Source organism: Dendrobates tinctorius, unplaced genomic scaffold (assembly GCF_039654945.1).
Source record: "Dendrobates tinctorius isolate UK_male_01 unplaced genomic scaffold, ASM3965494v1 ptg000022l, whole genome shotgun sequence".
Taxonomy (NCBI): Eukaryota; Metazoa; Chordata; class Amphibia; order Anura; family Dendrobatidae; genus Dendrobates; species Dendrobates tinctorius.
The window spans coordinates 15,878,708-16,167,065 of NW_027361690.1; the positions used below are offsets into that span (position 1 = coordinate 15,878,708).

At 44.7% G+C, this 288,358-nt stretch overlaps 1 long non-coding RNA gene across 1 annotated transcript; it reads right to left on the reverse strand.

Annotated features, from left to right (window-relative positions):
* Window positions 1-101,450: 101,450 nt before the first annotated feature.
* On the reverse strand, window positions 101,451-231,721 carry LOC141083947 (uncharacterized). The gene is made up of 3 exons (XR_012230861.1): window positions 231,592-231,721; window positions 173,967-174,144; window positions 101,451-101,864 (listed from the first exon to the last, which is right to left on the reverse strand). It is a non-coding gene; the product is annotated as an uncharacterized lncRNA (long non-coding RNA).
* Window positions 231,722-288,358: the final 56,637 nt, after the last annotated feature.

Consider the following 288,358-nt stretch of genomic DNA (forward strand, 5'->3'; position numbering starts at 1 on the left):
TAACGTCACCCGGTGTGTACAGAGGCGGACTCTGTTGCTTCACAGAACCGCACTACCGTGGAATATAAATGCCGCAGCCTGTAAAAGCTCACAGAGCTCGGCAAAGTGAGCGCTAGTGTACAGTCACATGAGTCTGCCCCAAAGACACAGGGTTAGAGTCCCTCTAGACTCACTAAGTGCACGGCGTTGCACCTGGAAACATCACTAATCGACGCTGGTTACTGTGGATATGCAGACCAAGTGCACAGTGGCATACAGACAAGCCACTACTTGGCGCTGATGCTAGGCCCTGACTCAGCCTCCTACCTGCACTATCAACCTAAGCTCTCACTGGCATGGCTGAACAACATGTGCATACCAAGGGTAGGGGTTTCATAATGAGTCATTCACCAGAGACATTCATACGTGTATACAACACTCACTCCACATGGTCTATACTAGTGCACGGCTGTGTGGCAATGCTATCCTTTTATAACTGCAGCCTTTCAGGACCTTGCTGATGGCCCAATCTGAGCTGCTTGAGGACCTGAGCATGTGATCTCTGACCACCAATGAGCATTCATCTCATGGGCATGCTCAGATGGAGAAAAGCAGGACTTAGTCCCAGGAGCGTCTGCTCACCGCTGCCCAAAGCTGGATGCTTTAGCTGAACCTAGGGCAGCAGCAGCAACCAAACACATAGCATTAGCCTGAGAAAGATGCTGGGACCGACGTCTCTGCTGAGCAGGAACTTCTGCGGCTGAAGAAGAATGGGAGACCACAGAGTACATGGCTTGAGATTCCCCCTGTGCAGTGGCAGGAACTCGTCACCTAACACAGAGACCTTTATCTTCTTCTTTAAGAGGATCCTCTGTCCTCCACTCATTAATTGTAGTATTGGTACCTGTTTGAACTTGTTATCAGTATAAAAGACACCTGTCCACAATCTCAGTCACAATCCAAATTCCACTATGGTGAAGACCAAAGAGCTGTTGAAGGACACCAGAAACAAAATTGTAGACCTGCACCAGGCTGGAAAGACTGAGTCTGCAATAGGCAAGCAGTTTGGTATGATGAAATCAACTGTGGGTGCAATAATAAGACAATGGAAGACATACAAGACCACTGATAATCTCCCTCGATCTAGGGCTCAACACAAGATCTCACTCATGGAGTCAAAATGATCTAGTGAATGACCTGCATAGAGCTGGGACCACCTTAACAAAGGCTTCCATCAGTAACACACTACACTGCCAGGGACTCAGATCCTGCAATGCCAGACGTGTCCCCCTGCTTAAGCCAGTACTTGTCCGGGCCCATCTGAAGTTTGCTAGAGAGCATTTGAATTATCCAGAAGAGTATTGGGAGAATGTAATATGGTCTGATGAAACCAAAGTAGAATTGTTTTGTACAAACAAAACTCGTTATGATTGGAGGAGGCAGAATGCTGAGTTGCATCCAAAGAACACTGCACCTACTGTGAAGCATGGGGGTGGCAACATCATGCTTTGGGGCTGTTTCTCTGCAAAGGGACCAAGACGACTGATTCATGTGCATGAAAGAATGACTGGGGTCATGTATCGTGAGATTTTGAGTGCAAACCTCCTTCTATCAGTAAAGGCATTGAAGATTAAACATGGATGAGCCTTTCAGCAAGATAATGATCCCAAGCACACTGCCAGGCAATGAAGATGTGGCTTTGTATGAAGCATATGAAGGTCCTGGAGTGGCCTAGCCAGTCACCAGGTCTCTACCCCATAGAAAAATTTTGGAGGGATTTTAAAGTCCATTTTGCCCAGCTACAGGCCCAAAACATCACTGCTCTTGTGAAGACTTAAAGAAAACGTTTGACCTCTCTCATTGCCAACAAAGGATATATAACAAAATAATGAGATGAACTTTTGTTAATGACCAAATACTTTTTTTCCACCATAATTTGCAAAATAGGTCTTGCCAAATCAGACAAGGTGATTTGTTTTCTCATTTTGACTCTCATAGTTGTGGTATACCTATGATGTCAATTACAGGCCTCTATCATCTTTTTAAGTGGGAGAACTGGCACAATTGGTGGCTGACTAAATACTTTTTTCCCCACTGTAAATTTTGCTTTTGAAATAATGAGTAATGTCTTAATGGTATTATATCATGTCTTTCGCCCCTTAACAAATCCAACCTGATCAGTATTAATAACAGAAGTATGCAAAGGGGCTAGTCTATCCACCAGAATCTACAAAAATAACTTAATGTCTACATTCAATAGGGAAATTGGCCAGAAATTAGGTATGACCAAAGGATCTTTACCTGGTTCAGGGAAAACACTAAGGCTGGAGTCACACACAGTGATGAAAAAATCAGTCCGAATTTTACAGTCCGAAATCGCACAAAGGTTTCTTGACCATGGATCCGTCTGTGATCTGATTTTCCAGCATTGATTCGATTTTATTCGCATCTAAGCATCCGTTTGACATCCGTCTGGCAATTTTTTATCGGAGCCTTACAAAATAGACAAATAACGTTTTTTAGGCCTGAAAATAATTTAAATCATCATCCCGCCCTATATTTATGGGCTCTCCAACAGGTGTGAGCCTGCTACCTTTGCCATAGAGTCAGTGCTTGGATTTTGTTACCTCTGCTTTGTGCTAAACATGACAGACAGGCTGACTTTTAACACCACTGAGCGTGTTCTTTTCTATTGGGTTATATCTCAATGTTTTGGGGAGCAATACCCTGTGATTGTGGATCCGAGGAGGCGTAGACGAATGTTGGTCCATCCGCTTTTGGTGCGCAGGATATCTAAAGGCCATTTCCACCATCTCTATACATCTCTGCGTAGCCATCCGGAGAATTTCTTTCAATATTGTCGGATGAGCCTTGCTACATTTGATCTTTTGCTGGAGATTGTGCGCCCTGGTATCATGTTTCAGGACACGAGGACGTGCAAAGCTATTTCTGCAGAGGAGCGTCTTCTCCTCACCTTATGGTATGTCTTAAAGCAATATGTTGATGATGTGTGAAGCAGCATATTTCATTTCCAGACCTTGAACCTTATTTATTATTGCCATTTTAGATTCGATTTTTTCAAGCACATTTCCCATGAAACATTATATGCTTGTGTATTACTGAACCAAGCCATGGCATGTAATTTAATGTTGATCATGCATACTTTTGAATTGATAGACATTAAATGTGATTTAAGCTTTATCTGTTGTTTGTTGGGCTGTGTACTCATGTTTTTTTTTTTTTTTTAAAGCTTCGTTTCAACTGGCCTTTCATATGCTGGTCTGCATTTAAAATTTTTAATTGGGAAATCAAAAATCTCTGGCAATGTCCAGTCTACGTGCTCCGAAATCTGGTACAGACTCCATCATGTGGTAATGCCAGAGCCCAAAATGGCAGACTGGTTGCATATCTCCTGTGGATTTGAGGCCACGTGCCAGTTTCCACAATGTATTGGAGCCCTGGATGGGAAGCACATCCGCGTGTGTAAGCCGCCAAACTCAGGGTCCCAATTCTATAATTATAAACAATATTTTTCTGTAGTATTGTTGGCTCTGGTCGACACTCACTACAGGTTTACAATTGTAGATATTGGGGCCTTTGGAAGAACTGGAGACTTCAGAGTTTTCAATTCTTCCATTATGGGTTGGCGGCTGTGTAATAGTGATCTGGACCTACCACCACCACGTCAGTTTCCAGACTCAAATCTGGAACCGGTGCCTTATGTTCTTGTAGCAGATGAGGAGTTTCAATTGACCAGACATGTCATGAGGCCATATCCATGACGAACCCTTGACCACCGGCGTCGAATATTTAACTTGCGCCTATCACGTGCTCGGCGACTGGTGGAGTGCGCCTTTGGTATTCTTTCGGCAAAATGGAGGGTCCTACAGTCCGCCATTCAGCTGAGTGAAGCTAATGTCAATGAAGTTATTAAAGCCTGTGTGGTCCTACATAACTTCACAAGAATTCGTGATTGCCCCTTACATGATGATGCTGAAGTTGAGTCAGCAAATGTGTCTAGGCCTAGGACACATGTAATCCTACCCCGTCGTCCAATTTCAAGACTCAAAGTACGTGATGTGTTCGCTACTTATTTTCTTACACCTCAGGGTGCTACTCCCTGGCAAGATGATGCCTTATCTATGTAGTGGTTTGGTTGTGTTGTGTTCTTATAAAGATTTTTTGCTTGCCCTTTTGTGTGTTTTTGTGACTACTTTTTAGTGTTTTAGATGTATCTAACACATTACAGAACATGCATGAACAGAAACAGGCACACATTGTGAATGTTAACAAGTTTATTACTTGATTTTCTTTTTTTGGAATGCCGAAAGCAAATAACCATATTAGTACCATATGGCATAAAGTTAGCAGCACATTAGTAGGTAACATTCCGACACAAAAAATAAACATAATGTATAAAACACAAACCCCCAAAAAAGGCCAAAAGGAAAACCTACAAGTCATGGTAGGTTGGGGGTGGTGAAGGTGGGGGTCCTGTTTGGACATTTGGCCTTGGTTGCTGGGCCACATCTCTGTCCCCCTGTGCCCTGTTAGTTGGCTGTGCCATCTGTTGCATCCTGGCAGGATCTATTTGGGGGTTTGGGTAGGAGCAATTTGGAAATTGCTGGGGGTAGTCCTGGTAGGGCTGCCATAATTGCCCATATCCCCCAATATGGCCATGTCTAACATACCCATGTTGGGGCCACCCTCCAACATTGGGTAAGTTAAAGTGGTCATATTGGGCATGTGTGCCCAGGCCCATATATTGGACCTGTGGAGCCACATTGTGTATGTGTGCAGGCTGAGGCGGAGGTGTTGGCACCCGTGGCGGAGGAGGAGGAGGAGGAGGAAGAGGTTCCAAGGATGGTTGACTTGTCACATCAAGTCCAACCAGCCTATCTATTTGATTTTCATCTGACAGCTGCCACCTTTCCAAAAACTGAAACACAGTGCGGGGATTATTGGGTGGTGTGCTGGAATCTAAAACGATTTGGAGAGTCCCTCTGGTACGCAGCCTGTACCCACGGGGAATTGCCCTCAAGTACTGTGCCAGACTGCGCCCATAAGCCTCCTCCCCATCATCATGAGCAGCTGTGGACAAGTAGTCCAAGACACCTCGGTCAACCTGCATCCTTGTTCCCAAAGCTGCTCCTTCTCTCCTGCACCTGCCTCGTCGTGGTAGGGCAGAAGGCTGTGGAGAGGTATCCAGTTGCCCTGGTCGTAATGTTGTGCTGCCTGGCTACTAGATTCTGGTGGTGGTGGGGGTGTGGCTCTGGGAAGTCCTGCAGATGGGCCTGACCCTGCAGCAACATCAGACTCTGGATCTATCACCACCTCAGAGTCGGAACCCGTCTCCCTCTCTGTGAGGTTTGACTCGCTGCTACAATGAAAAAAGAAAAAAAACATTAATATTTTGAATTGAGAAAATGCAAAGTACAAAATGAAACCCTGCACTTATGGTCTCAGATCCATCACAGGAGCAAGGAAATGTAGGCGGTCGAAGTAGAGGTATTTCCTCTTGGAGGTTCCGGCCGCTCCACTGCGGGCCCTCAGCTGTCTCTCCCTCCTATATGTGTCCCTACAGCTGCGCCAACGCCTCATCACTTCAGTCACTACAATGTAAAGCAAAACACAGGATTTCATAAGACCACACATATGGCTACGTTATCAATGGTTTACATATGCTTAGGCACACATTTTTAAACTTGTATGATTTCGATTTCTGATGGCTCTACACCAATACTCAAAAAATGAGTAACAGGTTGAGGCCTACTACAAAGGACCTTCTAACCAACCTACTTTAAAACAAAATGTAGAAAAACCTGTGGTAATGATGTATGGATGCGAACATCTATTATATTTTGATTTGAAAAAAAAAAAAAGATAAATACTGGCTAAGATACGGACAAAACAACAAGGAGAGCACTGCACTTGGTGGCAGAACAATTAGCTAAGAATTGCAATTTTTGGACAGAAAATCGTAATAGGGCCACCAGTCAGGGAGGTGTAATTAAGATGTTGAAAATATGCACACATTAAATGGCGTAGGAATTTGGTAAAGATATGTGAGCAATGACGCCACATATTGTAGCTTACATTGAGCATATTACATTTGGTTTTTTTATGTGTCCACATTTTGACAGTCCAATCGATTTTTTGGGGGATTATTTAACTTAATAATTTGCTCCTGCTCCTCCCAAGGTCTTGCCGCATAACCACTTAACATCTGGGAACAGATTCTTCTCCACGCTGCCTCCTTGCGTGTCCGGTCAGCATAGTGGGGATCTCTCTGATCCCATAGTTCTGGCCTCTCCTGGACCAGAACTATCAGCATCTCCACATTCACTGGCGTGGACATGAAGGAGGACTCCGTGGAGGCGTTCTTCCTGGGTTTTTTTTATGCTGCAAGTGAAATTTGCATCCCAAAGCTTCCTGCCAATGCCTGATGCTATTTCCTGTTGACCAGGTGAAGTGTTGCGATTTTATCGCAAGTCACATGTGTGGTCTGTTTTTAATCCGATTTTTAATCGCACCCATAGACTTGCATTGGCGAATCCGATCCGAAAACCGGTGACAATCGCAGCATGCTGCGATTGTCTCGGTCCGAGGAAAAGATCCAATAAAAAATCAGATGATGGGAGCTGCACCATAGAATAACATTGGGACAAATGCAATGCGATATTTTATCGCATTGCATTCGTCCGATTTATTCGCTAGTGTGACTCCGGCCTAATATGTGCTTCCAAAGATTGAGGAACAAAGCATGTACATTCATCTAATGAACTGCACATTTTAGTCATTACTGCTACAAGTTGCTCCCTGAAGAATTAATACAATACACGGCTAAAGCCATGCAGTCAGGCTATTTACCTGATAATGTAAATTGGATGGCAGAATTAATTTCCTGCACTGACAAATCATCCTCCAATTTATCAGAGACAGAATTATTTAGGGTACGTATGGAAATTTCCTAAATATATTTTTTATCTGGGTAGATAGGTCTAGTGGAGATAAATCAGAGAAATGACCTGTGTGATATTATATAATTTCTCATAATATGAACGCAAGAGATTTACTGTTTTGGATTATGAGTGTCCCCTTATGATGTGGAGGAACATGGGTGAAGCAATCTAGAGAGGGGTCTCCCACATTTCTCAAATGCTTCATAAAAGAAGAATTTTGATTTTTCCTTATGCCTAAGATATTTTTATCCAGAATTACTCTCAAATCACTTCTTTATTTAAATGAGCCTGTGGAGATGTGGAGAGTGTTTGTTTATGTAATGCTACTAAAGTAGGAATTTGGTGCATTAATTCATCCATCTCTTAAGCCTTCTCACTCTTATGTCTAGAACCAAGCGTGAATCAGCCTTGATCATCAATAAGAGAATCAATGAGGAAAAATGCTAGTGATTTATGTATTGCAATTTGAAAGCCTTTAGGTTTTGACTCTGGATTGGTGCTGTGAAACCAGTGGGTGTAATATCAATCCTTCAGAATGAGGACATGGTCGGACTTAAAATGAGTTTCTGGTAACAAAAGTATTTGGATTCTTTTTGTATGCATAAAATAGAGAATCTGTGAACATTTCTGTGGAATATTAAAACCTCAAGCATTAAATGAGCTGAGTTTGATGGAAGCCAATTTGGGGAATAGGATAAAAGATAAAATAGATGAAAAAGGGGGGTGAGAGAGAAGGGTAAGAAATTAAATAATTCCCTAACTTATCAGAAGCAGCTCCCCCCAAAAAGCAAATGGACAAGGAGCGCTCACAACAAACAGGGTAATTCTTATAGATAAAAAGCAGGAGAAAAGAGAGGAGAGAGAAAAATTCCACACGTGTCCATCAGAGTGTAGATATCCTGAGTGGAAACTAGCTTGATACAGAGGATAACTCCCTCCCAGGGACTAACCATATACTCTAGCCAACATATTAGAAAATGACAAAATGCAAAACATTCCCAACTTGAAGATAATAGCAAAGACTATATGAAGCCCACCCTTATTGAAAACCACCAGCATCTTGTGATGAACATTTTTTTATCCCATCTAAAGGACAGGTGAACAGAGAAATTCAATCAGGGAAAGAACAATCAGTCCGAAGGGGGTCCAAGTCTCCAGTGCCCTGATTTCTGACACCACCATGTTTACGTCTCACTTCCCTCTGAAGATGTGGAGTACCATCTATTTTAGGGCCTCTAATTAGGCCCAGTCACTCTTATGGTGAAATCGAGACAGAAGGAATTCCCAATCCCGAGGAAAAAACTGGTAAGACTCACTGGCATCAAAAGATATGCAGAGTACCAGAATTAGGTACTTAGATACGAAAAGGGAGTCCCCATGAATACAGTATATTTTCTTGTCTCACGGCATCCAGCAAGGGTCTCAGAGCACTTCTTCTTTGTAGAGTATGACATGACAGGTTGAGCATAAGCTGAATGTGTTATTAGTAAGTAATAGAGTCTATCCTTCAGTAAGAATGCTCTTTTTCACCTTGTATCTATGGACTAGACATTTCACGATGCTTGGTTTACTTATATCAGTAGGCTTGGGTCCAGGGACCTATGAGCTCTGTCTATTTCTAATGCCGAATCCTGAGGAACACTCAAAATAGAGATAGAATTCCTCTAAGTTAACTTGTTGCACTGTTTTGGGATGGCCTTTTATTCTAATGTTGCACCTTCCTCTCATCTCTATGTCATTTATAAGATCTGTAAGACACTCCGGTTGATATGAGTGAAATGCTAAGGTCTGTTCATGAACATGTACTTTCTGTGCAATAGATTCTGTGAGCTCCTCATCATGAAACACCATTTCTCTTAACTGCTGCAATGCTCTTGAGATAGCTGTAGCCTCAGACCTGTATGAAGATTCAAGCCTGGGAATATAACTTTTATATCTTCTTTTGTGGGCACAGCAGATATACGGCTTTAAGATCCTCCCATACTGTGTCTACCTGTCATGAATCCCCTCTGAATATCCATAAATGAAGGAGACGGGCAAAGTGAAGCAGGGAATGAACCCTGTGTCGAGAAGCCGATGTCTGCAGCAGGGTGATGTGTTATGCTTATATGTTTCTGAATAGAGATATTGGATGCCTGTGTCAGGGGAGCAGGAGCCCAGGATCTATATATTTCAATAGGCATGCATCTTGATGATGGAAGTGTTGGTATCTTTTCTGCCATTTTAAGCAGAGGAAGCCTGACTCCTGGGTTCCAGGAAATCTCTTCTGTCACCAAAGCTCTGCGCTCTGTCATGTCTTCCCCTTTAGCCTGTGATGGATGCGGTCTCTCTGTGGATGGCAGGAAAGAGGTAAGTGTTCTTTTAAGATGTTCATCCTCGCACGCCGGAGAGGACTTGCGCTGTACACTGTGAACCATCACCATTTTGAAGACTGCAAGCTCTGGAATGGAATTTGACAAACTTCTTAAAAAGGGGAAATTTCCAGACACAAGGACCACAGAAGGGCATCCACTTGTAGGGAAGGTCCTTTTATGCCTCTTTGCTGGCATTTGAGTTCAAATAACCAGGAATGATCTCTCAGGTCCAGTCCGTAGTCATCCCTGAAGCAGGAGCTGAAGGATGAGTGTCCTCACTCCTCCATAGCCAGGCCACACTCCTACCATGAGACTTTAGCCCAAAGTGGCCTACTTTTTGCTGTGTGCATCAGTCTTTTGTTACAGATCAGACTCCCCTGTGAACTATATACTGCTTATGAATTGCCCATAGTAGTGGTATCTGACTATCTGTTAGGAACGGCGGAACGCACTAAATAAAAATAATAATAAAGTGCGTTCGCTGCTCGGGATCCACCGTGCAGTAGGTGATATAACCGCTGCTAAGTGATGGCCGGAGCAATATGGCGGTAATGCGCACAGGGTTAAATGTCACCCAGGTGCGCAGAGCAATCTCTGTTAAGTCACAGAGATGCCAAAAAAACACAACCACAAGGACTGAGCCTGTTGAGGTCACAGTACTCAGTATAAATACACACACGGTATCAGGTCACAGGAGTAGCCCAAGGCGGTGGCACTACGTCTGTCTAGACCTACCGTGTGTGCGGCGTCGCAGCTGCGGACACTAAGGAGAGCTTCTAATGCAGCGCGGCGTGGACACTGCCACTAAATGACAAAGCTATGACGCAAGCGCAATGTCGGACGCTAGCTGCTGTGGATGTTGCAGCAGAGGAGCGCTGGCGCTGATTCTAACTCATTCCCTAACCACATACGTAATATCAGAGGGAAGGGTTTTATAATGAGTCATTCACCAGAATCATACATCCGTCCTCATACACACAGCAGCAAGTAAGGCTATACTAGTTCCGCCATGCGCGCCTTTTATAGCAGCCGGGACCTTCCGCAAGCTTCCAGATCTCTCGGATGGACCAATGAGATCTGGAGTGGGACCTGAGCACATGACTCCCGTTCTCAAATGGGAGATCATCCCATGAGCACGCTCAGTAGGAGGACAGAAGGACTTAGCCTCAGGAGAGATTTGCTGCAAGGCAATCTCGAATGCAATCTCCTCTGCAGTAGAAAAACAGCAGGATACTGCAGAATGTGAGGGTCTGGATCCCTGCGGAGTAAACGCAGAAATCCGACTCCTAACACTATCTAGCCCATATTATCCAACAGGATGAATTTTCTGTTTTATTTTTAGAAAAATATTCAGAATTGAGAGTCCTCAGTGGCTGATACCTTTTAATGGCTAACTGAAAAGATGGTAACACATTGCAAGCTTTCGAGACTACTCAGGTCTCTTCATCAGGCTAGACTAATACAAAATCTGAAGAGTCGCATATTTATGCACAATGAATGGAATGGGTTACCATCTTTTCAGTTAGCTATTAAAAGGTATCAACCACTGAGGACTCTCAATTCTGAATATTTTTCTATCTACTGGCTAACACGGTACAAAGATATACATCTTTCTGTTTTATTCTTGAAAGCTTCCTAATTGGGAAGGCTTTAGGATACTATAAACCTGAAGACAGATTGCAAAAAAATAACCTTAACATATAGTGGGAATTCGGCATATTTCCATTTCCTAAAATTATACAGCTAGAAGATGAGCTAAAAATCACAAGTTAAAATTTTTTTAGCTATCACAATACAGGATATCTGTGCTAAGAAAGAAATGACTGTGAACATGGTGGGCACATATCAAAATTCCTGGCCAGGAAAGGAAGGTAAAGTGACTATACAGATGACATAGTGGTGGCATGTAGCTTATGCTTCTGTGAGGCAACACATTGTTCTACTTTTTTTAGCACATGAGCTAGTGTTTCTGCTGCATCTCTAGTCCTTTGAGCATATCAGAAATCAGTGATGTAGAGGCTCCAGCTGCCTCTAAGCTTATACAGTTATATGTTAAAGTTTGGGCACCCCTATTAATGATAACCTTTTTTCTTTATAACAATTTTGGATTTTGCAACAGCTATTTCAGTTTCATATATCTAATAACTGATGGACTCAGTTATGTTTCTGGATTCAAATGAGGTTTATTGTACTAAGCTCAATGAGGTTACAAAACCAATTTAGTGCTTCAGGAAGTCAGTAAAAAGTAGTTAGGAGTGTTCAAATCCGGTCAAATTTTGTTTAAATGCAGATTGCACATTTTCTGTTAGTACAATAAACCTCATTTGAATCCAGAAATATAACTGAGTCCATCAGGTATTAGATATATGAAACTGAAATAGCTGTTGCAAAAACCTAAATTGTTATAAAGAAAAAAGGTTAACATTAATAGGGGTGCCCAAACTTTAACATATGACTGTATGTCACTGACTTCATTTATGATAAACTCAGAGTGCTGGAGATGCGGCAGAAACCCTTGCTCATGTGATAAAACAGGCAGGGAATATTTTACGTCACAAAAAGAATCAGCTGTGATCCCATATTGTCCTGTCTGTATACTCTTTTGCTTCCTCCCCTGCCCAGGAGCTGTGGTATGATCAGTCCATGTTTCTGTACAGTCAGACATGGCCATTACACAGTACACAGCAGGTGCACATTTATAAGATTATCTCAGCACAGGAACATGTTTTAATACAACCAATTGTGGAACTTATTTTTATGCCAAGATTTATTGCATACATTGTACTTTATCCTATTTTGATTATACAGAGCAAACAATAGCTATCAAAATATATGTATTATGTAGCACTGACTGAGCTTTCCATTGACTGCAAATATTTTCAAGAAATAATTAAGATAAATTACAGTCAGTATTAACAGTTAATAGCAATAAAGACAATGCATCACATTTACATAGGGAATAGAAACTAAGACAAATGTAGGACATTGATATTCAAGTTAAGATAAACTTTACAGAAAAAGCAACCAATATAGTCATAAACAATTTGGTCTTCACTGTAATATAAATCAGGAAGCATTATTATTGCCATATGATAATTCAGAAATATTATGCAATAGGTTTTCCTGTAGTAACAAACACTTTAATGCATCAATAATGTAATTACAGAAAAAACTGAGGCATTCATATTAAAGGAGATTTACACTGCCATTGCAAAGAAACATAAGCTAAGGCTGAATTTTTTTTAATATTGATATATGGTATGCTTATTAGTAGTGAGCGAGCACTAAAATGCTTGTGTGGGAGGAAGGACCGGAACAATAGACGCAACGGTCTCTCTGGGCCAGAACCATTGGGAGTGCCACTAGTGTTGCAGGGGGACAGAGACCCTGACCGGGTCAGACCTGTGACCCCTGCTGCCAAGGGGGGGTCGGGTATAAAAAGGGCTGGGCGCAGGAACCCGGGGCTTTCAGCGGGAAGACAGGAGGTGCGGCAGGTGAAGGTTTTCTCCCTCCCTGCGGGTAATCCAACAGACGGCAGGCTCCGCTTGAGTGTGTACTCCCCAGCATTCAGCAACAGCGCCAGTGACTGCTTACTGCTGCTGGACACCGACCCTATGCAACCACAGGCAGGAAACACTGACTGTACTGTGTAGCGCTTGACCACTGACAGCCCCCGTCAGAGACTTCAACTCTACAGCCGCGGTTGCGGCCTTGAGACCTGATCCCTCCTCCTCATTCACTGAAACAACAGGCACTGGTACCAGGACATACAGCGGCCCACCAAAAGTTCCCAGACTCTTCACTGCCACCAAGAGACAGTGCCTTCAGTACATCCAGGATCGCTTCCTCAGTGTGACGTGCCGTCTGCGGAGCCATCGTGGGATCTTCCAACCACCTCCCTCCAGACGACAAAATCTGATAAGTTGAACCTTACGTTTTATCCATTTCCCGCCGTTAGCTACTCTTTTTTTACCGTTGTTGACAGCTCAAGTCAGGCTGTCACCGCATTATACTGACATTCACATATCTGCCCGGGCAATACTTCTGTGCATTTTGTATATATCAACTCCCTGCATGGAAAAAGCGTTGTCATCTTTTTCCTCTTGTTATATATAAAACACCTGTTAACACTTGCTCTGCCTCCTGCTCATCACTGCATCCTATGCACCTGCTAATAACCTACACTCAGGTGCTCGTTGCTCGGGTCTAGCAAATTGGAATACTTGTGTACTCGGACAGAACAACAAGACCAATGTAAGTCTATGGGAGACCCGAGCATTTTTACCGTGATCCCCCAAGGGTCCTCTCAATGTCTAAAAACATCAGAAAATGATGGAAACACTGCTCAAATGACACGGGAACATCATGGCAACTGCCCCTGGAAGCATTACTCACTCACTAGGTCACAGCTCTAAACAATGTTGTCAGAGTTTCACGCCCTTTTTACAGGCGCACCAAAAACTTACAAAAACGAAACCAAAATGGATTTTGCTAGGAAATATGTTAAGGAATATCCTTTCCATGTTAATGACTTTTATCTAAGCTGAAATAATTAACCCAAAACAAAAATGTTCCTCCACCACTTGGGCTATGCTCACACACAGCGTTATTGAGGCGTTTTGCAACTTTAGCATTGCTTTCAACCAATACAAATGCATTCACTGGGAAATGTCATTGTAACATTTAACAACCCTAGCTGGCCATGTGGTGTGTGACACATAAGGAGACACATCTTGTTTCATTTATGAAGAAGGGACTCTTAAAGTCACAGAGCTCATTTTACAGGGGCATCAGGCAGCATTAATTTTCTTAAAGGGCTATTATTAAACAGTGGGTCTCCTATGCTGCTATTGCCTATGCAGTGAGTGGATGGGCTGCCAAGAATTACAATGCACCCCAATACCCCTTTCACGAGAGGTACAAGAGGGCTACTTGAAAAAATGTTGCATTGAATGCAAGGCCTGGCCTGCCTCAAAGTTATATGCACCCCAATGACCTTTTGAAGCCACATACTGGAAGGGCACAGGAAAATCCACTTCACATTACTCATTTTGTAATAACTCAATGCTGTTCACGTCGATACACGTGGGGTCGTGCTCTACCTTCCCCCCTGGCTCCTTGATCCTCTGTCCGGCAGCTGCACTCAGTGCCCAGGATGATTTTATTGCCTGCTGTGCCTCCACACGCTCCAGCTCTTACAGTGCTGGGTAGATTGCAGCGCTTATTTTGGCATTGCTTTATGGCTGTTCTGTTTCAATCTCCAGGTATGATCCTGTCCTTTCTACCATTGAGTTATTCTGGTTCTTCTCAAGTGACAGCACTATCTGCTTAACTTCAGCATTAACTCATTCATGCTCAGCCATGGGAGCTGCTTGAGTATCGCCACTATTTTAAGTGGCACTCATATTTGGAGGGACTTCATCGTGTTTACATTTTTGGCATTTTGGTTGTAGGGCAATTTTGGGGACAGTTTCTATTAGATTGTGATTGTACAATTTCATAACTTGTCATTTATGCTCAGGATTTATTATTATTTTTCCATTTTTTTGATAATTACATGTTACAATCCAGGATCTAGGGGCCATCTGTTTATTGCATTGCATTTATTGTCTGTGATTATTACGTCACGCCTGGGGGGAACTTTGCTTTGGTTTTAAGTATGTTTTAAACTGTTATTGTTAATAAAATTTTGCCTTTTTGTGGTGTGCATTCCCTACAGTGGTACTTTTTCTTCTGTTGTCCATTTTGCCTGCCACTGGCATTGCACCCGCTTATAAATAGACCAACCCTCATCAGTAGTGCACCTAGGCTTCTTTATTGTTAAAAAGACAAAAAACACACCGGCGCTGCAAATACACAGTCAATAGATATGCTGCTGGCACACCTGGCAAATTAAGTGTGCTATCTGCCACTAGAAAAAACAACTACAACAAAACTGAAGGTGGCCGCGCTTATAACGCTGTGTAATGAATGTATCACCCAAACTAAAAGTAGCAGTCAAACTTTAAAACAGGCACTACTCACTGTTGCGGAGACTAATTAGAGCTGATCATGTCGATCTTGTATTCACAATCATTGGAAAGGAAAAGTTCCTAAACTAAAGCAAAAACAGGGAGCGTCCTCCCGTTTGCAAAAAGGAACAGCTCCCCGCAAGAGAGCGCATCCCCCTGGTGGCAGACAGCCACGGCCGACGGCGCCGCCGAACAGTAGCGTGGTGAGCAGGGGGCGTGACTGGCGGGGGGCGTGAATTGTGGGTGGTGACGTCACCGTGCAAGAACCAATCCTGACGCGTTTCGGGGAAGCCGTCCCCCTTCCTCAGTTTTGTTATACTTCTTTATTGTTCCTTGACCCAAATTTGCACGCACCTCAATCCGCCCTTGGAAGAAACATGGAGGAGGGCCTCATCAAAAAAATGTCCCATTAAAAAGGAGCGGGTCTCCTAGACTTGTATTGCCCATACACTAAGGGTATAGGCTGGCAAACATTTTCCCCTGTGGGGTACACCTGAACTTTTGTCATAACAAATATTTTCTGGCCAGCATAACCACCCATCCTTGTTAAGGATTGACACTGGCTGTAGCAGCACGGAACACGTTAACCCTGGTGATCTAGTGGCGGTAGATGAGACATGGAGGAAGGACTCATTAAAAAATAGGCCCAATCGAAAGAAGCTGGTCTTTTAGACTTGTAATGCTTATACACTAAGTATATTGGCTGGCAAACATTTTCCCCTGTGGGGTACAACTCAACCTTTTTCATAACAATCATTTTACGCCCAACATAACCACCCAACCATGTTAAGAACTTGACACTGGCTGTAGCAGCACGGAACACGTTAATCCTGGTGATCTAATGGAGGTGGATGATGAGATGTGGAGGAAGGTCTCATTAAAAATAGGCCCAATTTAAAGGAGCGGGTCTCCTAGACTTGCAATGCCCATACACTAAGTGTATGGGCTGACAAACATTTCCCCTTGGCGGGGTACATTTTTTTTTACATTTGGTGACGGGCATCATAACACCCTTGCCAAAAGCTAGAGTGGCTGCAGCATAACGGAATACGTTCACCCTGGTGTTCTAGTGGTGGTGGAAGGTGAGGACGAGGAGATGGAGGAAGAGGACACCAAATAGCCAAAATCAGGAAGCGTATACCCATGTGTGGGTGTGAAGAGGTGAATGAGAATACATCTCCAAAAAGACACTAGATTGGAGGTTATGTTTCACTGTGATCATTTGGTGGTGTCGAGAAGTGAGGCCCAATCCAGCCCTTGTTCATTTTTATAAGAGTCAGCCTGTCTGCATTTTCCGTTGACAGGTGAATGTGCTTATCTGTGATAATACCACCAGCAGCACTACAAACCAGCTCTGACAAAATGCTAGCAGTAGGGCAGGCCAGGACCTCCAAGTTGTAGAGAGCCAGTTCATGCCACGTGTCCAGCTTAAATACTCAATAATTAAAAGGCACAAAGGAATCACGGAGGACATTGGTACGGTGAGGAAGGTACTCCTTCATCATCTTAGAAAACTTTCCTGTCCTTGTGACATTACCCTGCACCTCAGGGCCAGGGCGATGGGAGGGTCTGAGAAAACTGTCCCAGAACTTTGCCAGTGTTCCCCTGCCTCTGCTGGATTGGAGTTGTGTATCTCTCGCCTGTACTCCTTGGTTGTCCAACGAACTGTTATGTCTGCCACCAGCATTTTGAGATGAGAATTTTTTTAGTAATTCTGCAACAATGACCCTCTGGTACTGCACCATTTTAGCACACCTGTCTGCCTCTGGAACAAGAGATTGAAAGCTCGCCTTGTAGCGTGGGTCTAAAAGTGTCACTACCCAGTATTACTGTAATCCAATATTTTAACAATACGAGGGTCACAGGAAAGGCAGCATAATATAAAGTCAGCTATACATGCCAGACTGGTAACAAGCAAGCCTTCCGTGTCCTCACCAACATTACGACTGACCAAAATGTCCTCCTCCTCTTCTTCCCTGTCCTTAGGCCATCCATGCTGAACAGACGGTATGAGAGTTGTGCTTGTGGTACCGTCTATATCGCATGAAAGTAGCTCCTGTTCTTCCTCCTCTTCCTCATTGTCAACCAATCCAAGATGGGATGACATGAGGCTGGGCTGTGTGTGATCACCCTGTATGGTTCCTTGCTCCATATCTTAATGCTCCACCTGCAATGCATCCTCTTTCATTGTGAGCAGAGAGCTTTTCAGAATGCAGAGAAGTGGGATGGTGATGCTAATTATGGCGTCATCGCCGCTCACCATCTTGGTGGACTCTTCAAAGTTTTGGAGGATGTTAAATATGTCTAACATCCTTGTCCACTCCTGAGGTCTTATGTGTGGAGTCAAATCTGAATAATGACAGCCTTGTTGATGCTGGTACTCAACAACTGCCCTCTTCTGCACACCAATCCTTTCCAACATATGCAGTGCAGAGTTTCAACGTGTGGGGACATCACACATCAGTCGGTGAGCTGGAATCTGCAATCGCTGCTGAAGCACGGTAAGGGTGGCTGAAGCTGTAACTGACTTTCTAAAATGGGCACACAGGCGGCGTACCTTCACAAGCAGATCCGGCAGCTTCGGGTAGCTTTTTAGAAAATATTGAACAACAAGGTTAAGCTCATGGGCCAGGCATAGTATGTGTGTCAGTTTGACTCGCCTCAGAGCCACCACCGGTTTCCTGCCATTGTCACACACAACAGTGCCTGGCTGTTGGTTCAGCGGTATCAACCACACATCTGCCTGCTCTTTCAGAGCTGTCAACATATCTTCAGCATTGTGCTGTTTGTCACCTAAGCAAACTAACTTCAGTACAGCCTGTTGCTGCTTGGCTTTAGCAGTGCTGCAGTGCTTCCAGCTTGTGATTGGTGTGCTCATTTCAGAGATGGAGGCTGAAGAGGAGGAGGAGGTGCAGGAGCTGTACACTGTGGGGGTAACCCTGATTGACATAGGGCGCACAATCCTTGGCTTCGGGAGGACGTGTTCCATCCCAAGGTCTGACAGGGTCCAGGCTTTCACTATGTTAACCCAATGTGCCGTCAGTGAGATGTACCATCCCTGGCCACAAGCCCTTTTCCATGTGTCTGTGGTCAGGTGTACTGTCCCAGTAACTGCATTGTTGAGGGCATGGGTAATGTTGTGGGACACGTGCTTGTGTAATCCCGTGACAGCCCATTAGGAGATATAATGGCGGCTGGGGACCGAGTACCTTGGGATGGCCGCCACCATCAGGCTGCGGAAAGCTTCTGTCTCCACAAGCCTTAAAGGCAACATTTCGAGCACAAGCAGATGAAAAATGTGAGAATTTAGTACTGTGGCCTGTGGGGTGTTGGCTGCGTATTTCCACTTACGTTCCAATGACAGGGGCATGGATAATTGAAGGCTGTACTGGGACAAGGACATGGACGTGCTTGATGATGGTGCTATTTGACTATGGGCAACGGCAGGTGCAGGGCAGGAGGCATCTTCCAATGCACCGTGGACAGGGGATTGGCTTGCACGCACAACAGTGGATCAAGCAGTGGTGGCACTCGCAGATACTGTTCCTGGAGCCTGGGTTAAGGCCCACAAAGTCGGGTGCTTTGCTGCCATGTGCCTGATCATGCTGGTTGTGGTAAATCTGGTAGTTTTGCTTCTCCTGCTGATGCTGGCATGACAGGTGTTGCAAATGGCCTGTTTGGGGCTATCGGCAGAGTCTTTAATAAATAACAAGACTCGGGAAGACCTAACAGTTGGACTGGCAACCTCCGTAATGTTGGTGTTAAGGGGAATGGTTGCCCGCCTTCTGGCTGAAGCCACCACACTGCTTCTTCCTGCCTGAAGGGGTGCTACACCTCCCTCCCCCTGTGTGCTGCTGCCCTCACTCTGCATGTCCTCCTGTCAGGTTGGGTCAGTTACTATATCATCCACCACCTCATCTTCCACTTCTGCACCCTGGTCCTCCTTCTGACTTTCTGGCAATTGTGCCTCATCATCGTCCACCTCTTGTGACCGTGGCTGCTCAAATATTTGTGCATCGCTACATGGAATCTCATCTTGCCCCCTTCAAGTGGATCAGGCGAGAGGCACGAATCAATAAATGGAAAACTGAACAGCTCTTCGGAGTGTCTGAGTGTGGGATCAGTTGTCTCAGGGAACTCAGCATGCTGGGAGGAAGGAGGATCAGGGTAAGAAATATGCGGTCCAGATTCTCGGCTACTCAAACTTGACCGTGTGGAAGACAGGGTGTTGGTGGTTGTGGATAAGTAACTGGAAGTATAACCGCTATCCAACCAACAACCTTTTCACGCTGATCTAGCTTCAATAGTGCTGTCTTGCTGCGGTCCCCTAGGACTTCGGACACTAAGGTCCAGCGAGAAGATGTGGGTGTTTTCTGTGGCCCAATTTCAGTTTGGCCTCGGCCTCGGCATGCACCATCACGTCAACTTCCCCACCCCTTGCCACGCGCCTTGCCCATTGTAAATGGACTAGTATATTATACACGTTCACTACAAATGGCTGAATTGGGAACGAACTTGTATGTGATACATGTGCGGGAATACCACACTTTAAACTATATGGCCTGTGGTTCAAAATGTTTTTTTGGTTATCAAATTGGTGTCAATAAGTACGGTAACAGAACACAAAAACGCTAGAATATGTAGGCCTAAAATGGCCACATTTTTTGCACACATAGATGAGGCCTGTCACGGAGATACCACACTGTAAAATACGTGGCCTGTTTTTTTAAATGCAAAATAGTGCTGTATATAACTAGAGTGACAGACAGGAAAACACTGGAATACCCTCCTAAAATGGCCAAACTTGGACCACCAGATATATGAGGTCTGGCACGGAGATACCACACTGCCAAATATGTGGCCTGTTTTTTTTAAATGCAAAATAGTGCTGTATATAGCTAGAGTAACAGCAAAAAAATGGAATTTAGGCCTAAGATGCACAATTTTTTAGCACACGGATGTAAGTGTGTCACAGATATACCACACTGTACAATATGTGGCCTGTTTTTTTTTAAATGCAAAATAGTGCTGTATATAACTAGCATGACAGACAGGAAAAACACTGGAATACAGACCTAAAATGCCCAAACTTAGAGCACAAAAATATATGAGGCCTTTCACGGAGATACCACACTGCCATATATCTGGCTTGTATTTTTTTAAATGCAAAATAGAGCTGTATGTAACTAGATTGACAAGCAGCAAAAAAAAAAAGGAATTTAGGCCTAAAATGCCCAATTTTTTAGCACATTGATGTATGAGGCGTGTCACAGATATACCACACTGTACAATATGTGGCCTGTATTTATTTTTTGGGGAGTTCAGCAAAATGGTGTCAAGAAATTGTGTAAGACACTCAAAAAAATTCTACTCTACCGTACCACATAAAAGTGAAAGATTTCTCTGCGCACTCAAAAGTGATTATTGAGACCCCTTTAAAATTGCTGGATTTTCATGCTGTGCTAGGAAAAGGATCTGGCTGTATTGTGCAGTGTCAAAAAGCAAATGGAGAAAAAAAAGGGCTCTTGCCAATTATACCTGGGGCTAGGTATATATGGTCAATATATCCTATAGGTAGCAGCAGCAGACAGTAATGGAATGGACCCTCTTGATGTATGCAATGATATCTATATACACACATACAGTGTCAGCAGGCCTTGCACTGATATGTATAGCACGACGTATACTCCCCTGCCTACCTAACACTGCAACCTATATACTCCAGAATTAGTAGTTAGAAGGACTGCTGGTTTAGCTGGATTTGAGTAGTTTAGAATGGTAGACCCCACACTGACTACGAAATCCCCAAATCTGACCCTATCTCGGCAGCAGCTCTCCCTACACTATCTCAATCCGGAGCTGAATGCAGATTGGTGTCTGGTCTCTTATACCCCTGATGATGCTGTGCGGCCAGCCAATCACTGCAAGACCACAACAAAGATGGCTGTGGCGTTACAGTGCCTAGCAGACAATCCCTGCATGGTGATTGGGTCTCTAAAGACTGCCAAAAATGCAGGGTTGAGACCTGAGTCCCCGCCGAGTAATCCTGGAAATGTTCGGTGCTCGTCGAGTACACTGAGTACAATTATACTCTGGAGAGTAACAAGTAGTGGCGAACACGTTCGCTCATCAATAATGCTTATGAATGTTTAACAAATTGATTAGAAAACCTGTATAATTGAAGCATTCTTCAAAACAAAACTGAATTTTAACCTTATTTCAAATGGCAAAATGCTTAAAAATAAGTGATTTTTCTTTATTCCTTTAATCTCTTCATGACCTTGTGATTTTCCATTTTTGCCTTTTCCTTTTATCATGCCCTTGTTACAAGAACCATAACTTTTGTAATATTCCCTCCCCATAACCATGTGAGGGCTCTTTTTTTGCAGCATGAGTTGTACTTTTGACTTACTCTATTGATTTTATCATATGAAGCACTGAAAAGCAGGAAAAAAAATTTCAAACGGGTTGAAATTACAATCAAAATCATTGTCTTGTTGGAAGGTGAACCTCCGTCCCAGTCTCAAATCAGACAGGCTGAAATAGGTTTTGCTCAAAAATATCTTTGTATTTCACACCATCCATCTTTCTCTTAACTCACACCATTTTCCTTGTCCCCAATGTCAAAAATCATCAAGACAGCATAATGCTGCTATCACCAGTTTTCACTGTGAGGATGGTGTTATTGGGGTGATGAGTTATGTTGGTTTGACAGCAGACATAGTGTTTACCTTGTTGGCCAAAAAGTTCAATTTTGGTCTCATCCGACCACAGCACCTTCTCCATACATTTGGCAAGTCTCTCATATGTCTTTTGGCAAATTCAAAATGAGCCTTCCAATTTTTGTGTGTAAGCAAAAAGGCTTTTTTCTGCCCACTCTTCCATAAAGGCCATATGAACAGATACTCCAGTCTCTGATTGGGAACTCTGCAGCTTCTTCAGGGTTACCTTTGGTCTATGTGCTGTCTCTCTGTTTAATGCACTGCTTGCCCAGCCTGAGAGTTTTAGTAAGTGGCCCTACTTGGCAGGTTCGTTGTGGTATCATGTTCTTTCCATTTAATGATAATGGATTTGATGGTGCTCCTGGGGATCATCAGAGATTAGGATAATTTTTATAGAAAAAAATTGCAGAAATGTTCCTGCTCTTCTTGTAAAATATTCCTTTATTCCATGAAAAATTTAAAATACAAATAGCTCCTCGGACATAATAGACTCGCATGTGAGGACAAGCAATGTGTTTTGATCTCTGGTGCGATCTTTATCAAAGCTTTGATAATGAACGAGGCAGCAATCAAAAAACATTGAATATTTTACAAGAAGAGCTGGAACATTTCTTCAGTTTTCTGTTTGGTTGGTTCTCATCAGGACGAAGTTTCATGCACTTTCCTATGGTCGGTGAGCTGGCTTTTATTCTTCCATGTTTATGATTTTTTTTATAACCAAATCCTGACTTGCACAACAATATTGTCCCTGACGTATTTGGAGATCTCCTTGGTCTTCATGGTGTTGCTTGGTTAGGGGTGCCTCTTGCTTAATGGTGTTACAGCCTCTGTGGCCTTTCAGGAAAGGTGTGTATATACTGACAGACCATGTGACACTTAGATTTCACACAGGTGGACTTCCTTTCACTATGCATGGGACTTATAAAGGTAATTGTTTGCACATGCCAATTTTTAGTTATTTGATCTCATAAATTTAATCTATGCCTATTTTTTTCTCACTTCGTTTCACCAATTTAGACTATTTTGTGCTGCCCAATCACACACAAACCGGGTTACAAAAATATTTACCCACAGGTTGTAAAGTAACAAAATAGGTAAAAAGCCGAGGAGGTCACTGTATATACTAAATACTGGATATAAAGCACTTGATGAAATATATGACATGATATCTTGAATGTAATTTTATTTTTTGTACTCAGTGCTGACCTTTAAATATTTCAATATATTGTATTTGCCTCTGGAAATAAAAGAATAAAGTGCTTAAGTTTTAGCACAAGTGGGAATGCTTAAGCAGTTTCGAGAAAATACTTCAGCAGTAACAAGAAGTAATGAGTTTCAGTGCACTTGAGTCTGTCTGGTGCTAGCTGAACACCTAATGACATCACAAATCAAATTGGCTTCTTCTCTTCTGGCAAGAAAATTTCAACCTCACATGTACTTTTCTCACCTTCTACATGTTGAGGTGAATGGTTATAAAGGATGTATCTTGCTTTCTGCATCTTCCTCATTTTTCCTTCTCACATAATTTGTCACAGACAGATATCCCAGCACTTTAAATAGGGAGAATTTTCTTATTAACTTTTGTGTTGTACCTTCTCCAGGGCATTGTAGAAGAAATGTTTGATAAATGACCCCCTAATTCTCTTTGACAATCTTGTTTTCTTTGTCATAAAATGTGCAGTTCAAAAAACTCTCTTTGTATTTTTATATCTTATGCCACAATAAATGATGGGGCTCTCACCTGATAAGGAGAAAGCCTCTAAAAGTTTTTAAACTGGTATGAGGAACAATTCATCTGGTTGTTGTTCTACAGTAATAAAGCAAAGTTCTGTGATAAAATGTGAACAATACGGATAATGTGTTAAAGGTGATGTGTGTTCAGAAAATTACCTATTGCTTAAACCAAGTTTTTGTATTTCATGTATTATTTAAACAAATGTCCTCTTCCGAGACTTGAACTCTAATACCGCGTGTTACAGAACCACTCAGCACCCAGAATATGTTGTGCAGTTATATGTATGTATAATAGGTTCCATGTGAGATGCATGTCCCTAATGCATCAGCCCACAGGCTGCGCCCCTGGGCAGAGGGGACACGATATTCTCCTTTTGTCCGCCCTCCCCCCACCTTTGTAATTCCCACAGTAAACATCGGCAGGCTCCGGCCTCCTGCGGCTTTTGTAATGCATGTCTGGCCTGCCGCTTTTCTATTGGCCTGCATTTACAGCGGCATTTAAGCACAGCCATCCAAACTGGGCACCAATGACAGCCAAGGGCCTGCCTTAGCCCCCATTGTTGCCATGTTAGTTCATGTGAAATCCAGCCAGAATATGATTTTTATTAAACATAACATAAAAACAAAATGAGCAAATACCCTGCAGTAAATAGATAAATAGCAATAGTGCATGAAAATAACATTGGGTACTTAGTTAACATAATTTTTATAAAAAAAAACAACTTAAAAGCCATACCACCGCAACAAGGTGACCCTATTCGTGGCTGTCCCAACCTCTAGTATTAAAACCTGACACTATGTCATTTGAGGTAAATGTGAATGAGGGCCGAGCAGGACCAAGATATATACTACATAGAACAATATTAAGGTATTGCTGTATATAGTACAAATGATTGAACAATCACTAGTTCAAGGCCCCTAAGAGGACTGAAAAAAATAACATTTTTAAATATTAGATAAAAATATAAACATTTTAATCATTCCACTTAGGCTGGTTTCACACTTGCGTTTTTTTGCGCTGTTTTTTAGCGCAAAAAAAGCATGCGTTTTTTTCCCTATCTTTTACATGGATGCGCATAGGTGCGCATACACATGCGTTTGTACCCGTTTGTATGTGCATGCGTTTTTTTGTAGTGTGCGCTCGGGCGCACAAAATGCATCCTGTTGCATTTTTTGTGCGTCCGACTTTCCCCAAAAAAACGCATGCGCACCCAATGTGTTTTTTTTACAGCCAAACACCCATTATAGTCTATAGGTGCGCATACGTACACATGATAATGGTAATGGTAATGCGCACGTATGCGCAAAAAAACGCACCAAAACCCGCAAAAAAATGCACACAAACGCATGATGCGTTTTTTATGTGCGTTTGCACTGCGCACGGTGCGCAGCGCAAAAAAACGCAAGTGTGAAAGTAGCCACACCCTGTTCCCATATAGGGCAGTAAACAATAAACATATACATATTGGGTGTCAACTCATCCATAAAAGTCCTCTCAAATTATATAATTAATTAAACCATAAGGTATATGTCAAAAAGAAAAAAAAAATCAAACTGGCAAAATAACTTTTTTTGGCCACTCGCCATACCTCCCACAAAAAATGGAATAAATAGTTACCAAAACATAGTACGCTACCTAAAATGCTATCTCATAAAGCTCCACTGGCGGAACAAATAGTTATCGGTCTTGGAAAATGGCAGCACAAATAACATTTTTTGCTCAGAGTTTTTTAAACCACTAATATAATAAAAAAACTACACATTTTTGGCATCAAAGTAATTGTACTGGCCTAAAGAATTATGCTGCAGGGTCATTTTTGCACAATTAACGCTGTAAAAATCAATGCCAAAAACCAATGGAAGAGTTGAAAAAACCAAGGACAGAAACATAATGAAGTAAATAAATAAATAAATAGCATAGTGCATGAAAATAATATACCGTATTTCGATAACATGTTTTTTTTTATAAAAAAAAATGCAAACGTCATCACCCCTCGTCACGGCAACCGTAATTGGGACAGTCCTAACTCTTATATTAAAAACTTTACCATTTGTTAAGTGACATGCATGTAGATAAGGGCTCAGACAGACTGTAGCTGAAATAGAGTGGAGGGAGACCACAGGATGCAAAGAGACAGATCAAAAAACATGTTAACTAAATACTGTATATTATTTTCATGCAGGGTATTTAATCATTATGTTTCTGTCTTTGTTTTTTTCTATTCAGTGGCCAGTGTGAACATAGATGCTGCATGCACACCAATTTATATCCATACTCTGGGTTTTTAATAATGGAAGAATTACATTGTTTCCCCATTTCACTACAACTACAAATCATCTCACTCAAGAAAACCCCTAACCCATTTCCAACGTCAGGCGCAATAGTACGCCAACGTCGGACTCCCTCCTTTTGATGTGGGCTCCGGTGGTGAGCTGACATGTGCCTGGAATAGCTGTGGGTGGAACCGTGATCCACCCATGGCTATCAACCCGTTAAATGCCGTGGTCAAAAGCTGACAGCATTATTTAACTCTCGCTGACTATCGGGCCGGAAACCTACCCACCGGTGACTCCCGTCACATGATCGCGGGTCACCTGTTCATTGTCAGCTGATAACACAGGATCAGATCAATCAATCAATCACAGTAGAAGATGCCACATCTGACTCTACTTCCCTGCCTTCACAATTACCTTTTCACACTTTCATTGGATGCTTCAATACAAAAGATAGGATCAAAGATTGTTCAATATGCAAGGTCAAAGGAGAAGATTTTTTTTTATTTGTATGTAAAGAGTAGCAGAATGAGGAACATTGTTAAAAAGGTCCCGTTACATTTAGTGATGCACCAGCGATCCCGACAATGATACGACCCGGTCAGGATCGCTGGTGCATCACTAAATGGTCGCTAGTGAGCTGCCAAACAGGCAGATCTCACCAGCAATGCAGCAGCGGTCGGCGGTCGTTACCTACCTGTCAGACGGCAGCTCTGATGACGACTTCCTTCCGCGTCCATGGAGTCGCTCATCCGCGCCAGCAGGAAGCCGATGACGAGAAATGGACCAGGACGATCTCGCGCCATTGACGATAGCCAGCGGGGGGAGCCGGTTGGAGGTAAGTGACACATGCAGCGATATCGCTACCGAAATCGCTTTTGCATCACAAAATCGATGACGCTTTAGCGATATCGCAAGTGATATCACTATGTGTAAAAGGCCCTCAAGAAGGAGACAAGGATTGGGGCGTTTCTATAAAATGGAACCAGAATGGGGACCTCATTACAGGACTGGGGACCTTATTACAGGAATGGGGATATTATTACAGGATGGGGCCAGAATTACTATATGTGGCTAATTGTAAAACTATATTACTGTATGGAGCTTATTGGGGGTTAAAAAAAGGAAAAACTTTTTTAAGAAAATAGTAAAACAAAGAATAAAAAAATAATGGAATAATATTTGGCCTCTAAAAATGCTATTTTATGTAAAAAATTAAGTAAAAGAGAATATCTGTACTATAGCGTATATGATAAACACTATGATAAACAATAAAAAACATGAAAAAAAAGATGATAAAAAATAGTCATATAGAAAAATAATGATATTACTGAAAACACATTCTCCCACAAACAACACGGCCTTTCACATTCAATTTTTTTCCATGTGGAACTGATTTATCCAGCTGAGTTTGAGACCCCTGGTTTAAGCAATAGTTCATATACTGATGACATTTTCCATTTATGGGAATCATCCACTTTTGTCCCACTTCTGTAAATTGCTAGAATTTTTCTGACTGAATACATTTTCCTTTGACACCACATATAAAACATCTCCCTCCCATAGGCTTTTTTATGGAGGTGGCATGAGATAGTTTGTGAATGCTTTAGTTTTAACCCCTTCATGACCGAAGATTTTTTCGAGTTTTCGTTTTTCGCTCCCCTCCTTCCCAGAGCCATAACTTTTCTATTTTTCTATCAATATGGCCATGTGAGGGCATACTTTTTTGCGGGACGAGTAGTACTTTTGAACGACATCATTGGTTTTAGCATGTCATGTACTCGAAAACAGGAAAAAATACCAAGTGCAGTGAAATTGCAAAAAAAGTGTAATCCCATACTTGTTTTTTTGCTTGGCTTTTTTGCTAGGATCAATAAATGCATAAACTGACCTACTATTATGATTTTCCAAGTCATTATGAGTTCATAGACACCAAACATGTCTATGTTCTCTTATATCTAAGCATTGAAAAAAAATTCCAAAGTTTGCTAAAAATAAAAATGCGCAATTTTCCGAGACCCATAGTGTCTTCATTCTTTGTGATCTGGGGTCTAGTGAGGGCTTATTTTTTGCGGGCCAAGGTGACATTTTTAATGACATCACTTTTGTGCAGATACATTCTTTTGATCGCCCGTTATTGCATTTTAATGCAATGTCGCGGTGACATAAAAACATAATTCTGGCATTTTTAATTTTTTCTCGCTACCCCGTTTTAGTGATCGGGTTAATGCTTTTTTTATCGATAGAGTGGATGATTCTGAATGCAGCGATACCTAATATGTGTATGTGTGATTTTTTTAATAGTTTTATTTTGATTGGAGTGAAAGGGGGGTGATTTGAACTTTTAGGTTTTGTTAATTTTTTTTTAATTTGAAACATTTTTTTTTACTTTTGGCATGCTTCAATAGCCTCCATAGGAGGCTTGAAGCATGCACAACCCAATTGTCTCTGCTACATATGGGCGATGAGCAGATCGCCCATATGTAGCAGATTTGCAGAAGTGCTTCAGCGCTCTGCCTGCAACAACCATAGAGGTCTCTATGAGACCTCTGGTTGTCCAGGCAATGCATCGCCAACCCCCGATCATGTGACGGGGGTCGGCGATGAGCTCACTTCCGGCCCGACGGTCGGAAGCGCTAGTTAAATGCCCGCTGTCAGCGCTTAACTAGTTAATAGGTGCGGGCGGATGGCGATTTCTCCCGCGCCTATTGCGGGCACATGTCAGCTGTTCATAACAGCTGACTTGTCATGGCTTTGAGGTGGGCTCACCGCTGGAGACCACCTCAAAGCAGGGGAGTCTGACTGCTGACATACTATCCCATCAGCAGTCAGAAAGGGGTTAAAGGGAAAGTGGCAGAAAAAAAATAAAAAACATGCTCCTATAACATCATCACCACAAATGTTATATTCTGGCTCATTATGCTGTATTACTACAGGAGAAACTGATGCATTTTCAGAACAGGTAGAAAATCAAGAAGAGTGGGATACTGTGTAAATGACGTTTTGGCATATGTTACATAATGGACATTAAACAGCTTTATATAAAAGTGCCATAAATTCCATTCAGAGTGGTATCTAGCACTAGACATATTTAATCTCTAGCTTATTGTTTCATCGCACAAAAGTATGAAAGGACTGAAAAGAATTACCAGTGTCAATATTGATCCTGGAATGAAGTTTTAGATAAGGTAAATGTAACAAAGAATATACTTTACTGCTCCAATGATTTTTATTCCAAGCTGTGCATTTCAGTGCTCTATCTCCAAAATATACAACAATTCAAGATGACCAAAAGTCTGCGTGACACTAATTGCTATAAAGAGTCCAACTGCAAAAGAAGAACCAAAAAAATCAACACTGAAATTTAGTGCTGCTATACAGTCATGGCCAAAAGTGTTGGCACCCGTGAAATTGTTCCAGAAAATGAAGTATAAGCCTGGAGTCACACTAACCGACGCAAAATACGGTCCGTAGTTTACATGCGTAATACGGATGAATGACCCCTAAATAGTGCTCCGTATGTCATCCGTAAGCAAGGTGTGGTCGCGTATTTTGCGCATGTCTGCATCCGTATGTAATCCGTATGGCATCCGTATGCAATCCGTATGGCGAGATTTTCTCGCAGCCTTGCAAAATGGACATTTAACGGTTTTGAGGCCTGCTAACTATTTAAATCATTAGCCTGCACCCTATTTATTGGCTCAGGAACAGGTGGCTGCCTCCATTCTGTCCATTTGTAACCTTGCCTTCGCTAGGTGTGTTGCTGTTGTATGTGCAACATGGCAAACAGTCTGAGTTTCAACACAACTGAGCAGGTTCTCTTCAACTGGCTTTTGTCATGCCGCTTTGGCCAACCATACCCACTGTTAGTGGATCCGCGGAGGAGGAGACGCATGTGGGTCCATCCACTTTTGAGGCAACGACTCTATTCTTCTATGCAGGAGCATCCTGTAAAATTCTACCAATACTGTCGCATGAGCCTTGCAACATTTGATCGACTCTTGGAGACAGTGTGCCCTGGGATAACCTTTCAGGACACAAGGATGCGCAAAGCTATATCTGCAGAGGAGCGACTTCTACTCACAATACGGTATGTACTACACAACCACATTCTCTATGTTCATAATGTGCTGGCCAAAGTATGTATTTTTGGCTTATTGGACTAAGTTTAATGCCCTCATCTTAGTCCACATATGTTTCAACTTACACACCAGAATGTTATGTGTAATATGTACTGAATCTCACTTAGTACTTGTGCATCCAAATATGTGTGTGTTAGTCACTCTGAATTCCTAACAAATTAGGTATGAAGCGGAAGAAGCGACTGCGAAACGCGCGTTGGGGTTGGGGAGGTCACGCCATGCACTGCCACAGACGCCTGTTTATATGAGGTAATTGTCCATTTATATCCCTCATCGTATTTAGGATTTTTATCCATGATGATGTTAGTTAACAAGATGGGTGTTTAGGGTTCAGATTTATATATAACTAGCAATACAGCCATTATTGTGTTGGCACCAATTGTGTACTTGCAATTTGCATATAGTTAATATGGTGTTTGTACTGTAGTTGCTAATTTCTGTTTATTGGCCTGAGATAGTAATATTTACAGGATTACCTTAGACATATTTTCTTGCGTCTTGGACGTATAATTCCTCCTACTGGGTTATTTTGCTTTTTTAATAATTTTAATATATTCAATAAAACGTTGTTTTTTAATCATTTCTGGGTCTCTTCAGTTCGGCAAATATTAGTACAGTATATAAGTCCGATAATTGTTGTATTCTTATGGTTTATGAAGTGCCAGTATATTTGGTATTAGGACTATTTTTTGATTGATATATTGTACTTCATGTTAGTCGTAAAATTTCTTCGATAAGTCTTGTGTTTATTTATGAAAAAAACGGAAATATGGCGAAAATTTTGAAAATTTTGCAATTTTAAAACTTTAAATTTTTATGCCCTTAAATCAGAGAGATGTGTCACACAAATTTCTTAATAAATAACATTTCCCACATGTCTACTTTACATCAGCACAATTTTTGGAGCAAAATTTTTTTTTGTTAGGAAGTTATAAGGGTTAAAAGTTGCCCAGCGATTTCTCATTTTTACAACAAAATTTATAAAACCATTTTTTTAGGGACGACATCATATTTAAAGTCATTTTGAGGGGTGTACATGACAGAAAATACCCAAAAGTGGCACCATTCTAAACACTAGACCCTCTCAAGGTGCTCAAAACCACATTCAAGAAGTTTATTAACCCTTTAAGTGCTTCACAGGAACTAAAGCAATGTGGAAGGAAAAAATTAACATTTAACTTTTTTTTGCAAAAAATTTACTTCAGAACCAATTTTTTTTATTTTCACAAGTGTTAAAAGAGAAAATCAACCACAAAATTTGTTGTACAATTTCTCCTGAATATGCTGATACCCTATATGTGGGGGTAAACCACTTTTTCAGCACACGGCAGAGCTCGCAAGGGATGGAGCGCTGTTTGACTTTTTCAACGCAGAATTGGCTGAAATTGAGATTGGATGCCATGTTGCGTTCGGAGAGCCCTTAATGTGCCTAAACAGTGGAAACCTCCAACAAGTGACCCCATTTTGGAAACTAGACCCATTAAGGAACTTATCTAGATGTGTGGTGAGCACTTTGAACCCCCAAGGGCTTCACAGAAGTTTATAACGTAGAGCCGTGAAAATAAGAAATTATTTTTTTCCACAAAAATGATCTTTTCGCCCCCAAATTTTTATTTTTTACAAGGGTAACAGGAGAAATCATACCCGCTCAGTTGTTATGCGATTTGTCCTGAGTACGCTGATACCCCATATGTGGGGGGGAACCACTGTTTGGGCGCATGGGAGAGCTCGGAAGGGAAGGAGTGCCATTTTGGAATGCAGACTTTGATGGAATGGTCTGCGGGCATCATGTTGCGCTTGCAGAGCCCCTGATGGGCCTAAACAGTGGAAACCCCCAACAAGTGACCACATTTTGGAAACTGGACCCATTAAGGAACTTATCTAGATGTGTGGTGAGTACTTTGAACCTTCAAGTGCTTCACAGAAGTTTATAACGTAGAGCCGTGAAAATAAATAATCCATTTTTTTTCCACAAAAATGATCTTTTCGCCCCCAAATTTTTATTTTTACAAGGGTAACAGGAGAAATCATACCCGCACAGTTGTTATGCGATTTGTCCTGAGTACGCCGATACCCCATATGTGGGGGGAACCACTGTTTGGGCGCATGGGAGAGCTCAGAAGGGAAGGAGTGCCATTTTGGAATGCAGACTTTGATGGAATGGTCTGCGGGCATCATGTTGCGCTTGCAGAGCCCCTGATGGGCCTAAACAGTGTAAACCCCCCACAAGTGACCCCATTTAGGAAATTAGACCCCCTAAGGAACTTATCTAGATGTGTGGTGAACACTTTGAACCCCCAGGCGCTTCACAAAAGTTTATAAACGCAGAGCCGTGAAAATAAAAAGTCTTTTTTATTTCCACAAAAGTGATTTTTTAGACCCCAATTTTTAGACCCCCAAAGTTGGTAAATAGTGGAAACCCCTCAATTCTTGCTCCAACCCTAACCCCAACACACCCCTAACCCTAATCCCAACCCTAACCCTAATCCCAACCCTAATCCCTAATCCTAATTCTAACCCTAATCCTAGTTCGCCCTAACCCTAATTCTAACCCTAGCCGTGACCCGAGCCCTAACCCTAGCCCAACCCTAGCCCTAGCACAACCCTAATCCTAGCCCAACCCTAACCCTAACCCTAGCCTAACCCTAGCCCTAACCCTAGCCCAACCCTAACCCTAACCCTAGCCCAACCCTAACCCTAGCCCAATCCTAACCCTAGCCCAACCCTAACCCTAGCCCAACCCTAACCCTAACCCTAGCCCTAACCCTAACCCTAGCCCTAACCCTAGCCCTAACCCTACCCTAACCCTAGCCCAACCCTAACCCTAACCCTAATGGAAAACTGAAAAAAAAAATATTTTCTTTATTTCATTATATTGACCTATATAAGGGAGTGATAAACGGGGGGGTTATGTACTATTTTTTTTATTTTGATCACTATGATCGTTTATCATAGTGATTAAAATAATGAATGGAATCTGCCAGCCGGAGCCGGCAGATTCCCGGCGGGCGCACTGCGCATGCGCCCGCCATTTTCAAGATGGCGGCGCCCATTGGAGGATGCTGGCGGGACGTGGGACCACCGGGAGGGGACGGACGGCCACGGAGAGGTACCGGCTGGATCAGGGACCCTATTTCTCTCTCCTCTGATGTGCGATCACATCAGAGGAGAGAAATTAAATGTAAAATCGCGGCTTTTTTTTTTTTGCGGTCGCCGTTATAGGGTTAATAACGGCGATCGCAAAAGCGGGGGTCGGTAAAAACCGACCGATTCATGTTCTCTGGGGTCTCGGCTACCCCTGGCAGCCGAGACCCTGGAGAAAATCCGTCACTGGGGGGCGCTATTCACTTAAATCACAGCGCCGTGAATTAACGGTGCTGTGGTTTTAGTACCCTTAACTACCGCCGTTAAAAGGCGTATAGGCGGTCGTTAAGGGGTTAAAGTGTAAGGGAGAAGCCTCCAGGTAACTAGAGAGATGGGCGGGTTCTGGTTACCTACAAACCCACCCAGGGGTGTGTCTGAAAACGCCTGTAGTGAAAGGCTATGTGAGTGTCTGAAGGACCTGTGGTGAGGTCATAGTCACGTGACCTGGTGGGTGTGGCTATGGACCATATAATGTAGCCAGGGTAGGTCACATGTGGTGAATGCTGGGACCTGGTTCGTCCAGAGTGGAAGGTCCCGTGCACAGGAGTGTCTCCTGGCGAACAGCCTGTGTGTGGCTGTGTGTGTAATGGCTGCCAGAGCTTGAGAGTTCCCTGGAGGGATATGGACATCTGCAGCCTGAATGAAGGAACCATGTGGAGACCCTGATGTGGGTGAGATAACTTGAGGCTAGGAGCCTGCACATTAAATGCTGCATAGCCTATGTGACAGTAGGACACTGCTAACAGAGGGAAACTCTGTAATGGACGCTATGCTGATTATGCTGGTGAAATGAACTGTCTGTTGCTGTAATGGTTTATGATGGTGAATAAACCGCAAGGACTGTATTCGTTTGATGGAAAATCCGTGCCGGATCTGGTTTTTGTTCGCTGCAAGCGAGAATCCCCTAAGTAAATGACAGCGCTACCTCACAATACATAGAGAGAGTGTGATGCTCTTGAGGCTGTTCGCCTTGATTCTGGAATATATTTAGCTGCCAAAAAAGTGACTACTTGAATAAGGGCAGCACGCCTTTTCTCGGCATTAACAAGTGAGTAGTCTATTTTGATCCTTTGACTTTCCCAGTATAGCTTGGTGAAATATAGTCTTTTTTACAGACATGTAATATGTGTCAGAAACGCGTAAGGTAGCCTTGCCTGTCATGGTGGCTTATTAATATGATTAGAAAACCTTTCTAATAAATGTGTGTTTTAGCCTTTTTATCTAAATTTGATGATGGAGACCACCTCTTTTTTCCTTTGGATTGGGATTTGGAGCACCAGTTGAACCACAGTGGACATCTCCTGCCATCAGACCGCTTAGGGACACTGATGTACAGTATGCGTAAACAATTTGCATGTTTTTATGCTGTTATAAATTGTGGAAAGTTGGGGAAGGAGAAGGCGGAAGAGCAGCCTGTGGTTGCTGCTGGCTACTTTGACCAACATCGCCCTGTGTGGGGGCATACTGTTGCCCATGATGTGGGTAGTGTCCTTCCTCCTGGGATTGTTGTGGGTACTGGCCAGAGTAATAATGATGAGGGGCATCTTGTTGGCTCGGGAAGGCCCGTGTCTCATACCCACCAATATAGCCATGTCGTCCCCAAGCAGGTTGGGACCAGCCTCCAACACTGGGTGGGAAAAAGTGGCCATATTGTTGGGGTTGGCTAGAGGCAGACATATGTTGCTGCTGTTGTGAAGGTTTGGTAAGCGGAGGAAGGGGGTGAGGTGTAGGCCCACGTATTTGAGGATCTTCAGACCCTGCTTGAGCAAGCATCTGTGTGGGTGGTCTCATGTGCATTAGATTTCGGGGGGAAAGCTGCCACCTCTCCAGATATTCAAACAGCTCATATGGGGTATTGGGGGGTGTGCTTGCATCAAGCAGGATCTGAAAAGATCCTCGAATACGGAGCCTCACCTCACGGGAAAGGGCAAGGAGATAAAGGGCCAGGCTACATGAGTATGCCTCCTCCCCATCATCTGTATTCACTCTAGCCAGATAATTTAGGACCCCTGTGTCCACATTGGTCCTGGTATCTTGGGCAGGAATCTGACGCCTTCTTTGACCTCGCCGGGATGTTACAGCAGGCTGTGGGGAGCCCCGGATCTGGGCTGCTGCTCATGTTGCCCTGCTCCTCCAGTATGGGTGATGGTGCAGAAGCAGACGGTCCTGGTGGTGGGGTTTGGGGCGCAGGCAATGGGTTCTCCTGAGAGGATTCTTCACCCATGCTTCTTGTAGGGGGAGAAGATGGGCCAGCCACCTCATCCCCTACAGGGTCAATTATGGGCTCTGTATCTGAGCCCGTTCCTCAATCCGTAAGGTTGGAGTGAGTTTTGTTATGAAATAGAGCAGAGCCAAAAATACATTAATATTTTTGGCCCTGTAAAGTATCGGTGTAATGTGGTGTGAGGTATCTACTTACGGTCTCAGATCCAGAATAGGGGCGAGGAAGGAGAGGCTGTCATAATAAATGTATTTTCGTTTGACGTAGCCCGCATCTCCACTCCTGGACCGCTGCTGACGTTCCCGCCTGTACTGATCGCGGATACTGCGCCAGCATTTCATCACATCTTACACTGCAATGTGACTGGAAATAGTCTCAATTTAACATATATGATCAGTCACATTTGCTACCAGTAGTCTAGGCATGTGGCCTTCTGGGGTGTGCTTTCTACCCAGGGTGGCATATCTAATTGGGCATCCAGGCCAGATACACAGGGTCAGAATAGTTCATGTATCAAGTAACTACACTTAATAACTTGGTTGGCTAAGAGGATGAGGAGCTTGTGGCCTGGGCAAAATTATGGCAGTGTCAAACCATGTGTCACATCAAAATCTACCCGCCTCATGAGGAAAAAAGTAGAAGCACAGGAAGGGGGGGGGCTGATTCTGTATGCATTTTTTGATGTGAGGTAATTTTAATCATTTTTTGGCCTTGTACTTACTCAGTTTCTGCTGCTCCTCACCTGGCCGATCACCAAAATCATGGAACATCTGGCGACATATGCACCTCCATGACGCTTCCTTTCTTGCCTGGTTCGCATAATGGGCATCACGTTGGTCCCAGAGTTCTGGCCGCTCCTGGACCAGTACAATGAGCATCTCCACATTTAGGAAATATGCCTCCATGACGCTGCTGTACTCCGTGGAGGCGTACTTCCTGGATGTCTGGAGCGCTTTTTGAGCTCATTTGCATGTCTACGCTTCCTGATGATGGATTGGCCCATTTCCTGTCACCAGCCAAAAGACCTGTGTATTTCTCGCAAGTCACACGTGTGGTCCGTGTGTAAACCGTATTTTTTGCCATAGACTTGCATTAGCGTATTATGGGCGTAGGACGCTGACAATCGCAGCATGCTGCTATTGGCACAGACCGTAGAATACGGCCGAGAAATATACGGCTGTTGGGAGCAAGCCCATAGAGAATCATTGGTCCGTATGTAATGCGTGCTTTTAATGCCTCTCACTCGTCCGTGTTCCTCTCTAGTGTGACCCCGGCCTTACTCAGAGAAAATTACTGCAATTACACAATTCTTGTTATTCACATGATTATTTCCTTTGTGTGTATTAGAACAACACAAAAAAAACCTATGCCAAAATAAATGATGGGGCTCTCACCTGATAAGGAGAAAGGCTTTTAGGCTGGGGTCACACTTAACGTATGGAAAATCGGTCCAAGTCTCCCTGCCGAGAATTGCACGAGTGTTCTCTTTAAAGTCATTAGTGTGTAATGCGTTTGCAATGCGATGAAGCGATTTTCTCGCATCTATGTATCCATATGACATCCGTATCTCATGCATATGTTTTATCATTTCTCACTGATTTTCCACATTAAAATCCATGGCTCAATGGTCTGAGATGAATACAAACCTAATCAAGAAACCTATATTTTGGCTCCACAACAAGTTCCCTCCTCCAATCTTTCAAATAGACGCCCTGCTGTTGTATTGGTCTTCAGTGGTTTGTGTCAAACATGTTTGACAGGCTAACCTTCAACACAGCTGAGTGGATTCTTTTCCATGGGGTCTTGTCTCAATGTTTTGGGGAGCCTTGCCCAGTGATTATTGATCTGAGGAGGTGGAGAAGAATGTGGGTACATTTGCTTTTGAGGTGACGGCTGACTGAAGGTCATTTCCAGTGATTCTATGGTTCTCTACGCAGCCATCCTGACAAGTTCTATCAGTACTGTCGGATCAGCCTGGCTACATTTGACCTTCTTCTGGAGACTGTGCACCCTGGCATAACTTTCAAGGACACAAAGATGTGCAAATGTATTTTAGCACAGGAGCGGCTTTTACTTACATTATGGTATGTATTCATCCTAATTTTGAGTGATATTAAATGATGTTTGAATCCCACTGTGCCCTGGCTTTTTATCTAAATATTTTCTCTATGCTTACCTCATCTTAAGGCCTGTTTTACACATACGTCTTTTACATCAGCTGCAATCCGCGAAAATGGTGGGACATGGATCAGCAACCATTTTGAAAGCAACGTGTGCGACCGGACAGTTGCGTTGACGGATCCGGGGAAGGCAGAAATTTAAAGGAACCCGTGCCCGGGGAGGAGAGAGAGAGAGAGAGAGAGAGAGAGAGATATTTTTACCAGCCGCCAGAACAGGATTTAGGGTTAAATTTCCAGCAAAGGCAATGCTTCTGGGCATGCGCAGTGACAAATGCAGATACGGCCAGCCTAAAAAACATTTCCTTGTCGGTCCTGTCATGTCAGTGGACGCCAAAATTTTGGCGGATCCGTACAAAAACGGATCCAACGGATGACCATCCGTCAAGATGCGCCGACAATGCAAGTCAATGGGGAAAAAAAGGATCCGCCAAGAAAAATGGCGGATCCATTTTTTTTGCAAAACGGCGGATTTTGACTGATGGAGACAAACGGATGTGTGAAACAGGCCTAACTGAAATAGCTCCATCACATTTTGTCATTTTCACTCCCTGATGTTTGTCATAATAATCTGTTCCTTAGCATGTAATAGTGTTGTCTGATGTTGAGCCAGGACTTAGTTTGCTATGTAACTTACTTTTATGATAGCCTACACTGTTAAGATTATGCGTGGAGATGTCAATTCACGATACGATACGATATGATACACTTTATTAATCCAGAGGGAAATTATGGTATTACAGCAGCATTACAAACAGCATTCCAAACAATACAACATTTCAAATAGCATTACATAAAGAAATTCCTAGACACAGATCTTTCACATGACTAACCACATTACGTAACAAACAAATTTGTGCAAGAGCAGGTACTTAAATCTTAAATCTCTGATCATTGCTATTAGTGCACCAGCCATAGGTCATTGTCAATTTCTAAATTTTGGTTTGTTTCTTATTAGTTTCAGATTTCTATCCACTGGTCTCTCCCATGCGGCACTTCATCTGGAGTTTTTGATTAGAAGACCCACCATCTCACGCATTGTACGTTCTATTTGTACATAAATATGGTCCCACCTTCAGAATTCTGCAATGCCTGTGTAGCGTCGGTGGGCCGGGCTGGGGGGGTGGTCTCTCTGGATACCGCGCAGTAACGCACAGACACAAGCTGGAGGCAAGTTTCGGGAGCAACAGGTCCAAGTTTATTCTTTCCCTCGCTGTCCACCAGACGGCCTCACAGCACACCGCACTTTCCTTCACAATTCTCCGGTTACAGAACAGAGGGTGACACACTTTCTCCAGGGACGTATATTTACGTACCGTCCCCTTTTACACTCAGTGACACTCTGACAGCTCCGTCATAGTAGCTGCCTTAGGCCTATACACCAACAGTAATATTACTGGTCAAACTTCATTCCAATACGGTGTCCCACACCCGGAGCCTCGTCTATACTGCGGTACTTCGTGTCAGGACCACCCCCTGACTTCCTTTCTCCTCAGTCCCCCTGATTGGGTTTTCCTCACAGTGCAGCAACTGTCACAGTCTCCTCGTCACTTGAGCTCCCCCTGGGGACTGGAACTTTCTGGAACCCTCCTGTCAAATTTATAGCTTTCCCAGTTCCCTATAACTTCGCCCACCATGACCAACGGTTTCTTAGCCCTAAGCTGATGTCAAGTCCTATGCTCACACTCCTCCCTGCCCTCTAATGTCAGTTTAAGGTACTGCACATCACCTACACTTTCCTAGCTGTTTTCCCTTTTGAAATCTGACCAGACAGTCCGTCCATCAGGTCACCTTCTCTACACTCTCCCTTCCTTTGTATATTGTCGTCCCCGACAATCTTACATTCCTACTCTTCCCTTCTGTCACTTTTCACAATCCGGCACGCCATGATCGAGGCCTTACATCTACCAGATCATCCCGCCTTCTTCTTCCTGGGGTGTCCGTGGTGTCTGGGACCTGACCTAGGACTACTGTCTGCTTCACATCTTCCATTTCTTTGTCTTTCTCTTAATTACCAGTCATAGTCGGCATCCCGGTCTCCCAGACCCTCTCACCTCATAGACCCCCTTCAGTCTCACGCTTCCTTTGGTCACACAGACCTTCCCTTACCCGGACCTGTCGTATTTTCTTGTGCATATCATATATCAGAACAACTCTATAATATCACAAGTACCCCATTTTTTTTACATTTTTTTTCCTTTTTACTATTGCTTGTTAAAACCAACATATAAATAACATAAACATAACAGATTTGCTCCTTCTCCCCCTTCCTTTAACATGGACACTTCCTCTCTCCTTACATCCCCGCTTTTGTCAGGCTTAACACACAAAAACTTCAATTTTTATATTAAACTTTTTTTCATTAACTTGGACGCAAACTGTCCTTGTGATTTGCACAATGGTGCAATGAAATTTCGAAAGTTCAAGCCACATCCTAGTGGCCGGCAGCAAGGGGCCCCACAGCCGTGGAGCTCCCGGGATGTAAGGCGTGTCCTGTGAGTTCTTTCTACGGGGGTTCGTGACCTTCGGACTCAGCAATCACAGCTACCACGTAGTAGCCACGGGGACAGTACTCTTTGTAGTATGACACCAAGTTCCCCTCGCGTAGAGCCCGGCCGTGACGAATAGAGGCCACATTAAGATAAACCTTCTAGCCGGTAGCCAGATCGCATATGAACCAATACCCCCTGGGTATATTTGTATACATGAGCCGTCCCATAGATCGTGTCGCCGCCATGCCAGCCTCCCCCTTTGCATGAAGCAGGTTCCATACTTCCTGCTCCCTGGCTTTCTTCTTTTTCCACCACTTCTGCGACCCAAACGGAGGGTCCGGTGTGAGCCCGGGAGTCCGGTGGGCGGGACTTAGCTGGGGACAAAAACAGGGCAGAGGCAGCTAGTGATGTCTGCGGCAGACCGGTTTTCCGGATGTTGGGCTACAGGGCCTAACAAATAGGCCGCAGCCAGTTCCAATGCTGGCATAACTGCGGCCCAGGGTGGGCTGCATCCAGAGCTTCAGCCGAAGCCGGCATAACCGGAGTAACAGCTGGTTTCAGGGAGGATGTCACCCCTTGCAGGGGGGACGCAACAGCATCTTCTGGAAAAAGGCTGCACACCGGCGACACCGGGCGTGGCATCACTGGGCGGGGTGGCTCGGGGCTGGGAGTGGAGGGCCCACTCAGCTCCGTATAGACTGTGGAGTCTTCCTTGGCCAGCCTTTCGGGATCACAGGAGGCCGCGTGCTCTGGCTGAGTGGTGGGGGCCGCTTGCGGAGCCGTGGGCAGAGCCAGGGGAACTCTCACCTTCCCCGGCGTCGCGGTCTCCGTCACCTCTTCCTGCGGCTGCTCCTGCAGTCTCCGCTCTTCACTCCACCAACTGGTGAGGCTGGCCTCAGGCCCAGAGGTTCAGCGGAGGGGCTCTCTGCTGGTATCTTGGGCGGCCGCTCCCGTGGCTTCCGCCATGGCTCCGCTCCTCCACCCGAGACCGTACTGGCTGTTCATGACTCCGAGGTACAGATCTTCTGGCGGAGCTCGATCTCCCGCCGCCATCGCCACTCCAGGCGGCCGATGCCTCTACAACCGCAGCGTTGCATCCCGTCCTGTGGGCAGCAATCGAATGGCGCCAAACAGCCGCAGACAATCTTTTCCTCTGTGCCACTCCATCTGCTGGGTGGGGTGACAGCAGGCCTTTCCACCCACTTGACAGGGTCCAGTCTGTGGAAGCGGCAGCCTCCTGGTACATATCGCCATCCCCAAGGGTACGTAGGAGGGGGCCCCAGTCCATTGGAGACAACGGCAAACACCTGGATCTCCCCTCTGCGCTGAAGCAGCACCGCCATCCTGCTCCGGACCTGGTACCGTCCCGGATCCTCTGCTGGCAACGCAGGCACACCACAGCACTCCCAATTTGTAATCCACAGGTTGGTAATTTGTAATCCACAGGTATTTGTAATCCACACAGTGCAGTCCAAGTCCATTCCCACTCCTCAGAGGCATGCCTGCCGCAGAAGATATTGTATTACCGGCGTTGATCCTGCCGACTACACCAAGTGTAGCGTCGGTGGGCCGGGCTGGGGGGGTGGTCCCTCTGGATACTGTGCAGTAACGTACAGACACAAGCTGGAGGCAAGTTTCGGGTGCAACAGGTCCAAGTTTATTCTTTCCCTCGCCGTCCGCCAGACGGCCTCACAGCACACCGCACTTTCCTTCACAATTCTCCGGTTACAGAACACAGGGTGACACACTTTCTCCAGGGATGTATATATACGTACCATCCCCTTTTACACTCAGAGACACTCTGACAGCTCCGTCACCGTGGCTGCCTTAGGCCTATACACCAACAGTAATGTTACTGGTCAAGCGTTGTCTCAATACGGTGTCCCACACCTGGAGCCTCGAATATACTGCGGTACTTCGTATCAGGACCACCCCCCCTGACTTCCTTTCTCCTCAGTCCCCCTGGTTGGGTTTTCCTCACAGTGCAGCAACTGTCACAGTCTCCTCGTCACTTGAGCTCCCCTTGGGGACTGGAACTTTCTGGAACCCTCCTGTCAAATTTGTAGCTTTCCCGGTTCCCTATAATGCTGCCCCCCATGACCAACGGTTTCTTAGCCCTAAGCTGATGTCAAGTCCTATGCTCACACTCCTCCCTGCCCTCTAATGTCAGTTCAAGGTACTGCACGCCACCTACACTTTCCTAGCTGTTTTCCCTTTTGAAATCTGACCAGTCAGTCCGTCCATCAGGTCACCATCCCTACACCTGATCACAAAAAAGAAGATTGGCTGCGGATAGCCTGTGGCTTTGAGGAAATGTGCCAGTTCCCCGACTGCATAGGATCCCTGGATGGGAAGCACATTCATGTTCATAAGCCACCAAAACTCAGGGTCCCAATATTACAATTACAGACAATTTTTTTCTGTAGTGCTGTTGGCCCTGGTCAGTCTGATTTCTGTTCCTCAAAAGCTAAGTTTTCTGCTCTGCTTTTTGCATTTGTGTTTTGGTTTTGTTTTGCCTTGTTTTTCTGGATTTCTGCCATTCCCTGCTGGGGTGAGCTGAATTCCTTTTTGCTCTGTCTTCAGAAAATACCTGAGTACTGATATAGTCTTTTTGAAGCCTAGCGTCTTCAGGGCTTTTTTCCCTATCAGTCTGTTGGCTCTTGTTTTGATAGGGTTTTGGCGGATTGCAGACAGCAGCTTTTCTGTCCTGTCCTATTTAGTTAGCTTGGGCCCCATCATTTGCTCAGCCTATCTTTCTATCTGTGTGAGTGTTTTTTCATCTTGCTTCACCGTCATTATATGTTGGGGGCTGCCTATTGCTTTGGGGTCTGCTCTGGGGCAGTTTAGATTTCCCTTTCTGTCTTTAGGCTATTTAGTTCTCCGGCTGTGATCGAGGGGTCTAGGGCACCGTAGGAACCCCCCACGGCTACTGCTAGTTGTTGTTGATAGGTTCAGGGGTCTGCAATCCGATAGCTGCCAACTTCTCTGGCTTTCTGGACTTAGCTAGTATTTCTGTTTTTGCCTCCTACGGTGACTCATTCATAACAGTCATGTTTGGAAACTGTTCCTTATGTCATGGTTGCTGATGAGGCCTTTCAATTGAACTGCAATGTCATGAGGCCATATCCACAGAGAACCCTGGACCACCCGCTCAGAATATAATTATCGGTTATCCCACACGTGATGATTGGTGGAGTGCGCCTCTCGAATCCTCTGTGCAAAATGGCAGGTGCTGATGACAGCCATACAACTAAAATGAAGAAAATGTAAATGATGTAATTAAAGCCTGTGTCATCCTTCATTGCTACAACACATGTTCAGATTCCACATCGTCAGCCCTCTGGCCTTAAAGTTCGGGAGATGTTTACTAATTATTTTCTTTCACCAGAGGGATATACTCCATGGCAATGATGTGTCTATGTTATGATAGACTTTGTTGTTTTTTTATTTTAATTAAACATGTGTTAGTCAATGAACTGTGTGATGTTATTTTGTTTTAAAAATTGAAATCCTACACATCAACTATATATTGTGTAAAATATAAACCACACATTGAAATAACAGTTTAATTTTCTTCCAGCGTTTTTTGTACTAAAAAATAACATAGTCTACACATATGGCTACTTAGGTTACTATTACAGGGCGACATGAAACTTGAAAAAAAAAACTTTAGCCATTAAGAGACACTTTTTTACAAATTGTGGTATGAAAGTGGAGGTGATGGTGGGAGGCCAGCATGAGTGGTTTGGGGATTTTGATGTCCTACCTGATTGGGCCCTGAGAGGTGGATGAGGCTGGATGTCAGACAAAGAGAAGGGCCTTTTATGGTACATGGTACTGCCCACTTGGATAATGATATCCATACTCATGTGGATTTGTGTTTGCCATTTGGGTAAACCTCCCAGAATGGCCATGTCGAACATACCCATGTTGTGGCCAGTCTCCTACAGTGGGTATGTGCAAGTGGCCATAATGGGCAAGTGCAGCAGGATTTGAGAATGGTGCATGTTGTGGGCGGTGTTGGTATGGGGATTGATGTGGCTGTGGTCATGGGATCTGTGGTGGAGGTGGTTCTGGGAGTTCTATTGTCTGTTGCACATCCTCGCTTCCAGGTATGTATGGGTGGTTGCCGGTGGACATCTGCCATCTTTCAAGGAAGTTGAACACCAGACTTGGATTATTAGGTTTGGTGCATGAATCAATCAAAATCTGTATGGCACCTCTGGCACACAACGTCACCTCACGGGGAATTGTGCGCATACTACCATGCAAGACTACAACCATATGCCTCCTCACCATCATCGTTAACAGTGCATGTAAGATAGTCCAAAACACCTAGTCTACTTGGTGCCTGTTACCGTTGGTGAGTAGCTCCTTCCTGCACTTCCTTCATCCACTCAATGCTGACTTTTATTCTCCATTGACTTGCATTGGGGTTGGGTTTTGGATGAAACTCCAACTTTTTTTGCCCTAGTCGGACCAGTTTCATCTGAAACAAATTTTGTTTCATGAAACCCGATCCGACCAAAGTCGATCAACTCTATGTAGGACTACTACTATGTCCACTTTCATCTTCTTCTCGATTGGCCTCATGTCCTGCAGAAGGTTGTGGTGGTGTTTGGTTTGTTGCTTATGGTGCAGAAGAAGGTCCAGCCACATCTTCAACTTTGCCAACAGGTTACAAGGTTACAGATGCTGCTTATTGTTCACTTATGTTAGAGTCAGTTGTGGTGTTTGTCAAAGTTAAAATTAAAAATACAAATTAATTGATGTATCTTAAAGCCGTGTCTCAAATTTTCTGAGAAGCATGCACTTACGAACGTAGATCCAAAATGGAAGCAAAGAAATTCAATCGGTCATAATATATATTCCTGTTTTTTATTGGCTGCTGCACCACTCCGTGTCCATGTGGTGTCCGAGTTTTTCTCGCACCCATAGGCTTGCATTGAAGAGTCTCGGACGTTATACGCGTACAATCGCAGCCTGCTGTGATTTTACACTCGTGTAGAATATGCCTGAAAAAAAAATGGTGAAGTGAGCTGCCCCACAGATTAACTCTGGTCTGAGTGCTATGTTATGTTTTCTCGCATAGCACTCGTCCATATTCTATAGTAGTGTGACCCTGGCCTAAAAGTGTTTAAAATAATATGAGGATCAATTCATGTAGTTGTTGCTCTTCACTAAAGGTACTGTCACACTAAGCGATATCGCTAGCAATATCGCTATAACTTGTGACGTTATAGCGATATTGCTAACGACATCGCTGTGTCTGATACTTACCATCGACCGGCTCCCCCGCTGGTTATCGCTGATCGCGCGAGAACGTCCAGGACTGTTTCTCGTCGTCAGCTTCCTGCTGGGCTTCCTGTGGAGAGACGAGCGACGAGCGTGGACGCGGGCGGGAGGACGCAGGATCGCCTAGTGTGACAGGTAAGTAGCGACCCCCGTCCCCAGCGATGTCGCTGGTGAGATCTGCCTGTGTAGCAGCTCACTAGCGACCACTTAGCGATGTACCAGCGATCCTGACCGCGTCATATCGCTGGTCGGGATCGCTGGTACATCGCTAAGTGTGACAGTACCTTAAGAAAGCAAAGTTTTGTGAAAAAGTGTGAACTATGCAAAACTTTTTGGTATTTACTATGAAATTTTGTTCAAATTTTCTTATTTTTTTCCTCTGTTTTTTGTGTTGTTCCAATACACACAAAGGAAATAAACATGTGTATAACAAAACATGCGTAATTTCAATAATTTTCTGGAAGAAAGACTTCATTTTCTGGATATGAGTAGTAAATATGACACAGAGTAAATAAATTAGCAATAATTTCCATCAAGGGCTCTCTCACATGAGCGTATAAATCGGATGAGTGTATTCTGATAAAAATTCGGATTACACTCGGATCAATGTTATTCAATGAGTAGAGTTGAGCGATACCGTCCGATACTTCAAAGTATCGGATCGGAATGGATCGGCCGATCTTAAAAAAAAGTATCGGTATCGCCGATTCCGATACCGGAAGTCCCATTCAAGTCTATGGGACTTCCGGTATCGGAATAAGAAAAACCCTGTTTTTGCCTTGTACAGCCTCTCTGGGGTCTGTACGGGCCTTTCGGGGGGCTGTGCCGGCCTGCCAGGGGGTCTGTGCAGGCTCCGGTGGGCTGTGCCGGCCTGCCGGGGGGCTGTGCCGGCCTGCCGGTGGTCTGTGCAGGCTCCGGGGGGCTGTGCCGGCCTGCCGGGGGGGCTGTGCAGGCTTCGGGGGTCTGTGCAGGCATCGTCCGATGGGACTACAAGTCCCATCGGGCGATGCCTGCTAGTATGACAGTAATTGACACATTAGCCAATGATGGGACAGTAGTAGTCCCATCATCCGGCTAATGTGTTGAATGTAAAAAAAAAAAATTACATGCTACATACATACTACATACATACTACATATATACTACATGCTACATACATACAACATGCATACTACATATATACTACATGCAACATGCATACTACATACATGCTACATTCATACAAACATACTACATACATGCTACATTCATACTACATATATACTACATGCAACATACATACAACATATATACTACATGCATGTAACATGCATACTACATATATACTACATGTAACATACATACTACATATATACTACATGCATACTACATACATGCTACATACTACATGCATGCTACATGCATGCTACATACATACTACATGCATGCTACATACATACTACATGCATGCTACATACATACTACATGCTACATACATACATATATACTACATGCATGCTACATACATACTACATGCTACATACATACTACATAATACTACATGCATGCTACATACATACTACATGCTACATATATACTACATACATACTACATGCATGCTACATACATACTACATGCTACATATATACTACATACATACTACATGCATGCTACATACATACTACATGCATGCTACATACATACTACATGCATGCTACATATATACTACATGCATGCTACATACATACTGCATGCTATATACATACTACATACATACTACATGCATGCTACATACATACTACATGCTACATATATACTACATACATACTACATGCATGCTACATACATACTACATGCATGCTACATACATACTACATGCATGCTACATATATACTACATGCATGCTACATACATACTACATGCTACATACATACTACATGCATGCTACATACATACTACATGCTACATACATACTACATGCATGCTACATACATACTACATGCATGCTACATACATACTACATGCATGCTACATACATACTACATACATACTACATACATACTACATGCATGCTACATACAATACATTCATACAATACATACATAGACATACAGTACATATAACATAGAGTAACATACTTACCAATACTTGTCACATTGTTCCCCGAAGCCATTGTCTTTTACGGAATAAATATTAACATAACAAACCACAAAAATACTCACCCATGATGGCATAAAGTGAGACTAGGGACTTTTTTTTTTAAGTGGCGGAGGAATACAGTGCGGAAGGATACCTACCTTCCGTCATTGGATTCCTGCAGCCCGTAGAGAACGGCAGCATCAGCTGATGCTGCCGTTCTCTACCCAAGATCGTCGTGGGACACACTCGTGGACTGCTTCGGATCATGGGTGAGTATTTTTGTGGTTTGTTATGTTAATATTTATTCCGTAAAAGACAATGGCTTCGTGGAACAATGTGACAAGTATTGGTAAGTATGTTACTCTATGTTATATGTACTGTATGTCTATGTATGTATTGTATGTAGCATGCATGTAGTATTTATGTAGTATATATGTGGTATGTATGTAGCATGTAGTATGTATGTAGCATGCATGTAGTATGTATGTAGTATATATGTGGTATGTATGTAGCATGTAGTATGTATGTAGTATGTATGTAGCATGCAGTATGTATGTAGCATGCATGTAGTATATATGTAGTATGTATGTAGCATGTAGTATGTATGTAGTATGTATGTGGTATGTATGTAGCATGTAGTATGTATGTAGCATGCATGTAGTATACATGTGTTATGTATGTAGCATGTAGTATGTATGTAGCATGCATGTAGCATGCATGTAGTATATATGTGGTATGTATGTAGCATATAGTATGTATGTAGCATGCATGTAGTATATATGTGTTATGTATGTAGCATGTAGTATGTACGTAGCATGCATGTAGTATATATGTAGTATGTATGTAGCATGTAGTATGTATGTAGCATGCATGTAGTATATATGTAGTATGTATGTAGCATGTAGTATGTATGTAGCATGCATGTAGCATGTAGTATGTATGTAGCATGCATGTAGTATATATGTGGTATGTATGTAGCATGTAGTATGTATGTAGCATGCATGTAGTATATATGTGGTATGTATGTAGCATGTAGTCTGTATGTAGCATGCATGTAGTATATATGTGGTATGTATGTAGCATGTAGTATGTATGTAGCATGCATGTAGTATATATGTAGTATGTATGTAGCATGTAGTATGTATGTAGCATGCATGTAGTATATATGTGGTATGTATGTAGCATGTAGTATGTATGTAGCATGCATGTAGTATATATGTGGTATGTATGTAGCATGTAGTATGTATGTAGCATGCATGTAGTATGTATGTAGTATATATATATATTTTTTTTTTTAACATTTAACACATTAGCCGGATGATGGGACTACTACTGTCCCATCATTGGCTAATGTGTCAATCACTGTCATGGTAGCAGGCATCGCCAGATGGGACTTGTAGTCCCATCGGACGATGCTTGCACAGACCCCCGGACATCAGCACAGCCCCCCGGCAGGCCGGCACAGCCCCCCCGGCAGGCCGGTACAGACCCCCACAGGGTGCACAGACCACCGGCAGGCCGGCACAGCCCCCCGGCAGGCCGGTACAGACCCCGGGCAGTCCACACAGCCCCCCGGCAGGCCGGCACAGCCCCCCGGCAGGCCGGCAGAGACCCCGGAAGGCCCGAAATGACGGCGCATCATGATGCGCACACACCGCGCATCATGATGACGTCATTTCGGCTGTCAATCAACTTTGAACTTCCGATTCCGATGCCGACTTCCGATATTGAAAAAATATCGGAAGTCGGTATCGGAATTCCGATACAGCAAGTATCGGCCGATACCCGATACTTGCGGTATCGGAATGCTCAACACTATCAATGAGCAATGTGCAGATCTGTGATTTTTTTTTCTGACCATACATATTACGTATGTAATTGTATATTTGTGTCAACAGGCAGAAGTCCATATTTGCCAAGTTCTGCAAGCAGTTTTTTCCCCAAGAGCAATAACTGGGAACCAAACATGCAGGCAGCAAATTACAACATGTGTGTCCTGTGTCTGATCTTTCTATTGGTGCTGAGTCAGAGTTTGCACTAAGGGGTTGTCCAGGTTTATCTCAAAAGTCTGTAGTCACTCTATGTGACTGCACTCTTGAGAATCCTCAGTGCCGGAAAATATTCACACTGTGTGTGTGATGTGTGTGACTTGAGGTTTCTCAAGTCACACAGAGGGACTGGAGACTTTGCAATAGGTCTGGACAGACAGTTTTACATTAAAAATGCATCCTGATTTTTATAATTCTTTCTTAAAGCGAACCTGTCAGCAGTTTTGGCCGTTGTGGTATGGTCCAATGGGTACAGTCTGACTGTATGAATGGTGATGGATGCATGAACCTAAAAGCAAAATTGCTGATGTATATTTTATTATTTTGCTAATATGTTATGTATCCTCTCTGTGTGAAGTATCAGCTGTAAGGCGGCTAATGGCTATATAATCAATGGGAGGTGTGTGTCGGAGAGATAGCTGCTCCCTGCGATGCAACTCGGAGTATTTTGCTTTAGTTCATGTGAGCACTATGATGTCGTTTAGTGCACCTGTGTCTGGGTTGCGGGTAGCTATGAGAGATGGGCAGGTCTGGCTACCCATATACCCCACAAGTGGGTGTGGTAACAACTTATGTAATGGAGGCTATTGGTTATCACATGGTCTGTGTGCAGAGAGGGAGAAGTCTTCCTGTGTATGTGGCTCCAGATGGAGCCTGATTGCTGGACCTTACAAAGCCTGTGTGCCCACAGGCCTGAGGGAGTAGAATCCTGCCAGGACCTGTGTGAGGTCAGGGTCATGCCTGGCCATGTGAATTAGTAGCTGCTGGTGTCTTGGGAGAGCAGAAACTCCCACATAGCTCTCAGTGGAGCTAGAGGACTGTGCTATGGATACTGATGCTTTGTTTTGCCTGGTCTAAAGGCTGTTTTCCTTTTTGTTGGTGCTTCCAGGTTTATGAAGCAAATAAACCCATGTGTACTTTGAAAGGAATGTGCCGCATGTCTTCCTCCTGTCGCACCTGAGTGAGTATAATCCCTACACAGCATAAAGAAGGCTCTATAGAAATGTGACTCCATGGCTGTATTCACAGTGTATAAATGCCAAATCATTATGTGATGTCAGCAGCAATGACTTTTTTTAATACTAATTAAATCACTTGCAAACAGTTAACAGTTCACTTTTAGGTTTGGGACTAGAGTTGAGCGATACCGTCCGATACTTCAAAGTATCGTATCGGATGGTATCGGCCGATCTTTAAAAAAAGTATCGGTATCGCCGATTCCGATACCGGAAGTCCCATTCAAGTCTATGGGACTTCCGGTATCGGAATAAGAAAAACCCTTTCCTGCCCTTGTACAGCCTCTCTGGGGTCTGTACGGGCCTTTCGGGGGGCTGTGCCGGCCTGCCAGGGGGTCTGTGCAGGCTCCGGTGGTCTGTGCCGGCCTGCCGGTGGTCTGTGCAGGCTCCGGGGGGCTGTGCCGGCCTGCCGGGGGGCTGTGCCGGCCTGCCGGGGGGCTGTGCAGGCTCCGGGGGGCTGTGCCGGCCTGCCGGGGGGCTGTGCCGGCCTGCCGGGGGGCTGTGCCGGCCTGCCGGTGGTCTGTGCAGGCTCCGGGGGTCTGTGCAGGCATCGTCCGATGGGACTACAAGTCCCATCGGGCGATGCCTGCTACCATGACAGTGATTGACACATTAGCCAATGATGGGACAGTAGTAGTCCCATCATCCGGCTAATGTGTTAAATGTAAAAAAAAAAAAAAAAAAAAAAAAATTACATGCTACATACATACAACATGCATACTACATACATGCTACATTCATACTACATACTACATACATGCTACATTCATACTACATAAATACTACATGCAACATACATACTACATATATACTACATGCATGCTACATACATACTGCATGCTACATACATACCACATATATACTACATACATACTACATGCATGCTACATGCATGCTACATACATAACACATATATACTACATGCATGCTACATACATACTACATGCTACATACTACATATATACTACATGCATGCTACATACTACATGCTACATACATACTACATATATACTACATGCATGCTACATACATACTGCATGCTACATGCATGCTACATACATACTACATGCTACATACATACTACATATATACTACATACATACTACATACATACTACATGCATGCTACATGCATGCTACATACATACCACATACATAACACATATATACTACATGCATGCTACATACATACTACATGCTACATACATACCATATACATACTACATGCATGCTACATACATACTACATGCATGCTACATACATACTACATGCTACATACATACTACATATATACTACATGCATGCTACATACATACTACATGCTACATACATACTACATATATACTACATGCATGCTACATACTACATGCTACATACATACTACATATATACTACATGCATGCTACATACATACTACATGCTACATACATACCACATACATACTACATATATACTACATGCATGCTACATACATACTGCATGCTACATGCATACTACATACATACTACATGCTACATACATACCACATATATACTACATACATACAATACATTCATACAATACATACATAGACATACAGTACATATAACATAGAGTAACATACTTACCAATACTTGTCACATTGTTCCCCGAAGCCATTGTCTTTTCCGGAATAAATATTAACATAACAAACCACAAAAATACTCACCCACGATCCGAAGCAGTCCACGAGTGTGTCCCACGACGATCTTGGGTAGAGAACTGCAGCATCAGCTGTTGCTGCCGTTCTCTACGGGCTGCAGGAATCCAATGACGGAAGGTAGGTATCCTTCCGCACTGTATTCCTCCGCCACTTAAAAAAAAAAAAGTCCCTAGTCTCACTTTATGCCATTGCTGCGTGGGAATTTCCCACGCAGCAATGGCATAAAGTGAGACTAGGGACTTTTTTTTTTTTTAAGTGGCGGAGGAATACAGTGCGGAAGGATACCTACCTTCCGTCATTGGATTCCTGCAGCCCGTAGAGAACGGCAGCATCATCTGATGCTGCAGTTCTCTACCCAAGATCGTCGTGGGACACACTCGTGGACTGCTTCGGATCGTGGGTGAGTATTTTTGTGGTTTGTTATGTTAATATTTATTCCGGAAAAGACAATGGCTTCGGGGAACAATGTGACAAGTATTGGTAAGTATGTTACTCTATGTTATATGTACTGTATGTCTATGTATGTATTGTATGAATGTATTGTATGTATGTAGTATATATGTGGTATGTATGTAGCATGTAGTATGTATGTAGTATGTATGTAGCATGCATGTAGCATGTAGTATGTATGTAGCATGCATGTAGTATATATGTAGTATGTATGTAGCATGCATGTAGTATATATGTAGCATGTATGTAGTATGTATGTGGTATGTATGTAGCATGTAGTATGTATGTAGCATGCATGTAGTATATATGTAGTATGTATGTAGCATGTAGTATGTATGTAGTATGTATGTAGTATGTATGTGGTATGTATGTAGCATGTAGTATGTATGTAGCATGCATGTAGTATATATGTAGTATGTATGTAGTATGTATGTAGTATGTATGTAGTATGTATGTGGTATGTATGTAGCATGTAGTATGTATGTAGCATGCATGTAGTATATATGTAGTATGTAGTATGTATGTAGTATGTATGTGGTATGTATGTAGCATGTAGTATGTATGTAGCATGCATGTAGTATGTATGTAGTATGTATGTAGTATGTATGTAGCATGCAGTATGTATGTAGCATGTATGTAGTATGTATGTAGTATATATGTAGTATGTATGTAGCATGTAGTATATATGTAGCATGCATGTAGTATATATGTAGTATGTATGTAGCATGCATGTAGTATGTATGTAGTATGTATGTAGTATGTATGTAGCATGCAGTATGTATGTAGCATGTATGTAGTATGTATGTAGTATATATGTAGTATGTATGTAGCATGCATGTAGTATGTATGTAGCATGTAGTATGTATGTAGCATGCATGTAGTATGTATGTAGCATGTATGTAGTATGTATGTAGCATGTATGTAGTATGTATGTAGCATGTAGTATGTATGTAGCATGCATGTAGTATGTATGTAGTTTTTTTTTTTTTTTTTTTTTTTTTATCATTTAACACATTAGCCGGATGATGGGACTACTACTGTCCCATCATTGGCTAATGTGTCAATCACTGTCATGGTAGCAGGCATCGCCCGATGGGACTTGTAGTCCCATCGGACGATGCTTGCACAGACCCCCGGACATCAGCACAGCCCCCCGGCAGGCCGGTACAGACCCCCACAGGGTGCACAGACCACCGGCAGGCCGGCACAGCCCCCCGGCAGGCCGGTACAGACCCCGGGCAGTCCACACAGCCCCCCGGCAGGCCGGCACAGCCCCCCGGCAGGCCGGCAGAGACCCCCGGAAGGCCCGAAATGACGGCGCATCATGATGCGCACACACCGCGCATCATGATGATGTCAGGCCGTCAATCAACTGAACTTCCGATTCCGATATTGAAAAAATATCGGAAGTCGGTATCGGAATTCCGATACAGCAAGTATCGGCCGATACCCGATACTTGCGGTATCGGAATGCTCAACACTATTTGGGACACTCGAGCAGTTCGATAATCATGCAGGAGAGTTGGTCATGTGTTCTGTGTTTGGTAGTCTGTGTTTAATGCGAGTGTAGTGCGATTGTGCGATTTTTCTCCTTGCATGCCATCATATGGTATACATATGCCATCCGCCTGGCATTCGATTTCCATCATGTGCTTGCAAACAAATTACCTAAAGGGTTTTCTTGATTGGAAACCCATAAAGACACACTTTACAGGGTCCCACACTGGGAGGCCATCCATATTATTGAGTTTTCCCCTCAAAATTACTCTTGAAGGCTTGTTTTTTGTGAGTGGATCTCTGCAACATGTCATTCCACCTGTCCTTCAACACAACTGAGGGAATCCATCTCCATTGGGTTTTATCTCACTAGTTTGGTGATTGGACCAATTACAGTTGACCCGAGTAGATGACGCAGACACTGGGTCCATCTACTGCTCACTAAAAGGGCCACAAGAAAGCACTCCCAGCAGCTGTAAAGTGAGCTCCATTTGACCATCTCTTAGAGGGGCTCAGGCCAGAAATAGCATACCAACAAGCGTGGAAGAATTTCCGCCTTGTGACCCTAATGTATGTGCGGAATTACCTTTGAAGGCTTGTTTTTTGTGAGTGGATCTCTGCAACATGTCATTCCACCTGTCCTTCAACACAACTGAGGGAATCCATCTCCATTGGGTTTTATCTCACTAGTTTGGTGATTGGTACCCAATTATAGTTGACCCGAGTAGATGACACAGACACTGGGTCCATCTACTGCTCAATAAAAGGGCAACAAGAAAGCACTTCCAGCAGCTGTAAACTGAGCTCCATTTGACCATCTCTTAGAGGGGCTCAGGCCAGGGATAACATACCAGCATACCAACAAGCGTGGAAGCATTTCCGCCTTGTGACCCTAATGTATGTGCGGAATGATTTTTGATGTACTATTAGCTCCTAAACATCTTACTTCAGGGCCATCACTTGTTCACAGCACAGCAAGTGCTGTCCTATAAATAGGAGTGTAGATGTGGCAGACGTTCCTTTGCGGTATGATTAGTTGTGCAACTTACTATATATAAACTTTGCCTCTTATTGCCTTGGACCTTTGTTTTGCTATGTTGCCTTGGTTTTTAACAGTGAAAGAATGTGTATTTTGATGTGTTTGTGGTTACTGTAATTGGTTTATTTTTGACTAAGGTTGTGCAGTACGCAAAAATGAGGTCCCTTGTAATGTGTGGTTATACTACGCCTATGTGTAAGGTTCAGCCTTGGCCTCCCCTCACAGGAAAATAATGTTCACTAGTTAGCATACCTGTGTCTTCAGGTCCGTCTCCTTCAGGATCTTCCCTATGCCACAAAGGACCCTCTCCAGGCAGATTTGCATTAACTGAGACACAGTCCATTTCAACTTTACCAAGAACATCTTTACTGTTTTTGTTACACAGCACATACATAGACTTCACAACATTAGCAACAGGCTTCACACTTCATTGTTCCTTCTCTTTCCCTGCACGTCTCTCATGGTTGTACAGCACATACCCGAGTTGGACTGTCCCAGATGAGCCCTCAGCATCCTTCCTGTTCAGCTCTGCCATGGGAGGACAGTCACCTATCTGTTTCACCCCAGACATAAGATCATCAGCTGCCAAAGTCAGTTGTCACATGGCGAGTGACCTGCCCTTCTGTACTGTCCCTTGCGATGACACAGCACCCTCCTGGTTCAAACTCACTGTTTCTGGAAGCTCCCTCAGCCGTTTTGCCCTGGATCTGAGGGCATCAGCCACCATCAGTTCTGCTGCGAGTGTCTCCGCCCCTGATGGGAGAAGCAGTGCCCGGTGCCGGCGATGCACTCCCTGTCTGGTGCCAGCTCTCCTCCGCCAGCTCCCAGCTGCTCTTGGTCTCCTTATGTTTCGCCACAGTCAGTTCTGCTATGAGTATCTATGCCCCTAATTGGAGCATCAGTGCTGGAAAACTCTGCGCCATCCCCAGCTAATCCCAGTGTAATCCTCCATGGAGGGAGGGGAGGCTCTGACACCCCATGAATACAGTGGAAGGGCTGAGCCTGCAGTCGGTGTGGTTGGTGCAGCCGCCGGTGCCAGTCATGTAGCAAAGCTGATTGTGTCACTTGGATCCTCTCTGTGCTCAATGAGATAAAGCTGCAGTCCCATGTATAACAGTGCTTATAATTTGTTGTAATTGGAAACACTTGATCCGGAGAGAAATTGCACTAATAATGTGGGCCGTGTGGAAGGGGCTTTGAGTGTGGAGTGAGTGTGGCTATGCAGAGTGGGCGGGGCTATGTAATATGGACGTGGAGTTGATACATACACACATACATACACTCAGCTTTATTTATATACAGTAGATGGAGCAATACATGGGGCTCATTATATGAGAATTATATGGGGCTTATTATACATGCTACATTTTTCTCCTTGTCCAATGCGCTTATAACCACCTTTTAAGATATTTCTAGGGTCAGTAATGTCAGCATTTCTGATGCCGTAATATTTATACCATTGTTGAGGGGGGGCTCAATTAACCCTTCACGGTTGATCCAGTGATTTCCAAATTAATTCACAGGGTGTTGCTAGCAACAGGGAATGACCACACGGAGACGGATCACTAGTCCCCTTTATTTTAGTCACTTCTTTTATAATATTTTGCTTAATTATGCAAAGTTCTCAACTACCGATGACATCATGGTAATGCTTCACTTTATAAACCAATAATATTGCAAGAAAACCAGAAACTACATAAATGTCCCTAGTTACGTGACGTAGAGAATAGAGCAATAGCACATTGATCAGGGTCTCATCTCTTATATCTTGTTCACACTGGAACAGTCTGGTTTCATAACAGCTGTGAACTTTCACCTAGTTACAAAATTTAACTCGTGAACAACAAGATGGCGTCGCAAACACAAAAATGTATCCTGGAGAACAAGATGTCCCATACATCTGAATACCGTACTTCACAATCCCCCCTAGATAAAATTTGTTAACACATATGCAGCATCAGAGGTGCTATCCCAAGCTATAAGCTCGAGGGGTACTGGTCTTCACATGACTGATGACGTGTTAACAAAAATCTCCCTTATCCTCTAGTCACTTTGGTCACAGCTGTGCCATCGAGCCTGTCACATAGCGCTCAGATATTCATTGGGCCTCACACAATCCAAAAGTGTCCAGTGTCCAAAAGTGTGTGCAGAGATTCAAAATCTCCCTTATCCTCTAGTCACTTTGGTCACAGCTGTGCCATCGAGCCTGTCACATAGCGCTCAGATATCAGTGGGCCTCACACAATCCAAAAGTGTCCATCCAGTGTCCAGAAGTGTGTGCAGAGATTCAAAATCTCCCTTATCCTCTAGTCACTTTGGTCACAGCTGTGCCATCGAGCCTGTCACATAGCGCTCAGATATCAGTGGGCCTCACACAATCCAAAAGTGTCCATCCACTGTCCAAAAGTGTGTGCAGAGATTCAAAATCTCCCTTATCCTCTAGTCACTTTGGTCACAGCTGTGCCATCGAGCCTGTCACATAGCGCTCAGATATCAGTGGGCCTCACACAATCCAAAAGTGTCCATCCAGTGTCCAAAAGTGTGTGCAGAGATTCAAAATCTCCCTTATCCTCTAGTCACTTTGGTCACAGCTGTGCCATCGAGCCTGTCACATAGCGCTCAGATATCAGTGGGCCTCACACAATCCAAAAGTGTCCATCCAGTGTCCAAAAGTGTGTGCAGAGATTCAAAATATCCCTTATCCTCTAGTCACTTTGGTCACAGCTGTGCCATCGAGCCTGTCACATAGCGCTCAGATATCAGTGGGCCTCACACAATCCAAAAGTGTCCATCCAGTGTCCAACAGTGTGTGCAGAGATTCAAAATCTCCCTTATCCTCTAGTCACTTTGGTCACAGCTGTGCCATCGAGCCTGTCACATAGCGCTCAGATATCAGTTTTTCACACAATCCAAAAGTGTCCATCCACTGTCCAAAAGTGTGTGCAGAGATTCAAAATCTCCCTTATCCTCTAGTCACTTTGGTCACAGCTGTGCCATCGAGCCTGTCACATAGCGCTCAGATATCAGTGGGCCTCACACAATCCAAAAGTGTCCATCCAGTGTCCAAAAGTGTGTGCAGAGATTCAAAATCTCCCTTATCCTCTAGTCACTTTGGTCACAGCTGTGCCATCGAGCCTGTCACATAGCGCTCAGATATCAGTGGGCCTCACACAATCCAAAAGTGTCCATCCAGTGTCCAAAAGTGTGTGCAGAGATTCAAAATCTCCCTTATCCTCTAGTCACTTTGGTCACAGCTGTGCCATCGAGCCTGTCACATAGCGCTCAGATATCAGTGGGCCTCACACAATCCAAAAGTGTCCAGTGTCCACAAGTGTCTGCAGAAATTCAAAATCTCCCCTGTCCTATAGACACCTTGTACCTTGTTTTACATTACTATATAGTTTGTTGGATTTTGTCTACATTTCTACCAAAAATGAGGAAGGCTGGTGGAAGAGGCCGTGCAATTGGGCGGGGGTTGGCAGCTGGTAATGATGGTGTTGGTGGTGGATCTGATGGTAGTGGCAAGAGCAAAATAGGACCGAATGCAGGAGGTGCTGACCCTGCGTCATCGTCTGGCTACATAAGGCCTCGAACGCTTAGTTTTCTAGGAGTTGGCAAACCGCTTTTAAAGCCAGAGCATCAGGAAAAAGTTTTGTCTTACATTGCTGACTCAGCCTCCAGCTCTATCGCCTCCTCTTCTTCAGTTGTAAAAAGTAAAAGCACTGAGTCGTCATTGGAGGCTCATGTTCATGAACCACACCTTTCCTTGTGTCCTTCACCCCAACCAAGATTGAAGGATGACGCAGGCCATACTACTGATTACTCCATGGAGCTGTTTTCACATACCATGCCTGGATTATCAAGTGAAATGGTGAATTACCCAGGCCAAGATGAATCTGACATGGAGTGCACTGATGCACAGCCGCTGATGGATGATTCTGCTGGTACATTCACTCAGAGCACTACCTTGTCCTCGCAGTGTACAGAGCCAGATTCTGACCCTGATGAGACTCAGGTGCCCCTTCCCGCACACTATACCACCATACATGGTGACACAGAGGAAGGTGCACATGACATAGAAGAGGAGGTGATGGATGACCCAGTTGTTGACCCAGATTGGCATCCATTGGCGGAAGAGGGTGCTGCTTCCAATAGCTCAGATGAGGAGCATCCACAGCAGACATCGACATCGCAACAGCTGTTATCTGGCAGGCCCGGAGCACTCCAAAGACAGGTTCCAAACATCAAAAGAGTTGCTGGACAGCTTGTCCAGAGGGTCAAAAGATCACAGCGTGCTAGGCCGCAAAATGTCTGCCAAAGTAGGAAGAGTGCAGTGTGGCACTTTTTTGACCAAAATCCTCATGATCAGGCCAAGGTTATCTGTAAGAAGTGCGCAAAGACCTTTAGCCGAGGGAAAAATCTGAAAAATTTGAATACCAGTTGCATGCTTAGACATTTAACCAGCATGCACTTGCAAGCGTGGACACAACACCAAACCTCAAGTGCCACATGTGCAACTGATCACAACGAAGGTAGTCAGCAACGCTACATTGTTTCCCCCACTGTAAGCCCACCGGTTAGCACAGCAGCAAATGCTGAGGTGTCGTTGCAAGACCACAGCAGTCAGGGAATCCCACTGTTATATCAACGAAAGACTGATTCTAGGCCATCAGAAAGAACACCAACTCCATCACCATCATCAACCCTCTCTCAGTCCGCCCTGTCCACCGCTACTTCCACCATATGCAGCTCTCAAGTCCAGCTCACCCTCCCAGACACTATGAGTAGGTCAAGAAAGTACTCAGTCTCTCATCCGCGTACACTGGGTTTGAACGCCCACATTGCCAAACTAATCTCGTTTGAGATGATGCCCTTTCGGTTGGTGGAAAGCACAGCTTTCCGCGAACTCATGGCCTATGCAGTACCACGCTATGACCTACCCAGTCCCCACTTCTTCTCTCGCAAAGCCATCCCAGCCCTCCACCATCATGTGAAAGACCGCATTGTCCATGCACTCAAGCAGTCAGTGAGCGGAAAGGTGCACCTCACAACTGATGCATGGTCCAGTCGGCATGGCCAGGGCCATTACGTGTCCATCACTGCGCACTGGGTTATTGTGGTGGATGCAGGGTCCACAGGGGACAGCGGTGGTGGGACAGTGCTGCCTAGCCCACGGTATAGGAAACAGTTGGCTGTAGGCATTCGACCCTCCTCCTCCTCCTCCTCCAGAAGCGAAAGCTCGTCCACAGAGCGCAGTCGTACTAGGACTCCATCTGCAGCTGCCACTGTTGCACACGATGTGTCCCCCTATCGAGCAGCTAGTGGAAAGCGTCAGCAGGCTGTGTTGCAGATGATGTGTTTGGGCGACAGACACACCGCCGAGGTGCTGGCCGAGTACTTGAAGCGACAAACTGAGTCATGGCTGGGCAGTGTACATCTTGAGGCAGGCAATGTAGTTAGTGATAACGGCCGTAATTTTGTGGCAGCCATAGCCCTTTCAAAACTCAGCCACATACCTTGCTTGGCTCACACCTTGAACCTGGTGGTGCAGTGCTTCCTCAAAAATTATCCGGAGTTAACAGCCCTGCTCCAGAAGGTGTGAAGACTGTGCGCGCACATCCGCCGGTCGCCTGTACACTCCGTTCGTATGCAGAAGCTGCAGTGATTGCTCCACCTTCCCAACCACCGCCTCATTATCGACATTGCAACAAGGTGGAACTCCACCCTGCACATGGTGGAGCGGCTGTGCGAGCAGAGGCAGGCCATAATGCATTTGTGGGAGGATACACGGCCAGGCACTTTGAGAGCAGACATGGAGTTGACAGGTGTGCAGTGGTCGAAGCTGAAAGACCTTTGTAAAGTCCTTCAGTGTTTTGAGGAATGCACACGGCTGGTAAGCGCAGACGACACCATCCTAAGCATGAGCATCCCACTTATGCGTCTGCTCATGCAAACTTTGACGCACCTTAAGGAGCAGGCGTCTGCAGCCAATGTTGATGAGGAGGAAGAGGAGGAGGGAATCCTTGATGACATTCAGCCATTGTCTGCTCAGGGACCTCTCCTGGACGAGGTGGAGGAAGAAGAGGAGGAGGAGGATGATGATGGGGATGATTACTTAGGGGAGGAGGATGCATCTCGTGGGGCAAGTGAAAATGTTGGCGTGGCAAGGTCTGGTACAGGGTTTGTGCGTGACTGGAGGGATGTGGATTTGCTAGAAAGTGCTCCTCCACCCAGCACTCGCAGTGCATCATTGACACCGGGAACATTGGCCCACATGTCAGATTATGCCTTGCGGATCCTAAAAAGGGACCCCCGCAGTGCCAAAATGATGAACGATGACGACTACTGGTTGGCCAGCATCCTGGATCCACGCTATAAAGGCAAATTACAAAACATCATGCCACAGGAGAACCTTGACCTAATATTGGCTAATAAACAAGCAACTCTGGTAAATCGGTTGCTTGAGGCATTCCCAGCACACAGCAGCGGTGATGGTTCTCACACGAGCCGTACGGGCCGGGGGCAGCTTGGCAGAGGTGTTCGTGGTGCACACAGCACAAGTGGCGTTGGAGACAGGGGTTTCATGACAATGTTGTGGACTGATTTTTCAAATACCGTTCACACAACTGGTAATACTGCATCGATGGAAAGTGACAGGAGACAGCAGTTGTCAACTATGGTTACAAACTACTTTTCCTCCCATATCGATGTTCTCCCACACAGGTCATTCCCCTTTGACTATTGGGCCGCTAAACTGGACACCTGGCCTGAATTGGCCCAATATGCCTTACAGGAGCTCGCTTGCCCAGCTGCAAGTGTGCTATCGGAAAGAGTCTTCAGTGCAGCTGGATCAATCCTGACAGAAAAAAGGACCCATCTGTCAACCCAAAATGTGGATGATCTAACCTTCATTAAAATGAACCACGCATGGGTTTCCAAGGATTTTGTCCCACCTTCCCCTGATGACACATAGGGTGACAGAAAAATGGCTTGCTTTGGTCCACCTCTTCCTGGTACTTCACCTATTTCGCCTTTTGCATCAGCTGAATGTCCAACATCAACATATGCCACTTTCTAAAACTCCCTAACTGTGCTGCCTCCCCCCCATGGCCGGGGTCACCACCTAGCGCACGACATCGTGCGAGTGCCGTTGCCCTGGACAGGTGGGTAGGCCGACTCTTGGGCGCGGGCACTGGCACAGGGTCCCTCATAGTGCAATCAAGTGTCTCTGACGGTGGTGGTGCACACCCGCCATCAGACACACCGCTGTACTATGAGGGGCCCAGTGCCAGTACCGACGCCCACGAGTGGGCCCCCCTTGCTTGGGCAGGGCCCCAGCATTTGCAATCTTTACCTCTCCCTGCTCCTCCGCTGTGTAATCTGGGCCGTCAAATCCATACTGTGCCTGACACCGTCTGAGCCTGCCTCCTGATGTATAGACATATATTTTGAATGTGTACGCTATCCATACATGTTATCCGGGGATACGGTACCCTTTCTAACCTTTGTGCAATCACGTGCAATCCATACTGGGCCTAACACTGTCTGAGCCTGCCTCCTGAGACATATATTTTGAATGTGTACGCTATCCATACATGTTATCTGGGGATACGGTACCCTTTCTCACCTTTGTGCAATCACGTGCAATCCATACTGGGCCTAACACCGTCTGAGCCTGCCTCCTGAGACATATATTTTGAATGTGTACGCTATCCATACATGTTATCCGGGGAAACGGTACCCTTTCTAACCTTTGTGCAATCACGTGCAATCCATACTGGGCCTAACACCGTCTGAGCCTGCCTCCTGAGACATATATTTTGAATGTGTACGCTATCCATACATGTTATCTGGGGATACGGTACCCTTTCTAACCTTTGTGCAATCACGTGCAATCCATACTGGGCCTAACACCGTCTGAGCCTGCCTCCTGAGACATATATTTTGAATGTGTACGCTATCCATACATGTTATCTGGGGATACGGTACCCTTTCTAACCTTTGTGCAATCACGTGCAATCCATACTGGGCCTAACACCGTCTGAGCCTGCCTCCTGAGACATATATATTGAATGTGTACGCTATCCATACATGTTATCTGGGGATACGGTACCCTTTCTAACCTTTGTGCAATCCATACTGGGCCTAACACCGTCTGAGCCTGCCTCCTGAGACATATATTTTGAATGTGTACGCTATCCATACATGTTATCCGGGGGAACGGTACCCTTTCTAACCTTTGTGCAATCACGTGCAATCCATACTGGGCCTAACACCGTCTGAGCCTGCCTCCTCAGACATATATTTTGAATGTGTACGCTATCCATACATGTTATCTGGGGATACGGTACCCTTTCTAACCTTTGTGCAATCACGTGCAATCCATACTGGGCCTAACACCGTCTGAGCCTGCCTCCTGAGACATATATTTTGAATGTGTACGCTATCCATACATGTTATCTGGGGATACGGTACCCTTTCTAACCTTTGTGCAATCACGTGCAATCCATACTGGGCCTAACACCGTCTGAGCCTGCCTCCTGAGACATATATTTTGAATGTGTACGCTATCCATACATGTTATCTGGGGATACGGTACCCTTTCTAACCTTTGTGCAATCACGTGCAATCCATACTGGGCCTAACACCGTCTGAGAATGATAGATGGGGCCCACCATACACTGGAACATTCCAAAGGTGGATATCAGACACTGGAGCAGCATTTATAGGGCCCATTATACACTAGAGCATTAGAAATGGGGCCCATTATGTTTGGAGCATTATTTGGGCCCATAAGACAGTAGAGCTTCATCCATGGGGACCAACATATACTGTAGCATTATGTGGAGCTCATCATATACTGTTTCAAACATTATATGGGACCAATTATTCTGTATGGAGAAATAGATGGGCCTCGTCATGAGATGCAAAAAGTGAGGTATTTTTCATTGTACTATACCGCTATTTCTCTGCCGTATCGGAGCATGATGAGTTGTGGTATGTGTTAAAGGGACGCTCTTTCACCCAGGGCACATGAAAACCTGGAGCCAGCCCTCCCCCCCCACAGTCTGTAGCCAAATAACCCCCATTTTTCAGTGCGTAACTTGTATTATGAAGTTAATTAAGGTTGACAAGCTTAAGTAAGAAGAATTGATGCTTTTGGCATTCATATGGGCACTGTTGGTGTGTTTCCTGTCCTCCTCTCACTGCCGACTTTTATTCCCCATTGACTTACATTGGGTTTCGTGTTTCGGGACGACCCCGACTTTTCCCTATAATCGGACGATCTTGCTCGACCCGACTTTTGGAAAAGTCGGGTTTCACGAAACGAAACGCGACCCTAAAAAACCAAAAGTCGCTCAACTCTACCTTAAACCAATTGGCTGGCTTGAGATAGGAGAAAGTATCTGACCACCAACTGTCCTTATTACGATCGTCTTTATCACATTGATCTCTGAGTCTTTGAATATCTTCTAATTTTAACTTCAATTTCTACTAATATTAATATGGAAAATGTGTAAAACCAAAACATTATGCCCCTTTATTTGCTATTGGCTTGTTGGGTGATGAGGAGGACTTGATAGGGGCCGTCATACAAGGGTTCTAGTCCGTGCTTCTTGACATGCCTCTTCACGACTACCAAATCACCAGGCTTCAGGTTATGACAGGTGTCAGTTTCTGCTGAATCTGAAAAAGAAGAGGAAACTAGAACATAGGTGTTAGCAAGATTTTACTAAGCGGAATAACATATTGAACAGCACGGTCAGTTTCTTCTGATAACTGCTGTGGAAATTTCCAACTGGGGGCCTAGCACTAAGCAATATCTCATATGGGGACAGGCCATGTTTTGCAATAGGGGTAGTACGAATGTGGTATAGTACAATGGGTAGGAGCTCTGGCCATGGAGCCGTAGTCTCCTGCATCATTTTGGTCAATTTTCCCTTCAGTGTGCCATACAGCCTCTCAACTTTCCCACTGGATTGTGGGTGGTACGGAGTATGGAGGGCTACAGTGGATCCAAGCATTGTCAGAACTTCTTGGTACACATGAGAAGAAAAGGCCGGACCTTGATCACTTTCATCAACTTCTGGAACCCCATATCTTCATATGACTTCCATCACCAGTTTCTTCACTGTGGTTTGTGCAGTCATGTTGGTAACAGGGAATGCTTCCGGCCAACTGGAGAACATGTCAACAACAACCAAACAGTATTCATACCTTCCAGACTAAGGCAATGTGATATGGTCCACTTGGAGCCTTTTTGAAAGGATAGTCGGCCTTAGCAAGGTGCTTCGGGGGTACACATTGAAGTTGACCGGGATTACAAGTCTGACAGATATTACAGGAACGGTTGAGCGCTGCCAAAACTGTGGAAATTCCCGGGGCCCAGTAGAATTTTTGCACCAGTGCAAGGGCCTGATTCTTTCCTTGATGTGTAGGTCCATGTGGCAATAGCAGGGTACATCCGCTTAGGGAGACACACGCGTTGGTCCTTTTTCCAGAGACCATTATCCATTCGTGCCCCATCAGTCTTCCATTGCTTCACCTCTTCCTTTGGAGACATTCTCTGCATTGTCATTAAGCGGTCTCGCAGTATCCGACAGAAAACTTCAGTCTGTTGTAGATCATCAGGTTCTTGTAGGGTCAGTGCTTCTTGTAACTGTTTACGCTGAGAGCGTGTGGTCACCATAGTTGGTATGGTTGGTTCTACGGGTAAGAGAGCGGCAGCTTTTGCTTGCATATCCGCAAATGCGTTGCCAACAGTCTGTGGACTGTTCCTAGGACCGTGCGCCTTAACTTTGATAATAGCCACCTGAGTAGGTAATTTGATCGAGTCCATGAGGGTTTTAACAGCTTCAGCATTTTTCACTGGGGTTCCGGCAGTAGTAATAAACCCTCGATTGGCCCATAGAGCCCCCAAATCGTGAGCAATACCAAATGCATACCGTGAGTCCGTGTATACATTAGCCGGTCTGTTCTTGGCCAAAGTACATGCAGTAGACAGAGCCTGGAGTTCTGCTTCTTGTGCTGACTGTGAGGGCGGGAGTGCAGCTGCGTGCACTACAGTGTCCTCTGGTAACAGCATATCCCATGTGGAATCTACCAATCTCGTTAGCATATCTTGAACCATCCGTGTATAACACCAGATCGGGATTTGGAAGTGGATTCTCACTGGCATTTGATGGAGTAGCTGTTTCTTCAATCAGAAATTTGGAACAATCATATTGGAGATAATCCTCATCACTGCCATCTTTTCTTATAGTTCATTATACCATCTTTTAAGGCGTTGTAAAGGGGTTACATTATGCAGGATGCATCCGGCATCCACTGACAACAATAAGTGCATAGTCCAAGAAAACGCTGGAGTTCAGTTTCATCTTTTGGGAAAGGAAGGGAGCTGACAGCTATATTTCTTTCTTCTGTGAGGTGTCTGACACCCTGAAGGAGACAGTGACTCAAGAATATCACTTTACCAAGGCAGAACTGAAGTCTTGAGGCTGAAACCCAACAGTTCAGTGCTGCCAGATGCTTGAGGAGACTAACAGTGGAAGCAATGGCAAAAGACACCTGCTCATATTTTTTTGGCAATCTCGGTGTAATAGAATGCTAAATAAGGCATTGGTAAGGTCGATAACTGTAAACCAAGCAGCAACCTGGGGTATTTGGGACAAAAGAGTAAGTGGATTAGGCACTAGGTTTGAGAAACACTTTTACTGGTTCTACAGGCATTTTCCCTATATCATTTGGCCCTTTTGATCAAAGTTTAGATGGTATCTCTGAGAGGTATGGGGTGAGTTGTTGATCCTCAGGCAATATTGGGGGTGGATCTGAACCAATCAGGGCCATCATAACTGTGGGAAGGGCATGCAAAATACAGATTTCGTCACTGTCTTCATCTGCATAGGGATTATGTATCGTAAGAACCATCTGACCATCATCTTGGAATTGTATTCCGGAATGGAACTGTGATAATAAATCTGCCCCCAGTAAATTTACTGGACATGTGGGAGAGATTATGAACTGAGCAGTAACCTCGGGTAAGGGTCCCACAGGGATCGGTTTTGTAAGAGTATGTTTATTCGGTCTGCCATCTACTCCAATTAAAACAGCGGGAGTATGACAATTTCTCTGAAAGTGTCCAAGTCAGGCACAGCGCCAGCATTGCAAGAATTGGCAGGGAGGGGCTGGGGAGAAGGGTTCCTAGTCATAGGATTAGGAACTGAAGTCTGAGAGGGGGGCCAGAGTTTGCTGTGTGGGCTGAAGGGCACACTGATAAGGGACAAACTGTGTGCTCGCAGCCGCACTGAGCGCGATGGTGGGGGCTGGAGCAGCTGCTAGTTTGCTTTTTTTTTCTCTCTGCTGAACAGAGCGGGTTAAAGTCTTCTGAAAACTTTTTTTTTTCCTCTCTGGATCGGGTGATTAAAATAGGAGGGGGTGGATACTCATAACCACTAGCAATATTAGGCATAACGGGGACTGAGGCTGGCAGTGGATGATAATAGGTGCCATCAGCATTCAACAAAGAAAAAATGGGGGCTGTTACTCCCAGTCTCCTTGTACCACAATTATAACAGATCTCTCTCCATTGAGGATTAGTACCTCCGCATACAGCACAGATCCACCCAGCAGGATTATAGGGCGGAGGCGTACTGAGTTTTTATAGTCCAGGATATATCGGTGCCTTAGGGTTAAGGGGCACAGAGCTTACAGTCGGGAGGAGAGGCTTGATTTCCTGGGGAGGAACCTTATCATCTAGCAGGGAGACCTCTTGTTTCAAATCATCACTTTTAACTGTTTATCCGTCTGACACATTAGTCTCATTAATCTCAGTTCCTTCTTTAATCACTTTCTCACACCACAGTCACTTTTTTAAACAACAAAACTTCCAGTCCATGTCATAATAGACAATGTTTCTTCTTTAACATAGCAGTAACAGAAACAATCAGAATTCACTTTCTCTGTTCTTCCTAACACCTTCGTCACACAATTCATATGCCAAGCCACAAAATTCTTTTCCTTCAACGAATTCTCTCATTTAGAGCTAAATATCCTTACTTCAGTTGTGCACAGATCTGGAGCGGCTGTACAGTCTGTTCCACAGGGTCAACCCCCTCTGGGATGCCCAAAATTCAATGCGGCACTCAGTGAAAGGAGGAGGGCATCTCAGATTATCCCTCCAGACACCTCTGGTTATATATATATATATATATACCCGAGTTACGTATCCTACCCAATCTTCTATCACCTCACCATGCCCAATACTAACAATGATCAGGATTTCAGGATATTTTGACTATAAAGAGAGTCACAATCACTGGTCAATCCGGGGTGTCCGTCCCTTATGAGGAACGGTTCGAACACTTGGCCTCCAACGGGTCTGCACCTCTATATGATTCCATCCATGAATCACCCCACCATCAAGGACAAACCTCAGATCCTTTTTGTAGCAACAAGCACAGGAAAACCACACCAATGGTCAGTCTGAACAGTATAACTGCCAACTTACCGTGGTTGTCGTGGGGGATGATCAGTCCCAATTTTCCAGTACCTGTGTCCGCTCCGAGGGTCCTTTGTCTTGTTGTCCTCCGGGGGCAGAGGCGCCCCTATTCGGGGGCCCCACGTTGGGCACCAAGCTGTTGAGGGAGGGCTAAATTAACCCTTCACGGTTGATCCAGTGATTTCCAAATTAATTCACAGGGCGTTGCTAGCAACTGGGAATGACCACACGGAGACAGGGGTCTCTGTATGGGAGGATCAAGACAGATCACTAGTCCCCTTTATTTTTGTCACTTCTTTTACAATATTTTGCTTAATTATGCAAAGTTCTCAACTACCGATAACATCATGGTAATGCTTCACTTTATAAACCAATGATATTGCAAGAAAACCGGAAACTACATAAATGTCCCTAGTTACGTGACGTAGAGAATAGAACAATATCACATTGATCAGGGTCTCATCTCATATCTTGTTCACACTGGAACAGTCTGGTTTCATAACAGCTGCGAACTTTCACCTAGTTACAAAATTTAACTCGTGAACAACAAGATGGCGTCGCAAACACAAAAATGGATCCTGGAGAACAAGATGTCCCATACATCTGAATACTGTACTTCACATCATCCCCATTAAGTACATTAAGTACATTTACATTCTTCAGTTCAGAGATTACCATATTAAGAAAAACATCCACATAGGTGTTTTATTAATTAGTGGCATTGTCATATCTTTATTATTTTCAGAACGTATGTTACTTCAATTTCCTTTCAAATAAGTGGAGATCTTTTACCCAAGGGCTGTCATGTGTGTGTGTGTTCCATATGACAGATAAGATATTATCGGACAGGTTAAAACTGTGACTTGTTTCTCCGGCACACCAACCTTGTAAATGTCTGACTATTGCTCAGTTTAAAGGTGCCATGCCAATTATTTTCAGATTGATCAAAAATTGATACATTGAATTACAGTTTAGTCCATTTTGGATTTTTTTCTGCTCTTTCTCTTTTCAGAAGTTTTTTAATTGTCCATGTTTGTGGCATCTGAAATATGCTCAAGTTTCTGCCTAAAGTGACCTTGTATTTGTCATGTTAAGAGTGATTCCATTGTCACCTTCTGCTGAGTCGTGCACAAATTGCTTTTTTTCATCTAGGTCTTTACAAATTCTAGTCTCAGATTTGTCTCAGGCCCTGTCTCCTGCACATTAATCAGTGCATTGTATGTGTCAAGTAAACTACATACCAATATGACTGAGTTACAGTAGCCTTAGCAGAAACAACTTGCTGTTTAGAATGGATCACTCATGCAGCTTTTGCAATGCTACTCACATGTCTTTAGCATTGTCCTATTGCATTATGTGGATCAGTTTGCCATCCACTAATTAGCTTATAATGCCTCTTGTCTGCTTTTCTTGCCCATTAATGTTTATTAATCTGTGGCCTCTCTGAAGTTATCACTGCCCACAAGTTTTCTGTGGACTGCAACATTCCCATTTGGCCACTATAAGTTGAAGCTCTGCTGGCGACTTTCTTTCTCTGTTTTATATATATGTACTGCTTCTTACTTGCATATGTGTGATGAGAAGCTTTGGGTGAAACCTTGTATCTGTCTGTTTACCAGATTATCATGCTGTTCTTTTTGCTGGCTTGTGTCTAAATTCACAACCTATTGCAGATTTTAACTTTCAGCAGAATCACGAGCACTCACATATTGTGGGAGAATAAACTGGTCTACTTGAGCCACACAGTAACTGTTAGGCTAATTTCACACTAGCGTTTCACTGACCTGCATCGGTCTGCGCATGGTCACCGCTAAGCTCCGCCCCCTGCCGCACCTCCGCCTATAGTCGCATGACGCTGCATGCGACCTGCGTGCCCTATCTTTAGCATTGGGTGCGCAGGCCGTGCACAGGTATTCGTTTGCCGGCACATGCGTCCTTTTGACAGTGCGCCAACCTGCGCCAAACGCACCGTGTTGCATTTTGGTGCGCTCGGCGCACCGTCAAAAGGACGCATGCACTGGCAAACGCATACCTGCGCACGGCCAGCGTACCCAATGCTATAAATAGGGTACGCAGGTCGCATGCAGCGTCATGCACCCATAGGTGGAGCTAACAGGAGTTGGCACAGCAGGTGCGGAGCTTAGCGGCGGCCGAGCGCAGACCGACGCAGGTCAATGAAACGCTAGTGTGAAACTAGCCTTATCCTCAACAAAACATGGAGGATACAGCAGATACAGCATAGAACTGATGCAACAAAATTGAGAGTTCATTCAGTGCAGACTAAACAAACTCAGTTCACTCAGTGCCATCTGCTTTCTGCGCAGCACAGTCCCTTCAGCAAAGCTGTAGCTGTGGCTATAACTCCAACAAGCACCAGCCCTAATGATTATGTTAGGTCTAACAGCCTTAGTTAACATTCTTTGCCTGTGTAGTAAGGTATTTTACTGTACTATATTGGGCTTCTATTTATACCAACTTCTTTTTTATTGCTGTTTTATGTTCTTGTCTAACCTTATTGATGCGTTGCTGGGTAGCTAATGTCCTACTCCTTATTGTGACCTCAACCTTGTTTTCTATCGCTCTATCTTATTTTTGGGCTTGTCATGTTCTGACTGGGTCCCTGGTGATGACTCTTTACTTCATTCCTGACTGCATTTTTAAAAGAAACAAACAAATATAGTTGTTATAGTTGCACTCTGTAGTGCTAAAGCATGCAAACATGTAATGTATGAAATATGGATAGCATTACTGCTCTAGATAATAAGAAAAACTAGAGATGCTTAGCTCAGTTTGGTCAATTCATGTATGCCCAGCAGCTAATGACAAAGCGGTTTCAAATCTGCTGGGAACCTATGTATCTAGTGTGAATACCTCTCTTAGGATGAAGTCTGAATTTCAGGGTAGATAGGATCCTGCTGTAATTAAAACCACCACAGACTGGAGGGCGGACTGCTAGGTCAGAGGGCTGCTATACATATATCTTAGGCTTCAACCTAAGAGGGGTATTCACACTAGACACTTAAGTTCCCAGCAGATTTGAGACCACCTTGTCATTGGCTGCTGGACATGCATGAATTGGCCAAATTATGTGCTAAGCATGTCTATTTTTCTTATTATCTAGAGCAGTAATGCTACTCACATTTCATATATTACGTTTGCTTGCTTTAGCGCTACATAGTGGAACTTTATTTGCTTATTGTATACGGAGGTGGCTACTCCTAGTTCACACCTGTACACACCAGTGATCTGATTTGGAAGTGCCTGTCAGTTTTTTGCTATTTGCATTTTTAAAAGGGTCATGGTCTAAAGGTACTGTCACACTAAGCGATATCGCTAGCAATATCGCTATAACTTGTGACATTATAGCGATATTGCTAGCGACATCGCTGTGTCTGATACTTACCTATGACCCGCTCCCCCACTGGTTATCGCTGATCGCGCGAGAACGTCCAGGACCGTTTCTCGTCATCAGCTTCCTGTGGCACTTCCTGTGGAGAGACGAGCGACAAGCGTGGAGCCGGGCAGGAGGACGCAGGATCGCCTAGTGTGACATGTAAGTAGCGACCCCCGTCCCCAGTGATGTCGCTGGTGAGATCTGCCTGTGTGGCAGCTCACTAGCGACCACTAAGCGATGTACCAGAGATCCTGACCGCGTCATATCGCTGGCCAGGATCGCTGGTACATCGCTAAGTGTGACAGCACCTTAAGACCTTTGGGGTTTAGCACAGCATCGTGCATGAGGGTGGTGCAGTAACACAGGTGCAGAGGCATAACTACAATAAGTGCAGGGGCTGAGGTTGCACCAAGGCTCCAGATCCTAGGTGAACAAAAAGTTCCGTTGGCCCATATAAAAAGATTGTTACTATTAAAGACTTGTGACAGTTGGTGGCCGTAATAGAGGTTTTTCATTGGGCCCACAAACTTCACTGCAGGTAGACTTTGTTTGGTGCAAGGTATTGAAAACATTGTGTGCTGTGACTGGTGGTCACGTGGTTAATGGGAGATTTATGTCACAGGGATGGATGCTCCCTGCGATGCAACACGGAGTATTTTGTTTCTAGTGTACATGAGCACTAGCGATGTAATTTAGTGCACTGGGTCCGGGTTGCAGGTAGCCATGAGAGATGGGAGGGTCTGGCTACACATATTGTCTCACCTCTGGGTGAGGGTGTTGACTGTACCCCTGTTTTCCTTCAGGACCTGCAGGTGTCAGGACCTGTAGCGAGGTCATGACCATGTGACCTGCCCATGTGATCCATACCTCACCTATGGGTGTGGTTACAGGGCTATGTAATTGAGGTGTTTAGCACATGTGAGAGTGTTTTCGAGTCTGGTAGTGTGCACAGTAGAGTTGAGCGAAACGAGTCAAAAAAATTCAAAAGTCACCGACTTTTGGCAAAGTCGGGTTTCATGAAACGAAACCCGACCCTAGGATGAGGTCGGCCACGAGGTCGGCGACTTACGAGCCAAAGTCGCGTTTCAAAAGTTTGTTTTGCGCTCTTTTTCAGCCAATCAGGATCCACGGACACTGTGGGCAACATGATGACATAGGCACGGGTCACCACCATCTTTCAGAAGGGCATGCAAGTGATTGGCTTGCTTTGGTGGGCGTCACAGGGGGTATAAAAGGGCGTGCACGCCGACCGCCATCTTACTTCTGCCGATCTTAGTATAGGGAGAGGTTGCTGCTGATTCTGTAGGGAGAGCGTTAGGCAGGGAAGAAGACAAAAAAACTGCTTCTGCTGCTAGCGATTTGGCCTGCACAACACACCAGTCACTGTGTGTGCAGTGCAAGGGGAGGCTATATAGTGGTGTATCAGTGGTGTTGGTTGTTGGGCTGCCTTCTAAGGCTTCCTGACATTCCTGCATTGCTGTTTACCCACTGCTCCGCAAACTGCTTTTTTAAAAGCAATCCCAATTTTTTTTTTTTGTCCTGCTGAGAAGACAAAAAAACTGCTTCTGCTGCTAGCAATTTGGCCTGCACAACACACCAGTCACTGTGTGTGCAGTGCAAGGGGAGGCTATATAGTGGTGTATCAGTGGTGTTGGTTGTTGGGCTGCCTTCTAAGGCTTCCTGACATTCCTGCATTGCTGTTTACCCACTGCTCCGCAAACTGCTTTTTTAAAAGCAATCCAATCTCCCTTATCCTCTAGTCACTTTTGTCACAGCTGTGCCATCGAACCTGTCACATAGCGCTCAGATATTCATTGGGCCTCAAACAATCCAAAAGTGTCCAGTGTCCAAAAGTGTGTGCAGAGATTCAAAATCTCCCTTATCCTCTAGTCACTTTGGTCACAGCTGTGCCATCGAGCCTGTCACATAGCGCTCAGATATCAGTGGGCCTCACACAATCCAAAAGTGTCCATCCAGTGTCTAAAAGTGTGTGCAGAGATTCAAAATCTCCCTTATCCTCTAGTCACTTTGGTCACAGCTGTGCCATCGAGCCTGTCACATAGCGCTCAGATATCAGTGGGCCTCACACAATCCAAAAGTGTCCATCCAGTGTCCAAAAGTGTGTGCAGAGATTCAAAATCTCCCTTATCCTCCAGTCACTTTGGTCACAGCTGTGCCATCGAGCCTGTCACATAGCGCTCAGATATCAGTGGGCCTCACACAATCCAAAAGTGTCCATCCAGTGTCCAAAAGTGTGTGCAGAGATTCAAAATCTCCCTTATCCTCTAGTCACTTTGGTCACAGCTGTGCCATCGAGCCTGTCACATAGCGCTCAGATATCAGTGGGCCTCACACAATCCAAAAGTGTCCATCCAGTGTCCAAAAGTGTGTGCAGAGATTCAAAATCTCCCTTATCCTCTAGTCACTTTGGTCACAGCTATGCCATCGAGCCTGTCACATAGCGCTCAGATATCAGTGGGCCTCACACAATCCAAAAGTGTCCATCCAGTGTCCAAAAGTGTGTGCAGAGATTCAAAATCTCCCTTATCCTCTAGTCACTTTGGTCACAGCTGTGCCATCGAGCCTGTCACATAGCGCTCAGATATCAGTGGGCCTCACACAATCCAAAAGTGTCCATCCAGTGTCCAAAAGTGTGTGCAGAGATTCAAAATCTCCCTTATCCTCTAGTCACTTTGGTCACAGCTGTGCCATCGAGCCTGTCACATAGCGCTCGGATATCAGTGGGCCTCACACAATCCAAATGTGTCCATCCAGTGTCCAAAAGTGTGTGCAGAGATTCAAAATCTCCCTTATCCTCTAGTCACTTTGGTCACAGCTGTGCCATCGAGCCTGTCACATAGCGCTCAGATATCAGTGGGCCTCAAACAATCCAAAAGTGTCCATCCAGTGTCCAAAAGTGTGTGCAGAGATTCAAAATCTCCCTTATCCTCTAGTCACTTTGGTCACAGCTGTGCCATCGAGCCTGTCACATAGCGCTCAGATATCAGTGGGCCTCACACAATCCAAAAGTGTCCATCCAGTGTCCAAAAGTGTGTGCAGAGATTCAAAATCTACCTTATCCTCTAGTCACTTTGGTCACAGCGGTGCCATCGAGCCTGTCACATAGCGCTCAGATATCAGTGGGCCTCACACAATCCAAAAGTGTCCATCCAGTGTCCAAAAGTGTGTGCAGAGACTCAAAATCTCCCTTATCCTCTAGTCACTTTGGTCACAGCTGTGCCATCGAGCCTGTCACATAGCGCTCAGATATCAGTGGGCCTCACACAATCCAAAAGTGTCCATCCAGTGTCCAAAAGTGTATGCAGAGATTCAAAATCTCCCTTATCCTCTAGTCACTTTGGTCACAGCTGTGCCATCGAGCCTGTCACATAGCGCTCAGATATCAGTGGGCCTCACACAATCCAAAAGTGTCCATCCAGTGTCCAAAAGTGTGTGCAGAGATTCAAAATCTCCCTTATCCTCTAGTCACTTTGGTCACAGCTGTGCCATCGAGCCTGTCACATAGCGCTCAGATATCAGTGGGCCTCACACAATCCAAAAGTGTCCATCCAGTGTCCAAAAGTGTGTGCAGAGATTCAAAATCTCCCTTATCCTTTAGCCACTTTGGTCACAGCTGTGCCATCGAGCCTGTCACATAGCGCTCAGATATCAGTGGGCCTCACACAATCCAAAAGTGTCCATCCAGTGTCCAAAAGTGTGTGCAGAGATTCAAAATCTCCCTTATCCTCTAGTCACTTTGGTCACAGCTGTGCCATCGAGCCTGTCACATAGCGCTCAGATATCAGTGGGCCTCACACAATCCAAAAGTGTCCATCCAGTGTCCAAAAGTGTGTGCAGAGATTCAAAATCTCCCTTATCCTCTAGTCACTTTGGTCACAGCTGTGCCATCGAGCCTGTCACATAGCGCTCAGATATCAGTGGGCCTCACACAATCCAAAAGTGTCCAGTGTCCACAAGTGTGTGCAGAGATTCAAAATCTCCCTTATCCTCTAGTCACTTTGGTCACAGCTGTGCCATCGAGCCTGTCACATAGCGCTCAGATATCAGTGGGCCTCACACAATCCAAAAGTGTCCAGTGTCCACAAGTGTCTGCAGAAATTCAAAATCTCCCCTGTCCTATAGACACCTTGTACCTTGTTTTACATTACTATATAGTTTGTTGGATTTTGTCTACATTTCTACCAAAAATGAGGAAGGCTGGTGGAAGAGGCCGTGGAATTGGGCGGGGCTTGGCAGCTGGTAATGATGGTGTTGGTGGTGGATCTGATGGTAGTGGCAAGAGCAAAATAGGACCGAATGCAGGAGGTGCTGACCCTGCGTCATCATCTGGCTACATAAGGCCTCGAACGCTTAGTTTTCTAGGAGTTGGCAAACCGCTTTTAAAGCAAGAGCATCAGGAAAAAGTTTTGTCTTACATTGCTGACTCAGCCTCCAGCTCTATCGCCTCCTCTTCTTCAGTTGTAAAAAGTAAAAGCACTGAGTCATCATTGGAGGCTCATGTTCATGAACCACACCTTTCCTTGCGTTCTTCACCCCAACCAAGATTGAAGGATGACGCAGGCCTTACTACTGATTACTCCATGGAGCTGTTTTCACATACCATGCCTGGATTATCAAGTGAAATGGTGAATTACCCAGGCCAAGATGAATCTGACATGGAGTGCACTGATGCACAGCCGCTGATGGATGATTCTGCTGGTACATTCACTCAGAGCACAACATTGTCCTCGCAGTGTACAGAGCCAGATTCTGACCCTGATGAGACTCAGGTGCCCCTTCCTGCACACTATACCACCATACACGGTGACACAGAGGAAGGTGCACATGACATAGAAGAGGACGTGATGGATGACCCAGTTGTTGACCCAGATTGGCATCCATTGGGGGAAGAGGGTGCTGCTTCCAATAGCTCAGATGAGGAGCATCCACAGCAGACATCGACATCGCAACAGCTGTTATCTGGCAGGCCCGGAGCACTCCAAAGACAGGTTCCAAACATCAAAAGAGTTGCTGGACAGCTTGTCCAGAGGGTCAAAAGATCACAGCGTGCTAGGCCGCAAAATGTCTGCCAAAGTAGGAAGAGTGCAGTGTGGCACTTTTTTGACCAAAATCCTCATGATCAGGCCAAGGTTATCTGTAAGAAGTGCGCAAAGACCTTTAGCCGAGGGAAAAATCTGAAAAATTTGAATACCAGTTGCATGCTTAGACATTTAACCAGCATGCACTTGCAAGCGTGGACACAACACCAAACCTCAAGTGCCACATGTGCAACTGATCACAACGAAGGTCGTCAGCAACGCTACATTGTTTCCCCCACTGTAAGCCCACCGGTTAGCACAGCAGCAAATGTTGAGGTGTCGTTGCAAGGCCACAGCAGTCAGGGAATCCCACTGTTATATCAACGAAAGACTGATTCTAGGCCATCAGAAAGAACACCAACTCCATCACCATCATCAACCCTCTCTCAGTCCGCCCTGTCCACCGCTACTTCCACCATATGCAGCTCTCAAGTCCAGCTCACCCTCCCAGACACTATGAGTAGGTCAAGAAAGTACTCAGTCTCTCATCCGCGTACACTGGGTTTGAACGCCCACATTGCCAAACTAATCTCGTTTGAGATGATGCCCTTTCGGTTGGTGGAAAGCACAGCTTTCTGCGAACTCATGGCCTATGCAGTACCATGCTTTGACCTACCCAGTCGCCACTTCTTCTCTCGCAAAGCCATCCCAGCCCTCCACCATCATGTGAAAGACCGCATTGTCCATGCACTCAAGCAGTCAGTGAGCGGAAAGGTGCACCTCACAACTGATGCATGGTCCAGTCGGCATGGCCAGGGCCGTTACGTGTCCATCACTGCGCACTGGGTTAATGTGGTGGATGCAGGGTCCACAGGGGACAGCAGTGGTGGGACAGTGCTGCCTAGCCCACGGTATAGGAAACAGTTGGCTGTAGGCGTTCGACCCTCCTCCTCCTCCTCCTCCTCCAGAAGCGAAAGCTCGTCCACAGAGCGCAGTCGTACGAGCACTCCATCTGCAGCTGCCACTGTTGCACACGATGTGTCCCCCTATCGAGCAGCTAGTGGAAAGCGTCAGCAGGCTGTGTTGCAGATGATGTGTTTGGGCGACAGACACACCGCCGAGGTGCTGGCCGAGTACTTGAAGCGACAAACTGAGTCATGGCTGGGCAGTGTACATCTTGAGGCAGGCAAGGTAGTTAGTGATAACGGCCGTAATTTTGTGGCAGCCATAGCCCTTTCAAAACTCAGCCACATACCTTGTTTGGCTCACACCTTGAACCTTGTGGTGCAGTGCTTCCTCAAAAATTATCCGGAGTTAACAACCCTGCTCCAGAAGGTGCGAAGACTGTGCACGCACATCCGCCGGTCGCCTGTACACTCCGTTCGTATGCAGAAGCTGCAGCGATTGCTCCACCTTCCCAACCACCGCCTCATTATCGACATTGCAACAAGGTGGAACTCCACCCTGCACATAGTGGAGCGGCTGTGCGAGCAGAGGCAGGCCATAATGCATTTGTGGGAGGATACACGGCCAGGCACTTTGAGAGCAGACATGGAGTTGACAGGTGTGCAGTGGTCGAAGCTGAAAGACCTTTGTAAAGTCCTTCAGTGTTTTGAGGAATGCACACGGCTGGTAAGCGCAGACGACGCCATCCTAAGCATGAGCATCCCACTTATGCGTCTGCTCATGCAAACTTTGACGCACCTTAAGGAGCAGGCGTCTGCAGCCAATGTTGATGAGGAGGAAGAGGAGGAGGGAATCCTTGATGACATTCAGCCATTGTCTGCTCAGGGACCTCTCCTGGACGAGGTGGAGGAAGAAGAGGAGGAGGAGGATAATGATGGGGATGATTACTTAGGGAAGGAGGATGCATCTCGTGGGGCAAGTGAAAATGTTGGCGTGGCAAGGTCTGGTACAGGGTTTGTGCGTGACTGGAGGGATGTGGATTTGCCAGAAAGTGCTCCTCCACCCAGCACTCGCAGTGCATCATTGACACCGGGAACATTGGCCCACATGTCAGATTATGCCTTGCGGATCCTAAAAAGGGACCCCCGCATTGCCAAAATGATGAACGATGACGACTACTGGTTGGCCAGCATCCTGGATCCACGCTATAAAAGCAAATTACAAAACATCATGCCACAGGAGAACCTTGACCTAATATTGGCTAATAAACAAGCAACTCTGGTAAATCGGTTGCTTGAGGCATTCCCAGCACACAGCAGCGGTGATGGTTCTCACACGAGCCGTACGGGCCGGGGGCAGCTTGGCAGAGGTGTTCGTGGTGCACACAGCAGAAGTGGCATTGGAGACAGGGGTTTCATGACAATGTTGTGGACTGATTTTTCAAATACCGCTCACACAACTGGTTATACTGCATCGATGGAAAGTGACAGGAGACAGCAGTTGTCAACTATGGTTACAAACTACTTTTCCTCCCATATCGATGTTCTCCCACACAGGTCATTCCCCTTTGACTATTGGGCCGCTAAACTGGACACCTGGCCTGAATTGGCCCAATATGCCTTACAGGAGCTCGCTTGCCCAGCTGCAAGTGTGCTATCGGAAAGAGTCTTCAGTGCAGCTGGATCAATCCTGACAGAAAAAAGGACCCGTCTGTCAACCCAAAATGTGGATGATCTAACCTTCATTAAAATGAACCACGCATGGGTTTCCAAGGATTTTGTCCCACCTTCCCCTGATGACACATAGGGTGACAGAAAAATGGCTTGCTTTGGTCCACCTCTTCCTGGTACTTCACCTATTTCGCCTTTTGCATCAGCTGAATGTCCAACATCAACATATGCCACTTTCTAAAACTCCCTAACTGTGCTGCCTCCCCCCCCATGGCCAGGGTCACCACCTAGCGCACGACACCGTGCGAGTGCCGTTGCCCTGGACAGGTGGGTAGGCCGACTCTTGGGCACGGGCACTGGCACAGGGTCCCTCATAGTGCAATCAAGTGTCTCTGACGGTGGTGGTGCACACCCGCCGTCAGACACACCGCTGTACTATGAGGGGCCCAGTGCCAGTACCGACGCCCACGAGTGGGCCCCCCTTGCTTGGGCAGGGCCCCAGCATTTGCAATCTTTACCTCTCCCTGCTCCTCCGCTGTGTAATCTGGGCCGTCAAATCCATACTGTGCCTGACACCGTCTGAGCCTGCCTCCTGATGTATAGACATATATTTTGAATGTGTACGCTATCCATACATGTTATCCGGGGATACGGTACCCTTTCTAACCTTTGTGCAATCACGTGCAATCCATACTGGGCCTAACACAGTCTGAGCCTGCCTCCTGATGTATAGACATATATTTTGAATGTGTACGCTATCCTTACATGTTATCCGGGGAAACGGTACCCTTTCTAACCTTTGTGCAATCACGTGCAATCCATACTGGACCTAACACCGTCTGAGCCTTCCTCCTGATGTATAGACATATATTTTGAATGTGTACGCTATCCATACATGTTATCTGGGGATACGGTACCCTTTCTAACCTTTGTGCAATCACGTGCAATCCATACTGGGCCTAACACCGTCTGAGAATGATAGATGGGGCCCACCATACACTGGAACATTCCAAAGGTGGACATCATACACTGGAGCAGCATTTACAGGGCCCATTATACACTAGAGCATTAGAAATGGGGCCCATTATGTTTGGAGCATTATTTGGGCCCATAAGACAGTAGAGCTTCATCCATGGGGACCAACATATACTGTAGCATTATGTGGAGCTCATCATATACTGTTTCAAACATTATATGGGACCAATGATTCTGTATGGAGAAATAGATGGGCCTCGTCATGAGATGTAAAAAGTGAGGTATTTTTCATTGTACTATACCGCTATTTCTCTGCCGTATCGGAGCATGATGAGTTGTGGTATGTGTTAAAGGGGCGCTCTTTCGCCCAGGGCACATGAAAACCTGGTGCCAGCCCTCCCCCCCCACAGTCTGTAGCCAAATAACCCCCATTTTTCAGTGCGTAACTTGTATTATGAAGTTAATTAAGGTTGACAAGCTTAAGTAAGAAGAATTGATGCTTTTGGCATTCAAATGGGCACTGTTGGTGTGTTTCCTGTCCTCCTCTCACTGCCGACTTTTATTCCCCATTGACTTACATTGGGTTTCGTGTTTCGGGACGACCCCGACTTTTCCCTATAATCGGACGATCTTGCTCGACCCGACTTTTGGAAAAGTCGGGTTTCATGAAACGAAACGCGACCCTAAAAAACCAAAAGTCGCTCAACTCTAGTGCACAGACTTCCATGTGTCCAGGTGGGACACTGTGAGAGTGGTCTCTGTGTGGAAGAAGAAGCCCTCCTGTATATACGGCTCAAGAGGGAGCCTCCAGGATGGACCCTGCCCTGGCCTGTGTGTGTACAGGGCCAGAGGGAACAAAGCCCAGCTAAGGACTGTTTATGTTGATTTTGACTGCTGTGAATGCTGGAAACCTTGTTTTGTTGCTTTGAGGTTTATGGAGAAAATAAATCCTCACAGACTCTTTTAAAGAAGCACGCCTCCTGTTTTCCCTCCCACTGCAGCTGAGTGAGTACAAACCTTACAATTGCTCCAAGTGAAGCTTAACTATCACTTAGCTTGGCAATTACAGATTATCGAAGATCCTAATGCTGAGATATGCATAAAAAAAAGAAGGAATCAAGCTAAGAAATAGTGAAAATAGATACATTTTACAGTTTATAGTTTATAGTAAACATACACATTCTCATAATTATGTGCTAAAGAAAAAGTGTTTGAATGCAAAATTAAAATTATAAATCTTTACTGAACAATTTAAAACCCATGTACTAAAACGTGCCTCAAACCAAACTAAAGGGAGAGGCAGCTGCAGTCAAGAAATATATAGAGGAATCCATGCAAAGAGAAAAGGTCGCACTCATCGATATCGAAGTTTCACCGATTTATTGACATATCATGAACATGTCAAGTCGGGGGAGTGACATAAGGAGTGCAAGAAAGGCTGACAACGGCCGTTTCGCGCTGCTCGAGCGCTTCAACGGGTCAAACAGTGGGGGGAAGTGCCGGGTTCATATGAAAATCACATCACTCCGTACCTCCTCCCTCCACAGCTGCTGTCTAAGTGACATTAGTGAATTAAAAACATGCTGAGATGCATTACAACATACAAAAGCATAAATACAACTTGCTGCACAAGCAGAAAAATGGTTACATCGAGAGATAAATTACAATGCATATTCATATATCAAAGACTACTGTTATTTTCATATTTCGAAAACTACTATTTTTTTCTTCTTTCTTTTTCTTATGGAAAACATCTACAATCATATGTATCCAGAGACCAAACTGTCTCACTATTATTGAACTATTAATATACTCACAGGAAGAGAAAAAAAAAAAAAACTCCCTTTCAAAAAATCTTTTCTTTCTCTTTTTTTTTTTTTTTTCCCTTTTCTTTTTCCTCTCCTCTCTTTCCTTTTTCTATCCTAAAATGAATTGTGTGCAACTTAGTAGCTGTTTTTTTAGGATTCTCATGAACTACTATATACCTGCATAGCTGTATCTTATTATGAATAAACACAAAAATGGACTATCAATGACAAATCTCAATCATAGCGGACAAAAACCGCTGCACCGAAAACGCACAATGTATATGTGCACGTATACTATGCAAACAAAAAACAAGTCACTAAACGATTCAAATGCTACGGGAGAGAAAACCCACCAAATTCAAAAAGATGTCTTTGCCTCAAATATGTGGAAATTCATCAAAGCGCTTTTCTGGTTGGTACTTTTTCCTGGAGTCTTTTATTGCAGCTTTGATGAACTTCCACATATTTGAGGCAAAGACATCTTTTTGAATTTGGTGGGTTTTCTCTCCCGTAGCATTTGAATCGTTTAGTGACTTGTTTTTTGTTTGCATAGTATACGTGCACATATACATTGTGCGTTTTCGGTGCAGCGGTTTTTGTCCGCTATGATTGAGATTTGTCATTGATAGTTCATTTTTGTGTTTATTCATAATAAGATACAGCTATGCAAGTATATAGTAGTTCATGAGAATCCTAAAAAAACAGCTACTAAGTTGCACACAATTCATTTTAGGATAGAAAAAGGAAAGAGAGGAGAGGAAAAAGAAAAGGGAAAAAAAAAAAGAGAAAGAAAAGATTTTTTGAAAGGGAGCTTTTTTTTTTTTTTCTCTTCCTGTGAGTATATTAATAGTTCAATAATAGTGAGACAGTTTGGTCTCTGGATACATATGATTGTAGATGTTTTCCATAAGAAAAAGAAAGAAGAAAAAAATAGTAGTTTTCGACATATGAAAATAACAGTAGTCTTTGATATATGAATATGCATTGTAATTTATCTCTCGATGTAACCATTTTTCTGCTTGTGCAGCAAGTTGTATTTATGCTTTTGTATGTTGTAATGCATCTCAGCATGTTTTTAATTCACTAATGTCACTTAGACAGCAGCTGTGGAGGGAGGAGGTACGGAGTGATGTGATTTTCATATGAACCCGGCACTTCCCCCCCACTGTTTGACCCGTTGAAGCGCTCGAGCAGCGCGAAACAGCCGTTGTCAGCCTTTCTTGCACTCCTTATGTCACTCCCCCGACTTGACATGTTCATGATATGTCAATAAATCAGTGAAACTTCGATCTCGATGAGTGCGACCTTTTCTCTTTGCATGGATTCCCAGGATTGACTGTTTCCAGGTCTGGCACCCGAGATTCCCAGCTGCTGGGCTTCTGTATGCCGCACATCATTTGAAGTCACACGGTAACAGCGGTGCCGTCCACGTTTTATCTTGAGTTTTGTCAAGAAATATATAGCATGACCTCATAAATATGTAGTAAATATTTTTAGATTTTCAGAATATATGTGGCGTTCTAATGTGGTGTATGGCTGAGGGTTGTACTCCTGACAGGATAAGAGGTATCTTACAGTGGACAAGCTTTCTGTCAGGAGAAGAGTCTTTCCTCAAATTACACACAGACAGGAAACTCCACAATACAATGTTTGCACAGTAACTGCCTCTAGGCAGAAAATGATGATAGTGGTAGTAGTTGGTGCATTTGAGCCCCAGTCATGAAGCAGCTGTAAGAATTTAAAACAGAAGTCTTTTTACTGAAGGTAATGGGGAAAATTATTATTTACGAACAGCAGGAAACTGGGGAACAGGATTACACTTACGGTTGATGATTGCTGTGTACCTGCAGACAGTCAGATCTTAGTAACCTCTGGTTTTATTAAGTCTGAATATTTCTTCTTCAGCACTTTCCTGTGTTTCTGCCCTGAGGTATTTCTTCCTCCTAGAGGTACAATGGTAGTCTTCCTCAAATGAAGGCTATTTACTCCCCTTATCATGTCAGTCCCCTTTTTAAGCAAAGCAGGCAGGGAGATGGTAGGTAATTCCTTCACCTAAAAAATGGCTACATCTTCCCAAGATGTCTGACCACCAGCTGCCACTTCAAGTTAAAACTTTCTCACAAGATTTGGCTCCTCCTTCTTCTATGTGACTGTAGAGCTGCAGTCATTCGCTGATTACCCTGAGGCGCTTTTCCTGAACCTTCTGCATATTAAAACAGAGTTGTGTCACCTGATCAAGCCTGTGAGGAGGAGAATAACCCTTTTGTGCTGCCTGTCAGCAGGTCTCACAATGTATTTAACCCTGCTGTTCTGTTCGCATTTGCTATACACTTGTACTGTTCCCGGGTCAATATGACCCGACCTATTAATTCTTGATTTTTAGCTACTCTAATTGTTTTATTTGAATACTTTTTTCATTAAAATACTGTATGTGAACATGGTTGATCATAAACAAATGAAAAATTTAAATTCAAACTTAATTATTTTTTTTTTCATAAAAAGGCAATTATCTTCGATTGTTGACATTCTGCACACAAATAACAAGGAAGCTTTACATTACTATAACTTAGTCATGAAATTTAACTTTTTGAAAACAAATTTTATAAATCAACAAATGAAAAATCATAAAAACTTCAACCTTTTTAGAGAGAAAAAAGAAAAAACTGAACATGTTCATGCGTTTTTACACTGAACACAATAATAAGACACACGTCCTTTACACAGATATTTTGAACATCCAGCACATGTCAGATTAGTCTTATTGTCACAGGAAGATGGACAGAAGCTACATCTCTTCCTTTTTTTGCTGGTAGCTGTGCTGGTGGAGGTCGTGGATGTGGAGTCTCTTTCTTGAGCATGCTGGACACTTTTTACAATGGCTGTTGCTCCATCACTTCTGGGGGTCACTTTTCTGCTCTCAATATATGGCCTCACCAGGGATTTTCCCAAGTCCTCAAGAAATAATCTTCTTTTATGCAGCTTATTCCGGTTCCAATCAGGGTTGATTTCTCTCCATAACACAAATGCATTGTATGCAGAAACGTCCAGTATGTTATAAAATAAAATCATTGGCCACCGATTGGTTTTGCGTTTGCATGTATATGTTGATATTGCTTGGGGTAAAGTATCAACTGCTCCCTTTGTGGAATTATAATCCAAAATAATGTCAGGGTTTCTGTCTTCTCTATCACTTACGGCATTGTCATGGTGCATTGTGCTCATTAAAATTACCTGTTTGGTTTTTTTTGGAACATAAGAAACAACAGTTGTATTTCCAGAAAAATAAAAAGTAGAACTGTACACCTCTCTCTTGCTAAGGATACCTTGCGGTAGTTCAGGTTTGTTTTTTCTCATAGTACCCAGCATGGTAAGTTGTTTTTTCTTCAACATCTGGCCTAGTTGATAGGATGTAAAAAAGTTGTCACATGTGACATTTTGTCCTTTTAGTCCATGAGTCAAATCGAGAACAACACGCATACCCTGATTTTTTTTCAGGTCTTTCATCAGGGGTTTTTCCTGTATACACTTGAACATTTAGAGCATATGAACTTTTGCTGTCGCAAAGTGTCCAGATCTTGATGCCATATTTTGCTGGCTTACTTGGTTTATATTGTCTGAATGGGCACCTACCTCAGAATGCCACCAGTTGCTCATCAACAGTTACAGTTTCACCACTATTATACAATTTGGGTTGAATCTCTACCCATTGATTCCAAACATTTCTAATAGGGGCTAGTTTATCTTTAGCTCTTCTTTCCATTCTATCTGTTTTAGAATCAAACCGCAGTACTCTAGAAATTTCATGAAACCTTTCTCCTCTCTCACAAACAGACTAGATAATGACTTTCTTACTGATAAGAACAGTGAAACCACCACCATTTTGAGATGAAGTACACATAAAAAAACATAACTTTTGCAGTCAGAAATAATCAGAGACCTGTAGAATAGTATAAAATGCTATCGGGTCATATTGACCCGAACAGTACAAGTGTAACAATCAGCGTGTAGCAAAAAGTAAACAAAAAAAAAAAAAATGTAGAGCTCCACAAATGAGGAGAAATCAAGGAACCACTAGTTTCAAATCCTCATTAAAAAAAATCTGCAGGGTCTCAAAAATCATTTCGGGTCATATTGACCCGAACAGTACAGCAGGATTAAAATACACGGTCCACATAAAAATTCACAGCATTTATATGAAAACACACTATATATCCGTTATCCCATAGAAATGTGTTATGCATATATGTGTGTATATCCCACTTTGTGGGATACCACATATATGCACACAAAGTATGCCAAAATCATGGGGAAGTGGGAGCAACAAAAATAGCATATAATGCATATAAGAATAGATATTGATCAATGTTTGCAAAAAATAGCCCTTTGCTCACAAGGAGAACATATCAAATATATTCATAGCCAATTAGGAATGGAAAAGTTTGTATGTTTCCACCTGTGCTTTTTGTATTTAAACCCCACCATAATACACATTTATGTAAAGTTGATTACACAGATCATACGACATGTTATAAAGGTAGCCAGCATTATAAAGATTTATATAGGTACATATTACCTATACATAGAAAATGTGGCTGGCTCAGAAATGCAAAAAATGATGATATGGAGGTGGCTACTCTTAGTTCGCACCTGATCACATCTGTTTTCTGAATTGGAAGTGCCAGTCAGTTTTTTTGCTATTTGCATTTTCAAAAAGGTCATGGTCTAAACCTTTGGGGTCTAACACAGCACGCTGCATTAGGGTGGTGCAGTAACACAGATGCAGAGGCATAACTAGAATAGGTGCAGGGGCTGTGATTGCACATGGGCCCTGGATCCTAGGAAGACCAAAAGGTTCCATTGGCCCATATAAAAAGACTGTTACTATTAAAGACTTGTGATAGTTGGTGGCCCTGTTGGAGGTTTTGCATTGGGCCCACAATCTTCACTGCAGGTAGATTTTGTTTGGTGCAAGGTATTGAAAAATTTGCTTCAACTGAAGCCTAACTATCACTTACCTGGGCAATTACTGTTTACAGAACATCCTGAGATATGCATAAAATCTCAAAAAGAAGGAAGCAAGCTAAGAAATAGTGAAAATAGATACAGTTTACAGTTTATAGTACATAGCTTAGTAGACGCATCTGCCAATTAGAATAGTCAAGACTATGATGGGGTAGGGGAACGATAACTGTCGGGCATGTTTCTGGCCATTTTTGTGCTCGTGTCTATTACACTTGTAGTCTATATTTATTAATACTTCATATCATTTTATTAGAGACAATTAAAGCTCTTTAATTGTTTATTTTTCATTAAGTCATGTTAATCTTTTATTTAAAAAGTCAAACTTACTTTTTTGCAAAAATATATAGCCTAAGATTTGTGTTTCTAGCTTCAGACTTGTCACAATGTCTTTATATTACCGTATCTTTACAAAACATATTTTATTAATATATTAATAAGATTATATTTACTTGTTTAATGTTACTTAATATTGAATACTAATTAAAGACAGATTTACATAAGTACATAATTTTGAAAATGCTCTAATGATATGAAAGAGGTCAAGAGTATTATATGCAAATAACCTAAAATTGTTACTATAATTCCTCATTAGAAAAGTATGTATAGCACTTTTAATTATGTGCTATGGTTCATTGCAGTTCCTCTCCTGCAATCAAGACAGAGTTATATAATTATCAATTAAGAGAAAATTAGTTGACTCGTCTAATAGATAAAGTTCTGTTCTTTGATGGCTGATATCAAAGAAATGATTGAATGTGTAATTAAACCAATATTCTACCTGCAAATCTTAACTAATTTGAAAATTACATTTTGCATATTGGTATTAATCTGTGTGTGGCTGATACAAGTGCGAGAAAGGTGACATACAGTAGATGTGTATTTATGATAACTGATATAGTATTGTTTGTGTAAGGTCTTATGACACTTTCCATTCAGAGTGATCAATGGTAGCACAGTTTTGCAGATAAGTTTGTCACCATTGAGCATTGCTGATGCGAGTCTCAGCTAATGCATGTCCTCATTATGTTTTTACTTGTGTGCAATGTGAGACTGCTTAAGGCCGGGGTCACACTAACCGACGCAAAATCCGGTCAGTATTTTACATGCGTAATACGGATGAATGGCCCCTAAACAGTGCTCCGTATGTCATCCGTAATCAAGGTGTGGTCGCGTGTTTTGCGCATGTAAGCATCCGTATGTAATCCGTATGGCATCAGTATGGCGAGATTTTCTCGTCACCTTGCAAAATGGACATATAATGGAGCCCTATGACAGGGTTTATAACACAAACCAAAGAATAGATATAGACACATAGAATGCATATATATATATATATATATATATATATATATATATATGTATTCTATGTGTATATATCCTTTTGTTTCTTTATTAAAACTGTCAGTGTGAGTTTACTGTATAGTGCACTGAATTGCCGGCTTTGCTAAAAGACACCGGGTGCGTATTTCTCACAAGTCACATGTGTGGTCCGTGTGTAATCCGTTGCTTTTGCGCACCCATAGACTTGCATTGGCGTACTACGGTCGTAGTACGCTGACAATCGCAGCATGCTGCAATTGGCACGGACCGTAGAATACGGATGAGAAATATACGGCTGGTGCGAGGGACCCCATAGAGAATCATTGGTCCGTGTCTAATGCTTGCTTTCAGCACCTCTCACTGGGCCGTATTCCTCGCCAGTGTGACCCCGGCCTCATAGTTAAGCTACTATGAGAAAATCATGCAGCTAAGTGAATTCTTTGAAATCCTGATTCACAGACTTGTCCCCCCAAAAATTTGATTCTCAGTGAACAATAATAAATTTGCTAGTATTTGTTAGTACATTACACATCGGGGAGAGGAGTAAGAAAGCGAGAGGAGTCCACTGATCATAAGAGCTTACAATTTCAGGAGATAGATAGAAAACTGTTGACTGTAAGAGCTTTCACTCTACAAGAGAGAGCACCCCACTGACCATAAGAGCTTCCATTCTACTAGAGAGAACCCTGCAGACCATAAGAGTTAACATTCTACTAAAGAGAGAGTGAACCTCACTGACCATAAAAGCTTACATTCTACTAGAGACAGAACCTCACTGACCATTAGAGCCTATACTCTACAGAAGATAAACACTGTGCTCCATTGGGAACAGCTGATGTCTGATGGCCCACATACTGACCACCACTGAGCAAAGTATGTTAATATCTGTAAAACGTATGATAATAATACAGTACAATGTATGATAGGATGAAATAGCTGCAGCACATTATGAGTTGACCTGCATGGCAACGCAGAATCACATTTGCTTGGTCTCTGGTCCTTCAGTGTGGGAAATGGTGCCAGGCATGTGTGTTTTTGCTTATTTTGTGAACTTTGAGTTGAATCACAAAATGTTTGAGTTTGCATTACACCACAAATTTCTGGAAATTTGACTCTCACTCGACCTGCCACTAATTGATCTGCTCATCTCTAGAGAATCACCTATTGTTTAAACCAAGATTCCATGTTACATTTAATTTTTTTAATTTTTTGCCAAAGTTACATTATTTACCAAAGTTTTTTTCTCATATCTCTGATCTTTATTAAAAATCAATATTAGTTTTTGGCAAATCATTTTTCACAGTGGTCACTGGGGCATTTATAGACTCATACTTCCTGCCCATTCAGGAACAAGAAGAGTTCTCAGCAAAGCTATTATTCAGTAGAGATAGGATTAAATTTACAGGTGACACCTTTTCCACACAGCTTATATCTTATGATCCATCAATCGCAATAGGTGAGTGTCAGTGCAGGGGTAGCACTGCTGCAGCAAGGCATGCCCTCTGAAAGCTGGAGGAGTGTCTGCTCCAGTAAGAGGGGAAATAGGAGAGCAGGGCAGACCAGACAGGTGCTGGTAGTGGGGGACTCAATTATTAGGGGAACAGATAGGGCAATCTGTCACAAAAACAGGGATCGTTAAACGGTGTGCTGCCTACCTGGTGCTCGAGTCCGACACATCACTGATCGAGTTGACAAATTACTGGGAGGGGCTGGTGAGGATCCAGCGGTCAGGGTGCACATTGGCACAAATGATAAAGTTAGAGGTAGGTGGAAGGTCCTTAAAGATGTCTTATGAGGAAAGGTTGCAGGATTTGGGAATGTTTAGCTTGCAAAAGAGACGACTGAGAGGAGACTTAATAGCTGTCTACAAATATCTCAAGGGCTGTCACATTGTAGAAGGATCATCTTTATTCTCATTTGCACAAGGAAAGACTAGAAGCAATGGGATGAAACTGAATGGAAGGAGACACAGATTAGATATTAGAAAAAACATTTTGACAGTTACAGTGATCAATGAGTGGAACAGGCTGCCACGAGAGGTGGTGAGTTCTCCTTCAATAGAAGTCTTCAAACAGAGGCTGGACAGACATCTGTCTGGGATGATTTAGCGAATCCTGGTTTGAGCAGGAGGTTGGACTATATGGCCCAGGAGGTCCCTTCCAACTCTATGATTCTATGATTCCATGATTCTATGATTTCAGGGTATTAGGCTGCAAGCTTCAAGCAAGGACCTCCAAGGTGGTATTTTCGGAAATACTTCCTGTACCACATGCCACGCCAGAGAGGCAACAGGAGATTAGGGAGGATAATAAGTGGCTCAGGAATTGGTGTAGGAAGGAGGGGTTTGGGTTCCTGGAGAACTGGGCCAACTTCTCAGTTGGCTACAGGTTCTACGCTAGGGACGGGCTGCACCTCAATGGGGAGGGTGCAGCTGTGCTGGGGGAGAAAATGGCTAGAAGGTTGGAGGAGTGTTTAAACTAGGGAATGGGGGGGGAAGACAGTGCAGATAGAGACCTGGGCACAAATAATGAAACTGGGGATGGGGTTAGAAGAGTTAATAATTTAAGAAAGAATAGAGGTACAGAGAGATACATAAAGTGCATGTATACTAATGCCAGAAGCCTCGAAAACAAAATGGAGGAATTAGAATTAATGTTGTTGGAACATAATTATGACATGGTGGGGATATCTGAGACATGGCTGGACGAGAGCCATGACTGGGCGGTTAATTTACAGGGCTATAGTCTGTTCAGAAATGACCGTACAAATAAGCGAGGGGGAGGTGTGTGTTTATATGTAAAATCATCCTTAAAACCCATCCTGCGTGATAATATATATGAATCTAATGAAAATGTAGAGTCCCTGTGAGTGGAGATAAGGGGAAGGGGAAAAAAAATAAATTACTGATAGGGGTTTGTTATAAGTCTCCAAAAATAATGGAAGCTACAGAGAATATCTTCATAAAGCAAATAGATGAAGCTGTGACTCAAGGAGAAGTCATTATTATGGGGGACTTCAACTACCCTGAAATACATTGGGGAACCGAAACCTGCAGTTCCAGCAAAGGTAATGCGTTTTTGACAACTATGAGAGACAATTACCTTTCACAACTGGTTCAGGACCCAACAAGAGGGGGGGCACTGCTAGACCTAATATTAACCAACAGGCCAGACCGCATATCAAATGTAAGGGTTGAGGGTCACTTGGGTAATAGTGATCACAAAATAATAAGTTTTCATGTATCCTTTAGTAAGATGTGTAGTAGAGGGGTTACAAGGACACTAAACTTCAGGAAGGTAAATTTTCAACGGATGAGAAATGATCTTGGTGCAATTAACTGGGACGATATCCTAAGACATAAAAACATTTATTCGCATCCTGAATAGGACCTGTGCACAATATATATCGTATGGGAATAAACATGCTAGAAATAGGAGGAAACCACTATGGTTAAATAGACCAGTAAGGGGCTCAATAAGTGACAAAAAGAAAGCATTTAGAGAATTAAAGCAAGTAGGTAGTGATGAGGCATTCAAATTCTGTAAAAAGCAAATCAAGACAGCAAAGACTGAGACAGAGAGACTCATTGCCAGAGAAAGTAAAAATAATCCCAAAATATTCTTTAACTACATAAATAGTAAGAAACTAAAAAATGATAGTGTTGGCCCCATTAAAAATAGTCTGTGTGAAATGGTGGATGAGGATGAGGAAAAAGTCAATATGCTAAATGACTTTTTTTCAACAGCATTTACACAAAAAAATCCCATGACGGATAACATGATCAGTGATAAAAATTCTCCATTAAATGTCACCTGCTTAACCCAGCAGGAAATACGACAGCGTCTAAAAATCACTAAAATTGACAAATCCCTGGGCCCGGATGGAATACACCCCCCGAGTACTGCAGGAATAAAGTACTAATTCCATATTAACAGGGTCTGTACCACAGGACTGGTGTATGGCAAATGTGGTGCCAATATTCAAAAGGGGACAAAATCTGAACTTGGAAATTATAGGCCAGTAAGTTTAACCTCAACTGTGGGTAAAATCCTGGAGGGTTTTCTAAGAGATACTATACTGGAGTATTTGAAGAAGAATAACCTCATGACCCAATATCAACATGGGTTTACAAGGGACTGTTCCTGTCAGACTGATCTGATAAGCTTTTATGAATAGGTAAGTTCCGGACTGGACCAAGGGAATGCAGTGGATGTGGTGTACATGGACTTTTCAAAGCTTTTGATACGGTGCCACACAAAAGGTTGATACATAAAATGAGAACAATGGGGACAGGGGAAAATATGTGTAAGTGGGTTTAGAGCTGGCTCGGGGATAGGAAACAAAGGGTGGTTATTTAATGGAGCACTCTCAGACTGGGTCACTGTTAGCAGTGGGGTACCACAGGGGTCAGTATTGGGCCCACTTCTTTTTAACATATTTATTAATGACCTTGTAGGGGGCATAGAGAGTAGAATTTCAATATTTGCAGATGACACTAAACTCTGCAGGGTAATCAATAGAGAGGAGGACAACTTTATATTACAGGAGGATTTATGTAAACTAGAAGCTTGGGCTGATAAATGGCAAATGAGCTTTAATGGGGATAAATGTAAGGTCATGCACTTGGGTAGAACAAACAAGATGTATAATTATATGCTTAGTTGTAAAGCAATGGGCAAAACTGTCACTGAAAAAGACCTGGGTGTATGGGTGGACGACAAACTCACATTTAGTGGCCAGTGTCAGGCAGCTGCTGCAAAGGCAAATAAAATAATGGGATGCATTAAAAGAGGCATAGATGCTCATGAGGAGAACATAATTTTACCTCTATATAAGTCACTAGTGCGACCACACTTGGAATACTGTGTACAGTTCTGGTCTCCGGTGTATAAGAAAGACATAGCTGAACTAGAGCGGGTGCAGAGAAGAGCGACCAAGGTTATTAGAGAACTGGGGGTCTACAATACCAAGACAGGTTATTACACTTGGGGTTATTTAGTTTGGAAAATCGAAGGCTTAGGAATGATCTTATTACAATGTATAAATATATGAGGGGACAGTACAAAGACCTTTTTTAATTTACTCTTAGACCTGTGACGGGGACAAGGGGGCATCCTCTACGTCTGGAGGAAAGAAGATTTAAGCATACTCACAGACGCGGATTCTTTACTGCAGGAGCAGTGAGACTATGGAACTCTGTCATATGATGTTGTAATGTGATTCACTACTAAAATTTAAGAAGGGACTGGATGCCTTTCTTGAAAAGTATAATATTACAGGGTATATACACTAGTTTCCTTAATATTGCGTTGTTCCAGGGAGCTAGTCTGATTGCCGTATGTGAAGTCGGGAAGGAATTTTTTTCCCCAATGTGAAGCTTACTGTTTGCCACATGGGTTTTTTTTGCCTTCCTCTGGATCAACATGTTAGGGCAAGTTAGGATAGGATATGGGTTGAACTAGATGGACTTAAAGTCTTCGTTCAACCTTAATAACTATGCTACTATGTCACAGCTGAAATCTGCTCCCCTCCTTTCTTAATAACCTCTGCACACACTCATTAAATGCTTCAATACAAACAAAAGGGTCAGTGACTGATCATTGTGGTGTACTCGTGAATTTGCTGAAAACAAACAGGAAGCTACAGTCTAAAAAGAGCTTCAGCGGCCAGTGTGAAAAATGAAAGCTTTTTAATTTTAATTCAAATTGTGAAAAGAAATAAAAAAATTGCCAAAAAAAATTAACCCCTTTCTGACATCAGACGTACTATCCCGTCCATGGGACCCGGGCCCCTATGCCCATGGACGGGATAGTACGTCTAGCACGATCAGCGGCGCTCACGTGGTGAGCGCCGCTGATCGCGGCCGGTTGCCAGCTAATTGTCACAGCTGACGCCCTGCACAATGTGTGACCGCCCCCGACACGTTAACCCCTTGCACACCGCGATCAAACACGATCACGGTGTACCAGGGGTTAAAGGGAAGCACCGGCAGGGAGGGGGCTCCCTCCGTGCTTCCCTGAGCCCCCCACAGCAGCGCAATGTGCAGCGCAGCTGCGGGGGGCTCCATCCCTGCAGGTCCCCGAATCCAAGATGGCGACAGGGACCTTCGGGGGCCTGCAGGGAGCTGGCTTCCTCAGCGCCTGCAAAGCGCAGGCACGAGGAAGCCAAGTGCAGTGCCTGTGACAGATCGTTGATCTGTCACAGTGATCTGTGATGTGACAGATCAGCGATCTGTCACATGACAGTTATGTCCCCCATGGGACAATGTAATAAAGTTAAAAAAAGTGTAAAAATAATTTAAAAAAAAATCGCTAAATAAATTTAAAAAAAAAAATTCCCTAATAAATTCATTTTTTGGAAATAAAAAAAAACAATAAAAGTACACATATTTGGTATCGCCGCATCTGTAATGACCCGCCCTATAAAACTGTCCCATTAGTTAACCCCTTTAGCGAACCCCTTAAAAAAATAAAAAAACGAAGCAAAAAATAATGATTTATTATCATACTGCCGAACAAAAAGTGCAATAACTAGTGTTGAGCATTCCGATACCGCAAGTATCGGGTATCGGCCGATACTTGCTGTATCGGAATTCCGATACCGACTTCCGATATTTTTTCAATATCGGAATTCGGCATCGGAATCGGAAGTTCAGTTGATTGACGGCCTGACGTCATCATGATGCGCGGTGTGTGCGCATCATGATGCGCCGTCATTTCGGGCCTTCCGGGGGTCTCTGCCGGCCTGCCGGGGGGCTGTGCCGGCCTGCCGGGGGGCTGTGTGGACTGCCCGGGGTCTGTACCGGCCTGCCGGGGGGCTGTGCTGGCCTGCCGGTGGTCTGTGCACCCTGTGGGGGTCTGTACCGGCCTGCCGGGGGGCTGTGCCGGCCTGCCGGGGGGCTGTGCTGATGTCCGGGGGTCTGTGCAAGCATCGTCCGATGGGACTACAAGTCCCATCGGGCGATGCCTGCTACCATGACAGTGATTGACACATTAGCCAATGATGGGACAGTAGTAGTCCCATCATCCGGCTAATGTGTTAAATGTTAAAAAAAAAAAAAAAAAAAAAAAAAAAATACTACATACATACTACATGCATGCTACATACATGCTACATACATACTACATACATGCTACATACATGCTACATACATGCTACATACATACTACATACATGCTACATACATGCTACATACATACTACATGCATGCTACATACATACTACATGCTACATACATACTACATGCATGCTACATACATACTACATGCTACATACATACTACATGCATGCTACATACATACTACATATATACTACATACATACTACATACATGCTACATACATACTGCATGCTACATACATACTACATACATACTACATGCATGCTACATACATACTACATACATACTACATGCATGCTACATACATACTACATGCTACATACATACTACATATATACTACATACATACTACATACATGCTACATACATACTGCATGCTACATACATACTACATACATACTACATACATACTACATGCATGCTACATACATACTACATGCATGCTACATACATACTACATGCTACATACATACCACATACATACTACATACATACTACATACATACTACATGCTACATACATACTACATATATACTACATGCATGCTACATACATACTACATGCTACATACATACCACATACATACTACATACATACTACATACATACTACATGCTGCATACATACTACATATATACTACATGCATGCTACATACATACTACATGCTACATACATACCACATACATACTACATACATACTACATACATACTACATGCTACATACATACTACATATATACTACATGCATGCTACATACATACTACATGCTACATACATACCACATACATACTACATACATACTACATGCTACATACATACTACATATATACTACATGCATGCTACATACATACTACATGCTACATACATACCACATACATACTACATACATGCTACATATATACTACATGCATGCTACATACATACTACATATATACTACATGCATGCTACATACATACTACATGCTACATGCATGCTACATACATACTACATACATACTACATGCTACATACATACCACATATATACTGCATACATACAATACATTCATACAATACATACATAGACATACAGTACATATAACATAGAGTAACATACTTACCAATACTTGTCACATTGTTCCCCGAAGCCATTGTCTTTTCCGGAATAAATATTAACATAACAAACCACAAAAATACTCACCCACGATCCGAAGCAGTCCACGAGTGTGTCCCACGACGATCTTTGGTAGAGAACTGCAGCATCAGATGATGCTGCCGTTCTCTATGGGCTGCAGGAATCCAATGACGGAAGGTAGGTATCCTTCCGCACTGTATTCCTCCGCCACTTAAAAAAAAAAAAGTCCCTAGTCTCACTTTATGCCATTGCTGCGTGGGAATTTCCCACACAGCAATGGCATAAAGTGAGACTAGGGACTTTTTTTTTTTAAGTGGCGGAGGAATACAGTGCGGAAGGATACCTACCTTCCGTCATTGGATTCCTGCAGCCCGTAGAGAACGGCAGCAACAGCTGATGCTGCAGTTCTCTACCCAAGATCGTCGTGGGACACACTCGTGGACTGCTTCGGATCGTGGGTGAGTATTTTTGTGGTTTGTTATGTTAATATTTATTCCGGAAAAGACAATGGCTTCGGGGAACAATGTGACAAGTATTGGTAAGTATGTTACTCTATGTTATATGTACTGTATGTCTATGTATGTATTGTATGAATGTATTGTATGTATGTAGTATATATGTGGTATGTATGTAGCATGTAGTATGTATGTAGTATGTATGTAGCATGCATGTAGTATGTATGTAGTATTATTTTTTTTTTTTTTTTTTTTTTTTTTAACATTTAACACATTAGCCGGATGATGGGACTACTACTGTCCCATCATTGGCTAATGTGTCAATCACTGTCATGGTAGCAGGCATCGCCCGATGGGACTTGTAGTCCCATCGGACGATGCCTGCACAGACCCCCGGAGCCTGCACAGACCACCGGCAGGCCGGCACAGCCCCCCGGCAAGCCGGCACAGCCCCCCGGAGCCTGCACAGCCCCCCGGCAGGCCGGCACAGCCCCCCGGAGCCTGCACAGCCCCCCGGCAGGCCGGCACAGCCCCCCGGCAGGCCGGCACAGACCACCGGAGCCTGCACAGACCCCCTGGCAGGCCGGCACAGCCCCCCGAAAGGCCCGTACAGACCCCAGAGAGGCTGTACAAGGGCAGGAAAGGGTTTTTCTTATTCCGATACCGGAAGTCCCATAGACTTGAATGGGACTTCCGGTATCGGAATCGGCGATACCGATACTTTTTTTAAAGATCGGCCGATACCATCCGATACGATACTTTGAAGTATCGGACGGTATCGCTCAACTCTAGCAATAACGCGCGATCAAAAAGACGCATATAAATATCCATGGTACTGCTGAAAATGTCATCTCGTCCCGCAAAAAACGAGCAGCCACTCAGCATCATCAGGAAAAAAATAAAAAGTTATAGCTCGCAGAATAAAGCAATGCAAAAATAATTATTTTTTATATAAAATTGTTTTCATTGCATAAAAGCGCCAAAACATAAAAAAACCTAAATGAGATATCGCTGTAACCGTACTGACCCGAAGAATAAAACCGCTTTATCAATTTTACCGCACACGGAACGGTGTAAACGCACCCCCCAAAAGAAATTCATGAAACGCTGGTTTTTGTTCATTCTGCGTCCCAAAAATCGGAATAAAAAGTGATCAAAAGATGTCACATGCCCGAAAATGATACCAATAAAAACGTCAACTCATCCTTCAAAAAATAAGACCTCACATGACTCGATGGGTCAAAATATGGGAAAATTATAGCTCTCAATATGTGGTGATGCAAAAACTATTTTTACAATAAAAAGCGTCTTTTAGCGTGCGACAGCCGCCAAAAATAAAAACCGCCATAAATAGTAAATCAAACCCCCTGTTATCACCCCTTTAGTTAGGGAAAAATAATAAAATTAAAAGAAAATGTATTTATTTCCATTTTCCCATTAGGGCTAGGGTTAGGGCTAGGGCTAGAGTTAGGGCTGAAATTAGGGTTAGGGGTGTGTTGGGGTTAGGGTTGGAGTTATAATTGGGGGGTTTCCACTGTTTGGGTACATCAGGTGCTCTCCAAATGCAACATGGCGTCTGATCTCAATTCCAGACAATTCTGCGTTGAAAAAGTCAAATGGTGCTCCTTCCCTTCCAAGCTCTGCCATGCACACAAACAGTGTTTTACACCCACATATAGGGTATCAGCCTACTCAGGACAAATTGAAAAACAACTTTTGGGGTTCAATTTCTCCTGTTACCAGTAGGAAAATAAAAAATTGGGGGCAAAAATATCATTTTTGTGGAAAAAAATGATTTTTTTATTTTCACGCCCGGGCGTTATAAACTTCTGTGAAGCACTTGGGGGTTCAAAATGCTCACCACACATCTAGATAAGTTCCTTGGAGGGTCTCGTTTCCAAAATGGGGTCACTTGTGGGGAGTTTCAATAGTTTAGGTACATCAGGGGCTCTCCAAATGCACATGACACCCGCAGACCATACCAGCAAAGTCTGCATTCCAAAACGTCACTACTTCCCTTCCGAGCCCCGATGTGTGCCCATACAGTAGTTTTCTCCCACATATGAAGTATCAGCGTACTCAGGACAAATTGGACAACAAGTTTTGGCATCCATTTTCTCCTGATACCCTTGGGAAAATAAAAAAATTGGTGACTAAATGATCATGTTTGTGGAAAAAATATGATTTTTTTATTTTCATGCCTGGGCATTATAAACTTCTGTGAAGCCCTTGGGGGTTCAAAGTGCTCACCACACATCTAGATAAGTTCCTTAGGGGGTCTAGTTTCCAAAATGGTGTCATTTGTGGGGGGTTTCCACTGTTTTGGTACATCAGGGGTTTTCCAATCGCAACATGGTGTCCGATCTCAATTCCAGCCAAAAAAGTCAAATGGCGCTGCTTCCCTTCTGAGCTCTGCCATGCGCCCAAATAGTCGTTTACACCCACATATGGGGTATCATCGTACTTAGGACAAATTGCACAATAACTTTTAAGGTCCTGTTACCCTTGGGAAAATAAAAATTGGTAGTGAAAAAATCTTTTTTGGAAAATATGATTTTTTAATTGCACCGCTGTACGTTATAAACTTCTGTGAAGCCCTTGTGGGTTCAAAGTTCTCACCACATAACTAGATAAGTTCCTTGTGGGGTCTAGTTTCCAAAATGGGGTCACTTGTGGGGGGTTTCCACTGTTTAGGTACATCAGGGGCTCTCCAAACGTGACATGGTGTCCGATCTGAATTCCAGCCAATTTTGCATTGAAAAAGTCAAGCGGCGCTCCTTCCGTGCTGAGCTCTGCCATGCGCCGAAACAGTGGTTCCCCCCCACTTATCAGGTATCCGCATACTCAGGACAAATTGCACAATAACTTATGTAGTCCAATTTCTCCTGTTACCCTTGGTAAAATAAAAAAAATTGAACCTGAAGTATTTTTTTTGTGAAAAAAAGTTAAATGTTCATTTTTTTTAAAATATTCAAAAAATTCCTGTGACGCACCTGAAGGGTTAAAAAACTTCTTGAATGTGGTTTTGAGCACCATAAGGGGTTCAGTTTTTAGAATGGTGTCACTTTTGGGTATTTTCTATCATATAGAGCCCTCAAAGTGGCTTCAAATGTGATGTGGTCCGTAAAAATAAAATGGTGTTACAAAAATGAGAAATCGCTGGTCAACTTTTAACCCTTATAACTTCCTAACAAAAAAAATTTTGGTTCCAAAATTGTGCTGATGTAAAGTAAACATATGTGAAATGTTACTTATTATGTTTTTTGTGTGTCATATCTCTGTGATTTAAGGGCATAAAAATTCAAAGTTGGAAAATTGCGAAATTTTCAAAATTTTTGCCAAATTTACATTTTTTTCACAAATAAACGCAAGTTATTTGAATGAAATTTTACCACTACCATGAAGTACAATATGTCACGAGAAAACAATGTCAGAATCACCGGGATCCATGGAAACATTTCAGAGTTATAACCTCATAAAGGGACAGTGGTCAGAATTGTAAAAATTGGCCCGGTCATGAACGTGCAAACCACCCTTGGGGGTGAAGGGGTTAAAAATCAAATTTAATACAAAAATCTGATTCAAACAATAGTTCATTTTCTGGTAACAGCTTTACTTTGAAGCTGTGTTATGATGAAAATGTATCTTAATGCACATACTTAGCAAAGTATTCATTCAAGAATCGCCTTTACTTTGCAATAGCACAATTTACACAGCCGCATAATACAGAGCTGGCGTTTCTCCTTTTACTTTTATTTCAATTCTCTCCTGATTCCAATTCTAAGCACAGTAAACTCTCTTTTCTTTGGCCAGTCTCGTCTGTTCTTCTTGCAGCTACAACTTTACTATATCGCGGTTTTAACACTGTTACATTAGCGTTCCAACTCTGCTACATCTCTGTTCCAGCTCTGCTGCATCAGTTGCCATTGCTCAGCTCTACTACAAGAGTTGTCTCAGTTGTCATTGTCTCATCTCTTTCATACCAGTTGCTGTTGTTCCAGTTCTGCTTTCTCTGCCACTGTGGTTCCAGCTTGTCTGCTCTGCTTCCTCTGTACCACTTGTCCATACTGCATAAGAACCACTCATCCGAAATAGGGACTTTAAGGATCCACCTCACCAGGTGAGAAATAACAACTTTGCATCCGTGGTAAAGCTGTGGAGGGAAAGAGCCCACAAAATAGGATGACCCTAATAGAGGAGGATAAAAAGGAAAAAAAAATATGGTAAGGCTCACCTAGGAGATAAGCATTGTAGACCCTGATTGAAAGGTACAACTTCTGCTACCTTATTGCTGGGGTGGACCCAGAGGTAAAATTCACCAGACTAAAAAAAACACTTTAAAATAGGCTGCTTGGCTAGAAGACTGTCTCATGCTGCATAAAAATGGTACATGAAGGTTTTACTGGTATTGGGCAACTTGTTTCTATGCCATATTGGTGTGTTATTCAAATGAAGAAAAAAAAACAGTTATTTTTTTTAATTTGAAAAAGATTCCAGTACAGTGTATAAACAAGAATTCCAATAAAAGAACCTTAATCTAGCATTTTTGCAGCAAGAGACGTTCTTCAAGCAGCGCAAGCTATAAAGTGTTTTTTTCCTTCTGGTGAACCTTGCTTCTGTGACACATTCCTGCTCGCAGACACAGCTCTCCCAGCAGATGTTTCCTTATTGGCTCCCTGATACATTCCTTCAGCCAGGTGAGTATCTATGAGGACTTGCTCTGATGATTACAATCAGGGTTGCCACTGGGAATTTTAGGGCCCCATACTGTCAAAATTTTTGGGCACCCTTGAGACTGCCTAGGCTCCACCCCAGCTCCACTTCCACCACTCGAATCTTCCACAGTCCCACAGCCCACTCTTGGAAAAACTCCACTTCTGCACCACAACCTCACTAGTGTTGATCGAATAGCTTTGGATAAGCACTTTTGAATAGCTGCCTTGGGAACCCGAATACCTGGAGCGCTCCCGATAAACAACTGTTCGGCGCCACAGCTGCATGTGTCACATCTGTGTAAGTCACATGAAGAGCCAAACAGATGGGCTCCAAACAGCTGATCATCGGGAGCGCTTCAGGTATCCAGGTTCTCAAGGCAGCTGTTCGGTAAGCGCTATAGCTATTTCATCAACAATAGTCCTCACCAATCACACATGAAGGCTATGTGCACACGGTGCGGATCCTCCCGCAGATTTTTCAGCGCGGATTTTACTAAATCCACAGGTCAAATGACCTGCATTTTTCCTGCGGATTTCTTCCTTTTTTTGTGGTTTTACTGCCGTTTTTGTGCAGTTTTCCACCTGCGGATTTGTAGAATGGAGCAGGTGGAAAACTGCAGCAAAACCACACAAAAAAAGTGACATTTTTCCGCACTAAAACCGCGCGGAAAAATCCACAGCATGTGCACAGCGGTTTTTTTTTTACATAGGCTATAATGGTACTGTACATCACCTGCAGTTCTGCTGCAGATCCGCAGTGGCGGATCCGCAGTAGAAACCGCACCGTGTGCACAGACCCTAACAGTTCCCAGATCACATATATAGCTATCAGCTTTTGTTTTGGCCCTACTCTACTCTAACCTATTAAACATTTGTTAAAATACCCAATACTAGAGTTGAGCGAAACGGGTCGAAAAAATTCAAAAGTCGCTGACTTTCGCCAAAGTCGGGTTTCATGAAACGAAACCCGACCTTAGGGTGAGGTCAGCCACGAGGTCGGCGACTTTAGCGCCAAAGTTCCGTTTCAAAAGATGCTTTAGCGCCCTTTTTCAGCCAATCAGGAAGAACGGACACTGGGGGCAACGTGATGACATAGGCAGCGGTCGCCACCATCTTGGAGAAGAGCATGCAAGTGATTGGCTTGCTTTGTGTGGTTCCGACCGCCAAGTTACTCATGCTGATCTCAGAATTGGGAGAGCTGCTGCAGCTGCTGATTCTGTAGGGAGAACGTTAGGAAGGCAAAAAGAAAAAAAAACTGCTTCTGCTGCTAGCGCTTTTCACTATAGTTACTGTGCAGTGAAAGGTGAAGATTTTTGCTTTTGTGCAGCAGTGCTGGTGGTGATTAGCCTGCCTTTTAAGGCTAGCTGCATTGCTATGTGCACACTGGTGTTGAAACTGCTTTTTTAAAAGCAATCCAAATTGCATTGTTTTGTCCTGGTGAGGTAGTGAGCGTTCATTTTTTCACACGCCGTACAGCGGTGTACGCTCCTCACACAGTACTGTGTAACGGCTGTTATCACGGCCAAATTGAAGCTATCTACGTGATCTACGTGTGTGACTCTGTAAGGAAAAGTCGAGGAGTTTTTCCGTTCTTACAGACCTACACCTTATAGTTTTGTCCGTTTTTCAAACAGTTTAGTATATTTGCTGTTTGATTACATTCAAAACAAGAGAGAGACAGCATGTGTCAGTCCATATACAAAAACACGGAGCTTGACAATTTTACATACACCGTACAGTGGTGTATGTGCACGTTCCTCTCTTAGTACCGTGTAACGGCTGTTATCACGGCCAAATTGAAGCTATCTACGTGTGTGACTCTGTAAGGAGAAGTCAAGGAGTTTGTCCATTCTTACAGACCTACACCTTATAGTTTTGTCCGTTTTTCAAACAGTTTAGTATATTTGCTGTTTGATTACATTCAAAAATAGAGAGAGTCAGCGTGTGTCAGTCCGTATACAAAAACACGGACCTTGACAATTTTACATACACCGTACAGTGGTGTACGTGCACGCTCCTCTCTCAGTACCGTGTAACGGCTGTTATCACGGCCAAATTGAAGCTATCTACGTGTGTGACTCTGTAAGGAAAAGTCGAGGAGTTTGTCCATTCTTACAGACCTACACTCTAGGGAGATTCCAATTCTGCCCAATTCTATATACACCTTGTAGTTTGTCATACACTAGGCAATTTCTGCCGGTCACATTGCGGTGTTATAGACACAGGGCCTGACAGAATCCAACTGTGTCCTGAAGTGTAGAGAGATTCCAATTCTCCACAGTCCTCTATCCACATTTATTACACCATCCAGAATCTGCCTGTCACATTGCGGTGTAAAATAAACAGGGCCTGACAGAATCCAACTGTGTCCTGAAGTGTAGAGAGATTCCAAATCTCCACAGTCCTCTATCCACATTTATTACACCATCCAGAATCTGCCTGTCACATTGCGGTGTAAAATAAACAGGGCCTGACCGAATCCAATTGTGTCCTGAAGTCTACAGAGATTTCAATTCTCCCCACTACTATATACACCTTGTACCTTGTTTCACAGTACCATATAGTTGTTGGTTTTTTGGGTACATTTTCCCCAAAAATGAGGAAGTGTGGTGGAAGAGTCTGTGGAAGTGGGCGGGGGTTGGCAGCTGGTAATGATGGTGTTGGTGGTGGATCTGCTGGTATTGGCAAAAGCAAAATAGCACCTAATGCAGGAGGTGTTGAGCCTGCGTCATCGTCTGGCTCCACAAGACCTCGAAGGCTCCCTTTTCTGGGAGTAGGTAAACCGCTTTTAAAGCCGGAGCTTTAAGAACAAGTTTTGGCTTACATTGCTGACTCAGCCTCCAGCTCTATTGCCTCCTCTTCTGAAGTTTTAAAAATAAAAGCACTGAGTCATCATTGGAGGCTCATGTTCATGAACCACACCTTTCCTTGTGTCCTTCACCCCAACCAAAATTGAAGGATGTGGCAAGTCACACTACAGATTACTCCATGGAGCTGTTTTCACATACCATGCCTGGGTTATCAAGTCAAATCGTGAATTACCCAGGCAAAGATGAATCTGACATGTAGTGTACTGATGCACAGCCACTGATAGATGATTCTGCTGGTTCATTCACTCAGAGCACTACATTGTCCTCGTAGTGTACAGAGCCAGAATCTGACCCAGATGAAACTCAGGTGCCCCTTCCCGCATACTATACCACCATACACGATGACACAGAGGGAGGGGCACATGACATTGAAGAGGAGGTGATGGATGACACAGTTGTTGACCCAGATTGGCATCCATTGGGGGTAGAGGGTGCCACTGCCAATAGCTCAGAAGAGGAGGAGCATCTGCAGCGGGCATCGACATCGCAACAGCTGTTATCTGGCAGGCCCGGAGCAGTCCAAAAACGGGTTACAAAAAACAAAAAAGTTGCAGGACAGCTTGGCCAGATGGTCAAAATAGCACTGCGTGCAAGGCCTCAAAATGTCTTCCATAGTAGGAAGAGTGCAGTGTGGCACTTTGTCCAAAATCCTAATGATCAGGCAAAGGTTATCTGTAAGAAGTGCGCAAAGACCTTTAGCTGAGGGAAAAATCTGAGAAATTTGAATGCCAGTTGCATGCTAAGACATTTAACCACCATGCACTTGCAAGCGTGGACGGACTACCAAAACTCACGTACCACATGTGCTACTGCTCCCAAAGAAGGTAGTCAGCAATGCTACATTGTTTCCCCCACTGTAAGTCCACCGGTTAGCAAACCACCAGCAGCAAATGTTGAGTTGTCGTCGCATGGGCAAATCAGTCAGGGAATCACACTGTTATTGCAATGAAAGACTGAATCTAGGCCATCAGAAAGAACACCAACTCCATCACCATCATCAACCCTCTCTCAGTCCGCCATGACCACCGCTAGTTCCACCATATGCAGCTCTCAAATCCAGCTCACCCTATCAGACACTATGAGTAGGACAAGAAAGTACTCATCCTCTCGTGTGCACTGGGTTTGAACGCCGTCATTGCCAAACTAATCTCGTTAGAGATGATGCCCTATCGGTTGGTTGAAAGCGCAGCTTTCCGCAAACTCATGGCCTACGTAGTACCACGCTATGACCTACCCAGTCGCCACTTCTTTTCTCGCAAAGCCATCCCAGCCCTCCACCTTCATGTGAAAGACCGCATTGTCCATGCACTCAAGCAATCAGTGAGTGGAAAGGTGCACCTCACAACTGATGCATGGTCCAGTAGGCATGGCCAGGGCCGTTGCGTGTCCATCACTGCACACTGGGTTAATGTGGTGGAGGGTCCACAGGGGAGAGCTGTGATGGCACAGTGCTGCCTAGCCCACGGTATAGGAAACAGTTGGCTGTAGGCGTTCGACCCTCCTCCTCCAGAAGCGTAAGCTCGTCCACAGAGCGCAGTCACACGAGCACTGCATTCGCAGCTGACAGTGGTGCACACGATGTGTCCCACTATCGATCAGCTAGTGGAAAGCGTCAACAGGCTGTGTTGCAGATGATGTGTTTGGGCGATAGACACACGGCGGAGGTACTGGCCGACTAATTTCAGCGACAAACTGAGTCATGGCTGGGCAGTCTAAATCTTGAGGCAGGCAAGGTAGTTAGTGATAACAGCCGGAATTTTGTGGCAGCCATAGCCCTTTCAAAACTCAGACACATACCTTGCTTGGCTCACACCTTGAACCTGGTGGTGCAGTGCTTCCTCACTAATTATCCGGAGTTAATAGGCCTGCTCCATAAGGTTCAAAGACTGTGCTCGCACATCCGCCGGTCGCCGGTACACTCCAGTCGTATGCAGAAGCTGCAGCGATTGCTCCACTGTTATGAATGAGTCACCGAAGGAGGAAAAAACAAAAATACAGGCTAAGTCCAGAAAACCAGAGAGGTTGGTGGCTATCGGATTGCAGACCCCTGATCCTATCCACAACAACTAACAGTAGCCGTGGGGGGTTCCTACGGTGCCCTAGACCCCTCGATCACAGCCGGAGAACTAAATAGGCCTAAATAAAGAAAGGGGAAATCTAAACTGCCCCAGAGCAGACCCCAAAGCAATAGGCAGCCCCCAACATATAATGACGGTGAAGCAAGATGAAAACACTAACACAGATAGAAAGATAGGTTGAGCAAACGATAGGGCCCAAGCTAACTAAAAAGGACAGGATAGAAAAGCTGCTGTCTGCAATCCATAAAAAACCCTACCAAAAAATGTCCCAACCGTCTGATAGAAAAAACAGGGCCTGAAGTCGCTAGGACTTCAAAATGACTATATCAGCACTCAGGTAAATTCTGAAGACAGAGCAAAGAGACAAACTGATCAGAGACAAAAATGGAACTCAGCACAGCCCAGACCGGGGATGGCTGAACTCCAAAAAACAAGGTAAACAAAACAAAACTAATAAGTTCAATAGCAGTGCAAAAACTTATCTTTGGGAAGCAGGAATCAGACTGGTCTCCAAGAATCCAGCAGAGAAATCACCAGCGACTCAGAAGGGCGTCGGCTGCCTTATATCCAGTCAGAAGTTCCTGCCACCCAGTCATCATCCACCAGATCAGGTGTTTGGTAATCAGCCTCACTACCTTCCTTCAGTAGAAGAGGGAGTTCATCAGACGTCGACGGTGAAGGGGAAAATAAACTCAAAACACTCCACCTTCCCAAGCACCGCCTAATTATCGACGTTGCACCAAGGTGGATCTCCACCCTGCACATGGTTGAGCGGCTGTGCGAACAGAGGCAGGCCATAATGCATTTGTGGGAGGATACACGGGCAGGCACTTTGAGGGCAGACATGGAGTTGGCAAGTGTGCAGTGGTCGAAGCTGAAAGACCTCTGTAAAGTCCTTCAATGTTTTGAGGAATGCACACGGCTGGTAAGCGCAGACGACGCCATCATAAGCATGAGCATCCCACTTATGCGTCTGCTCATGCAAACTTTGACGCACATCGAGGAGCAGTCGTCTGCAGCCGAGGATGATGAGGAAGAGGAGGAGGGAAGCCTTGATGACAGTCAGCCATTGTCTGTTCAGGGAACTGTCGTGGACGAGGTGGAGGAAGAAGAGGAGGAGGAGGATAATGATGGGGATGATTATTTAGGAGAGGAGGATGCTTCTCGTGGGGCAAGAGAAAATGTTGGCGTGGCAAGGTCTGGTACTGGGTTTGTGTGTGACTGGAGGGATGTGGATTTGCCTGAAAGTGCTCTTCCACCCAGCACTCGCAGTGCATCATTGACACCGGGAACATTGGCCCACATGTCAGATTATGCCTTGGAGATCCTAAAAAGGGACCCCCGCATTGCCAAAATGATGAACGATGACAACTACTGGTTGGCCAGCAACCTGGATCCACGCTATAAAGGCAAATTCCAAACATCATGCCACAGGAGAACCTAGACCTAATATTGGCTAGCAAACAAGCAACTCTGGTAAACCAGTTGGTTGAGGCATTCCCAGCACACAGCAGCAGTGATGGTTGTCACACGAGCAGTAGGGGCCGGGGGCAACTTGGAAGAGGTGTTGGTGGTGCACACATCAGAAGTGGCGTTGGAGACAGGGGTTTCATGACCATGTTGTGGACTGATTTTTCAAGTCCCGCTCACACGACTGGTAATACTGCATCAATTGAAAGTGACAGGAGACAGCACTTGTCAACTATAGTGACAAACTACTTTTCCTCCCATATCGATGTTCTCCCTCACAGGTCATTCCCATTTGACTATTGGGCAGCTAAACTGGACACCTAGCCTGAATTGGCACAATATGCCTTACAGGAGCTCGCTTGCCCAGCTGCATGTGTGCTATCGGAAAGAGTCTTCAGTGCTGCTGAATCAATCCAGAAAAAACAGACAGAAAAAAGGACCCGTCTGTCGAGCCAAAATGTGGATGATCTAACCTTCATTAAAATGAACCATGCATGGGTTTCCAAGGATTTTGTCACACCTTACCCTGATGACACATAGGTTGACAGAAAAATGGCTTTCTTTGGTCCGCCTCTTCCTGGGACTTGACCAATTTCACCTTTAGCAGCAGGTGAATGTCCCACATCAACATATGCCATTTTGTAAACCTCCCTAACTGGGCTGCCTCCTCCCCCCATGGCCGGGGTCACCACCTAGCGCACGCAACCGTGCGAGTGCCGTTGCCCTGGACAGGTGGGTGGGCCGACTCTTGGGCACGGGCACTGGCACAGGGTCCCTCATAGTGCAATCAAGTGTCTCTGACGGTGGGGTGTGCACACCCGCCGTCAGACACACCGCTGTACTATGAGGGGCCCAGTGCCAGTACCGATGCCCACGAGTGGGCCCCCCTTGCTTGGGCAGGGCCCCAGCATTTGCAATGTTTACCTCTCCCTGCTTCTCCGCTGTGTAGTCTGGGCTGTCAAATCCCTCACTGGGACTGCCACTACAAATTTGGTGAACTGATAGAAGATGATGGCTAAGACGTAGCTATGCCCTGTCCCGATGGCCAGGATCTAGCTTCAGATGACCAATGGCTTCCATTTCTTATGGACGTCAGACACACCGGCGTACTATGAGGGGCCCGGTGCCAGTACCGCTGCCCACGAGTGTGCCCCCCCCCGCTTGCTCAAGGCACCAGCACTTGCAATACTTACATCTCCCTGCTCCACCACTGTGTAGTCTGGCCTGTTAAATACTTCACTGGGACTGCCAATACAAATTTGGTGAAATGATAGATGATGGTTGAGATGTAGCTATGCCCTGTCCTGCTGGGCTCTATCTTCAGATGATGAATGGCTTCCATTTGTTATGGACGTCAACTCAGAATGAGATGCAGTGGTGGTTTCTCATCAGCTTTCACAGTTTTCCTACCCACAGACATGTGACATTCCAGTGCACATTTTTAAATGTGCCCTCTCATGCCAATCCAAATGAATCGCCTACGGCCTGTGGCTTCTATCTTTTGCACTCCAAAGTTACGTGACAGAGCATGATAGGCAGTGAGCACCATGTTTACATCTCTCCCTGTGATCAAAATTATATGGATATGAGTAATGGCGATGGGATCAACGGTACTGCGATACAGCAACACTTTCTTCACAAAGAAAGGTTTTCGCTGGCTCCACACACTAATTAATTGAGGGTCTGCATCACCTCTGAGAATTGTGACGGAAGTTTATCCCGTGAATAGGAATTCCTAGATTTCTGCAATCACTAGAATTTATGTCAGTAATTGTATGCATCTCATTTCCTATTGCGGAGAGTCTGGACTGTCTTACTGAGACAGAAATATATATGAAGATTTAAAAATACCACCAAAAGTGTATACTGGTGTACGCTTCAAATACATTTCCTTTTTTCTACTTTTTAGATTGTTGTCTAATCCATACTGAGAACATGGAGATTTTAAATATTTAAACTATGCTATATATACCTGCTATCCAGTGATAATGTACCCTTTCTCAACTTTGTACGAGCTGGTCAAATCCATACTGGGCCTGAGACCGTCTGAGCCTGCTGTCATGATCTGACAGTTTTAAATTGGACAAAGTGAATTTTTTTTACTTTGTCAAGTGCAAAGTGTGACGTGATTGCCCCCGGTGGCCATTGGAATTATCACACGTGGTGTCTTTCATTCTAAGTTGCCCGGTGGTGGGGAGTGGTATCGCACCTTAGTGGTAGGTTTAATTTGTAATTACAAATCAGGTGTGAGGCTCTATAAATGAGTCTCAGGGTATTCAATCACTGTTGGTGATAGTTGTTCATTTGCAACCAACCTTGGTGGTGGAAGGAGCTGGAGAGATTGCTCAGCTCAGTCTGAGTCCTGGTGTGGAAGGAGTCACAGAAGGGAGTTCTTTGCAGCACTGACTGAACTTGGTGGCAGCTATTCAGGAGGAAGGCTGCAGTCGGTTGCTGGACTCTGTGCTGGAGCATTTGCACAGAGAGAGCTAAGTTTTCTATTTCCCCTGTTTGTGACTTTCCTTATGTGTGATCTAGTGCAGTGGTGGGATTAGTTTCCGCACCGGCCAATGCCCTAGCGAGGGACTAGGTTCAGGGCGAGTCAGGGCATAAGGTTCGCGTGCGGCGACAGGTACGGAGCCTGTATAGGGAACGTAAGGAGTGTAGGGACGCAGCCTCAGGGGAGCTCAGGAGGTCTCCACGTCCCTATACTCCTATTACAGGGCCCACCACTGTAATTGTTCCTGTGTTTCCCCTTATTATTTAAATTCGCCAGCTGGAGGCGGGGTATCCAGTTTTACGTGTACTTTTTAAATTCGCCAGCTGGAGGCGGTGTGTCCGGCTGCACGTCCCGGTATTATTTAAATTCGCCCCGCTGGAGGCGCTGTATCCAGGGTCACGTGTGTCATAAATTCGCCCTGCTGGAGGCGCTGTGTCCAGTCACATGTTGACCATTACACCTGCCTCCTGATCTATAGACATAGGTTTTTAATGTGTAAACTATGCAATACATACCTGTTATCCGGTGATACGTTACCCTTTCTCACCTTTGTCCAATCACGTCTAATCCATACTGGGCCTGAGACCGTCTGAGCCTGCCTCCTGTTATATAGACATAGGTTTTTAATGTGTAAACTATGCTATACATACCTGTTATCCAGTGATATGGTACCCTTTCTCACCTTTGTCCAATCACGTCTAATCCATACTGGGCCTGAGACCATCTGAGCCTGCCTCCTGATATATAGACATAGGTTTTTAATGTGTAAACTATGCTACATATATACGTGTTACCCGGTGAATCTGTACCCTTTATCAACTTTCTAGAATCTTGTCGAATCCATACTGGGCCTGAGAACGGCTGCCGAGCCTTTGTCTACTTTTTATATTCTTGTCTAATCCATACTGAGCCTGTGAGAGTCTCTGTGTGACTGATGGAATATATATGGAGATAGACAATTATCCTTTGACTGAATAGAGCTGTACATTTCTGATACAGTGCCATATATCTGATGTTATTTTGTGTCTATTTTGTGCAAAATTTTGAAGTTTGGTGGAAGAGACCGTGGACGTGGGTGCAAGGGGGCCAGCTGGTGATGATGGTGGTGGTGAATCTGCTGGTAACTGCAAAAGCACAATAGCAGCTAAGGCAGGAGGTGTTGAGCCTGCGTCATGGTCTGGCTCCGAAATGTCTGGAATGATATCTTTTCTGGGAGTAGGGTAACCGCTTTTAAAGGCTTACATTGCCGAAACAGACTCCATCAAATATGCCCACCTCTTCTGAAGTTTCAAAAAATGCAAGCACTGAGTGGTCAAGTGCTGGCTCCTGGTCAGGAAGAACCCCTTTCCTTGTGTCCTGCACCCCCACCAAACTGAATGAGGCAGCAGGCCACACTTCACATTAGTCCATGTAGCTCTTTCTATCATACCATGCATGGGTTATCAAGTCAAATCGTGAATTCGCCAGTCCAAGATGAATCTGACATGGAGTGTGGGTGGCCAGCCAGGGCAGTGGGGTTAATCGGTATCAGGCCAGTGTCTCACAGGGATGTGTCACGGTGGTGGTGACCCGTTCCGTGGCCCTGGGCGTCCATGCAAAGGGGTGAATTACGCTTATAGGTGAATGATACGTGATGCCACCTCTGGTTTCTGATTAGATTGAACAGCGCTGCAGTGTCGCTTCTGTGGACAGATGTTGTGGTGCAGCTAAGATGTAGAAGACCTGCACAGGTAGGGCCGTAGTCGCAGGGCAGATGAAAGAGTTAGGAGATGGTGTGCAGTGCAGGATGTAGCTGAGCCATGCGCCAGGCGCAGGAGAAAGATGACAGACACAGTCGTGCAGTTCCTTTACCTGTACTTGGTAGGTGCTGTCCAGGACCCAGAGTACAGATGGAGAAGGAGTTGGTCAGCCTGGAAGCAAATTTGGAATTCTCTCTCTGCAGATAGGTAGTGTGGCCTCCGTTCTAGCACTTATCTGAGGTACTCGCAGTGCTGAGTTCAATGAAGTTCCCCTTGTTGACTCTCTTTTGGAACTTTCTCGTATGGCTGGCAGCCGTAGCCTTTTCCTTCTGGCTCACACACATCGATGCTGGGGCCTCCGAGCCTCAGTTGGGTACAGAGCATTTACAGCTGCTACTTCCTCCAGATTCTGCTGCAGGACCGTCAGTGTCCCTACAAACTTGGAGACCGGAATCCGGACCATGCGCTCCAGCTAGAAGTGAGCCTTAACTCTGCTCATCCTCCAGCTCCCCTTCTCACGTCCACACACTTCCCCTTCCCTGCACAGAATGGCCTAACTTACCTCCTCCCGACCACAGAGAGCAGCTCCTCAGCAGTCATGTTCAGAGGTCTCCCTGCTGGCGTGGAGTGGGAAATGTGTTGTGTGTTGGTTTAACTGCTAGAGAGATCCTTCGTTGCACCCAAGCATGACATCACACTCCCTAGGAGGAAGGTAATGCCACTGTGGTGACCGTACTCCTGGGGACGCCACAAGTGAACTGATGCCAAGCCACTGCTAGATGATTCTGCTGGTACATTGACGCAGATCACTACATTCCCCTCACTCTCTACACAGCCAGAATCTGACCCAGAGGAAACTCAGGTTCCCCTTCCCGCATACTATTCCACCTTGCACGGTGACAAAGAGGAAGGTGCAGATGAAAGTGCAGGTTCCTTGAGCTGGTGGGGGGACATAGTACGCAAAATTGTCTCTGCCCTGATCTATGTAGCAGAAATGCTCATTTGCAATGAGTGCCAACCACTGGGTGATGCTCATAGTAGAGTGGAAATGACAATCACAGGGATCTGCTGCAGACCCCAGGTTGTCATGCCAATCCATCCGTGACCCACAGTCATGTGGCAGGGGCGCAGATGAGTGTGGTTTGCGACACTCTTCCTGCGCGTGCATGTTAAGTGTCACTGTAAGACATTGACAGCGGCATTCAACATGTTAACAGCTGCAGGTGGATCGTGATTCCACCCCGTCTGTTAGGGGCACACGATAGCTGATCAGATCAGCTGTCATGTGCTGGAAAAGGTGCGGGCTCATGGCCGAAGCCTGCACCAAACAAGGGGAGGCGTCCAATGACGGACACTGCACGTCATTGGGTGTTAAGGGATAATATATGTAAAAAGTGTATTATATTGCATATATATTCACCGATTATACACTACCAAAAAATCTCTTTATTGGTATTCATTAAAAACCTATAAATTCTAGAATATATTGTAAATACACCCCAAAACATGAGAACTCAAAAAGTGATAACAGAAAAAAATATCAAGTAGTCAAGCATAATGGAGATCACACTATTTGTCAACTATTCTTCTTCCTACCTGTCCACAAAGGTTGGGCACCCTTTTAAAATGCAATCGGTGCCGCCACTCCTCGTCGACTAGCCCTGGCCATCCTTGCTGCTGTCTCCTCAGCCTCACCCTGTTGGACGCAGGATGCAGACCCCTCTATAGCAGGTTCCCACTGCTGGATGCAGACTTCCCTCAGCAGTCTCACCTCACTCCCGTAAGCAGCCTCCCCCTGCCAAACACAGAATTCCCTCAGCAGCCTCACCCTGCCAGACAGCAGCCTCCCCACTCTTCTCAGTAGCATCCACACTCTTCTCAGCAGACTCCCATCTCTTCAGCAGTCTCCAAACTCTCCATCAGCTTCCCATCTCCTCAGCAGCCACCCAGATTTTCAGTATCCTCCCATCTCCTCAGCAGCCTCCCATCTCTTCAGCAGCTTCCCAGCTCCTCAGCAGCCTCCCGTCTCCTCAGCAGCCTCCCGTCTCCTTAGCAGCCTCCCGTCCCCTCAGCAGCCTCCCGTCTCCTCAGCAGCCTCCCATCTTCTCAGCAGCCTCCCATCTCCTCACTCCCCTCACCTCATTTCCCTCTGCAGCCTCTTCTGAGTCCTCATACTGCCTGCCGCCAAATTCAATGTCTCCTGTCTCCCACGAACATGACGTGCTGCTCTGCTCCGGAATGAAAAAGAATGCACAGCTTGTCGCATGACTTACGTCAGGACCATGATGCACTCGAGCCTACATCTGCGGCTTAAAGGTACAGCATCGATTTCTGCCCGCCGGATGCATTCACAACACTGTAGGTGTATCTTTAAATCACCACAGTGTTGTTATGTATCTGGCTTGCAGCAACCCTGAAATATTACGCCTGGGACCGGACAAGCAGAAGAGAGGAGGGCCCGGGCTACCAGCGCATACGGACCCCCCATTGGCTACTGCTCACCGGATCCCATACAATAGTAAGGGCATTAATGCCCTGATGACTTTTCATCCATTATAAGTTTATGCTTCGAACATACAACACTGCCCTTCAACTCTCCAAACAAACCTATTTCAACACCCTCATCACTTCACTGTCCAATAACCCGAAACATCTCTTTGACACTTTTCATTCTCTACTCAACCCAAGAGTACAGGCCCCAACCAGCTCCGAGCTAATGATCTAGCCAATTTCTTCAAAGAAAAAATTGACCAGATTCGACAGGAAATTATCTCCAAAACACCTCATACCATGCACTGTCCTCCCTCCCCCACTGCATCTAGCTCACTCTCTGATTTTGAACCAGTCACAGAAGAAGAAGTAAGCAGGCTCCTTGCATCTTCTCGCCCAACCACTTGCACCAGTGACCCATTTCCGTCACATCTCCTCCAGTCCCTTTCCCCTGCTGTCACCCCTCACCTAACTAAAATATTTAACCTCTCTCTCTCTTCTGGTATCTTTCCCTCCTCATTTAAGCATGCCATCATACATCCACTACTTAAAAAACCATCCCTCGACCAAAACTGTGCCACTAACTATAGACCTGTCTCTAATCTTCCCTTCATCTCTAAACTCCTGTAACGCCTGGTCCACTCCCGTCTGATCCGCTATCTCTTTGATAACTCTCTTCTTGACCCTCTCCAATCCAGTTTCCGCTCTTTACACTCTACTGAAACTGCCCTCACTAAAGTCTCTAATGATCTACTAACAGCTAAATCAAATGGTCATTACGCCATGCTAATTCTCTTGGATCTCTCTGCAGCATTCGACACTGTGGATCATCAGCTCCTCCTCACTATGCTCCATTCCATTGGCCTCAAGGACACCATTTTCTCCTGGTTCTCCTCCTATCTCTCTGACCGCTACTTTACTGTATCTTTTGCTGGCTCCTCCTCCTCTCACCTTCCCCTTACTGTTGGGGTTCCTCAAGGATCGGTTCTAGGCCCCCTCCTCTTCTCCTTGTACACTGCCCCTCTTGGTCAAACAATCAGTAGATTTGGTTTCCAGTACCATCTCTATGCTGATGACAGATGACACCCAATTATACGCTTCTTCTCCTGACATCACGCCAGCCTTTCTAGAAAACACCGGCGATTGTCTAAACGCTGTGTCTAACATCATGTTCTCACTATATCTGAAACTGAACCTGTTAAAGACTGAACTCCTTGTGTTTCCTCCCTCTAATAATGTACCTATACCCGACATTGCCATTTCTGTGTGTGGTTCCACTATTACTCCTCAGCAACATGCCCGCTGTCTTGGGGTCATGCTTGACTCCAAACTTTCCTTCGCCCCCCACATTCGATCACTGGCTCGCTCTTGTCATCTGCATCTCAAAAACATCTCTAGAATTCGACCTTTTCTTACTTTTGACTCTGCCAATACTCTTACTGTTTCTCTTATTCATTCTCGTCTCGACTATTGTAACTCTCTTCTAATTGGTCTCCCTCTTACCAAACTCTCCCCTCTCCAATCTGTCTTGAATGCAGCAGCCAGGATCATATTCCTCACCAATCGTTACACCGATGCCTGTACCTTGTGCCAGTCATTACACTGGCTACCCATCCACTCCAGAATTCAGTACAAACTTATTACCCTCACCCACAAAGCCCTCCATGGCTCAGCACCACCCTACATCTCCTCCCTTGTTTCAGCATACCACCCTACCCGCGCCCTCCGCTCTGCTGATGACCTGAGATTAGCATCCTCAATAATCAGAACCTCCCACTCCCGTCTCCAAGACTTCACATGTGCTGTGCCAATTCTTTGGAATGCACTTCCCAGGTCAATACGATTAGTCCCCAATCCCCACAATTTTAAGCGTGCCCTGAAAATGCATTTTTTCAGACTGGCCTATTGCCTCAACACATTAACCTAATTTATCCCTGTGTGGCACAGCCAAAAGTTTTACCATAACCAGGTTCCCCGCATCATGTTCCCACATGCTTTATGCATATATTAGCCCTCTGCGTCTGTACTGTTACACACTTAACATTATGGCTGGTCCATACAATCAGGGCAACTGTTACCACCCACCTTTCGTGTCTACCTCTTTCCTCATAGACTGTAAGCTTGCGAGCAGGGCCCTCATTCCTCTTGGTATTTGTTATAAACTATGTGATTATTGTTATGCTGTAATGTCTATTGTCTGTACAAATCCCCTCTGAAATGTAAAGTGCTGCGGAATATGTCGGAGCTATAGAAATAAAATTTATTATTGTTATATTATGATGGTGGCGTTGATTACAATCATGATTATGTCAGGCCGAGCACATTCCTCGTTCTGACAATTTTAGTGCTTTTCTTCTGTCTTATGCTCCTCTCTTATTCTTTGATTCTGACATTTATCTCATTCTCCCACTCAGAGGCGGACATACTGCCAGTTCAACAGGTGCATGCGCACCGGGGCCATGAAGGAGGAGGGGCCCAAAACAGCTACCGACCATGCTTGATCCATCATAGAGAGAGCAGGAGCAGGAACCTATGAGGAGAGACAGGGGGCTGTCATTTGCAGAAGGAGCGGGTGCTCTCTGCTTCAGCCAGGGACTCCGCGCGGCCTCAGTGACGTCAACAGGAGTCCCCGGCTGACCTGAGGTGAACTGATGAGCGTGGAAAAAAATGCAGAAACTTTCCCATACTCATTAGTTCATCTCCGAGCAGCCAGGGAGGCTGCACAGAGATGAAATTATTCATTCTGACAGTGGTTTAGAGCGGGCTGGTCGCATTAGCATCGGTCCTGGTCTAAAACACTTAACCCCTTCTGATGGATTACAGCGGGGGACCTGACTGACCATCGGAGAGGTAAGGATATTGTTGTTTTTTTGTTTTATTTTTGTTACAGGTCGATGGTTTAGTTTTGGATTAGCAGAGGAATAAATCTGGTCAAAAACTAGGTGTCTTTATTTCATTAAAATAATTTTTCATTAATGTCTGTGTGTGTTTTTTAACCATTTAATAGTTTAGGGTTAATAAGTGATAAGTGTCTTATTGACACCTCTCCATTATTAATCGGCTTAATGTCACCTTCCAATAGCAAGGTGACATTAAGCCATTAATATTAACCCATTAGCCACCACTACAGGGCAATGGGAATAGAGAGGATAAGTGCCAGAAAAGGCGCATCTTATAGATGCGCCTTTTCTGGGGTGTCTGGGGGCAGATTTTTGTAGCCGGAGGGGCAAAAACAATGGTCCCTCTCAAGGCTATTAAAATCTGCCCTCACTCACCTGCTTTACCTCTCTGGTTGCGATTTTACCGCGGAAGCCCACACATTTTTTTACAATGAATTAACCCCTTAATTTAACACCTAAACGTCCCAAATTTTACACATAAACCATAATTCAATTATTAGTCAGGGACATATAAAAAATACATTAAATAAAATCGTTTACTGTATGTAAACCATGTGTCATTTCATGTCGGGTTTTGGAATGATTTTACAGAAGCCGGCAATTGATTTTGCGGCTATTCTGCTATGTAGAACTCTATGAAATGTAAATCTCTCTCTCTCTCTCTATATATATATATATATATATAAATCAAGAAATATATATTTATATATATATATGTGTGTGTGTGTCTCAATGACGTGTGTGTGTGTGTATGTGTGTGTGTATATATATATATATATATATATATATATATACATATATACACTCACTGGCCACTTTATTAGGTACACCATGCTAGTAAGGGGTTGGACCCCCTTTTGCCTTCAGAACTGCCTCAATTCTTCGTGGCAGAGATTCAACAAGGTGCTGGAAGCATTCCTCAGAGATTTTGGACCATATTGACATGATGGCATCACACAGTTGGCGCAGATTTGTCGGCTGCACATCCCTGATGCGAATCTCCCGTTCCACCACATCCCAAAGATGCTCTATTGGATTGAGATCTGGTGACTGAGGAGGCCATTTGAGTACAGTAAACTCATTGTCATGTTCAAGAAACCAATCTGAGATGATTCGAGCTTTATGACATGGCGCATTATCCTGCTGAAAGTAGCCATCAGATGTTGGGTACATTGTGGTCATAAAGGGATGGACATGGTCAGCAACAATACTCAGGTAGGCTGTGGCGTTGCAACGATGCTCAATTGGTACCAAGGGGCCCAAAGAGTGCCCAGAAAAAATTCCCCACACCATGACACCACCACCACCAGCCTGAACCGTTGATACAAGGCAGGATGGATCCATGCTTTCATGTTGTTTACGCCAAATTCTGACCCTACCATCCGAATGTCGCAGCAGAAATCGAGACTCATCAGACCAGGCAACGTTTTTCCAATCTTCTACTGTCCAATTTCGATGAGCTTGTGCAAATTGTAGCCTCAGTTTCCTGTTCTTAGCTGAGAGGAGTGGTACCCAGTGTGGTCTTCTGCTGCTGTAGCCCATCTGCCTCAAAGTTCGACGCACTGTGCGTTCAGAGATGCTCTTCTGCCTACCTTGGTTGTAACGGGTGGCAATTTGAGTCACTGTTGCCTTTCTATCAGCTCGAACCAGTCTGCCCATTCTCCTCTGACCTCTGGCATCAACATGGCATTTCCGGCCACAGAACTGCCGCTCACTGGATTTTTTTTCTTTTTCGGACCATTCTCTGTAAACCCTAGAGATGGTTGTGCGTGAAAATCCCAGGAGATCAGCAGTTTCTGAAATTCTCAGACCAGCCCTTCTGGCACCAACAATCATGCCACGTTCAAAGGCACTCAAATCACCTTTCTTCCCCATACTGATGCTCGGTTTGAACTGCAGGAGATTGTCTTGACCATGTCTACATGCCTAAATGCACTGAGTTGCCGCCATGTGATTGGCTGATTAGAAATTAAGTCTTAACACACAGTTGGACAGGTGTACCTAATAAAGTGGCCAGTGAGTGTATATATATGTCTTCTATGTGTATATATCTGTTCTTTCGTTTTGGTTTCAACCTGTCATTGGGCTCCATTATATGTCCATTTTGCAAGCCTGCGAGAAAATCTCGGCATACGGAAGCCATACGGATTACATACGGATGCTTACATGCGCAAATACGTGGCCACACCTTGACAACGGATGATATACGTTTCACTATTCAGGGACCATTTCTGCTTATTACGACCGTACAATACGCCCGGTATGTTTATACGCTAAGTGTGACTCCAGCCTAATAGTATCAGTTGCTGCTGCACCTAAGTGGCTTGAAAGAGAACGGGAGCCACCTTTCACACACAGGACATCAGACTGTTGGGAGCTTTTGTAGGGGATTGAAGTAGAATATCCCTTTAATGCCACCTCCCCTTTAAGGCGTTCTAATATTAATATATTGTAAATATTGTGAAGATATGATTGTGCCATGGTACTGCTACACTATTGTGTATTACCGCCGTTCTCATTGGTACTGCCACATTATATATGTTACCATGTTGTACGTATTGTATTGTAATGTATTATGTTTGCATATTGATGTATAAGTTTAGGGTAAGTCAGTGCATCCTTCGGGTTCATTAGTGGAGGGCACTATTAGTATAGAGTTCATAGAAATGGGTAAGTGTAGTTCTGTTGTGGGCCACTAGATGAGGGTATACTAATGGGCCTTGTTAGGTATAGTTGATAGGAAGTTTAGATAAGGGTTAACAGTAGGAGGAGCTGCTATGGGTTAAGTAATTGTAGGCTATAGGAAAAAGTCAGTAGGGAGAGCACACCCGACAAGTCAAGAAGGACTCTAAGCCCAGGACTCCATAGCAGTTACGCAATGTTGTTTTAAGAAGAATAGCACAGGCACAGTCAGACGGGTGCTGGATAAGACCAGAACACCCAGGGAAATTGCAGTTTATGACAGCAGTAGGAGCGGAAAGGAATACGTGGTCCAAAAGTCGTGCAGGGCGAAGAATGTTCACCATGTGGCAGATCCTTAATAGGGCTGAAGCTTGCAAATCTGGGATGAAACAGATGAACGGGATCCCCTATGTCTTGAGGACCTACAGGAGTAATGCTGCGGTACCGCTAAGGGCGCCACTACCCGTAATGCGCATGAGGATATAGAAAGTAAGCAAGGAAAAGTGCAGGAGGAATGCTGTGTGGACTGTAATGTAACTGATGTGTCCGGGACCGTTGAAGAGGAAAGTAAAATTGTTGATTTGGTATCAGAACCTGTATCTGTGTCTGTTATTTCAACCTTAAGCACTGAAATCAAGTGTACAGGAGCTGGGTCGCATCGCAGTGGAATCCCTGTCCGTGGACCAACACCCCAAACTGGTGTAGTACGTGTGCCGACTGGGGGGTGATCCCTTTTCGCCATGAACAGACTGGAGACAGAAATCGACGTGCGTTTCAAACAGGTCTTATTTATTGGTCATCCTCCTGACGACCACAGCAGTACGACAGCTTCTATGCACAGGCCCTGATACCTTTTCACCTCCTGCTTTCCCTTGAAGCGACGTCCCTCGCGGTTCTTTCACTGTGGCTGCCTTAGATCCACCACCACAGAGCTTCTCCTGACCGAGTCCATCTGTCTGGTACCCCCGGGTGTCATCTGTCCTGCGGCTATCCTGTCAGGGCCACCCCCTGACTATCTCTCCAACAAATCCCTTCTGGAGCTCGTCCTTCTTCCGTCTTCTCCTGAACTGAGCTGCGCTGAACTCCTCCTGGACTGGCTTTCCTGGGGCTCTCTCCCTTTTTATTCCCCTGCCTGGGAATTCCCCTCTTTAGCCCTTGTAACTCTGCCCACCATGACTATGCAGTTTCTTAAGCGTTAGTTGCTGTTAAGTTCTTTCCCTGCTTTCTTTTGTCTCCCTCTAGTGGCAAAACCTCAGTACTGCACTGTCTCCTTCTCCTGCTATTCTTTGTCTCCCCCTAGTGGCCAAAACCCGGTCTTGCACCATCTCTTCCTAATTCTAACTGTTTCCCCATATGTATACACCAGTTCACGTCAAGTATATTTACTGCACATCTTACATTTACTGTTCCTCTTCATACAGGTCCATAGGTCAGTCCACTTCCCTACACAGGTATGCCGGAAGAAGCTGATGGTTTTTCTGTGGGAGGAGGCCAGGATACCAGAACCCTGGTGTCCTCGGCTACAACTACTGTCCTGGCCCCCCTTTTACACTTTCATGGCAGCTTGGGGCCTAGCAGCTCTGCAAACTTATCATACAATCATTTTTTAAAGTCACAACCCCTTTAACTGGAATCTTTCAGCTAATTCTACCCCCATAGCCAAATTGATGACATTTGTCAAAATGAATCCTTAATAGTATTAAATAAAATGCTGATCTTAGAAGTGGTATGCAAATGAGTTTGCAAGTGCTCTGTGTCACGGGGCAGTAGGGGGAAAGCAGGCGATGCCTGAAATATAATTCACAGGCCTCCTGAAGCACAATAAACTTGTCTCTCCCTCCAGAAAACTTGTCCGGGAGAGATATCTTAGGTTCTGGTTGAGCCTGTACCAGAGCAGAGGCCCAGGTCCCCACCAACTGCTGCAGTTGTTGCACCAACTCACCCCACAACACCTTAAGCTCATCGGTGAAAGACTGTAGCATTTGGGCGAAGGCCTGCATTTGAGCCATGGCTCACCTGGAAAAAATGTGTCGGTTGGTGATAATGTCACGGGGCAGTAGGGGCAAAATCAGGAGACGTGGAACCTGGGCCCCTGAACTGCCCCTCAAGCTAAGGAGGTGCCCTGACTTTCCTTAACTTGGGGGTACACTTGAAGGTAGTGAGGCCCAAGTCCCCAACCTGTCCCTGTTTCCTGTTAAGCCCTGTGCTAAACCCCAATCCCCTCCCCAGGAGATGAGACAGGGAAAAACTGTACAGCATCAAATAACACACGAAAGGAAATATACCGACACCTAAGGGATAAATAAACTACAAACGCAAACTTAGCTTTATCTGCTGATAATGCTCCTCAGCAGCAGAGAATGGCACCAGCAAAAGGGAATAGCTGGAGCTCCACTGCCACACAGCCTGCTCCAGAGTCCAGCTTGGTTGGTCTCCAAATGAATAATATCACCAACAGTGATTTACTGCACATGACGACCTTTTATAGGAAGGAGGGGGGAGTAGACATCACCTGAATAGATAATTAATCACCCAGCGTCAACCATGCAGTAACCCCAGCGGCCACCGGGGGCGAAAACTCATATTAACCCCAATGACCGAAAAGGAAAAAAGGTTTAAATATGAAGAGATCCAGATCTGACAGATCCAAAAAATGGATCATGACAGTACCCCTCCCTCAAAGAGGGGTCTCTGGACCCTCAACAAAGCGCTTCACCAAAAAAAAAAACCCACCTATGATGAGGACGCCTGAACACAGTTGAGTTCACCTAGGTAAACACCTGACTCACAGGTTTATGGCAAATGCGGTTATGTAGATGTTCTGGAGGCAACACACATCTCCAAAGCGCCGACCTGGGGAACGAATTGTGTATGGGCATGACAGAGGGTAACTCCAGCTGGTAGGTCACTGGGCCAAGAATGGCAGACACCCGATAAGGACCGATAACTCGAGAGTTCCAGAATCCAGCAGCACACTTCCACTGGATGTGATTGGTGGACACCCATACCAGCTCGTTCACACACAGGTCCGGACCTGAACGTTCAATACCACTCATGCGTTTGCCACAAAATGGTGAACTCTTTGAAGGACTGACAACAGAGGCGTCCCCCTGTGTCACCACACTCACACCCCCACGATTTTCAGTGGAAACCACCACCCTCCGCTGACCCTCCTCCTAAGAGGACTCTGACTACCAGGGTTAGCTACTGATGAGGTTTGAGACTGATCCCTACTCCCGGGCAGCACCTCTGCTGCCCCCACTGAGGAAGAAGGGAACGGTTGTAGCAAGACGGTGGAGACAGTTGCCCCCAGGCAGCAGCCCTCACACGACTGCCCCCAGCTGACAACTTCCCCAGACTGCCAATCTATCACCCTGTTGTGTTTTTTTAACCAAGGGAGGCCTAGATGTAGCATGACAGGGACTCCTCATGATGAGTCCCTATACGATGATGTATATTGTCCACGACTTGGGTAAGGCTCCCCTGGCTTAGTGGGACAGAGTCAATGGCCTGGACACTTAAGGGTTTGGCTAGCATCCTACACCTGAGGCCATGGGTCTGGACAAAGTGGGTATCCACCAGGTTGACTCCAGCTCCACTGTCCGTAATTACCGGAAGGCCCTCAGTTTCCCTACCCAACGTAACCTCTGCCGATAGGGTACACTGAGGGGAAGAAATGGAGGAAATATACACTCCCTGGTGGTCTCTCTCCACATGACCAGGGGGCTGCTTCTTCGGTGGTACGGAAGATTTGGCGCGCACTGGGCAGGCTCCTATAAAATGGCCAGTCTGCCCACAGTAAAAACATGCCCCCACTCCTCGGCGAACCACAAGCAACCCCTTTTTGGAAACCACTACTCCAAGCTGCATGGATTCCTCTGATTGTTCAGGTGTGTACTCCTCCCTAGCAAGGACTATAGGGGGCACATATGGTGTATGTCTCTCCCTGAGGTGTCTATCCACCCAGATGGCAAGGGACATGGCGGCCTCCAGTGACCTGGGGGCGGCGTACTGCACCAGAATATCCTGCAACTTTGGAGACAGACCCTGCACAAAATGACTCCTAAGTGTAGGGTCATTACACTGCATGTCAGTGGCCCACCTCCTGAACTCTGAGCAGTACTCCTCAACAAGCCGGCGTCCCTGCTTGATCTTACGGAGTCGGGATTCCGCCAGGGAGACGCCATCAAGATCGCCATACACCAGCACCAGAGCCGTAAAAACCTGTCTACTGACCGTAAAGATGGCGAACCGGTCGGCAGGGAGAAAGCCCTGGCCTGGGGATCACCCCTAAGTAGGGAGACAATAATCCCCACGCGCTGTTCTTCACTCCCTGAAGAACGGGGGCGAAGCCTGAAATTTAATTTACAGGCCTCCTGAAACACAATAAACTTGTCTCTCCCTCCAGAGCTGAGGCCCAGGTCCCCACCAACTGCTGCAGTTGTTGCATCATCTCACCCCGCAACACCTTAAGCTCATCGGTGAGAGACTGTAGCATTTGGGCGAAGGCCTGCATTTGAGCCATGGCTCACCAGGAAAAATGTGTCGGTTGGTGATAATGTCACGGGGCAGTAGGGGAAAACAAGAGACGTGGAACCTGGGTTCCTGAACGGCCCCTCAGGCTAAGGAGGTGCCCTGACTTTCCTTAACTTGGGGTTACACTTGAAGGTAGTGAGGCCCAAGTCCCCGACCTGTCCCTGTTTCCTGTTAAGCCCTGTGCTAAACCCCTCCCCCCTCCCCAGGGGATGAGACAGGGAAAAACTGTACAGCACCAAAAACACACAAAAGGAAATATACTGACACCTAAGGGTTAAATAAACTACAAACGCAAACTTAGCTTTATCTGCTGCTAATGCTCCTCAGCAGCAGAGAATGGCACCAGCAAAAGGGAATAGCTGGAGCTCCACTGCAAGACAGCATGCTCCAGAGTCCAGCTTGGTTGGTCTCCAAATGAATAATATCACCAACAGTGAATTACTACACATGATGACCTTTTATAGAAAGGAGGGGGGAGTAGACATCACCTGAATAGATAATTAATCACCCAGCGTCAACCATGCAATCACCCCAGCGGCCACCGGGGGCAGAAACTCATATTAACCCTGATGACCGAAAAGGAAAAAAGATTTAAATATGAGGAGATCCAGATCTGACAGATCCAGAAAATGGATCATGACACTCTGGGTGGGATACAGCACTTCCACTGCCTCAGCTCCCAGCTCCACTTTATACCTAAGGCAATGTTCACAAGTTGCAATTTTGCTGCGATTTTTTTTGTGCAGGTAAAACCTGCTTTCTTGGCAGTAAAAACTCTACTTACAAAAAACAGGTTTTTTTGCATTTTTGGTGTACTTTTATTGTCTCTCGTACACGCCGATAAAAATTATTTCCCCACTCAAAAAATATGATGCAACTTCCTTAGGTTTTTGCACAAAAAACGCAGCAAAACCTGATGCCTATGACTCGCCCGAGGGGCCGTGGGATACTCGGTGCCGAGCCTGTTAACTTCAATGGGAGATGTCACAGTGGCGGTGACCCGGTCCGTGGCCCCAGGCGGTCATGTAAAAGGGGTAGAATTGGATGGGGATAAAGTTTATGTAGTGATTTGTGACGCCAGTTGGAATGTTCGACTGTAGTATAGCCGGCACTGCAGATGATCCCTGGGGGGGTAGATGGTGATGGCAGTGCAGATGTTAAACCCTCTCCAACCAGGGCAGACCCCCAGAGATTGTGATGCAAGTAGAAGGCACGGAGTAATAAGGCAGGAGACAAGAAAAGTCACTTTATCATTTACTGTAGATCAGGTGCAGTTCAGGGGAGATATTACAACTCTCACCGGGTTATAGTCTGCTCTGCAGAATGGGAGTTATCCTTCACTCTGCTTGTGACTCAGTGTAACTTCCTGCTATTCTAATCCCTTCTGGGACCAAGGCTTCCCAGAGTTTAGAACTTCCCACTATTGCCTCTACTCACTGTGTATTTCTCCTTCAGCAACTTGCAGCGTGAATCCTGTGTGAAGCAGCTCAAGTTCCCACTTGCACCATCCTTCACTGAACCTAGGTTGTTGCAGTATTTCTGAGGGAAAATACTTTTCTGCTGGTTGTATAATCCCACACAGTCTCTCAGCTTACCACCCTGATCTGAAAGCATGGATGGTCTAGGAGCTGGTCCCTGATGCTTCTTAGCTTTCACTCCTGGATTGAGCACATGTCTAAACATGCCTCCAAGACATTCTTCCTCCTTCTTGTTCACTGAAACAACAACTTGGCCCCTCCCCCTCCCAGTTAGGGCATGTCGGCAAAGCTCTAAGCTTCAGACAAGTGAGGGAGTGAGGCAAATTGTGTGTGTATGTGTGTTGTGGTCTCTAGCAGAGAAAACATAAATCTCATTGGTCACAAAACACATACAAAACAGTACATATTTAACCCTTTTGTGGTGATGAAGATGCAGGGTGCCACACCTGCATTTTTTGCTGTATTGTTGCCACATTACTTTCTATGGGTAAAAAAATGCTGCAAAAATGCTGAAAGAACTGACACGCTGATGTGTTAAAAAACGCAGCAGTTTACCAATTCAGTCTGGAAAAAAGAACAATATGTGTGTGGGAGATTTCTGAAATCTCAGAGCTTTTGCTGGTACTGTCAAAGGCAGCTTACAATTTGCATAGAAAAAGCAGCGAAAATGCAGCGTATGAACATAACCTAACTCTGCCCATATTATATCCTGGTTACATGAGTTATGTGTGTTATATTCTGTCAAATATGGAACTTCAGTTTATTGTGTAGGTTTGATACTTGTACTACATACTGTAAATTTGTCCATGTATATGTTTCGATAACATCTTTGTGGTACGGAGGGGGGCCCATATGTATTTCTCGTTCAGGGGCCCTCTGCAGTCTGTGTTCACCCCTAATCTCACTAACTCCTCATCTTCTTATTTTGTTTGTAATCATGTTACTCTCCTGGTGACTAGTCTCGGCTCCATTCCTTACAATAGCACCACCTGGGGATCTGAACAGGAAAGTCTAGGCATCCTTGTAGGAGTTGGAGGTTACTCAGGCTTGGAAAAGTATTGCTACTTATCACATTTTGAATATTTTACAGGACTGAGAAAGGCTTAAAAGACTTCATGTAGTAGGACTTTATTACAATTGTATTTAGAAGAAAACTATTAATTTATATGTTAAGTAATTGAAAATCCCAAATATAAGTACCAGTAATCAGTCCATTCACCATGTAAACGTCTTGAGTAGAGTTGAGCGAAACGGGTCGAAAAAATTCAAAAGTCGCCGACTTTTGGCAAAGTCGGGTTTCATGAAACGAAACCCGACCTTAGGATGAGGTCGGCCACGAGGTCGGCGACTTACGCGCCAAAGTCGCGTTTCAAAAGTTTGTTTTGCGCTCTTTTTCAGCCAATCAGGATCCACGGACACTGTGGGCAACGTGATGACATAGGCACGGGTCACCACCATCTTTCAGAAGGGCATACAAGTGATTGGCTTGCTTTGGTGGGCGTCACAGGGGGTATAAAAGGGCGTGCACGCCGACCGCCATCTTACTTCTGCCGATCTTAGTATAGGGAGAGGTTGCTGCTGATTCTGTAGGGAGAGCGTTAGGCAGGGAAGAAGACAAAAAAACTGCTTCTGCTGCTAGCGATTTGGCCTGCACAACACACAAGTCAATGTGTGTGCAGTGCAAGGGGAGGCTATATTGTGGTGTATCAGTGGTGTTGGTTGTCGGGCTGCCTTTTAAGGCTTCCTGACACGCTGGCATTGCTGTTTACCCACTGCTCCGCAAACTGCTTTTTTAAAAGCAATCCAATCTCCCTTATCCTCTCGTCACTTTGGTCACAGGCAGCTGTGCCATCGAGCGTGTCACATAGCGCTCAGATATCAGTGGGCCGCACACAATCCACAAGTGTCCAGTGTCCAAAAGTGTATGCAGAGATTCAAAATTTCCATTATCCTCTCGTCACTTTGGTCACAGGCAGCTGTGCCATCGAGCGTGTCACATAGCGCTCAGATATCAGTGGGCAGCACACAATCCACAAGTGTCCAGTGTCCAAAAGTGTACGCAGAGATTCAAAATCTCCATTATCCTCTCGTCACTTTGGTCACAGGCAGCTGTGCCATCGAGCGTGTCACATAGCGCTCAGATATCAGTGGGCCGCACACAATCCACAAGTGTCCACTGTCCACAAGTGTACGCAGAGATTCAAAATCTCCATTATCCTCTCGTCACTTTGGTCACAGGCAGCTGTGCCATCGAGCGTGTCACATAGCGCTCAGATATCAGTGGGCCGCACACAATCCACAAGTGTCCAGTGTCCAAAAGTGTACGCAGAGATTCAAAATCTCCATTATCCTCTCGTCACTTTGGTCACAGGCAGCTGTGCCATCGAGCGTGTCACATAGCGCTCAGATATCAGTGGGCCGCACACAATCCACAAGTGTCCAGTGTCGAAAAGTGTACGCAGAGATTCAAAATCTCCATTATCCTCTCGTCACTTTGGTCACAGGCAGCTGTGCCATCGAGCGTGTCACATAGCGCTCAGATATCAGTGGGCCGCACACAATCCACAAGTGTCCACTGTCCACAAGTGTACGCAGAGATTCAAAATCTCCATTATCCTCTCGTCACTTTGGTCACAGGCAGCTGTGCCATCGAGCGTGTCACATAGCGCTCAGATATCAGTGGGCCGCACACAATCCACAAGTGTCCAGTGTCCAAAAGTGTACGCAGAGATTCAAAATCTCCATTATCCTCTCGTCACTTTGGTCACAGGCAGCTGTGCCATCGAGCGTGTCACATAGCGCTCAGATATCAGTGGGCCGCACACAATCCACAAGTGTCCAGTGTCCAAAAGTGTACGCAGAGATTCAAAATCTCCATTTTCCTCTCGTCACTTTGGTCACAGGCAGCTGTGCCATCGAGCGTGTCACATAGCGCTCAGATATCAGTGGCCCGCACACAATCCACAAGTGTCCACTGTCCACAAGTGTACGCAGAGATTCAAAATCTCCATTATCCTCTCGTCACTTTGGTCACAGGCAGCTGTGCCATCGAGCGTGTCACATAGCGCTCAGATATCAGTGGGCCGCACACAATCCACAAGTGTCCAGTGTCCAAAAGTGTACGCAGAGATTCAAAATCTCCATTATCCTCTCGTCACTTTGGTCACAGGCAGCTGTGCCATCGAGCGTGTCACATAGCGCTCAGATATCAGTGGGCCGCACACAATCCACAAGTGTCCAGTGTCCAAAAGTGTACGCAGAGATTCAAAATCTCCATTATCCTCTCGTCACTTTGGTCACAGGCAGCTGTGCCATCGAGCGTGTCACATAGCGCTCAGATATCAGTGGGCCGCACACAATCCACAAGTGTCCACTGTCCACAAGTGTACGCAGAGATTCAAAATCTCCATTATCCTCTCGTCACTTTGGTCACAGGCAGCTGTGCCATCGAGCGTGTCACATAGCGCTCAGATATCAGTGGGCCGCACACAATCCACAAGTGTCCAGTGTCCAAAAGTGTACGCAGAGATTCAAAATCTCCATTATCCTCTCGTCACTTTGGTCACAGGCAGCTGTGCCATCGAGCGTGTCACATAGCGCTCAGATATCAGTGGGCCGCACACAATCCACAAGTGTCCAGTGTCCAAAAGTGTACGCAGAGATTCAAAATCTCCATTATCCTCTCGTCACTTTGGTCACAGGCAGCTGTGCCATCGAGCGTGTCACATTGCGCTCAGATATCAGTGGGCCGCACACAATCCACAAGTGTCCAGTGTCCAAAAGTGTACGCAGAGATTCAAAATCTCCATTATCCTCTCGTCACTTTGGTCACAGGCAGCTGTGCCATCGAGCGTGTCACATAGCGCTCAGATATCAGTGGGCCGCACACAATCCACAAGTGTCCACTGTCCACAAGTGTACGCAGAGATTCAAAATCTCCATTATCCTCTCGTCACTTTGGTCACAGGCAGCTGTGCCATCGAGCGTGTCACATAGCGCTCAGATATCAGTGGGCCGCACACAATCCAAAAGTGTCCAGTGTCCAAAAGTGTACGCAGAGATTCAAAATCTCCATTATCCTCTCGTCACTTTGGTCACAGGCAGCTGTGCCATCGAGCGTGTCACATAGCGCTCAGATATCAGTGGGCCGCACACAATCCACAAGTGTCCACTGTCCACAAGTGTACGCAGAGATTCAAAATCTCCATTATCCTCTCGTCACTTTGGTCACAGGCAGCTGTGCCATCGAGCGTGTCACATAGCGCTCAGATATCAGTGGGCCGCACACAATCCACAAGTGTCCACTGTCCACAAGTGTACGCAGAGATTCAAAATCTCCATTATCCTCTCGTCACTTTGGTCACAGGCAGCTGTGCCATCGAGCGTGTCACATAGCGCTCAGATATCAGTGGGCCGCACACAATCCACAAGTGTCCAGTGTCCAAAAGTGTACGCAGAGATTCAAAATCTCCATTATCCTCTCGTCACTTTGGTCACAGGCAGCTGTGCCATCGAGCGTGTCACATAGCGCTCAGATATCAGTGGGCCGCACACAATCCACAAGTGTCCAGTGTCCAAAAGTGTACGCAGAGATTCAAAATCTCCATTTTCCTCTCGTCACTTTGGTCACAGGCAGCTGTGCCATCGAGCGTGTCACATAGCGCTCAGATATCAGTGGCCCGCACACAATCCACAAGTGTCCACTGTCCACAAGTGTACGCAGAGATTCAAAATCTCCATTATCCTCTCGTCACTTTGGTCACAGGCAGCTGTGCCATCGAGCGTGTCACATAGCGCTCAGATATCAGTGGGCCGCACACAATCCACAAGTGTCCAGTGTCCAAAAGTGTACGCAGAGATTCAAAATCTCCATTATCCTCTCGTCACTTTGGTCACAGGCAGCTGTGCCATCGAGCGTGTCACATAGCGCTCAGATATCAGTGGGCCGCACACAATCCACAAGTGTCCAGTGTCCAAAAGTGTACGCAGAGATTCAAAATCTCCATTATCCTCTCGTCACTTTGGTCACAGGCAGCTGTGCCATCGAGCGTGTCACATAGCGCTCAGATATCAGTGGGCCGCACACAATCCACAAGTGTCCAGTGTCCAAAAGTGTACGCAGAGATTCAAAATCTCCATTATCCTCTCGTCACTTTGGTCACAGGCAGCTGTGCCATCGAGCGTGTCACATAGCGCTCAGATATCAGTGGGCCGCACACAATCCACAAGTGTCCACTGTCCACAAGTGTACGCAGAGATTCAAAATCTCCATTATCCTCTCGTCACTTTGGTCACAGGCAGCTGTGCCATCGAGCGTGTCACATAGCGCTCAGATATCAGTGGGCCGCACACAATCCACAAGTGTCCAGTGTCCAAAAGTGTACGCAGAGATTCAAAATCTCCATTATCCTCTCGTCACTTTGGTCACAGGCAGCTGTGCCATCGAGCGTGTCACATAGCGCTCAGATATCAGTGGGCCGCACACAATCCACAAGTGTCCAGTGTCCAAAAGTGTACGCAGAGATTCAAAATCTCCATTATCCTCTCGTCACTTTGGTCACAGGCAGCTGTGCCATCGAGCGTGTCACATTGCGCTCAGATATCAGTGGGCCGCACACAATCCACAAGTGTCCAGTGTCCAAAAGTGTACGCAGAGATTCAAAATCTCCATTATCCTCTCGTCACTTTGGTCACAGGCAGCTGTGCCATCGAGCGTGTCACATAGCGCTCAGATATCAGTGGGCCGCACACAATCCACAAGTGTCCACTGTCCACAAGTGTACGCAGAGATTCAAAATCTCCATTATCCTCTCGTCACTTTGGTCACAGGCAGCTGTGCCATCGAGCGTGTCACATAGCGCTCAGATATCAGTGGGCCGCACACAATCCAAAAGTGTCCAGTGTCCAAAAGTGTACGCAGAGATTCAAAATCTCCATTATCCTCTCGTCACTTTGGTCACAGGCAGCTGTGCCATCGAGCGTGTCACATAGCGCTCAGATATCAGTGGGCCGCACACAATCCACAAGTGTCCACTGTCCACAAGTGTACGCAGAGATTCAAAATCTCCATTATCCTCTCGTCACTTTGGTCACAGGCAGCTGTGCCATCGAGCGTGTCACATAGCGCTCAGATATCAGTGGGCCGCACACAATCCACAAGTGTCCACTGTCCAAAAGTGTACGCAGAGATTCAAAATCTCCATTATCCTCTCGTCACTTTGGTCACAGGCAGCTGTGCCATCGAGCGTGTCACATAGCGCTCAGATATCAGTGGGCCGCACACAATCCACAAGTGTCCACTGTCCACAAGTGTACGCAGAGATTCAAAATCTCCATTATCCTCTCGTCACTTTGGTCACAGGCAGCTGTGCCATCGAGCGTGTCACATAGCGCTCAGATATCAGTGGGCCGCACACAATCCACAAGTGTCCACTGTCCAAAAGTGTACGCAGAGATTCAAAATCTCCATTATCCTCTCGTCACTTTGGTCACAGGCAGCTGTGCCATCGAGCGTGTCACATAGCGCTCAGATATCAGTGGGCCGCACACAATCCACAAGTGTCCACTGTCCACAAGTGTACGCAGAGATTCAAAATCTCCATTATCCTCTCGTCACTTTGGTCACAGGCAGCTGTGCCATCGAGCGTGTCACATAGCGCTCAGATATCAGTGGGCCGCACACAATCCACAAGTGTCCACTGTCCACAAGTGTACGCAGAGATTCAAAATCTCCATTATCCTCTCGTCACTTTGGTCACAGGCAGCTGTGCCATCGAGCGTGTCACATAGCGCTCAGATATCAGTGGGCCGCACACAATCCACAAGTGTCCAGTGTCCAAAAGTGTACGCAGAGATTCAAAATCTCCATTATCCTCTCGTCACTTTGGTCACAGGCAGCTGTGCCATCGAGCGTGTCACATAGCGCTCAGATATCAGTGGGCCGCACACAATCCACAAGTGTCCACTGTCCACAAGTGAACGCAGAGATTAAAAATCTCCATTATCCTCTCATCACTTTGGTCACAGGCAGCTGTGCCATCGAGCGTGTCACATAGCGCTCAGATATCAGTGGGCCGCACACAATCCACAAGTGTCCAGTGTCCAAAAGTGTACGCAGAGATTCAAAATCTCCATTATCCTCTCATCACTTTGGTCACAGGCAGCTGTGCCATCGAGCGTGTCACATAGCGCTCAGATATCAGTGGGCCGCACACAATCCACAAGTGTCCAGTGTCCAAAAGTGTACGCAGAGATTCAAAATCTCCATTATCCTCTCGTCACTTTGGTCACAGGCAGCTGTGCCATCGAGCGTGTCACATAGCGCTCAGATATCAGTGGGCCGCACACAATCCACAAGTGTCCACTGTCCAAAAGTGTACGCAGAGATTCAAAATCTCCATTATCCTCTCGTCACTTTGGTCACAGGCAGCTGTGCCATCGAGCGTGTCACATAGAGCTCAGATATCAGTGGGCCGCACACAATCCACAAGTGTCCACTGTCCACAAGTGTACGCAGAGATTCAAAATCTCCATTATCCTCTCGTCACTTTGGTCACAGGCAGCTGTGCCATCGAGCGTGTCACATAGCGCTCAGATATCAGTGGGCCGCACACAATCCACAAGTGTCCACTGTCCACAAGTGTACGCAGAGATTCAAAATCTCCATTATCCTCTCGTCACTTTGGTCACAGGCAGCTGTGCCATCGAGCGTGTCACATAGCGCTCAGATATCAGTGGGCCGCACACAATCCACAAGTGTCCAGTGTCCAAAAGTGTACGCAGAGATTCAAAATCTCCATTATCCTCTCGTCACTTTGGTCACAGGCAGCTGTGCCATCGAGCGTGTCACATAGAGCTCAGATATCAGTGGGCCGCACACAATCCACAAGTGTCCAGTTTCCAAAAGTGTACGCAGAGATTCAAAATCTCCATTATCCTCTCGTCACTTTGGTCACAGGCAGCTGTGCCATCGAGCGTGTCACATAGCGCTCAGATATCAGTGGGCCGCACACAATCCACAAGTGTCCAGTGTCCAAAAGTGTACGCAGAGATTCAAAATCTCCATTATCCTCTCGTCACTTTGGTCACAGGCAGCTGTGCCATCGAGCGTGTCACATAGCGCTCAGATATCAGTGAGCCGCACACAATCCACAAGTGTCCAGTGTCCAAAAGTGTACGCAGAGATTCAATATCTCCATTATCCTCTCGTCACTTTGGTCACAGGCAGCTGTGCCATCGAGTGTGTCACATAGCGCTCAGATATCAGTGGGCCGCACACAATCCACAAGTGTCCAGTGTCCAAAAGTGTACGCAGAGATTCAAAATCTCCATTATCCTCTCGTCACTTTGGTCACAGGCAGCTGTGCCATCGAGCGTGTCACATAGCGCTCAGATATCAGTGGGCCGCACACAATCCACAAGTGTCCAGTGTCCAAAAGTGTACGCAGAGATTCAAAATCTCCATTATCCTCTCGTCACTTTGGTCACAGGCAGCTGTGCCATCGAGCGTGTCACATAGCGCTCAGATATCAGTGGGCCGCACACAATCCACAAGTGTCCACTGTCCACAAGTGTACGCAGAGATTCAAAATCTCCATTATCCTCTCGTCACTTTGGTCACAGGCAGCTGTGCCATCGAGCGTGTCACATAGCGCTCAGATATCAGTGGGCCGCACACAATCCACAAGTGTCCACTGTCCACAAGTGTACGCAGAAATTCTAAAACTCCCCTGTCCTATAGACACCTTGTACCTTGTTTTACATTACTATATAGTTTGTTGGATTTTGTCTACATTTCTACCAAAAATGAGGAAGGCTGGTGGAAGAGGCCGTGGAATTGGGCGGGGGTTGGCAGCTGGTAATGATGGTGTTGGTGGTGGATCTGATGGTAGTGGCAAGAGCAAAATAGGACCGAATGCAGGAGGTGCTGACCCTGCGTCATCGTCTGGCTACATAAGGACTCGAACGCTTAGTTTTCTAGGAGTTGGCAAACCGCTTTTAAAGGCAGAGCATCAGGAAAAAGTTTTGTCTTACATTGCTGACTCAGCCTCCAGCTCTATCACCTCCTCTTCTTCAGTTGTAAAAAGTAAAAGCACTGAGTCGTCATTGGAGGCTCATGTTCATGAACCACACCTTTCCTTGTGTCCTTCACCCCAACCAAGATTGAAGGATGACGCAGGCCATACTACTGATTACTCCATGGAGCTGTTTTCACATACCATGCCTGGATTATCAAGTGAAATGGTGAATTACCCAGGCCAAGATGAATCTGACATGGAGTGCACTGATGCACAGCCGCTGATGGATGATTCTGCTGGTACATTCACTCAGAGCACTACATTGTCCTCGCAGTGTACAGAGCCAGATTTTGACCCTGATGAGACTCAGGTGCCTCTTCCCGCACACTATACCACCATACACGGTGACACAGAGAAAGGTGCACATGACATAGAAGAGGAGGTGATGGATGACCCAGTTGTTGACCCAGATTGGCATCCATTGGGGGAAGAGGGTGCTGCTTCCAATAGCTCAGATGAGGAGCATCCACAGCAGACATCGACATCGCAACAGCTGTTATCTGGCAGGCCCGGAGCACTCCAAAGACAGGTTCCAAACATCAAAAGAGTTGCTGGACAGCTTGTCCAGAGGGTCAAAAGATCACAGCGTGCTAGGCCGCAAAATGTCTGCCAAAGTAGGAAGAGTGCAGTGTGGCACTTTTTTGAACAAAATCCTCATGATCAGGCCAAGGTTATCTGTAAGAAGTGCGCAAAGACCTTTAGCCGAGGGAAAAATCTGAAAAATTTGAATACCAGTTGCATGCTTAGACATTTAACCAGCATGCACTTGCAAGCGTGGACACAACACCAAACCTCAAGTGCCACATGTGCAACTGATCACAACGAAGGTAGTCAGCAACGCTACATTGTTTCCCCCACTGTAAGCCCACCGGTTAGCACAGCAGCAAATGTTGAGGTGTCGTTGCAAGGCCACAGCAGTCAGGGAATCCCACTGTTATATCAACGAAAGACTGATTCTAGGCCATCAGAAAGAACACCAACTCCATCACCATCATCAACCCTCTCTCAGTCCGCCCTGTCCACCGCTACTTCCACCATATGCAGCTCTCAAGTCCAGCTCACCCTCCCAGACACTATGAGTAGGTCAAGAAAGTACTCAGTCTCTCATCCGCGTACACTGGGTTTGAACGCCCACATTGCCAAACTAATCTCGTTTGAGATGATGCCCTTTCGGTTGGTGGAAAGCACAGCTTTCCGCGAACTCATGGCCTATGCAGTACCACGCTATGACCTACCCAGTCGCCACTTCTTCTCTCGCAAAGCCATCCCAGCCCTCCACCATCATGTGAAAGACCGCATTGTCCATGCACTCAAGCAGTCAGTGAGCGGAAAGGTGCACCTCACAACTGATGCATGGTCCAGTCGGCATGGCCAGGGCCGTTACGTGTCCATCACTGCGCACTGGGTTAATGTGGTGGATGCAGGGTCCACAGGGGACAGCGGTGGTGGGACAGTGCTGCCTAGCCCACGGTCTAGGAAACAGTTGGCTGTAGGCGTTCGACCCTCATCCTCCTCCTCCTCCTCCAGAAGCGACAGCTCGTCCACAGAGCGCAGTCGTACGAGCACTCCATCTGCAGCTGCCACTGTTGCACACGATGTGTCCCCCTATCGAGCAGCTAGTGGAAAGCGTCAGCAGGCTGTGTTGCAGATGATGTGTTTGGGCGACAGACACACCGCCGAGGTGCTGGCCGAGTACTTGAAGCGACAAACTGAGTCATGGCTGGGCAGTGTACATCTTGAGGCAGGCAAGGTAGTTAGTGATAACGGCCGTAATTTTGTGGCAGCCATAGCCCTTTCAAAACTCAGCCACATACCTTGCTTGGCTCACACCTTGAACCTGGTGGTGCAGTGCTTCCTCAAAAATTATCCGGAGTTAACAGCCCTGCTCCAGAAGGTGCGAAGACTGTGCGCGCACATCCGCCGGTCGCCTGTACACTCCGTTCGTATGCAGAAGCTGCAGCGATTGCTCCACCTTCCCAACCACCGCCTCATTATCGACATTGCAACAAGGTGGAACTCCACCCTGCACATGGTGGAGCGACTGTGCGAGCAGAGGCAGGCCATAATGCATTTGTGGGAGGATACACGGCCAGGCACTTTGAGAGCAGACATGGAGTTGAAAGGCGTGCAGTGGTCGAAGCTGAAAGACCTTTGTAAAGTCCTTCAGTGTTTTGAGGAATGCACACGGCTGGTAAGCGCAGACGACGCCATCCTAAGCATGAGCATCCCACTTATGCGTCTGCTCATGCAAACTTTGACGCACCTTAAGGAGCAGGCGTCTGCAGCCAATGTTGATGAGGTGGAAGAGGAGGAGGGAATCCTTGATGACATTCAGCCATTGTCTGCTCAGGGACCTCTCCTGGACGAGGTGGAGGAAGAAGAGGAGGAGGAGGAGGAGGATGATGGGGATGATTACTTAGGGGAGGAGGATGCATCTCGTGGGGCAAGTGAAAATGTTGGCGTGGCAAGGTCTGGTACAGGGTTTGTGCGTGACTGGAGGGATGTGGATTTGCCAGAAAGTGCTCCTTCACCCAGCACTCGCAGTGCATCATTGACACCGGGAACATTGGCCCACATGTCAGATTATGCCTTGCGGATCCTAAAAAGGGACCCCCGCATTGCCAAAATGATGAACGATGACGACTACTGGTTGGCCAGCATCCTGGATCCACGCTATAAAGGCAAATTACAAAACATCATGCCACAGGAGAACCTTGACCTAATATTGGCTAATAAACAAGCAACTCTGGTAAATCGGTTGCTTGAGGCATTCCCAGCACACAGCAGCAGTGATGGTTCTCACACGAGCCGTACGGGCCATGGGCAGCTTGGCAGAGGTGTTCGTGGTGCACACAGCAGAAGTGGCGTTGGAGACAGGGGTTTCATGACAATGTTGTGGACTGATTTTTCAAATACCGCTCACACAACTGGTAATACTGCATCGATGGAAAGTGACAGGAGACAGCAGTTGTCAACTATGGTTACAAACTACTTTTCATCCCATATCGATGTTCTCCCACACAGGTCATTCCCCTTTGACTATTGGGCCGCTAAACTGGACACCTGGCCTGAATTGGCACAATATGCCTTACAGGAGCTCGCTTGCCCAGCTGCAAGTGTGCTATCGGAAAGAGTCTTCAGTGCAGCTGGATCAATCCTGACAGAAAAAAGGACCCGTCTGTCAACCCAAAATGTGGATGATCTAACCTTCATTAAAATGAACCACGCATGGGTTTCCAAGGATTTTGTCCCACCTTCGCCTGATGACACATAGGGTGACAGAAAAATGGCTTGCTTTGGTCCACCTCTTCCTGGTACTTCACCTATTTCACCTTTTGCATCAGTTGAATGTCCAACATCAACATATGCCACTTTCTAAAACTCCCTAACTGTGCTGCCTCCCCCCCATGGCCGGGGTCACCACCTAGCGCACGACACCGTGCGAGTGCAGTTGCCCTGGACAGGTGGGTAGGCCGACTCTTGGGCGCGGGCACTGGCACAGGGTCCCTCATAGTGCAATCAAGTGTCTCTGACGGTGGTGGTGCACACCCGCCGTCAGACACACCGCTGTACTATGAGGGGCCCAGTGCCAGTACCGACGCCCACGAGTGGGCCCCCCTTGCTTGGCCAGGGCCCCAGCATTTGCAATCTTTACCTCTCCCTGCTCCTCCGCTGTGTAATCTGGGCCGTCAAATCCATACTGTGCCTGACACCGTCTGAGCCTGCCTCCTGAGACATATATTTTGAATGTGTACGCTATCCATACATGTTATCCAGGGATACGGTACCCTTTCTAACCTTTGTGCAATGACGTGCAATCCATACTGGGCCTAACACCGTCTGAGCCTGCCTCATGCTGTATAGACATATATTTTGAATGTGTACGCTATCCATACATGTTATCCAGGGATACGGTACCCTTTCTAACCTTTGTGCAATCACGTGCAATCCATACTGGGCCTAACACCGTCTGAGCCTGCCTCATGCTGTATAGACATATATTTTGAATGTGTACGCTATCCATACATGTTATCCGGGGATACGGTACCCCTTCTAACCTTTGTGCAATGACGTGCAATCCATACTGGGCCTAACACCGTCTGAGCCTGCCTCATGCTGTATAGACATATATTTTGAATGTGTACGCTATCCATACATGTTATCCGGGGATACGGTACCCCTTCTAACCTTTGTGCAATGACGTGCAATCCATACTGGGCCTAACACCGTCTGAGCCTGCCTCATGCTGTATAGACATATATTTTGAATGTGTACGCTATCCATACATGTTATCCGGGAATACGGTACCCCTTCTAACCTTTGTGCAATGACGTGCAATCCATACTGGGCCTAACACCGTCTGAGCCTGCCTCATGCTGTATAGACATATATTTTGAATGTGTACGCTACCCATACATGTTATCCGGGGATACGGTACCCCTTCTAACCTTTGTGCAATGACGTGCAATCCATACTGGGCCTAACACCGTCTGAGCCTGCCTCATGCTGTATAGACACATATTTTGAATGTGTACGCTATCCATACATGTTATCCGGGGATACGGTACCCCTTCTAACCTTTGTGCAATGACGTGCAATCCATACTGGGCCTAACACCGTCTGAGCCTGCCTCATGCTGTATAGACATATATTTTGAATGTGTACGCTATCCATACATGTTATCCAGGGATACGGTACCCTTTCTAACCTTTGTGCAATGATGTGCAATCCATACTGGGCCTAACACCGTCTGAGCCTGCCTCATGCTGTATAGACATATATTTTGAATGTGTACGCTATCCATACATGTTATCCGGGGATACGGTACCCCTTCTAACCTTTGTGCAATGACGTGCAATCCATACTGGGCCGAACACCGTCTGAGCCTGCCTCATGCTGTATAGACATATATTTTGAATGTGTTCGCTATCCATACATGTTATCCGGGGATACGGTACCCCTTCTAACCTTTGTGCAATGACGTGCAATCCATACTGGGCCTAACACCGTCTGAGCCTGCCTCATGCTGTACAGACATATATTTTGAATGTGTACGCTATCCATACATGTTATCCGGGGATACGGTACCCTTTCTAACCTTTGTGCAATGACGTGCAATCCATACTGGGCCTAACACCGTCTGAGCCTGCCTCATGCTGTATAGACATATATTTTGAATGTGTACGCTATCCATACATGTTATCCGGGGATACGGTACCCCTTCTAACCTTTGTGCAATGACGTGCAATCCATACTGGGCCTAACACCGTCTGAGCCTGCCTCATGCGGTATAGACATATATTTTGAATGTGTACGCTATCCATACATGTTATCCAGGGATACGGTACCCTTTCTAACCTTTGTGCAATCACATGCAATCCATACTGGGCGTGAGAACGGCTGGCGAGCTGTTAAGCAAGCTGCAGCACCTGTCCAGACAAGTACAGGGATTCCCTAGCGAGGAGACTTATTTGATTGTTTTCTATGTTGGGACAGCAATTTTTGGGGAGCACTATACTCTGGAGAATGATAGATGGGGCCCACCATGCACTGGAACATTCCAAAGGTGGACATCAGACACTGGAGCAGCATTTACAGGGCCCATTATACACTAGAGCATTAGAAATGGGGCCCATTATGTTTGGAGCATTATTTGGGCCCATAAGACAGTGGAGCTTCATCCATGGGGACCAACATATACTGTAGCATTATGTGGAGCTCATCATATACTGTTTCAAACATTATATGGGACCAATGATTTTGTATGGAGAAATAGATGGGCCTCGTCATGAGATGTAAAAAGTGAGGTATTTTTCATTGTACTATACCGCTATTTCTCTGCCGTATCGGAGCATGATGAGTTGTGGTATGTGTTAAAGGGGCGCTCTTTCGCCCAGGGCACATGAAAACCTGCAGCCAGCCCTCCCCCCACAAATTTAGCCAAATAACCCCCATTTTTCAGTGCGTAACTTGTATTATGAAGTTAATTAAGGTTGACAAGCTTAAGTAAGAAGAATTGATGCTTTTGGCATTCAAATGGGCACTGTAGGTGTGTTTCCTGTCCTCCTCTCACTGCCGACTTTTATTCCCCATTGACTTACATTGGGTTTCGTGTTTCGGGATGACCCCGACTTTTCCCTATAATCGGACGATCTTGCTCGACCCGACTTTTGGAAAAGTCGGGTTTCACGAAACGAAACGCGACCCTAAAAAACCAAAAGTCGCTCAACTCTAGTCTTGAGGTCTAATTTATCAGTGCATGGACTATGAAGGAATTTTCCAAATGACACATCCTCATAGATCAGCACCTAATGCAGACAGCAATAGATCACATTTTGAAAGTAAAAAACGAGGCACTGTCATTAATTGATTTATGTTTGCCAGATCATTTTTTGCATTTGAAAGTTTCATGAAAGATACATTTTATTATAAATTGATATCAAGCTCATTTGCATATGTTTAACATCCCTCTAAATCTTTTAACGGAAAACAAAAATGTAGTTTAGTCTTCATAAAATGGCTTTTTCATGCTGCTTACAGTAAAGCTCACGTTTCTTTGACATTACAGCCACTTTTACTTTTTGTCTCTAATGCAAATATTTCTCTTTACCGCTGATCAATGTCCATACATTAGATTGCTTTGCTCAGGGCAGCTGCCTCTATGTATGTAAAACTAAGGATACAATAAATATGCTTTAATACAGTAAATCTGTATTATGTGGATTAAAGGGAATCTGTGAGCAGGTGTTTTGCTACCTCTTTTAAGAGCAGTTTGATGTAGGAAAAAAGGTCTTGATTCCAGCAAAGTGTCACTTAGTTTAGTGGGTTACAGTCATTCTGAAACAATCAGTGTTTTTAGATGTAGCATGATGCAAAGCTGACAAAGCTAACCCTGCCCACACTAGGCTCTGTATGTACTGTACATAATCTATTGCTAGTGAGCTGCTTATCACAGGAGGACTGGGAGTCAGCCTAGCAAGCCTGGACAATGGTAATCTCTTGAATAGCTAACAACAGCAAGCAGTGTGATAAGTGACACATCGTTTTAATCTGTGTCTTAACCCCTACCTCATGCTGTTTTCAGATTTCGTAGCAAAAACCTGTTGACAGATTCCCTTTACTAAAACTAGTAGAAAGCAACCTTTTTATACTAATTTTGTCCAAACAACATAATATTCTAGCACTTCAAAAACGTATGAAATAAAAAAACATACCGGACTAACATAATACCTATTGCCGGAACAATGAAGAAATCCAGAAAAAATATATTAAAATAATCATTTATTAATAATATGATATAAAAAACATGAAAAAAATGCCCAAAAGAAGGCGCAAATAGCCCTATACCAATCAAATGTGAACAGGCATAGTAATAAGGCACAGGAAGTCACATATAAAGGTTGATAATAAACATTCCAAAAAATAAATAAAAAAGTGCAAAAAATCTTCAAAATTAACTGCTGTATATAAGTAGTTAAATATCTGAATGTGTCAAAATATCCTAAACAGCAGAATACATATAAAGGTTAAATATACCAGCAACATGACATAAATGTCTATGTCCACATATTAATCAACCTTAGAAAAACCGCTCTAAACTGGACCTGGAGTGGTCTGCTATAAGTGCCTTAATATATCAAAATAACCTAAATGGCACAATACATGTAACGGTTAAATATGACAGCAACATGACGCTAACGTCTAAGTCCTCATATAAATCTACCTTAACTGACCACTCTAAAGTACACACAATAGAAATAATATGGCCAGATAAATATGCCTTAAAAATACCTGGTCTCAATAGACTCACTTAAACATGGGCACCGCAGCCTCCTTCACCCCAACGCGCGTTTCACAGCAAGCTTCTCCGGGGACTGCTTATATACAGCAGTTAATTTTGAAGATTTTTTGCACTTTTTTATTTATTTTTTGGAATGTTTATCAACCTTTATATGTGACTTCCTGTGCCTTATTACTATGCCTGTTCACATTTGATTGATATAGGGCTATTTGCGCCTTCTTTTGGGCATTTTTTTCATGCTTTTTATATAATATTATTAATAAATTATTATTTTAATATATTTTTTCTGGATCTCTTCATTGTTCTAGAAAGCAACCTTATAAGATAACTAACAAAACCTAACATCCCAGGTGGCCCATCTCTGCATTGGCTTTATAACTTTTCCAGACTGATAGAATTCAATTAATTTGTTTCTCATTTGCTCCAGAAGTTTTGGTGGATCTTGGCATGGTGTCTAGCTTTTGAGGATCGTTTGGTCTTCTTCACTTTGTCAGGCAGGTCCTATTTAAGTGATTTCTTGATTGAGAACAGGTATGGCAGTAATCAGGCCTAGATGTGGCTAGGAAATTTGAACTCAGCTTCCGAAAGATGAGACAAACCACAATTTATTTATGTTTTCAGGTGGGAGGGCAATCACTTTTTCACAAAGGGCCCAGTAAGTGTGGATTTTTTTTCTTGAATAATGAAGACCTTCATTTAAAAATTGCATTTTGTGTTTACTTGTGTTATCTTTGTCTAATATTTTAATTTCTTTGGTGATCTGAATCATTTAAGAATGACAACTAGAGTTGAGCGAAACGGGTCAGTCATATTCAAAAGTCGGCGACTTTCGCTGAAGTCGGGTTTCATGAAACGAAACCTGACCATAGCGTGAGGTCGGCCACGAGGTCGGCGACCAGAGCGCCAAAGTCGCGTTTCAAAAGATGCTTCCAGCTCCCTTTTTCAGCCAATGATGGAGGACGCACATTGTGGGGAATGCGATGACATAGGCATTGGTCACCACTATCTTTGAGAAGGGCATGCAAGTGATTGGCTGGCTTTGTGTGGCGTCACAGGGGCTATAAAAGGGTGTGCACACTGACTGCCATTTTACTTCTGCCGATCTTAGCATTAGGGAGAGGTTGCAGCTGCTGATTCAGAATAAGAGAGAGTGTTAAGGGCCTGTCACATTAAGCGGTATCGCTAGCAATATCCCTATAACGTCACTGGTTTTTGTGACGTTATAGCGATATTGCTAGCGATATCGCTATGTCTGATACTTACCTCCGACCGCTCCCTCGCTGGTTATTGCTTATCGCATGAGAACGTCCTGGACCATTTCTCGGCATCAGCTTCCTGCTGTGGAGACGAGTGACGCGTGGATGCGGGCGGGAGGACGCAGGATCGCCTCGTCTGACAGGTAAGTAGCGACCCCCGACCCCTGTGATGTTGCTGGTGAGATCTGCCTGTGTGGCAGCTCACTAGCGACCACTTAGCGATGTACCAGCGATCCTGACCGCGTCATATTGCTGGTCGGGATCGCTGGTACATCGCTAAGTGTGACAGTACCTTTAGGCAGGGAAGAAGAACCAAAAAACTGCTTCTGCTGTTAGCGATTTCCACTTACAACACAACACTTTGTGTGCAGTGACAGGTGAGGCTCTATTTTTGTGCATTAGCTCTGTTGGTTAATAGGCTGCCTTATAAGGCTCCCTGATAGCGGCTGTCATGTCGGACGCTGTTCACACCACAGCATCCGGCAGGCAGAGGTAGTTCCACCTCCAGCCACTATAGCCTCGGTGGCGCCGGCCTGATCTTCAGGCTCTCGGGGGTTAATCCTGCTGGAGACCAGGTTGGATGGTTAGTCACGCCCACGGTCTTTAAATAGTCATGCTGGCCTATGGGCGTCGCCGATTATAGCTTGTGTTTCATACCAAGTGGTTCCGGTCTGGAGTGGAGGTGTTCAAGAGAGAGAGATTCATATCTGGTGTCGTATGATCCGTCGTTATCCTTTCTCCTTCCCATATTTGTGTTTAGTTGTGCCCTGTTCACATTACTGTTTATTCCTGTGTGTGTGCGGCGCAGTGCAGTTTAAGTTCTCCCTGTCTGTCATTATTTGTGTGGGAGCTTTGGTGGTGACTTCTCACTGGGTGGAGGGTGGAGGGTTAAGTGCAGGGCTGAGCAGGAGATAAGGAAAGGTCGGAGGCTCAGGCATTTGCACCTTCAGCAAAAACCCTGGGTTGAGGGTCAGACAGGGTTTCCCCTAGTAAAGGGACACCACAGGGGCCCCGGGTATTTCAGCCTTAGTTGAACTAAGCCCCCGTGACATTATAATCGGCCCACATTTTTTCAGGAGTCCATGGATCCATTAGATTCCATAACCCGCCAGTTGGCGGCGCTGTCCATACAGGTCTCCGAGTTGAATGGGGCAGTTCAGCAGCAGGGCCTGGTAGTAGCAAAGGTGCAAACGGCATCTGCAGGTATCGGTGCAGAGCCGAAGCTTCCGCTGCCAGAACAATTTTCAGGCGATCGCAGCAAATTTGTCGTATTTCGGGAGGCCTGCAAATTATACTTCCGCATGCGGCCAATATCCTCAGGTAATGAGGCCCAGCGAGTAGGGCTGGTGTTGTCATTACTGAGTGGTGACCCCCAAGCATGGGCATTTTCCTTACCAGCTGACTCTGCTACATTTCATTCGGTCAATAATGTTTTTTCTGCCCTCGGGCTCATTTACGATGACCCTGACCGACTGGCTCTAGCGGAATCTAAAATCCGCGCCCTCCGCCAGGGGGAGCGCTTGGCAGAAGACTATTGTTCGGAATTTTGCCGCTGGGCTGTAGACACACAGTGGAATGACCCAGCACTGCGGAGCCAGTTTATTCATGGGGTATCAGGGAGGGTGAAACATGCCCTCCTGATGTATGAGACTCCGGCATCATTGGAGTCTGCCATGAGTTTGGTGATACGTATTGATCGCCGTTTTCGTCAGGGGGCACAGGAGACGCTACCTCTGGGGGAAAACAGAGGTGCAGGTGTGGTTGAAGTAGATGAGTCCCCTGAACCTATGCAGATTGCTGGCGTGGCACAGGTTCAGCCTCGCGCTCCGGGAGTCCGGAAGTCCGGAGCATGTTTTTACTGTGGTAAAGGTGGTCATTATGTTAACGTTTGCCCGGTACTACCTAAGAGGGTCACACCGGCGGAAAACTGTTAAGCTCAGAGGGTATGGAGGAGACCCAACTGAGCGTATGCATATCCTCCATGATGGTATCTCAATGTATGCTCCCTGCCAAGGTTATTGTCGCCGGCAGAGAGCTACCTATATCAGTGTTTGTGGATAGCGGTTCCGCTACCAATCTCATAGATGAGGAGTTTGCACACACCGCCGGGTTTAAGATTGAAAAACTTCCTCACCCCATACAGGTGGTGACCATTAATGCTGTTCCCCTCCCTCAAGGGGAGATTACTGAGTTTGTGGCAGAGGTGAAACTCCACATTGGGGTCCTACATTCTGAGTCGGTTACATGTAGGGTCCTCCGTAATCTCCCAGCTCAAATGGTCCTGGGTTTTCCATGGCTGTCCAGGCACAACACGGTAATTGATTGGAAAACTCAGGACATAGTACAATGGAGTGGTTTCTGCCAAGACAATTGCTTGGCCACATGTGTGTCCGCCGGGACGCCCAGCCTGCCGGAGGCTTTGCAGGATTTCGCGGATGTTTTCTCTGAGAAGGGTTGCTCAGAACTGCCTCCACATAGAGCCTATGACTGTGCTATTAGGTTAAAACCCGGGGCCAAATTACCTAAGGCCAGGATGTTTAATATTTCTGGTCCTGAGAGACAAGCTCTGAAAGACTACATCGCGGAGAGTCTGAGCAAAGGTCCCATCCGGCCTTCGTCCTCGCCTGTAGCCGCGGGGTTTTTCTTCATTAAGAAGAAAGATGGGGGGTTACGCCCGTGTCTGGATTTCCGAGAGTTAAACCAGATTACTATCCGTGATCCCTACCCAATGCCGTTGATCCCGGATTTGTTCAACCAGGTAGCGGGGGCAAAATGGTTTTCCAAGCTGGACCTCAGGGGGGCGTATAACCTCATAAGGGTCCGTCAGGGGGATGAGTGGAAGACGGCGTTTAACACTCCTGAGGGTCATTTTGAGAGTCTGGTTATGCCGTTTGGGTTGACCACCGCGCCTGCCGTTTTCCAACATTTTATTAATGATGTCTTTGCTCATGTCCTGGGGAGATTTGTGATTGTATACCTGGATAATATCCTCATTTATTCTAGTGATCGGGACACTCATTTGCAGCATGTTAGGCAGGTGTTACAGTTGCTCCGGGAGAACCAGCTCTATGCTAAGCTGGAAAAATGTTTATTTTTTGTCCAGGAGTTGCCCTTTTTGGGATATATTGTGTCCGCAGCTGGTTTTAAAATGGACACCGCTAAGGTGCAAGCGGTGTTGCAATGGGAGAGGCCGGAGAGTCTGAAAGCACTCCAGCGGTTCCTTGGGTTTGCGAATTATTATAGGAAATTTATAAAACACTTTTCGACTGTCGCCAAACCGCTCACGGACATGACAAAAAAGGGTGCCGATCTGGCGAACTGGCCTGAGGTGGCTATACGTGCATTTGAGCGTTTGAAGAATAGTTTTGCTTCAGCCCCATTCTGGTGCAACCAGACGTGTCTAAACCTTTTGTGGTAGAGGTTGATGCGTCGGAGGTGGGAGTGGGGGCAGTACTGTCTCAAGGCTCGTCCTTGAGCGAGATGCATCCATGCGCCTACTTCTCCAAGAAGTTGTCGCCGGCCGAACGGAATTATGATATCGGCAACAGGGAGTTGTTGGCCATCAAACTGGCTTTTGAGGAATGGCGACACTTCTTGGAGGGGGCGGCTCACCAGGTCACAGTTATCACCGACCATAAGAATCTGCTCTACCTGGAGTCGGCCAAGCGTCTGTCTCCTAGGCAGGCTCGCTGGGCATTGTTTTTTACTCGTTTCAATTTTCTTGTGACGTACCGTCCCGGGGCTAAAAACACCAAGGCGGATGCTTTGTCTAGGTGTTTTCCGGGGGGAGAACCTCGGGAAGAGCCGGTACCCATCCTCCAGAAAGGGGTAGTGGTCTCGGCTCTCATGACTGAGGTAGAGGCGGAGATTGTCGAGGCCCAAGAGGAGGTACCACCAGGACTTCCCGCCAACAAATCATTTGTACCCCTGCATCTTCGGCCTAAGGTGTTGAAGGAACACCACGATTCGGTACTGGCTGGTCACCCAGGGGTGAAGGGCACCTTAGAGCTGGTATCGCGTCGTTTCTGGTGGCCCAAAATCCGGCAGGACGTGGTCTCGTACGTGGCAGCTTGCATCACGTGCGCTAGGGCTAAGTCACCCCGAACCCGTCCTGCTGGCACGCTACAGCCTCTGGGGGTACCCAATAGGCCATGGACAGAAATCTCCATGGATTTTATCACTGACTTGCCAGCCTCGGCAGGGAACACGGTCATCCTGGTGGTGGTTGACCGTTTTTCAAAGATGGCGCATTTTGTGGCGTTGTCCTCTTTGCCCAATGCTAAGACGTTGGCTCAGGTATTTGTGAAGGAGGTGGTCAGACTCCACGGAGTACCGTCTGACATAGTATCTGATAGGGGTACGCAATTTGTGGCGAGGTTTTGGAAAGCTTTTTGCTCAAGGTTGGGGATCAAGTTGTCACATTCATCGGCGTTTCATCCACAGTCTAATGGACAAACTGAGCGCATGAACCAAAATCTAGAACATTATTTTCGATGCTTTGTGTCCGACAACCAGGAGGAGTGGTCTACTTTCCTTCCTCTGGCCGAATTCGCATTAAATAATCACCACCAAGAGTCATCAGGAGAGTCTCCATTCTTTTGTGTGTACGGTCAACATCCTCAGTTTTGTACCTTACGTCAGGGTGACTCCGGGGGTGTCCCGGAGGAGGATCAGCTAGGAGCCCAATTGTCATCAGTCTGGAGGCGGGTGAAACAGCGTTTGTTGAGCATGAGTGCCAGGTACAAACGGGTGGCTGACAGTAGACGCGTGCCAGGTCCGGACCTGTGTGTGGGTGAATGGGTGTGGTTAGCTACGAAGAACATAAAACTCAAAATCCCTTCTTTAAAACTGGGTCCAAGGTTTATTGGGCCTTTTAGGATTTCTGCCATCATTAACCCAGTGGCTTATCGGTTGGAACTTCCCGCAGTGTACAAGATACACAACGTGTTTCACAGGGCTTTATTGAAAAAGGTGGTAGGCTCTGTGGACACAACGCCGATGCCACCTCCAGTCATGGTGGATGGCGAGTTAGAGTTCGAGGTCGCCAAGGTAGTGGACTCTCGAGTAGTACGCCGTACTCTTCAGTATTTGGTGCACTGGCGGGGGTATGGTCCAGAGGAGAGGTCTTGGGTTCCAGCCTCAGACATACATGCGGATCGGCTGGTCAGTTCTTTTCACCGTCGTCATCCGGACAAGCCGGGTCCTAGGAGTCTTGAGGGCCCTGGGGTCCCTCGTAGAAGACGGGGTACTGTCATGTCGGACGCTGTTCACACCACAGCATCCGGCAGGCAGAGGTAGTTCCACCTCCAGCCACTATAGCCTCGGTGGCGCCGGCCTGATCTTCAGGCTCTCGGGGGTTAATCCTGCTGGAGACCAGGTTGGATGGTTAGTCACGCCCACGGTCTTTAAATAGTCATGCTGGCCTATGGGCGTCGCCGATTATAGCTTGTGTTTCATACCAAGTGGTTCCGGTCTGGAGTGGAGGTGTTCAAGAGAGAGAGATTCATATCTGGTGTCGTATGATCCGTCGTTATCCTTTCTCCTTCCCATATTTGTGTTTAGTTGTGCCCTGTTCACATTACTGTTTATTCCTGTGTGTGTGCGGCGCAGTGCAGTTTAAGTTCTCCCTGTCTGTCATTATTTGTGTGGGAGCTTTGGTGGTGACTTCTCACTGGGTGGAGGGTGGAGGGTTAAGTGCAGGGCTGAGCAGGAGATAAGGAAAGGTCGGAGGCTCAGGCATTTGCACCTTCAGCAAAAACCCTGGGTTGAGGGTCAGACAGGGTTTCCCCTAGTAAAGGGACACCACAGGGGCCCCGGGTATTTCAGCCTTAGTTGAACTAAGCCCCCGTGACAGCGGCATTGCTGTTTGCACACTGCTGTGCAAACTGCTTTTTTTAAAAGCAAAAATACTTTTCTTCCTCTTTTCTGCACAGTTACCAAGCGTTCATTTTTCCACCCTTTTGTGTGTGCAGCAGTCCTGCTTATTAGGCTGCCTGCATCCATACTTGGACTGAGAGCATCATTGTCAGTGTCCTCAAATCTCTAGTGAGATCCAAATTCTCACCAATGCTATAGACACCCTCCACCTTGTCATACACCATCCAATTTCAGCCTGTTACATTGAGGTGTAATCTCTACTGGGCCTGAGACAATAGTTCAGCGTCCTCAAATCTATAGTGAGATTAAAATTCTCAAATTCTCACCAATCCTATAGACACCCTCCACCTTGTCATACACCATCCAATTTCAGCCTGTTACATTGAGATGTAATCACTACTGGGCCTGAGACAATAGTTCAGCGTCGTTAAATCTATAGTGAGATTCAAATTCTCACCAATCCTATAGACACCCTCCACCTTGTCATAAACCATCCAATTTCAGCCTGTTACATTGAAGGGTAATCTCTCCTGGGCCTGAGACAATAGTTCAGCATCCTCAAATCTATAGTGAGATTCAAATTCTCATCAATCCTATAGACACCTTCCACCTTTTCATACACCATCCAATTTCACCCTCTTACATTGAGGTGTAATCTCTCCTGGGCCTGAGACAATAGTTCTGCATCCTCAAATCTATAGTGAGATTCAAATTCTCACCAATAGTAGATACACCTTCTACCTTGTTTTACAGTACCATATAGCTGGTAGTATTTTGGGTACATTTTCACAAAAATGAGGAAGTATGGTGGAAGACACCATGGAAGTGGGCGGGGGTTGCCAGCTGGTCCCGATGGTGGTGGTGGTGTTGCATCTGTTGGTAGTGGCAAAAGCACAATAGCACCTAAAGCAGGAGGTGTTGAGCCTGCGTCATTGTCTGGATCCACAAGGCCTCGAAGGCTCTCTTTTCTGGGAGTAGGAAAACCACTTTTAAAGCCGGAGCTTCAGGAGCAAGTTTTGGCTTACATTGCTGACACAGCCTCCAGCTCTCTCGCCTCCTCTTCTGAAGTTTCAAAAAATAAAAGCACTGAGTCGTCATTGGAGGCTCCTGGTCAGGAACAACACCTTTCCTTGTGTCCTTCACCCCTACCAAAAGTGAAGGATGTGGCAGGCCACACTACCGATTACTCCATGGTGCTCTTTTCACATACCATGCCTGGGTTAGCAAGTCAAATCGTGAATTCCCCAGTCCAAGATGAATCTGACATGGAGTGCACTGATGCACAGCCACTGCTAGATTTTTCTGCTGGTACATTCACTCAGAGCACTACATTGTCCTCGCAATGTACTGAGGCAGAATCAGACCCTGATGAAACTCAGGTGCCCCTTCCTGCATACTATACCACCTTACATAGTGACACAGAGGGAGGTGCACATGAAATTGAAGAGGAGGTGATGGATGACCCAGCTGTTCACCCATATTGGCATCCATTCGGGGAAGAGGGTGCCGCTGCCAATAGCTCAGAAGAGGAGGAGGATCCGCAGCAGGCAATGACATTGCAACAGCTGTTATCTGGCATGACCTTAGCAGTCCAAAAATGTGTTACAAAAACCAAAAGAGATGCAGGACTGCTTGGCCAGATGGTCAAATTAGCACAGCGTGCAAGGTCTCAAAATGTCTTCCATAGTAGGAAGAGTGCAATGTGGCACTTTTTTGAACCAAATCCTAATGATCAGGCAAAAGTTATCTGTAAGAAGTGCGCAAAGACCTTTAGCTGAGGGAAAAATCTGAGAAATTTGAATACCAGTTGCATGCTTAGACATTTAACCACCGTGCACTTGCAAGCGTGGACGGACTACCAAACCTCACGTACCACATGTGCACCTGCTCCGAATGAAGATAGTCAGCAACGCTACATCGCTTCCCCCGCTGTAAGCCCACCGGTTAGCACACCACCAGCAGCAAATGTCGAGGTGTCGTCGCAAGGACAAAGCAGTCATGGAATCACAATGTTATTGCTACGAAAGACTGAATCTAGGCCATCAGCAACACCACCAACACCATCACCAACCCTCTCTCAGTCCGCCATGTTCACCGCTAGTTCCACCATATGCAGCTCTCAAGTCCAGCTCACCCTACCAGAGACTCTGAGTAAGACAAGAAAGTACTCATCCTCTCATCCGTGCACACTGGCTTTGAACGCCCACATTGCCAAACTAATCTCGTTAGAGATGATGCCCTACCGGTTGGTTGAAAGCAAAGATTTCCGCGAGCTCATGGTCTACGCAGTACCACGCTATGACCTACCCAGTCGGCACTTCTTTTCACGAAAAGCCATCCCAGCCCTCCACGTGCATGTGAAAGACCGCATTGTCTATGCACTCAAGCAATCAGTGAGTGGAAAGGTGCACGTCACAACAGATGTATGGTCCAGTTGGCATGGCCAGGGCCGTTACATGTCCATCACTGCGCACTGGGTTAATGTGGTGGATGCAGGGTCCATAGGGGACAGTGGCGGTGGGACAGTGCTGCCTAGCACACGGTATAGGAAACAGTTAGCTGTAGGCGTTCGACCCTCCTCCAGAAGCGAAAGCTCGTCCACAGAGCGCAGTTGCACGAGCACTCCATCCGCAGCTGCCAGTGTTGCACACGAGTTGTCCCACTATCGAACAGCTAGTGGTAAGCCTCAGCAGGCTGTGTTGAAGATGATGTGTTTGGGTGACAACAGACACACCGCGGAGGTACTGGCCGACTATTTGCAGCGACAAACTGAGTCATGGCTGGGCAGTCTACATCTTGAGGCAGGCAAGGTAGTTAGTGATAACGGCCGGAATTTTGTGGCAGCCATAGCCCTTTCAAAACTCAGACACATACCTTGCCTGGCTCACACCTTGAACCTGGTGGTGCAGTGCTTCCTCAATAATTATCCGGAGTTAACACCCCTGCTCCATAAGGTGCGAAGACTGTGCTCGCACATCCGACGGTCGCCCGTACACTCCACTCGTATGCAGAAGCTGCAGCGATTGCTCCACCTTCCTAAGCACCGCCTAATTATCGACATTGCAACAAGGTGCACATGGTTCAGAGGCTGTGCGAACAGAGGCAGGCTGTACAGTAATTCATTTGTGGGAGGATACACGGGCAGGCAGTTTGCAGGCAGACATGGAGTTGTCTGGTGTGCAGTCTTCGAAGCTGAAAGACCTCTGTAAAGTCCTTTAGTATTTTGAGGAATGCACATGGCTGGTAAGCGCAGACGACGCCATCATAAGCATAAGCATCCCACTTATGCGTTTGCTCATGCAAACTTTGACGCACATTAAGGAGTAGGCGTCTGCAGCCAAGGAGGAAGAGGAGGAGGAAAGCCTTGATGACAGTCAGCCATTGTCTGCTCAGGGAAGTCTCGTGGATGAGGTGGAGGAAGAAGACGAAGAGGAGGAGGAGGAGGATGATGGGGATGATTATTTTGGGGAGGAGGATGCTTCTCAGGGGGCAAGAAAAAATGTTGGTGTGGCAAGGTCAGGTACAGGGTTTGTGGGTGACTGGAGGGATGTTGATTTGCCTGAAAGTGCTCCTCCACCCAGCACTCGCAGTGCATCATTGACATCTGGAACATTGGCCCACATGTCTGATTATGCCTTGCAGATCCTAAAAAGGGACCCCCGTATTGACAAAATGATGAACGATGATGACTACTGGTTGGCCAGCATCCTGGATCCGCGCTATAAAGGCAAATTCCAAAACATCATGCCACAGGAGAACCTAGAGCTAATATTGGCTAACAAACAAGCAACTCTGGTAAACCGTTTGTTTGAGGCATTCCCAGCACACAGCGGCGGTGATGTTTTTCCAACGAGCCGTAAGTGGCAACATGGAAGAGGTGTTCGTGGTGCACATAGCTGAAGTGGCGTTGGACACAGGGGTTTCATGACCATGTTGTGGACTGATTTTTCAAGTACCGCTCACACGACTGGTAATACAGCATCGATCGAAAGTGACAGACAGCAGTTGTCAACTATGGTAACAAACTACTTCTCCTCCCATATCGATGTTCTCCCTCACCGGTCATTCCCCTTTGACTATTGGGCCAGTAAACTTGACACCTGGCCTGAACTTCCACAATATGCCTTACAGGAGCTCGCTTGCCCTGCTGCTAGTTTGTTATCTGAACGAGTCTTCAGTGCTGCTGGATTATTCCTGACAGAAAAAAGGACCCGTCTGTTGACCCAAAATGTTGATGATCTATCCTTCATTAAAATGAACCATGCATGGGTTTCAAAGGATTTTGTCCCACCCTCCCGTGCTGACACGTAGGTTGCCAGAAAAATGGCTTGCTTTTGTCCTCCTCTTTCGCGGACTTCTCCAATTACTCCATTTGCAGCTGCTGAATGTCCCAACATCAACATATGCCATTTTTTCCACCTCCCTCACTGGTCTGCCTCCCCCCACAGGGCCGGGGTCACCACCTAGCGCACGCACCTGTGCGAGTGCCGTTGCCCTGGACAGGTGGGTGGGCACACTCTTTGGAAACGGCACTGGCACAAGGTCCCTCATAGTAGAATCAAGTGTCTCTGATGGTGGGGGTGCACACCTGCCGTCAGACACACCGGCGTACTATGAGGGGCCCGGTGCCAGTACTGCCGCCCACGAGTGTGCCCCCCCTGCTTGCTCAGGGCACCAGCACTTGCAATAATTACATCTCCCTGCTCCACCACTGTGTAGTCTGGCCTGTTAAATACTTCACTGGGACTGCCAATACAAATTTGGTGAAACGATAGATGATGGTTAAGATGTAGCTATGCCCTGTCCTGCTGGGCTCTATCTTCAGATGATCAATGGCTTCCATTTGTTATGGACGTCGACTCAGAATGAAATGCAGTGGTGATTTATCATCAGCTTTCACGGTTTTCCGACTCACAGACGTGTGACATTCCTGCCCACATTTTTAAATGTGTCCTCTCTTGCCAGTCCAATAGAATCGCCTACGGCTTGTGGCTTGTGTCTTTTGCACTCCAAAGTTACCAGATCATGATGGCAGTGAGGACAATTTCTACATCTGTCCCTGTGATCTCAATTTGATGGAGATGAGTAACGGTGATGGGTTCCACGGTACTGCGATACAGCAAACCTTTCTTCACAAGAACTGTTTTCACTGTCTCCACAGACAAAGTAATTGAGGGTCAGCATCGCCTCTGAGAATTCTCCCGGGAGTTTTTACTGTGATTAGTAATTCTAAAATTTCAGCAATCAGTCGACTTTCCGTCTGTACTTGTATCCATCTCGTTTCCTCTTGCGGAGAGTCTGGACTGTCTTACTGAGACTGAAATATATATGAAGATTGAAAAATACCCCAACAGTGTATACTGGTGTACGCTTCAAATACATAATCCTTTTTCTACTTTTTAGATTCTTGTCTAATCCATACTGAGGCTGTGAGTGTCTTTGTCGGACTCCGGAAATATAAACGCAGATTTTTAATGTTTAAACTATGCTATATATACCTGCTATCCAGTGATACTGTACCCTTTCTCAACTTTCTACAATCACGTCGAATCAATACTGGGCCTGAGACCGTCTGTCTGCCTCCTGATATATAGACATAGGTTTTTAATGTTTAAACTATGTTATATATACCTGTTATCGGGTGATACTGTACCCTTTCTCAACTTTGTACAATCATGTCAAATCCATACTGGGCCTGAGACCCTCTGAATCTGCCTCTTGATATATAGACATAGGTTTTTCATGTGTAAACTATGCTATATATACCTGTTATCGGGTGATACTGTACCCTTTCTCAACTTTCTACAATCATGTCGAATCCATACTGGGCCTGAGAACTTCTGAGTCTGCCTCCTGATTAGAGATGAGCGGTGTTCGAGCCGACCTGTTTGCCAAGTTAAAATTCCAGCTGCTTTTGGCGGTGTTCGAGCCGTTTATCGTACTTGAACACTTTGCTTAAAATTCTGCAGTTCGAGGGTCCGTTCGAGAACGGTTCGTTCACCAAAAGCATAACTTCATTTTCACATTAATAATGGTTTTCAATGTTAATAGACTGTTTCATGGCATAGTAGCGGTGTGTGGTAGCAAGCGGTGTAGTACACCTGTCAAGGAGCTACACTGTGTGTTTCTAGTTATTTTTTACAGCATCTTGTCCAGAAAATCCTATTGGGCCTTGTAGCACTGTCTGCTACTCAGCAGAGGAGCCCACCAGTGAACCAAGCTATGCAGCCTGCTAATGTAAGAACTGCGTGCTACTCAGCATAGGAGCCCAGCTGTTAAGCAATCTACACCACCTGTGGTTTGGACACTTAATTTTTTCATTTTTTCTGGAATACCGGTTAGGCCTAATTCCGGAATTCCGGTTGACCTGCATTTACTGGGAAATCCTCATTCGCGGGGAAGAATTGTAATCCCAGATCCCCATCACTAACGGGGTTCAGCGGGTTATCTGCACCTGTAAGCGACACACGCTGGACCTTTCAGTGTAGCGCGCATGCAGCCCCGGACATGTAAGGGCATGACAGACCTGTTATTGATCGATCTAGCATGCCAGAGCCCCACATGTCCCTCTAGTAAGCTTGACGTGTACCGCGGGGGGCATGCCGGAGTCATGTTCGTTAACGGAATTAAGCTGACAAATCGCTAGCACAACTAAAAACGGACATCCACCACCACCCACAGAATCAACAAAGCTTGCAATCTGTCAATCTTTTCTGTAGCTGGCATGGTTGAGGTTTCCCGGGTGGAGTCGAATTAAGCCGCAGGCTCCACTCCTGGTGGTGCCCTTCTGGACATTCCTGTTCGGAGGTTCGTGGGAATAACGCCGCCCGATCAGTAGTTGGCCTAATTTATGGTGGGAAGTTCGACAGTATATGATCGTCTTCGATTTCAGATTTTTACTGTTTTTTGGTATTTTACATTTTTATTCCAGCCTTTCTTGACTTCATAAGGGCATGACATGCCTATATCTTTGTCTCCTCCTCCTCCTTTTACTCCTCCACCTCTTTTCTATATGTAGTTGCCATTTTCCATATGTTATTTTTGTATTCTGAGCATTTTGTCTGCTTTGGGACACCTTTTAAGGTGTTTTGTAATTGTTTTCTATTTGTTTGTATGTGTTTGTGTTTGCCTGCCATTGTTTTCAGTGGTGTTCGACGTTGTTCGTCGAACGTTCGACAAACATTCAACGAACTTGCCTCGTGTTCGACGAACCAAAACGAACTGGAACACTAGCGAGGTGGCTCAACACTACTCCTGAATATATAGACGTACATTTTTAATGTTTAAACTATGCTATATATACCTGGTATCTGGTGATACTGTACCCTTTCTGCCAGGAAGTCCTCCTCCACCCACCACTCTAAGTGTATCATTGACATCTGGAACATTGTCCCACATGTGTGATTATTTCTTGCGGATCTTCTTGTTATATTGTGGACTGGTGTGATCCATCCTGAGCGTGTGACAGTCTGTGGGTTACTCCTGCAATTTAGATGTACATTTAAAAATTACCCCAACACTAGTGTATACAGCTCTACGCTTGTGATACATTACCCATTTACTGCTTTTTATATTCTGGTCTAATCCAAACTGACCAAGTGAGAGTTATTTTCTGACTGTGGAAATAAATACTGATATTGACAACAATGACCCCTACACTGTGTACAGCTGTACTCTTCAGATCCATTACCGTTTTATGGCTTTTTATATTGTGTTGTAATCCATACTGAGCCTGAGAGTGTCTGTGTCTGCCTCCTGAAATATCTACGGAGATTTAGAATGTTTAAACTATACTATATATACATGTACCTGTTATCTGTTGATACTGTACACTTTTTCTACTTTTTATATTCTTTCTAATTCATACTGAGCCTGTGAGTGTCTCTGTGTGACTGATGGTATATATAGGGAGATTGAAAATCATCCTTTGACTGTATAGAGCTGTACGCTTCTGATACAGTACCATATATCGGATGTTATTTTGGGTTCATGTTCTGCAAAATTTTGAAGTTTGGTGGAAGAGGCCGTGGATGTGGGCGTGGGGGGGCCAGCTGGTGCTGATGGTGTTGTGGTGCACCTGCTGGTAGTGGCAAAAGCACAATAGCAGCTAAGGCAGGAGGTGTTGAGCCTGTGTCATGGTCTGGCTCCGGAACGCCTGGAAGGCTACCTTTTCTGGGAGTAGGTTAACTGCTTTTAAAGCAGGAGCATCAGGAAGTGGTTTTGGCTTACATTGCCGAAACAGACAGCAGCAAATATGCCCTCCTCTTCTGAAGTTTCAAAAAATGCAAGCACTGAGTCGTCAAGTGCTGGCTCCTGGTCAGGAAGAACCCCTTTCTTTGTGTCCTTCACCCCCACCAAAAGTGAATGATGCAGCAGGCCACACTTCACATTAGTCCATGTAGCTCTTTGTATCATACCATGCCTGGGTAATCAAGTCAAATTGTGAATTCCCCAGTCCAAGATGAATCTGACATGGAGTGCGGGAGGCCAGCCAGGGCAGTGGGGTTAATCGGTACCGGGCCGGTGTCTCAGAGGAATGTGTCACGTTGGTGGTGATGACCCGTTCCATGGCCCTGGGCGTCCATGCAAAGGGGTGAATAATGTTTATAAGTGAATGATACGTGATGCCACCTGTGGTTTCTGATCAGATTGACCCGCGCTGCAGTGTCGCTTCTCTGGGACAGATGTGGTGCAGCTAAGATGTAGAAGCCCTGCACAGGTAGGACCGTAGTTGCAGGGCAGATGAAAGAGTTGGTAGATGGTGTGCAGTGCAGGATGTAGCAGAGCCGTGCGCCAGGCGCAGGAGAAAGATGACAGACACAGTCGTGCAGTTCCTTTACCTGTACTTGGTAAGTGCCGTCCAGGACCCAGAGTACAGATGGAGAAGGAGTTGGTCAGCCTGGAAGCAAATTTGGAATTCTCTCTCTGCAGATAGGTAGTGTGGCCTCTGTTCTAGCGCTTATCTGAGGTACTCGCAGTACTGAGTTCACTGAAGTTCCCCCTGTTGACTCTCTTTTGGAACTTTCTCGTATGGCAAGCAGCCATAGCCTTTTCCTTCTGGCTCACACACGTCACTGTTGGGGTCTCCGAGCCTTAGTTGGGAACAGAGCATTTACAGCTGCTACTTCCTCCGATTTCTGCTGCAGGACCGTCAGTGTCCCTACAAACTCGGAGATCAGAATCGGGACCATGTGCTCCAGCTAGGAGTGAGCCTTAACTCTGCTCATCCTCCAGCTCCCCTTCTCGCGTCCACACAGTTCCCCTTCCCTTCACAGACTGCCCTAACTTACCTCCTCCTGACCACAGAGAGCAGCTCCTCAGCAGTCAGGTTCAGAGGTCTCTCTGCTTGCCTGGAGTGGGAACTGTGTTGTGTGTTGGTTTAACTGCTAGAGAGATCCTTCATTGCTCCCAAGCATGACATCACACTCCCTAGGAGGAAGGTAATGCCACTGTGGCAACCATACTCCTGAGGGCGCCATAAGTGCACTGATGCCCAGCCACTGCTAGATGATTCTGCTGGTACATTAATCCAGACCACTACGTTCCCCTCGCACTCTACACAGCCAGAATCTGACCATGATGAAACTCAGTTTCCCCTTCCCGCATACTATACCACCTTAATTGATGACAAAGAGGAAGGTGCAGATGAAAGTGCAGGTTCCTTGAGCAGGTGGGGGGAGCATACTCATGGGCGACGACACTGGCACAGGGCCCCTCATAGTATGCAAAAGTGTTTCTGCCGGTGGGAGGCCGGTGGGAGGCCGGTGGGAGGCCGGTGGGAGGGACCACCCCCTCCCTGCCGGTGGGAGGTCCCACCCACCGTCAGACACACCGCCGTACTATGAGGGGCCCTGTGCCACTGCCGACGCCAATGAGTGGCCCCCCCTGCTTTCTCAGGATCACAGAACTTGCAAAGTTGAAATACTTTCCTCTCCCTGCTCCACCGCCGTGACATCTTCCGCATTTCCTGACAGTGACATTCTGGTCAGAGAGCGCAATGACATCACGTCTGTATGCCCTCTGCCTAAACAGTCCAAGTGCAGTGAGATGGAAGATGGGGGCGACGAGGAGTCCAGACTAGTACAGGGATTCCCTAGCGAGGAGACTTATTTAATTGTTTTCAATGTTGGGACAGCTATTTTTGGGGAGCACTATTCTCTGGAGAATGATATATGAGGTCCACCATACACTGGAGCATTCCATAGGTGGACATCAGACACTGGAGCAGCATTTACAGGGCCCATTATGCACTGGAGCATTAGAAATGGGGCCCATTATATATGGAGCATTATTTGGGCCCATAACACAGTGAAGCTTTATCCATGGGGACCAACATATACTGTAGCATTATGTGGAGCTCATCATATACTATATGGAACATTATATGGGACCAATGATTCTGTATGGAGAAATATATGGGCCTCATTACTCTGTACAGAGCACTATGCGGTGGCCATAATACTGTATGGAGTAATATACTGTCCGTTTTTGGAGCTTTTGGAGAATTTAAAATGGATATCAGTCATGAGATGTAAGAAGTGAAGTATTTTTCATTGTACTATATCGCTATTTCTCTGCCGTATCAGAGGATCATGAATTGTGGCATGTGTTAAAAGAGCCCAGTGACAGTCTTTGGCCCAGGACCCACGAAAATCTGTAGCCAGCCCTACCCCCCCACAACTTTAGCCAAATAACCCCCAGTTTTCAATGCCTAACTATTATTATAAAGTAAATTAAGGTTGACAAGCTTAAGTAATAAGAATTGATGTTTTTGGCATTGAAATGGGCACTGTAGGTGTGTTTACTGTCTTCCATTCCCTGCAGACCTTGGTTCCCCATTGACTTGCATTGGGTTTCGTGTTTCAGTCGGCCTTCGACTTTTCACGATAATTGGCCGATTTCGTTCGACCCAACTTTTGAGAAAGTCTGAAACCCGACTCGACCCGATAAAAGGCAAAGTCGCTCATCTCTAATGACAACCATGCAAAAGAATAAGAAATCAGGAAGGAGGCAAACACTTTGTCACACAACTGTATGAACCCATGAGTTTAGTAGACCTGAGGTTTTAAGAATATGAGAATCATGTGTTCGTGTGTTGGGTCAGAATTAATGGCTACTACTGTTTGTCATCATCTTTGTAGACATGTCTGGTATTTATTTTGGTTTGAAGGACTCTATATATGAATGAGTTCTAAGAAATAGGTTTTAGTGATCGGGACAGGATAATGTATTTAAAAAGTGATTTTTTTTTTTTTTTAGGAGGCGCTGTGACAGGAAAGCAAATACAGTATGGCCACACTTTCAGAATTTTGGAAATAAATTTAGGCTAGTTGTAGTACTGCAAACTAAATATTATTGACCCATCACAAATTTATTTCTTTAATAAATTCTCAACAAAGGGCAATTATATTCCAAAACATATTAAATTGCATTTTATAACACTTGCCGTTAATAATTTATAAGCCGTCTCTTACAGAATTTCAATAAATTCAGCAGTAAATATATATTATTCTCATTTTCCTCATGGCTAGCATAGCAGAATATGCTAATATTTATAATGAAGAAATTTATTTTCCTAAGCAATCATTGATTTGACTTTTATAACCATAACCCAGATTTTTTTTAATATTTCATATGTTGCCTTATAATAACGGTTTCAATTTTACAAAGCTCGAGTAAAACTGTAATTATTTTGGATCCTGCTTGAAAACTTTCCATTGTATATTATACTCAACTAGTATACTAATGAGTTCTAATAGAGGTTTTAAACAGTCTCTGACATTAACAGAGTTGTAACTTTCATTTCCTGGTCCTTGAAGGACCCAAGCGCTATATACTTTTGGCCTATATGAAAAGACCAATACTATTAAAGACGTGGGATAATCTAGGGCCCCGTTACACATTTTGCAATTTTGCACAGGGACCCAAATGTTTCAAATTGCACCTCTGCTTGAAAGTTATTTCGCACAATTGCATTCTTTTTCACAAGGACCACTATCAGCATAACTCTAGTTAAAATACAAACTAATCCCAAAATCAGGTTTCTTGTACTTTCGGGTCTTTTTCATCGCTCATCCAGCTTCACATAACAGAATTTGTAGTCTCTTTCTCATCTGCTAAAACTACGTTTCCCAGCTGCACCCTGCTTTTCTTCAGTGCTACACTATCCTCCTACTGCTCAACTGCGTTTTTCTGAGTTGCCACATTTCTATCTATTGCATATTAAATAAATTAGCTAGTTAATTTTGTCAGCAGCACAGATGGACATGACTAAAAAAAAATAATTCAACAGCAATTGCAGCAAAATATATATATATTTATTATTGAAAGTCAATCAATGTATTTGAAATTTATATCTCAGAATATTATTATTATCTCAGAAAAAAGCAAAAGCACTGGAAAACAATGCAGTAATGCAGAAAATGTGTACTCCATCCAAAATAGATGTTAAAGTGACAGATAATTAGTATGGCTAAAACATCATGCATTGCAGAGCTAGGACATCTTCGCATTACACCCTTAAAGCCCCGTCACACACAGCGATCTCGCTAGCGAGATCGCTGATTTTGTGACGCCACAGCGATCTCACCAGCGAGATCGCTGTGTGTGACGGGGATCAGCGAACGACCCCCCCACGGGTATCGCTGATCGTGCAGCATTGTCCTGGGCCATTTTTTCATTGTTGCTCTCCCGCTGGCCAGCGCGCATCGCTGCGTGTGGCAGTGGGAGCCTATGATTAGCGAGGCTCCCAGCGCTTTATGCAGGCACTGGGAGCTGGTCTCTAAGGTATATATCGAGTTACTTAGCTGCGCACGTCACTTAGTTACCCGATGTGTACCTTAGAAACCTGTGTGCTAGCAGCTTCCGGCGCGAGCACGCAGGTTTCTAAGGTACACATCGGGTAACTAAGTGACGCGCGCTGCTTAGTAACCCGATATTTACCTTAGAGACCAGCGTCCTCGCTGGTGCTGATCGCTGGTGAAGCTGCCTGTTTGACAGCTCACCAGCGATCATGTAACAATCCACCAACGATCCTGACAAGGTCGTATCGTTGTCGGGATCACTGGTGCATCTTTATGTGTGACGGGGTCTTTAGTCATAAACTAAGTGAAGCCAGAGAATACATCATCCAATTTCTGCATTGATGTTACTGCGTTCAGGCAAAGACATCTCATGTGTTCCAAACTACAATAGCATCTGATGAGGGTGAGCTAGATTACTTCCGGTTTCAAAAACAATGCAGTGCAAGCTCTGAGCACAGAGTGACCACTGCTTGGCTAAGCAGAGCCAATTGTCAACACAACATAGTTGAACTGTGTTGACAGCTTGCTAAGCGGTTATTGTGGGGAGCCGTGCCAGCATGGCTTCAAGGATGGGATGTTGTACACCAGGTCCCTTTGCTGACAGGTGGTTCATATGTGAAAATGTGTAGCTGAAGTATGCAGTTACCAATTTATTTTATTCTTTAAGAGTAAATGATCTTTTTTGCTTGTAATTATCCTTCAAGCATAAGCAATAAGTTTTTATTTATTTAAATGTGCTCCATTATATACATTTTCCTCCTTCTCTCCCAAACACTTCCCTGCATTTCAAGCTCCTTTATAAGTGTCAACTGCTTATCTGCCAAATCTATACACTTTATTCAAAAAATCAGAGTATAGGACTTTCCCTGTTTGAGTATTGTTGTAGCGGGCAAAAAGACTCTGACAGTGAAAGTCCCATCCTCTAACTAATTACATATAGTATAAATCTTGCTGAATAGCAGCTGAAAGGAGGTCCTACAGAAGTTGAACTAAGTATTGAGTAGTGCATATCTAGGGAGGGTAGGCAGAGCATTTGTGGGGAAAATGGGGGGAAATTTGAGAATACAGTATGAGGAGCAAAGGTGATGGGTGCAGTCACAGTATAGTGAGCGATGGGGAAGAAATTTGAGGACAGAATGGGGAATGAGGTGGTTAATTTAAGGACACAGAATGGGAAGGGAGGTGGTGGGATCGGTGCGTAAACAGTATTGGGAGAGAGAGGGGAATTTAAGGAGACACAGTATGAGGAGCAAGGGGGAAATTAGTGCAAAAACATTATGGGTAGCGGGGGAATGTTTCAAGAGACTATTGTGGGAAATAGTGTGAGGAGTCAGAATGGGATGACAAAAATGAGAGTAGGTACAGGATAAAGACTCGGTAATGTGAGGGTATAGAGTGGGGGCATCATGGTGGGACAGTATGAGGACACAGCAAGGAGGGGACAGTATGCTAAGGATAGCAAGTGTGATGAGGGAGGACAGCATAGAGACAGGGCAGTATAGGGGGACACTGTGAGAGGGGTCAGTATGAAGATGAGGCCCTGTATGGAAAGGAGAGGGCCCAGTGGAGGCATGTAGTGATGGTGGTTATTGTTGGTGTCTTTTTTTATGTATTTCTGTACTAATGAGGGTTGTGATGATGCCCTTCTGTGGTTCTGGTTATGGATTCTTGTGTTATTACTGGTTCTGATCCTGTGCACATCTAGCAATCTATACTTGATTATACATTACTATGTTAATAAAGTGTTCTGGCGCCCGACAAGGTAAGGGCTACTATGCTTTAATTTATGTTAGAAGCATTAAAGAGGTTTTCATAGCTTGTGATGGGTCAACATACAGGATATGTGTCTGCAGTCTTCTCTGTCTGCACACTGTCAAGTTTCTCTGGTGCGGCGGTGAAAGGTCACAAAACAGCAAGTATGTGATTTGTATGCATATGGTCAAATGCCAACTAGTCATACGTAGCATCACTCAATGAAAATGAATTGAGCGAGGCCGCACATGTCTAGCCGTAATATGACCAGAAGTTTACAAATCACATACTTGTGCTCACATGACCGTCCACCCTTGCCATCGACAAGGGAGAATCCTACAAGTGTGCAGTGCATGCACTATGATAATTCAGAAGCCTGCAGTCACCTAAAGTGACTGAAGACTTTCATCTCAACCCTGCACAAGCCATTTAATTATAAAATGAAGCCCTGTAGCATGCCAGTCTAACAGCATGTAATATACTCACTGTCAGGATTCAGTTCTGCTTGCCAGTTGTAGCAGTCACATGGCCACTTCACTGTGATTTTCATACTTACAGTCACGTGACAACTGGCTTTACTTCCTGTTTCTTTCAGTTTTTCAATGAGAGAATTAGGAAGAGCAACTAGTTGGCACATGACTGCAAGTGTGCAAATTGCATATGAATAATTGGTCACATGACGACAAATGAAATGGTTTGAGGGGGTTGAGGTTGTCTGCCAAATTGAATTCTTGCCCCGGGTACCAGAAAACCTAGGTACACCTCTGCATTGAGACACACTGCAGCATAGTGTTTGGAAGAAAAGGGAGCAAAAGTGATTCCCTAGAAATTAGTAGGGGTCAACAGGGTTTATTGTGATTATTGTCCAATCAATAACTATTATGATGAACTTCAGTAAAGGTTTCAGTAAAGTTTCATTTAAGCGAACCCATCAGCAGGCTGCCCACAGGCTGCCCTGAAGCACAAACATGTTCCCCATCATAAAGACAGACTGCTTTGAGGTGGCCTGTGGTCAGGTCTTTCCTTGGTTTCTCTGGCCTAGAGCAGGAAGATAAGACTCTGCCTACAGTCCCACTCCATAGCACGGGCATCGCATTAACTAAAAACTTCTAACACTGATTACACAAAAACCAGAAGACATATTTCTTTCTCCCAAGGCATCATTTTAACCAGTATAACAGCGACAACCTCTGTAGTTTAGTTAGCAAAATCCAACTTATTGTGGTATATCCATTGATTGTGATACACTTTGTGGCATCTGCTTCGTGCTCAGGTTATGCTTTATAGTATACAAAGTTTGCAATTCATCAAGAAGCTTATGTCTGTAATGATAACTTTAGAGACACATGAGTATGTTAGGCCGGTTTCACATTAGCGCTTTTTCAGCGTGCGCACGGCCGGGGGTAGCTCCGCCCCCGAGCCGGCTCTCTGCCCGGCGTGCCCGCCCCTTGCTTGTAGCGCCGCCTACTAGCGGACAGCGGCGCCTGCGATCGGCGCACCCTATCTTTAGCATAGGGTGCGCAGATCGTGCGCAGGCCGTGCGCTAGTTGCACTTTGACCTGCGCTGCGCACTTTTGACGGTGCGCCGTGCGCGCCAAAATCAAACTTTTCGGATTTTGGCGCGCACGGCGCACCGTCAAAAGTGCGCAGCGCAGGTCAAAGCGCAACTAGCGCACGGCCTGCGCACGATCTGCGCACCCTATGCTAAAGATAGGGTGCGCCGATCGCAGGCGCCGCTGTCCGCTAGTAGGCGGCGCTACAAGCAAGGGGCGGGCACGCCGGGCAGAGAGCCGGCTCGGGGGCGGAGCTACCCCCGGCCGTGCGCGCGCTGAAAAAGCGCTAATGTGAAACCGGCCTAAGAGAGTGAAAATTTTCATTTAGAAAATTCTTAACTAAACATGAAAAATCTTTAAAGGCATTGTTCACCTATGAGGAGATTTTTATTGGTTTTACTTTAAAACTTATATTTGGGTCTAAAAATCATTTTTGCATTGTTTGTCCATGTTCCTGACTTCAGAATGAGATAACTGAGAATCTGTCAGGCACCGCACTATAACATTCTGATAAGGAGTTTGTAACTTTTTAATCTTTTTCTGACCTCTGTAAGCTTATTTATTACTAAAGACTAGAAATAAAAAAGTATATTTTAGTGGAATTGAATTCTTCTTGAATATTACAAAAAATCCGCATATGTTAAAATGTGGAATTTTTGTAATTCGCTTCTGCGCAGAATTATCAAAATAGTGGCCTGCGGCTATATTTTTGCTGAACTATATAAAGTCATCAAAAGAATAAAAAATCTAAAAAAAATTATACTCTGATGAGACATGGGACAGGGTACTTGTGCGTAACTGTCCCTGGCCTGATCAGAGTCAGAAATCCCAGTCTAGCGGGAAGAGGCCCTGCAATGCAGCGCTCACAGTGGCAATCAGAAAAGGTGAGGAGGACAGGACAGGTGACGGAGAGGTAAGCAAGTGAAAATAAGTATATTTTGTTATTTTTTCATCTTACTTTTATTGTGTTTGCGGTCTGAAGAAACACCAGAGTGTAATAAGGCACATTCAATAACTTATCTGCGAATTGAAATTTCATGAAAATCAGTGCAAACAGAAATATCTGAATTTTGCCTCATCCACTTATCTCAACCACGGACCATATGAAAGTTGAATGTGCAAGAAAACAGAGTCTTTAAATGACAAATTGTGCTAAAAATGATTTTTTTTTATCCTCATATGCAAGCATTTATGTAAAAAAAAGTCCCAAAAGTGGACAATCCCTTTAAGTGAATTTATTTGCATTTCTTGTAAAATTACAAATACAATCCATTACTAAATTCAGCATTGCTGCAATAGCAAACATAGACCTGCCTCATCTATTATTTCTTATACAGTAGTTTATTTTTGTGGCAGCTGAGAAGGTAAGATATAGGCAAGAAGCAGAAAGATAACATCTATTCAAAGTTCAGTTCATAGACATGTGATATGATCAGATAGCTGTGCCTTCAGGCCTTAGTACATTCTGTCTGGAACAGTTGTTATAAGTTCATACACCTTCATAAATTGAAAACTGCTGCTACTAATGGTTCTTCAGTTAACACAGTTCTAACAGTTCTCGGTCAAAATGGTAACATTGGGATTGAGTGTTTTAATCCTAAATGACAATACGCTTAATCTTTGGTTACCAAAATATTTTTTTTAAGGCTATTGAGTGCATTAAGCTAAAAATATGAGTTTTTTCTTCAATAATAATTAAATTTTTACCTTAGAAAACAAGAAAAAAGTATTTTTTTAGGGTTCACAATTTTTTATGCAATTTTTCTCATGGAGAAGGACTGGTAAGATAGTAGGGGTATGCATTTCCCCATACCCATTTCATTTTTTTGCATATAATATTAGCAATGAGAGTTTTCTACACTCATCCATATAGTCCTAACACTGGCCAGCATTACTTTTGTTGCCCCATAATAGGAGCGTGTTAGGGTGTGTGCACATGCTGCGGATTCTGCTGCGGATCCGCAGCGGATTTGGCCCTGCGGATCCGCAGCAGTTTCTGCTGTGCTGTACAGTACCATAATATCCTATGGGAAATTGAAACCGCAGTGCAGACGGTGCAGAGTTTTCCGCGCGGATTTGCTGCGGTTTCTAATCCGCAGAAAGAATTGACATGTCACTTCTTTCTGCAGATTCCGCTGCGGTTTACCATCTTTGTAGAGGTGATAAACTGCAGGGCAAAACCCGCAGGCTAATCCGTAGATAAACCGCAGGTCTTTTGACCTGCGGATTTACCTGCGGATTTTGCAAAATCCGCGCGGATCTATCCGCAGCGTGTGCACACACCCTTAAAGGTAGCTTTGTGGTGCTGATTCTGAATATAACAACTTGTAAAGTGCAGACTACTAAATAATCACATAGAAATTATCACAAATGATACACATGGAAGGACATGAAATAACTAATCAAAACCAAAATAGTAAGTAAACTATTAGTTATGAGCGAGTATACTCATTATTCTAGATTTCCCGAGCATGCTCAAGTGATCTCCAAGTATTTGGATGTGCTCAGAGATTTAGTTTCTGTCACCGTAGCTGCATGATTTGCGGCTGCTAGGCAGCCTGAATACATGTAGAGATTTCCTAACAAACAGGCAATCCCCACATGTATTCAGGCCGTCCAGCAGCCGCAAATCATGCAGCTGCGGCGACAGAAGCTAAATCTCTGAGCACATCCAAATACTTGGAGATCACCTGAGCATGCTCGGGAAATCTCGAGTAACTAGTATACTCGCTCATCACTAAAAACGACTACAGATCAGCACAATGAGTATGGCTTATGTTATTTTCTCTCATAGTTTCTTAGTTTTTAAGGTAGAAGGTGGACATAAGTCCATCAAGTCTAACCTTTAGCTTAACATGTTGATCCAGAGGAAAGAAAAAGCCCCACAAGGCAAATGCTACTTTAACCATATTAGGGAAAAATTCCTGCCCCGACCCCATACATCAGTTACATAACAATCAGATTAGTTTCCTGGATCAGCACCCCATTACAGAGTCTTGTACCGCTATCCTGTAATTATATTTTACTAGAAAGGCATCCAGGCCCTGCTTGAATTTTTTTAGTGAATTAATCATTACTACATCTTGTGGCAGAGAGTGGTTCATAGTCACACTGCTCTTACAGTAAAGAAACTGTGATCATGATTAAACCTTCTTCCTCTAGACATAGAAGTTGCACCAATTTTACCATTGCAGGCTTAGGTGTACCGTCCCCTCATGCCTTTGTACCTACCCATCGCCCTAAGAATTTACTTTTGCAAACTTAATAAATCACATAATCTGCTTTGACATTGCAGTCCATCCATTCCCATAATAACCTTGGTCGCATTCCTCAGCACCTACTGCAATTTTTTAATACATGTGAATCCAATGATAAAACTTTAATGGCAAAGACTGATCCACAACTTAACACTGATGAAACTTGGATCCAAGACACTGATGAAATTTGCATTAATTTTGAAATATTTGTAAAATCACAGACATTCAAAAAATGCTTTAGATAATACAAATTAATAACAAAGCTTCTTCTAGACCATTTTGATATTTTTGTATTCTTCATTTGATGTTGAGGAACAGATTAGAAGAGATGCATCATGTAAGATCATTAATTAAGGGGTATCCATGATCTCAAAAACCATATGCGATTCAACAACACTAAGATCATTTTTTGTAATCAACGTCTCCAAAATATCCCACATTTTAACCTTAGATTTATAGTCCTATGTCAAGTACTTCTGTTAAATCTTTTAAAAATGCCAGGCAGTAGAACCGATGTCATGGACCCAGATTCTCCACTCAGCTTTCACTTGCCACCCAGTATACAGTAGACTTTATTTAAAGCTGTTTCGCTAAATATTTGGCATGAGGCTGAAACATAACATAAATGTCACATGATGCTGTCTTTTTTTTATTCCACCCATGATGGTCCAATAAGTACTTTATTTTCAGGTTTTCAGGCACTATGTAACGTTTTTATTCAGCTATATACAGTGGGGAAAAAAGTATTTAGTCAGCAACCAATTGTGAAAGTTCTCCCACTTAAAAAGATGAGAGATGCCTGTAATTGACATCATAGATAGACTACAACTATGAGAGTCAAAATGAAAAAACAAATCCAGAAAATCACCTTGTCTGACTTGGCAAGATTTATTTTTCAAATTATGGTGGAATATAAGTATTTGGTCATTAACATAAGATCATCTCAATATTTTGTTATATATCCTCTGCTGGCAATGCAAGGTCAAATATTTTCTGTAAGTTTTCACAAGGTTGGCACACACTGTTGGTGGTTTGTTGGTCCATTCCTCCATGCAGATCTCCTCAAGAGCAGTGATGTTTTGGGCCTGTCGCTGGGCAACACGGATTTTCAAATCACTCAAAAGGTTTTCCATGGGATTGAGATCTGGAGACTGGCTAGGCCACTCCAGGAACTTCATATGCTTCTTACAAAGCCACTCCTTCGTTGCCCTGGCGGTGTGCTTGGGATCATTATCATGCTGAAAGACCCATCCACATTTCATCTTCAATGCCCTTGCTGATGGAAGGAGGTTTGCACTCAAAATCTCACGATACATGGCACATTCATTCTTTCATGCACATGGATCAGTCGTCCTGGTCCCTTTGCAGAGAAACAGCCCCAAAGCATGATGTTGCCACCCCCATGCTTCACAGTGCGTATCATGTTCTTTTAATGCAACTCCAATTTCTGTCTCCTCCAAACAAATTTTGTTTATACCAAACAGTTCTACTTTGGTTTCATCAGACCATATGACATTCTCTCAATACTCTTTTGGATAATCCAAATGCTCTCTTCCAAACTTCAGACAGGCCCGGACATGTACTGGCTTAAGCAGGGGGACACGTCTGGCACTGCAGGATCTGAGTCCATGGCGGCATAGTGTGTTACTGATTGTAACCTTTGTTACAGTGTTCCCAGCTCTATGTAGGTCATTCACTAGGTCCCCCCGTGTGGTTCTGGGATTTTTGTTCACCGTTCTTGTGATCATTTTGACCCCACGGGGTGAGATCTTGCATGGAGCCCAAGATCAAGGGAGATTATCAGTGGTCTTGTATGTCTTCCATTTTCATTATAATAGTTCCCACAGGTGATTTCATCACACCAAACTGCTTGCCTATTGCAGATCCAGTCTTCCCAGCCTGGTGCAGGGCTACAATTTTGTTTCTGGTGTCCTTCGACAGCTCTTTGGTCTTCACCATAGTGGAGTTTGGAGTGTGGCTGTTTGAGGTTGTGGACAGGTGTCTTTTTTATACTGATAACATGTTCAAACCATGTCATTACTACAGGTAGTGAGTGGAGGACAAAGGAGTCTCTTAAAGAAGAAGTTACAGGTCTGAGAGAGCAAGAAACCTTGTATGTTTTTAGGTGACCAACTACTTATTTTTCACCATAATTTTAAAAATAAATCTTGCCAAATCAGACAAAGTGATTTTCTGGATTTGTTTTCTTATTTTGACTCTCATAGTTGTGGTCTACCTATGATGTCAATTACAGGCCTCTCATCTTTTTAAGTGGGCAAACTTGCCCAATTGGTGGCTGACTAAATACTTTTTTCCCCACTGTATATTTGACTAGTGTGAACCTCTGTTTTTGTAAGAGCAGGATAACTAAAACACAAATGGTTTTTCCACACATAGCAATATTCAATTTCAAAGGACCCTGTCAGCAAAGAATTACTGTTCAAACCAAGTTAAGGCGCTCGGTGCACCCTTGGCCAAATATTTAAGCGCACCTTTCAACCGACTTGTTTTTTCCCATCTTTGAAAGGTCTTGCTTTAAAGAGTCAGAGAATGGTGGAGATTTATGATTAACAGGGTATCCTGAATGAATCTCTACTTATGTTAAATGCAAGATTTACTTCTCCCACATTTGAGCTTAGCTGTGAAGAACTACAAAGCTTAACATGAACCTGTCAGCAGGATTGTGCTCTACAAACTAGAGGCAGTGTCAGGTTGGCGCCACTATACTGATTAAAATTATACCATGGATGATGAAATCCATCTTGTGGTTGCTGTTTAATCTTTATTTGCAGTTTTCAGTTAATGAGATTCTCTTGCTTCAGAGTAGCCCATGGGTGGAGCTTTATGTGACACTCTGCTTAGATATTCATTTCATCCTTATGGCTTATGATAGGTCACTGATCCCTCAGTGACCTGCCTCCTATTTTACATATTGCATAAAATATGTTTTAAAAAAAATCACATTGATCAGGCAGGCGCCGACGCCTGCACTGTAGTATGATACGATAGATAATATGCCTGTTTTCATTTTATCTAGACATATAGCTTTGTTGTACTATATATATATATATATATATATATATATATATATATTTCAATCAAAATTGCACTGGCGGTAATGCCTGTGCAGTAGCATTCCCATAGATGCTACTGCGCAGGCACTGCTGCTGGTGCTATTTTGCTGAAAAAAATAAAAATTAGGCCCCATCAGGATGGGGTCCGTGGCACCTGTACAGTAGCATCTATCGGAACCCGATAGATGCTACTGCGCAGACACAACCGCCAGCGCCATTTTGATTAAGATAATTTTTTTTCAACAAATTTACATGTCTAAATAAAATGAAAAACATGCAAAAAAAAAACCCTGTTTGGGAGAGAAGAACAGACAAATCGCGGCGCCCTAAGTGCGTAAACACAATATTGTTGTCTTTTAAAGGGTGCACAATTTTATGCACTCACCTGATAGAAGACTAATATGGCTTTAGATTGTGTATACTCAAAAATCCTTCCTTCTGGGATACATCTCAGTAGACAGGGCTTGCAGCTTGCCTCGATTAGGATTTGTACTGTGTTTTTATGATACCTGACGAAGGATATACACTGTATCCGAAACGCGGTGTATCTCTTCTTTTTTATCCTATGAAATAAAAAAATATGAAATATCATCTTTGGATGTGAGTTCTGGGAAGCGCTGCCGTTCATGGGCTGGATGTGCCTTTCTTAACTTAAAACGAAAAACGGGCATATTATCCACTGTATCATGCTACAGCACAGGTGCCGACGACGATGGCCAATCTAATGAATGTGTTTTTTTTCTTAACCATACTCTATGCAGTATATAGTAATATAGGGGGCAGGTTACTGAGGGATCAGTAACCTTTTGTGGAGACATGGAGGGTCAGCGGGCGCCCTGGTCTGCTAGCCCTAACCACATGGACCAGTGATCATCCCACCGATTTCCTGGTCTTGTTTTACCATGTGCGCAACGCTACTCAGACAACACAGGGTGAGGGTAAAACAGTGTGGCAATATTTTATTGAACCCAAAACAGGCAAATAACAGGTAGAACAGTCCCAGTACAATATACATGATGGTGCACAAGTACAAAGTCTCATCCTTCTGCTGACTCACGGGCTAAGAGCAGCTGAAACTTCAGAGCTTCCAGGACTGACTACCACCACCTATGGCAAGCACAGAGAGGAGGTAACAGCAAGCTTAGGAAGATGACAGTCCATTGAAGTATAAGACCAGTTGACAGGAGGTCACAACCTGGTTTCTCCAAACATCTCCATGGAGCCAGGCAACTGGTGGGTCCCATTCCTGGCTGGCACAAACGTATGAATGGATTCACATGTAAAGCGCCATGGAATAAATGGCGTTATAAAAATGAATAATAATAATAATAATTCACAATGGTCAAAGCAGCAGATCTGTATTCTTCCAGCCTGGGTCGAGGTTCCCTAAGCTGGCATCCTGTAGAATGACAAATCTGTGTTCCTCATGATGGAGCCATGATGTCTTGGCTGCTGCACTATAAAGAGTCTCTGGTCCTTTGATTCTCCTGGATGTCTGGAGGTATCTCTGTCTCATGTTATAGAGGCATATAATCTCTTTTTATAGTTAACCACTGTCCTTTATCCAGCATTCTCAGGTAAAGGAGAAGAATAGAGATCTCTTTGCAAGCTTTTCATCCACTATTTTAAAAGTCAACAAACTAGCTGACCTGGACAATGTGTTATCAGCATATCAGTAAAAATCATTGTTCAATGACTCTGCATGAAAGAAGAGTCAACATTTCAGACTCTTGACCAACTAAATGCTAAATAAAAAACGCATAAATTTAAAGTCAACATATAGATAACAGTCTATTCCTCCTGGCTTGCTTAAAATAGATGTCTGGTTAATTAAAATAAAATGCTGTATCGCCACACTTATCATGAGCCTTAAGGATGAATATCTAAGCATTGCACCACAAACTGCCCCGCAGCATCCGAATCTCACTATCTGAAAACTGCAAATAAAGATTAAATCACAACGACAAGACACATTTCGTCAACCAAGGTATCATTTTACTCAGTATAACAGCACCAACCTGACATTGTGTAGTTTGCTAAGCACAATCCTGCTGGAAGGTTCACTTTAAGATGGTAATATATATGACAACATACAAAAAAATCTTGAAAACTAGGTTTAGGGCCATTACATTCCAGCAATTGTATCTGTACTCAAAGTAAACCTATTAATTGACCTTGTTTATATATACAGTACCACTAAGAGCAGTCTTGTTAATCACTCACATTTCCATTATATGATTAAGTACATCATGCTAGATAATAAATGAAGAAACAATGGTAGTCCTTCAATGCCTCAGAATTAACCAACAAAGCTGCAGTGAGAAAGTATTGAAACAAACTTTTCTTAACGTTCTCTATTATTTGGTCTCCTTTTGTATACTATATTTTTTAATTTTGTCTCCTGTTTCCATTTCTGCTTCAACTCTTTTTCTCTTATTTTTTCTTTAAGCCGTAGAAGTACTTAATGCCTTAACCCCTTCTCTCCATAAGCCTATATTCACCTTTATGACCAGGCCAAATTTTATAATTCTGACCAGTGTGACTTTATGTGGTAATAACTCTGGAAATTTCAACATATCCCAGTGGTTCTGATATATGTTGTTTCATGACATATTATACTTCATGATAGTGGTAAAATATGTTTCACATGACTTACATTTTTTGTGAAAAAATTGAAATTTGGCAAAAAAAACTTTCCCACATATCTACCTTACATTAGCTTAATTTTTGAAGCATAATATTTGTTAGAAAAGGGGTTAAAACTTGATCATCGATTTCTAATTTTTCCAACTAAATTTACAAACCTATTTTTTTAGGGCCCACAAGTGACTTTGGGGGGCCTTTATGACAGTAAATACCCAAAACACCATTCTAAAAACTGCACCCCTTAAAGTCCTCAGAACCACATTCAAGAAGATTATTCACCCCCAGCTGCTTCACTGGAATTAGTGAAATGAAAAAAAGAAACATTTTTCGCAAAAGTTTTACTTTAGCCCCAAGTTTTGCATTTTCACAAGGTTAATAGGAGTAATGGACCCTACAATTTGTACGCCAATATCCCATGTTTTATATAAAAGAATTGGAGTAGCACCGCAGTAATAATATTCAATAAGTAGATGTACCAGTGTGCCATATACCAAAAATAGCAAATGTGAACAAGGAAAAGGGCATATGACTGTCAACAAAGAACGCAATAATAATAGCAATTGAAGGCATTAAGATAGGTATCTTTATTGTACATAAAGTGCCAAAAAAAGGGACATAAAAGTATTAAAAATGTTGTTAGGCGGAAACAACTGAACTACCTACACAAACTCCATATGACGATAAGAAATGGACATATAACAATCTCCCACAAAATAGTCAACATTTCAATCAAGAATAATATAAGGCCAAGTGGCACACCTAAACCAAAGGGATGAAGTGTAGACAAGTTATCCCAGGACATAAATACCTGTAATAAAGGTCAGTTCAAGGACGTAGCCTCAAGAAGAAAGCTTCGCAGAGTGATCAATAAAAATAGAAGGGGAGAGAGTGTCAAGCCCTACATGTTACACCACACAGGGGTATAAAGGGAATGCACATTAGAGGCATACATTAATACATAAGAGAGTATAAAGAGGCATGACTCTGATTGACAGATGAGCGATATCAATAAAGCCGTCATCCCCTATCCATGTGGGATAAAGCAATTATTTGTATGCGTGTTAAAAATGTAAGTACCTGCAAAAGGGGTGTTGGTGAGCGTTCTGGTCATGTGGACACGCTTTGGTATACCCATGCTGCCGGTAGTAGTGCAGGATGGCTGCAGTGTAACACAAACTGCGTTCCACAGAGTCGTAAGTGACATCTCCAGAAGTCATCATAGCCAGCCGGGGATAAGACAAAAAGAACAGCACTGAAACACACACTGCATTTAACAATAGCGGAAATGATGTACCCAGAAGTAGTTTTCCCTGGATACTATGCGCGCCATGTTAATTAAAGAAAAAATAAAAAATATATTTTTATAGACACAAAGAAAAAGAAAAATGAATGAACAATACTTACACAAGAAAATGAACTGCAAGAGTGTCAATTAGACTACACTGCTGTGTCATATTAGTATTGATAGAAATAAACAAACATCTTAAAATTTGTAAACCCCCGTGAACTGGAGATCCTCATTGATACTCTTAGGCGAGACACAGTCCAGTTGAAAAATCCAGCATTTGGATCTCACAACTGGTTATGGCAAAAAAAGGTTATTTTTCTTTGGAGACTACAAGATGCAATAACTATATTTTACATACAAAGTACGAATATTCCTTTCTCTTGGTAAATAATTCAAGAAGAGTTATTTTCTAAGAGCTGTAAGTACAAACTAATTACCAATATAGGCTACACTTTCAGGCCAATGGTGACCACTAGAGTTGAGCGACTTTTGGTTTTTTAGGGTCGCGTTTCGTTTCGTGAAACCCGACTTTTCCAAAAGTCGGGTCGAGCAAGATCGTCCGATTATAGGGAAAAGTCGGGGTCGTCCCGAAACACGAAACCCAATGTAAGTCAATGGGGAATAAAAGTCGGCAGTGAGAGGAGGACAGGAAACACACCTACAGTGCCCATTTGAATGCCAAAAGCATCAATTCTTCTTTCTTAAGCTTGTCAACCTTAATTAACTTCATAATACAAGTTACGCACTGAAAAATGGGGGTTATTTGGCTAAAGTTGTGGGGGGGGAGGGCTGGCTGCAGGTTTTCATGTGCCCTGGGCGAAAGAGCGCCCCTTTAACACATGCCAGAACTCATCATGCTCCGATACGGCAGAGAAATAGCGGTATAGTACAATGAAAAATACCTCACTTTTTACATCTCATGACGAGGCCCATCTATTTCTCCATACAGAATCATTGGTCCCATATAATGTTTGAAACAGTATATGATGAGCTCCACATAATGCTACAGTATATGTTGGTCCCCATGGATGAAGCTCCACTGTCTTATGGGCCCAAATAATGCTCCAAACATAATGGGCCCCATTTCTAATGCTCTAGTGTATAATGGGCCCTGTAAATGCTGCTCCAGTGTCTGATGTCCACCTTTGGAATGTTCCAGTGTATGGTGGGCCCCATCTATCATTCTCCAGAGTATAGTGCTCCCCAAAAATTGCTGTCCCAACATTGAAAACAATCAAATAAGTCTCCTCGCTAGGGAATCCCTGTACTTGTCTGGACAGGTGCTGTAGCTTGCTTAACAGCTCGCCAGCCGTTCTCACGCCCAGTATGGATTACACGTGATTGCACAAAGGTGAGAAAGGGTACCGTATCCCCAGATAACATGTATGGATAGCGTACACATTCAAAATATATGTCTCAGGAGGCAGGCTCAGACGGTGTTAGGCCCAGTATGGATTGCACGTGATTGCACAAAGGTTAGAAAGGGTACCGTATCCCTGGATAATATGTATGGATAGCGTACACATTCAAAATATATGTCTATACAGCATGAGGCAGGCTCAGACGGTGTTATGCCCAGTATGGATTGAACGTGATTGCACAAAGGTTAGAAAGGGTACCGTATCCCCGGATAACATGTATGGATAGCGTACACATTCAAAATATATGTCTATACAGCATGAGGCAGGCTCAGACGGTGTTAGGCCCAGTATGGATTGCACGTGATTGCACAAAGGTTAGAAAGGGTACCGTATCCCTGGATAACATGTATGGATAGCGTACACATTCAAAATATATGTCTATACAGCATGAGGCAGGCTCAGATGGTGTTAGGCCCAGTATGGATTGCACGTGATTGCACAAAGGTTAGAAAGGGTACCGTATCCCTGGATAACATGTATGGATAGCGTACACATTCAAAATATATGTCTATACAGCATGAGGCAGGCTCAGACGGTGTTAGGCCCAGTATGGATTGCATGTGATTGCACAAAGGTTAGAAAGGGTACCGTATCCCTGGATAACATGTATGGATAGCGTACACATTCAAAATATATGTCTATACAGCATGAGGCAGGCTCAGATGGTGTTAGGCCCAGTATGGATTGCACGTGATTGCACAAAGGTTAGAAAGGGTACCGTATCCCCGGATAACATGTATGGATAGCGTACACATTCAAAATATATGTCTATACAGCATGAGGCAGGCTCAGACGGTGTTAGGCCCAGTATGGATTGCACGTCATTGCACAAAGGTTAGAAAGGGTACCGTATCCCCAGATAACATGTATGGATAGCGTACACATTCAAAATATATGTCTATACAGCATGAGGCAGGCTCAGATGGTGTTAGGCCCAGTATGGATTGCACGTGATTGCACAAAGGTTAGAAAGGGTTCCGTATCCCTGGATAACATGTATGGATAGCGTACACATTCAAAATATATGTCTATACAGCATGAGGCAGGCTCAGACGGTGTTAGGCCCAGTATGCATTGCACGTGATTGCACAAAGGTTAGAAAGGGTACCGTATCCCTGGATAACATGTATGGATAGCGTACCCATTTAAAATATATGTCTATACAGCATGAGGCAGGCTCAGACGGTGTTAGGCCCAGTATGGATTACACGTGATTGCACAAAGGTTAGAAAGGGTACCGTATCCCTGGATAACATGTATGGATAGCGTACACATTCAAAATATATGTCTATACAGCATGAGGCAGGCTCAGACGGTGTTAGGCCCAGTATGGATTGCACGTGATTGCACAAAGGTTAGAAAGGGTACCGTATCCCTGGATAACATGTATGGATAGCGTACACATTCAAAATATATGTCTATACAGCATGAGGCAGGCTCAGACGGTGTTAGGCCCAGTATGGATTGCACGTGATTGCACAAAGGTTAGAAAGGGTACCGTATCCCCGGATAACATGTATGGATAGCGTACACATTCAAAATATATGTCTATACAGCATGAGGCAGACTCAGACGGTGTTAGGCCCAGTATGGATTGCATGTGATTGCACAAAGGTTAGAAAGGGTACCGTATCCCCGGATAACATGTATGGATAGCGTACACATTCAAAATATATGTCTATACAGCATGAGGCAGGCTCAGACGGTGTTAGGCCCAGTATGGTTTACACGTGATTGCACAAAGGTTAGAAAGGGTACCGTATCCCTGGATAACATGTATGGATAGTGTACACATTCAAAATATATGTCTATACAGCATGAGGCAGGCTCAGACGGTGTTAGGCCCAGTATGGATTGCACGTGATTGCACAAAGGTTAGAAAGGGTACCGTATCCCTGGATAACATGTATGGATAGCGTACACATTCAAAATATATGTCTATACAGCATGAGGCAGGCTCAGACGGTGTTAGGTCCAGTATGGATTGCACGTGATTGCACAAAGGTTAGAAAGGGTACCGTATCCCCGGATAACATGTATGGATAGCGTACACATTCAAAATATATGTCTATACAGCATGAGGCAGGCTCAGACGGTGTTAGGCCCAGTATGGATTGCACGTGATTGCACAAAGGTTAGAAAGGGTACCTTATCCATGGATAACATGTATGGATAGCGTACACATTCAAAATATATGTCTATACAGCATGAGGCAGGCTCAGACGGTGTTAGGCCCAGTATGGATTGCACGTGATTGCACAAAGGTTAGAAAGGGTACCGTATCCCTGGATAACATGTATGGATAGCGTACACATTCAAAATATATGTCTCAGGAGGCAGGCTCAGACGGTGTCAGGCACAGTATGGATTTGACGGCCCAGATTACACAGCGGCGGAGCAGGGAGAGGTAAAGATTGCAAATGCTGGGGCCCTGCCCAAGCAAGGGGGGCCCACTCGTGGGCATCGGTACTGGCACTGGGCCCCTCATAGTACAGCGGTGTGTCTGACGGCCGGTGTGCACCACCACCGTCAGAGACACTTGATTGCACTATGAGGGACCCTGTGCCAGTGCCCGCGCCCAAGAGTCGGCCTACCCACCTGTCCAGGGCAACGGCACTCGCACGGTGTCGTGCGCTAGGTGGTGACCCCGGCCATGGGGGGGGAGGCAGCACAGTTAGGGAGTTTTAGAAAGTGGCATATGTTGATGTTGGACATTCAGCTGATGCAAAAGGCGAAATAGGTGAAGTACCAGGAAGAGGTGGACCAAAGCAAGCCATTTTTCTGTCACCCTATGTGTCATCAGGGGAAGGTGGGACAAAATCCTTGGAAACCCATGCGTGGTTCATTTTAATGAAGGTTAGATCATCCACATTTTGGGTTGACAGACGGGTCCTTTTTTCTGTCAGGATTGATCCAGCTGCACTGAAGACTCTTTCCGATAGCACACTTGCAGCTGGGCAAGCGAGCTCCTGTAAGGCATATTGGGCCAATTCAGGCCAGGTGTCCAGTTTAGCGGCCCAATAGTCAAAGGGGAATGACCTGTGTGGGAGAACATCGATATGGGAGGAAAAGTAGTTTGTAACCATAGTTGACAACTGCTGTCTCCTGTCACTTTCCATCGATGCAGTATTACCAGTTGTGTGAGCGGTATTTTGAAAAATCAGTCCACAACATTGTCATGAAACCCCTGTCTCCAACGCCACTTCTGCTGTGTGCACCACGAACACCTCTGCCAAGCTGCCCCCGGCCCGTACGGCTCGTGTGAGAACCATCACCGCTGCTGTGTGCTGGGAATGCCTCAAGCAACCGATTTACCAGAGTTGCTTGTTTATTAGCCAATATTAGGTCAAGGTTCTCCTGTGGCATGATGTTTTGTAATTTGCCTTTATAGCGTGGATCCAGGATGCTGGCCAACCAGTAGTCGTCATCGTTCATCATTTTGGCAATGCGGGGGTCCCTTTTTAGGATCCGCAAGGCATAATCTGATATGTGGGCCAATGTTCCCGGTGTCAATGATGCACTGCGAGTGCTGGGTGGAGGAGCACTTTCTGGCAAATCCACATCCCTCCAGTCACGCACAAACCCTGTACCAGACCTTGCCACGCCAACATTTTCACTTGCCCCACGAGATGCATCCTCCTCCCCTAAGTAATCATCCCTATCATCCTCCTCCTCCTCCTCTTCTTCCTCCACCCCGTCCAGGAGAGGTCCCTGAGCAGACAATGGCTGAATGTCATCAAGGATTCCCTCCTCCTCTTCCTCCTCATCAACATTGGATGCAGACGCCTGCTCCTTAAGGTGCGTCAAAGTTTGCATGAGCAGACGCATAAGTGGGATGCTCATGCTTAGGATGGCGTCGTCTGCGCTTACCAGCCGTGTGCATTCCTCAAAACACTGAAGGACTTTACAAAGGTCTTTCAGCTTCGACCACTGCACACCTGTCAACTCCATGTCTGCTCTCAAAGTGCCTGGCCGTGTATCCTCCCACAAATGCATTATGGCCTGCCTCTGCTCGCACAGCCGCTCCACCATGTGCAGGGTGGAGTTCCACCTTGTTGCAATGTCGATAATGAGGCGGTGGTTGGGAAGGTGGAGCAATCGCTGCAGCTTCTGCATACGAACGGAGTGTACAGGCGACCGGCGGATGTGCGCGCACAGTCTTCGCACCTTCTGGAGCAGGGCTGTTAACTCCGGATAATTTTTGAGGAAGCACTGCACCACCAGGTTCAAGGTGTGAGCCAAGCAAGGTATGTGGCTGAGTTTTGAAAGGGCTATGGCTGCCACAAAATTACGGCCGTTATCACTAACTACCTTGCCTGCCTCAAGATGTACACTGCCCAGCCATGACTCAGTTTGTCGCTTCAAGTACTCGGCCAGCACCTCGGCGGTGTGTCTGTCGCCCAAACACATATGCAACACAGCCTGCTGACGCTTTCCACTAGCTGCTCGATAGGGGGACACATCGTGTGCAACAGTGGCAGCTGCAGATGGAGTGCTCGTACGACTGCGCTCTGTGGACGAGCTTTCGCTTCTGGAGGAGGAGGAGGAGGAGGAGGGTCGAACACCTACAGCCAACTGTTTCCTATACCGTGGGCTAGGCAGCACTGTCCCACCACCGCTGTCCCCTGTGGACCCTGCATCCACCACATTAACCCAGTGCGCAGTGATGGACACGTAACGGCCCTGGCCATGCCGACTGGACCATGCATCAGTTGTGAGGTGCACCTTTCCGCTCACTGACTGCTTGAGTGCATGGACAATGCGGTCTTTCACATGATGGTGGAGGGCTGGGATGGCTTTGCGAGAGAAGAAGTGGCGACTGGGTAGGTCATAGCGTGGTACTGCATAGGCCATGAGTTTGCGGAAAGCTGTGCTTTCCACCAACCGAAAGGGCATCATCTCAAACGAGATTAGTTTGGCAATGTGGGCGTTCAAACCCAGTGTACGCGGATGAGAGACTGAGTACTTTCTTGACCTACTCATAGTGTCTGGGAGGGTGAGCTGGACTTAAGAGCTGCATATGGTGGAAGTAGCGGTGGACAGGGCGGACTGAGAGAGGGTTGATGATGGTGATGGAGTTGGTGTTCTTTCTGATGGCCTAGAATCAGTCTTTCGTTGATATAACAGTGGGATTCCCTGACTGCTGTGGTCTTGCAACGACACCTCAACATTTGCTGCTGTGCTAACCGGTGGGCTTACAGTGGGGGAAACAATGTAGCGTTGCTGACTACCTTCGTTGTGATCAGTTGCACATGTGGCACTTGAGGTTTGGTGTTGTGTCCACGCTTGCAAGTGCATGCTGGTTAAATGTCTAAGCATGCAACTGGTATTCAAATTTTTCAGATTTTTCCCTCGGCTAAAGGTCTTTGCGCACTTCTTACAGATAACCTTGGCCTGATCATGAGGATTTTGTTCAAAAAAGTGCCACACTGCACTCTTCCTACTTTGGCAGACATTTTGCGGCCTAGCACGCTGTGATCTTTTGACCCTCTGGACAAGCTGTCCAGCAACTCTTTTGATGTTTGGAACCTGACTTTGGAGTGCTCCGGGCCTGCCAGATAACAGCTGTTGCGATGTCGATGTCTGCTGTGGATGCTCCTCATCTGAGCTATTGGAAGCAGCACCCTCTTCCCCCAATGGATGCCAATCTGGGTCAACAACTGGGTCATCCATCACCTCCTCTTCTATGTCATGTGCACCTTCCTCTGTGTCACCGTGTATGGTGGTATAGAGTGCGAGAAGGGGCACCTGAGTCTCATCAGGGTCAGAATCTGGCTCTGTACACTGCGAGGACAATGTAGTGCTCTGAGTCAATGTACCAGCAGAATCATCCATCAGTGGCTGTGCATCAGTGCACTCCATGTCAGATTCATCTTGGCCTGGGTAATTCACCATTTCACTTGATAATCCAGGCATGGTATGTGAAAACAGCTCCATGGAGTAATCAGTAGTATGGCCTGCGTCATCCTTCAATCTTGGTTGGGGTGAAGGACACAAGGAAAGGTGTGGTTCATGAACATGAGACTCCAATGACGACTCAGTGCTTTTACTTTTTACAACTGAAGAAGAGGCGATAGAGCTGGAGGCTGAGTCAGCAATGTAAGACAAAACTTTTTCCTGATGCTCTGGCTTTAAAAGCGGTTTGCCAACTCCTAGAAAACTAAGCTTTCGAGGCCTTATGTAGCCAGATGATGACGCAGGGTCAGCACCTCCTGCATTCGGTCCTATTTTGCTCTTGCCACTACCATCAGATCCACCACCAACACCATCATTACCAGCTGCCAACCCCCGCCCAATTCCACGGCCTCTTCCACCAGCCTTCCTCATTTTTGGTAGAAATGTAGACAAAATCCAACAAACTATATAGTAATGTAAAACAAGGTACAAGGTGTCTATAGGACAGGGGAGATTTTGAATTTCTGCACACACTTTTGGACACTGGACACTTTTGGATTGTGTGAGGCCCACTGATATCTGAGCGCTATGTGACAGGCTCGATGGCACAGCTGTGACAAAAGTGACTAGAGGATAAGGGAGATTTTGAATCTCTGCACACACTTTTGGACACTGGACACTTTTGGATTGTGTGAGGCCCAATGAATATCTGAGCGCTATGTGACAGGCTCGATGGCACAGCTGTGACAAAAGTGACTAGAGGATAAGGGAGATTTTGAATCTCTGCACACACTTTTGGAGACTGGACACTTTTGGATTGTGTGAGGCCCAATGAATATCTGAGCGCTATGTGACAGGCTCGATGGCACAGCTGTGACAAAAGTGACTAGAGGATAAGGGAGATTTTGAATCTCTGCACACACTTTTGGACACTGGACACTTTTGGATTGTGTGAGGCCCACTGATATCTGAGCGCTATGTGACAGGCTCGATGGCACAGCTGTGACAAAAGTGACTAGAGGATAAGGGAGATTTTGAATCTCTGCACACACTTTTGGACACTGGACACTTTTGGATTGTGTGAGGCCCACTGATATCTGAGCGCTATGTGACAGGCTCGATGGCACAGCTGTGACAAAAGTGACTAGAGGATAAGGGAGATTTTGAATCTCTGCACACACTTTTGGACACTGGACACTTTTGGATTGTGTGAGGCCCACTGATATCTGAGAGCTATGTGACAGGCTCGATGGCACAGCTGTGACAAAAGTGACTAGAGGATAAGGGAGATTTTGAATCTCTGCACACACTTTTGGACACTGGACACTTTTGGATTGTGTGAGGCCCACTGATATCTGAGCGCTATGTGACAGGCTCGATGGCACAGCTGTGACAAAAGTGACTAGAGGATAAGGGAGATTTTGAATCTCTGCACACACTTTTGGACACTGGACACTTTTGGATTGTGTGAGGCCCACTGATATCTGAGCGCTATGTGACAGGCTCGATGGCACAGCTGTGACAAAAGTGACTAGAAGATAAGGGAGATTTTGAATCTCTGCACACACTTTTGGACACTGGACACTTTTGGATTGTGTGAGGCCCACTGATATCTGAGCGCTATGTGACAGGCTCGATGGCACAGCTGTGACAAAAGTGACTAGAGGATAAGGGAGATTTTGAATCTCTGCACACACTTTTGGACACTTGACACTTTTGGATTGTGTGAGGCCCACTGGTATCTGAGCGCTATGTGACAGGCTCGATGGCACAGCTGTGACAAAAGTGACTAGAGGATAAGGGAGATTTTGAATCTCTGCACACACTTTTGGACACTGGACACTTTTGGATTGTGTGAGGCCCACTGATATCTGAGCGCTATGTGACAGGCTCGATGGCACAGCTGTGACAAAAGTGACTAGAGGATAAGGGAGATTTTGAATCTCTGCACACACTTTTGGACACTGGACACTTTTGGATTGTGTGAGGCCCACTGATATCTGAGCGCTATGTGACAGGCTCGATGGCACACCTGTGACAAAAGTGACTAGAGGATAAGGGAGATTTTGAATTTCTGCACACACTTTTGGACAGTGGACACTTTTGGATTGTGTGAGGCCCACTGATATCTGAGCGCTATGTGACAGGCTCGATGGCACAGCTGTGACAAAAGTGACTAGAGGATAAGGGAGATTTTGAATCTCTGCACACACTTTTGGACACTGGACACTTTTGGATTGTGTGAGGCCCACTGATATCTGAGTGCTATGTGACAGGCTCGATGGCACAGCTGTGACAAAAGTGACTAGAGGATAAGGGAGATTTTGAATTTCTGCACACACTTGTGGACAGTGGACACTTTTGGATTGTGTGAGGCCCACTGATATCTGAGCGCTATGTGACAGGCTCGATGGCACAGCTGTGACAAAAGTGACTAGAGGATAAGGGAGATTTTGAATCTCTGCACACACTTTTGGACACTGGACACTTTTGGATTGTGTGAGGCCCACTGATATCTGAGCGCTATGTGACAGGCTCGATGGCACAGCTGTGACAAAAGTGACTAGAGGATAAGGGAGATTTTGAATCTCTGCACACACTTTTGGACACTGGACACTTTTGGATTGTGTGAGGCCCACTGATATCTGAGCGCTATGTGACAGGCTCGATGGCACAGCTGTGACAAAAGTGACTAGAGGATAAGGGAGATTTTGAATCTCTGCACACACTTTTGGACACTGGACACTTTTGGATTGTGTGAGGCCCACTGATATCTGAGCGCTATGTGACAGGCTCGATGGCACAGCTGTGACAAAAGTGACTAGAGGATAAGGGAGATTTTGAATTTCTGCACACACTTGTGGACACTGGACACTTTTGGATTGTGTGAGGCCCACTGATATCTGAGCGCTATGTGACAGGCTCGATGGCACAGCTGTGACAAAAGTGACTAGAGGATAAGGGAGATTTTGAATTTCTGCACACACTTGTGGACAGTGGACACTTTTGGATTGTTTGAGGCCCACTGATATCTGAGCGCTATGTGACAGGCTCGATGGCACAGCTGTGACAAAAGTGACTAGAGGATAAGGGAGATTTTGAATCTCTGCACACACTTTTGGACACTGGACACTTTTGGATTGTGTGAGGCCCACTGATATCTGAGCGCTATGTGACAGGCTCGATGGCACAGCTGTGACAAAAGTGACTAGAGGATAAGGGAGATTTTGAATCTCTGCACACACTTTTGGACACTGGACACTTTTGGATTGTGTGAGGCCCACTAATATCTGAGCGCTATGTGACAGGCTCGATGGCACAGCTGTGACAAAAGTGACTAGAGGATAAGGGAGATTTTGAATTTCTGCACACACTTGTGGACAGTGCACACTTTTGGATTGTGTGAGGCCCACTGATATCTGAGCGCTATGTGACAGGCTCGATGGCACAGCTGTGACAAAAGTGACTAGAGGATAAGGGAGATTTTGAATCTCTGCACACACTTTTGGACACTGGACACTTTTGGATTGTGTGAGGCCCCACGAATATCTGAGCGCTATGTGACAGGCTCGATGGCACAGCTGTGACAAAAGTGACTAGAGGATAAGGGAGATTGGATTGCTTTTAAAAAAGCAGTTTGCGGAGCAGTGGGTAAACAGCAATGCCAGCCTGTAAGGAATCCTTAAAAGGCAGCCCAACAACCAACACCACTGATACACCACTATATAGCCTCCCCTTGCACTGCACACACAGTGACTGGTGTGTTGTGCAGGCCAAATTGCTAGCAGCAGAAGCAGTTTTTTTTTCTTCTCAGCAGGACAAAAAAAAAAAATTGGGATTGCTTTTAAAAAAGCAGTTTGCGGAGCAGTGGGTAAACAGCAATGCCAGCCTGTCAGGAAGCCTTAAAAGGCAGCCCAACAACCAACACCACTGATACACCACTATATAGCCTCCACTTGCACTGCACACACAGTGACTGTTGTGTTGTGCAGGCCAAATCGCTAGCAGCAGAAGCAGTTTTTTTGTCTTCTTCCCTGCCTAACGCTCTCCCTACAGAATCAGCAGCAACCTCTCCCTATACTAAGATCGGCAGAAGTAAGATGGCGGTCGGCATGCACGCCCTTTTATACCCCCTGTGACGCCCACCAAAGCAAGCCAATCACTTGCATGCCCTTCTGAAAGATGGTGGTGACCCGTGCCTATGTCATCACGTTGCCCACAGTGTCCGTGGATCCTGATTGGCTGAAAAAGAGCGCAAAACAAACTTTTGAAACGCGACTTTGGCGCGTAAGTCGCCGACCTCGTGGCCGACCTCATCCTAGGGTCCGGTTTCGTTTCATGAAACCCGACTTTGCCAAAAGTCGGCGACTTTTGAATTTTTTCGACCCGTTTCGCTCAACTCTAGTGACCACAAAGCAGTTAATTTTCCACTTCCATGAAATTTATATTCAGATCCTATGCGTTTTATCAAGAATAGAAACGTGTGTCGTTATTTTTTATACATACAATTAATTAGTTTAACTTTATCTTTATAAACTTTGTGAAGTTGTTTTTTCACTTACAGAGTCAAATTTCCCAAAGGAGAGCGTAAAACCTACATTCACTTTTATTTCAGCATTTTCAGACTATACCTTAAATACCTTCTGTTCCAAAGAGTAACACGGTGAAAAGCAGAGTTTGAAAAAAATGTACATTATGCAATTAGAAAACTCCAGGCAGTTAGCAATCACTTCCTTTAGAGCAACTAATTCATACACTGACTGATTGTCCAATAAGGTCAAGAATGGGGAGAAAAAGGAAATTACTCTGTCACAGTCATCAAAGGCTCCTGCAGATGTGAAAATGCTCCTTGTACATTAAGGCCATTATAAATTGTGCGCATCCGCTAGCAAGGCTCTGAGAGAAGAACTCTGATTAGGTGTTTGACGGAGACAAAAAATTACATTCTTCATTATAATAAATCTGAAAGATATTTTTGTTACTTAATATGTACATTGCAAACATTATTCATTAATATTAAAAGGTTAGAGGTCCTGCAAACAAAAGGGGGGCTAGAAGTGAAGACATAACTTACGGTTAAGCAGTACTAGTCTGTAACTTATCAATTACATAAATTCTTGATAATAAAGAGGACAGTGAGAAAGTACAATGCTACTGTAAATTATGAGTCTTATTTGAAAGGTTGTTCTCCAAATCCCTAGCCTCCAGGCTTCTTGTTTGCCAGGGACTACTGAAGATTGAAAGATTTGGGCCAATGGCATGGTTCAGCCACTGACCAAAGCCATGTGTTATTTATTCCATGTTGGATATTTTTCAAAAATATTTTCTCTTCTCTTTAAAATTTAAGTTGTATGCAAACTAAAAAATGACTTAGTCAAGACATTTCCAGTTTACCAACACCAACCTAATGAAGCCTTCCTTGGGCTTATTCTTCCAGTTCAGTTAGTTCATATCACCCAACCAGTAATCAAATAATACATCATTTGCTACATGATACTGAATATTGTAGAATATCTATTAAATTATGATAGTCGTATACAATATTCTCATAGCCATAACCAATGTCACTAAATTTCCACTTCTGCAAACATGTTACATCTAGGGTTTCTCCAAATGAAAAACTAGATATCTATATATATAAAGCTGAGTGTATGTATGTATGTGTGAGTATGTATCAAGCAATGCCCACTCCACAGAGCCCCACCCACTCAACATAGCCACAAGGAAAGAGTCCCCAGTCCAGGCATACCCGAAAACAGTTGTGACATGCAGGTTGGCCTCACATACATTGCACACACAGCTCTGTTGCAGGGACCCTCAGATCCCATGTATACAGGGTTATTGTACTTCTCCCAGTGATGTGATATAAGACCTTGCTCTGTGACACTTCTACTCCAGCACCAGCACAGCCCTGCATCTGACTCCTCCTTCCAAGCAGCTGACCAGGATTTTGCATCTACCGAGAGTTCAGGCAGGGAAGAAAGGAAAAAAGCAGCAGCCCAGAATCTCTCCAGAACCAGGAATGGATCTGTGCACCAGCTGCTGACCTGGCAGGAAGGAGGAAAGAAGAAACCCACCACACACAGGCAAAGTCCCCGCTGTCAGTCTGCTCTGCCTGCTACTGTGTGTATATAAAAGCTGTGCTGCAGAAAAATGCTGTTCATAAAGGAGGAGCATGAGGTGCAGGAGGAGGCTGTGTAAAAAGGAGCATGAGGTGCAGGAGGAATAAGGCCCCTTAACTGCCGCCGTTATTTGTTATGACTAACCACAGTTAGTTACTATGCCCGGACAACGCCGGGCTCTTCAGCTAGTGATATATATATATATAATTATTAAAAAAAACATGTCTGTCAGATGGAAGAGAAAAATATCTAGCTGGATGCATTAAATCTACAGTTGTGTTGAAAAGTTTACATACCCCAGCATAATTTTTGCTTTCTTGGGTTTTTTTCAGAGAATATGAATGATAACACCAAAACTTTTTCTCCACTCATGGTTAGTGGTTGGGTGAAGCCATTTATTGTCAAACTACTGTGTTTTTTCTTTTTAAATCATAATGACAACCCAAATCATCCAAATGACCCTGATCAAAAATTTACATACCCTTGTGATTTTGGTTTGATAACATGCACAGAACTTGACACAAAAGGGTTTGACTGGCTACTAAAGGTAATATCCTCACCTGTGACCTGTTTGCTTGTAATCAGTGTATGTGCATAAAAGCTGAGTGAGTTTCTGGGATACAGACTTGCTTCTTTCATCCAGCCACATGGGAAAAGCAAAAGAATTGTCAACGGATCTACAGGAAAAAGTATTTGAACTGTACAAAACAGGAAAGGAATTTAAAAGGGATTTAATAATGCATTATTTTTATAAATTTGAACAGTTTGTATTATTTTTGCAATTTTTTATTTATGCATGCTTGCATTCTACAACAATTTTGATAAATTTCCCCAATAGTTACTAAATATAAAAGAATGGATTAAAATTTCCTGTTAGGCGAGCTTCACTCAAATGTATTTTTAATAAATGGAGGTCAGATGACATTCCAGTGAAGTTTATTGCAGCTACTAGAATAAATAAACTAATTACATCATTGTTGAAGTGAGTATATCAGTGTGCATATTAGAAGTTATTACCGTATTTTGCGGATTATAAAATGTACTGGATTATAAGACGCACTCAAATTTTGAGGAGAAAAATAGGAGAAAAAAACTTTTCTAATAAAATTGTGGTGCCTCTTATAATCCAATGAGTCTTATTGCTTACCAGGGGTGGTGGCTGCGGTGGAGTAGGGTCCCAGGATCGCTGCTGGAGGAGGCAAGAGTGGCGCGTTGCTGCAGGCCGCAGGCTGTGATGAAGAGCTAGTCCAATGTGCGCCACTGTGGGTGAAAAAGGCTGAGGCGCTCTGTGGTTTGGGGCCCGGAGCCCCTGCATATCCATTACTGTGATATGGTGGCCACTGTGATAGTGGCTGCTGGGGCGGCGCATGCTCAGACTGAGATGTCAGCAACGAGATCTCGGGTGCCGAGATCTCGTCTCCTGAGATCTCTGGAAAAGATCTTGTTGCTGAGTTCTCAATTTGAGCAAGCACTTCCCCCGGTGGCCATTTTCCCGGAGTCCACTGCATCACAGTAATGGATCTACAGGGACTCTGGGAAAATGGCCGTCGGGGGCGGCGCTTGCTTGATTTGAGATCTGAGCATCTCAGCCATTTTCACCTGCAGCGGTGCACATCAGGACACCCTTTTATCCCAGCCTGCGGCCTGCAGAAATGCACAACTCTTTCTTTCTCCAGCAGTGACCCTGGGTCCCTGCTCCACCGCGGCCACTAAGGTATATCCGCATTATAAGACACCCCTCCATTTTTCCCTAAAATTTTGGGTAAAAAAATGTATCTTATAATACGAAAAATACAGTATTTAAAATCCATTGAGCTTTATAAATACAAACTCAAATAACTCTTTTAATCCCTTCATGACCAAGCCTATTTTGACCTTAATGACCAGGCCATTTTTTGCAATTCTGACCAGTGTCCCTTTATGAGGTAATAACTCAGGAACGCTTCAACGGATCCTAGCGATTCTGAGATTGTTTTTTCATGACATATTGGGCTTCATGTTAGTGGTAAATGTAGGTTGATAATTTTTGCGTTTATTTGTCAAAAAATCAGAAATTTGGTGAAAATTTAGAAAATTTTGCAATTTTCAAATTTTGAATTTTTATTCTGTTAAACCAGAGAGTTATGTGACACAAAATAGTTAATAAATAACATTTCCCATATGTCTACTTTACATCAGCACAATTTTGGAAATAAAATATTTTGTTGTTAGGAAGTTATAAGGGTTAAAAGTTGACCAGCGATTTATCATTTTTACAATAAAATTTACAAAACCATTTTTTTTAGGGACCACCTCACATTTGAAGTCACTTTGAGGGGTCTATATGGCAGAAAATACCCAAAAGTTACACCATTCTAAAAACTGCACCCCTCAAGCTACTCAAAACTACATTCAATAAGATTATTAACCCTTCAGGTGTTTCACAGGAACTAAAGCAATGTGGAAAGAAAAAATGGACATTTTAATTTTTCCAACAAAAATTTTCTTTTAGCATCAATTTTTTCATTTTCACATGGGAAACAGGATAAAATGGATCATAAAATTTGTTGGGCAATTTCTTCTGAGTACAACGATACCTCATATGTGGTCATAAACCACTGTTTGGGTGCACTGCAGGGCTCAGAAGGGAAGGAGCGCCATTTGACTTTTTGAATGGAAAATATGCTGGAATATTTAGCGGTTGCCATGTCGTGTTTGGAGAGCCCCTGTGTGCATAAACATTGGAGCTCCTCCACAAGTGACCCCATTTTGGAAACTAGACCCCCCAAGGAACTTATCTAGATGCATAGTGATCACTTTGAACCCCCAGGTACTTCACAAATTGATCTGTAAAAAAAAAAAATACTTTTTTTTCAAAAAAATTTTCTTTTAGCCTCAGTTTTTTCATTTTCACATGGGCAACAGGATAAAATGGATCCTAAAATTTGTTGAGCAATTTCTCCTGAGTGCACAGATACCTCATGTGTGGTCATAAACCACTGTTTGGGCGCACGGCAGGGCCCGGAAGGCAAGGAGCACCATTTGACTTTTTGAATGGAAAATTAGCTCCAATCGTTATCGGACACCATGTCGCATTTGGAGAGCCCCTGTGCACCTAAACATTGGAGCTCCCCCACAAGTGACCCCATTTTGGAAACTAGACCCCCTAAGGAACTTATCTAGATGTGTAGGGAGCACTTTGAACCCCCAAGTGCTTCACAAAAGTTTATAACACAGAGCAGTGAAAATAAAAAATAATTTTTTTTCCTCAAAAATGATTTTTAGCACACTATTTTTAATTTTCACAAGGCTAACAGGAGAAATTGGACCACAAATCTTGTTGTCCAGTTTGTCCTGAGTACGCTGGTACCCCATATGTGGGGGGGAACCACTGTTTGGGCACACAGCAGGGCTCAGAAGGGAAGGAGCGCCATTTGACTTTTTGAAATGCAAATTACTTCCAATCGTTAGCGGACACCATGTCGTGTTTGGAGAGCCCCTGTGTGCCTAAACATTGGAGCTCCCCCACAAATGACCCCATTTTGGAAACTAGACCCCCTAAGGAACTTATCTAGATGTGTAGTGAGCACCTTGAACCCTCAAGTGCTTCACAAAAGTTTATGACGCAGAGCCGTGAAAATAAAAAAAAAAATTTTTCCCTCAAAAAATTATTTTTAGTGCGCAATTTTTTATTTTCACAAGGGTACCAGGATAAATTAGACCCCAAAATTTGTTATCCAGTTTGTCCTGAGTATGCTGGTACCCCACATGTGGGGGGGAACCACTGTTTGGGCACACGTCGGGGCTCAGAAGGGAAGTAGTGACATTTTGAAATGCTGACTTTGATGGAATGGTCTGCGGGTGTCATGTTACATTTGCAGAGCCCCTGATGTACCTAAACTGTGGAACCCCCCCACAAGTGACCCTATTTTGGAGACTAGACCCCCCAAGGAACTTATCTAGATGTGTGGTGAGCACCTTGAACCCCCAAGCGCTTCACAGAAGTTTATAACGCAGAGCCGTGAAAATAAAAAATATTTTTTTTTCCATAAAAAAAAATGATTTTTAGCCAGCAATTTTTTTTTCACAGGGGTAGCAGGATAAATTGGCCCCAAAAGTTGTTGTCCAGTTTGTCCTGAGTACGCTGGTACCCCATATGTGGGGGGGACCACTGTTTGGGTACACGTCGGGGCTCGGAAGGGAAGTAGTGACATTATGAAATGCTGACTTTGATGGAATGGTCTGCGGGCATCATGTTACATTTGCAGAACCCCTGATGTACCTAAACTGTGGAACCCCCCCACAAGTGACCCCATTTTGGAAACTAGACCCCCCAAGGAACTTATCTAGATGTGTGGTGAGCACCTTGAACCCCCAAGTGCTTCACAGAAGTTTATAACGCAGAGCCGTGAAAATAAAAAATATTTTTTTTTCTCAAAAAAAATGATTTTTAGCTAGCAATTTTTTTTTTCACAAGGGTAGCAGGATAAATTGGACCCCAAAGTTGTTGTCCAGTTTGTCCTGAGTACGCTGATACCCCATATGTGGGGGATGACCACTGTTTGGGTACACGTCGGGGCTCGGAAGGGAAGTAGTGACATTATGAAATGCTGACTTTGATGGAATGGTCTGCGGGCATCATGTTACATTTGCAGAACCCCTGATGTACCTAAACTGTGGAACCCCCCCGCAAGTGACCCCATTTTGGAAACTAGACCCCCTAAGGAACTTATCTAGATGTGTGGTGAGCACCTTGAACCCCCAAGTGCTTCACAGAAGTTTATAACGCAGAGCCGTGAAAATAAAAAATATTTTTTTTTCCTCAAAAAAATTGATTTTTAGCTAGCAATTTTTTTTTTCACAAGGGTAGCAGGATAAATTGGACCCCAAAAGTTGTTGTCCAGTTTGTCCTGAGTATGCTGATACCCCATATGTGGGGGATGACCACTGTTTGGGTACACGTCGGGGCTCGGAAGGGAAGTAGTGACATTATGAAATGCTGACTTTGATGGAATGGTCTGCGGGCATCATGTTACATTTGCAGAACCCCTGATGTACCTAAACTGTGGAGCCCCCCCACAAGTGACCCCATTTTGGAAACTAGACCCCCTAAGGAACTTATCTAGATGTGTGGTGAGCACCTTGAACCCCTAAGTGCTTCACAGAAGTTTATAACGCAGAGACGTGAAAATAAAAAATATTTTTTTTTCCTCAAAAAAAATGATTTTTAGCAAGCAATTTTTTTTTCACAAGGGTAGCAGGATAAATTGGACCCCAAAAGTTGTTGTACAGTTTGTCCTGAGTACGCTGGTGCCCCATATATGGGGGGGAACTATTGTTTGGGCACACGTAAGGGCTCGGAATGGAAGTAGTGGCGTTTTGAAATGCAGACTTTGATGGAATGGTCTGCGGTCGTCATTACGTTTGCAGAGCCCCTGATGTGCCTAAACAATAGAAACCCCCCACAAGTGACCCCATTTTGGAAACTAGACCTCCCAAGTAACTTATCTAGATGCCTGGTGAGCACTTTGGACCCCCAAGTGCTTCACAGAAGTTTATAACGCAGAGACGTGAAAATTAAAAAAAAAAATTTTTCCACAAAAATATTTTTTTAGCCCCCAATTTTTTATTTTCCCAAGGGTACCAGGAGAAATTAGACCACCAAAGTTGTTGTGCAATTTTTCCTGAGTACGCTGATACCCCATATGTTGGTGTAAACCACTGTTTGGGCACACGTCGGGGCTTGGAAGGGAGGAAGCACCGTTTAACTTTTTGAACGCAAAATTGGCTGGAATCAATGGTTGCACCATGTCGCGTTTGGTGACCCCCTGATGTGCCTAAACAGTGGAAACCCCTCAATTCTAACTCCAGCCCTAACCCCAACACACCCCTAACCCTAATTCCAACCCTAACCATAACCCTAACCCCAACAGACCCCGAACCCTAATCCCAACCCTAACCATAACCCTAACCACAAGCCTAACCCTAATTCCAACCCTAACCCTAATTCCAACCCTAACCCTAATTCCAACCCTAACCCTCTTTCCAACCCTAACCCTTTCCAACCCTAACCCTCTTTCCAACCCTTACCCTCTTTCCAACCCTAACCCTCTTTCCAATCCTAACCCTCTTTCCAACCCTAACCCTCTTTCCAACCCTAACCCTAACCCTCTTTTCAACCCTAACCCTTTTTTCAACCCTAACCCTAACCCTCTTTTTAACCCTAACCCTAACCCTCTTTTCAACCCTAACCCTAACCCTAACCCTCTTTTCAACCCTAACCCTAACCCTAATGGAAAAATAAAAATAAAAATATTTTCTTTATTTTATTAGTTCTGCCTACCTATGGGGGTGATAATCGGGGGGTTTATTTACTTTTTCTTTCATTTTGATCACTGTGAGAGTGATCAAAATGAAAGAATGGAATCTGCAGCCGGCAGATTCGGGCGGGCGCACTGCGCATGCGCCCGCCATTTTCAAAGATGGCGGCGCCCATCATCTGGACCCGAGGGACACCGGGAGGGTCGGGGGGACTCAGGAGGTACCGGGGGGTGAGGGGGGGATCGGAGGCTGGCGGGGGCAGAGGGAATGGGAGGGGGCAGATGATGACAGCGGCGGCAGATCGCCGCTGTCATTCAGTTGCGGGGGGGCGATCGCCGGTGGGGGGGGTGGAATCGGTGTCTCCAGCCATGTCCGATGCTACAGCAGCGTCGGACATGGCTGGATTGTAATATTTCATCAATTTTCATTGATGAAATATTACTATCGCTCTGATTGGCTGTTTCACTTTTAACAGCCAATCAGAGCGATCGTAGCCACGTGGGGGCGAAGCCACGCCCCCTGAGGTGAATTACAAAGCCCCCTGTATCTGATTGTCGGGTGACCTTTCAGTGACCCCGGTCACCCGACCCGCAGGGGGGCTTTGAAGTCATGACGCCACATATAGGCGTCACTGGTCAGATTTGAACCAGGTTTCATGACGCCTATGTGGCGTCATTGGTCGTGAAGGGGAGAGTAATTGCATTTGTATTTTTGGTTCACAAATCAATAGTACACATGAAAATGTATAGTTTTAAAAAATAAAAAATATTGTAGAGAAATTTGCTTCTTTCTCCGCCTGGATAAATCTTTTAATCCCAACTCATGAGTAAAATCTGAGGGCTCAAAAGTGAGGAGCTGTAGGCAGACATAAACACGTGGTTAAAATTGTTGGTACCCCTTGTTTAATGACAGAAAACCCCACAATGGTCACAGAAATAACTTGAATCTGACAAAAGTAATAATAAATCAAAAATCTGTGACAATGAACAAATAAAAGTCAGACATTGTTTTTCAACCATGCTTCCACAAATTTGAAAAAAAAATAAAACTCATGAAATAGGCCATTAACTTAATATTTTGTTGCACACCTTTTTCAGGCAATCACTGCAATCAAACGATTCCTGTAACTGACAATGAGACTTCTGCACCTCTTGACAGGTATTTTGGCCCACTTCTCAAGAGCAAACTTCTCCAGTTGTCTCGTGTTTGAAGGTTGTCATTTCCAGATGGCATGTTTCAGCCCTTTCCAAAGATGCTCAATTGGATTTAGGTTCGGGCTCATAGAAGGCCACTTCAGAATAGCTCAGTGTTTTCCTTTTAGCCATTCTTGGGTGATTTTATCTGTGTGTTTTGGGTCATTATCCTGTTGCAAGACCCATGACCTGCAACTGAGACCAAGCTTTCTGTCACTGGGCAGCACATTTCTCTCTAGAATCCCTTGATAGTCTTGAAATTTAATTGTACCCTGCACAGATTCTAGACACTCTGTGCTAGATGCAGCAAAGCAGACCAAAAACATAACAGAGTCTCCTCCATGTTTCACAGTAGGGACGGGGTTCTTTTCTTGATATGCTTCATTTTTCCATCAGTGAGCATGGAGCTCATGTGTCTTGCCACAAAGCTTTGTGGCTTGTCAGCAGGTAGTTTTGCAAATTCCAGTGTGTTTTTTTCATGATTTTTGTCAACAATGGTGTCCTCCTGTGTCGCCTCCCATGAAGTCCACTTTGGCTCATAGAATGACAAATGAGGCGATCTGACATTAATGTTCCTTGAGCTTGAAGTTCACCTTTAATCTGTTTAGAAGTTTTTCTGGGCTCTTTTGTTGCCATTCGTATTATCCATCTCTTTGATTTGTGATCAATTTTCCTCCTGTGGTCACGTCCAGGGAGGTTGGCTACAGTCCCATGGAGCCTAAATTTCTGAATAATATGTGCAACTGTAGTCACAGGAACATCAATTTGCTTGGAGATGGTCTTATAACTTTTACCTTTAACATGTTTGTCTATATTTTTCTTTTTAATTGCCTGAGACAACTCTTTCCTTCACTTCCTCTGGTCCATGTTGAGTGTGATACACACTATGTCATCAAACAATCACTGATTCCAAGATTGTAGACACCTGTGGTGCTAATTAGTGGACACATCTTGATTTAACATTTCCCTTTTGTCACATTATTTTCAGGGGTGCCATCATTTCTGTCCGGGCCTATTTCATTAGTTTTATTTTTTTTTTAAATTCTGTGGAAACATGGTTGAAAAGCAATGTCTGACTTTCATTTATTCATTTTCATCGATTTTTGTTTTATTATTACTTTTGATAGATTCAAGTTATTTCTGTCACTATTGTGGGTTTTTCTATCATTAAACGAGGAGTACTAACAATTTTGACCACGTGTATAGACATTCTACTGCAAGTTCTCCTTAAACAAAAAAAGGAAGATGACCATCAAAATTGCACTAGAATAATGTGTGCTTAAGGAAAGGTCCCAGGATCCTGACTTGCAGACGGTCAAAACCTCAGCACCGAAGAAGATAAATTAAAAAGTAGGCTACACTGCAATAAATGTATTTTATTTTGATCTCGCAAGGAATCAAAGCAGATATGGTTTAATGTTTTGACCAAGAACTGTCTTCCTCATGTACATCTGAGTCTAGCAGGAGCCTTGTATATGCAAGTGATGTGCAAGCCATGGGGGTTACAGTTATTCGGAAAACTTTTTGATTGCCAATTATCATCTCCTGTCAGTAATGGGGAAATGTGTATTCACTGAAAACTGGAGATGAGTTATCAGTGAGTGATCAGTTATCTTCTGAGGATAGAATGTGAGTGAAATTTTCTCAAATTCAAACACTTTGTGATTCAGTTCACAAGGATTGGGAAAAAAAATATCCTCCACCATTTCACATACTGATGAAACAACCACTAACAAGCCTACCATTCATGGAAGGGGTAGTTGCCTAGTATTTCAAATAAAGATGGCTAAGGTTTGTAAATTGAAGGACAAACCCTGTAAATCTGTGTTCACAATACGACAAAACTTTTCTATTGTTCTGTTCCATTATACTAACAGAGCAACATAAAATAGACAGGAGACAGATTCACTTAATGCACACCAGCTAAACCCTACTGACCATGGTCAGGTACATCAGGTTTCTATCAAGATTACCATTGTATTTCAAGACGAAGTTCTCTTTATTTGGACCAGTAAGGGCTACCTAAGTCCTGGGGCTAGCTGTATCATATCATAGGGCATTACAAAAAATAGTTACAGTGTGATAGGAAAGTGGCTGATGTTTTCGGGTAGGGATAGTTATTACTGTGCTTAGAAATCTCATTAAACCTTCTGCTAGTAACTAGAGATGAGCAAATTTGTTCGTTTTTTTTTCCCTTAATCTGATTTTGATATATTCGTGTCATATTTGAACACTATTCATGCCAAATGTATGTTTAATGATCGGTACCGAACATATTTGATAATTGACTCTAATGACATTTGGCTGTGTTCGACGAATATTGCAAAAGCAATATTCGATACCGACTGTATTCGGAACCGAATCCGAACAAATTAGCTCATCTCTACTAGTAACATATTAGAATTTACACTTTATAATTACTAGGGATGAGTGAATATGCTCGGCGATACTTGGATATTATCTGGGTGCTTGGATATGATCGGAACTTCACATGCATTGGCTGGTGCTCGGACTTGAAGCCTGAATCCCCACCTTGCATGTTTGGCACCTGTTACACAGACAATAATCATGCACGGATTGCTTGCGGGTCACTGAAATGCCATAGCCATCTTGGTAGTGGCATTACTGTGATTGGCTGGCTGCATTACTTCATCAGAGGGTATAAAAGGACAGGCAGCACCAAACTCTGCTCACTGACACCATTGAACAGCTCAGGGACAGTTCTGATTGGAGGGAGAGAGCAGTTATCCAGACATGTGTGTGCACAGTTTAACTGATCAGAGTCCTCTAGTGTTGATACTGGTGCTGATGATGAACCATTATACTAACAGTCCGTCTAAGGTCTAATCCTGTGCTTTGCTGTTTGTTTCAGATATATTCTACATTTAGACTAGGGACAGTTGCATGAGCAAGGAGAGTGCCAGAATACAACCTCTAGGAAGGGCTAAGGGTTTTGCAGTCCATTGCTAAATATATAGCTTCTGCAGGTCACCACATTCTTTTTGTTGTGATAAAAAATTGACTAAAAGACTAAAAAAAAGTACAATATTTTTTTTCTGTATTCAATTAGTCATTCATAGAATTTTACATCATTAGTGTTACATTACGGTAGTTTATAAAATTAATAAAAGTAGCTTAGGAAAGGCATATCCCACAGTACTAGATCTTAAGAAAGAAAGCATATGCTAAATAAACTTATCCCACAGTATAAGAACTTAAGTAGAAAAGTATTCAGTATACTGACACAGTGGGAAAATGTAGGGGTAGCCTGCAATATCGTGTCAGGTATAAGGTATAAAAATAGAGGTGTTGATGGCTCCAGCAAAGACCAAGGATCGGTTAATGATAACAGATTGCATAGGCCACTAAACAAACGTTAGGTCCAAGGTATTGCTGAAGGTAATAATATAGTGGGTACAGAAAGTATTCAGACCCCTTTAAATTTTTCACTCTTCGTTTCCTTGCAGCCATTTGGTAAATTCAAAAAAGTTAATTCTTTTCTCATTAATGTACACTCTGCACCCCATCTTGACTGAAAAAACCCAGAAATGTAGAAATTTGTGCAAATTTATTAGAAAAGAAAAACTGAAATATCACATGGTCATAAGTATTCAGACCCTTTGCTCAGACAATCATATTTAAGTCACATGCTGTCCATTTCCTTGTGATCTTCCTTGAGATGATTCTACTCCTTCATTGGAGTCCAGCTGTGTTTAATTAAATTGAGAGGACTCGATTTGTAAAGGCACACACCTGTCTATATAAGACCTCACAGCTCACAGTGCATGTCACACCAAATGAGAATCATGAGGTCAAAGAAACTGGTTAAGGAGCTCAGAGACAGAATTGCGGCAAGGCACAGATTTGGCCAAGGTTACAAAAGAATTTCTGCAGTACTCAAGGTTTCTAAGAGCACATTGGCCTCCATAATCCTTAAAGGGAAGAAGTCTGGGACCACCAGAAGTCTTCCTAGACCTGGCCGTTCAGCCAAACTGAGCAATCGTGGGAGAAGAGCTTTAGTGAAAGAGGTAAAGAAGAACTCCAAGGTCACTGTAGCTGAGCTCCACAGATGTAGTATGGAGATGGGAGAAAGTTCCACAAAGTCAACTATCACTGCAGCCCTCCACCAGTCGGGCCTTTTTTGTCAGAATGGCCCAATGGAAGCCTCTCTTATTCTCTGACATATGAAAGCCTGCATAGAGTTTGCTAAAAAACACATGAAGGACTCCCAGATTATGAGAAATAAGATTCTCTGGTCTGATGAAGAATATAGAACTTTTTGGTGATAATTCTTAGCAGTATGTGTGGAGAAAACCAGGCACTGCTCATCACCTGCCCAATACAATCCCAGCAGTGAAACATGGTGGTGGCAGCATCATGCTATGGGGCTGTTTTTCAGGTGCAGGGACAGGAAGACTGGTTGCAATTGAAGGAAACATGAATGCGGACAAGTACAAAGATATCCTGCATGAAAACCTCTTCCAGAGTGCTCTGGACCTCAGACTTGGCCAAAGGCTCACCTTCCAACAAGACAATGACCCCAAGAATACCACTAAAATAACAAAGGAGTGGCTTCAGAACAACTCTGTGACCATTCTTGACTGGCCCAGCCACAGCCCTGACCTAAACCCAATTGAGCATCTCTTGAGAGACCTGAACATTTCTGTCCACCAACATTCACCATCCAATCTAACGGAACTGGAGAGGATCTGCAAGGATGAATAGCAGAGGATCCTCAAATCCAGGTGTGAAAAACTTGTTGCTTCATTCCCAAGAAGACTCATGGCTGTACTAGCTCAAAAGGGTGCTTCTACTCAATACTGAGCAAAGGGTCTGAATACTTATGACCATGTGACATTTCAGTTTTTCTTTTTTATTACATTTGCACAAATTTCTACATTTCTGTTTTTTTCAGTCAAGATGGGGTGCAGAGTGTACATTAATGAGAAAAAAGTGAAGGTTATGAATTTACCAAATGGCTGCAATGAAACAAAGAGTGAAAATTTTAAAGAGGTCGGAATACTTTACGTACCCACTGTATAGTGATGATAAATCTTAATACCTGAAAAGTAACACCCGCAGGGGCTCTAAATTGCTCAAAACTTGGTTTCCAGAGACCTTTCAATTAGAAAATGCATAAGACAAGCGGTAAGGGACAGGGGACTGGAAGTGCTGATGATAGTGCAAGCAGATACAAAATATGCAAAATATCAGAATGGGAGAAAGGATCTCCTGAAGCATTTGTGATCGTAATGGGGGACTTTAACAAAGGAAAACTCAACCTGGATCTCCCCAAATTTACTCAACATATAAACTGCTTTACGAGAGAGAACAATACGCTTGATCACTGCTATACTGTCTTAAAAGGGGCCTACAGGGCAGTGAGGAGAGCAGCAGTGGGCTTTTCAGATCATTGTCTAATTCATTTAATTCCAGCCTACAGGCAAAGGTTGAAAACATCCAAACCTACAGTTTATACAAAGAAGACATGGTCTGAGGAGGCAAAATTGCAACTACAAGCATGCTTTGAATGCACGGACTGGGAGGTATTCCAGGAAACATGCTCGGGTCTGGATGAATGGGTTGATGCAGTGTGCTCATATATCCGTTTTTGTGAAGACACGTTTATTCCATCCAAATCTGTCCACTTTCGGGGAAACAACAAGCCGTGGTTTACAAATAAAGTCAGGTTGATCCGTAAGAGAAAAGAGGAGGCTTATAAAGCAGGCGATATTACTGAATTCAAGAAACTTAGGAACTCGCTATCTAAAGAGATCAAGTTAGCCAAACACGAGTATGCAAAGATTCTGGAGGAAAGGTTCTCATCAAAAGATACTAGATCTGCATGGAGAGGATTAAGAGAGGTCACCAATTATAAAAGCCACCCCACTATAGTGAACCCCAGCAGAAGTCTGGCAGCAGAGTTAAATGAATTCTACTGCAGATTTGAGGCAAGCTCTACACACAGTGGCTATTCATCTCTAAGCTCCTCAGTCTGTTCATATAAAGATCATTCATTGTGCAACACCCAAGTAGTGATCTCCGAGGCAGAGGTGATACGCATCCTGAAGGGACTTAAGGTCAAAAAGGCACCTGGCCCTGATGGTGTATCTCCAATGTGTCTGAAAGTATGTGCTACCCAGCTTGCCCCTATACTGACAAATATATACAATGTGTCACTGAAAGAGTGCGTTGTACCTCAGTGTTGGAAAAATTCCACAATTATCCCTGTCCCCAAGAAAGTGGGATCCTCTGAGTTGAACGACTATAGACCAGTAGCACTCACATCTGTAGCTATGAAAGTCTTCGAAAGAATTATGATGTCCCACCTGATAAAATTCACGCAGAAGCTATGGGACCCGCTTCAGTTTGCCTATAAGGAGAATCGTTCGGCAAACGACACTGTCAATCTGGCACTGAAGTACATTTTGGATCATACAGATGAACGGCACTCATATGTCCGGATTCTTTTCATGGACTTTAGCTCAGCGTTCAATACCATTGATCCGAATTTACTTCATAAGAAAATGGTAGCTCTTGGAGTCCCTCTCAACTTATGCTTGTGGATTTATAACTTCCTGACAGCCAGGATACAGAGTGTAAAAGTTGGACCATTCACTTCGGACACCTTGGTCACAAACATCGGGGCACCTCAGGGGTGTGTTTTGTCCCCGTTACTGTTTTCTCTCTATACGAATGATTGCATCTCTTCAGCAGACTCAGTAAAAATCTTGAAATTTGCCGATGATATGACACTGATTGGTCTCATCAGGGGAAATGCTGAAGACTTGTATCGGAGTGAGGTGGAAAGAATATGTGACTGGTGTAAAGCCAATAATCTTGTACTCAACTCTAAAAAAACTGCTGAGATGGTTGTGGATTTTAGGAAAGATCAACATGAGATACTTCCAATCTACATCCATGACGAAGTGGTTCTTAGGGTCACAGAGACCAAATTCCTTGGTGTTATCATCTCTCATGATTTTAAATGGGGGAAAAACGTGGATGCTGTTATAAGAAAAGCACAACAGAGGATGTTCTTCCTGCGTCAGCTGAAAAGATATGGTTTGTCTAAGAATCTGCTGATCTTATTCTTTAATGCTGTCATCAGATCTGTGATTTGTTCCTCTCTGATAGTCTGGTATGGGGGAGCCACTGCGCATGACAAACTCCGCTTACAAAGGACTTTCAGAACAGCAGAGAGAATTATAGGCTCCCCCCTGCCTAAAATCCAGGATCTTTATGATAAGAGTATTCGATCCCACGCATTGAAAATTTCATCCGATCCCTCTCACCCGGGACACTCCTCATTCCAACTACTCCCTTCAGGACGTCGCTTCAGAGTCCCCAAATGCAGTACCAACCGCCATATGAACAGCTTCTATCCACTCTCTGTTCAACAATTAAATCGTCATGTGTAGACTATATACTGTATCTGTCTTGTTAGATGTTACTTGTTGTATCTGTTGTTATATATTATGTTGCCTCTTTGCCACAAAGAATTCCTGGTATATATGTAATATGTACTTGGCGATAATAATAAATTTGAATTTGAATTTGAAAAAAAAAAAAAAAAGAAGATACCGATGACATGGTGCATGTATGACACTGCCTGTTGCTGAAGAACAAGAAACACGCCCATCCACGACACATAGCTCCCTGTCCCACTTTGCAGGGAGGAATGAGACACCACCTCTGAAGTCACACCAGTACAAACAGGTGGTCGGTTGGATAGCAGATAATGCTTTCAGCATGCTTGCCAGCAACACACAGTCTTCCACATGGTCCATTGTCACCAACCAATAGTCTGGATCACTTAAAGGGAACCTGTCAGCAGGATTGTGCACAGTAACCTACACACAGTGTCAGATTGGCACCGTCATACTAATTAAAATGATACCTTGGTTGATGAAATCAGTCTTGTGGTTGTTTTTTAATCTTTATGTCCAGTTTTGAGTTAATGAGATTCTCATGCTTCAGGGCGGGCCAGTGGGGTTGTCTTCATGTGGTGTTCTGCTTAGGCTATCATAAGGCAGACTGCTGACAAGTCATTGATCCCTCAGTGACCTGCCCCCTAGTTTACATTATTATTATTATTATTATTATTATTATTATTATTATGCATTTATATAGCGCCATTTATTCCATGGCGCTTTACATGTGAAAAGGGGAAATATTGACAAGAATAATAAACATGTGTAAGACAAGGGACACACAAGTACATAAGGAGAGGGGACCCTGCCCGCGAGGGCTCACAGTCTACAGGGATGGGTGAGGATACAGTAGGAGAAGGTAGAGCAGGTCGTGCGGTGGTTTAGTAGACCGAGGATCATTGCAGGCTGTAAGCTTGTCGGAACAGGTGGGTCTTCAGGTTCTTCTTGAAGGTTTCCATTGATGGTGAGAGTCTGATGTGTTGCGGCAGAGAGTTCCAGAGTATGGAGGAAGCACAGGAGAAGTGTGGGAAGAAGTGTGCAGTTGTGGGAAGAAGAGATAAGGGGGGAGTAAAGAAGGAGATCTTGAGATGATCGAAGGTTGCGTGCAGGTAGGTACCTAAAGACTATATCACAGATGTATGGAGGAGACAGGTTGTGGATGGCTTTGTATGTCATGGTTAGGGTTTTGAATTGGAACCTCTGGGCAATAGGAAGCCAGTGAAAGGCTTGGCATAGGGGAGAGGCTGGGGAATAGCGGGGAGACAGGTGGATTAGTCAGGCAGCAGAGTGTAGGATGGACTTGAGCGGAGCCATAGTGCTAGAGGGGAGGCCAGAGAGTAGGAGGTTGCAGTAGTCGAGGCGGGAGATGATAAGAGCATACACTAGTGTTTTTGTGGTTTCGTGGTTGAGGAATGAGCTGATCTGGGAAATATTTTTGAGTTTGAGGCGGCAGGAGAAGGCGAGGGCTGGATATGTGGTTTGAAAGAGAGCGCAGAGTCAAGGATCACCCCAAGGCACCGAGCGTGCGGGACTGGGGAAAGAAAGCAGCCATTGACATTGATGGATAGGTCTGGTGGAGGGGTAGAGTGAGATGGGGGAAAGATGATGAATTCTGTTTTGTCCATGTTCAGTTTGAGAAAGCGTGCAGAGAAGAAGGCTGAGATAGCAGACAGACATTGTGGGATTTCAGTCAGTAAGGAGGCGAGGTTGGGTCCAGATAGGTAGATCTGTGTGTCATCGGCATAGAGGTGATACTGCAAACCGTAGGATTCTATGATCTGTCCCAAGCCAAAGGTGTAGATGGAGAATAGTAGGGGTCCTAGGACAGAGCCTTGAGGAACACCTACAGACAGGGGGCGAGGTGAGGAGGTGGTGTGTGAGAGGGAGACACTAAATGTTCGGTCTGTTAGGTATGATGAGATCCAGGATAGGGCCAAGTCTGTGATGCCAAGAGATGAGAGAGTCTGTAGCAGGAGGAAATGGTCTACGGTGTCGAAGGCAGAGGACAGGTCCAGGAGAAGGAGGACAGAGTAGTGTCGCTTGCTCTTGGTGGTTAGTAAGTCGTTAGTGACTTTAGTTAGGGCAGTTTCAGTTGAGTGATGCAGTCGGAAGCCAGATTGTAACCAGTCAAAGAGGGAAGAGGAGGAGAGGTGGGAGGACAGTTCAAGATATACATGCTGTTCCAGTAGTTTTGAGGCATAAGGGAGAAGAGATATCGGGCGATAGTTAGACACATAGGATGGATCAAGGGAGGGCTTTTTGAGGAATGGGTGTGATTGAGGCATGTTTGAAGGATGAGGGAAAGACACAATTTGTAAGTGAAAGGTTGAAGAGGTGTGTTAGAGATAGGATGAAGACTGTGGCCAAGTTAGGGATGAGGTGAGACGGGAGCGGGTCGAGGGCACAAGTGGTGAGGTGTGATCTTGACAGAAGGGTGGAGAGCTGATCTTCTGTCATGGTGGAGAAGCTGGCTTTTGCAGAACAGGGCTGAGCGGCTAAGAGGGGCATTGGGGGCTGTGGGCCAGCGTTTCAGGAGGAGAGCTGCCTTATGGTGGTGGACTCTGTTGCCAGGAGCTAGGGCAACAGAGTAAAGCTAAGTGGTGTTTCCCTGTGTGTGCCTTTCCTTTATGTGTGTTTCAGTGCAGTGGTAGGATTAGTCTCTGCACCGGCCATTTCACTAGAAAGGGGTAGGTGCAGGGCGAGCTAGGGTTTGCTGCGCCCGGTGCGGAACCGGCCTAGGGATCGGTAGGAGTGTAGAGACACTGACTCAGGGGAGTGTAGAAGGTCTCCATATCCCCGTTCCCTATCATAGGGCCCACCATTGTGATTGTGTCCCTGGTGTTTCCCCTTATTATTTAAATTCGTCCTGCTGGAGGCGGTGTATCCGGTTTTACGTGTATTTCTGAAATTCGCCTGCTGGAGGCGGTGTATCCGGCTGCATGTCTTATTATTTAAATTCACCCTGCTGGAGGCAGTGTATCCAGGGTCGCATGTGTCATAAAATTGCCCTGCTGGAGGCGGTGTGTCCAGTCACACGTTGATCGTTACAGTTGGTTGCTGGGGTGAAGGGTGTGAGAGAGATGGAATCTGCCATAGGAAAGCGCAGCTGGAGAGGCTGTGTCAGAGAGAGTGAGCCAGGTTTCAGTGATGGCAAGGAAGGAGAGTTTGTTGGTGATAAAGAGGTCATGGATAAATGATAGCTTGTTGCAGACAGAGCGTGCGTTCCATTATGCTCCAGGTAGGGGGACCGCGGGAGTGGGGGTTGGATGAATAGGCATGAGGTTTTCATGGTTGCAAAAAAGTGTAGAGGATCATGGCAGGATGTTAGAAATGAGTGTTGGGATGTGTTGAGGAGGGCCAGGATTTGGGGATACATCGCCAGCAATGAGAAGTAGTAGACAGAGCGTTAGAAGGTGGGAGCAGGATAGGACATGATGTGGCCATGTGTGTCTGGAGAAAAAGGATTGTATGTGGAGGAACAGTTGTGACAAAGAGGTGAGATGGCTGTGAAGGATGGAGTGGGAAATGACTAGTTCCTTACTGGGTGGAGGGATTGCAGGAGTTAGGGAGAAATAGAGTAGTATGGGGGTGATAGTAAAAAGAAGGTGAAACATTGTTGTGATGTTATAGTCCATTACCTTACAGTCAATTCCAGTCCAATTCTGGTCTAATTCAGAGTACTTAGAAATATGTACTTTGAAATATGGATTTTGAAGTAGATGGAGCCGACTATGTCTGGAGCTGACCCATGGTGCTGAATATATGTGCAGCTAAACACAATCAGCTGTGAGTGAAAGTGGGGTGTGACTGCCCAGGCCAAATGCACAGAGTCAAGCAAAGGTCATAAAAGGGGGAAGGGGTTATACAGACCACTTAGATGTGTGGCAGAGATAACAAGAATGGAGTACAATTATGGATACAAGAAGATGGGTAAGCAATGCATACCATATAAAAATACAATGCAGTTCACATGGGGCATTCAGGAGCATGGGAGAGAGGGGTGGAATTCAGCAATGCATACCATATAAAAATACAATGCAGTTCACATGGGGCATTCAGGAGCATGGGAGAGAGGGGTGGAATTCAGCAATGCATACCATATAAAACTACAATGCAGTTCATATGGGGCATTCAGAAGCATGGGAGAGAGCGGTGGAATTCAGCAATGCATACCATATAAAAATACAATGCAGTTCACATAGGGCATTCAGGAGCATGGGAGAGAGGGGTGGAATTCAGCAATGCATACCTGTGGGAACAGAAGAACATCTCGGTCCGATGGTGATGATGACAATACTGTAGGGGTCATGAGTGGCCAAATGCATTCTAGAATTCTAGTCTAATTCAAAGTACTTAGAAATATGTACTTTGAAATATGGATTTTGAAGTAGATGGAGCCGACTACGTCTGGAGCAGACCCATGGTGCTGAATATATGTGCAGTTAAACACAATCAGCTGTGAGTGAAAGTGGGGCATAATGAATGAGTTTACACAATGAATATATGTACATACTTAAAAATGGGGGCAGTGGAACCCTGTCAAAGACCTGGGCCAATTTCATGACACCTTCCCAGCATCTATGCCCTGATGACCAGGTGTTTTGATAAGGAGGGAAAAGTTTTTACAGATGGTCAAGCAATACATGGCTGACAAAACCAGCATACTCCCTAATTCCTCTGCTACCTTCAGCTGTTGGGTCTTGAATGAGACACTACAATTGATGCCTTCAAGGGTGTATAGATGACCTTGATTTTTTGGCTGGCTTTGCACTGTGTGCAGAGCTTTTATGTTTGTTGGTATATCACAACTATACTTTGTGCAATATATTTGAATGAGGTACTACAGTTTGTGCCTTGAAGGATGTATAGATGAACCTGCTTCTAATTTCTGGCAACCTTTGTACTTAGTGCATAGACTTTATGAGTCTAGGAGTACCACTACATGTTAATTTTAACAGAATGTGTATGAGACCCTCCTTTATGTCTAATACAGGATATAACTGAGTCTCTCTTCCATGAAATGTTTGGCAGTTTTTGCTTCTTTCATAAATTTACACTGAAATTTCCAATTTTGTAATAAATATTTCAATTTTTTTTGCTTAAATTTTTATTTCTTTTAAAATCATTTTTACATTTTGCCTAATATACAAGTCATTATACAGGAAAGAATGTCTCTTAACATTTTTTTCTGGTAAACTCCAATTTCTCTTAGATTTTGAATGTTTTATTGTCAGTCCTTAAAGTGCAGTAAAAGTGTGACACCATTATTCTCAGCAGCGATCTGAGAGTCAGAGATGCTTTGAGGGATCTTCCCCGTAGGGTCTGCCAGAAAAATGCTCTGATTTCCCATTAACTCCTATTACACTCATTATGCTCGAAACGAGCACCTAAGCATTAGTAATTGCTCGGGTAGAATAACGAGCTTCTGAGCATTTTAGTGCCCACTCATCCCTCATGGTTACATAGTGATCATGTCGTATTTGCTGCTTTTAAGATCTTGGCTTTCATAAATTGTCGTTTTCTATTCATAGGTTTTAGAATATGTTTATATTCTCCATTGTTTGTGTGCGCGAATTCAGAAAATTAAAACTTAATTTATCAGATGCTTCTGTGAATCATGGACCTTGGTGGTGCCAGTCACAGATTGTGTTTTGATTCTTTGCTTGGCTCCACATGATACCCAGCTGCATTGCAGTTGGGATTTCAATATACAAAACTGTAGCTTTTCTTCAAACAGACACTACTGGGAAATATCTACACTTTCAGAAAGCAATATGAGACAATCTCAGAACTACTGATACTTTGGATGGCTAATCTGAAAGATTATACCTCTGAATTTTAACATCAGTCATCATAAGCAAAATATTCATTGATGTGCACTTTTTCTGAGCAAACAGTAGCATTATAAATTAACCAATGTAAAAAGAAATCAGTAAAAACACATTTAAACATAACAACAAATTCTACAAAAAGTAGTCAGTCATCAAATCCATACAGGAAAGTAATTATTAATGGAAATGGGAAAACTCTCAAATGATGGGAGAAGGATTGGACAGGGGTTAGTGTAAAATGTAATGTATGTGCAAACATTCAATCTACTGTCATCAGTAGTAGTCCCAAAAAGATTTCTTTTCTTTGGTATATCTGAACTCCTATTAAAACAAGGTTTAGAGAATTGTGCTTAACTAATGGCCCATCATTGGACATAGGAGAGCTGATTGGTTTATATAATTCAAAAAAATGGACAAACAAAAAGAATCAATTTGTCTGAATTGAGAAACCCCATAAATAAGACCTACAGTTGTATGAAAAAGTCTTTGCCCCTTCCTGATTTTCCATTTATTTGCATATTTGTCACACTTGAATATTTCAGATCACCAATTTAAGTATTAGACAGAAATAACACAAGTAAACACTAAATGTAGTTTTTATTAAGCGTAGAGGGATCATCAGTAATCTCATTTGCATATGGAAACACGAGAATAAATGGAATAAAACTGAAAAGGAGAAGATACAGATTAGATATTAGAAAAAACTTTTCAACAGTGAGGGTGATCAATGAGTGGAACAGGCTGCCATGAAAGGTGGTGAGTTCTCCTTCAATGGAAGACTTCAAACAGAGGCTGGACAAACATCTGTCTGAGATGGTTTAGTGAACCCTGCATTGAGCAGGGGGTTGGACACAATGACCTATCCAACCCTTGAGGTCTCTTCCAACTCTAACATTCTATGATTAAGGGAAAAACAAATCAAAACCTACAGGGCCCTGTGTGAAAAAGTGATTGAATTTCAAACTAATAACTGATTGACCCACCCTTAGCAGCAACAACTGCAATCAAGCATTTGCGATAACTGGCAATGAGTCTTTTGCAATGCTCGGGAGGAATTTTGGCCCATCTCCTTTGCAGAATTATTGTAATTCAGCCACATTGGAGGGTTTCTATGCATGAACCACCTTTTTAAGGTCATGCCACATCATCTAATACGGATTAAGGTCAGAACTTTGTCTAGGTCAGTCCAAAGTCTTAATTTTGTTTTTCTTAAGCCATTAGGAGGTGGACTTGCTGGTGTGTTTTGGATAATTGTCCTGCTGCATAACCCAAGTGCAATTCAACCTGAGGTCTTGAACAGATGGCTAGACATTCTCCTTCAGGAATTTTTGTTAGATACAGTAGCTAGATTAATGGTTCCATTTACCACAGCATGTCTTTCAGGTACTTAAGCAGCAAAACAGCCCCAGACCTTTACACTACTACCACCATCTTTTACTGTTGGTATGATGTTCCTTTTCTGAAATGCTGTATTACATCCATGCCAGTTGCGATGGGATATACACCTCGCAAAAAGTTCAACTTTTGTCTCGTTGGTCAATAGTGTATTCTCCCAAAAGTCTTGGGGATCATCAAGTTGTTTTCTGGCAAAACTGAAACAAGCCTTTATGTTCTTATTTCTCAACAGTGGTTTTTATCTTGGAATTCTGCCATGCAGGCCATTTTTGAGAACTCTCTTTCTTATGGTGGACTCATAAACAGTGACCTTAATAGTGGCAAGTGAGGCCTGCAGTTCTTTGGATTTTGTTGTGGGGATTTTTGTGACCTCTTTTAGATGAGTTGGCGCTGCGCTCTTAGGGTAATTTTGGCTGGCCGACCACTCCTGGAAAGATTCACCACTGTTCCATGTTTTCTCCATTTGTGGATATTGGATCTCACTATGGTTCACTGGAGTCACAAAACTTTAGAAATGACTTTATAACCTTTTCCAGACTGATTTATCTCATTTGATTTGTTTCTCATTTGTTCCATAATTTCTTTGGATAGCGGCATGCTGACTAGCTTACGAGGATCTTTTAGTCAACTTCACTTTATCAGGTAGGTCCTATTTAAGTGATTTCTTGTTTTAGAACAGGTGTGGCAGTAAACAGGCATGGGTGTGGCTAAGGAATTTGAACTCAGCTTCCAAAAGATGAGATAAACGACAGTTAATTTATGTGTTAATGTGGGTGGGCAATCACTTTTTCAAACAGGGCCCTGTAGATTTGGATTTCTTTTCCCCTTAATATTAAAAACCTTCCTTTTAAAAACTGAATAACTGCATTTTGTATTTGTGTTATCTTTGTCTAATATTTACATTTATTTGGTGATCTGAGACACTTAATTTTGACAAACGTGCAAAAGAATAAGAAATCAAGAAGGAGGCTTTTTCATACAACTGTTTTTCCCTTTTGACACAATGCGCAGAAGTTCTATTAAAGGGATATTCCCATGTCCAAGATCCTATCCTAATATGTAGTAGGTTAAATAATAGTAATATTAGCAATAAATACTTCCTGTTAGAAATGTAGTATAACTATTCTGATTTGCTATGTCCCTTTTCCCATGTGGGACTGGACTCTTTTCTTTGCAGTCTCCTGCTAATTTTTTTGGTGTATGATGTTTAGTAAGTGATGACTTTAAAAGCCTCCTGCAGTGCCCTGATGACTGGAAGCAAGTGGCTATAGGGAAGATATAACTTCATTTTTTCTCCATACCAAATACTTCAGTAAGCCAGCCAGGCATGGTTTAAATGCTTTTTACCTGCAGATTAATACTATGGGCCCGATTCATCAAAGCTTTTTTGCCAGTAGGTTGGTGTAAAAAACTTTGAAAAGTTACATAATTGTGGTGCAACACAAGGTTGCAGTAAAATTATTTGCCTTTTGGTGATCTGATACAACCGAGCAGTGTTGGGCAGGACAGGCACGTGGAGACCACCACTCATCAAATTCATGATAATCAGCTGTTATGACTGGACAAGCACATCTAAACCTGAAAGATCTCTGTTCTGACTGGTAATAGGCTTACTCTGACCCTCATCTGTCCCTTCCTTACCAGGGAGGTTGACACCCTAAGATAACGCAAGGGCATCCTCACTCGATGGCGGCTCATCCTGAATGCTTCTAACAGCTCCTAGTATAGCTATGCCTGTGTAGCAACTCACTCGGGAAAAGTGCATTTACTTCTGACAGCTCTTGTGCAGACTACATATCTTAACTTCACAGTCCCTGATGGTACCTGAGATTGCAGAGATAGACCTAACCACAGACTAGTAGATGGCAATTCTGGCCCAAAATCTGCGTAAAAGGTCGACGAGCTTTACGTTCCTCCTAAAGAACCAAAGGGCAGAGCAGAATGTGTGTATTACCTACAAGAAGAGAAGTGTGCTGAAGAAAAGAAATATCCCAGAGTGAGTAAAGTAAATAACAAAATGCCAAAAGAATAAAGCAAGCACTGTTAACAAATATACTGCATACTACCTAATGATAAACAGAAGATAGGTGCAACGTATAGCAAAGAAACTACAAAGCAAAAATCCTTTGCTGGAATCACACATACTGGCTCCAAACATCAATAGAATGTCAGTACATCCAAATGAATCTATCACCAGCAGGAAAAGCTGGAAGGGGGACAGCATATAAAGCTGCACCCAAAAGGTGATAGGCACACAAATGAAAACACATGTGTTAAGCTAAGCAGAATGCAGCCAGAAAATCAGAACCCAAGCACCCAGAGAAAAGGTGTATCTCCTGTGGCTCAGCAGAAAGATAAGCCCACCACAGAGCACAAACTCAAGAGATTTAATCCAGGTAAATGACATTGGCTTACTACAGTAAGGACTAAGTAGAATTTGTGGCAAGGCACACTCAGAGGTTCATGACAATCATCTGCCGCTTTAGATTCATGAAGAAAAGTACACCTTTTCATGAATCAGGATCATCTAACTCCAGCCCATCTTTTTATCAAGTCCGGCGAGAAGAGCACCGGTCTTGATGAATTGGGTTATATGTCTGCAGGTAAGATGACAAATTCCCTTAAAAATCAGCAAAATATTAATTCATTCAATGTTTCTAAAGCTGAAAATTTTTAAAATGCATTACTTTTACAATGCGGTTTTACAACCATACCTGTACTGATGTAATTCAGATATTGGCAGCAATATAACATTTCTCCTGGAGTCCAGACTATTGTTCTTATGTCTTGAAATAAAAAGAACTAACAAGATTTTTGAAAGGCTATTATATATTCTCCAGGATATTGTTTCAGCATAACAAAACTATTCCAAACCCTCATCATCAATAAAATGTGCTTTGTTTTTTTAATTATTTTACATTTACAGAATTTTTTTTTTCATCTCTTATGAATCCATATTTGGCAGTCAGGCCATCATTATTTCAAAATATGATGAATTTAGCCACTGATTATGCTTCTAAATATAGTCATACACATATAAGGCGCTATTATTTTGTTTTTTTACAAATGTCCTGTTCATTTGAATACAGAAATCTATGTGCTTGCCACCAACTCAACCCCATTGAGATTAAGGGGACTGATTTTCAATTGCAGACACTTCTTCGACAAATCTGCCATTTGTGAATGTACCCCATAACTTTTGCCAACAGCAAAGGATACTTGAAAGTGCATTCCAACAAAAAGTAGCAATCACCATAATCACAGTGTACAAGATTATGGGAGTAACTTCATAAATAAGAACAAAAGAACATTTTGCTACAGAAAGAGCCAAGTGATTAGAGACGAAAGAGGAACCTACAAGTGTAGCTAACGGTCATTAAATACAACATTTCGTCCCAAGGAGCTAACATTACCAGGTAGTTTTTAGAGAACCATGACGTTCTACAGACAATGCAGACCATCCTTGGAATTATTGCATGTATGTGTGTAGGGAATTAGAGGTACAACGTTGTGCACTAAGCATGCAAAGCTCCATAACCTTATCAAGTGTATTAATAAAATGTTAAATCATTTGTGCTACCGGCTCCTATGCAAAAAAAATGATTTGTAGGTAGACTTTATTACCAGTTATAATATATCCAGTAGATCACACTGTAATTCTCACAAATTGTTATATGCTGAATCACAGCATGAAGTAATATTCGGCACAAGCTAATGTTCCAAACACTAACATATTTGTACAAGTATAGGCTGTCATGAATTACATAGTGAATTATGGAGGGGTTTGTTCAGCTGCTCAATTATTTAAATTGAAAAAGACATTTTAAAACGTCCTTTGTAAAAATGCTGGCAGAGACTACAGGGGAATTAGAAGTATGCAATCAATTTGATAGAAATGATTTAATTAGGAGACAGAAAGAACACAGATTTGTCTGATTTTGAGAAGAGAATGCAATGAGTTATTGCTTTGTGCAGGAACACAACAAAGAGGTCCACTAACCTCCCAATGATGCTTGTCCTGATGTTGCCCACGGTTGCTCGTTACCATTTGGCACAGATTCAGGAAGTATTTACAAAGCTGAGATCCCTGAGAAATGGCCAGGACTAGTGAACAGTAGCAGTGCTATGTCCTCGATGAGAAAGCGGAATTCAATGAATCACAGAGTTTTGTTTGTAGAAGAGCACTTCAGTCGGATAAGTTATTGGGGTGACAATTTCAGCTGGCAGTCAAGAATAACCACCATTAGTGCAGCATTATCATGGAAGCATAAAGGAGCGCTCACCATGATAGAAGGCAATGTTGCATACAAAAACCAGAGAAGCAAGCATTGATCATCTTAATTAAAAGGCAACTTTGCATGTTAGCAATCAGTCGCTTATGCCAAACTGAACGAAATGCCTCATGGACCAATAAGAATGATATCTCCTAGCATTGTGAAATGCAATGTTGTGGCCATCAATCTCCTATGACATTTTTAATGATAATGTAACAAAAGGGAAATAAAACTAGAAGCAGAAGCCTTCCTGCAACAGAAACTCATCTCTTAAAAGCACAGTGGAATTTGACATTTTTTTCTAAAAATTGTACAAAGAAAAAACAAATTATTATGAAGGTATGTGCATAGGAAGCAATATATACTTTATTTCCTCCTTTTTTCATCATTAAAGCTATTATTATTATTATTATTATTACTCACAGCAGAAATATAGGGTAAACTTATTTTATAACAGATAATGATCTTCAATTCCATGAAACCATGAAAATAATGGAAAAATACTGAAATCCATTTTGTTTAAAGATGTCGTCCATTACTTTTTCATTGATCTTCTATCCTTAGGATAGGTTTTCAATGTCTGATTGGTCAGACACCTGACACCTCTGCTGATAATGGTGTCGGCGGTTGCCAGCCTTAAGTGCTCCCTGGAGGAGCTGCCGTATTCTGATAGTGGCTGCCACAAGGCACTGCACATCTGCCTCCTATTGTTTTGAGTAGGAGGTGGATGTGTTGTACCAGCCCCTATCAAAACACAGCCAGCTTCGCAAGTGAGCACTTCAAGCCAGCGGCCACCACCACCGATAAGAGCTCATGGGTGGAGTTGCCAGGTGTCTGATCCCAACCAATCAGAAGCTGATCAATGAAAAAGAATTGGACAATCTCTTTAATACATCCAAAAATCGGCTAATTACAAAATTAGAAGTCTGCAGATCAGAAATTAGAAGGAAACCATTAATCTCTATGCCAGGATGGCCAGCAGTAGCAGCAATATAAAAACATGACTGGGATGAAGTAGTCAAAAGACTGGTGTCACGCTCGCGCCTTGGCTGAATGGCGTGAGCCGGGGGGTTGTGGCCCCACTGGGTCACAAACCAGACTACCCTGGAAGGGGCGTAACTACGGCAGCTACCTTGGTCTTCACTGGAGCCTCTGATGGTGAGGTCAGGCTTGTGCGGCAGGTAGCTGCCGGGTGCCACTCCAGGGTGGTGTCTGGCTGTGGCTGCTGATCCCACTCAGGAACAGGACACCTGGACAGGTGCGAGTGACAAGCAGGCTGAGACACAGGGCAAGCCGGCAGGGCTTGGAGACACAGGACAGGCGGGCACAGCTTGGAGACACAGGACAGGCGGGCACAGCTTGGAGACACAGGACAGGCGGGCACAGCTTGGAGACACAGGATAGGCGGGCACGGCTTGAAGACACAGGACAGGCGGGCACGGCTTGGAGACACAGGACAGGCGGGCACAGCTTGGAGACACAGGACAGGCGGGCACGACTTGGAGACACAGGACAGGCGGGCACAGCTTGGAGACACAGGACAGGCGGGCACGGCTTGGAGACACAGGACAGGCGGGCACAGCTTGGAGACACAGGACTGGCGGGCACGGCTTGGAGACACTGGACTGGCGGTCACGGCTTGGAGACACAGGACTGGCGGGCACGGCTTGGAGACACAGGACTGGTGGGCACGACTTGGAGACACAGGACTGGCGGGCACGACTTGGAGACACAGGACTGGTGGGCACGGCTTGGAGGCACAGGACAGGCGGGCACGGCTTGGAGACACAGGACAGGCGGGCACGGCTTGGAGACACAGGACAGGCGGGCACAGCTTGGAGACACAGGACAGGAGGGCACGGCTTGGAGACAAAGGACAGACTGGCATGGTATGAGAAGGGGCAGGTAGGGACCTGTTCACACAGCAGGTGTAGGCAGGAGGGAGTGGTGTATGATGGAACAGGATTTGGACCTGTTCACACAGGAGGTGCAGGCATGGATATAGGCATGAGTGTGGAGTAGGCTGGGCGACTAAGGAGCCGTGCAGGCAGAGCGGCTAAGGAGCCGTGCAGGCAGAGCGGCTAAGGAGCCGAGCAGGCAGAGCGGCTAAGGAGCCAAGCAGGCAGAGCGGCTATGGAGCCGAGCAGGCAGAGCGGCTAAGGAGCCGTGCAGGCAGAGCGGCTAAGGAGCCGTGCAGGCAGAGCGGCTAAGGAGCCGTGCAGGCAGAGCGGCTAGGGAGCCGTGCAGGCAGAGCGGCTAGGGAGCCGTGCAGACAGAGCGGCTAGGGAGCCGTGCAGACAGAGCGTCTAGGGTGCAGACGCACAGATAGGGAGGACACAAGGAGAGACACAGCAGAGAAGGAACCACAGACAGAGACAGACAGAGGTAAGACTGAGTTCAGACAGAGACACAGGAACAAAGACACAAGGACCAGGATATTCTGCCTCCTGGCAGGCGGACAGAGAACAGACAAGGCACTGGGAACAAGACTCAAGGGCCAGGATATTCTGCCTCCTGGCAGGCGGACAGAGAAATGCTAGGCAAGGTACCAAGACACAGGAATACGCAGTAAGAGCCTTCAGAGAAGGCAAGACATAGGACAGGGCCTGGCTGGCTCAGCAGCAAGGAGCTAACTGAGTCTAGACATTGCACAGGCCATGTTTCAGTGGGAGTGGCGAAACTAAATAGTCAAGGACTCTAGGTGATTGGTAAGGGACATATTACACAGGTGCACCCTGACTGCATAAGAACCAGAGAGTTCAGGCGCCACCCCCCTATACACACAGTCTGGAAACATGGAGAGCAGAGGCACAGAGCTGGCAACAGACAGAATTCACAGCATGGCTTGAAGCAGAAAGTAAGTTGGTGTGCGGGGGATGGGAGGCCATGCAGTGATGCCAGCGGGGTTGTTGCAACTGGTCACCCACAACCAACAGACCTTAATGTCTTAATATCATAAATGGCTGGCAAATTTGATATAGTTAGTGCTTGACATCTACCACTGTCAGTGGCATTAAAGCCAAAGAAAAAAAAGAAAGACAAAATGTAAAAAAATGAAAAAAAAACTGTTATAATTTTCTCAGTTGCTACATTTAATTGAAAAAGTGGTACTTAGTTTAAAGCTGCAATCCTCACTTATGTAGACCTTTAAGGTCCCTTGATATATAGTTGGCACTTTGCTCATACTTTCAGACTTTTTCCTAAGTGGTAGTGTCCCTCCCAGTAATACATGCTGGATAGAGATGATTGAATACTTTGACATTTAAATTTCTCAGGTTCAATAATTTGTCTCTTTCATCCCTATTTGTGGAATATTAAGAACTTTCTTATTTGTGTAAAATTTCAACTTACTCGGTTGCGTTGAGGTTAGCTCAGGAAGCAGTTTAAGTAAAACGTCCAGGCTGGTTTATTAAGACTCCATAAGTCATGCCAAAAAGCAAAAGAAATAAATGGTCTTTCAGTGCAGGCAATACAAAAGAAACAGTACCCACTTTAGTGATAGTCCAGTACACTTGAGCTAGAAAGAATCCAGTATATAAACTTAATCTGTAGACAACACACAGTAGGCCTTCCTTATATCCACCATATTACACCCTGGGGTGGAGATATGTGAGCAGCTAGTCCCACCAATCTCTCTGACTGCCCATAAATCAAGTCCTTTCCAGAACCTATTAACACTGTCAGCACCATACTTGTTGGAGCTTGATTTAGAGCTTACATCACTGAGGACAACCACCTCCATGATATATATCTCCCATCAGTGTGTCTGGTGGCCAACTTACACATCATCCCCCCTGCACAAACCTGGAGAGAATGGACTCTCAACAGAGCGTCACCATTGCCATGTAGTTTTCATGGTCTATGCTCTACATGGAAGCTAAAATCCTGAAGAGCTAATAACAACCTGGTAACTCAGATATTGTTGCCTTTCTTCTACTGCATCCACATAAGCAGTGCATGGTCTGACACTGACCTGAACTTCCTGCCTAATAGGTAGCATCTTAAAGTGTCCGACGCCCACTTGTTGGTCAAACAATCCTTTTCAATGATCGAGTAGTTCTTCTCGTGTGAAGACAATTTCTGACTCACATACATTATCAGGTGTTCTTCGCCGTTCAAATCCTGAGATGACACCTTATCCGACATCTGAAGTCCATCTAGACCACAAACTCCCTGGAGAAGTCCGGAGTTACTATCACCAGCTGTTTACACAGGGCTAGCTTTAGTTCCTGTAATTCTGCCTTTGCTTCTGGAGACTGCTTGGCCATAGCCAGCTTCATACCCTCATGGAGGTCCATCATTGATGCTGCTATAATGGTGAAATTAGGGAGGAACTGATGGTGGTAGCCCACGATGCCTAGAAACTCCCTGCTTCTTTGAAAACGGTTGTGGTCAATTCCGGATTGCATCAACTTTATTCATTTCGGGTTTGATCTCGCCGCTGCCTATGACATATCCCAAGTATTTCCATCCCCATCTGGGTTGATGGAAAATCCCGCTTTCCATAAAGCATCAAATGTCACCTAGACTTTGCCTAGATGGCTTTCCCAATCCTGCCTGAAGAGCTACACCCTATTAACACTCTCAGCACCATACATGCTGAAGCTTGCTTCTCTGCTTACATCACTGAGGATGACCACCTCTGTGATACACATGTCCCATCAATCAATTATGTGTCCTGCAGCCATCTTAGATTTGTTAAATGAAAAACAACTTGTTCACAACTCATCCAACAATTATTTCTATTTTGGGACCAGAAAGACAGAAACATGTTTAGATAAAGCAATGGCAAGTTCTTATCAACTCATTCACAAATTATTCCTGTTTTGTTCTCTACCACTGGAGCATGATTTGCAAAATGAAAAAAGCATAGCATATTTTGAAACCCAGAAAAAATTATCCCTTTACTTTGAGAGCAGAAACATGTGAAGAAGCAACAGTTTCTCAACTAGGAGAGGAAAAAATTATTCCTTTTGGAGATTTGTCACTGGTTTGCTATTAGCATAAAAACCAATTACAATGACCCAGGCTGGGGCATATTATAAAATAAAGGGGGCCAGGCTGATGAGATTATTAAATAAAGGGTGCCAGGATGAGGGACTTAATCACTGTTTGGGGGCCAGAATGAGGAACTTGCTATATTAGTATATGGGGACAAGTAGGGAGCATAATTCCTTTAGGGTCCAATTAGGGACATTATTACTACTGTAATATAATTTACTTTTTTCCTTGGAGAGAACAAAAGAGGGGTCCTGTTATTGTGCAGAGTGCTCATAAACAAAATACTAATCCTAAAAATATGCATATTATTGAACGTTAAACCCGTAAACACACAAAAGACACCACGTAAAGTATTTGCCGATCCAAATTAGAACTCTAATCACGCAGATGAATAGGATAAGGGGATAGGTGGCCTAATTGCCCCTGTATGGCCCTTAGCTTTCCCCTACCTAAGAGCGGAGGTTTCAATCTTATCTCGCCTCGCCTCAACGCCTTTCCCTCCCATCCGTTTGGGATGGTTTATGGTTATTGGAATTAGATGTATAGGACTGTTATTATTGTTTGTGACCACCATCTTTTGTCCTATTGGTATTTATTTTTGCCCTGAAGAGTAGCAATTAATAGGGTGGATAAGGGATAGCCATCGTGGAGCAGGGGCGCCATTTGCGATTCAAGAGGGTGCCAACCTCCGCTGTTAGGCAGGGGAAAGCTAAGGGCCATACAGGGGCAATTAGGCCACCTATCCCCTTATCCTATTCGTCTGTGTGATTAGAGTTCTAATTTGGATTGGCAAATACTTTGCTTGGTGTTTTTCGTGTGTTTATGGTTTTAACGTTCAATAATAAAGCATATTTTTAGGATTAGTATTTTGTTTATGAGCAGTTTTGTGACTAATTCAATTTTGATATAATTTTTCTGAGCTATTGTGTAGAGTGGCACTACGTCTCTTCTTTTCTAAATCTGATGTAGTTTTGAAGTCATGGAAAAAGTGGGGAAAGTGCTCTGGAAGCGATCAGCTATTGATGACTGTGTGTTAATTTTTGCAGAGATGAGTCCTGGCTAGAAGAAGTGATGGTGGTCTGTGCTGGCTGAGGAAGAAAAGTGAAGAAGAAGGACTTCAACTAGAGACATCACCGGTGAGTCAGTGTATTACATGTGCACATAAACTGTAGACTGTGTACAGAGTTCCTGTGTATAATGTCATTGGTGATCACTGTATTACCTGTACACTGATACTATATACAGAACTCCTATACAGTATATGTCACTGGTGGTCACTGTATTACCTGTGCCCTATATACAGAGCTCCTGTGTAAAAGGTGATCACTATACACTATATTGCTAAACATACTACCCATGCCCATTTTCCTTACACAAAGGATGGGCAACACCCCACATAATATATGAACATACTGATCTTATAGTTACTAAACCATATTTAAATCAAGAAGTGTTTTCAAAGTATTAGTAAAACAAATAATTTTTTAAACAACTTAATATACATGAAAATGCAAGGAAAAATTGTAAAAGTTGGTTCCTCAAACCAAACACAAAAGAGATCAGCAAGAGCAGAACACATATACCTAGGGAGAAAATAGCAGGTCACAAATGAATTATAGCAGTAATGATATACAGCACTGACTAATACATTGAAATAGCAAATATGCTCAGTATGTTATACTGTACCTGCACAAAGCACATGCACATAGATGTAAATAAATCAATCCATATTATCATCATGAAAACACAATTGTAATTAAGATCATGGATTTAATTTGTGTATACCAAAAGAGAAAAGTGACAAACCCAGCGTTTGTACTAAATATTAGGAGAAGCCGTTAATTCAATGGTGGCAGGTTCCCATCAAAATGGGAGTCATCGTACCACCAATTGCCATTATTGTGCCTTTAACTTTGTATATAGCGGAAAACAATAAGACACATTAACGGCAATTGGTGATACGGTAACATACTGAGCATATTTGTTATTTCAATGTATCAGAGTATTAGTCAGTGCTGTATATTGTTACTGCTATAATTCATTTGTGACCCGCGAATTTTTCCCTGGGTATTTATGTGTTCTGCTCTTGCTGACCTCTATTGTGTTTTGTTTGAGGCACCAACTTTTACAATTATTCCTTACATTTTCAAGGAAGTTTTTCCAAGTTGTTTAATAAAATTTATTTGTTTTACTAATACTTTGAAAACACTTCTTGATCTAAATATGGTTTAGTTACTATACACTATATACAGAAGTACTGTATATAATGTCACTGGTGCTCACTGTATTACCTGTACACTACATACTGAGCTCCTGTGTATAATGTCACTGGGGATCACTGTATTACCTGTACACTACATACTGAGCTCCTGTGTATAATGTCACTGGTGGTCACTGTATTACTTATACACTGACACTATACACAGAGCTCCTGTGCATAATGTCACTAGTGATCCCTGTATTACCTGAACACTGACACTATATACAGAGCTCCTGTGCATAATGTCACCAGTGACCACTGTATTACCTGTATACTGTCACCACATATAGAGCTCCTGTGTATAATGTCACTGATGATCACTGTGTTACCTGCACACTATACACTATATGCAAAGCTCCTATGTATAATGTCACTGGGGATCACTGTATTATCTGTACACTATATACAGAGCTCCTGTGTATAATGTCACTGGTGGTCACTGTATTACCTATACAATGACACTATATACAGAGCTCCTGTGCATAATGTCACTAGTGATCCCTGTATTACCTGTACACTGACTGTATATACAGATCTCTTGTGTATAATGTAACTGGTGGTAATAACAGTGTTGTTAGTATTGTGGTTTGTATTCATGATCAATATAGTAGTATTCAGTCACTATGTGGAGGTAATTTGTTGTCTGGTCATGGTATGGTGGTATTTATCCCCTATATGTGGTATTATTCGGTCACTATTTGGTGGAATGTGTAGTCTAGTTATGGTGTTGCGGTATTTCTCCATGTATGTGGTATTATTTGGTGCCTATATGCTGGTAATATGTAGTAGTATTCGGTCACTATATGATCTGTTCATGGTGTGGTGGTATTTCTTCCCTGTATGGGATATCATTTGTCTTGGTATAGTGGATTGTGTTGTGTATGGTGGTCATCTGTTCTCCCTGATATTAATTAAGTAAAGATTCTATATTTCCATTAGAGATCAGATACTTGGATCACAGTGTCAGAGATAGTACAGGGGTTCACCTGTGAAAAAAGTAACCACCTCTGCACAGGATTAGTGATAACGTATTGATTGGTGGTGGTGGGAGCGTCTAACTACTGGGACCCAGTCAGAATGTGGAATTTTTATCCCCATTAGATTGGAGCGGCATGTCTGACTTAACCACTGATCCATTCGTTCACTCTGTGAACGCTGCTCTTGTTTTTTTCTGGAAGCCCCATAGAGAATGAATGGAGCTGCGGTAAGACATCTGAACTGCTGCTGCATTTTGAAATCAGGATAAGTGTCCTGTCAGGGATAAAACTACCTCATTCTTCCGATCGGTGCAGTTTCTAATGGTTAGACATAAGCGATCACCTATCCTGTGGAGCCCATGGATCGGTGATAACTTGTTTTAACCATAGAACCTTTTATCTAACAGTTCTAACAGCTAAATCAAATGGTCATTACTCCATGCTAATTCTCTTGGATCTCTCTGCAGCATTCGACACTGTTTATCATCAGCTCCTCCTCACTACTTTTGTTCCATTGGCCTCAAGGACACCGATCTCTCATGGTTCTCCTCCTATCTCTCTGACCGCTCCTTTACTGTATCTTTTGCCGGTTTCTCCTCCTCTCACCTTCTCCTTACTGTTGGGGTTCCTCAAGGATCGGTTCTAGGCCCCCTCCTCTTCTCCTTGTACACTGCCCCTCTTGGTCAAACAATCAGTAGATTTGGTTTCCAGTACCATCTCTATGCTGATGACGCCCAATTATACACTTCTCCTGACATCACGCCAGCCTTTCTAGAAAACACCGGCTATTGTCTAAACGCTGTGTCTAACATCATGTCCTCACTATATCTAAAACTGAACCTGTCAAAGACTGAATTCCTGGTGTTTCCTCCCTCTACTAATGTACCTACACCCGACATTGCCATTTCTGTGTGTGGTTCCACTATTACTCCCCAGCAACAGGCCCGCTGTCTTGGGGACATACTTGATTCCGAGCTTTCCTTTGCCCCCCACATTCGATAACTGGCTCGCCCTTGTCATCTGCACCTCAAAAACATTTCTAGAATTTGACCTTTTCTTACTTTTGACTCTGCAAAAACTCTTACTGTTTCTCTTATTCATTCTCATCTCGACTATTGTAACTCTCTTCTAATCGGTCTCCCTCTTACCAAACTCTCCCCTCTCCAATCTGTCTTGAATGCTACAGCCAGGATCATATTCCTCACCAATCGTTACACCGATGCCTCTACCTTGTGCCAGTCATTACACTGGCTACCCATCCACTCCAGAATTCAGTATAAAATTATTACCCTCACCCACAAAGCCCTCCATGGCTCAGCACTACCCTACATCTCCTCCCTTGTTTCAGTATACCACCCTACCCGCGCCCTCCGTTCTGCTGATGACATGAGGTTAGCATCCTGAACAGTCAGAACCTCCCACTCCCGTCTCCAAGACTTTACACGTGCTACGCCAATTCTTTGGAATGCACTTCCCAGGTCAATACGATTAGTTCCCAATCCCCACAATTTTAAGCGTGCCATGAAAACGCTTTTATTCAGACTGGCCTATCGCCTCAACACATTAACCTAATCTATCCCTGTGTGGCACAGCCAAAAGTTTTACCATAACCAGATTCCCCGCATCATGTTCCCACATGCTTTATGCATCCATTAGCCCTCTGCATCCGTACTGTTACACACTTAACATTATGGCTGGTCCATACAATCAGGGCAACTGTTACCACCCACCTTACGTGTCTACCTCTTTCCTCATAGACTGTAAGCTTGTGAGCAGGGCCCTCTTTCCTCTTGGTATTTGTTATAATCTATGTGATTATTGTTATGCTGTAATGTCTATTGTCTGTACAAATCCCCTCTGAAATGTAAAGTGCTGCGGAATATGTCAGCGCTATAGAAATAAAATTTATTATTATTATATTATTATTTTATGTAAAATACCATAATTGTACATGCCAGTTATGGGGGTGCACAGTATATGTGCAGGAGCCCCCCTGTGTTTTACACTCGATGCTCCACTATAATAGTGATAATGACTTATATTTGCATATAGCTCTAGGGTGGGCCCCTTGAGTCCATTCCCCTGGTGGCCCCCGACATCCCAGTCCGACCCTGCTTATATAGCTTAAAATAGGTTCACTATGAAGAGATGTGAAAACAAAACTGTTCCTAAAATGTGCATCTTTGAAGACTAAATACTTAATATAGAAATGTATAATGAAAGGTAAGTAAAATCAAACTTTAGAAATCAAAGTAATAATGATGTTCGGCATCCTTCTGGTGGTTACTGTGGGTAGTGGAGCTGGCCGAAGTCTGCCACCTGACGGCGATGATTGGAATCAGGGGTTAATGACTGGAGTATTTAAGTGAGCAGGCCTCCTTCAGTGGCTGCTGGTGATTAGTTTCTTCCTGTGCATTCTGAGGTCTGCTGTCTCCTGCCTGATCCTGCATTTTTCAGTTAAGTTGTTCATTTGCTAATCCTTTGGATCTGATCTGGATTTGCTGCTTTCTGGTTTGCTGTGAGGGTTCAGCGTGCTCCCTGCTGGGGCAGTGCTGGACCCCGCTCCATATTTTACAGCTTGTGTCAGTTTGTTCAGTCCCCTGTTATATTACTTTCTTTTGCTTTGCTGCCAGTTCATACCAGAATGCTGATATAGTGGGGTGTTTTTTGTACATCAGATGTGTTGGATTTCTTAGGGTTTTTGCGTGATTGCATACAGTGTCTTTCCTTTCCTGTCCTATCTAGTCAGTTTGGGCCCCATCATTTGTTCAGTCTGTTTTCTGCCTGCATTTGTGTCTCATCTTGTCTCACCGACAATATATGTTTGGGGGCTATCTATTACTTTGGGATTCTACTCCGGGGCAGTTTAGATTTCACCTTTCTTGCTTTAGGCTTAGTTAGCTCTCCGACTGTGCCGAGGCATCTAGGGCATCGTAGGTACGCCCCACAGCTACTGCTAGTTGTGTTGTTAGGATTAGGGGTCTGCAATCCGCTAAGTTACCAACCTTTCTGGTTTCCTGTAGACCTAGGCTATTCCTGCCATCTTCCTCGGTGACCAGTTCATAACACAAAGTAGAACTGTTTGGTAGAAACAAAACCCGTCATGTTTGGAGGAGACAGAATGCTGAGTTGCATCCAAAGAACACCATACCAACTGTGTAGCATGGGGGTGGCAACATCATGATTTGGGACTGTTTCTCTGCAAAGGGACCAGGACGACTGATCCGTGTACATGAAATAATAAATGGGCCATGTATCATTAGATTTTGAGTGCAAACCTTTCATCAGCAAGGGCATTGAAGATGAAACGTGGATGGGTTTTTCAGCATGATAATGATCCCAAGCACACTGCCAGGGCAATAAAGGAGTGGCTTTGTAAGAAGCATATAAAAGTCCTGAAGTGGCCTAGCCAGTCTCCAGATCTCAACCCCAAAAGAATACCTTTGGAGGAAGGTGAAAATCCGTGTTGCCCAGCGACAGACCCAAAACATCACTACTCTAAAGGAGATCTGCATGGAGGAATGGGCCAACATACCACCAACAGTGTGTGCCAACCTTGCAAAGACTTACAGAAAAAGGTTAACCTCCGTCATTGTCAACAAAGGATATATAACAAAATATTGAATTGAATATTGAATATTGAAATTTTGCCAAATCAGACAAGGTGATTTTCTGAATTTTTTTTCTCATTTTGTCTCTCATAGTTGTGGTCAAACTATGATGTCAATTACAGGCCTCTCATCTTTTTAAGTGGGAGAACAATTTGGGGCTGACTAAATACTTTTTCCCCACTGTAGCTGCCACCATTAATTATTTAGACACCTGTTACAGGTAGCATATGGCTTCAGGGGTGCAGTTTACAGAGTAAGAGGAATAGAGCTATTCAATTTTATAGATTTAATCTGCAAAGGTAGGCAGTGTTTATACAAAGTATATAACGATGATACAAAATGGGTACAAAACAATACGGTACATACAATTACATGCTATAAAAAGGAATAACGAAAGAGAAGTACTAAACCTTATGTTGTAGGAATGGCTCGTAACTTTATGAAGGAAAGAGGTGCTCCAATTAGGAAAATGGAACACTCCGAGTGAACAATGGGTTCCAAAAAGAACAATGATAGACACACAAACTCTCATTTTTATTAGATTAAGGTTACACCTACATACCTCCCCTTGATAAGTTCATAGGGGGCTGGCTGTGTGAAGTGCTAAGTCTGTTAGAATTTTATGAGATCCCTAAATTTCAGGATATATTTGCCCCTGAAGGTCCCAGGTGGTAGTCATGTTTCCTATTGTAATTTTACCTTTCCATATAAATGAAATATGACATGGATAGCACCATCCATCAGTGGAGTTGGAGGAGTTTGCCATTATGGTGATGAGAGTGAATGCATTATGTTCATCCCTTCTCTTTGACTCAGAAAATATATCTCCAATAAATATTCGATCGATGCAAACCCCAATATTCATCGCTAACTTCTGGCTTCAAAAAGTCTCAGAACAGTGCTTTGATCAGAAGAAGCTCTTGCCTGGGAAGTATACTTTCCCACCTCTGTGTAAATGAATCTCCATTCTGATGGCTGGCTTGCAGAGTCAATCTCCTGTGGTAATTACCTGGGTCACTGCAGGAGACTCCTACTTTAATTGAGGTTGAAGTGTCAGCTCCCTTTCACTTCCCCAGTTATAATTAGTTCCTCTCTTTCCCAGATATAATTAGTCACATATGTTTAGTGTTAGGCGTCATGTTCCTGTCGCTGCACAGCAGGAATCCCGAGCCTTGCCTTCAGCGGTTTCCCATTCCTTTCCAGCCACAGAGGAGGCTGCTCAGCAGACTCGTTGATCCCAGCGCTCTGCCCAGACTAGCATTGTGGGTTTGGTTGCTGCTACCACCTCTGGTCCAGCTATAGCAACGCATGCTGGTCAGCAGCGAGCTATTCCAGGACTAAGTCCTCCTTTTGGTCCACTGAGCATGCCCGTGGAATGATCTCTCATTGGAGATTGGAGGTCACATGCTCAGGTGCTTCTCCAGCTCGGATTGGACCGTCAGGAAGGTCCCGGAAGGACACTGCTATAAAAGGTTCACATGGCCACTCGACCATGCACTAGTATAGACTCTAATTGTATTTTGTGTGAGTGATGATGGTTGCATGAAACTGGTGACTGACTCTTTAAGACTCCCCTCCCTTGGATATGCATGTTATAGGGTTATAGAGTTAGAGTCAGCACCTACTAGTGGCTTGGTCTGCGCCACGGTGCTTCCACATCTCAGCACCTCACTCAGCGCCATATAGTGCTGTCCAGCACCGGGCACCTTTAGTATCACATCTAGCAGCTGTATCCGCCAGTGCGACACCGTGCGCAAGTCTAGCGCTTTCCTCCCTTGTCCGGGTGGTTAGTGGCGTCCGCCAGAGCGGTGCAGTTCGCACATAGTGTGCTTTATATATTAATTTAGGTTCTTCCTGGCACCACAGTTGCGGTGCCGAGCACTAGTGTGATCAGAGGGACTCTAACCCAGTGTCTCAGGGGTAGAGTTCTGTGTCTATACACCAGTGCTCATATTGCCGAGCTCTGTGAGCATAAACAGGCTATGGCATTTGAGTCATAATCCCATGTGTTCCTCTATTGTACCGCCATATAATGTCCGCCATTACCAAGCAGCAGTTACCATCTCTGCATGGTAGACCCTGGGCTGGGAACGTACCTTTTACCTTCTTTATTATTTGGTACGTTCCACCAGCCCGTAACATTTAGTGTGAAGTCCTACTTCAATGGAGTGTCAGTTCTTTCTTACTTCCTCAGTTATATTTAATACCATGTGTTCAATTTCGGGGTGATATATCCCATCTCCGGAGAAAATGTGTCATGTCCGCCATGTTTGTCATGTCTGTTTTGTCTCAAGAACTCCTGGAGCGATGTGCATATCTTGTCTGCTGTCCTGCATGTTCACTAGAGCAGTGTGCACACTCACCTCATGTCTGAGCTGCAGGATGCCTGCGTTTCTGCTCTGCCTTCTGTGATCTTCTCATCATGTCTAGGAGTCCCTGATCATGTGTCCCTGCCTGGATCCTGCACTGTCTGGTTCTGCAATCATCTCGTCATGTCTGGAATGCTGATCATGTGACGTTTCCTAAAGATCCTGCACTGTCTGGTTCGGTAATCAGCTCGTCATGTCTGGAACTCTGATCATGTGACCTGTCTATGTTTCAGCACTGATTCTGCAGTCGTCTCGTCATGTCTGGATCTCCGATCATGTGACTACGCTCTGTATCCTGTGGATCTGAACCCGGAAGTGCTTCCCTGGTCCTGACCTGGAAGAGGAGGTGCTATGCCCTATATCAGGCCGCCCCTTCCTATGCTCAGGGCCTGAGTATTGTGTGGTGTCCCTGCATGGCTGCTTGGTCTGTGGGGCGCTCCCTCTATTCTGTGCCCTTGCACTCTGCTCTGTCGTGCATCTCTGCACACGCTCCGTGCTCGTATTCCGTCTCTTGTCTTGTGCCATGTCTTGTGTTGTCCTTCGTGCCATGTTCTGTCCCTGCTCTGCTTTGCCTTGTAGTCCTTGTCTGCTTCTGTTCCGTGTCTCTGTCCCTGGCGTGCCTCTCTGCACGCGCAGGACTCTGCCTTGCCTGTCTCTGGCGTGCCTCTCTGCACGCGCAGGACTCTGCCTCGCCTGTCCCTGGCGTGCCTCTCTGCACGCGCAGGACTCTGCCTCGCCTGTCCCTGGCGTGCCTCTCTGCACGCGCAGGACTCTGCCTCGCCTGTCCCTGGCGTGCCTCTCTGCACGCGCAGGACTCTGCCTAGCCTGTCCCTGGCGTGCCTCTCTGCACGCGCAGGACTCTGCCTAGCCTGTCCCTGGCGTGCCTCTCTGCACGCGCAGGACTCTGCCTCGCCTGTCTCTGGCGTGCCTCTCTGCACGCGCAGGACTCTGCTTCGCCTGTCCCTGGCGTGCCTCTCTGCACACGCAGGACTCTGCCTCGCCTGTGTACCCTGTCCCTGGCGTGTCTCTACACGTGCAGGCCTCGCTCTGTCTAGTCCCAAGGTCCTTCCTTGGCCCGGCTCTGGGCTTCGGCCTACCCTCCGCTGCTAGACTGTCCCTGGCATGCTCTTTGCATGCGCAGGTCTCTGCCTTGTTCTTTGTATTGTCCCTGATGTTTCGTGCGCCCTTGCACTTTTCGCACTAGGCTTTGCCATACTGTCTGTACGTGTCTCTGTCCTGTGTCTTTGCCTAGCCCTGCCTTGTGGCTCTGTGCACGTGCCTGGTCGTCTGTGTCTGCCTGGTGTGCCTCAGCCATGCCGCCTCTAGCCGTGCTCGCCTGTGTGCCTCAGCCGTGCCCCGTCCAGTACTACAGTGGTCTGGCTGCATGGCCCCGCGGCGGTGCCGCCTCTAGTTTTGCCCGCCTGCAACTGCCATTGTCAGTACCACCTGCCAGCGCTCCCAGCCGTGGTCTCCGTGCTCCCTTGCACTCACGCTGGTTCTTGCACTGTGCCTTTTCGTGCTACTCTTGCACAACTCTTTAACTTTGCTCTGCTCTGATCCCTGTCTTGCCTGGTCCTTGAACCCTGTTCCTGGCGTGCCTCTCTGCACGCGCAGGACTCTGCCTCGCCTGACCCTGGCGTGCCCTTGGCACGCTCAGGACTCTGTCTCGTTTTGTGAACCCTGGCGTGTCCCCTACACACGCACCTAGTCTTGAACCCTGGCGTGTCCCCTACACACGCACCTAGCCTTGAACCCTGGCGTGTCCCCTACACACGCACCTTGCCTTGCACCTAGCCTTGGACCTCGGCGTGTTCCCTAACACGCACCATGCCTGGATATCTGTCGTGCCTCCTTGCCTGGAAACTGGTTTGCCTGCCAGATGCCCGGAACCTGCCGATCGCTGCCAGAGATCATGAGCTGGATGACTGCGGCCTGACGTCCGGAGCTGATGTCCGCAGCCTGATGCCTTGATGATGTTGATCGTTGCCAGCAGTCCGGAGTCCGATGCCATTGTGCCGTTACCCGTACCTAGGCGTGCCACCTGACACGTACCATGCTATGGACCTTGGCGTGCCCACCTTGCACGTTTTGCTTGTTTACACTGTATGTGATCCTGAGTTATTCTAATGAAGTTACCTTGCACCTACGTCTTGTCTCGTCTTGCTTCCTGCTCGTCCTTGTCATCAGACACTCGTCTAGTGTCCCCTGAGCCGGCCGTCTGGTCCCAGCAGTCATGGTGGCTCACCACCTTGGTCTTGCCCCTGACACTCCCTGTATAGGGGGTGGATTCTCACAAGGTAAGCTCGCCCTCGGTGGGTGGGTGCCATGACCCAGAGGGTCCACTCAAAAAATGTGCTCAGCAGGAATACTCAGGCCATGGACTCCGCTGGTACCTCGGCTACCCGTCTGTTGTAGAGTCTGATGAAGAATCTGCCCTGTCTCCTGAACTCGCTTGAAAATAGCGGTACCCCGGCCACTCTTCTGATTTAAATCAGACCCGGCCCTTGACCTCTGAACTTGTTTGGAAATGATGGCAGCCAGAGTAAGACTTGCTTGTCTACCCGCAGTCCTCCCCACTGGATCCCCGTGTCTCGTCCGCGGCTCCTGTGTCTTGACCGGTGCAGGTGTCCGTCTCAGATGTCGGATCAACGTTGTTGGAGTGGTTTGTACTAACTCTGGATTCTGCCGAGGAATTTTTTTTTTTCTTCTTTCCAGCCCCGGTAAGAGGGGGCCTTAGGAGGGGGGTACTGTCATGTCCGCCATGTCTGTTTTGTCTCATGTCTGGAATGCTGATCATGTGACGTTTCCTAAAGATCCTGCACTGTCTGGTTCGGTAATCAGCTCGTCATGTCTGGAACTCTGATCATGTGACCTGTCTAGGTTTCAGCACTGATTCTGCAGTCGTCTCGTCATGTCTGGATCTCCGATCATGTGACTACGCTCTGTATCCTGTGGATCTGAACCCGGAAGTGCTTCCCTGGTCCTGACCTGGAAGAGGAGGTGCTATGCCCTATATCAGGCCGCCCCTTCCTATGCTCAGGGCCTGAGTATTGTGTGGTGTCCCTGCATGGCTGCTTGGTCTGTGGGGCGCTCCCTCTATTCTGTGCCCTTGCACTCTGCTCTGTCGTGCATCTCTGCACACGCTCCGTGCTCGTATTCCATCTCTTGTCTTGTGCCATGTCTTGTGTTGTCCTTCGTGCCATGTTCTGTCCCTGCTCTGCTTTGCCTTGTAGTCCTTGTCTGCTTCTGTTGCATGTCTCTGTCCCTGGCGTGCCTCTCTGCACGCGCAGGACTCTGCCTTGCCTGTCTCTGGCGTGCCTCTCTGCACGCGCAGGACTCTGCCTCGCCTGTCCCTGGCGTGCCTCTCTGCACGCGCAGGACTCTGCCTCGCCTGTCCCTGGCGTGCCTCTCTGCACGCGCAGGACTCTGCCTCACCTGTCTCTGGCGTGCCTCTCTGCACGCGCAGGACTCTGCCTCGCCTGTCTCTGGCGTGCCTCTCTGCACGCGCAGGACTCTGCCTCACCTGTCTCTGGCGTGCCTCTCTGCACGCGCAGGACTCTGCCTCGCCTGTGTACCCTGTCCCTGGCGTGTCTCTACACGTGCAGGCCTCGCTCTGTCTAGTCCCAAGGTCCTTCCTTGGCCCGGCTCTGGGCTTCGGCCTACGCTCCGCTGCTAGACTGTCCCTGGCATGCTCTTTGCATGCGCAGGTCTCTGCCTTGTTCTTTGTATTGTCCCTGATGTTTCGTGCGCCCTTGCACTTTTCGCACTAGGTTTTGCCGTACTGTCTGTACGTGTCTCTGTCCTGTGTCTTTGCCTAGCCCTGCCTTGTGGCTCAGTGCACGTGCCTGGTCGACTGTGCCTGCCTGGTGTGCCTCAGCCATGCCGCCTCTAGCCGTGCTCGCCTGTGTGCCTCAGCTGTGCCCCGTCCAGTACTACAGTGGTCTGGCTGCGTGGCCCCGCGGCGGTGCCGCCTCTAGTCGTGCCCGCCTGCAACTGCCATTGTCAGTACCACCTGCCGGCGCTCCCAGCCGTGGTCTCCGTGCTCCCTTGCACTCACGCTGGTTCTTGCACTGTGCCTTTTCGTGCTACTCTTGCACAACTCTTTGTTAACTTTGCTCTGCTCTGATCCCTGTCTTGCCTGGTCCTTGAACCCTGTTCCTGGCGTGCCTCTCTGCACGCGCAGGACTCTCCCTCGCCTGACCCTGCCGTGCCCTTGGCACGCTCAGGACTCTGTCTCGTTTTGTGAACCCTGGCGTGTCCCCTACACACCCACCTAGTCTTGAACCCTGGCGTGTCCCCTACACACGCACCTAGCCTTGAACCCTGGCGTGTCCCCTACACACGCACCTAGCCTTGAACCCTGGCGTGTCCCCTACACACGCACCTAGCCTTGGACCTCGGCGTGTTCCCTAACACGCACCATGCCTGGATATCTGTCGTGCCTCCTTGCCTGGAACCTGGTTTGCCTGCCGGATGCCCGGAACCTGCCGATCGCTGCCAGAGATCATGAGCTGGATGACTGCGGCCTGACGTCCGGAGCTGATGTCCGCAGCCTGATGCCTTGATGATGTTGATCGTTGCCAGCAGTCCGGAGTCCGATGCCATTGTGCCGTTACCCGTACCTAGGCGTGCCACCTGACACGTACCATGCTATGGACCTTGGCGTGCCCACCTTGCACGTTTTGCTTGTTTACACTGTATGTGATCCTGAGTTATTCTAATGAAGTTACCTTGCACCTACGTCTTGTCTCGTCTTGCTTCCTGCTCGTCCTTGTCGTCAGACACTCGTCTAGTGTCCCCTGAGCCGGCCGTCTGGTCCCAGCAGTCGTGGTGGCTCACCCCCCTTGGTCTTGCCCCTGACACTCCCTGTATAGGGGGTGGATTCTCACAAGGTAAGCTCGCCCTCGGTGGGTGGGTGCCATGACCCAGAGGGTCCACTCAAAAAATGGGCTCAGCAGGAGCTGAGTCCGTCACAAAATGATACATGTTTTTCTAAATATTTTAAAATTTAACTCTGAAAATTGTGATGTGTATGTGTATTCAGCGCCCTGAGTTAACACTTTCTAGGAACACCTTTCACTGCAATTACTGCTTCATGTTTTTTGGGTATATCACATTTCTAAAAGCTTTTCACATCTAGAAGCTGAAGGTTTTGCTCATTCATCTTTGAAAACTAGCTCTAGCTTAGCAAGATTGGATGGAGAATGTCTGCGAGCAGAACTATTCATGTCTTGCCACAGATTCTCACTAGGATTTAGGTCTCGCCTTTTTGACTGGGCCATTCAAACACATGAATATACTTTGATCCAAATCATTCCATTGTAGCTTTGACAGTATGTATAAAGTCCTCGTCAAATTGGAAGGTGAACCAATGCCCCAGCATCAAGCCTTTTGCAGCCTCTAACAGATTTTCCAACAGGATTACCCAACATTTAGCTTCATCCATCTTCCCATCAATTCTGACCAGCTTCACTCTGTGAAGAAATGCATCCCCACAACACCAGTTATAAAACATTAAAGGAAACTTGTCAGCAGTTTTGGCAGATATAACATGCGGCCATCAACTTTCAGGGCTTATACACATCATTCAATAATGTTGTATATAAGCCCCCAACCCAACCTGGAAGAACTGACAAGTTTTATTATACTTACCAGTGGGGCGGTCCGGTCTGATGGGTATTGCTGGGGAGCCTGTGTGGATGATGCAGGGTTGCATCATCCACAAGAAACAAGAAAGAGGGCGGCAATCATAAGAAGATGGGAGGCGCTGGACCAAGACCAGCAGCACCCATCAGACCAGAGCGCCCCACAGGTAAGCATAATAAAACTTATTTTTCAGTTCTTCCAGATCGGGTTGGGGGCTCATATATAGCATTATAGAATGATGTGTATAAGCCCTGAAAGGTGATGGTCGCATCTTATATCGGCAAAAACTCCTGAGAGTTTCCCTTTAAAAGCAATATATTCAAAAGAACTGAAATTTGTATAGAGGAAATGCTGAGTGGGCCTTTTTCAGATTTGATATAGGGTTCATCAGTTAAAAGGTATAGTATTAACCTAAGTCTCTACTTACTATTTGAAATGCTACTAATCTAAAACCTTGCAAACTTATTCTACAAATTGTCACATAAATACCGTATATACTCGAATATAAGCCGAGATTTTCAGCCCATTTTTTGGGGCCGAAAGTCCCCCTCTCGGCTTATATTCGAGTCATATACACCGGGGGGTCGGAAGGGGAAGTGGGACAGGGGTGTCAGGTCATAGAATCATAGAATCATAGAGTTGGAAGGGACCTCCTGGGCCATCTGGTCCAACCCCCTGCTCAAAGCAGGATTCGCTAAATCATCCCAGTCAGATGTCTGTCCAGCCTCTGTTTGAAGACTTCCATTGAAGGAGAACTCACCACTTCTCGTGGCAGCCTGTTCCACTCATTGATCACTCTAACTGTCAAAAAGTTTTTTCTAATATCTAATCTGTGTCTCCTCCCATTCAGTTTCATCCCATTGCTTCTAGTCTTTCCTTGTGCAAATGAGAATAAAGTTGATCCTTCTACAATGTGACAGCCCTTTAGATATTTGTAGACAGCTATTAAGTCTCTTCTCAGTCTTCTCTTTTGCAAACTAAACATTCCCAAATCCTGCAACCTTTCCTCATAAGACAGGGTTTGCAGACCGGTCACCATTCTGGTCGCTCTTTTCTGAACTTGCTCCAATTTGTTGATGTCTTTTTTAAAATGTGGTGCCCAAAACTGGACACAATATTCCAGATGAGGTCTGACCAAAGAGGAGTAGAGGGAAATAATGACTTCACGTGATCTAGACTGTATGCTTCTGTTAATACATCCTAGAATTGCATTTGCCTTTTTTGCTGCTGCATCACACTGTTGACTCATATTCAGTCTGTGATCTATTAGTATACCCAAGTCTTTTTCACATGTGCTGTCACTTAGCCCTATTCCTCCCATTCTATATATGTTTTTTCCATTTTTATTGCCCAGATGTAGTACTTTGCATTTCTCCCTGTTAAAAACCATTCTGTTAGTTGCTGCCCACTTCTCCAGTTTATTTAAATCTTTTTGAATCCTCTCTCTCTCTTCTCTAGTATTAGCTATCCCTCCTAGCTTTGTGTCATCAGCAAATTTAATCAGTTTACCCTCAATTCCTTCATCTTAATCGTTGATAAAGATGTTGAACAATACAGGGCCCAGGACAGAGCCCTGTGGTACCCCACTTGAGACATTCTACAAATATGCGCATATTCATGAGTTTTAATGAGCGGTATCACATGACCGCTAAATGCAGGAAGAGAGAGCGTGGAGAAGCTGGGGGCTCAAGAGACAGCGTCAGGACGGGTAAGTATAGCAATACTCACCTGTCCTGCGTCCATGGCTGCTTGCTGCTGTCTGTCATCGGTCAGTGACTTCAGACAGCAGAGGGCGCGGTGACGTGATTAGAGCGCGCCGCGCCCCCTGCAGTCTGAACGTCACTGACCGATAACGTGGCAGATAGCTGTGAGCAGCCATGGATGCAGGACAGGTGAGTATCTGACACCCAGCGACGGAGAGGTGAGTATGTCATTTTTTTTATTTTTACATGCAGCAGCAGCAGTGGCAGCACAGGGGGAAATAATCTAAGGAGCTTCTTATGGGGTCAGCATATGGGGGAATAATCTAAGGAGCTTCTTGTGGGGTCAGCATATGGGGGAATAATCTAAGGAGCTTCTTATGGGGTCAGCATATGGGGGAATAATCTAAGGAGCTTCTTATGGGGTCAGCATATGGGGCAAAAATCTAAGGAACTTCTTATGGGGTTAGCATATGGGGGAATAATCTATGGAGCTTCTTATGGGGGCAGCATATGGGGGAATAATCTATGGAGCTTCTTTTGGGGACACCATATGGGGGGAATAATCTATGGAGCATTTCCCACCCTAGGCTTATACTCGAGTCAATAAGTTTTCCCAGTTTTTTGTGGCAAAATTAGGGGGGTCGGCTTATACTCGGTTCGGCTTATACTCGAGTATATACCGTAAGTGAATTTCCTTTTTATCGAGCCACATTTCTTTCTGCAGAGACAACTAAAGCTAAAATAAGTATCCATGTTAAAATAGTCAAGCTTATATTGTAATATATTAAAGGATATAAATATCTTGGAGGATATTGATTTTTACTTATATTTATGGGCTTCCCTGGTGATGTGTATTCTCTAAGCCAACAGTCAGGGTGAGCAGCACAAATTAGAGGCTATAAGGCAATGGAAATGAACTTGCAAAAGAGGAAGTGGATCATCAAGGATCAGAATAGCAGACCTTATAGGAATGTAAATGGGCAAGTGAAGCTGAAAGCAGAAAATGCAGCTGGATGACAGTTGCATACAACAATAGTAAAAAATTATATGAGGTGGGGTACCTTGCAGGAGGGATATGGTTAACCACAAGAATATCAGATACGTATATGCAAGTAGATGCTTACATCAGAGATGTCATTAACTTCAGGAATAGCAGAGTTGTATATGAAATCAGGAACTTGCAGCAGGAATACGGTTAACCTCAGGGATAACAGAGATGTACATGCAATAGGTACGTTAATAGCAGAAATGAGATTGTAACTTATAGCATGATTCAGCAAAGCTTATTTGCAGGGATGACTTTGTAACTTGTAACTTGATTCAACATAGATAAGCTGAGTTGAGCTAGAAAGTAGTAGTTGGATGCTGGAAAGCAGGCAGGAGTAAAAGGGAGGATTAACCACTTAAACAGAGCTGTGTCTAGAGGAAGATAAGGTTTACTCCTGGAAATCTGTGTGGCAGCAAAATGGTATATTTTACTAAATATGCAACTGATGGCTGCCTGAGCCAATCTTAAATACCTTAGGAAATAACATAAGAGATATTTGACAAGTTACCAGAGTAACCCGGTGCAAACTAGTACAAAGGAAACTGGCCATAGGAGAAGAGAATAAAGCCCGGGACTGGCACCAGTACAGATGAGTAACAGTACCTATCCTTTTATGACCTTTTCCAAAGGAATCAGCAAAATTATCTTATAGTAAATTTGTAAATTGAAGTCCTTTATATTAATCTAACATCTCTCCTTGGGACAGTACCCCTTCCCATCTCTTATGTAAAAAAAGATTCCCATTTACTTTTTTATAGTCCAGAATTTAGTTGATTTCATATTCCAAGGCAGTATCAGTAGTGCAAATAGGAGCTTCCTTGAAAGCGTGAGAGAATTTGTTGAGGACCAGAGGACATACAATCATAAGGAGATATGAAAAGTACTACAGTACACATTTTTAACGTGAAAGGTAATTTCAGACAGAAATTAATTACCGTAGCAAAAATTTGAGATTTTCTTCCAATTTGAAGAAGAAGATGAGGCTTCCAATCAAACACTGTCACAAAGAGAGATAAGCAAATATGGCCAAATATCTTGATGGAAATTTGAGAAAATCTGTAGGGAGTGCTCCATAGACTGATTCCTTCAGTTTGTCCAACACTTTAGGGGTAATAGGCAGAGGAAAAGTCTAAAGGCCCCTTCTCACATAGCGAGATCGCTAGCGAGATCGCTAATACATCACCGATTTTGTGACGTAACAGCGATCTCGCCTGTGATCTCGCTACATTTGACATGCAGCAGCGACCGGCCCCCCTGCTAGATATCGCTGAACATTCAGGAATGTCCTGGACCATTTTTTTGTCGTCGGCATCCCGCTGGCCAGCGCGCATCGCTGTGTTTGCTCGCTGGACCGTTGCTGTGTCGCTCAAGAGATCTGCCTGTTTGGCAGCTTATTAGCGATCATTTAGTGACGCACCAGCAATCCCTACCAGGTCGTATCATTGTCCGGATTGCTGGTGCGTTGCTAAGTAAAACGGGACCATAAGGAAATTTTACATTTCTTCATAGAGCCTTCCAAAAGCTGGAAACAAACTGTCCTTCACTTTGACAGATACTATACAAGTCAGAAACCTTGGAACCAGGAAATTTCTTTAAAGAACACTTTGACCAGCTGTGGAGAAGATCGAAAGCCAGGTAATGAAACAAAATTGGCCATTTTGGAAAAATTGTCCCTCACAACGCAAAGTGTAATAAATTCTTCAGCCTCCGATTTTCATCAAAATCTATGGCAATTTCAGTACTTATGGAATAGGTAGAGGATGAACAATACCAAGAAGCCCTTAATGCAAAGATTTGAAATGTGTATACTGAGAACAAGACACAACAAGCTCCTTGACATCATGTTTCCATTTAGGCTAACAATAGAACTAAGGAAGAGTTATGGAGTTCATTTTACTCCTGGAGGAACAAAGAAGAGAAGAATGTGCCAAGTTAAAATCTTCTGGCAAAGTGCTTTTGAGATAAGAAAGTGTCCATTTAGTGTAAAATAGGTAGAAGAAGAAATGGAGGCAAGAATATGTTCAGGTCAATTAAATAATGGTGCATCTTCCAAGGCTTCACATGGGTCTGAGAACCTGAAAAGGGCATAATCTCTGTGGTTTGTCACAGCTGGATGGTAGGGGAGGATGACGTCAAACCGTGAGCAGAAGAGTGACCATCATACTTGATGGGGATTCAGCCTATGAGCTGACTGAACATACTCTTGGGATAAGGGTGGCGAAGTACTTGAGCAGCGGAAAAACAAGATTTAAGTTTACTGGAGGCTTAAACAACAGAATCTGTGTAGTTCCAAGAATTAGTGAACTTCCAAGTGAGTGCTGAAATAGGAACTACAACTTGACAGTACTTCTTAATGAAATGACAGTAATGTTTTGCATTGCTTAGTAATTTTTGAGGGACTTTAAAATTAACTGTCTGTGACCAGTTTGAAATAGCAGCATCTATAGGCAGGGTTTACAAAGACATAATATATACAAGGAATAGCAATTCTCGAAACTCATGAAGACACTTTTCTAGTTTCATGGCACAAACATGATTTTGCGGCAGTATCTTCACAATGGAGCAGACATGAAGATAATATGAGTCCTAGTCTTAAAGATAGACTAGAACAAACTGTTATAGGACATCATGAATGATTTAATTAATGAACTGCTGGCACACAGCTGGTGCATTGCACACTCTGAATGGCATGACTTGAAATTCGTAATGACCATCACAAATGTTGATGGAGTTTTCCATTCATCGCCCTCTTTAATATGGATTACGCTATATCAAATCTAGTTTGGTGAAAATGGATGCTTCCTTAATCCAACCAAACTGCACAGTGATGAGGAAAAATGGATACAGTCTTTCATAGTGATTTTGTTTATACTCCTATAGTCTATAAATGGTCCCAGGGACCCATCTTCCTTCTTTACAAAACAACTGCACCAGATGGTTATGCAGATTTTTGAATGTATCCCTTTTGTTGACTCTCATTAATGTAGGTAGACATTGTTTCTGTCTCAGGAAGTGATACAGGATAGTGGGTGGTTCACTACCTGGAAGAAGAGATATAGTGCAGTCAAAAGGCTAATGTGGAGGTAGAGTTCCAGCCTACATCTTGGAAAAAAATCTGCAAAATCCCGGCAATAAATAGAGAAGTTGGAGAAAATTGAGATGGAGTAGAATTTCAGACAAGGAGGTTGAGGTAGAGCTTTGAGGCAATTTTGAAAACAGAAAAGCATCTGTGCATCAGAAAGTGGAAAAGAAATGTCCACAACATGAAGTGCTCCACCATGAAAAGTCAAATTCACAGTCTGGAACAGGAAACAACTACCTGGAATGCAGAACCATTTGAAAAGATTAGTGTTTAGATGTGTCCACAGAGAAACAAAGGGAGCTTTCAGCCTTGTGACTACTGAGGAGTCAATAAACTGTTCTGTAGCTCTGGAATTACACAAAATTACCCCCAAAAATTGTCTTCATGCTTTTAGAAAGCAGAACTCTGTAATAGAAATTTCATAAATTGACACATTATTGATAAAGTAACATGGATTTACTATTTTATGCAATATACATTGCTAGATGATAGATAGATAGAAAAGAATACAGCAACACACTGTATGTTTTGAGATGTATACAAACATTGACTATATGAAATGTAGGCAGCATTATTTCTGTATAGAATATACTTAAAAATAAAGGTAATTAACATGCAATTTGCCCATTTCATGTGAGCTCATAAGTCATGAGTAATGACAAGACATACCTTTCTTGGATGGAACTATAAGCCTTATAGTGACCAAAAATGGCTACAAATTGAAAGCACAGAAAGGATTTAGCACAAATTAAAAACAGCCTTAGCTTGTTGGAAGGAGTGATCAGGCAAATATGAAGCCAGTCATCACCTCCTCTTATCAGCCTAGTGCTGTTTTTCATTAAAGAGAATCTGTCAGAAGTTTTTGCTACCTCATCTGAGAGCAACTTGATGTAGGCAAAAAGACCCTGAATCCAAGAATGAGTCACTTATATTACTGGGTGCAGCCGTTTTGACACATTCAGAGCTTTTAGATTTAGCAATGCAGCAGAGCTGAGAAAGCTAACCCCGCCCACACCAGCCTCTGTGTATATAGTCTATAGACAGTGAGCTGCTTATCACAGAAAGGGGCTCAGTCAAACTTAGAAGTCTGTGCCAGCTAGTCACAGCAATGATCACCAGGTGATTAAATCTTTAGTCTAAGTAAACAACACTACACAGCCGGACATGTGACACACTGTTAAATTCTGTGTTTTAATCCCTACCTCATTATGTCCTCAGATCACATAGCAAAATCCTGCTGACAGATTTCATTTAAGAAAGGTGTGCCTTGGTGTGGCTGGTGAGCTTATTTGAATTGGCAATTTGTGTGCCGTGTACCTTCATTTTTAAGTATATTGTGAATAGCATTAATGCAATCTAAATTTAATGTATTCAATATTTGCATATATTTTAGTGTATACAGAGGTGGCTATAGCCTTTCCTTTGTATATTATGCACCTGTTCACACCTGCTTTATCCCGTTAGGGTGTACTGGTCATTTTTTTTGCTTTTGTAAATAGATGATAAAGCGATGGAAATAATAGGGTGCTCATAAACAGCACTGTGCACAGCAGCGCTCATTTCTACATTTTCAAATGCGTTTCATGCATCATTGATATAATTTATTGGCGTACTATTTTCTCAGTGCTCTTGCAGTTTCATGGTGAGACTGAAGGATATGATCATTCAGATTGTTTTCCATTAAAAACTGAGCTAATAAAGTCGAAATCACATTTCTATATTCTTCCATTCCCTTTTTTCCTGGCTCTGGAATAGATATTGTATTAACCCTTGACTTCAATTCAATGTTAACGCTAACATGTATATACAATGCAGATTCTTACCTAGTTTTATTAAATACGATTGGGTAGCGTAACCATGTCTGCTTGATGAAATGTATTGCTATACTGCCTGGATTTGACCTTTTCATGTTTCATAGATTGATTTCTTGGCAAAATCTGTTCTCCTGAGTTTACAGCTTCAGCAAACTGTGAGGATGACACGGGTTCCCATGCGCCAATCGAAACAACAGTCCATTGGAAAAGGTCATCTGCCTGTGTCATTAAAATTCATGATAACGAATTTAAAGGGAACAAGAATCCGCTCAACGTGAATCAATTCTCTTGGTGATAATTGTTTTGAGAATGACAAAAAGGAATCAATAGAAATCATTCCCTTAGCGAGTTTAAGATGGCTGCTCCCTGATCTTTCAGGCGCTGCACACATGAGCTTGCCAACTTCTGACAATCCCTGTCTCGTGAAAGGAAAGTTCAAATAGCTTCATTGAAGCCTTGCGTAGTTTCGCATTATATTTTGGCTAAGCCTCGGCTCCGACATTGTTCATTTCCCTCTGTCAATCCCCCTGTTTGATATCTGCATTTGTCCTGGAAAGCTAATATTCCTTCTCCTAGCCTTGAGATAACCAGGCAGGCCTTTCACACAAAACAGTATTTTTTTTTTTTACAAGAAAGCTATAAGGTTTTCACATGTTTATTTCACAAGTGTGCTAAAATAAAAGAAATGTAACAAAGGCTTGCAGGATGTTAAATTATCCCTGCATACATCCATATTCTTAGACGTGTCAAGGCAGTTGCAAAACAGCTGAAAAGTTCAACCGCGTCGTGTTTTTTTGTATTACTACTTTTTTTATTTGGAATAAACTTTTTGCAGTTAGTTTCTACGACCTTCCAGGGAAGAAGTTTGATCTCGGTACAATGCGTTGTTTTTACTTGCAGCTCAGACTGTGAACTGGAGTGAACACTTTAACCTTTCTCATGAAAACCACAAAGGGCCACATTTGCGGAGCAGCGTTAGGCTGCTTAGCATATTTTAACCAAAGTTAATACATGTTTAAATGAGATAGCCAAGGTTATTCATCAGCCTTTGCAATTGGTTTATGTGTCGGTTCCAGCTTTATGTCTTATTCAGGCAACATGGAGAAATGGCCGGAACAGTCGTATTAACCGCTTTGCAGGATGGAATGAATTGTGCCTTGTGTGGGAAGATAATGCCAAGGTTGTGTCAGAAGTTCCACTTCTGCTTTATATACCATTATTTTAGTTTTTTGGATATATCGAGGTTTTAAATTATTTGAGTAAATGCCCTATAAAGATGTCTAGTCTAATTTACTCACAAGTTGAATCTGTTTTGTGTATAACTATGGGAGATGTTTTCTCAGAGACTCACAATATCTGGGTTTTTTTTTAGCAGATCTTAACTGTATAGTCCAAAATTAAGTTTTTACTTAAATAACCACTCCTATTATATTTTTTATTCCCTAAACCTGTGTAAATGTTATTGTAGTGTTGTGACAGTGTGTTAATATACTCACCAATCGCAGTTTTCCTTGGTATCAGTGCCGTTTTCATTTTTGTCTGAGTTACGTGATGGCGATTGTAACCAGCTGGATCACATTAAGCTCTGCATGTGAGACAGAAGTGTTTCCTGTTAAAGCCATTTCCTTCTAAAGCTGGGCAGTGTAAGCCGGCGAGTCGGAATAGTGATCACATGACTCAGAAGAGGAGCAGAATGGCGCTGGACACTGGGGTAGATGGCGATCAATATGCATATGTGGCGCCCCTGAGGCTCTGTTGCCACAGAGGTACTGCACCTCCTCCTGAGGTTAAGTATTCCACCATCCAGGTAAGGTGGAGACTCCTGACCACACTCCAACACCTACACCCCACACCACAAAGTAGTGTAGCAAAGGACCTTCGGCGGCTCCCTGCTTGGAGTATAGCAAAGCACCCATTGGTGGCTCCCTGCTTGGAACACGAAACATGCTGAGAGGTGGGTGGAGTTAGTTTACATTACAAGGAGCGGGAAGAGTTTAGGATTAGAGGTCAGTTGGTTAGAGAGTTGGAGAGGAGAAGATCCCCGGAGAGAGGGATGGATGGAAGTGCTGCAGCAGATCCCAGTTATCTGGGTCTGCTGGCACGGGAAAGGAAGAGAAAGAGCAACATAGCCTGAAAGCCTGATTCTCCATAGAAGGAAAGATTAGTACGGAACGTGAGGAGTAAGAGAGCACAGAGGACGTGGGTTAGAAGAGCACCCTTCCTAGAAGTTCTAAGCACAAGGCCGGGGCCCGGTCCCCGAGGTTGTAAGGATACTAATGGTCTTGCAGCAGACACTGGAGGAATAGAAGTAGTGACTACTTTATTCCCACGCAAGACTTTGGGGCACAACAGCAACTGGATAGTGAGCCGGGACTTAGTAGCAAGGAGTCCCCGAAGCAGGCTACAGCTGTCTGCTGTACAAGTAGAGTTCATAAGAACATCAGACAGGAGGCACTCCAGTGTAACTCAGTACTAGGAGTACTTCACTTAAAGGCACTATATTAGGAGACGTTCAGAAAGACACATGTTGGCGGAGTGTTGGAAAGGAGTATTCCATCTGGCCTGGAGGTTGACTGAGTCCCTGACCCGGAGTACACGGCACGGAGGCAGGCACCTGCTTGTACAACAGACTGTGAGTAAAGCTTTGGAACTACATACTCTGGTGTCCTCCACTCACTCCTGCGCCAACCTGCCCAGCACTGCTGCATCCTCTGCACCTGACACTACACCATCTACGTGTCACTTCACCTACACTGCTCTGGGACTACAGCCCTGCCTGTGGAGGGCTATAACATCATTGCTGCACTACACCATCTGTCTCAGTGGATCTGTCTGCAGCGTCGGCTTACATCTCCATTGCCGAACACCACAGGTGCCGTCACGAATCACTGATAAACTTACACTACCACAAGCACACTGAAACAACCCCCTTTTATAATGGGCGCCCAGGGCCACGGGCCGGGCCACAGCTGCCGTAACATCTCCCATTGAGGCTCATCGGGCCCGGTACCGAGTACCCCACAGCCCTGGGTGTGAGGGTGTCCCATATATTTGCATACTGGCACTACACTAAAATTTACACAAGTTTAGGGAATATAAAGCTGCCACTCCTTAATACAAACAGTACAGCTCAGGATGTACTAGTAAAGGGCCTGCCCATATATACAACACTGTACAATATATGGACAAAATATTCCTAATAGAGTCACAAATTTATCAGAGCGTTCTTTCATCTGCTACCTTGGTGAACGCTCACACTGCCTCACTAGCCGAACTGGTAATGGGCCAACATATAACACTATTTTTTTACAATATTACTGGAGCACAAAGCATACTCTGAAATGGTGAGATGCAGGGAGAGGTAGAGGGACAAAGGCGCTTACCACGTTGTGATTGTGTAGCTGGAAATTTGGCCCAGAAGTTCCTCCTGAGGGTGTCGTTTCCACTGGTGATCACAGGAAGGTAGACGAAAAAATGGGGAAAGATTCTGGCACAACCATCCAGAGATAAAACGTACTCTTTATTCAAACATGGTTAAAATATTAAAAGGCGAGGCCTTGTACTTGACGCGTTTCAGGTGTATACACACCCTTAGCCATAGGCTAACTAGGGTTGTCTTTCTGCCTTTGGCACTGGGTGCCTTGATTGTGTGCAAGGTATCATGAAATCTCAAGATTACCAAAGTATTTTGGGTCACAATGTAGTGCTCAGTGTCAGAAAGCTGAATTTGCGTCCTAGGTCAAGGGTCCTCCGTCAGGACAATGACCCCAACCATAAGGCAACAAGCACTCAGAAATGGTTGGAAACAAAGCGCTGGAGAGTCCTGAAGTGGTCAGCAATTAATTCTGATCTAAATCCCATAAAACACATGTGAAGAGATCTTAAAATTGCTGTTGTAAAAAGGCACCCTTCAAATATGAGAGACCTGGAGCAGTTTGCAAAAGAAAAGTGGTCCAAAATTCAAATTGAGAGGTGGAAGAAGCTTGCTGATGGTTATAGGAAGCAATTTTTTGCAGCTAATAGTTCTAAAAGGTGTACAACCTAATATTAAGTTGAGGGTGCTAACAATTTTGTCCAGCCCATTTGGATTTTTTTGCGTGAAATGATGTCCAATTTGCCTTTGTTCTTTTTTTGTGTTGTTCCAGTACACACAAAGGAATCAAATATTTGTATAACAAAACATGTGCCATTGCAATGATTTTCTTGGAGAAATAGTTTATTTTTAAGGGTACCTCTACTTTCGGCCATGACTGGATACTGCTATATACAGTATATATATATATATATATATATATATATACACAGTGGGGCAAAAAAGTATTTAGTCAGTCAGCAATAGTGCAAGTTCCACCACTTAAAAAGATGAGAGGCGTCTGTAATTTACATCATAGGTAGACCTCAACTATGGGAGACAAACTGAGAAAAAAAAAATCCAGAAAATCACATTGTCTGTTTTTTTTTCCTTTTATTTGCATATTATGGTGGAAAATAAGTATTTGGTCAGAAACAGGCAATCAAGATTTCTGGCTCTCACAAACCTGTAACTTCTTCTTTAAGAGTCTCCTCTTTCCTCCACTCATTACCTGTAGTAATGGCACCTGTTTAAACTTGTTATCAGTATAAAAAGACACCTGTGCACACCCTCAAACAGTCTGACTCCAAACTCCACTATGGTGAAGACCAAAGAGCTGTCAAAGGACACCAGAAACAAAATTGTAGCCCTGCACCAGGCTGGGAAGACTGAATCTGCAATAGCCAACCAGCTTGGAGTGAAGAAATCAACTGTGGGAGCAATAATTAGAAAATGGAAGACATACAAGACCACTGATAATCTCCCTCGATCTGGTGCTCCACGCAAAATCCCACCCCATGGGGTCAGAATGATCACAAGAACGGTGAGCAAAAATCCCAGAACCACGTGGGGGGACCTAGTGAATGAACTGCAGAGAGCTGGGACCAATGTAACAAGGCCTACCATAAGTAACACACTATGCCACCATGGACTCAGATCCTGCAGTGCCAGACGTGTCCCACTGCTTAAGCCTGTACATGTCCGGGCCCGTCTGAAGTTTGCTAGAGAGCATTTGGATGATCCAGAGGAGATTTGGGAGAATGTCCTATGGTCTGATGAAACCAAACTGGAACTGTTTGGTAGAAACACAACTTGTCGTGTTTGGAGGAAAAAGAATACTGAGTTGCATCCATCAAACACCATACCTACTGTAAAGCATGGTGGTGGAAACATCATGCTTTGGGGCTGTTTCTCTGCAAAGGGGCCAGGACGACTGATCCGGGTACATGAAAGAATGAATGGGGCCATGTATCGTGAGATTTTGAGTGCAAACCTCCTTCCATCAGCAAGGGCATTGATGATGAAACGTGGCTGGGTCTTTCAACATGACAATGATCCAAAGCACACCGCCAGGGCAACGAAGGAATGGCTTCGTAAGAAGCATTTCAAGGTCCTGGAGTGGCCTAGCCAGTCTCCAGATCTCAACCCTATAGAAAACCTTTGGAGGGAGTTGAAAGTCCGTGTTGCCAAGCGAAAAGCCAAAAACATCACTGCTCTAGAGGAGATCTGCATGGAGGAATGGGCCAACATACCAACAACAGTGTGTGGCAACCTTGTGAAGACTTACAGAAAACGTTTGACCTCTGTCATTGCCAACAAAGGATATATCACAAAGTATTGAGATGAAATTTTGTTTCTGACCAAATATTTATTTTCCACCATAATATGCAAATAAAAGGAAAAAAAAACAGACAATGTGATTTTCTGGATTTTTTTTTCTCAGTTTGTCTCCCATAGTTGAGGTCTACCTATGATGTAAATTACAGACGCCTCTCATCTTTTTAAGTGGTGGAACTTGCACTATTGCTGACTGACTAAATACTTTTTTGCCCCACTGTATATATATATACAGTATGGTGCCTGGCTGACTCTTAACCTACAGTTACAGAGGGTTTCTGTGAAAAATAAAATATACCTACAGTAGCTACAATTGTACAGCTAGGCTCTTATTCATGCTGTACAATATTGTGCCCAAATTATAATTGCGGTATATGTATAAACAGTATAAGTATTTTATAATATACATGTAATAAGAATGTTCCAGGTCCTCAACAGATTAGGAAGCTGTGGTACCGTCCCCAGCCATATCTATGCCATGTAATGCTGAAAGAAAATTGTTTCCTCATTTAGCCCATATGGGGGCTACTGATGTCTGCACTACTGCTACCTCTACTTTTCATATATTGTAGTTATATTAAGATAATCTTATCTGCTCACAATGTTATGGTAAACATATTATTTTTATATTGCTTTTTTAATCTTCTTATTTATTGTATAAACCTCTCAGAAGCAAAACAAAAGACAGCCTTTTACCGGCACAGAGTGAAAAACAGAAAGTAAACAGTCCATAAAGTAGTGCGGGTCTGCCCACTCAGGTGAGTGTCCTTTAGCAAACACGCCTCCAGTCATAGACACTGAATGAGAACTGGTCTCCATTTTATCTGCTCAACCACGCCCCAGGGGTGGGATATGTCAGTCCCACCTATCTCTTTCACTGCTAATAAAACACAACCCTGATACTCCCTATTAACTCTCTCAGCACTAAACATGCTGAAACCTGCTTTCCCAGGGTTACATCACCTAGCTACTTAACTGGATGATACATATCGTCCCTCAAGGACCTATACGGCAGCCATCTTACAATATACTTAGGGTGACAACCTCTATGGCAAGTCAGGGATTATTGAGGGGTACATAGAGATAGGTAGTTATATTGGTGTTCTACCAACTTTTCCCTAACTATATATTTCTTTATAGCTTAATTATTATTATTATTTATATAGCACGATTGATTCCATGGTGCTGTACATGGGAAGGGATAACCTAAAAATTACAGATATCGCATACATTAAACAAACTAACAATGACAGACTGATACAGAGGGGAGAGAGGACCCTGCCCTTTCGGGCTTACATTCTACAGAATGCTGGGGAAGGAGACAGTAGGTTGGGGGGTTTGGACAGCTCCGGTTTTGGTTGAGGCGGTAGCTCCGGTAGTGGTGAGGATGCAGCGGGGTCATAGCAGGCTGTAAGCTTTCCTTAATAAAGTGATTTTCAAAGTTTTATAACTTTTCCTGCTTGACAAAACTTAAAACAAATGAAAGTTTAATGTTTAATGAATTTACATGATTTATAACTTTGTTGACTCATTTGAATTGGTTTTTGGTAGTTGGTGTCATCTAGTAAAAGTTCTTTTACTCTTTTTTTTTCATGTGTTTTTTTGGTAAATTGCTTTTCCAGTAATATTGATTGTAATTATTATACTTTATGGTTTATAAATATACACTTCTTGAGGTCAATATAGTCATCATGAGGCAGCGTAAGACTTTGATTCTACTGCTTTTATATCTTTATTTTTTAAATGTTGTCCTTCCTTCTTTTGCTGACTTCTTGCATAGTTGACACACGTCCCTGTTAATGTCAATTCTTTTATGTAGGGACTCACTGCACTAAAGTTTACATTGGCAGCCTATTCACAGACTTGCTGAATAAAAGTACATGTATACTGTATGAAGAAGGTATTGGGACACACCTCTTAACATCTTTTTTTACCATCTTGGGTTTTTCCATTATTCCATTTTCGTTTTTTGCTCCCCTTCTTCCCAGAGCCATAACTTTATTTTTTTGACAATAAGGCCATGTGATAGCTTGATTTTTTGCAGGAAGAGTTGTAATTTTGAACAATACCATTGATTTTACCATATAGTGTACTGGAAAACATGAAAAAATCCTAGTGTGGGGGAAATTGCACAAAAGAGGTTTTTTTTTTACCATGTTCACCAAATGCTAAAACTAAGGCTGGTTTCACATTTGCGTTAAAACAACGCTGCGCCCTGCGTCGTTAAGCCCCGCCCCGAGCCGGCTCCCTGCCCGCCCCATCCGGGATCACCGCCTACTTTCGCATTTGCACGCATGCGATCGGCGCACCCTATCTTTAGCATAGGGTGGGCAGATCATGCACTGCCAGTGTGAAAGTAGCGTGCAGCGCACTTTTGACGGTGCGCCGTGCGTGCCGAAATGCAACATGCTGCGTTCGGCGCGCACGGCGCACCTCCAAAAATGCGCAGCGCACGCTATATTCATAGTTGCGCACGGCCTGCGCACCCTATGCTAAAGATAGGGTGCGCATAACGCATGCAGCCCTCTGCGCTCGGAGGAGGCGATAACAGGAAGGGGCGGGCAGGGAGCCGGCAGGGGGCGTGGCTTAGCGGCACCGTGCGCGCGTCGTTTAAACGCTAGTGTGAAACTAGCCTAACCTGCTGTTATGATTCTCCTTACGAGTTCGTAGATGACAAACATGTACAAGATTGTTTTTAGTTAAAGGAGTGTGCCAACATTAAGAATACATCTAACTAACCAGAAAAGGTGGAAATAAATTGTTTTGTAATTTACAGTTATTAAAAATGATGCTCCATTGAAAAAATAATATATTATTATCTTATATTATCTTCTAAAATATGCTCCCTGGCAACCCCTGGCATTATTCTGTCTGCAAGCTTTATCTGTCCTCCAAGTGGCCGATCAGCTGGCCGAGTTATTAATGGAGCACACTCGGACTGGGTCACGGTTAGCAGTGGGGTACCACAGGGGTCAGTTTTGGGCCCGCTTCTTTTTAACATATTTATTAATGACCTTGTAGGGGGCATAGAGAGTAGAATTTCAATATTTGCAGATGACACTAAACTCTGCAGGGTAATTAATACAGAGGAGGACAATTTTATATTACAGGAGGATTTATGTAAACTAGAAGCTTGGGCTGATAAATGGCAAATGAGCTTTAATGGGGATAAATGTAAGGTCATGCACTTGGGTAGAACGAACAAGTTGTATAATTATGTGCTTAATTGTAAAACACTGGGCAAAACAGTCACTGAAAAAGACCTGGGTGTATGGGTGGACGACAAACTCACATTTAGTGGCCAGAGTCAAGCAGCTGCTGCAAAGGCAAATAAAATAATGGGATGCATTAAAAGAGGCATAGATGCTCATGAGGAGAACATAATTTTACCTCTATATAAGTCACTAGTGCGACCACACTTAGAATACTGTGTACAGTTCTGGTCTCCGGTGTATAAGAAAGACATAGCTGAACTGGAGTGGGTGCAGAGAAGAGCGACCAAGGTTATTAGGGAACTAGGGGGTCTGTAATACCAAGACAGGTTATTACACTTGGGGTTATTTAGTTTGGAGAATCGAAGGCTTAGGGGTGATCTTATTACAATGTATAAATATATGTGGGGACAATACAAAGACCTTTCTAATGATCTTTTTACTCTTAGACCTGTGACGGGGACAAGGGGGCATCCTCTACGTCTGGAGGAAAGAAGGTTTAAGCATACTCACAGACGCGGATTCTTTACTGTAAGAGCAGTGAGACTATGGAACTCTCTGCCATATGATGTTGTAATGAGTGATTCACTACTAAAATTTAAGAAGGGACTGGATGCCTTTCTTGAAAAGTATAATATTACATGGTATATACACTAGTCTCCTTAATATTGCGTTGATCCAGGGAGCTAGTCTGATTGCCATATGTGGAGTCGGGAAGGAATTTTTTTCCCCAATGTGAAGCTTACTGTTGCCACATGGGGTTTTTTTGCCTTCCTCTGGATCAACATGTTAGGGCAAGTTAGGATAGGATATGGGTTGAACTAGATGGACTTAAAGTCTCCCTTCAACCTTAATTACTATGTTACTATGTTACTATGTTACTATGAGTTTGCGTAAAACCTGTCATCATAAGGGGTCCCCCCAACTCCCCACTCCCATTGTGAGGGATAGGCGACCTATCACATATGATGTACGTCATAGGTCGTAAATAGGTTAATAATTTAATTTAGGTTTTTCATTCAGTCGCTTTGCAACACATGCATTTTTTCCATTCCCAAGCTATGCAGGCTGCTTTAACAAACATTTATGAAAGAATAGGTTGTTCTAAGGAGCTCACTGATAAACAGCTTTGTCCTGTAATTGGATGAAACCATTGTAACAAGTTAGTTTATGAAATTTCTTCTGTCCTAAATATTCCAAAGTAAGGACTCGCACGTACGAGCAATTTTCTCAAACGAGTGCTAGCCGTGATATTAATAATAATAAGAATCTTTATATAACGCCAACATATTCCGCAACACTTTACAATTAACCAGGGACATGTAAAAACAATAAAAACAATACAATGTAACATATTTCAACAGTTATAGGAGGAATGAGGGGCCTGCTGCTTGCAAACTTACAATCTGTAAGGAAATAGGAGGACCTGATAGGTAGAACATGCTTGTTATGTATGGTCCAACAATCATCATAAATAAGGGTTTTCATATCAAGCTGCATGATGATGTCATCAGCCAAGATCTGTCTAAGTGCAGTTACCGTGTGATATTGGGTGCATGAGACGCGCCCCGAGGGTCGCGGGGTACTCGAAGCCAGGCACATCAACTTCAATGGGGGAAGGTGGCATGGCGGCTAGGACCCAGTCCGTGGCCCCAGGCGGTCAAAGGCAATTAATTGCATGGTATTTAAGGAGATGGGAATAAGGTTTATGGTTGGTTACCCATCTGCTGATAGAGCAGATGGCATAAGTAGGGTAATAGAAACAATAAGGAATGAGATTTAGGGCGAATAAGAGAGACAGTAAGAATTTTTACAGCTTCAAAGGGGAAAAAATGTCAGATTTAGAGATGTTTTTAAGGTGCAGGTGACATGAGCAAGTGAGTTATTGGATATAGGGAATAAACGATAGTTCTGTGTCAAATATGACCCCAAAACAATGAGCTTGCTGCTTGGGAGTTATGGTTGCACTACCCAAGGAATTTGCAAAGTCGATATAGGTAGGTTAGTAGAGGAATGAAACACAAGTTCAATTTTGGAAAGATTCTATTTCAGACAGAAGGGGACATGATGTTAGAGGGAGCAGATAGACAATCCTTGGTATTTTGTATTAAAGTTGGGGTAATATCAGGAGAAGAGGTGTATAATTGGGTGTCGTAAGCATAGAAATGATGCTGGAAATCAGACCTGCTGATGGTTTATCCAATAGGAGCACTGTATAAGGAAAGGAGGAGGGGGCCTAAGACTGAGCCTTGAGGAACCCAAAGAGTAAGGAGAAGATTAAAGGAAGAAAAGCCATGAAAAGATACCGTGATGGAGCGGTCGGCGAGAAAGAAGGAGAACCAGGAGAGAACAATGTCCTTGAGGCCGATAGTGAGGAGCATGGTGAGGAGGAGCTCATGAGCCACAGTGTCAAATGCAGCAGTGAGATCCAGGAGAAACATCAAGGAGTAGTTTGGATTTTGGATTTTGCTGTTAGTAGGTCATTAGAGACTTTAGTAAGAGCAATTTTAGTAGAGTATGAAGAGCGGAAACCAGATTGCAAATGGTCAAGAAGAGAGTTATCTGAGAGAAAGTGGATGAAACACAAGTGAACAAAGCTTTCCAGGAGTTTAAAGATTAAAAGAATATTATAGACCTGTCTGTAGTTAGCAGCACAGTTCTAGTCCAGGGTTGGTTTTTTAATTAAAGGGATTATGATGCTGTGTTTAAATGAAGAGAAAAAGATACCTGAAGAAAGAAAAAGGTTAAATATTTTAGTTAGATGGGTAGTAACAGCTAGGGAGAGGGACTGGAGCAGATGTGAGGGCATAGGGTCACTAGTGTAGGTTGTAGGGTGAGAAAAAGCAAGGAGTCTGGTCACTTCTAAGGGTACCGTTAAAACTTAGCGATGCACCAGCGATCCTGACAACGATATGGATCGCTGGTGCATTGCTAAGTGGTCGCTAGTGAGCTGCCACACAGGTAGATCTCACCAGCGACATCGCAGGGGTCAGGGGTCGCTACTTACCTGTCAGACGCGGCGATCCTGATGTCTTCCGGCCCGCGTCCACGCGTCGCTCGTCGGCGCCACAGGAAGCCCAGCAGGAAGCTGACGACGAGAAATGGTCCAGGACGTTCTCGCATGACCAGCGATGAGCAGCGGGGGAGCCGGTCAGAGGTAAGTATCGGTGACGTTACAGCAATATTGCTATGTGTAACGGGGGCTTTAGACAGATTCACAGATGGAAATTGACCTTGAGATACAGGAGGTAAGGGATGAAGGCTCTGAGGAGTTTGTGCAACAATGTCCTAACGGATACCCTCATATCTAAAGAACCGCACCCAAGTCATTTGAGAGCTTCAGGAGCAAACCAGGCATGAAAATGGTCTATTTGTAACATTAAACGTTAGAGTCTTGTACTGTAGCATCAAAAACTTCAATGGCATTGAGTTTTTCCTCAAACAAGGTCCTTTGCTACCTACTGATCAGCGGTCCTTCATATTGGACTATATTCAATTAATTCTGACCCACAATATATTTTAATCTACTTATTACATATACAGATACATGGGAATGTGATGGGGATTCAATTGTCCCAAGTTTGACTAACCCAATTATGGGGAGTTTTGAGTCCTACTTTCAATCGCTCATGTGTCTTCACCTGCTGCAGAGCTGACTGAAAAACAAGCAGATTTTATCCCAGAAAATCTAGCTGCACACTGTCTGTGCTATGTATCGTCAAGTCCAACAACCTCTGCTTCTGATGCATCAACTCCTCAGCATCTACCTGGTTTCCAGGTTTTGTCCACCATAGAACTATTATCATCGCCATCCTTGATTCTGCTTACAGTTGCCTCTGTGGAAAATGGCCTGAGCGCCTTGACCCACCACATCTTGCCCAATTCCCATTCAGCTGAAGAATAGGATCTGTTCAACTGAGGACATTGCATTGTGACCATCTACATGGAATTGTTGCAAGACCATGGATGTAAGGAATAAAAAATAGATGCATTGCTAACCTGCCTACATGATTATTACAACCCAAAACCTCAGATCTTCACAAGAGTAAAGGACATAAACAGCATAGAGATAAACCCTAGATGGTCTTTCACTGACTGGCTTAAACTATAGAAGTATGACTGGATATCCTAATGAGACTTTCACTAGCAGTTTAGTTTCTGTTATCCTTGCTTCAGTCTTTTTGGGTAACACATGTTTTACCGTATATACTCAAATATAAGCCGAGATTTTCAGCCCTTTTTTTGGGCTGAAAGTCCCCCTCTCGGCTTATATTCGAGTCATATACACCGGGGGGTCAGAGGGGGAGGGGGGGCGGGGGTGTCAGGTCATACTTACCCATCCTGACGCTGTCTCTTGAGCCCCCAGCTTCTCCCCGTGCTCTCTCTTCCTGCCTTCAGCGGTCACGTGGTGCCGCTCATTAAAACTCATGAATATGCGCATATTCATGAGTTTTAATGAGCGGTATCACATGACCGCTGAAGGCAGGAAGAGAGAGCGCGGAGAAGCTGGGGGCTCAAGACACAGCGTCAGGACGGGTAAGTATAGCGATACTCACCTGTCCTGCGTCCATGGCTGCTTGCTGCTGTCTGTCATCGGTCAGTAACTTCAGACAGCAGAGGGCGCGGTGACGTGATTAGTGCGCGCTGCGCCCCCTGCAGTCTGAACGTCACTGACTGATGACGTGGCAGATAGCGGTGAGCAGCCATGGACGCAGGACAGGTGAGTATCTGACACCCAGCGACGGAGAGGTGAGTATGTCATTTTTTTTATTTTTACATGCTGCAGCAGTGGCAGCACATGGGGAAATAATCTTAAGGAGCTTCTAATGGGGGCAGCACATGGGGGAATAATCTATGGAGCTTCTAATGGGGGCAGTATATGGGGGAACAATATGGAGCTTCTTATGGGGGCAGTATATGGGGGAATAATCTATGGAGCTGCTTATGGGGGCAGCATATGGGGGAACAATATGGAGCTTCTAATGGGGGCAGCATATGGGGGAACAATATGGAGCTTCTTATGGGGGCAGTATATGGGGGAACAATATGGAGCTTCTAATGGGGGCAGCATATGGGGGAACAATATGGAGCTTCTTATGGGGGCAGTATATGGGGGAATAATCTATGGAGCTTCTTATGGGGGCAGCATATGGGGGAATAATCTATGGAGCATTTCCCACCCTAGGCTTATACTCGAGTCAATAAGTTTTCCCAGCTTTTTGTGGCAAAATTAGGGGGGTCGGCTTATACTCGGGTCGGCTTATACTCGAGTATATACGTAATTCTCATTTTATACTGCAGACAAATGAGTAAAGGAAAACACCTGTTACTCAAAAAGCCTGGAGCAAGGATAGCAAAAACTAAACACCGGGAGAAAAAGTGTATCTGCTGTAGCTCGGTAAACAGAGAAGCCAACCACAAACCACGGGCTCAAGGGTTTGAACCCAGACGCATGACACCAACTTTAATGAGGAAAAGAGGGTTATGTGAAAACAAGCAGAAGGTCATGATGTCACAATGCGTACCAATACTTTAACCTCAGATGAGAAAACCATTTTGCACCACATTAGAGCCTAAAGTCCATAATGTGTGAGGCTTCCAGTATCCATGGCGGTGATGAGAAGATGCACTGAGGACTGTAAATGTGATGGTGAAGAGCGGATGGGCTGGGCAAAAAGCAGTAAGGTGAGTAAGTATTTTTGTTAATTTTCCATCTTTGATGTCCACTATGGTTCAGAAAAAAGGCCGACATTTTTCTGAATTCACAAGGAAGTGAATTGCAAAAAAAATCTGCATTTTGACAAAAGCAGATTTTCATATAATGTTATTAGAATTTAATCATATTTTAATATATTTGTCCATCTATAATCTGTGGAAATAGGGCTGACTAAGAAATCTGAATTGAATGAAAAGATGTGTTCTAGTACTTTTATCCGCATAGTGTACTTTGTTGGCAGCTGCTACATCTATATACACTCAGGCTATGTGCCCACGATGCGATTTTCAAGCGTTTTTTTCCTGAGCAGAAACGCATGCCCTTGCCAGAAAAAACGCATGCGGTTTTTAACGCGATTTTTGACGCGATTGTGGTGCGTTTTTACATGCGTTTTTGATGCTTTTTTTAAGCGTTTTTTTAAGCGTTTTGTTAAGCGTTTTTAGACCCCAAATAAAGTTGGCTGTGAAAAAAAAAAAGACAATATGAAGTCATTTCCTTTTCCAGCCCCTTTTCTCCATTTTGTTTTTGGACTGTTTTCAAAATGCCTCACGTGCAGGACCAGTGGAGTCTGAGTGAAGAAAACTTGCGGATTTTGCTGCTGACTTTGTTACTGAATCTGCTACACCTAAACCACAATGAGCAGGGGTAACATAATGTCATGCGATTTTTTTTTTTTTTTTTGGATGTTTGTATTTTATTTATATTTTATGTATTTTTGACTAAAGTCTATATTCTCTCATAGGAGCGCTCAAGGAAGAAGAGGAGGATGAGGAGAACAAGAATGTGGGTGCTCCCGATAGTGCAAGAGCGGACGACAAAGGGCCACTTCCATCTCCTTTACCAGGATATACGGAGGTAAGATATATAATGAAAAATAGGTCTATTGGTAGCCATGTCATGTGAACCTAATGGGTCTGTTTATTTTTTGTGGTCATGTCACTTTTTCATCAGTGTGGTTAATCGTAATTTTTTTTTTTCCACAGTCATCCTGAAAAGTTCATACAATTCTGCAGGATCCCAACAGAAGCATTCGATCGCCTACTCGGCCTTCTTTCTCCAGCTTTACATTATGAGGACACGGTTATGCGACGAGCTATTTCTGCTGAGGAAAGGCTGCTCATCACCTTGCGGTATTTTTTTTTTGGGGGGGGTTAGGTAACGCATTTGGCCCCCAAAAGACTATACACACTGCCCCCATACTGCTGCCAGCCACAGGCCTTTCCACTGCCCCCATATTGCTGCCAGCCACAGGCCTTTCCACTGCCCCCATACTGCTGCCAGCAAAGGCCGTTCCACTGCCCCCATACTGCTGCCAGCCACAGGCCTTTCCACTGCCCCCATACTGCTGCCAGCCACAGGCCTTTCCACTGCCCCCATACTGCTGCCAGCCACAGGCCTTTCCACTGCCCCCATACTGCTGCCAGCCACAGGCCTTTCCACTGCCCCCATACTGCTGCCAGCCACAGGCCTTTCCACTGCCCCCATACTGCTGTCAGCAAAGGCCTTTCCACTGCCCCCATACTGCTGCCAGCCACAGGCCTTTCCACTGCCCCCATACTGCTGCCAGCCACAGGCCTTTCCACTGCCCCCATACTGCTGCCAGCCACAGGCCTTTCCACTGCCCCCATACTGCTGCCAGTAAAGGCCTTTCCACTGCCCCCATACTGCTGTCAGCAAAGGCCTTTCCACTGCCCCCATACTGCTGCCAGCCACAGGCCTTTCCACTGCCCCCATACTGCTGCCAGCAACAGGCCTTTCCACTGCCCCCATACTGCTGCCAGCAAAGGCCTTTCCACTGCCCCCATACTGCTGCTAGCCACAGGCCTTTCCACTGCCCCCATACTGCTGCCAGCCACAGGCCTTTTCACTGCCCCCATACTGCTGCCAGCCACAGGCCTTTCCACTGCCCCCATACTGCTGCCAGCCACAGGCCTTTCCACTGCCCCCATACTGCTAGCAGCCACAGGCCTTTCCACTGCCCCCTTACTGCTGCCAGCCACAGGCCTTTCCACTGCCCCCATACTGCTGCCAGCCACAGGCCTTTCCACTGCCCCCATACTGCTGCCAGCCACAGGCCTTTCCACTGCCCCCATACTGCTGCCAGCCACAGGCCTTTCCACTGCCCCCATACTGCTGCCAGCCACAGGCCTTTCCACTGCCCCCATACTGCTAGCAGCCACAGGCCTTTCCACTGCCCCCTTACTGCTGCCAGCCACAGGCCTTTCCACTGCCCCCATACTGCTGCCAGCCACAGGCCTTTCCACTGCCCCCATACTGCTAGCAGCCACAGGCCTTTCCACTGCCCCCTTACTGCTGCCAGCCACAGGCCTTTCCACTGCCCCCATACTGCTGCCAGACACAGGCCTTTCCACTGCCCCCATACTGCTGCCAGCCACAGGCCTTTCCACTGCCCCCATACTGCTGCCAGCCACAGGCCTTTCCACTGCCCCCATACTGCTGCCAGCCACAGGCCTTTCCACTGCCCCCATACTGCTAGCAGCCACAGGCCTTTCCACTGCCCCCTTACTGCTGCCAGCCACAGGCCTTTCCACTGCCCCCATACTGCTGCCAGACACAGGCCTTTCCACTGCCCCCATACTGCTGGCAGCCACAGGCCTTTCCACTGCCCCCATACTGCTGCCAGCCACAGGCCTTTCCACTGCCCCCATACTGCTGCCAGCCACAGGCCTTTCCACTGCCCCCATACTGCTGCCAGCCACAGGCCTTTCCACTGCCCCCATACTGCTGCCAGCCACAGGCCTTTCCACTGCCCCCATACTGCTGCCAGCCACAGGCCTTTCCACTGCCCCCATACTGCTGCCAGCCACAGGCCTTTCCACTGCCCCCATACTGCTGCCAGCAAAGGCCTTTCCACTGCCCCCATACTGCTGCCAGCCACAGGCCTATCCACTGCCCCCATACTGCTGCCAGCCACAGGCCTTTCCACTGCCCCCATACTGCTGCCAGCCACAGGCCTTTCCACTGCCCCCATACTGCTGCCAGCCACAGGCCTTTCCACTGCCCCCATACTGCTGCCAGCCACAGGCCTTTCCACTGCCCCCATACTGCTGCCAGCAAAGGCCTTTCCACTGCCCCCATACTGCTGCCAGCCACAGGCCTTTCCACTGCCCCCATACTGCTGCCAGCCACAGGCCTTTCCACTGCCCCCATACTGCTGCCAGCCACAGGCCTTTCCACTGCCCCCATACTGCTGCCAGCCACAGGCCTTTCCACTGCCCCCATACTGCTGCCAGCCACAGGCCTTTCCATTGCCCCCATACTGCTGCCAGCCACAGGCCTTTCCACTGCCCCCATACTGCTGCCAGCCACAGGCCTTTCCACTGCCCCCATACTGCTGCCAGCAAAGGCCTTTCCACTGCCCCCATACTGCTGCCAGCCACAGGCCTTTCCACTGCCCCCATACTGCTGCCAGCCACAGGCCTTTCCACTGCCCCCATACTGCTGCCAGCCACAGGCCTTTCCACTGCCCCCATACTGCTGCCAGCAAAGGCCTTTCCACTGCCCCCCATACTGCTGCCAGCAAAGGCCTTTCCACTGCCCCCATACTGCTGCCATCTATATTTTCAAATGTGCTTTTTACACCTGGCCTTTTTTTTGGCATATCAATGTTTTTTGTTTTTTTTTCAGGTTTTTGGCCACAGGAGAGAGCTACACATCACTGCACCTCCAATTTAGGGTTGGAAAAACCACCATCTCTACAATTGTGAGGTGCACATGTGCCGTCATCTGGCAGAAGTTGCAGCCCATGGTGATGCCTTCCCCAACCGAGGAGACTTGACTGCAGGTTGCAGCAGGCTTTCAGTCTGTGGCCAATTTCCCAAACTGCATAGGTGCTGTCGATGGCAAACATGTGAGAGTGCTGAAGCCACCACGATCAGGATCACGTTTCTTTAATTATAAGAAGTATTTTTCGGTGGTCCTGATGGCGGTGGCTGATGCACACTGCAAATTTGTTGCCATTGACGTTGGTGCTTATGGCAGTACTGGGGATTCTCGGGTGTTGCGAGCAGGGGTGGATTAAGGGTAGCCAGGGCCCGGGGCAGTTCAGACTCTGTGGGCCCCCCTCGTCACGTGACGGGGGTCACGAATCGTAGAGTCACACTCTACATAGAGAATAATGGGGCCTCCAGCACCGACCTCCACCCGCAGAGCCACACTCTACATAGAGAATAATGGGGCCTCCAGCACGGACCTCCACCCGCAGAGCCGCACTCCACATAGAGAATAATGGAGCCTCCAGCACCGACCTCCACCTGCAGAGCCCCACTCCACATAGAGAATAATGGAGCCTCCAGCACAGACCTCCACCTGCAGAGCCCCACTCCACATAGAGAATAATGGAGCCTCCAGCACCGACCTCCACCCGCAGAGCCCCACTCCACATAGAGAATAATGGAGCCTCCAGCACCGACCTTCACCCGCAGAGCCACACTCCACATAGAGAATAATGGAGCCTCCAGCACCGACCTCCACCCGCAGAGCCGCACTCCACATAGAGAATAATGGGGCCTCCAGCACTGACCTCCACCCGCAGAGCCGCACTCCACATAGAGAATAATGGAGCCTCCGGCACCGACCTCCACCCGCAGAGCCGCACTCCACATGGAGAATAATGGAGCCTCCAGCACCGACCTCCACCCGCAGAGCCGCACTCCACATAGAGAATAATGGGGCCTCCGGGACAGACCTCCACCCGCAGAGCCGCACTCCACATAGAGAATAATGGCTCCTCCAGCACCGACCTCCACCCGCAGAGCCGCACTCCACATAGAGAATAATGGCGCCTCCAGCACCGACCTCCACCCGCAGAGCCGCACTCCACATAGAGAATAATGGAGCCTCCAGCACCGACCTCCACCCGCAGAGCCGCACTCCACATAGTGAATAATGGAGCCTCCGGCACCGACCTCCACCCACAGAGCCGCACTCCGCATAGAGAATAATGGAGCCTCCGGCACCGACCTCCACCCGCAGAGCCGCACTCCACATAGAGAATAATGGCACCTCCAGCACCTACCTCCACCCGCAGAGCCGCACTCCGCATAGAGAATAATGGAGCCTCCAGCACCGACCTCCACCCGCAGAGCCGCACTCCACATAGAGAATAATGGAGCCTCCAGCACCTACCTCCACCCGCAGAGCCGCACTCCACATAGAGAATAATGGAGCCTCCGGCACCGACCTCCACCCGCAGAGCCGCACTCCGCATAGAGAATAATGGAGCCTCCGGCACCGACCTCCACCCGCAGAGCCGCACTCCGCATAGAGAATAATGGAGCCTCCGGCACCGACCTCCACCCGCAGAGCCGCACTCCACATAGAGAATAATGGCGCCTCCAGCACCGACCTCCACCCGCAGAGCCACACTCCACATAGAGAATAATGGAGCCTCCAGCACCGACCTCCACCCGCAGAGCCGCACTCCACATAGAGAATAATGGGGCCTCCAGCACCGACCTCCACCCGCAGAGCCGCACTCCACATACATGGCTGCTCTCAGTGCTCTGTGCTGTGCGCACAGGACCTGTGATGAGGTCACAGGAGGGGAGGAGACAGGGGTCACATGATCGGGGGCCCTGACACCTTACCTCCTGTGATCTCATCACAAGCCTTTGCACGCTACCAGCAGCATCAGCGTTCAGGCTACTTGTAGATGCTGCTGGTAGCAGAGCACATAATGCCGCCCCCACGGTCACTCACTTTTAGGTGGGGAGAAGATGGAGTGCCATTGCAGCAGCCAGCAGGAATGTGGTGGGGGCCCCCTTAGAAGCTCTTGTGGTGGGGGCCCCGGGGCTGAAGCCCCGCCTGCCCTGCCTATAATCCGGCCCTGCGCGGTGGCGGATTATAATGGGGCAATTTACTGGCCTGGGCTGTGGGCCCCTTAACCCCACTGGGCCCGGGGCAACTGCCCAAATTGACCTCATTATAATCCGCCACTGGTTGCGAGCATCACCGATTGGACTGCAAGTTCTTCAAGATGGCGGAACGCTCCCAGCCCCAAGACCTTTGCCGGGTTCCACACATTCAGTACCCTTTGTGATGGTATCGGATGAGGCGTTTCCCTTAAAGACCAACCTGCTGCGCCCATACCCACGAAGGGCACTGGATGACCGGCGGAGGATTTTTAATTATCGGCTGAGTCATGCACGCAGATATGTGGAATGCACCTTCGGGATCATGTGTAGTCAGTGGCGGATCTTTCACACACCCATCCAGTTGGATACGCAGACCGCTGACACAGTCATAAAGGCATGCTGTGTACTCCACAACTACGCTCGAGAATATGCCACTGACGTAGATGAGGAGTCACAGCTGTCTGAATTGAGTGCTGTTTCAAATTTTGGTCAAGGAAGGGTATCCTACTCGGGTGTGCGTGTGCGAGAAACCTTCACTGACTACTTCATGAGTCCTGAAGGTGCCGTGCACTGGCAATACTCCTGTGCCGGTGTTGAGCAGCCAGGACAGCAGAGAAGATCTGAAGACTAACTACAAGCAAGCAAGGTCCGTTGTTCTGTAATAAATGTGAAAATACAAAAAAAAGTTAATAAAAATTAACTTTGTTTGCATAATAAAATCTGTTCTCCATTATTAATATTAAATAATAGCGGTTTTTGGTATGGGCAGTTATTGGGGGATGTTGGAAGACATTATGCATAGTGTGGTTAATTTTTGAAAAGCCAGCATCTCCGGTTTGCACTGAGGCACTTGAAGTTTATGCTGTAAGGAAGATATATTTATTATACTGATTGCCTACCCACCTTAAGGCCCAGATTACATACTTGCTTGCTTGTCCATTGCCCAAATTGAGTCATGTTTTGTCCTTTGTGTATTTTATGCAATTTTGTTCATTAAATAAAAATTTATTTTCTAACCAATTTTGTTGGGTTTATTTATTTATTTTTTTAATATATTCCAAAACTTTGCAAAAATTGCAAAAAAAAATTGAAGGCACACCATTAACTAGAAATTCACATGTTTATTTGCCCAGGTGTAACTTCTCAGTCACAAGTGTGGACCGTGAGCCTGCTGAAAACACACGCTTCAGACTTGAGTCTTCCATGTATAGTACGGTAGATACTGTGAGGGGTTTTAAGCCTTAAGCTTAAAACACACATAGCGACTTACCAGCGATCCCGACAACGATATCAACGTGTCAGGATTGCTGGTAAGTTGCTATGTGATCGCTGGTGAACTGTCAAACAGACAGCTTCACAAGCTATCAGCACAGCGACGCCGAGCGTGCGGCGTCTCTGTGCACGTAAGTAACCAGCGCGCTGATGCAGGAAGCTGGTAACTAACATACACATCGTGTATCTAAGGGATGTGCGTCCCTTGGATACCCGATGTGTACATTAGTTACCAGCAGATCGCTGGTCTCCCGCCTGTCACATGCAGTGATGTGTGACGGGGCCTTTACAATAGGCTAGTCCGTCATTTTCTTTACAGATCACTTATCTGTTGTTATACCATTGTGTCAGGTAGGATTACAATAATGCCGGGGTCACACTTGCGTGTGCAATGCGAGAAACTCACGCATCAATGCTGTTGCCACTCGGGACTGGAGTGTGCAGTCACATGTTTTTCTATGCTGCCGTACACTCCGATCCGAGTGTTGACGGCAGTGCCACGCATTGATAAGAGTGCATTGCGCAAGTTCCTCGCATTGCACACGCAAGTGTGACCCCGGCCTAAGGGTATGTTCACATGCATTTTTTGTTGTGTTTTTGGTAATAAAAAATGTTTTTAATCAAATTAAAATACAAACACATTTTCTTTTGAAAATTTTTTTTAATAAACACTAAATTATTAATGTTTTGAAAAAACTATAAAAAAAATTTTAAATAACAAACAGCACCCAGTCAACAGAACAGAGAGGGGGGGATGGGACATACAGAGTGGTTTGTGGTAATACTATTAAATTTCTCACAAATTTTGGTAGTCCGGATCATATCCATAGGTTGGATATATGTTTGGGGGTGAGATAGTGGAGGTGGGTGACGTATTATGGCCTGCGTTATGAGTTGATGGCGGTTGGCCAAAACCAGACGGTTCGCCACCGTCATGCCTATATACTGCCGCCTGTCCAAAACGCTGCCATGCAGCTGGTGCTGTTGGTGGTGGAGGCCCACTTTGGGAGTTAAAAATATTAAGAATCCCCGTCATTATAGCTGATGACGGGGGAATTGGGGATGGGACGTCAACACTCATTAAGAGTAAATTGACTGCTGACATCAACGTGTACTGCCGGTCACGTGTCATGGATCTGAGGCGGCCGGCTAAAAATGAGCCAAATTTGTCTAGTTCGTCTAGCCTCGACGAAGTGTCGAGCATACTGAGGGTTCGACTAGTGAGGTTTTGTAACACACTAGTCGAAGTCTCAGTATTGTTCACCTTTTTGGGTGCCGCCTTTCTCGATGGCATGGGCAGAAGCCGCGCCCATCCTAGTAGGCCTTGACACGCCAGCAGCAGAGCTACAGGCAGCGCCCGAGGCAGGAGCATCAAAACCGGACTCTGCCGCGACCTCAAACGATGCAGAAGTTTCCGCAGCATAATATGGTGGTGTTGCAGATAACAACATATTTGTTGGCGCTAAGGATGAAGGACAGTCCTCAGGAACATCTGGTGTGGAGAACGTATGATCCTCCACCTCCTCTCCCAGACCCTGCTCCGGGCTAGTTGGATGGGCCGGAGGAGTTTCGGCCCGGATGTTTCCGTCAGTTCTGTCGAAGAAATAAAAAACCATGTTAATTACACACGACTTTAAAATGTAGCATAAATTTTTTTAAAAAATTATATGTAAAATTTACCTCCGCAAGTTCCTGCTAGTTACAATAAACTGTAGCTGGTCTGACTATTGTACCCTACCCCTCGAGGTGAGCTTCCACTTGGAGGTTTTAGCGACTTCATAAATCTGTCTGTTACAGACCTCCATCGGTTCTTTACATCTTCCACTGTAATGAAACCATAAAAAAAAGCTTTTTGAAAATTCAATCATTAAAACAAATTGACAAATGCAATGTATGCAATACATACTAATCTTTTTTTGGCCAGCTGAAGACAGATGAGGCCACTGAGGGTAAAGTTCTTTGACAATTGCCAGCCATACATCTCTCTTGGAACCCTTATATTCCTCACATGAGCGGTCCCATACAGCCGGATGTTTTTCAATCTACAATAAAGTTAAGGTATTTTTTTTTTTAATTAGTGTGCAGTCAACAATATTAAGATTTTAACAATATCTACTTTTTCAGACGTCAATTAATATATATCCACACGGTAACTCACTTGCATGAATCCATGTACACATGTGCACACACACAATCACCCCAACACGGCTCTTTCAGTCTACTCTCCATTACGATGATTATTACCCTAACCACAATCCCAACCCTAACCCCAACCCTAATCCCAACCCTAACCCTAATCCCAACCCTAATCCCAACCCTAACCCCAACCCTAACCCTAATCCCAACCCTAACCCTAATCCCAACCCTAATCCCAACCCTAACCCAAATCCCAACCCTAACCCTAATCCCAACCACAATCCCAACCCTAACCCTAACCCTAATCCTATCCCTAATCCCAACCCTAACCCTAATCCCAACCCTAACCCTAATCCCAACCCTAACCCTAATCCCAACCACAATCCCAACTCCAACCCTAGCCCTAACCCTAATCCCAAGCCTAACCCTAATCCCAACCGTAACCCTAATCCCAACCCTAATCCCAACCCTAACCCTAATCCCAACCCTAATCCCAACCCCAATCCCAACCCTAATCCCAAGCCTAATATAATATATATATATATATACACACACACACACACATTTATATACCCCATTTTCAACCCCCACCCCAAAAATTTTTTCTTTTTTTGTTCTGCTGGGGAGGGGCTAAAAATGTGGGATATATATATATAAAATATTTTTTGAGGCGGGGGGGTTAAAAATGGGGAATATATATATATATTTTTCTAATATTTTTTTTGGGCGGGGGGGTTAAAAATATGGAATATATATATATTTTTTAACATTTTTTGGGCAGGGGGGGTTAAAAATGGGTAATATTATGTATATATATATATTAAATATTTTTATTGGGCGGGGGGTTTAAAAATGGGTAATATTATTTATATATATATATATATATATATTTTATTATTTTTTATTGGGCAGGGAGGGGTTAAAAATGGGGAATAAATATATATATTTTTTTAATTTTTTGTGGCAGGGGGTTAAAAATGGGGAATAAATATATATATTTTTCTAATATTTTTTTCGGGCAGGGGGGTTAAAAATATGGAATATATATATATTTTTAAAAAATTTTCGGGCAGGGGAGGTTAAAAATGGGTAATATTATATATATATATATATTTTTAATATTTTTATTGAGCAGGGGGGGTTAAAAATGGGTAATATTATTTATATATATATATATAATTTTTTTTATTTTTTTATTGGGCAGGGAGGGGTTAAAAATGGGGAATAAATATATATATTTTTTTAATTTTTTGTGGCAGGGGGGGTTAAAAATGGGGAATAAATATATATATTTCTAATATTTTTTTCAGGCGGGGGGGTTTAAAATATGGAATATATATATGTATTTTTAAAAAATTTTCGGGCAGGGGGGTGTTAAAAATGGGTAATATTATATATATATATTTTTAATATTTTTATTGGGCAGGGGGGGTTAAAAATGGGTAATATTATTTATATATATATATATATATATATATATATTTTTTTTTTTATTGGGCAGGGAGGGGTTAAAAATGGGGAATAAATATATATATTTTTTTAATTTTTTGTGGCAGGGGGGTTAAAAATGGGTTATATATTTTTTTTAATATTTTTATTGGGCAGGGGGGGTTAAAAATGAGTAATATTATTTATATATATATATATATATATTTTTTTTAAATATTTTTATTGGGCAGGGAGGGGTTAAAAATGGGTAATATATATATTTTTTAAAATATTTTTATTGGGCGGGGGGGTTATTTTCATGCAGGGTTGGGGTTAAAAATGGGATATATATATATATATATATATATATATATGTTTATATGTGTATATATATATATATATATATATATAAATATTTTAATATTTTTTGGGGGCAGGGGGGTTAAAAATAGGGAATGAATATATTTTATTTCAATTTTTATTTTAGGGGGGGAATTTATTGAAATAAATACGACATTTTTTGTAAATATATTTTATTTTTTCAACAACAACAACAAAAAACATGCTGGCTGCACTGCGCAGGCGCCCTGGCCTACCTGAGATGAACTAATTGGCATGGGAAAAATTCTCACGCTCATGAGTTAACCTCAGGTGAACCTGCGAGTCCGCGCATGCGCACACCGCACTGCCCGAGTTCACCCGAGCAGCGCGAGCTGCCTTCGGGTGAACTCGGTATGCAATGAACCAGGCCACTTTACGGCCCCATTCATTGTAGCAGCGTCGGTGGTTTAGAGCGGCCACATGTTATGTGGCCGCTCTAAACTTTAGATCTTCGTGGGACAATCGTTTTTATGGGATTCTGCGGAGGGTAGGTATTTTTGTGGTTTGTTTTTTTATATTTTTATTTAGGTTGAGCATGATCTTCGGGGAATTAGCAGAAGAGGGGTTTTTTATTTTATTTTTTTTTTAGGTGGCGACGTCGGGGACAGGTAATTATAATTTTTTTTCCACAGGTAACCACTGGCCACCAATGAAAAAAAATTATTGGACACATTTATAATTTAAAAAAATATATATATTAAAAAATAAGGGGACCGGGCCATGAAAAATAAGGGTAAGAACAAAACCGTTGGCACAACCCTGAGAATTGTAGGTGGTGCCCAAGTAGGATCCCAATCCGTGAACTAAATATATATAAACTTGGCACACACCAAAGGTTTCTGATGCAGAAAGGTTATTTTTAATAATACAACAGTACATACATACACAGACGTTTCGGTCTAGGACCTTCATCATTGTACGATATATTGTACTGTGAGATTCTTAGTGACTGGGCTTTGTGAGATAGACCAATCCTGTGAGGAGGCACATGAAGCCGTCCCACTGCGTGGTGGTTTGTGGAGTGTGGACGCAGTATCCGCCGCGAATCCCAAGTCCTTGCTTGTCACCTTAATTAACTTCATAATACAAGTTACGCACTGAAAAATGGGGGTTATTTGGCTAAATTTGTGGGGGGGGAGGGCTGGCTGCAGGTTTTCATGTGCCCTGGGCGAAAGAGCGCCCCTTTAACACATACCACAACTCATCATGCTCCGATACGGCAGAGAAATAGCGGTATAGTACAATGAAAAATACCTCACTTTTTACATCTCATGACGAGGCCCATCTATTTCTCCATACAAAATCATTGGTCCCATATAATGTTTGAAACAGTATACGATGAGCTCCACATAATGCTACAGTATATGTTGGTCCCCATGGATGAAGCTCCACTGTCTTATGGGCCCAAATAATGCTCCAAACATAATGGGCCCCATTTCTAATGCTCTAGTGTATAATGGGCCCTGTAAATGCTGCTCCAGTGTCTGATGTCCACCTTTGGAATGTTCCAGTGTATGGTGGGCCCCATCTATCATTCTCCAGAGTATAGTGCTCCCCAAAAATTGCTGTCCCAACATAGAAAACAATCAAATAAGTCTCCTCGCTAGGGAATCCCTGTACTTGTCTGGACAGGTGCTGTAGCTTGCTTAACAGCTCGCCAGCCGTTCTCACGCCCAGTATGGATTGCACGTGATTGCACAAAGGTTAGAAAGGGTACCGTATCCCTGGATAACATGTATGGATAGCGTACACATTCAAAATATATGTCTATACAGCATGAGGCAGGCTCAGACGGTGTTAGGCCCAGTATGGATTGCACGTCATTGCACAAAGGTTAGAAGGGGTACCGTATCCCCGGATAACATGTATGGATAGCATACACATTCAAAATATATGTCTATACAGCATGAGGCAGGCTCAGACGGTGTTAGGCCCAGTATGGATTGCACGTCATTGCACAAAGGTTAGAAAGGGTACCGTATCCCCGGATAACATGTATGGATAGCGTACACATTCAAAATATATGTCTATACAGCATGAGGCAGGCTCAGACGGTGTTAGGCCCAGTATGGATTGCACGTCATTGCACAAAGGTTAGAAGGGGAACCGTATCCCCGGATAACATGTATGGATAGCGTACACATTCAAAATATATGTCTATACAGCATGAGGCAGGCTCAGACGGTGTTAGGCCCAGTATGGATTGCACGTCATTGCACAAAGGTTAGAAAGGGTACCGTATCCCCGGATAACATGTATGGATAGCGTACACATTCAAAATATATGTCTATACAGCATGAGGCAGGCTCAGACGGTGTTAGGCCCAGTATGGATTGCACGTCATTGCACAAAGGTTAGAAGGGGTACCGTATCCCCGGATAACATGTATGGATAGCGTACACATTCAAAATATATGTCTATACAGCATGAGGCAGGCTCAGTCGGTGTTAGGCCCAGTATGGATTGCACGTCATTGCACAAAGGTTAGAAGGGGTACCGTATCCCCGGATAACATGTATGGATAGCATACACATTCAAAATATATGTCTATACAGCATGAGGCAGGCTCAGACGGTGTTAGGCCCAGTATGGATTGCACGTCATTGCACAAAGGTTAGAAGGGGTACCGTATCCCCGGATAACATGTATGGATAGCGTACACATTCAAAATATATGTCTATACAGCATGAGGCAGGCTCAGACGGTGTTAGGCCCAGTATGGATTGCACGTCATTGCACAAAGGTTAGAAGGGGTACCGTATCCCCGGATAACATGTATGGATAGCGTACACATTCAAAATATATGTCTATACAGCATGAGGCAGGCTCAGACGGTGTTAGGCCCAGTATGGATTGCACGTCATTGCACAAAGGTTAGAAAGGGTACCGTATCCCCGGATAACATGTATGGATAGCGTACACATTCAAAATATATGTCTATACAGCATGAGGCAGGCTCAGACGGTGTTAGGCCCAGTATGGATTGCACGTCATTGCACAAAGGTTAGAAGGGGTACCGTATCCCCGGATAACATGTATGGATAGCGTACACATTCAAAATATATGTCTATACAGCATGAGGCAGGCTCAGACGGTGTTAGGCCCAGTATGGATTGCACGTCATTGCACAAAGGTTAGAAGGGGTACCGTATCCCTGGATAACATGTATGGATAGCGTACACATTCAAAATATATGTCTATACAGCATGAGGCAGGCTCAGACGGTGTTAGGCCCAGTATGGATTGCATGTCATTGCACAAAGGTTAGAAGGGGTACCGCCTCCCCGGATAACATGTATGGATAGCGTACACATTCAAAATATATGTCTATACAGCATGAGGCAGGCTCAGACGGTGTTAGGCCCAGTATGGATTGCACGTCATTGCACAAAGGTTAGAAGGGGTACCGTATCCCCGGATAACATGTATGGATAGCGTACACATTCAAAATATATGTCTATACAGCATGAGGCAGGCTCAGACGGTGTTAGGCCCAGTATGGATTGCACGTCATTGCACAAAGGTTAGAAAGGGTACTGTATCCCCGGATAACATGTATGGATAGCGTACACATTCAAAATATATGTCTATACAGCATGAGGCAGGCTCAGATGGTGTTAGGCCCAGTATGGATTGCACGTCATTGCACAAAGGTTAGAAGGGGTACCGTATCCCCGGATAACATGTATGGATAGCGTACACATTCAAAATATATGTCTATACAGCATGAGGCAGGCTCAGACGGTGTTAGGCCCAGTATGGATTGCACGTCATTGCACAAAGGTTAGAAGGGGAACCGTATCCCCGGATAACATGTATGGATAGCGTACACATTCAAAATATATGTCTATACAGCATGAGGCAGGCTCAGACGGTGTTAGGCCCAGTATGGATTGCACGTCATTGCACAAAGGTTAGAAAGGGTACCGTATCCCCGGATAACATGTATGGATAGCGTACACATTCAAAATATATGTCTATACAGCATGAGGCAGGCTCAGACGGTGTTAGGCCCAGTATGGATTGCACGTCATTGCACAAAGGTTAGAAGGGGTACCGTATCCCCCGATAACATGTATGGATAGCGTACACATTCAAAATATATGTCTATACAGCATGAGGCAGGCTCAGTCGGTGTTAGGCCCAGTATGGATTGCACGTCATTGCACAAAGGTTAGAAGGGGTACCGTATCCCCGGATAACATGTATGGATAGCATACACATTCAAAATATATGTCTATACAGCATGAGGCAGGCTCAGACGGTGTTAGGCCCAGTATGGATTGCACGTCATTGCACAAAGGTTAGAAGGGGTACCGTATCCCCGGATAACATGTATGGATAGCGTACACATTCAAAATATATGTCTATACAGCATGAGGCAGGCTCAGACGGTGTTAGGCCCAGTATGGATTGCACGTCATTGCACAAAGGTTAGAAGGGGTACCGTATCCCCGGATAACATGTATGGATAGCGTACACATTCAAAATATATGTCTATACAGCATGAGGCAGGCTCAGACGGTGTTAGGCCCAGTATGGATTGCACGTCATTGCACAAAGGTTAGAAAGGGTACCGTATCCCCGGATAACATGTATGGATAGCGTACACATTCAAAATATATGTCTATACAGCATGAGGCAGGCTCAGACGGTGTTAGGCCCAGTATGGATTGCACGTCATTGCACAAAGGTTAGAAGGGGTACCGTATCCCCGGATAACATGTATGGATAGCCTACACATTCAAAATATATGTCTATACAGCATGAGGCAGGCTCAGACGGTGTTAGGCCCAGTATGGATTGCACGTCATTGCACAAAGGTTAGAAGGGGTACCGTATCCCCGGATAACATGTATGGATAGCGTACACATTCAAAATATATGTCTATACAGCATGAGGCAGGCTCAGACGGTGTTAGGCCCAGTATGGATTGCATGTCATTGCACAAAGGTTAGAAGGGGTACCGCCTCCCCGGATAACATGTATGGATAGCGTACACATTCAAAATATATGTCTATACAGCATGAGGCAGGCTCAGACGGTGTTAGGCCCAGTATGGATTGCACGTCATTGCACAAAGGTTAGAAGGGGTACCGTATCCCCGGATAACATGTATGGATAGCGTACACATTCAAAATATATGTCTATACAGCATGAGGCAGGCTCAGACGGTGTTAGGCCCAGTATGGATTGCACGTCATTGCACAAAGGTTAGAAAGGGTACTGTATCCCCGGATAACATGTATGGATAGCGTACACATTCAAAATATATGTCTATACAGCATGAGGCAGGCTCAGATGGTGTTAGGCCCAGTATGGATTGCACGTCATTGCACAAAGGTTAGAAGGGGTACCGTATCCCCGGATAACATGTATGGATAGCGTACACATTCAAAATATATGTCTATACAGCATGAGGCAGGCTCAGACGGTGTTAGGCCCAGTATGGATTGCACGTCATTGCACAAAGGTTAGAAGGGGTACCGTATCCCCGGATAACATGTATGGATAGCGTACACATTCAAAATATATGTCTATACAGCATGAGGCAGGCTCAGACGGTGTTAGGCCCAGTATGGATTGCACGTCATTGCACAAAGGTTAGAAGGGGTACCGTATCCCCGGATAACATGTATGGATAGCGTACACATTCAAAATATATGTCTATACAGCATGAGGCAGGCTCAGACGGTGTTAGGCCCAGTATGGATTGCACGTCATTGCACAAAGGTTAGAAGGGGTACCGTATCCCCGGATAACATGTATGGATAGCGTACACATTCAAAATATATGTCTATACAGCATGAGGCAGGCTCAGACGGTGTTAGGCCCAGTATGGATTGCACGTGATTGCATAAAGGTTGGAAAGGGTACCGTATCCCTGGATAACATGTATGGATAGCGTACACATTCAAAATATATGTCTATACAGCATGAGGCAGGCTCAGACGGTGTTAGGCCCAGTATGGATTGCACGTCATTGCACAAAGGTTAGAAGGGGTACTGTATCCCCGGATAACATGTATGGATAGCGTACACATTCAAAATATATGTCTATACAGCATGAGGCAGGCTCAGACGGTGTTAGGCCCAGTATGGATTGCACGTCATTGCACAAAGGTTAGAAGGGGTACCGTATCCCTGGATAACATGTATGGATAGCGTACACATTCAAAATATATGTCTCAGGAGGCAGGCTCAGATGGTGTCAGGCACAGTATGGATTTGACGGCCCAGATTACACAGCGGAGGAGCAGGGAGAGGTAAAGATTGCAAATGCTGGGGCCCTGGCCAAGCAAGGGGGGCCCACTCGTGGGCGTCGGTACTGGCACTGGGCCCCTCATAGTACAGCGGTGTGTCTGACGGCGGGTGTGCACCACCACCGTCAGAGACACTTGATTGCACTATGAGGGACACTGTGCCAGTGCCCGCGCCCAAGAGTCAGCCTACCCACCTGTCCAGGGCAACGGCACTCGCACGGTGTCGTGCGCTAGGTGGTGACCCCGGCCATGGGGGGGAGGCAGCACAGTTAGGGAGTTTTAGAAAGTGGCATATGTTGATGTTGGACATTCAACTGATGCAAAAGGCGAAATAGGGGAAGTACCAGGAAGAGGTGGACCAAAGCAAGCCATTTTTCTGTCACCCTATGTGTCATCAGGGGAAGGTGGGACAAAATCCTTGGAAACCCATGCGTGGTTCATTTTAATGAAGGTTAGATCATCCACATTTTGGGTTGACAGACGGGTCCTTTTTTCTGTCAGGATTGATCCAGCTGCACTGAAGACTCTTTCCGATAGCACACTTGCAGCTGGGCAAGCGAGTTCCTGTAAGGCATATTGTGCCAATTCAGGCCAGGTGTCCAGTTTAGCGGCCCAATAGTCAAAGGGGAATGACCTGTGTGGGAGAACATCGATATGGGAGGAAAAGTAGTTTGTAACCATAGTTGACAACTGCTGTCTCCTGTCACTTTCCATCGATGCAGTATTACCAGTTGTGTGAGCGGTATTTGAAAAATCAGTCCACAACATTGTCATGAAACCCCTGTCTCCAACGCCACTTCTGCTGTGTGCACCACGAACACCTCTGCCAAGCTGCCCCCGGCCCGTACGGCTCGTGTGAGAACCATCACCGCTGCTGTGTGCTGGGAATGCCTCAAGCAACCGATTTACCAGAGTTGCTTGTTTATTAGCCAATATTAGGTCAAGGTTCTCCTGTGGCATGATGTTTTGTAATTTGCCTTTATAGCGTGGATCCAGGATGCTGGCCAACCAGTAGTCGTCATCGTTCATCATTTTGGCAATGCGGGGGTCCCTTTTTAGGATCCGCAAGGCATAATCTGACATGTGGGCCAATGTTCCCGGTGTCAATGATGCACTGCGAGTGCTGGTTGGAGGAGCACTTTCTGGCAAATCCACATCCCTCCAGTCACGCACAAACCCTGTACCAGACCTTGCCACGCCAACATTTTCACTTGCCCCACGAGATGCATCCTCCTCCCCTAAGTAATCATCCCCATCATCCTCCTCCTCCTCCTCCTCTTCTTCCTCCACCTCGTCCAGGAGAGGTCCCTGAGCAGACAATGGCTGAATGTCATCAAGGATTCCCTCCTCCTCTTCCTCCTCATCAACATTGGCTGCAGACGCCTGCTCCTTAAGGTGCGTCAAAGTTTGCATGAGCAGACGCATAAGTGGGATGCTCATGCTTAGGATGGCGTCGTCTGCGCTTACCAGCCGTGTGCATTCCTCAAAACACTGAAGGACTTTACAAAGGTCTTTCAGCTTTGACCACTGCACACCTGTCAACTCCACGTCTGCTCTCAAAGTGCCTGGCCGTGTATCCTCCCACAAATGCATTATGGCCTGCCTCTGCTCGCACAGCCGCTCCACCATGTGCAGGGTGGAGTTCCACCTTGTTGCAATGTCGATAATGAGGCGGTGGTTGGGAAGGTGGAGCAATCGCTGCAGCTTCTGCATACGAACGGAGTGTACAGGCGACCGGCGGATGTGCGCGCACAGTCTTCGCACCTTCTGGAGCAGGGCTGTTAACTCTGGATAATTTTTGAGGAAGCACTGCACCACCAGGTTCAAGGTGTGAGCCAAGCAAGGTATGTGGCTGAGTTTTGAAAGGGCTATGGCTGCCACAAAATTACGGCCGTTATCACTAACTACCTTGCCTGCCTCAAGATGTACACTGCCCAGCCATGACTCAGTTTGTCGCTTCAAGTACTCGGCCAGCACCTCGGCGGTGTGTCTGTCGCCCAAACACATCATCTGCAACACAGCCTGCTGACGCTTTCCACTAGCTGCTCGATAGGGGGACACATCGTGTGCAACAGTGGCAGCTGCAGATGGAGTGCTCGTACGACTGCGCTCTGTGGACGAGCTGTCGCTTCTGGAGGAGGAGGAGGAGGAGGAGGAGGGTCGAACGCCTACAGCCAACTGTTTCCTATACCGTGGGCTAGGCAGCACTGTCCCACCACCGCTGTCCCCTGTGGACCCTGCATCCACCACATTAACCCAGTGCGCAGTGATGGACACGTAACGGCCCTGGCCATGCCGACTGGACCATGCATCAGTTGTGAGGTGCACCTTTCCGCTCACTGACTGCTTGAGTGCATGGACAATGCGGTCTTTCACATGATGGTGGAGGGCTGGGATGGCTTTGCGAGAGAAGAAGTGGCGACTGGGTAGGTCATAGCGTGGTACTGCATAGGCCATGAGTTCGCGGAAAGCTGTGCTTTCCACCAACCGAAAGGGCATCATCTCAAACGAGATTAGTTTGGCAATGTGGGCGTTCAAACCCAGTGTACGCGGATGAGAGACTGAGTACTTTCTTGACCTACTCATAGTGTCTGGGAGGGTGAGCTGGACTTGAGAGCTGCATATGGTGGAAGTAGCGGTGGACAGGGCGGACTGAGAGAGGGTTGATGATGGTGATGGAGTTGGTGTTCTTTCTGATGGCCTAGAATCAGTCTTTCGTTGATATAACAGTGGGATTCCCTGACTGCTGTGGCCTTGCAACGACACCTCAACATTTGCTGCTGTGCTAACCGGTGGGCTTACAGTGGGGGAAACAATGTAGCGTTGCTGACTACCTTCGTTGTGATCAGTTGCACATGTGGCACTTGAGGTTTGGTGTTGTGTCCACGCTTGCAAGTGCATGCTGGTTAAATGTCTAAGCATGCAACTGGTATTCAAATTTTTCAGATTTTTCCCTCGGCTAAAGGTCTTTGCGCACTTCGTACAGATAACCTTGGCCTGATCATGAGGATTTTGTTCAAAAAACTGCCACACTGCACTCTTCCTACTTTGGCAGACATTTTGCGGCCTAGCACGCTGTGATCTTTTGACCCTCTGGACGAGCTGTCCAGCAACTCTTTTGATGTTTGGAATCTGTCTTTGGAGTGCTCCGGGCCTGCCAGATAACAGCTGTTGCGATGTCGATGTCTGCTGTGGATGCTCCTCATCTGAGCTATTGGAAGCAGCACCCTCTTCCCCCAATGGATGCCAATCTGGGTCAACAACTGGGTCATCCATCACCTCCTCTTCTATGTCATGTGCACCTTTCTCTGTGTCACCGTGTATGGTGGTATAGTGTGCGGGAAGGGGCACCTGAGTCTCATCAGGGTCAAAATCTGGCTCTGTACACTGCGAGGACAATGTAGTGCTCTGAGTGAATGTACCAGCAGAATTCATCATCTTTCCCCCATCTCACGTGACCCCCCCTACGAACCTATCAATTACAGTAAATGACTGCCCACTCTCCCCAGTCCCACAAGCTCGCTGCCTCGGAGTAATCCTTGACGCTGATCTCTCCTTCAAACCACATATCCAAACCCTTTCCACTTCCTACCGACTTCAACTCAAAAATATTTCACGCATCCATTCATTCCTCACCCAAGAATCTGCAAAAACCCTAGTCCATGCCCTCATCATCTCTCGCCTTGACTACTGCAACCTCATGCTCTGTGGCCTCCCCTCAAACACTCTCGCACCCCTCCAATCTATTCTAAACTCTGCTGCCCGACTAATCCACCTGTCCCCCCGCTATTCCCCAGCTTCTCCCCTCTGTCAATCCCTTCACTGGCTCCCAATTGCCCAGAGACTCCATTACAAAACCCTAACCATGACATACAAAGCAATCCACAACCTGTCTCCTCCATACATCTGTAACCTCGTCTCCCGGTACTTTCCTGCACGCAACCTCCGATCCTCACAAGATCTCCTTCTTTACTCCCCTCTTTTCTCCTCTTCCCACAATCGCATACAAGATTTCTCTCGCGCATCACCCCTACTCTGGAACTCTCTACCACAACATATCAGACTCTCACCTACCATCGAAACCTTCAAAAAGAGCCTGAAGACCCACCTCTTCCGACAAGCCTATAACCTGCAGTAACCACCGATCGACCAAACCGCTGCACGACCAGCTCTACCCTCGCCTACTGTATTATCACCCATCCCTTGAAGATTGTGAGCCCTCGCGGGCAGGGTCCTCTCTCCTCCTGTACCAGTTATGACTTGTATTGTTTAAGATTATTGTACTTGTTTTTATGTATACCCCTCCTCACATGTAAAGCGCCATGGAATAAATGTCGCTATAACAATAAATAATAATAATAATAATAATAATAATCATCCATCAGCGGCTGTGCATCAGTGAACTCCATGTCAGATTCATCTTGGCCTGGGTAATTCACCATTTGACTTGATAATCCAGGCATGGTATATGAAAACAGCTCGATGGAGTAATCAGTAGTATGGCCTGCGTCATCCTTCAATCTTGGTTGGTGTGAAGGACACAAGGAAAGGTGTGGTTCATGAACATGAGCCTCCAATGACGACTCAGTGCTTTTACTTTTTACAACTGAAGAAGAGGAGGCGATAGAGCTGGAGGCTGAGTCAGCAATGTAAGACAAAACTTTTTCCTGATGCTCTGCCTTTAAAAGCGGTTTGCCAACTCCTAGAAAACTAAGCGTTCGAGTCCTTATGTAGCCAGACGATGACGCAGGGTCAGCACCTCCTGCATTCGGTCCTATTTTGCTCTTGCCACTACCATCAGATCCACCACCAACACCATCATTACCAGCTGCCAACCCCCGCCCAATTCCACGGCCTCTTCCACCAGCCTTACTCATTTTTGGTAGAAATGTAGACAAAATCCAACAAACTATATAGTAATGTAAAACAAGGTACAAGGTGTCTATAGGACAGGGGAGTTTTAGAATTTCTGCACACACTTGTGGACAGTGGACACTTGTGGATTGTGTGCGGCCCACTGATATCTGAGCGCTATGTGACACGCTCGATGGCACAGCTGCCTGTGACCAAAGTGACGAGAGGATAATGGAGATTTTGAATCTCTGCGTACACTTGTGGACAGTGGACACTTGTGGATTGTGTGCGGCCCACTGATATCTGAGCGCTATGTGACACGCTCGATGGCACAGCTGCCTGTGACCAAAGTGACGAGAGGATAATGGAGATTTTGAATCTCTGCGTACACTTGTGGACAGTGGACACTTTTGGATTGTGTGCGGCCCACTGATATCTGAGCGCTATGTGACACGCTCGATGGCACAGCTGCCTGTGACCAAAGTGACGAGAGGATAATGGAGATTTAGAATCTCTGCGTACACTTGTGGACAGTGGACACTTGTGGATTGTGTGCGGCCCACTGATATCTGAGCGCTATGTGAAACGCTCGATGGCACAGCTGCCTGTGACCAAAGTGACGAGAGGATAATGGAGATTTTGAATCTATGCGTACACTTGTGGACAGTGGACACTTGTGGATTGTGTGCGGCCCACTGATATCTGAGCGCTATGTGACACGCTCGATGGCACAGCTGCCTGTGACCAAAGTGACGAGAGGATAATGGAGATTTTGAATCTCTGCGTACACTTGTGGACACTGGACACTTGTGGATTGTGTGCGGCCCACTGATATCTGAGCGCTATGTGACACGCTCGATGGCACAGCTGCCTGTGACCAAAGTGACGAGAGGATAATGGAGATTTTGAATCTCTGCGTACACTTTTGGACACTGGACACTTGTGGATTGTGTGCGGCCCACTGATATCTGAGCGCTATGTGACACGCTCGATGGCACAGCTGCCTGTGACCAAAGTGACGAGAGGATAAGGGAGATTGGATTGCTTTTAAAAAAGCAGTTTGCGGAGCAGTGGGTAAACAGCAATGCCAGCGTGTCAGGAAGCCTTAAAAGGCAGCCCAACAACCAACACCACTGATACACCACAATATAGCCTCCCCTTGCACTGCACACACAGTGACTTGTGTGTTGTGCAGGCCAAATCGCTAGCAGCAGAAGCAGTTTTTTTGTCTTCTTCCCTGCCTAACGCTCTCCCTACAGAATCAGCAGCAACCTCTCCCTATACTAAGATCGGCAGAAGTAAGATGGCGGTCGGCGTGCACGCCCTTTTATACCCCCTGTGACGCCCACCAAAGCAAGCCAATCACTTGCATGCCCTTCTGAAAGATGGTGGTGACCCGTGCCTATGTCATCACGTTGCCCACAGTGTCCGTGGATCCTGATTGGCTGAAAAAGAGCGCAAAACAAACTTTTGAAACGCGACTTTGGCGCGTAAGTCGCCGACCTCGTGGCCGACCTCATCCTAGGGTCGGGTTTCGTTTCATGAAACCCGACTTTGCCAAAAGTCGGTGACTTTTGAATTTTTTCGACCCGTTTCGCTCAACTCTACATTTAATATATAGATGGAATGACGAGGATCCAACATTAGCCTAAATCTTAAAGGGTTAAATCTTTAAATTATATACTTTTTATTGTGCAGTGTGCCACGTACATCTGCTACTACTTTACGTTTTGTGATTTAAAAATGAAAAGCATTATACATTTTCATTTCCTGAGAAATTTGCTAATATAATTTCGTCAGATTATTACAATATTATAATATTTAGAGTAGAAATAGCACCACGGTCTAGTTTTAAAGTGACTACAACAATTCAAAATGCATGGCTCTCTTTAGAATTTGTATATTTATCTTTAGTTTGTTCTTAGAGCTATTTTCAATTTTAATAAGGATTAAATGAGATCTATTCTAACCACAAACCAATTATAATGAGGTAACGGCCATTTCTTCTTGTACGGTTAAGTACCTTCTCTTTTTCATGGTTGTTAAGGGGAAACATACACTATGTTAGTTGAGTCTCTATGTCAGTAAGTTGTAAAAAGCATAGACATTTTATGAACGTAAATGAGGAAGGTGGATATCTCAGCATTACAACACATATACATGCACTTGACACCATCCTTTTGCATTAAATTAGCCTAATTCTACATCCCTACTTTTGCAGTAATGCTCTGGTCATAGTATTGCTGAGTGAGTGTATTGTGCACTTTATATGATACTAGCTATTGACCCCGTTCTACGCCCTGGTGGCGAGAATTTATATTGATATATGGTCTCCATCCTGGTATGTGCTGCTCCCATCCTGCGCCCCTATTCTGTAATGTGCTGCTCCCAACCTGTGCCCCCATCCTGGTATGTGCTGCTGCCATATTGCGATGTGCTGCTCCCATAAAATAGAACCTGAGTCAACGTGTGCGTATCTCACAATATCTGGCGCCATTTTCCTGAAGACACTGTCTAGGAATTTTTCAAATGGTGGTGAAGTGTGTACTATATACAGTATGTGTATATATAGTACCAAAAGTTTTTTTAAAGACAGACACCGGAGCCACTGTGTGGCACAGAAATCTTGTGTTTTTAAAATGTGGTCGAATTGTGGGCGTCAGTTACATATTTAAATAAATCAGTGATGACAGCAGAGGGGGCAAGGGTTTTAAAATGGTAGCAAAGTGTGGGCATCAGTTACATATTTAAATAAATCAGTGATGTCAGCAGAGGGGGCATGGGGACACAGGGACACTGTGGTGCCGGAATCAGCGCCTACGCAGACTGCGCTGTCTAGTGCCATTTTCTTGAAGACACTGGTATTGCAGTGCAACACACTACAGTGTGTCTTCAACAAATTGATGCCTGAAAGTGCTTACTATGCAGGTGCCATTTCCTGTGCCACGACCCCGCCCTCTCCTGACATCACGGCGAGACCCCGCAGCAATACCGGATTGTTAAGTTGTTGTGCCAGAGATCGCGGTATGCATTTAGTGCTTACGCATACCGTGATTTCCTGGGCCACACTCCTCATCCCCGGATGCATTACTCTGTTGGGTTCAGACTGCACAGGCGCGTCACGCTTGCGCAGTCTATAAAGGCTTCGGACAGAGTGGCGCTCCTAGCATTATATTATAGATTGCCTTATATGACTCTATTGCCACACAGTTATATGCATTACATTTGATCACGCTGAAGTGGTAAAGTCACATCATCAGTACTGCAGCCAATCACTGAGTACTGCCCAGTGATTGACAGCGCTAGACCTACAGTGCATAAGTAATAAATGATTTTATTATTTTAAACAGCCATGCATAATTAGTTAAAGAGTATAAATGGGAAAACCCATTAGAGGATTCTCTAATCAATAAGAGACTGTGGGGTCTTTCTTGATATGAATCTGTTAGGTATTCTCCAATGTCTGAATGATCAGTCTACTCATTGGTCTATAATCAAACCAATGTTATGATAATTCACTACTAGTTTATAATTTTATATTTTACTATGATGGAAATGATTTATATAATGGGCCACAGTTAGAAAGTGTTTGAATCAAGCAGCAGTCGAGCAACTCACTAATGTTGCCCACCACATGAATCACCTTCTCAGTGGATAAATGCTAGAATTCCTTTAAATGATGCAAAAGTTTCTAGGAAAAATAGATATTTATACAAAAATGATAAAAATTACTGTGCAAAGCATTAAGTAGGCATGAAAAAAATGCTGGAGTAAGAATGCTTTAAAAAACGGAACTGTTTATAGTTTATTTTCATAAATTAACAAAATGAAAAAGGAATGAATAAAAAAAAATCTAAATCAAATCAATAATTGATACAATCATCCATTGCTTTCAAAACAGCATCAAAGCATCCACTCCTCTAGGTACATGTACACACAGTTTTAAGAAGCTCAGCACTTACAAATACCTTGGAAAACTAACAAAGGATCTTTTGTTGATGCTGGCTTACTACTTTCACACATCAGTTTTTTTCCGACAGGCAGGATCTGGCTAATTGTTAAAAAAATGGATCCAGTGAAAGCTGCTGCCGGATCCGGGTTTCTTTCATTGAATTATATTAGCGCCTGATTGTGCAGCATGGCCTTCCGTTTCTTCCTAAATGTTTTCATTCAGCTAAATGTTTCATTCCGGCGTCTGGAAAAAACGTCTCTAGTAACTGTTTTTGCCTGCATTTTTTGCTATAATGGAAGCCTATGGGCGCCGGAATGCGCCGGATCCAGAAAAAGACGGATCCGGCCACCAGATCCGCTTTTTTAAGTCTGCGCATGCTCAGATCCAATTGGCCAGCCCCCAGGAAACAGATATATACCTGCTAGATGGATCCGGCGGAAAAATGGATCCGTTTCTTCAGTTCTCCAAAATTTACACCTGATCCGTGTTTTTAACAAATAACCGGATCCTGCCTGTTGGAAAAAACCTAATGTGTGAAAGTAGCCTTACGCAATCCTTTTTCTCTTTACGTAATGCCAGACAAACTTGAGGATGTTTAAATCAGGTCTCTGTGGGTGCCATATCATCACTTGTGAGATTCTTTCCTCTTCTTTTATGTTGCTGATATTTCTTAATGAAAATGGCTGCATGTTTGGGGTAATTGTCCTGCTGCAGAAAAAAATTGGAACCAATCAGATGCCTCCTCCCTGATGCTATTGTATATTGAATAAACATATGCCTTTATTTTTTAGCATTGAGGAAATCAAGAAAAGGGGCAATGTTGAGGACTGTAGATGCAGTGGTCGGCCAAGGAAATTTAGTTAAGCACATGATTTTCACCTGCTGCACTATCAACTAAGTCGGAAGATGTTCACTCAGACCTGATAGCCACCAGTGGGACCCAGCTGCACCCATCTACTATTTGGAGAAGCCTGGCCATAAGCGACCTTAATGGAAGAACTGTGACCAAAAACCATAGTTTTGACATGAGAGCAAACAAGGCCAAGTGACTCGACTATGCACAAAAACATAGAAAGGAGGCAGAAAACATAGGGTGCAGAAAAATGGCAGCAGGTGTTCTGCTCTGGACCGATAATTCAAAATGTGAAATATTTGTCTATAACTGAAGTAACTGAAGTTTGGTGTCAAGAAGCTGAAGAGTGATGGAATAATAATTGATTACTGGCAACAGTGAAGCAAGGTGAAGGTTCTTTGCAATTTTGGGGCTGTATTTTAACTAATGGAGATGAGAATTTGGTCACGATGAGCAATTAGCAAATACATTTTTATACTCTACTTGAATTTAACAAAATCAGCATTTGCCAAAATGAGGATTTTTTAAAACTTTGCTTCTGTTTAAAATCAGCAAAATGGCAGCCTCTGGCCACCATTTTTGCTAACCATAATGAGACCTCCAAAGTTTAAAAAAAATGTTATACTCTCATCATCGCTGACCTCTCTGGCCCCTCCACTACTCACCACCACCCATTTTGTCCTTGTCACATCTTCAAATCCCACGTTGCTCATGATTCAAATCTTGGTGTCTCCCGCGTCGTGCTGGGACTTCCAGGTGTCATGGCTCCCTGGAGGCTACCGCACACATGCGCAGGAGGTCATGGAGGTATGTTGTGACATCATGATATCAATTACCTCCCTTGCACATGTGCAGAAACCTCCCAGGTGCCATAACACCCAGAAGCCCTTGCACAGTTCAGGAGACAAAAAGATTGCATTGTGGGGGATCTGAAGATGGGTGGAGGTCCTAATGGATGTTGGCGAGTTGCCAATTGGTTGGAGAGGTCAGTGTTGAGGTGAATATAGTAAGTTTTAATTTTTTTTAACATATTGTGTTTATTATGCTCTTGGGACTAGAGAGACCCCAAAGAAGGGACACTAAATTTTCAATTTAAGGGAAAAAATGCATGAACAGACATCATCAAATTTTTCCTTGTCCACTCATCTTTAGTCATGATTGTGTCCTCAACGCTGCAAAACACATGAAGGTACTTATCCATCATACAATACCACCAGTAAGGAGGTTTGATCCAAATTTATTTTGCAGCAGGACAACGACCCCAAACAAACAGTCAATGTCATCAAGAACTTCAGAGTAAAGAACAAGGAGTCCTAGAATAACAAGAGAAGTTATAATATTGTTCCCATAGAGACCTGATCTCAATATCATTGAGTCTAGGTTGGATTACATGAAGAGACAGAAGCCACAGAATATCTGTGATTAGTTCGCCAAGATGTTTGGAACAACCTCTCTTCCGCATTCTTTCAAAAACTGTGTGTAAGTGTAGAAGAATTGATGTTTTGATGCTGTATTGAAATGAAAGGGTGGTCAAACCAAATATTGGTTTGATTTAGATTTCTCTTTGTTCATTCACGTTGCATTTGTTAATTGATAAAATAACCTACTAACATTGCTATTTCTATTTTTTAAAGCATTCTTACCCTACAGCAATTTTTCCACACCTGCCTAAACCTTTTGCACAGTATTGGAAATGTTGATCAAAAGTGATCAGAAAGTGATAAAAATAAGAAACTTTTCAAATGTAATTTTTTAGCTCGTTAGTATTGCAACTAGTGTCTGATAATAAATAAAACAAATATCAGATATGATTAAGGCTTTAAGGACAAAATTCAC